At 60.8% G+C, this 273,366-nt stretch overlaps 11 protein-coding genes and 4 long non-coding RNA genes across 49 annotated transcripts; 7 read left to right on the forward strand and 8 right to left on the reverse strand.

The window, feature by feature from the left end:
• Positions 1-32,319: 32,319 nt before the first annotated feature.
• On the forward strand, positions 32,320-66,876 carry C1H1orf159 (chromosome 1 C1orf159 homolog). Its single transcript, XM_063703514.1, is given in 12 exon segments — positions 32,320-32,337; positions 33,297-33,348; positions 41,621-41,714; positions 56,177-56,270; positions 57,313-57,388; positions 60,085-60,180; positions 60,479-60,544; positions 62,520-62,654; positions 64,192-64,217; positions 64,315-64,422; positions 64,424-64,787; positions 65,713-66,876. Coding segments are annotated over 9 exon segments (1,038 nt in total). The 5' UTR covers positions 32,320-32,337; positions 33,297-33,348; positions 41,621-41,714; positions 56,177-56,198; the 3' UTR covers positions 65,808-66,876.
• A 4,780-nt stretch (positions 66,877-71,656) lies between these two features.
• On the forward strand, positions 71,657-74,997 carry RNF223 (ring finger protein 223). The gene is made up of 2 exons (XM_055381881.2): positions 71,657-71,948; positions 73,389-74,997. The coding sequence occupies exon 2, from the start codon at positions 73,398-73,400 to the stop codon at positions 74,145-74,147; it is 750 nt and encodes a 249-aa protein (XP_055237856.1). The 5' UTR covers positions 71,657-71,948; positions 73,389-73,397; the 3' UTR covers positions 74,148-74,997.
• A 737-nt stretch (positions 74,998-75,734) lies between these two features.
• On the reverse strand, positions 75,735-77,088 carry LOC134758009 (uncharacterized). Its single transcript, XR_010132693.1, has 2 exons — positions 76,886-77,088; positions 75,735-76,625 (listed from the first exon to the last, which is right to left on the reverse strand). It is a non-coding gene; the product is annotated as an uncharacterized lncRNA (long non-coding RNA).
• Positions 77,089-79,483: 2,395 nt separating this feature from the next.
• LOC129532450 (uncharacterized) lies at positions 79,484-90,012 on the reverse strand. Of its 3 annotated transcripts, XR_010132690.1 has the most exons (7): positions 89,853-90,012; positions 87,084-87,201; positions 85,299-85,415; positions 84,574-84,671; positions 82,475-82,597; positions 80,761-81,333; positions 79,484-80,561 (listed from the first exon to the last, which is right to left on the reverse strand). It is a non-coding gene; the product is annotated as an uncharacterized lncRNA (long non-coding RNA). The 3 variants fall into 3 exon arrangements; XR_010132691.1 differs by lacking the exon at positions 84,574-84,671 and having other exon boundaries at positions 85,299-87,201; XR_008678209.2 differs by lacking the exons at positions 84,574-84,671; positions 87,084-87,201 and having other exon boundaries at positions 80,387-81,333; positions 85,299-85,412.
• Positions 90,013-94,630: 4,618 nt separating this feature from the next.
• On the reverse strand, positions 94,631-132,026 carry AGRN (agrin). Of its 7 annotated transcripts, XM_055381812.2 has the most exons (39): positions 131,678-132,026; positions 129,587-129,848; positions 116,247-116,294; positions 110,642-110,857; positions 110,153-110,377; positions 109,848-110,072; positions 109,445-109,651; positions 108,122-108,340; positions 107,847-108,041; positions 107,556-107,756; positions 107,322-107,470; positions 107,140-107,245; positions 106,303-106,419; positions 106,057-106,221; positions 105,704-105,847; positions 105,492-105,616; positions 105,315-105,420; positions 104,845-105,183; positions 104,623-104,760; positions 104,125-104,252; positions 103,891-104,005; positions 103,683-103,802; positions 103,213-103,566; positions 102,519-102,711; positions 101,263-101,478; positions 100,919-101,148; positions 100,683-100,817; positions 100,391-100,487; positions 100,130-100,294; positions 99,890-100,001; positions 99,684-99,695; positions 99,358-99,474; positions 99,042-99,234; positions 98,873-98,960; positions 98,662-98,685; positions 97,361-97,393; positions 96,877-97,101; positions 96,303-96,406; positions 94,631-95,929 (listed from the first exon to the last, which is right to left on the reverse strand). In XM_055381812.2, exons 1-39 carry the CDS (start codon positions 131,876-131,878, stop codon positions 95,772-95,774), a joined length of 6,207 nt encoding a protein of 2,068 aa, XP_055237787.2. In that variant the 5' UTR covers positions 131,879-132,026; the 3' UTR covers positions 94,631-95,771. The 7 variants fall into 7 exon arrangements, with proteins under 7 accessions (XP_055237787.2, XP_055237803.2, XP_055237797.2 ...); XM_055381828.2 differs by lacking the exon at positions 97,361-97,393; XM_055381822.2 differs by lacking the exon at positions 99,684-99,695 and having other exon boundaries at positions 131,678-132,025.
• Positions 132,027-137,686: 5,660 nt separating this feature from the next.
• On the reverse strand, positions 137,687-138,783 carry ISG15 (ISG15 ubiquitin like modifier). Its single transcript, XM_055381846.2, has 2 exons — positions 138,651-138,783; positions 137,687-138,243 (listed from the first exon to the last, which is right to left on the reverse strand). The coding sequence occupies exons 1-2, from the start codon at positions 138,651-138,653 to the stop codon at positions 137,749-137,751; spliced, it is 498 nt and encodes a 165-aa protein (XP_055237821.2). The 5' UTR covers positions 138,654-138,783; the 3' UTR covers positions 137,687-137,748.
• Positions 138,784-143,123: 4,340 nt separating this feature from the next.
• LOC129529164 (large ribosomal subunit protein eL39-like) lies at positions 143,124-144,228 on the forward strand. The gene is made up of 2 exons (XM_055373234.2): positions 143,124-143,135; positions 144,004-144,228. Exons 1-2 carry the CDS (start codon positions 143,124-143,126, stop codon positions 144,226-144,228), a joined length of 237 nt encoding a protein of 78 aa, XP_055229209.1.
• A 9,992-nt stretch (positions 144,229-154,220) lies between these two features.
• On the forward strand, positions 154,221-156,189 carry HES4 (hes family bHLH transcription factor 4). Its single transcript, XM_063710810.1, has 6 exons — positions 154,221-154,263; positions 154,772-154,968; positions 155,074-155,277; positions 155,364-155,459; positions 155,538-155,625; positions 155,719-156,189. The coding sequence occupies exons 1-6, from the start codon at positions 154,221-154,223 to the stop codon at positions 156,090-156,092; spliced, it is 1,002 nt and encodes a 333-aa protein (XP_063566880.1). The 3' UTR covers positions 156,093-156,189.
• Positions 156,190-173,825: 17,636 nt separating this feature from the next.
• On the forward strand, positions 173,826-178,829 carry PERM1 (PPARGC1 and ESRR induced regulator, muscle 1). Its single transcript, XM_055381648.2, has 3 exons — positions 173,826-176,602; positions 178,156-178,281; positions 178,511-178,829. The coding sequence occupies exons 1-3, from the start codon at positions 174,235-174,237 to the stop codon at positions 178,606-178,608; spliced, it is 2,592 nt and encodes an 863-aa protein (XP_055237623.2). The 5' UTR covers positions 173,826-174,234; the 3' UTR covers positions 178,609-178,829.
• Positions 178,830-178,915: 86 nt separating this feature from the next.
• PLEKHN1 (pleckstrin homology domain containing N1) lies at positions 178,916-188,353 on the reverse strand. 8 transcript variants are annotated; one of them, XM_055381709.2, is made up of 16 exons: positions 188,183-188,353; positions 187,994-188,093; positions 184,478-184,624; positions 184,300-184,380; positions 184,143-184,215; positions 183,895-184,022; positions 183,693-183,824; positions 183,501-183,581; positions 182,755-182,830; positions 182,480-182,616; positions 181,770-181,919; positions 181,454-181,594; positions 181,140-181,280; positions 180,729-180,947; positions 180,193-180,339; positions 178,916-179,397 (listed from the first exon to the last, which is right to left on the reverse strand). In XM_055381709.2, the coding sequence occupies exons 1-16, from the start codon at positions 188,263-188,265 to the stop codon at positions 179,167-179,169; spliced, it is 2,067 nt and encodes a 688-aa protein (XP_055237684.2). In that variant the 5' UTR covers positions 188,266-188,353; the 3' UTR covers positions 178,916-179,166. The 8 variants fall into 8 exon arrangements, with proteins under 8 accessions (XP_055237684.2, XP_055237709.2, XP_063559611.1 ...); XM_055381734.2 differs by adding an exon at positions 180,417-180,465 and having other exon boundaries at positions 178,916-180,339; XM_063703541.1 differs by adding an exon at positions 180,417-180,465 and having other exon boundaries at positions 178,916-179,069; positions 183,895-184,215.
• A 711-nt stretch (positions 188,354-189,064) lies between these two features.
• Positions 189,065-193,955, reverse strand: KLHL17 (kelch like family member 17). 7 transcript variants are annotated; one of them, XM_055381750.2, is made up of 12 exons: positions 193,735-193,955; positions 192,983-193,242; positions 192,785-192,906; positions 192,463-192,684; positions 192,044-192,160; positions 191,598-191,811; positions 191,262-191,406; positions 191,011-191,178; positions 190,506-190,594; positions 190,344-190,417; positions 189,994-190,175; positions 189,065-189,821 (listed from the first exon to the last, which is right to left on the reverse strand). In XM_055381750.2, exons 1-12 carry the CDS (start codon positions 193,839-193,841, stop codon positions 189,593-189,595), a joined length of 1,929 nt encoding a protein of 642 aa, XP_055237725.1. In that variant the 5' UTR covers positions 193,842-193,955; the 3' UTR covers positions 189,065-189,592. The 7 variants fall into 7 exon arrangements, with proteins under 7 accessions (XP_055237725.1, XP_055237720.1, XP_055237738.1 ...); XM_055381745.2 differs by having other exon boundaries at positions 192,044-192,229; XM_055381763.2 differs by lacking the exon at positions 189,994-190,175.
• A 1,163-nt stretch (positions 193,956-195,118) lies between these two features.
• NOC2L (NOC2 like nucleolar associated transcriptional repressor) lies at positions 195,119-210,157 on the forward strand. 2 transcript variants are annotated; one of them, XM_055381669.2, is made up of 19 exons: positions 195,119-195,216; positions 195,350-195,502; positions 197,142-197,316; positions 197,390-197,521; positions 198,200-198,320; positions 198,402-198,492; positions 200,343-200,421; positions 200,534-200,644; positions 201,138-201,251; positions 201,826-202,014; positions 202,287-202,426; positions 203,196-203,307; positions 205,764-205,877; positions 206,127-206,228; positions 207,823-207,966; positions 208,082-208,195; positions 208,718-208,853; positions 209,225-209,302; positions 209,559-210,157. In XM_055381669.2, the coding sequence occupies exons 1-19, from the start codon at positions 195,191-195,193 to the stop codon at positions 209,663-209,665; spliced, it is 2,238 nt and encodes a 745-aa protein (XP_055237644.1). In that variant the 5' UTR covers positions 195,119-195,190; the 3' UTR covers positions 209,666-210,157. The 2 variants fall into 2 exon arrangements, with proteins under 2 accessions (XP_055237644.1, XP_055237637.1); XM_055381662.2 differs by having other exon boundaries at positions 195,127-195,216; positions 209,225-209,317.
• Positions 210,158-210,207: 50 nt separating this feature from the next.
• SAMD11 (sterile alpha motif domain containing 11) lies at positions 210,208-229,274 on the reverse strand. 6 transcript variants are annotated; one of them, XM_019009481.3, is made up of 14 exons: positions 228,486-229,274; positions 227,422-227,513; positions 223,187-223,368; positions 222,449-222,499; positions 218,384-218,508; positions 215,308-215,397; positions 215,025-215,162; positions 213,080-213,242; positions 212,126-212,241; positions 211,899-211,977; positions 211,317-211,828; positions 210,983-211,107; positions 210,553-210,663; positions 210,208-210,453 (listed from the first exon to the last, which is right to left on the reverse strand). In XM_019009481.3, exons 1-14 carry the CDS (start codon positions 229,000-229,002, stop codon positions 210,208-210,210), a joined length of 2,547 nt encoding a protein of 848 aa, XP_018865026.2. In that variant the 5' UTR covers positions 229,003-229,274. The 6 variants fall into 6 exon arrangements, with proteins under 6 accessions (XP_018865026.2, XP_018865022.2, XP_055237593.1 ...); XM_019009477.3 differs by having other exon boundaries at positions 215,025-215,165; XM_055381618.2 differs by having other exon boundaries at positions 214,977-215,165.
• Positions 229,275-229,448: 174 nt separating this feature from the next.
• Positions 229,449-231,939, forward strand: LOC129532437 (uncharacterized). Its single transcript, XR_010132750.1, has 3 exons — positions 229,449-230,180; positions 230,288-230,418; positions 230,926-231,939. It is a non-coding gene; the product is annotated as an uncharacterized lncRNA (long non-coding RNA).
• A 512-nt stretch (positions 231,940-232,451) lies between these two features.
• LOC129532427 (uncharacterized) lies at positions 232,452-249,050 on the reverse strand. 8 transcript variants are annotated; one of them, XR_008678170.2, is made up of 5 exons: positions 244,386-247,496; positions 238,140-241,673; positions 237,057-237,861; positions 235,419-235,608; positions 232,452-234,039 (listed from the first exon to the last, which is right to left on the reverse strand). It is a non-coding gene; the product is annotated as an uncharacterized lncRNA (long non-coding RNA). The 8 variants fall into 8 exon arrangements; XR_008678166.2 differs by having other exon boundaries at positions 235,419-237,861; XR_010132744.1 differs by lacking the exon at positions 232,452-234,039 and adding an exon at positions 248,893-249,050 and having other exon boundaries at positions 235,335-237,861; positions 244,386-244,512.
• Positions 249,051-273,366: the final 24,316 nt, after the last annotated feature.

Consider the following 273,366-nt stretch of genomic DNA (forward strand, 5'->3'; position numbering starts at 1 on the left):
CGCAGTCCGAGTGCAGGCCGTGACCTTCCCACACCCCCAAACACCCACAGTCCGAGTGCAGGCCGAGACCTTCCCACACCCCCAAACACCCGCAGTCCGAGTGCAGGCCGTGACCTTCCCACACCCCCAAACACCCACAGTCCGAGTGCAGGCCGAGACCTTCCCACACCCCCAAACACCCGCAGTCCGAGTGCAGGCCGTGACCTTCCCACACCCCCAAACACCCGCAGTCCGAGTGCAGGCCGTGACCTTCCCACACCCCCAAACACCCGCAGTCCGAGTGCAGGCCGAGACCTTCCCACACCCCCAAACACCCGCAGTCCGAGTGCAGGCCGAGACCTTCCCACACCCCCAAACACCCGCAGTCCGAGTGCAGGCCGTGACCTTCCCACACCCCCAAACACCCGCAGTCCGAGTGCAGGCCGTGACCTTCCCACACCCCCAAACACCCACAGTCCGAGTGCAGGCTGAGACCTTCCCACACCCCCAAACACCCACAGTCCGAGTGCAGGCTGCGACCTTCCCACACCTGGTCCCCCTTTGTAGGCAGGACCCGGGTCACATGGTGAGCCGTTAGTTTCTTTCGTCTCCATCAGCCCGGGACACGCCTGGGCCATTCCCCGATGCCCTTGAAGGTTCCGGGCCAGGACGTTGCACGCGGGTCTCAGGTCCTCGTGGCCCTAGGAAGGCACAGAGTGGTGCTGAGTCCTGCTCCCGACTGTCACCCACGGCGGTTTCCCAGGAACCTCATTCCTTCCACACCATCAGCCGCATTCTACTGTGAGGAGAAGCTTCTCTGCTCCCCACTGACTTACTTTACAGCCCTCAGGGCGGCCCTGGCACTCCTGCTTCCGCTGCGGGTCACGGGCTGTTCCCGTTGTCTGCTTCGACACTCGGATGCCCAGCTCTGCTCCTGTCCTCTCCGTCATTCCTTGAGTCCTTCCTTGCTTCCCGGTACTGCAAGACGCTCCAGGCTCCTCCTGTATCTTTTCTGCACAGCCCAGGAATCAGCCTGGTTCCTCCCGGTGGAGAATGGGATTTAGAAGCCAAGGGCTGGGTGTGGGTGAACTCACGGCTCCTGGGGTGTCGCTGGGTGGACGAGCTCAGGGATATACGTGCGGCAACCCAGGGACGCACCGGCACCTCGGCTCTCCACCCCCACCTGCTGTGGCGGGATCCACGGGCTCCAGCCCGTCCAGCCTTCTGGATTGTGTGATGTTTGTGGCATATTCATCAGTTTTTTTTCAAAACTTGCCATTTATTGTGATTTTGTTTCAGGTTGTAAATAAATATTTCACTTCTTTCCAATTGTTCATGCTTTATTCTGAACTCTTGTTCTTCCCTTTTTTTTGAGACAGGGTCTACTGTGTCTCCCAGGCTGGGGTGCAGTGGCATGATCTCGGCTCATTGCAGCCTCAGCCTCCTGGGCTCAAGTGATCCTCCTACCTGAGCCTCCTGGGTAGTAGCTGGGACCACAGGCGCTGCCACACGTGGCTAAGTTGTTTCATTTTTTGTAGAGACGGGGTCTCTCTGTGTTGCCCAGGCTGGTCTCAAACTCCTGAGCTCAAGCCATCCTTCCGCCTCGGCCTCCCAAAGTGCTGGGATGGCAGGTGTGAGTCACCGCGCCCGGCCTGTGCTTTTTCTTAAGGAGAGCCCCAAACAATATGAGCCTCAACAGCCAAGACGGGCGCCGTCCTCTCTCCTCAGCAACTTACACTGAGTCCCCCAGGAGGGCCCTTGTGCCCCCCACCCCTCCCCCTTTTTATCAGACCCCTTGCAAACTGCAGCTTGAGTCCTGTCGTCCACCTGTGGGGAGCAGGCTGGGGCCGCTGCAGGGCCTGGAAGATGGGTCCGGACTCACTGACTCCAATCCCCCAACCCCACATTGCTCGGCCCCTCAGCAGGGCTGGCACCTCAGGCTGGGACCTCTGCCTTGATGACTTTTCCCCTCGGGCTCCAGGCACCGGGGGTCCCCACCTTCCTACCTGGGCTCCAGGCACCGGGGGTCCCCACCTTCCTACCTGGGCTCCAGGCACCGGGGGTCCCACTTCCCACCTCCCTGCTCCTGGTGGCTCCTTTTCTGGCCCCTCCTGTTCTGACCTCTGAACCCACCGCCCCAGGGCTGTCCTTGGTGTCACCTGGTCCCCAGGCTCTAACGCCCTCTGCAAGTGCAAGTGGCCAGGAGCCGCCCAGGTCCATGTAAACCTGAGCCCAGACGCCGAGCTTCCCCGGATCCGCCCCCACCAGCCTCCCAAACCCTGGGATCCTCCACATCCCAGCCCCCGGGAGAGCAGGCTGTGCTTCCGAAGTGCGCCCAGAACTCTGGGTCCTCGCCGCTAAAGGCACTGCCCCCGACGGCCGATGCCCGCAGCCTGGCTGGCGCCATGATGCCCACTGGCCCCGTGGCCACCCTGCACCACTGCAGCCAGTAAGGATGGGTGAGTTGGGCCAGCCCTGCACTCAGAGCAGGCCCGAGTCCCTAAGAGTCCATATTGCCCAGTCCCCACTCCCTGCACCTGCTTCCCGCCCTCTGCCCAGGCAGACCCCCTCCAGAGCAGCCCCCAGTGTCCGTGCATTTCTGGGTTGGGTCCAAGCGCCAGCCTTCATGCCCCTCCTGGCCAGCCCAGCAGATCCAGCAAAGCTACTTGGATGTTTCCCCAAGCAGAGGCGAAATGACAGTTAAAAAAAACCCCAAAATCCCCAAAAAACCCATTCAAGGTCAACTTCTAACCGGCTCTGCTTCTAGCTAACAGTGGCCTCCCGCCACCGCTGACCACCCTCCTCCCTCAAGGCACAGTTCTGCCCCAGCAGGAGGAGGAGCTGAGCTCCTTTCTGAGGCCACGGCCGGGACCCTCATGGGAAATTCCGGCCAGAAGTGGCCACAGGAAGGCGTCTCTGCGCACCCTTGGAGGGGCTGGACACTGTGTCCCCTGCTGGAACCCACAGACCCATAGCACTCCCAGGCTGGGGGGCAGCTTTGCTCCCTGGAGGCCTCGACTTGGTGCAGACCCTGCCCTGGCACCGGCCGGGCCCAGGGCTCCCCCAGACCTGACTGACACACCCATGTTTGCACAGGTGACAGATTTGCTTCCCAAAGCAGCAGTGGTGGCAGCATCAGCATCTAATTTGAGTGAGAATTCTCAGATTCGGGGCAGGGGGGCTCTGGAACCCCACGCAGTGCCAGGCAGTACTGAGAATGGGCCCTCCCAGGGCTGCCCACCGGCCCCCAGACCCCAGAGGGTGCCAGGAAGGCAGTGGACAGGCTCCTCTCCCACCAGGATGGGGCCGAGAAGGCTCTGCGGGATCCCCTGTGGCCTCCCGGCCCTCCCAGCCCCTGCACTCCCGGCCTCTCCATGCTGCTTTGTGGCCTCTGACCCCTGACCCTCCTGGGCCAGCCAGTGGAGAAGGTCCGCCCCTGAGCCTCAGACGCCCTGGCAGGCCCCACCCTGGCACCACCTCTGCCAACGTCAAAGGCCGCTCCCTCTGGCTCTGCCGGACCTGCAGCCCCTCCGGCCTCCTGGACTCACCTGGGCTCTACCCCTGCCCCCAGCCCTCGGCCTTCTGGGAGCCCTCCTGGGGGGTCAGCCATGAGGTCAGGGGGGTCAGTGAGGTCATGAGGATCAGCTATGAGGTCAGGTGGGGTCGGCCATGAGGTCACTGGGGTGAGCCATAAAGTCAGGTGGGGTCAGTCAGGAGATGGGGTTGGGTCGGCCATGAGGTCAGGTGGGGTCGGCCATGAGGTCAGGTGGGGTCGGCCATGAGGTCAGGTGGGGTCGGCCATGAGGTCAGGTCGGGTCGGCCCTGAGGTCAGGTGGGGTCGGCCATGAGGCGGTGGGGTCATGAGGTCACAAGGGGGTCGGCCATGTGGTCAGGCGATTACATGCCCTCCTTGCCTTCCTTCCCCGGGCGGCCCTCAGCTGCTCCCGCCTGTCCCCTGGCAGGGCGTGTCCTCTGGAGATACGGGCGGGGCTCTCGGGGCAGAGGCTGGATGGACGGGGCCAGGTCCGGCGCTGGAGTTCAAGTGACACTGACTGAGGTTCCCGGGGAGCACAGGCCAGGAGGGGCCGCGGTGTCAGCCAGGAGGGACTGTGGTTGGGTGTGGAGGGGAGGAGCAGGGGGCTGTGGGGCGAGGCCCCTCCCGGCTGACTGGGTGCTGGGGGCACTGCCGGCCGCATGCCAGGGTTCCTGCCTCGTGGGGACTCCGGCCTGGGCGAGTGCAGGTCTCAGAGCGCAGGTGCGGCAGTGACCCCAGGCCTCAGTCCTCTCACCTCCTGGGGGTGGGAAGGGAAGGGAGAGAGGACAGGGGCTGGGGACTCCTGCCAGGGGACTGAGGGAGGCCTCGGAGGGGTGGGTGGCCTGTCTGGGAAGCTGCTCTGGATCTGGCGTCTGGCCTGGCCCGGTCCCTGTCTGCACAGCACACACCACGGAGGAGAAGGAGGAATCGCCCGGAAGCCCCGAGAGGCAGGCGCGGCCCCACAGGCTGTAGAGCCCCTCGAAGTGCGCACAGCCGAGTGTCCCCGGCAGGCCAGGCCCCGGGCCCAGGTGCCGTTGCTGGGGCCCTGTGGCTGGTGGCTCGGCTGATGCAACCCAGGCTCCAGGAAAGGCTGTGGTTATGGGCTGTTTCCCCGGCAGGGAGGGGAGCGCTGGGGCCCTGGGCTCCTGTTGGCAGAGGCCTGACCCAGCTGGGCCAGGTGTGGCCAGGTTCCTCCAGGCCCCTGAGCTGCGGGAGAGTCTGCACCCGCCCTGCCCTGCCCGTGCGCCGGCTCCTTCCCCCTTTCTCGCCGCCGCAGCAGAGTTAATGAGGCCGCTGGGCCTCTGCCGGGTAATTGGTCTCCAAAGGCGGGAAAGTGTCACCAAAGACGCTGCCGGGACAACAGCAAGAAAACTGCCACCGCCTTTTCCACTCCCGGGTCTAACTGTGCCCTGGGCCACCCAGCCCGGGGGGAGTAGAGGCACCGGAGAGAAGACACACTTCCTCCTCTCCAGCTGCTCAGAGGAGGGCCGGAAACGGGCCTGGGCCTGGGCCTGGGCAGCCGCCGGGGGTGATGGGGCTGCCCGGGGCCGTCGAGAGGGCAGGCTGCTTGCCCGGACCTGGGAGGCAGGTGCTGGCTGTTCTCAAGGGGCTGCGTGTGATGGGAGAAGGGGCGGAGACAAGGGTGCATTTTGCAAGAGAGTTTGTGTTTTAATTGGGGCAGAATTCACATAGCATAAAATAATTTTGAAGTGAGAATTTGGTGGCATTTATTGCACTCACAGGGCTGAGTATCCACCACCTATATCAAGGTCCAGAACATTCCGTCACCCCGAGGGAGGCCGAGCTCCCAGGCTGCAGCCACCGCCCTGTTCTGTCTCCACGGACTTGCCTGTCCCAGGGGTTGCCCAGTACCAGGGTCACACACGCGATCCGGGGCCTTTCCCGCCTGGCCGAGGGGACCCCACTCCACACAGCCGCGCCCTCAGACACGGGGCAGCTCTGAGCTCCCGCGGAGCCTGTCCAGTTTGTTCACAGCAATGGCCCTGCCCTCAGTCTAGGCTCTAGGACCTGGCAGGGCAAGGGGGCAGGAGGGGGCCCAGCAACAGGGCCACACCCTCGGGGATGCCCAGGAAGGACGGGAGAAGCCATGCAGGGCTGAGCGTGGGGCGGCCGGGTGCCCTGATGGAGAGCCGGGGCTCCGTCCACACCTGGACACCTCCCGGCCGTGGAGAGCAGAGGTCGGCCTGGAACTGCTCCCGAGATGCAGTGCGGGGCTGGGGGAATAGAGAGAGGGTCGGGGGAGCCCCCAGGCAGTGCAGGGCTGGGAGAATAGAGAGAGGGTCCGGGGAGCCCCCAGGCCTGAGGTAGGCAGCGCAGGGAGGCGGGTTTGGGAGAAAAGCAAAGACCACAGTTTTAGACACAAGTTCGTATGAGAGCAGGACACTTCAGCGGCCGTTAGGGCGGGAGGCTGGGCCCATGAGGCTTGAATTTGAGGCGACCCACAAGGCCTCAGCCCGGGGTGGCTCAGCCCAGCTGGGGTCTCTGAAGTTCCCGGTGCCAGAGCTGCCACGTGAGAAGAGGCAGGTGCCGCCCTCCATGGCACAGCCCGCAGTAGGCATGTGGCACCAGTAAAGCTGGGTCCTCCAAAGACGAGAACAGCAGCTGGGGGGGGACCTGGCATTTTCCGAAGACCCGAGGGTGTCTGGGGAGAAGGGCTCTGCTGCCCCTGCTCCCTGGTGGACGCCGGCGCTGCCTGGAGCTGCGTGGGGACCTGGCTGACGGGGAGCCCTCCCTGCGCCAAGACGCTTGGGGTTGCTAATATCAGGGGTGAGCCGGCCCCTGACGTGCAGGGTGACCATGTGCCTGGAGAAGGAAGATCCTTTTAGAAGGTAGGAGGAGCAGAGCGTGCAGGTGGGGAGGTGGGAGGACAGCAGGGGTCCCGGCTGCCTTCAGAGGCCGAGGGAAGGCTGGGGTCGTGGCAGGAGGCAGTGGGGGAACCGTTTTGCTAAACGGGAGGCTGAGAGGGCGGCAGTGCAGGGGTGCTGTGGGGAGGACGGTCTTGACTGAAAGACAGGGACGGGGCCGGGCACAGTGACTCACGCCTGTAATCCCAGCACTGTGGGGGTGGGGCACGGGGGCACAGCCTGTCATCCCAGCACTGTGGAGACCGGGCGCTGTGGCTCATGCCTGTAATCCCAGCACTGTGGGAGGCCAAGGTGGGCGGATCATTTGAGGTCAGGAGTTTGAGACCAGCTTGGCCAACATGGTGAAGCCCCATCTCTACTAAAAATACAAAAATTAGCCGGGCGTGGTGGCACGTGCCTGTAATCCCAGCTACTCAGGGGCTGAGGCAGGAGAATCCCTTGAACCTGGGAGGTGGAGGTTGCAGTGAGCCGAGATCGTGCCACTGCACTCTAGCCTGGGTGACAGAGCAAGACTCCATCTCAAAAAAATAAAAAAAAAGAGAGACGGGGATGGTGTGCTGGGGACTGAGTGCAGACACGGCTCAGCGGGAGAGCAGGGCCCCCGGGAGGCCCATGAAGAGCCGAGGGGTCCAGGCCTGGGGGCTCCCCTCTCCCGAGGACAGTGTCCACGCCGAGGACTGATGGGTTGACGTGAGGAGGAGGTAGGTGGGGGTGGCAAGAGCCTGTGGGGTCTTCAGAAGCCGAAGAGGGGCCAGTGTTTCCTGTAGCCAGGTGAGCTGTGGTGCCGAGGGTAGGGGAGTGGTCTTGGGCCCTGGGGACCAAAGCCCAGCGTGAAGCTGCCCCCAGGGATCCACAACCATGCAGGGTCTCCCCCGGTCGGCCCACGGGCCCAGGTGCCTGTCTCCTGGGGCTCGGGCTGAGGGGAGCTGAGAGGAGGGAGCAGCATGGACCGGGGACCGTGGGCGAGACGGCTGGGGCCTCTGAAGGCCACTCTCTGGGTGCAGGAGGCCAGGCCTGGGGACCTTCATTGAGGCTGGGGGTTGGAGGGGCACTGTGGGGGGCAAACGAGAGCCTCTGAGAGGGAGGACGCTTGGCCGGGTTGGTGGGGACAGAAGGGAGTCAGGTGGATGCAGCTGGGGAAGCAGGGATGGGGGGGACGGGGGTGGGGACAGGGGTAGGGATGGGTGTAGGGATGGGGTGGGGGCGGGGGTGGAGGCGGGGGAAGGATGGGGTGAGGACGGGGGTGGGGACAAGGGTGGGGATGGCGGTAAGGATGTGGGTGGGGATAGGGGTAAGGATGGGGTTGTGGACGGGGCGGGGATGGGGGTAAGGATGGGGGCAGGGACAGGGGTGGATATGGGGGTGGGGATGGGGTGGGGGTGAGGGTGGGGGGGATGGGGTGAAGAAGGGGTTGGAGATGGGGACAGGGATGGGATGGGGACGGGGGTGGGGATGGGGGAATGGGGGTGGGGATGGGGGTGGGGGCGGGGGTGGGGACAGGGATGGGGATGGGGGGATGGTGTGAGGAAGGCGTTGGGGATGGGGGGCAAGGATGGGGCTGGGGGCGGGGATGGGGGTGGGGATGGGGGTGGGGATGGGGTTGGGGACGGGATTTGGGGAGGCGTGGTAGTGCATGGGGGGCCTTTGAGGAGACGGTTTGCCGGGACCCCCGAGTGCCCATCTGAACAAGTCAAGCCGGTCCCATTTCCCACACCTTTGTCTGGTGGGTGGGAGGCTAAACTAACCGCCTCAGCGCCGCGAAGAACAAAGCCGGGTGGGGCCGCGCCCACCAGCCTCGGAGCCGGACCCAGCTTCTCCCAGGCTGATTTCTGGCCTGGCCCTGGTGTGGGGCCAGCGTTGAAGCCTGAGCTCTGTGGCTGCCAGGGGTTCTGGAGCAGTGACAGGGTGTTGGTGAGCACCCCACACTGTTCCCTGGCTGCCTGGTGAAGGCCATTCTCCACCTGTGGACTCTCTGGGGCCCATTTCACTGCTTTACACATTGACACCCCCACCTTCTGACCCCAGGAAGCTCCCCAGGACCCAGGTCCCCCGGTTCGACGTTGACACCCCCACCTTCTGACCCCAGGAAGCTCCCCAGGACCCAGGTCCCCCGGTTCGACGTTGACACCCCCACCTTCTGACCCCAGGAAGCTCCCCAGGACCCAGGACCCCTGGTTCAATGTCGACACCCCCACCTTCTGACCCCAGGAAGCTCCCCAGGACCCAGGTCCCCCGGTTCGGAGTCCTGCTTCCCCCGGATGCAGCTCAGGATGCCTCTGTGGGTGGACCTGGGGCAGGATTCCTTCCCGCCTTGTGAACGGGGTCCCGCCCAGTGTGGCCCCTGGAGTCCAGAACCCGCAGGCTGGGCCCTCCCATGACCTGGAGGCCGTCCCATTGCAGAGATAGGGCCCTAGAGTTCACCTGCAACACTGCAGGCCCCAGGCCCCCCAGCCTGTCCCCAGCACGGGCAGGTCCGTCTTCAGAGGGCTTCTCCCTAAGTTCTCACACCGCAGAATCCCCCCAGACCTCCCCCAAGCACAGCGTGTGGTGCCCCAGCCCTCTGCTGTGGTGACCATTGCCTGAGGCACCGACAGTTGTGTCTGAGTGGGCCAGGCCCTATGGGTCACTCCAGCCACCTTCGCTGCCAGGTGGGACCAACTGTGGCCATCCCACCGCCCAGAGGATGTTCTTGCCCCTTCTCCTTTCCTTGGCCTTTTGTCGCTTTTTTTTTTTTGAGACGACGTCTCACTCTGTCGCCCAGGCTGGATGCAGTGGTGTGATCTCAGCTCACTGCAACCTCTGCCTCCCAGATTCAAGCAATTCTCCTGCCTCAGCCTCCTGAGTAGCCGGGATTACAGGCATGTGCCACCACGCCCGGCTAATTTTTGTATTTTTAGTAGAGATGGTTTTTCACCATGTTGGCCAGGCTGGTTTTGAACTCCTGACTTCAGGTGATCCACCTGCCTCGGCCTCCCAAAGTGCTGGGATGACAGGCGTGAGCCACCGCACCCAGCCAGCATTTTGTCTTTTCTAAAATGAATCCGCAGGCCGGGCACAGTGGCTTGAACCTGGGAGGCGGAGGTTGCGTTGAGCAGAGATCTCGCCCTGAGAACCCCCGCCCGCCCCCTGCTCATTCCCACCGGGCAGGAACTCGTGGGGACGACCTCCTCTCGCACAGCCCTGTCCTGAAGGCCTCCATGGGCTCCTGGGATGGGAAGATGCCCCTGAGGCGTGAACTCCCTCCAGGCCACACAGGACGTGAGCCTGAACCCAGAGGCTGGGCCACACCTGAGCATGTGCCTGGTGGGAGAGGAGGGGGTGTGAATCCTTTAGGGAACCCCTTCCTCTGAGAGTCCTCACTCCTGCTGGCAGGCTCAGGGGTCCCCACTGCAATGGCCGAGACCCCCTGCAGGGCCCACCCCACTCACTGCTGGGGGACCCAGACCTCCTGGACAGAGGACTCCGGGCCCCGCCCCAGGACCCAGCCAAGGGCTGGGCTGGGAGGGAGAGGGGGAGGGAGGCGGGGAGGGCACACGCCCAGTCGCAAGCCCTCCAGGCTTTAAAGCTGTCCAATGGCAGCAGGCTGCTGTGAATGGGGTCCGGCACAAATCTGTAAACCTTCTTAAAACATAAAACATAATGGGATTTTTTTGGCAATTTTTTTTTTCGCTCATCAGCTATCGTTAGTGTATTTTATGTGTGGCCCAAGACAATTCTTCCAATGTGGCCCAGGGAAGCCAAAAGATCGGCCACCCCTGCTTTAAAGCATCTGCCCTGTTCCCGGAAACCCCCAGCCGGGACTGACGGGTGACTTCAGTCCAGAGGGTGCACAGCCTGCGGGTTCCGGGGAGGGGACGCGTGGGGGGTTCTCGACCGCAGCCCTCCCACCCCAGGGCCACAGAGAGCCTGCGGGGGGCGGGGATGAGTGTCCCAGGCCCCCAAAACCCGGCCCAGCGCGGGCAGGGTCCCCGCATCCTCGCATCCTCGGGGTCCCGCCCCTCGTCCCGTGTCCCGGGCTCTGGGCCCCGCCCGCCCCCCTGGCGCCCCCACCCCACGCCGGCCTCGACCCCCCCACGGTTCCTCCGGTCTTTCCCTGAGTGTGCGCAGGAGGACGGGAGCTCCCAACGCACCGACCGCGGAGGGGGCAGGGGGACCCCCCAGGACCCGCCCTCCCGGGACCGCCTTTGTCCTCGCGCACCTGGCGGGGCTCGGGTTTCCCGGGCGGCGCTCGCTCCGGCCGCGCCCTCCCCGCCCTGGGCTCCCCCAGTTCTCGGTGGGCGCCGCGTCGTTAGCTGGAAACCAAAGAAGGGGTGCGACCGAGCCAGGCAGGTGGCCCAGAGGCCCAGGTGCAGCCCCTGCCCCGCCCAGGGCCCGACCATCCCAGCCCAGCCAGCGGGGGTGTGGGGTCCCCACCATCCCACAGAGGCACGTGGGGCCAGGTCCTCAAACTGACCACCCGGCCGCCCCTCCTGCTGCCTCCCCCCAGGGCCCGCCAGTGCCAGGGAAAGGGTTAAGTCCACCTGGCGACCGCACCTTTGTTTGCCCGAGAGCTGCACCTGCGCCCCAATTAACGTGGGCAAATGAAGGGAGGCCGGGTCCAACAGGAAAGGAACCGCCCTCCTGTGTGCCAGGCGGCCGGCAGGGACCCAGGGCAGGGCCGGCTCGACACGCCCTGCAGCTCCCACCTGAACCCCCTCCTGCCTCCCATCAGAGAAGCTGAAGCTCCCTGTGCTGGATCCTACTTTCTCAGAAGGTTTTAGGGTGGCCACTCAGCACCCCACACAAACACAGCATCTGGCCTAGCTCCTCTGCCCTGCCCAGCACCCACAGGGCCTCCCCCTCCACGCCCACCGTCCCCAGTCCCCACCCTCACCCCCATCACCGTGTTTCTCAAAGCTCTGTCCCTTCCCCTCCCCTCGACCACACCACAGGCCAAGGGTTGCAGTAGCCCCCCAAGCCCAGCCCCCAGGCACCCAGAGGGCTGTGAACAGTGGGCCCCAGGTACACAGGGGGCCGTGAACAGCAGGCTCCTTTTGGCCTTGGCCCTCTCAGCATGCAGCCCCCTGTCTCTTCAGTGGAGTGAGAGGGGCTGGCCTCTTAGCCAGGACTGGTTTGTGCCACCAGGGACCACACCAATTCCAGACCTGGGTTTTGGCCCCTGGACAGAGTACAAAATGCAAAAGCAGAATTTCCAGAAGCTGGACCCTGTGAGCTGCAGAAGCCGGGCCCTGTGAGCTGCAGAAGTCGGGCCGGGTGAGCTGCAGAAGCCGGACCCTGTGAGCTGCAGAAGCCGGACCCTGTGAGCTGCAGAAGCCGGACCCTGTGAGCTGCAGAAGCCGGACCCTGTGAGCTGCAGAAGCCGGGCCCTGTGAGCTGCAGAAGTCGGGCCGGGTGAGCTGCAGAAGCCGGGCCCTTTGAGCTGCAGAAGCCGGGCCCTGTGAGCTGCAGACAGAATGAGGCGTGTCGGGATGGGAGACACCCGTGCTTCCAGCATTGCAAGGAGAATGTGGAACGCTCCGGAACCCCTCACCCTCAGCCTTGCCCACGGGAGCTGGGGCAGTGGCCCCTGCCCGCCTGCATTCACTGGCTGTCCTGGCAGCGTGAGACCAGCCTGGTTGAGGTCTTTATGTCAGAGACCTTTGAACCAGAGCAACTCCATCTTGCACAGGGCCTGGGTAAAATGAGGCTGAGCCCGGCTGGGCCGTGTTCCCATGAGGTCAGGCATCCTTAGTTACAGGATGAGATAGGAGGTTGGCACAAGACTGGTCACAAAGACCCCGCTGATAAAACAAGATGCCGTGAAGAAGCCGGCCCCAAATCACCAAAACCAAGACAGCCAGTCCTCACTGCTCATTATGTGCTGATTATAATACATTAGCATGAGACACGCCCACCAGCACCAGGACCATTTACGGTTGCCATGGCAATGCCGGGAAGTTACCCTAGATGGTCTAAAAGGGGGAGGAACCCTCACTTCCGGGAATTGCCTGCCCCTTTCCCGGAAAAGTCCGGAATAATCCACGCCATGTTTAGTACATATCAAGAAACAACAATAAGTGTTCTCGGTGGAGTAGCCCAGGCCGCTGCTCAGCCTGTGGGGCAGCCCTTCTCTTATTCCTTTACTTTCCTATTAAACTTGCCTTCAGTTTATCAGTGGACTCCCCCAAAGTGTTTCTTGCTCGAGGTCCAAGAGCCTTCTTTGGGACCCCTTTCCGGTGACATTTACGCCCAGGGAATTTGTGCCCAAATGCACAGATCAGGCCCCTACCCTGAGGGCCCCCACTGCCTGCGACCATCCCATTCCAGACTCTCCCAGGCCCCTCCCTAGGGAGGGAGGTGGCAAGACCCTGTATCCAGGCCCCTGTGGTGGAGTGGGGTCTCCCGAAGGCCCAAAGGATACGGGAGGAGCCCCCGGGTGATCAGAGCATCGGGGCAGGGAGGGGACGGTGACCTGGGGAACGGTCAATGGCTGCAGCCAAGATATCTGCCTGGGGGAGGTGGGATCACGGGTGGGGTCTCCGGGAGTGGAGGCCTTGGTGGCTACATGGAGATTCAAGCCCTTTGACGCCGCAGGCGAGGTCAGCCAGGACCCCACGGGTCCGTGACTCAGGAAGGCCCCTGGGAAGCCAGCCATCGCTGCCCAGCCGCCAGGGAGCCTGGCGAGGAAGCCACACCCCTCACGGTGCCCCCTCCTGAGAGGGGCTGCAGCCTCAGATGGCGAGGAAGCCACACCCCTCACGGTGCCCCCTCCTGAGACGGGCTGCAGCCTCAGATGGCGAGGAAGCCACACCCCTCACGGTGTCCCCCTCCTGAGAGGGGCTGCAGCCTCAGATGGCGAGGAAGCCACACCCCTCACGGTGCCCCCTCCTGAGAGGGGCTGCAGCCTCAGATGGCGAGGAAGCCACACCCCTCATGGTGTCCCCTCCTGAGAGGGGCTGCAGCCTCAGATGTCAGAGGCTGCTGCGGGATGTACCCATCGGGGAGCCTCCCCACGGGGCCACCTGCTACTGTGGGGCTCTGCGCCTGCACAGACCCCCACCGGCCTCCAAATGCGCAAACACAGGCGCCTCCCGGGCACTCTGGGCCCCTGGGCGGAACGCTGAAAGCGTCCTGCGGGCATCTCAGCAGGACAGCGGACCCCGAGGAGCTGGTGGAGACACCCAGGGCCCTGCGAGGCCTCAGCCTCCCCGTGTCGCGGGGCCGTGTGCAGGGTCTGGGTGTAGGGACAGCCACACTGTGCCAGGCCTGCAGGAGACCCCTCCCCCCTGAGGCAGCCCCCTGGTTCCTCGGGGAACTGGATGTTACTGGCGCTCCAAGGACAGCACAGAACGGTTTAGGGAGGGAAGCGCTGGTGACCTGTTCTGGTTTTTGAGAGTGGAGTCGGGGTGGCAGGGGTGAGGGGGTGAACGGTTTGAGAGTGGAGTCGGGGTGGCGGGGTGAGGGGGTGAATGGTTTGAGAGTGGAGTCGGGGTGGCAGGGGTGAGGGGGTGAATGGTTTGAGAGTGGAGTTGGGGTGGCGGGGTGAGGGGGTGAATGGTTTGGGACAGGGCAGAAAGCAGACGCGGGCATGTGGGGAGGGGGGCGTGAGGGATTTCGCCATGCGGGGATGTTTTGACAGCACTGGTTACCTGAGGCCTGTATTTCTTTCTTTCTTTTTTTTTTTTTTTTTTTTTTTGAGACGGAGTCTCACTCTGTCACCCAGGCTGGAGTGCAGTGGCGTGATCTCGGCTCACTGCAAGCTCCGCCTCCTGAGTTCACGCCATTCTCCTGCCTCAGCCTCCCGAGTAGCTGGGACTACAGGTGCCCGCCACCATGCCCAGCTAATTTTTTGTATTTTTAGTAGAGACGGGGTTTCACCGTGTTAGCCAGGATGGTCTCAATCTCCTGACCTTGTGATCTGCCCGCCTCGGCCTCCCAAAGTGCTGGGATTACAGGCGTCAGCCGCTGCGCCCGGCCTTACCTGAGGCCTGTATTTCTTAGGAGAGAGAGAAAACCACTAAGTTTTCTTGCACACAGGAGGGGACCTCAGCAAGGTAGCATGAGCAGCCGCCCTTTTCCAGGAAAAGAAAACAAAATCTACGTCCTGGGAAGCTTTCCCTCCCCACGTCAACCACCTCCCCGGCCAGACCTGTGGAAGGGAGGCTGGGAGGCCTCAGAGCAGGGCCAGTGCCTGTGTAGGGTCAGTCAGCGGGGAGGAAGTGGAACATTAAACCCCAGGCGGAGTCGTCCTGGCCGCCGGCCCAGCCTCTGCCTGACGCTGGGGTCAGGGCCCAGCATCTGCTGAGGTGGCCGGGCAGGCAGGCAGCGGGCAGGGCGCAGGGCGAGGGGTGCGGCCACTGGGAGCCCCCCACACCGGACCCCGAGCATTGAGACTGCAGTGCCCACCCAGCCGGAGCGTCATCCTTGGCAGGACCCCACCAGGAGGGATGTACCAGGGATGCTGGACACCCAGGCCCCGCCACCCCAAAACAACATCTCCACGTAAACCCAAGCGACCTTCCCTGGGGTGGGTGTGACCTGCCCTCCCCACCATGATCAGGGCAGTTTTCTCCACCTGTAGCTCCCCCGGGCTCCCCAGGGTTCCTGGTCCTTCTCCTCTGTGTTTCCTGCTTGCTCCTAAAACTCAGCTTTCAGGCGGAACACACAGCCCGGAACCATCCTGCTCTCAGGCAGAACACGCGAGCACACGCAGCAGAGCTCTGCTCTTCCTGGGGTTTTAAGGATGAGACATTGCAAGGTCCCCCGGGCTACACAGTGACCCCTCTGGCAGGTTGTGCCCCCCAGAGTTCATGGTTAGAATCCAAACTCTCAGTACCAACAACACAAGCGTGTGTGGAGAAGGGGCTACGAGACAGGTGAGTATGTGGGAAGCAGCTGTGAGGATGAGCCCTGGCCGGGTCCCACTGGTGTCCTAGTTGCAGGAGGAGGTTAGGGCAGAGGGACACGGGACGGACATGCGCAGAGGCCGCCTGAGAGAACGCAGCAGCGGGAGAGGCCTCCGCAGAACCAGCCCGGCAACCCTGGGACACCAGACCTTCCCCTCCCCCTCCGAGGCTGTGAGAAAATACATTTCTGTTGCTTAAGTCCCCAGGCTCGGTATTTTGTTCCGGCAGCTGGAGCTAGGACAACCCCAGACGCACCCGGCCAGCCCCGAGGGAGGGCGTTCACCGGCTTCCCATACGCATTGTAGGAGGCCACATGGGCACCCTCCTCAGCCCTGGGCACCCTTGTCGTACCTGACAACCCTGTGTAGATTCCCTGCAAGCATCCAGGGGCCAAGGCGGCCGCAGGCTCCTCAGACAAAGGGCTTCCTCCACACACGGGCTCAGGACTACGGGCTCCCTGACATCGACTTCCCCGGCAGCCGCCCTGGTGTTTCTCCCATTTGCCAGCGGACACATCCCAGGTGACACCCCACCTCGGATGAGGCCCTCCTGGCAGGTGCCCGGCCCCAACGCCCAACGCCCAGGGCTCGCGGCGGCGATGGCGGCGGGTCCCAGGCAGGAGTGGGATCTCTCTGCTGTCCGGTCCTGCCCCTTGCCCCTGAGAGGCCCCACAACCCCACCCCCAGCGCACCCTGCATGGGCACCCCCGTCTCAGGCTCTGCCTCCCATGCCCTGACCCCGGGCGCAGAGGGCCACGTGCCTGTGACTCCGCTTCCCTGGCGATGAGGGGTCTGGCCTTGTGTCCCATGACTCGGGCTCTGCTCCCTGACGACCTCGCTGGGGCTGCCCCCACCCTTCCGTGGAGTCCTTCGCGACGGTTTCTAAGGGTTCAGAGCGCAGCATTGATTTCAACCATGTGTCTCTGTCGTTAAAATAGTCCCCTGACTTTGCCTGTGGAATGTTTTGCTCTCTTCCCATTTTAAGTTAAATGTGGTCAGTGTGACGGAAGGAAATGTGGGTTTTTCTCCAGACCGTCTTGTGCAAGGAGAAGAAGCCTTGAAAAGAAGAGGCACAAACTATCAGGAATGTCCTCGAAGAGATGAGCGAAAGCACGTGGCCACAGAAAACCATGAGGATGCAACAGAAAGAACGACGCCGAGGGGCCGGGCGTGGCGGCTCACGCCTGTCATCCCAGCACTGTGGGAGGCCGAGGCGGGTGGATCACGAGGTCAAGAGATCGAGACCATCCTGGCTAACATGGTGCAACCCCGCCTCTACTAAAAATACAAAAAATTAGCCGGGCGTGGTGGCGGGCGCCTGTAATCCCAGCTACTCGGGAGGCTGAGGCAGGAGAATGGCGTGAACCCGGGAGGCGGAGCTTGCAGTGAGCCGAGATCATGTCACCGCACCCCAGCCTGGGTGACAGAGCGAGACTCCGTCTTAAAAAAAAAAAGAAAGAAAGAATGACTCCAAGGACAGAAACAAAAAGCGCTGGAAGGGATGGAGCCAGGACGTTCCCCGAACGTGAGGTGAAAAGGCAAAGAAAATGGGATAGAAAAGGTGATTAGAGAACCTGCTCCAAATTGCAGCAATATTCACCAGAGAAAGAGAGAGCAACAACAAAAAGAAAAGATAAAGAACAAAATCATTTAAAAATTGTAATTCAAGAACATTTCCTGGAGCCGAAGCTCAGGCATTTCCAGACAGAAAGAGCCACTGAGGACCCCGTGAAAGGGATGAAAACGGAACCACACAAAGATCCACCTTCACAGGACAGCAGAGATGGAGACAAAAAGAAGGCCCCAAAAACTTTCAGGAAAAAACCCGCAGAAACAGGTTCCATACCAAGGCCCCGGGGTTGGGATGCCGTTGCCGGACCCACAGCAGCCTCGGGAGCCGGGGACCCTGCGGCGAGGTTTTCTCAACTCGCAGGGAAGCGAAGGCCTTGGTGGGGGCCCGCCCTGTGCCCTTCACAGGCAGCTGCAGCTGCGGGCGTGGTGGGGGCCCACCCCGTGCGCCTCACGGGGAGCTGCGAGGGGCTTGTTCCACCAAAACACCGAGAAGACAAGAAAGGGGAGGTGTGGGGCCCGGGAAAATCCCACCCAGGGCAGAAGCAGTGGGGCCTTTGTGACACGGACCACGAAGCCTGCAAGACGCCAGCCCTGCCCCAGGCCCGAGGGAGCCGACCAGCCCCGGGCAGGGCAGGAGGCTCCAGGAGGCCCCTCAGAAATACCTGGCGTGCCGGAATTTAAGTCATGGGGGAGAGTCTGAGGCTGAATTAGTAATGAGTTCAGAGAAAGCTAAGCAAGAAGAAAAGCAAAGGCGATTATTAACTTCAGGCAAACAGCTCAGAGTTCGGGTGAGAATAGGCGGCCACGGTGGACCCGGCACCAAGCCAGTCCCCGGCGCCCAGCGGAGTGACAGCAGAGACCAGGCGCGGCGCGTGACGGTGGGACAAGAGGTGGGAGGGCAGCAAACAGCCCCTTCCACAGGGCAGATTCAGGGCTGACCCTGAAGCTGGAGTGCTGAGAAGCTGCTGTTTGCCGGTGACGTTGCAAGTAAACACAGGAGCCTCCCAGCACACGGAGCTGGCGGCCTCGGCGCAGCCTGAAGATCACATGTGTCCAAGCCTTGCAGAAGTGTTTGACTCTCAAGCAACCTACAGGCATAACTGGTTTTTTGTTTTTTTTTTTTTGAGACAGAGTCTCACTCTGTTGCCCAGGCTGGAGGGCAGTGGTGCAATCTGAGCTCACTGCAACCTCCACCTTCCAGGTACAAGCGATTGTCCTGCCTCAGCCTCCAGAGTAGCTGGAATTATAGGTGCCCGCCACCACATCCAGCTAATTTTTTTGTATTTTTAGTAGAGACAGGGTTTCATCATGCTGACCACGCTTGTCTCGAACTCCTGACCTCAAGTGATCCACCCGCCTTGACCTCACAAATGCGAACCACTGTGCCCGGCCACAAGCATAACTTTGATAGAAAAGGCAATAACAAATTAAGTTGGTGCGAGCTTTACCCTCTGAGTCCTCGGAATCATTTTTAAAACATAAAGGTTTCCAGAACTCACAGCTGTGAACTTAACTGTTCTCAAGGGGGTATCTTTGATTGATTTTCCTAACTCTTCTACGATAATCGGGCTTTTCCCCTCTTCCACTTCCTCTCGTTCTGGCAGCCGATGCTCATCCATAACAGTGTCTGTTTCCCTGGATTTTCCTATCCCAGGGCCATGCAGAGTGCAGCTCCCCTACCACGGCCACGGCATTCTGTCCCTCTGTCGCGTGGCCACGGGTGGCTCAGTGCTGTCGGTGCCTCTCCGTGTCTGAGGCCAAGGGCAGGCTGGTGCCCCATTCGCTCTGTGCCTCACAGGCGGCCCTGACACTCTGTGCTCCAAATCTCTGCAGGACTGGATTTCGGCCGGGACAGAGGAGGCTGTGCCCCCACCCACGTTGTTCCCAATGCCCACGCACCTTGTCAACTGGAATAAATTTGGTTTCCCTGCAAGAGCTCTCTGCCAGGAAATGTAAATCATGGCTTCTCAGTCTCTCTCCCCCTCTGAGGGCCCCCTGGCTGGGTCATTCACAGGCCCCCAGGAACTCTGGGGCCTTCGCAGCCATCTTTTCCTACAGGAACCCCCAGACACCCATAATCATCACGGGGACCCAAGACCCCAGCTTCTCCCGGGGGGCACATGGTCACCCTGTGGCCCCCTCCAGGCATCTACGGTCAGGCTGTGGGACCCCAGGCCCGGCCCACCTGGCCAGCACAGCCCTGCAGGCCCCAGCTGACCCTCACCACCCCCCAGCCAATAGCAGAAGCCGCCAGCCCTGGGGAAGGCCCTCTGGCTGAAACCCTCCTCTTCTGAGGCCTTGCCCTCCCCACGGGCTCCGCCTGCCACAACTGTGCCCTGGGCTCACCAGCGGGACCCCCAGGTCCTCCCCAGCGCACCATGGAGGCCCCTAAGGGCTGGGCCTCGGCCAGGCGACTGGGGAGGGGCTGGTCCCGGAAGAAAAGCTTTGTGGGGCCGTGGGTGCGGGGCTTTCGGCTCATCAGAAGCCACCAGCCCTTGAGACAAAACCTCCCAGACGCTGTGGGTCAGACCCACAGAGCCTCAGTCCTACCTGGTCCCGGGACGGCGGAGGGCGGTGTGGGCCTGGTCCCGGGACGGCGGAGGGCGGTGTGGGCCAGGCGCGGACTCCCCCGGGCGCCCTCATGGTCTTATCTCTGCCTGGCCGGCGGAAGGCGGCGGGAACCTTTGCCTGGTACAACCACTACCGCTCCACAGCCCAGGAATTTGGCATTGAATAATTTTTAACTTCTGCTCTGAGAGAGGAGCTGGCCTTGGATTTAGTGTCCGTGCATGCAGGAATGCCGGGGCTCCATTTTCAAGTAAGTGCCTCGCGGAAAGCCGGCCTCGGAAAAGCAGAGAGAAAAGAGCAAGAAAAGTCAGAGGGGCAGATCTCGCTGGCGTCCAGCGGTGGCCAAGCCCGCAGCCCAGGTCTGACCTCACAGATGGACAGCTCCCCATGTGGGAGAAGCCGTGGGCATCTGGTGGGGGGGGGGGGGCACCAACTCCCTGGGGTCTAAAGCAGGGTTTGCACTTCCTGGCAGGGGGGAAAGGCTGCACCTCACACCTCTCTGGGTGCAGAGCGGCTCCGGGACGGCTCCCCTCTCCTGCGCGCCCGCCCCACCTGTAACCCCAGGCCTGGTCCCACACGATATGTTTGAATGCCAGAACCCGACGCAGCCCGTGCCACGCCCGAAACCTGCACCCCCGTCTTGCGGTCGCTGCCCTTGGCAGTCAGCACGAGCGCCAGACCTGGGGGTCCTTCTGTGCTTGTCCGAGGCTCAGGCCTGTGACCCTGGCTGCAGGCTGCCCCAACTCCCACAGCACGGGCCACCAAAGCCCCAGTCCTGGGCCACAGCGGGGCGGTGGCAATGACACCCAGGGCCCTGCGGCTGAACGTGGCCAGGGCTTCACAGAGACCCGGGGCCACCTTGTCTCCAGCCACGGTGGGGGAGGCAGCGGCCCTGTGGCTCTGCCCATGGAGTTGGGAAACATAAGGCCCAAAAGCAGACTTGTCCTTTAACTGAGTTTCACTGGGGCCGGCTTGGGGACCCACCTCTCACGAGAGCACTGGCCTGCCGGCATGCCAGAGCCCCTGACACCACACAGGAGCCGGGTGGGGCTGGGCGTAGCCCGTGGTATCGGCCCCCCAGACCCGGCCACCTCGGCCCAGGGCAGCACCCGGGGAGGACAGGGGTCTGGGTGGCCGGCGGCTTCCCGTGGCCGCTGCTCAGCCCCACTCTGTCCGGCCCCCTGGGAGTGGCTGTGGAGGGCGCCCTGTGTGCTGGAGGGGCAAGATGGGGAGGGCTCTTGTCCAGAGACCCAGGGGTGCTGTTTCAGAAAACAGAGCATCATGTGCTGGGACCAGACACAGCTCGTCTTTTCCAGGGGACGGCGAGAAGGACACGCTCGGTTCCGCACTCTCAGGCTCCTGCTCCTCACAAGGCAAGCGCCTCCAGGGAGCTGCATTTGGGAAAATATCCACCAAGCACTAAAGAAACACAACCATAAAGAACCATAAAGCATCCACGCGGAAAAGCTTATTCAGATCAATAAAGCTGCGGCAGGCCGGGCACAGTGGCTCACGCCTGTCATCCCAGCACTTTGGGAGGCCGATGTGGGCGGATCACGAGGTCAGGAGATGGAGACCAGCCTGGCCAACACGGTGAAACCCCGTCTCTACTAAAATACAACAAATTAGCTGGGCGTGATGGCACGTGCCTGTAGTCCCAGCTACTAAGGAGGCCGATGTGGGTGGATCACGAGGTCAGGAGATGGAGACCAGCCTGGCCAACATGGTGAAACCCTGTCTCTACTAAAATACAACAAATTAGCTGGGCGTGGTGGCACGAGCCTGTAGTCCCAGCTACTCAGGAGGCTGAGGCAGAAGAATTGCTTGAACCCGGGAGGCGGAGGTTGCAGTGAGCAGAGATTGCACCACTGCACTCCAGCCTGGGTGACAGAGCGAGACTCCGTCTCAAAAAACAAATAAATACATAAAATAAAAGTAATAATAATAAAAAAACTGCAGCGAGGGCCCAGCGTGCACACCACTCATCAACAAGTCAAAGCACGAACCCTGTGGGCGCAGCAGCCGGACCTCGGGTGTGCTGGCTTTCCGACACCCAAACCAGCAAACCTCACACCCGCTGCTCGCGGAGGGCCGCTGAAGCCGCAGCGAGGTGAGCGAGACTCCCCACTGGGGACAGAGAAAGACCCCTCCTCCCCCATGGCAGAGAAAGACCCCGCCTCCCCCAAGGCAGAGAAAGACCCCGCCTCCCCCAAGGCAGAGAAAGACCCCGCCTCCCTCAAGGCGGGCAGATCACCTGAGGTCAGGAGTTCGAGACCAGCCTAGCCAAAATGGTGAAACCCCGTCTCTACTAAAAATACAAAAATTAGCTGGACGTGGTGGCGGGCGCCTGCAATCCCAGCTACTTGGGAGGCTGAGGCAGGAGAATCTCTTGAACCCAAGAAGCAGAGGTTGTAGTGAGCCGAGATCGTGCCACTGCACTCCAGCCTGGGCGACAAGAGCAAAACTCCATCTCAAAAAAAAAAAAACGGAGAGAATTCCAGGGAGGAGGCCACCACGCCGGTGCCACCCCGGGAGCAGCTCACACTGACTTCACAGATGCACAGGGAGGCCGTGGTGCAGGACAGGCAGACTGGCTGGCAGGCCAGCACTCCAGGCTGCTGAGGGGCCGCTGCTGCCAGCTGACGGGGAGGCCCTCGGCCCCCACCCCGCGGCCCCTGCCCTCCCCCGTCCCCCGTCCTTCCCGGGGGTCCCTGACTGTGACGGACAGCAGTGTGTTTGGTGTCTCCTGTGCCTGCAGAGTAGTTCTGGAGTCTGTCTCTGGAGTCTGCTTGTTTGAAGGCTGCTGTGACTTTCTTATATTTATCAGCAAATTTTGGGGATTTTTTTTCCAGTGAGCGGATGGCCCAGGGCTGGAAGCAGGGTCCGTGCTCCCCCAAGCTGCTCTCCTGGGCTTCCTGAGGGCTCAGCTCTCCAGAACGAGGTGGATTGAGGATGGGTCCCCTCCAAGTGCACTCCACCCCAGGCCCAGCACGAAGGGTACAGAGGGCAAAGGTCTGGATGCGGTGCCCCAGCCTGGGAATCTGTGCTTGCCTGGGACCCTCGGCGGGAGGTTGGAAGAGGACGGAGGACCCAGGACTCTTTCTGCACGGGGCCTGGGCCATCCACTCCTTGCCCTGGGGTAACTTGAGGGCCTGCGGAGGAAACATCTTTCCTGGAATCCTGGCCTGAGAGGATGCTAAGGGTTAACCCCTGAGGCTGACCCCAGGGGCGTCCATTCCTGTACAAAAGGCCCAGCTCAGCCAGCCCCATCGGCCACCTCCGTCAGGGGAAGAGTGTAGCTCAGGTGAGGTGTCGGGCGGGCCCCTGCTGGCCTCAGAGTCCACCCCTGCAGGCCACACCTCGGCCGTGGCAGTCCCTTTGAAGGAGAGGAAGGCCCGGAGGAGAGGCCTCGAGGCAGACACACACCCTCCCCTGTCCCCGCCACGGTCCTCCGAGCTCCTCCATGCCTGCTCCTTTGGTGGAGGCTCCTGTGGGGGCAGCTGTGCTGGGCCCTGAGACCAAGCACTTCCCTGCGGGGTCAACAGGCCACCTCACTGTCTGAGTGCCACCCTGGGGCGTCTTTCTGGGCCACAGCCCTGGGAGCCGGGAGCTCCTCCAGCACCATGGCCTTCCCTATCCTCTCATCAGAACAGAGAGAGCAGGCACGGGGGCCGTCCTGTACCACGCAGACCAGGCTCCAGCAGCCGGGGCTCCCACCGCCCCTGAACTGAGCTGGGGACTCACGGTCAGAGACCCCCCTTTCCCCACATCCCTCCTGCCTCCCCCAGGCGGACAGACCCCTCGGCCTCCACGGCCGCTCAGGGGCTGCCCTGGGGAAAGCCTTCCGTGGCCTTCGTCCTGGTGAGCCCTTATTTGTCAAATAAATATTTGCCCAGGGTGGGGCTTGCCGCTCAGGGTCAGGCATTAAATGAGCCTAAAGTCCGCGGAGCCTGCAGCGGTGCCGTGGCCCAGGCCAGTAGCAAGTGAGGGGGAGGCTGGACCGGGGGTCTCTGCCTGACCTGGATGCATCTTCCAGCGCTGAGCTCCTGACTCACAGAGACTCTGCAAGGCCAAGGGGTTCTTGGGGTCTGGAGAACGTGGAGACCCCGGAGCTGATGCGAGGCAGCCTCCCCCTGGGTGGGGCAGTGGGTGGCGAAGGGCCCCACCCTCAGCCTGTGAAGCTCCTTCCAAAGAGAACCTGCGGTGCCTGCCCTGCCTGTGCCCACAGGGCTGCAGTTTCCAATAGAACAGAGGCTGAGGGAACCCGGGAATGTGAGGTCTCAGAGGCAGCAACCCCACGCATGTGGCAGCCCCAAGCAGTGAGCGGACTGGGTGCAGGAGGAGGCCCCCAACAACGCCCAGAATTCACGTGGCTTCCTGCATGAGTTAGCTGCTGCCGTGTAACAAGTGACCCCACATGCAGTGGCTGGAACATGCACGTTTACCACGTCTGCTTCCAGGGCTCAGAAACTCAGAGCTGTGGACGTAGCAGGAGGCACAATTGCGAAGTGGACAGGCTGGTGGTTTCTCAGAGCTCAACTGCAGGGCATGTGTGTGCATAGGTGTGTGCCCAGGTGTGTGTCCAGGTGTGTGTGCAGGTGTGTGCACAGGTGTGTGTCCAGGTGGGTGCCCAGGCGTGTGCGCAGGTGTGTGTGCTCAGGTGTGTGCACAGGTGTGTGCAAAAGTGTGTGCCCAGGTGTGTGTCCAGGTTGTGTACAGGTGTGTGTCCAGGTGTGTGCTTAGCTGTGTGCGCATGTGGGTGTGCAGATGTGTGCGCAGGTGTGTGTGCAGGTGTCTGCTCAGGTGTGAGTGCAGGTGTGTGCACAGATGTGTGCAGGTGTGTGCTCAGGTGTGTTGCACGGGTGTGTCCTCAGGTGTGTGCACAGGTGTATGTGCTCAGGTGTGTGTGCAGGTGTGTGTGGGGTGTATGCAGGTGTGTGCTCTGGTGTGTGCACAGGTGTGTGCTCAGGTGTGTGCACAGGTGTATGTGCTCAGGTGTGTGCAGGTGTGTGTGTGGTGTATGCAGGTGTGTGCTCTGGTGTGTGCACAGGTGTGTGTGCTCAGGTGTGTGTGCAGTGGTGTGCACAAGTGTGTGTGGGGTGTGTGCAGGTGTGTGCGCAGGAGTGTGTGCAGGTGTGTGCTCTGGTGTGTGCACAGGTGTGTGCTCAGGTGTGTGCGGTGGTGTGCACAGGTGTGTGTGGGGTGTGTGCAGGTGTGCGCGCAGATGTGTGCTCAGGTGTGTGTGCAGGTGTGTGCACAGGTGTGTGCTCAAGTGTTTGCAGATATGTGCTGAGGTGTGTGCACATGTGTGTGCTGAGGTGTGTGCGCAGGTGTGTGCCCAGGTGTGTGTCCAGGTGGGTGCCCAGGTGTGTGTGCAGGTGTGTGCGCAGGTGTGTGCACAGGTGTGTGGCGTGTGCACAGGTGTGTGCGCAGGTGTGTGGCGTGTGCGCAGGTGTGTGTGCAGGTGTGTGCGCAGGTGTGTGTGGCATGTGCGCAGGTGTGTGCGCAGGAGTGTGCTCAAGTGTGTGCTGCATGAGCTTCCGTACTTGCTCCTGGGCTTCTCACTGGCCAGGGCTGGTGTCCAGGGCGAGCCATCCCAGGCAGAGCACACAGGACGCAGCGTTTACAGCCCCATTTGGAGAGCACCACCTTCACTTCTGCCTTTGTCCACAAGGGAGGGGCTTGCATGGGGGAAGAGTAAGCGCTGCCTGCCCGGGGCCCTGGATGTAGAGCGGCCTGCAGCCAGGACTCCTGTCCGGTGTGTTTGGTGTTGCTGTTTTCCTGGAAGCCTCTGAGTCCCATCTGCGGGTTTGCTGGTACTGGTGGCTGGCTGGTTAATGGTATGAAGTAGAGCAGTTTTGAGAAGATCTGCATTTCGTTTTAGCTTCATGCAGGCACACACGACCCTGCGGGGCCAGGAGAGCAATTGCGGAGAAGGCTGCGCCCTGAGGCGCAGAGCTGAGGCCAACAGCAACCGCAGAAGTGTGGGGCTTGTCCTCGTGCTGCTCCTCAGTGTTCCTCCTCATTTTCACAGACACAGCTCCGTGCTTTGCACGCATTTCACCATCTGTGTCATATGTAATTAAACTGCATCCTTGCACGGCCAAAGCTCTGGCCTGCGTCTGAGTGACTGGCGTCCCGACGGTGAACCAGGGTTTCCTGTGTGGACGCAGGACTTTGGTGCATAGAGACCCGCGTGGGGCAGAGGGGCTGGTGGATGGGGCCCCCGGTGGGCGTCTGCGGTTCGAAGCCGGGGTGTCTGCCCCACGCTGGCCCCAAGGGTGTTGGTCACAGGCCCCACCTCCCCGCGGGCGAGGGGCACCCCTTGATTCAGGAGGTAGAATGTGGCAATAGAGAGAGGCGCCATGGGCACGGGAAGACGCCCCCACCTCGCTGAGTCGCCAGCAGGTAGGAAGGGGGGGCCCCTGAGGCACGGGGGCCGTCGGGGGATGTGAGGATGGCTGTGGTCTGAGCTTCGAGGTGCCGTAGCTTCACTTCTGAGGGAGCTGGCCTCACAGGCTGAGGCGAGGGGGGGCCTTCTGCCACCCACCCAGCCCGGCGGGGCTGCCTCGCATCAGCTCCGGAGATCCCCCAGGTCCTGAGAACCCCTGCTCAGGGTCTCCTGAGGAAGGTCCCGGCCACACTGCCTGACTTCCCGGGCAGGAGTCGGAGCGGCTGGGTCGGCAACGCCAAGTGCAGTGCCCAGGTCCGGGCCCGGCACCCGTGAGGGAGAGACGCCACCTGCAGGCGGGCTCAGGGACCTGGCACTGGGGAGACGAGGGTCCGCGGATGCCCCAGCCTGTGCTCCCAGGGCCCCACGACCCAACCCGAGAGTCTCTGCCTGGGTGCCAGGCCCACTGAGGCCACAGGGGAGGGCGGAGGGCGGGGTCCCGGGGAGGCCATGGCGGGACAGAGGCCCCCCAGCCTCCTGCCCAGCCAGGCAGCCGAGCTCCAAAGGCAGCTGCAACCATGGTCATCTCAGCCCTGGCAAGGTTGAGGCTGTCCCACAGCCGCCGGAGGCTCTTTAGCCAGCACAGGACAGTTTCTAGGGAAGAGACGCCCCCCACACAGAGGGTTCCTGAAGCTCTGAGGAGGGAGCACCCACAGCCCAGCCCACTGGTCCCCACGTCTCCTGGTCGTCCATCGGCCGAGAGCCCAGTGGGCATCAGGGCCAGTGGCTCAGCCTAGGAGGCTCCAGAACCTCAGGGCTGGCACCCCTCTGCCCAGAGCAAGGAAGGCCCCGCCCCACCCACAGAACAGGCGCCACGTGAGGCTGGCCTCACCCCTGGGCCTGCTGTGGCTGCTGTAGGGGCAGGAGTCCCAAACGGGGTGGGGCGGGGGGGGAGCAATCCCAGGGGGCAATGGGGGAGGGGCAGCGTGGGCACTGGGAGGGGCTGGGGGTCGTCACAGCCCTGTCCAGGGCAGAACACAGGGCCTGCCTCCGCAGAGCAGGAGGCTTCAGCCTCGTTGCAGGGCAGCGGCCTGGCTGGGGAGGAGGTGGGGCCATGAACAGCACTTGCCTCCTTTAATTAGGGGATTAACTGTGTGCTGATAATTGAGCCTCCCCCAGCACCTGCCTGTTTGGAAGAGCTAACACCTCCACCTGCTCCTCCCTTAGGCAAGGAGGCCTCTGGCCCTGCATGTCGGTGTGGGGGGGTGGACAAGGTGTCCAGACTCAGCACTGCCGGGGGTAAAGGGCACCCAGCTGCAGTTCTGAGCCTCCCTCGTCCACGCACGTCCTGGTGTAGCTGTGTGGGGACTGAGCCCCTTCCCCGTGAGCTGAAGAGCGCCCCCCCATCAGGGAGGCACGGCCTGGCCTGCTGGGAAGAGCAGCCCTTCTGGGAATGGCCTGCGGATAACTGGAGTCCCAGTGCAGCAGGAAGCCAGCGAGCCTTGGCACGCCAGCCCCAGGGACCGCACAGAGGTGACGCAACAGAAACCGAACCCCACCAAGGCCCCCAAAACCGAGCCCCACCGAGGCCCCCAAAACCGAGCCTCGCTGAGGTCCCCAGGAGCCCTCAGGAGGAGCTGCTGTTTGGCATGGCTGGGAGCTCCGCCTCAGTTTCCCTCTTTCCGAAGTCATCTCTTAGGCTTTTTGTTTGTTTTTGAGACGGAGTCTCGCTCTGTTGCCAGGCTGGAGTGCAGTGGCGTGATCTCGGCTCACTGCAAGCTCCGCCTCCCGGGTTCAAGCGATTCTCCTGCCTCAGCCTCCCAAGTAGCTGGGATTACAGGCGCACGCCAGCATGTCCAGCTAATTTTTGTATTTTTAGTAGAGACGGGGTTTCACCATGTTGGTCAGGCTGGTCTTGAACTCCTGATCTTGGGTGATCCGCCCGCCTTGGCCTCCCAAAGTGCTGGGATTACAGGCTTGGGCCACCAAGCCCGGCATCTTCTAGGGGTTTTGAACTATTTGTCCAAATAGCCATGTCCTGGAATAAAGGACAAAGTCAAAGGCCCAGAGACCATCAAGCCCAGTCAGGGCCGAGGAGCTCAGGGATCCCCCACCACAGCTTCCCCCAGCGGAGCTCAGGGACCCCCACCCCCCACCCCTGCTTCCCCCAGCGGAACGGCAGGAACAGGAAGGCAGTGTCACAACCAGGAGGCATCCAGGCCCATGTGAGTGGTCCAACGTCCCGCACCCCTGGGGTGCCCGCCCCACCCCTGCTCACTGCTGTGATCTGTGATCCAGCTTCACCGTTTTGCCCTTTAAGAGCTGTAGAACCAGGCACGGTGGGAGGGGGGCGGGTCGCATGAGCCTAGGAGTTCCAGACCAGCCGGCTCGACACAGCAAGTCTCCGTCTCTGCTTAAAAACATTTTTAAGAGGGAATGGTAGACCGTGGAACCACCGAGCACGCGCCCTTTTGAGGCAGGATTTTCTCGCCAGCCAAAGCCCTTGGAGTTGTTCAGGTCCCCCCAGATGGACGCTGCCTCCTTTTTTGTTGTTTTTTTTTTTCGTTTTTTGGTTTTTTTTTTTGGAGATGGAGTCTCGCTCTGTGGCCCAGGGGCGCGATCTCGGTTCACTGAGACCTCTGTCTCCTGGGTTCAAGTGATTCTCATGCCTCAGCCTCCTGAGTAGCTGGAATTATAGGCGTGTGTCACCACACCTGGCTAATTTTTTTTATTTTTTAATGGAGACGTGGTTTCACCATGTTGGCCAAGCCTGTCTCAAACTCCTGACTTCAAGTGATCCGCCCGCCTTGGCCTCTCAAGAGTGCTGGGATTCCAGGCGTGAGCCACCGCGCCCGGCCGGATCCTGGCCTCTTCATGGTGCCCGCTCCTCAGGGTGTCTGCACGGGGTGGGCTCACCACCCACCTGGGGGGGGAGTGTTGTTTCGAGTTTGGAGCTATTAAAATGAAGCTGCTGGCGAGTGTGTGAAGTTTTTATTTCTCTGAGATGGATGCCCCAGAATGCCACTGCTGCCTTCCACGGCACCTGCATGTTCCAATTTTTAAGGAACTGCCAAGGGCTCTCCAGGGGGCCGCACCGTTCCGCAACCCCCGCAGTGATGAGGGACCAGCTGTGGCTGTTTAAATCCTGGCCATCTGGACAGGCGGTGGCATCTCCTTCTGCTCTTAATTCACAGCCCACCAGCAAACATTTTATACTGTATTTACAAATGCGTATGTTCTAACTCCTTTGCAAACACTTTGAATTAACAAAATCTTCCCCACTAAATCACTGATATACCTCCAGACTCGTTAAACATATAGTTTGTTCCTAAAATCTCTTAAGTTTTCCAAGACCCTACATAAATGCAGTAAGATTCCACTTAAACTACAGAGCCTAAATAATTTCCTCATTTGAAAGATGATTCAGTGGCAAAGCCGACCTTCTCTCAGGACAAGTTCTCTTGAGCATTATGAATGCTGGGCTGGGCACGGCAGCTCACACCTGTGGCCCCAGGTGCTGTGGGAGGCCAAGGCAGGAGGATCCTTGAGCCCGGGCGGTCGAGGCTGCAGTGAGCTACGATGGCACCACCGCACTCCCGCCTGGGCGACAGAGCGAGTCCTCATCTCAAAAAAACACCCCGCCCCTACAAAACCCCATGCATTACAAACATAAGATGGTTCTATTTTAATACAAAAAATATTAGTGCACAACTTTTTAGTTCCCCAACCTTCCCATACTGCACCTGAAGTCTCTGGGGAGGAAAGTGCTCCCTTTTGGGGACACAAACAGCCCAGTTGGCAGAGGTGGGGTCCCTGGTGTGATCTGTGGGCATCTGTGACTCACGATGCTCCCCTGTGGCCTTCAGACCTAGCATCCCTGCTATAACCTGAGGATGGGATTCAGCCCGTGTGGCCCTTACGGGAGTAAATGTCGTTTCTGTTTTAGTCTAGAGATTGTCCTTCAACTTGATGTGACCCTACGGCGTCCTTATGTTTCCACCTGGCCTAGTGGAATCCTGCACCCTTTTGTGTTCTCGGGAATGTGCACCCCGTGGGGTTACTCAGGAGGGAGCCTCCAGGGACATCTCGCGTGGCCTCATCTCCCTTCCCCAGGGAGAGGACGAGCTATCCACTGCCTGCCTGACAGACGAGGGAGGGAGTGCCCAGTGCCCAGGCAGCTGCTGTCAGGTTGGCCCGCGCCGGCAGGGGCTCTGCTCCCAGAGATCAGGTGGGCGCTGGTCGCAGAGCACAGTTCAGCAGGTGCTGGGCGGGCCCTGTTGGGGCCTGCAGCCCGGGCCCGAGGCACACACACATGCACTGCACGACTTCCCGCAGCTCCAGGACTTTGCCTTCTTCCCTCTGACAGGGGCCAACGTGTAGAGAGGTGCAGACCACCATGAGTGACGGAACAAGGGGCGGGGACACTTGTGCACCAAGCTCCAGCATAAGGACACGGTCACCCAGGGCCACAGCCCCAGGCCAAGCCGAGGGGTAGGGACTTGACACTGACACAGGCAGCTTCCGCAGCTGTGAAACCACCCGGGAAACGCTGGTCTTCAGGAAATAGTCAAGAAAGTGGACGCCAGGCATGGTGGCTCACGCCTGTAATCTCAGCACTTTGGGAGGGCCAGGCGGGAGGACTGCTTGAGCCCAGGAGTTTGAGACCAGCCTGGGCAAAACAGACCCCCGTCTCTACAAAAAAATAAAGAAATATGTGTCAAGGCATGGTGGCACACACCCGTGGTCCCAGCTACTCTGGAGGCTGAGGTGGAGGATCGCTTGAGCCTAGGAGGTCCAGGCTGCAGTGAGCCACGATCATGCCACTGCATCCAGCCTGGGTGACAGCGTGAAATCCTCTCAAACACAAAAAAACAAAAAGGAAGTGGAAACACTGGCTCAGCTCCACGATGAGTTGCCGCAGACGGCAAGAGCCTGTGGCACAGACTGGACTCCGAGAAGGGGACCGCGACTGTGTCCTCCCCGTGGTCCTCAAACGTCGCCCAGGCCAGGTTCCTCTTAATGGGACCGACACAGAAGCTGGACGTCCGCGGGCGCATGGCCGGAAACCCTGCAGCTGTCAGCGAATCCCTAGCGCTGGGCGCCCACGCCCAGGTGTCCCACGGCCAGAGGCACTGGTGGCATCAACTCCTCCAGAGGCCCCGAGGGAACCCTGGGATGGACCCTCAGGCGAACACTGTCCCTCTAAAGAGAAGACACAAACGTGACTTCCCCAGCTGTCCCCAATACTGTTTACAAAACATCCTCACGCTGTTAAGATGGGGGCTTTATTTCCATTGAAATCTCTGGCATTTAAACTTGGGATGGAATCCGGAGGCGGCGTCCATCAAGGAGGAACAACCCCAAGGCGCATGCAGGACGGGCCTGGGAGCTCCCGGGAGCAAGGCAGCTGGGGGGTCTGGGGGCCTGGGAGGTTGGGGGGTCTGGGGGATTGGGGGGTCTGAGGGGTTGGGGGTATATGGGGGGTTGGGGGATCTGGGGATTTTGGGGGGTCTGAGGGGTTGGGAGGGTCTGCGGAGGTTGGGGGGGGCCGCGACACCTGCAGCGCCCCCCCCCCACCCTGCGCGCTGGCCCAGCTAGGAGAGGGCCCGGGGACACCGACAGGACCCAAGCCTTTGACGAGCGGACGGATGCCCCCAGTTCCTTCGGGGAGCTCCTTTAAACATGTTTGCCGAAAGCTGCGGGCGCCGCGGGACGCACAGAGCGGTCTTTTCTCCGAGGGTGGCTCAGAGGCAGAGCCCCGGAAAAACCCACGCGCCCGGCCTGTGGGGCAGCGACACCGCCCAGACCCCGGGGCCGCCGAGACTCACGGGGGAGCGTCCTGAGACCGCAGAGCCCTGACCCGTCCGAGAGGCGAAGCCCCGGGAGCCCTCTGGGTCCGAGCCGTCCCAGTCCCGCACCCAAGGCAGGGTCTCTCCCGCCGCGCTCCGACCCTGGCCGCCGAGGTCCCAGCACTGGCACCGGCCGCGGACCTGGGGCGCATTTGGCGGCGGCTCGCGAGGCGCTCGGGGCGCTCCGTGGGTCTGGAGGACGCTGGCCCCGCGCGCACGCGGCCAAACGTGGCGCAGCCGCGCCGGCCACCCCCAAACGCTCCGCCTGCGCCTAAACCGGCGGAACGCTAAGGACGCCGACGCTTGTGCGGTCGCCCGGGAGACCCCGACGACGCCCCGCCCCGTCTCCCGGCAACGCCAAGCAGCCGGCGCGCGAGGAATCCGGGGGAATGTAGTCCCTCCCTGTCAGGGACCCGAGACATGCGCTGAGTTTTCTAGGACTACATTTCCCAGGGTGCTTCGCGCCCCGCCCCGGCACCCCACCCACGGCCTCGCGCGACGGTACCACCAGGTGAGGGCGGCTCTCGCGCGGGCCGCCGGGAGTTGTAGTTTTCTTTGGGAGCTGCGGGGCCTGGCGCCGGGGCCGGGGCGGAAGAAAGACTACAAGTCCCAGGGGGCGCGGCGCCACCGCCTGAGGGCGGGGTGTACGAAAGAGAAACCCGGAGGGCGCCGGGGTGAGTGAGGGGCTGGGGGCAGGCGTGAGGGCAGCGGGTGGGGGCGCCGGGGTCCGTCTGGGCGGCCGGGTCGGCGCAGGGAGTGCGAGAGGCAGACAAAGGTCGGCGGCCCCGGCCCGGCCCGAGGGACGTTCCCTGCGCGTCCCCCATTGTGCGGCGCGCGGAGGAGCCGCCAGCGCCTGGGCCCGCGTCCTCGTCGCCGCCTCCCAACGAGCCTGGCCGCGTCCTATGGGGGAAAGGCGCCCGGGCTGAGCGGGACGCCTGGGGAGGGGAAGGGGCGTCTGAGGAGGGCAGGGGGACCCCGGGGAGGGGTGGGGACGGGGTCCCTAAGGAGGGGAGGGGGTTCCCGGAGCGGGGAGGGGGGATCCCTGGGGAGGGAGGGTGGTTCCTGGGGAGGGGAAGGGTTCCCGGGGCAGGGAAGGGGGTCCCTGGGGGGGAGGGGGCACCTGGGGAGGGGAGGGGGTCCCTGGGGGGGAGGGGGTCCCTGGGGGGGAGGGGGCACCTGGGGAGGGGAGGGGGTTCTCGGGGCAGGGACGGGGTCCCTGGGGAGGGGATGGGACGGGCGCCCGGGGAAGAAAGGGGGCGCGTTCGCCTCGCCTTCCCGGCAGCCGGGAGTGGGGGCACCGGCGCGGTCCCCGGTGTCCTAGAAGTCGGCCACGATTCAGGTCTTTTTCCCGCGAGGCTTTAGGATTTGTTTTTGTCCGTTTGTCACCTGGAGTAGCCGAGGGCTAGTCGGGGTGCAGTTTTTCAGGAGCGCGTTGTTCCGGTGGGAGCGAGTCGATGATTGAGTTTGGGTGTAATTTAAGCCCAGGTATTCGGGGGCATTTCTTACCGCGTTTCAAAGCAAACGCGGCTTCTTCCCCGGGAAACTATTTTGTGGCTGAATTCTTAGCCGCCTCGTCCTGTTAAATTCCAGGATGTCAAACTTGGCCCCTTTTTTTGGTTTTCATTTTTCTTAGTATTACCACAGTGTGCAGAGAAGGCAGAGCTGCGTCTTCCTTTTATTTTTCCGTAAGTTACTGGGGTACAGATGGTGTTTGGTTACATGGGTAAGCTCTTTAGTGGTGATTTGTGAGATTTTGGTGCTCCCATCCCCCGAGCAGTACGCACTGCACCCTATTTGTAGCTTTTTATCCTTGTCCCCCTCCCACCCTTCCCTCCGAGTCCCCAAAGTCCATTGTATCGTTCTTAGGCGTCTTCCTGTTTCCCGATGGCTTAACCTGGGAAACCCGCGCAGAGGGAGCCGGCTTTGAGCCCCGGGGTAGGGGCGGCCGCCTGGGATGTTCAGTGATGCGCCTGATTACTCAGGCTTATGTTCCCCGTTTGCATTCAGCCAGGATCCGTCATGGCCACGTTGTTTTTAACATACATGTTTATGAATTATACAGAAACGTTCTTTTCCTGACACACATCCCTCCCCCAGTACTCCTCCTAAAAGCCGGTCAGGAAGGTGTCTCCACGCGCAGTCACCTCAGCCCTGGGGTGCACAGGCAGCATCCCGGGAACCCCTGAGATACCTCTCAGCCCCTCCCTGCCTTGCGGCTGCTCTCCACCTGAGCTTTGACTTACTGGGTAGCTCCTTTAAAGAACAGCTAGCGCTGTGGGTGCTGGGGTGGGAGATCGCTTGAGACCAGTCTGGGCAACATAGGGAGACCTCGTCTCTATAAAAAATAAAAAATATTATCCAGGCATGGGGGCAAGCACCTGTGGCCCGTTACAGTAGGTAGCTAGTCAGACATGAGCAGGGCAGAAGAGGGGCCCCCCCTCTACAAGGGACATTTGGCTGGTAAGAGAAGGCGGCCCTGGCTGGGCGTGGTGGCTCACACCTGTAATCCCAGCACTTTGCAAGGCCGTGGGGGGAGGGGGGCGGATCACAAGGCCAGGAGTTCAAGATCAGCCTGGCGAATATGGTGAAACCCCGTCTCTGATAAAAATACAAAAATTAGCCGGGCATGGTGGCGGGCACCTGTAGTCCCAGCTACTCAGGAGGCTGAGGCAGGAGAATCACTTGAACTCGGGAGGCAGAGGTTGCAGTGAGCCGAGATTGCGCCACTGCACTGCAGCCTGGGTGACAGAGCGAGACTCCATCTCAAAAAAAAAAAAAAAGCCTTGAGGGAGCGTGCGCACAACTCCAGTAAACTCTGTGCATGCTCCCTCCCAAGTGCCCGCAGCCGCTGAGCGTGTGGACGGCCCACCCCGAGGGAAGAATCGGGAGAAGTAACACGCCGGAAGCCTCCAGCGTGGAAGACCCTAAGTCAAAGGTCAGACTGCACACTTAGTCTCTCAGGTCTCCTGCCTGGCCTTCTTCCAAGGGCGCTTTACTTCCTTTCATTCCTGCTCTAAAGCTTCTTCATAAACTGTTGTTCCTGCTCTAAGGTCTCTTCTGCCTCCTGCCCGTCCATCAAACTCTTCTGAGGAGGGAAAACTTGAGGTTCACTGCTGCTAACGTGCTTTGGTGTCAGAAAGGGGACTTATTCTGCCACTAACAGTCCCAGCTACTCGAGGGACTGAGGCAGGAGGATCGCTTCAGCCCTGGAGGTGGAGACTGCAGTGAGCCGAGATCACAACGATGCACTCCAGCCTGTTTCACAAAGAAAAGAAAGAGCCACCTCTTCTCACCACTCTGGTTGAGGGTTGCGTGTGCCGAGGTGGAGTGTGGAGCTCAGGTGAGCCTGCAGAGCTCTATTACCGGCAGAATGTATCTGAGTTTCAGCACCAAAGTATGTCAGCGGTGGCCTCGATTCTCGCTGCCTCAGAAGAAAGAATTTGATGGAAGGACATGAGGCTGAAGGAGAGACTGAGGCAAGTTTTTTTTTTTTTGAGACGGAGTCTGTCTCTGTCGCCCAGGCTGGAGTGCAGTGGCACAATCTCGGCTCACTGCAAGCTCTGCCTCCCCGGTTCATGTCATTCTCCTGCCTCAGCCTCCCGAGTAGCTGGGACTACAGGTGACTGCCACCACGACCGGCTAATTTTTTGTATTTTAGTAGACACGGGGTTTCTGCATTTTGGTCAGGCTGGTCTCGAACTCCCAACCTCAGATGATCCGCCCACCTCAGCCTCCCAAAGTGCTGGGATCACAGGCGTGAGCCACCGCACCCCACCGACTGAGGCAAGTTTTAGAGCAGGAGTGAAAGTTGTTGAAGAAGCTTTAGAGCAGGAAGGAAAGGAAGTACCCTTGGAGGAGGGCCAGACGGGCGACGTGAGAGATCAGGTGCGTGGTTTCACCTTTTGACTTGGGGTTTTATAGGCTGGCAGGCTTCTGGGGTCTTGCACCCCTTCTCCCCTGATCCTTCTTCAGGGTGGGCTGTCCACCCATGCAGCATCTTGCTAGTACGTGGGCGGGAGCATGTGCCATGTGTTCCCTGGAGGGAGGGAGCGTGTGCCGTGTGTTCACTGCGGGGAGGGAGCGTGCCCCGTGTGTTCACTGGAGGGAGGGAGCGTGCGCCGTGTGTTCACTGGAGTAGTGCGCATGCTCACCTGAGGCGTTCTTCCGTTACCTGTCAAACGTCCCTAGAAGGTCATAGAACAGTTACACGCCGCCATTTTGCCTCTCAGTGCACACGCTTGAGCCAACTCGCCCAGTTCCTGAGATCGCATCGGGAAGCTGCCAATCACCGGATTTCATGTGTTTTCTAGCTATTGGGAGCCTGTCTTTCCCTGGCGCTGGGTGCAACCAGTTCTTTTAGACAGTTAACAGCCACCTGACCATCACCTGATGGTGGCCTGACATTCCCGGTGGGGGGATGGGCCCGATCCTGCCCTGCTCACGTCTGCTGAGCCACCTACGGCAACCGCCCGACTCCGGTGTGCTGAGCCCACGGGTAGGTGGGCAGCGTCTACCATGCATGTCAACAAAGGGGGATGTCTCCTTTACACCCCATCAAGAGGTTTGCGGTATTTGTTTTCTATCAAAGCACGAGAGGGGATCTTTAGATAGAGAGGCCTGTGTTTAAGGCTCCCAGACAGTTCTTATTGGGCCCTTAAAGCTACGTTTCACGTTGGCTTCCTTTGCTTGCTACGAAGATGACCAGCATTAGCTACACGGATGCAATGGAAGCTCCAGCCAGCCCTCGGTGCTGTGTTTACCGAGGTTCCGCAGCGTGAGAAACCCGCCAGTGGACCCTCCCGCCTCCCCTTTTCAGTTACTGCTGCCTGGGCGGCTGGAGTTACGGTGAGCGTGGGTGTGGTCTACCCACTGCCCCGGCCGGTGGTTGCTTTTACAGGGTTGTTTTGCAAGATGTTACTTATTTAAAATTACAGTGACCTGAGGCATCATTTTTTTCTTGAAACCAATTCTTTGTTGTTGTTGTTGAGACGGGGTCTGGCTCTGTCGCCCAGGTAGAGTGCAGTGGTGCGATCATGGCTCACTGTAGCCTTGACCTCCCAGGCTCAAGAGATTCTTTCACTTCAGCCTCCCAAATAGCTGGGACCACAGGTATACGTCACCAAGCCCAGCTATTTTTTTTTTTTTTTTGGTAGAGATGAGATCTCACTCTGTTGTCCGGGCTGGTTTTGAACTCCTGGGCTCAAGCGATCCTCCTACCTTGGCCTCCCAAAATGATGGGATTGCAGGCCTGAGCCTCCACACCTGCCCTGAAACCAATTCTTCTAAGGGAAAATAAGAGTGGTGAAAGAGTGTATAGCACAATTTAAATTCTCACTAAATTTTTCATTGCCTTGTAGAAATTTTCATCCCATTATTTAGCTTTTTTGGCTCCAATGAGATTTTTAAAATAGAAAATGCATTTGTTTAGTTACTAAGGCATAATTTACATGCAGCGAAACACACAGAGCTTGTGTCCAGTTCAATTGTTTTGACAAAGGATTCACCAGACTCCTCTCGTGATGTAGAATCTGCCTGTGATCCATGGAGATTGCCTCGCAGGCTGCTCCAGCGCCCGCCTGCCGCGCCGGACAGGAGCGCTGCTGTGATTTTACCGACACTCTGAGTGTTAGGAGTCACATGTGCGGGCGGTTTTGCGTCTGCCACGGCTCACGCGGTGAACTGTTTTTGAGCTTCCTCTGAGGTGCTGCACAGAGAGTGGGTGTGGGGTGCGCTGTTGCGTGCTCCTCGTCTCTGAGGGCGCGGGTGGGTTTCCGCTGTCTGAAGAGTTGGGCCTATTTTTGTGCACGTGTTTGGCGGGCATGTGTTGTTTCTCTTGGGAACGTGCCCGGGGGAGGGCCGCATCCCAGGTGTGGAAGTCCCAGCGGTTCTGTGTGTCCCCACAGCCGAGAGGCCGAGTGCCGTTTGGTCGTGGAGGCTTTAGTTTGCATTTCCCTGACGCTCACCCGTGTTGAGCACTGTCCACTCGTCTGTTGCCATTCGCACACGTTTTCTGAGTGTCCGAGGACGTCTTTTGCCCATTTTTTTGATGACCAGATTGTGAAAGTCCTTTATATATTCCGTATTCAGGGCTTTTGTCTGGTACGTGTACTGTGACTATCTCCCATTCTTTGATTTGCCTATTAATTTTATTACTGATGTTGTAAACTAAGAATAAAATCCTAAGTCCCCCGCCGACTGAACGAGCTCCCTCTTGGTCAAGGGGACCCCAGAGAAACCTTAAAAATTGAGTTTCCGGCCATAAAAGGATGGGAGGTTGGACACACCTGGTTATGCTCCCACCCTGTTTCAGTTTAGACACGACTGACCAACATTAGTGTTAAAGTGGAGATCACAAGGCTGACAGACTCTGTGGCAATAAGACGCCGAGTTACGATCAGGACCTAAGGCCGTGCCAGGCCGGGGTTAAGTCACACACCCTCACAGTTAAAGAATAAGGCTTGGGTTTTCCTTTCCTCTAGCTGGCCTGAGACAGGCGGTATGGAAACAGTGATGCTGCCAGGCACTAACTGACCCCCCATTTCACGGCCATAACTACAGCGTCACTTTCCATAACTTCCTCCTGATAAGACACCGCTGGCCACGGACTGGTTCTGCTGGTCTATGGAGGATGTGACTGGAGTGACTCCCGGGCCCCGCCTCACCTTTGGCCATATAGGGCCTCATTGTCTTACATGTAAATGTGAAATCTCACCTCTCAGTGAACATGGGTCCTGCATTACATGCATGTTTATCTAGTACACTTGCATTAAGACAGGAGAGAGGAGCGCTTGAGCCCAGGAGTTCAAGACCAGCCTGCGAAACACAGCAAGATACCCTTTTTACCAAAAAGTAAAAATAAAATTAGCCAGATGTGGTGGCAGGCATGTAGTCCTAGCTACTTGGGAGGCTGAGGCGGGAGAGTTGCTTGAGCCCAGGAGTTCAAGATGGCGGTGAGCTATGATTGCACCACCGCACTCCAGCCTGGGCAACAGAGCAAACCCGTCTCTAAAAGAAAGAAAGAAATTTTAAAAAGGAGGAAAGGAAAGAAAGGAGAAAAGAGGAAAGGAAACAGGAAAAGAAACTGTTCCCATTAAACACTAACTCCCCATTCCTCCCTGCCCCCCAGCCCCTGGCAACCACCATTGTCTTTTCTGTCTCTATGAATTCGACAACCCTGGGAACCTCATGAGTAGAATCATACAGTATTTGTCCTGTTGTGATGAGCTGCTTTCACTTAGCATAGTGTTTTCAAGGTTCATCCCTGTTGTAGCATGCGTCCAAAATTTCTTTTCAGGACTGTAGAATATTCCACGGTCTGTATAGACCACCTTTTGTTTATCCATTCATCTGTGGGTGGACACTTGCTCCCACCTTTTGGCTGTGGTGAACAATGCTGCTAAGACATGGTGGCTGTGGTGGACGGTGCTGCCGGGACATGGTGGCTGTGCTAGACGGTGCCAGGACGTGGTGGCTGTGGTGAATGGTGCCGCCAAGATGTGGTGGCTGTGGTGGACGGTGCCGCCGGGACGTGGTGGCTGTGGTGGACGGTGCCGCCGGGACGTGGTGGCTGTGGTGGCTGTGGTGGACGGTGCCGCCGGGACGTGGTGGCTGTGGTGGACGGTGCCGCCGGGACGTGGTGGCTGTGGTGGACGGTGCCGCCGGGACGTGGTGGCTGTGGTGGACGGTGCCGCCGGGACGTGGTGGCTGTGCTGGACGGTGCCGCCGGGACGTGGTGGCTGTGGTGGACGGTGCCGCCGGGACGTGGTGGCTGTGGTGGACGGTGCCGCCGGGACGTGGTGGCTGTGCTGGACGGTGCCGCCGGGACGTGGTGGCTGTGGTGGACGGTGCCGCCGGGACGTGGTGGCTGTGGTGGACGGTGCCGCCGGGACGTGGTGGCTGTGGTGGACGGTGCCGCCGGGACGTGGTGGCTGTGGTGAATGGTGCTGCTAATGTGTCTGGAATTGGTGGATTCTTGGTCTCACTGACTTCAAGAATGAAGCCACCGACCCTCGCAGTGAGTGTTACAGTTCTTAAAGATGGTGTGTCCGGAGTTTGTTCCTTCTGATGTTTGGATGTGTTTGGAGTTTCTTCCTTCTGGTGGGTTCGTGGTCTCGCTGGCTTCAGGAGTGAAGCTGCAGACCTTTGCAGTGAGTGTTACAGCTCATAAAGGCAGTGCAGACCCAAAGAGTGAGCAGCAGCAAGATTTATTGCAAAGAGTGAAAGAATAAAGCTTCCATAGTGTGGAAAGGGACCTGAGTTGGTTGCTGCTGCTGGCTCCGGCAGCCTGCTTTTATTCCCTTATCTGACCCCACCCACATCCTGCTGATTGGCCCATTTTACAGACAGCTGATTGGTCCATTTTATAGAGAGCTGATTGGTCTGTTTTGACAGGGTGCTGATTAGTGCGTTTACGATCCCTGAGCTAGACACAGAATGATATTTACAATCCTCTAGCTAGACGTAAAAGTTCTCCAAGTCCCCACTAGATTAACTAGACACAGAGCAGTGATTGGTGCATTTACAAACCTTGAGCTAGACACAGGGTGCTGATCGGTGCATTTACAAACCTTGAGCTAGACACAGAGTGCTGATTGGTGTATTTACAATCCTGTAGCTAGACATAAAGGTTCTCTAAGTCCCCACCAGATTAGCTAGATACAGAGAGTGCTGATTGGTGCATCCACAAACCCTGAGCTAGACACGGAGTGCTGATTGGTGCATTTACAATCCTCCAGCTAGACGTAAAAGTTCTCCAAGTCCTCACCGGACTCAGGAGCCCAGCTGGCTTTGCCTAATGGACCCAGCGCCTGGCCGCAGGCAGAGCTGCCCACCAGTCCAGTGCCATGCGCTACACTCCTCAGCCCTTGGGTGGTTGATGGGATCGGGCACCGCAGAGCAGGGGGTGGTGCCCGTTGGGGAGGCTCGGGCTGCGTGGGAGCCCACGGGCGGGGGTGTGGGGGGCCTCGGGCATGGCAGGCTGCCAAGCCCTGCCCCGCGGGGAGGCAGCTGAGGCCCGGCAAGAATTCGAACCTGGTGCAGGGGGGCTGGCAGTGCTGGGGGACCCTCCGCAGCTGCTGGCCCAGGTGCTAAACCCCTCACTGCCCAGGGCTGGGGGTGCCGGCAGGTGCTCTGAGTGCGGGGCCCGCCGAGCCTGCACCCACCCAGAACTCGCGCTGCATGCAGCCCCAGTTCCCGCCTGCAGCTCTCCCTCCACACCTCCCTGCAAGTAGAGGAGCCGGCTCCGGCCTCGGCCAGCCCAGAGAGGGGCTCCCACAGTGCAGCGGCGGGCTGGAGGGCTCCTCAAGTGTAGCCAGAGTGGATGCTGAGGCCCAGGAGGTGCTGAGAGCGAGTGAGGGCTGCTAGCACGTTGTCACCTTTCACTAAGACATGGTGGTTGTGGTGAACAATGCTGCTAAGATACGGTTGTACAAATGTCTCTTGGAGTCCTGGTTTTCAGTTCTTTAGGGTGTAGAACCACAAGTAAAGTTGCTGGGTCATAGAGTAATTCTGTGTTTAATTTTGTGTGTGTGTTTAGTTTTTTGAGAAACTGACATACTGTTTTTCACACCATTTTATATTCTCAGCAGCGTGCACAAGGGTTCCATTCTCTCCACATGCGTTTGCCAACATTTATTTCTGTTTTTTTGGTAATAGCCATTCTAATGGGTGTGGAGTAGTATTTCATTTTGATTTTGATTTGCATTTCCCTAATAATTAGTGACATTAATTGATAGTTTTTAACTGAAGTATTTAATTTAACCATTTGTATTTAATGTAGGTGTTAGAGTGTTTGGGATGGAGTCTACCATCTTTATGTTCGATTTCTGTTTTTCCACCTGCTTTTCCCTGCTTCTCCTTTCCTTCCTTTTTTGTAGGTAGAGGGATCAAGTTGTCTTTAATTCAGTTTTATCTCCTCTGCTGACTTTTTAGTTCTGCCTCTTTGTGTTGTTTTTTAAGTGGTTCCTCTGGAGATTAAATGTACTTCACAGAACCTCAGCGAGCGGACTCCAGTTATACTCCGTGCTCTCGTCGGCACGCATTTCACTTCTAGGTATGCTAGAAAATTCTACAACACACTTATTACTATTTTATTTATCTATTTATTTATTTATTTGTTTGTTTTTGAGACAGAGTCTCGCTCTGTTGCCCAGGCTGGAGTGCAGTGGTGCTATCTCGACTCGCTGCAAGCTCCACCTTCCCGGGTTCACTCTATTCTCCTGCCTCAGCCTCCCGAGTAGCTGGGACTACAGGCGCCCGCCACCACGCCCAGCTAATTTTTTTGTATTTTTAGTAGAGACAGGGTTTCACCATGTTAGCCAGGATGGTCTCACTCTCCTGACCTCGTGATCCACCCGCCTCGGCCTCCCAAAGTGCTGGGATTACAGGTGTGAGCCACTGCGCCTGGTCCACACTTATTTTTACTTTAGTTAATAGTCTAATATTTAAGGGTATATTATTTTTTAAATCCAATGCCTTTACTTTTTATTTTTTATTTTTTGAGATGGGGTCTTACTCTGTCATCCAGGCTAGGGTGTGGTGGCGCTATCTCGGCTCAGTGCAGCCTCAACCTCCTGGACTCAAGTGATCCTCCCACCTCCCTCCCAAGTAGCTGGGATCACAGGCATGTGCCATCACGCCTGGCTGATTTCTGTAAGGGGTTTCGCTGTATTGCCCAGGCCGATCTTAAAACTCCTGCCCTCAAGTGATCCTCCAGCCTCAGCCTTCCAAAGTGCTGGGATTACAGGTGTGAGCCACTGCTCCTGGCCTTTACTTCTTAAATTGAAAATTTCTATAAACTTTTACGGTAGTTGGCCAGACATACTGAACATATTTGTTGAGTGTTGCGGTTGAAAACCATCAGACTCCAGTTTATTCTGGAGCCAGAGGGCCTGGCCTGGGCCTAACCCTGCCACCTACTCACAGTGTGGTCTTATGCAAGTCTTTTCCTCATCTTTAAAGTGGGGCGATAAGAGGCATTGTTGAAATTAGTGAAATCAGTTTGTATGTATAAATCCCTTCGCGTGGTGTCTGGCATGTGGCAAGTGCTCTGGAAGTGTTGATTGCTGCTGTTGTTGGACAGTGAACAGGTTTACATCCCTTGGAGACCCAGGATCTGTAGCACAAAAAGACTTATCCTTTCAGCCCATGTTCTCCAAGTTCTCTGCTGCCAAAGCTTTTTTTTTTTCCTTTGAGACAGGGCCTCGCTCTGTTGCCCAGGCTGGAGTGCAGGTGCGTTCCCGGCTTGACCAGCTTGAATGTGTCTGCACGTAAGCTTCGAACTCCTGGTCTCAAGCAGTCCTCTTGCATCAGCCTCCCAGGTAGCTGATATTCTAGGTGTGAGCCACCATGTCCAGACCGCACAGGCTTGTTACTGCCCAGAGTTGAGCACCTGGGAAGCAACACAGGTGCCCACCGTCTAGAAACTAAAATCGCCTTGGTTTCTGGACACAGAAAGCCGTATGATGGGGTTCTACTTCAGTGGGAAAGAGTAAACTTCTAACAGAGTGACCCTGCCACAGCACAACTGTAACCATGGACAGAGTATGAAAAACAGCTCCCTGAGGGCCCTGGAGAGTGGCAGATTTTGGAGGGAAGTTTTGACTTGGAGGAAGCAACCAGCACAGTTTCCTGTTTTTGCATCTTTGCCCGGAGGGCAGCCACAGTCCCCACATGATAGTGTGGGGTGACTAACGCACTGATAGAAAGTCCACTGTCTGGGCCGGGTGCAGTGGCTCATGCCTGTGATCCCAGCACTTTGGGAGGCGGAGGCAGGTAGATCACGAGGTCAGGAGTTTGAGACCAGCCTGGCCAACATGCTGAAACCCCGTCTCTACTAAAAATACAAAAAATTAGCCAGGTGTGGTGGCGGGTGCCTGTAATCCCAGCTACTCGTGAGGCCGAGGCAGGAGAATCGCGTGAGCCTGGGAGGCAGAGGCTTCAGCGAGCTGAGATCGCGCCACTGCACTCCAGCCTGGGTGACAGAGCGAGACTCTGTCTCAAAAAAAAAAAAAAAAGTAAAAATTCTACTATCTGGCAGGGCAGCTCGCTCCTGTAATCCCAGGATTTTGGGAGGCTGAGACGGAGAATTGCTTGAGGCCAGGCATTCGAGACCAGCCTGGGCAACACAGTCTCTACAAAAGAAAAGGACATTACCTGGGTGTAATGGTGTGCACCTGAGGTCCCAACTATTCAGGAGGCCGGGATGAGAGGATCGCTGCCACTGCATTCCTGCCTGGGCGACAGAGGGAGAATGTGTCTCCAGAAAACAAACAAAAAAGAAAGTACGCTATCTTCCTTGTTCCAGGAGCAGGCAGGGGAAGGAGCTAGGCACCCATAGCTCCTCGAAAATGAGAGTAGAAGCCCCAGAAAGAGCCAGAGAGGAGGAGTCCTGTGTATAGATGCCGCTCATTTCTGGCAAACCCCTGACCCCTGTGTGCACCCTGTGCCATGCAGTGACCTGAGCCACCGCTCACCACAGGTGTGACAGCGTTTGCAGTTTGAATCTAATGAAATTAATTGCCTGCTAAGTAGAAACATTGGTTCTCTTCAGAGGAATATCACAGAATCCAGTGTCTTCACAATGTAACGTTTGCAATGTACAGGATACAGTTCAAAATCACTCAACATATGAAGAGCCAGGAAAATGTGAGCCATTCTCAAAGGGAAAGACAACAGATATCAACTGTGTTATGACCTAGCTGTTGGAATAATCAAAAAAGCACTTTGGAGCAGGTTTAGTGTCTGTGCTCAGTGAAGAAAAGGGAAATGCACGCATAATGAACAAAGTGCCGGAAATCTCAGCAGAGGAAACATGTTTAAATGAGCCAAATGGGAATTTTAGGTCAAACAAGCACAAGATCTGGCTGGGCGTGGTGGCTCATGCCTGTAATCCCAGCACTTTGGGAGGCTGAGGTAGGTGGATCACCTGCGGTCAGGAGTTCAAGACAAGCCTGACCAACATGGTGAAACCCTGTCTCTACTAAAAATACAAACAACAACAACAAAAATTTAGCAGGGCTTGGTGGTGGGCTCCTGTAATCCCAGCTACTCGGGAGGCTGAGGCAAAGAATCACTTGAGCCCAGGAGGCAGAGGTTGCAGTGAGCCCAGATCATGCCACTGCACTCCAGCCTGGGGCTGGGGGACAAGAGTGAAACTCTTGTCTCAAAAAAAAACAAAATCTGAAATTTTATTTTATTTATTTTTGAGACAGTTCTACTCTGTCACCCAGGCTGGAGTTCAGTGGCACGATCTCGGCTCACTGCAACTTCTGCCTCCCAGGTTCAAGTGGTTCTCCTGCCTCAGCCTCCTGAGTAGCTGGGACTACAGGCGCCCACCACTACGCCCAGCAATTTTTTTTTTTTTTTTTTTTTTTTTAGTAGAGACAGGGTTTCGCTATGTTGGCCAGGCTTGTCTTGAACTGACCTCAGGTGATCCACCTACCTCAGCCTCCCAAGGTGCTGGGATTACAGGCGTGAGCCACTGTGCTTGGCCAAGATCTGAAATTTTAAAATTCACTGAATGAACATAACAGAAGGGAAATAACAGAGAAAATAGGCAGAGTCCTCAAAGACAGAGGAATAGAAATCATCCAAGCTGGAAAAAGAAAAAAGGGTGGAAGTGATTGGAGGGAAATAAAACAAAACCATGAACAGAGCCCCAGGGACCTTAGGTGATATCAACATGTCTAACACATGGGTAATTACAGAGGTCCAGGAGAGGAGAGGCGCCGTGGACAGAAGTACTTGAAACAGTAACCAGAAACTTTCAAATTTGGTGAAAGACATAAATGTATAGCTTTAAGAATCCCAAACAGGATAAATGTGAATAAAACCACACCTGGACCCATCACTTCAAAAGTTTGTTTGTTTGTTTGTTTGTTTGTTTGTTTTGAGACAGAGTTTTGCTGTTGTCGCCCAGGCTGGAGTGCAGTGGTGTGATCTCGGCTCACTGCAAGCTCCACCTCCCAGTTCAAGCGATTCTCCTGCCTCAGCCTCCCATGTAGCTGGGACTATACGCCCGTGCCACCACGCCCGATTAATTTTTGTATTTTTAGTAGATACGGAGTTTCTCCATGTTGGCCAGGCTAGTCTCGAACTCCTGACCTCAGGGGATCTGCCTGCCTCAGCCTCCTAAAGTGCTGGGATTACAGGTGTAAGCCACCACACCCAGCCCCAAAAACTATTAAAAACTAAAGATTAACTTTAAAAATCTTGAAAGCAGCCAGAGAAAAACAACAGATCACACACAGCACAGCACTGTGAAGACTGAGCTGATAAACCGTGAGCCAATAGACCGTGAGCCGACAGACTGTGAGCTGATTGATAGACCGTGAGCCGACGGACCCTGAGCCAATAGACCATGAGCTGACAGACCCTGAGCTGATAGAGCTGATAGACTGAGTCTGTGAGATTTTTTTTTTAATTTTTTTTGATACAGAGTCTTGCTCTGTTACCAAGGCTGGAGTGCAGTGGTACAGTCTCAGCTCACTGCAACCTCTGCCTCCTGGGTTCAAGTGATTCTTGTGTCTCAGCCTCCCAAGTAGCTGGGACTACAGGTGTGTGCTACCATGCTGAGCTAATTTTTGTATTTTTAGTAGAGATGGGGTTTTGCCATGTTGGCCAGGGTGGCATCAAACTCCTGGCCTCAAGTGACCCACCCACTTGGCCTCCCAAAGTGCTGGGATTACAGGCGTGAGCTGCCACGCCCGACCAAGTTTGTGAGTAATTATGGAGACCAGAAGAAAGTGGAACTGCTGAAAGAAAAAAAAAAGCATAGAATTCTGTATTCTCTAAGAATAAACATTACATGAAAATATTTTCAGAAAAAGGAAAACTGATAAAATTTGTCACCATCAAATTGTGCTACCGGAAATGCTGAAGATAGTATATACTACAGTGAAACTCAGATCTTTAAGAATGAATGATGAACATCAAAGTTAGTAAATATCTGGGGAAAAATTAAAACATCTCTTGGGTTTATAATGTACGCAGATATGACAGCCACAACATGAAGAGTAGTCGAGGGGATCCATGGACTGTACAGTTGCGAGGTGTCTACATGTCTACATTTTGCATAAAGTGGTATAATGCTAGTTCTAAGTAGACTAGAAAAAGCAAGGTTGAAATTGCAATTCCTAGAGCAACAACTATGAGAATAATGGAAAGAAGCACAACTAAAGGGCCAAAAGATAACTTGGAAAGGAATTTTTAAAACTTCAAATCACGCAAAAGAGGGCCAGAAAGAGAACAGGAACAAAAAACACAGGGACAATCAGAAAACAAATAATAAACGGTAAAAACAGTAGACCTGAAATCCAACGATAGTGTCATTATACACTTGCCAAAGCTCAACACCAAGAACGTGCAGCAGCAAGAGTGCACCCTCGTGGGAACCATGGACTTTGAGTGGTGGTGATGTGTCACTGTCGGTGTGTCAGCTGCAACAAGTGGGATGCTGATGGTAAGGCTGTGCCTGGGTGGGCACGGGGGAGGCACAACTCCTTGTACTTACTGCTCAATTTTGCTATGAACCTAAAATCACTGAAAAATAAAGGGCAGTGTGTGTATACAAAGGGACAATCAGAAAACGATTAACATACCTACATCTACCCATAACAGTAATTATATTAAATATTAACATACCTACATCTACCCATAATGATAATTATATTAAATGTTAATGAATTAAACCCTCCAGTTAAAAGGCAGAGATTGCTAAAATGGACAAATTAGCAAGATTTACTACATGCTGTCTACAAAAGATGCACTGTGGTGTGTGTGTCTGTCTGTCCGTCTATGTATTTTTTTTTTTTTTAAGAGATGGGGTCTTGCCTTTTTGCCCAAGGTGAAGTCTAGTACTGCTCAAACTCCTGGGCTCAAGTGATCCTCCTGCCTCAGTCTCCAGAATAGCTGGGATTAGGGGCATGTGCCATCACACCCAGCTAAAAGATGCACTTTAAATATAAAAAACACAAGTAGGCAGAAAGTGACTGCAAAAACCATCTATATATAGACAACCCACAATCATAGTCGGAGATTTTAACCCCTCTCTCTGATTCTTAGAACAATAGACCAAAAACATCAATAGACAATCCACAATCATAGTCGGAGATTTTAACCTCTCTCTCTCCGATTCTTAGAACAATAGACCAAAAACATCAGTAGACAATCCACAATCATAGTCGGAGATTTTAACCCCTCTCTCTCCGATTCTTAGAACAATAGACCAAAAACATCAGTAGACAATCCACAATCATAATCGGAGATTTTAACCTCTCTCTCTCCGATTCTTAGAACAATAGACCAAAAACATCAATAGACAATCCACAATCATAGTCGGAGATTTTAACCTCTCTCTCTCCGATTCTTAGAACAATAGACCAAAAACATCAGTAGACAATCCACAATCATAGTCGGAGATTTTAACCTCTCTCTCTCCGATTCTTAGAACAATAGACCAAAAACATCAATAGACAACCCACAATCATAGTCGGAGATTTTAACCTCTCTCTCTCTGATTCTTAGAACAATAGACCAAAAACATCAGTAGACAATCCACAATCATAATCGGAGATTTTAACCTCTCTCTCTCCGATTCTTAGAACAATAGACCAAAAACATCAATAGACAATCCACAATCATAGTCGGAGATTTTAACCTCTCTCTCTCCGATTCTTAGAACAATAGACCAAAAACATCAATAGACAACCCACAATCATAGTCGGAGATTTTAACCTCTCTCTCTCCAATTCTTAGAACAATAGACCAAAAACATCAGTAGACAATCCACAATCATAGTCGGAGATTTTAACCTCTCTCTCTCCGATTCTTAGAACAATAGACCAAAAACATCAATAGACAACCCACAATCATAATCGGAGATTTTAACCTCTCTCTCTCCGATTCTTAGAACAATAGACCAAACACATCAGTAGACAATCCACAATCATAGTCGGAGATTTTAACCCCTCTCTCTCTCTGATTCTTAGAACAATAAACCAAAAACATCAATAGACAATCCACAATCATAGTCGGAGATTTTAACCTCTCTCTCTGATTCTTAGAACAATAGACCAAAAACATCAGTAGACAATCCACAATCATAATCGGAGATTTTAACCTCTCTCTCTCCGATTCTTAGAACAATAGACCAAAAACATCAATAGACAACCCACAATCATAATCGGAGATTTTAACCTCTCTGTCTCCAATTCTTGGAACAATAAACCAAACACATCAGTGAAGACATGGGGGATCTGAATAACACTATCATCATCTTGACCTGAATGGTATTTATAGGAAGTTACACATATCAGGCTGCACGTGGGGGCTCAAGCTTGTAATACAGGCACTTTGGGAGCCCGAGTCGGGTGGATCACCTGAGGTCAGGAGTTCAGGACCAACCTGGCCAACATGGCAAAACCCCATCTATACTAAAAATACAAAAATTTGCTGGACATGGTGGCGGGCACCTGTAATCCCAGCTACTCGGGAGGCTGAGGCAGGAGAATGGCGTGAACCCAAAAGACGGAGTGACCCGAGATCGTGCCACTGCACCCCAGCCTGGGCAAGAAGAGGAAAACTCTTCTCAAAAACAAAAACAAAAAGAAAAAGTTACACAAATACTCCTAAGTGCACATGATACATTTTCCAACACAGACCAACTGCTGTGTCCTAAAACAAGTTCCAACGAATTTTAAAAGAATCATACAAAGTATGCTTTCTGAGCACAGAGGAATTAAATTAGAAATCAACCACAAATAAAATAGGAAAAACTCAAATGTTTGGAAATTAACCCACTTTTGAATAAACCATGGGTCAAAGAAGAACTCAAATGGGAAATTAGAAAATATTTCCAGGCTGGGGCCAGGCGCGGTGGCTCACACATGTAATCCCAGCACTTTGGGAGGCTGAGGTGGGTGGATCAGAAGGTCAGGAGTTCAAGACTATCCTGGCCAGCATGGTGAAACCCCATCTCTACTAAAAATACAAAAAATTAGCTGGGCGTGGTGGTCGCACCTGTAATCCCAGCTACTCGGGTGGCTGGGGCAGAGAATTGCTTAAAAACCCTAGAGGTGGAGCTGGCAGTGAGGCAAGATCGCATCACTGCACTCCAGCCTGGGCGACAGAGCGAGACTGTGTTTCAAAAAAAAAAAAAAATTTCTAACTCAGATGCGGAAAAAATGACAGAAGAAGAAAAAATATTTCCAACTGAATAATAATGGAAACATAACATCAAAATTGTTGGTGTAGCTAAAGCAATACTTAGAACTCTATAACTAAGTGTGTGTAAAGGCATGAAAGCAGAGACCTAAGATTCACTCCCAGAAGCCAGGGAAAAAAGAACAAAGCCAAAAAAAGGAAATAAAGACAAATACAGAAATCCGTGGCATAGAAAGCATGAGAAAAATGGAGAAACTTAACAATATCAAAAGCTGATTTTTTTCCTAAAAGATTGGAAAGATTGACAAACCTCTACTAAGAATGGTCAATTTTAAGAAAGAAGAAAGAGCCAGGTGAGGTGGGTGGTTCACGCCTGTAATCCCAGCACTTTGGGAGGCATAGGTGGGAGGACTGCTTGAACCCAGGAGTTTAAGACCAGCCTGGGAATCAGAAGGAGACCCCATCTCTACAAAAAAAAAAAAAAAAAATTTAATGAGCTGGGTGTGGTGGCTCGAGCCTGTAGTCCTGGCTAGTCAGAAGGCTGAGGTGGGAGGATCGCTTGAGCCCAGGAGGTTGAGGCTGCAGTGAACTGTGATCATACCACTGCACTCCAGCCCAGGCGACAGAGAGAGACCTGTTTGAAAAGCAAACAAACAAATAGAAAGATAGGCCAGGCACGGTGGCTCACACTTGTAATCCCAGCACTTTGGGATGCCAAGGTGGGCGGATCACTTGAGGTCAGAAGTTTGAGACCAGGCTGGCCAACATGGTGAAACCCTGTCTCTACTAAAAATACAAAAATTAGCCAGGCATGGTGGTGGGTGCCTGTAATCCCAGCTGCTCAGGAGGCTGAGGCACAAGAATCGCTTGAACCCGGGAGGCAGAGGTTGCAGTGAGCCGAGGTCATGCCACTGCACTCCAGCCTGGGCGACAGAGTGAGACTCGGTCTCAAAAGAAAGAAATAGATAGCACAAATCACCAATATCAAGAACAAAAGAGGCATTATTTCTAAGGATCCTGTAGACATAGTAATAGACTATTGCCATCTCTGGTGGCTCAAGCCTGTAATCCCAGCACTTTGGGAGACTGAGGCAGGAGGATTGTTTGAGCCCAGGAGTTCAAGACCAGCAACATCATGCTTCAGTTTTGTTTCATAGCGAGACCCTGTCTCTACAAAAAATCAAAAAATTAGCCAGGTGTGGCAGCACTTGCTTGTGTTCCAGCTACTTGGGAAGCTGAGGTGGGAGGATGGCCTGGGCCTGGGAGACTGAGGCCGTGGTGAGCTGAGGTCACACCACTTTGCTCCAGCCTGGGTGACAGAGCGAGACCATGTCTCAAAATAATAGGAGACTATGATGAACAATTTTAGGCCAGTAAATGTAGCAATTTCAATGCAATGAATAAACTCTTGGAAGAATGTAACTTGTCAAAAGCGATGGAAATCTGCATGGTCCTCTTTCTGTTTAGGAAATTGAATTAATTACCAGAGAACCTACCTACCAAGAAAACTCCTGCAAATATACGTGGTTTCCTGGTGAATTCTATCAAACATTCAAAGAAGAAATCACAATATTCTTACACAAACTCTTTCAGAAAATAAAAGAGGAGGGGGAACGGGTGCTGTGGCTCCCACGTGTAATCCCAGCACTTTGGGAGGCTGAGGCAGGAGGATCACCTGAGGCCAGGAGTTCGAGACCAGCCTGGACAATATAGTGAGACCCTGTGTACAAAAAGAATTATACCTGTAGCCCCAGCTACTTGGGAGGCTGAGGTGGGAGGATCCCTTGATCCCAGGAGTTCAAGGCGGCAGTGAGCCATGATCGCACCACTACACTCCAGCCTGGCAACAGAGTGAGACCCTGTCTCTCTTTAAAAAAAGGAGGGCCTATTTCCCAGCTTTTTTTTATGAGACAATATAATCCAATACCAAAACCTGACAAAGACACCTAAAAAAAATTATAGACCACTATCCTTCATGAACACAGGCAAAAATCCTTACGAAGGTATTGGCAGGTGAAATCCAACAATAGCCTAGGAGGGCAGTACACCTTGGCCAAGTGTGGTTTATCCCAGTGATACAAGGTTGTTTTGATTCATAAATGAATCTTTGTTGTCACCATATTACTAGAATAAAGAAGGAAAAGATGATCACTGAAATAGATGCAGAAAAGACATTTGGAAACATTTATACCTGTTTTATGATTTTTTAAAAAAAACCTCAGTAAACTAAGAATAGAAGGAAACTCCCTGAGTCTGATAAATGAACATCTATGAAAAACCTACACTAGACGTTGTACTTTTGATGGCGAAATATTGAGCATTTTATCCCTAAAATCAAGAACAAGGATGGCACCCATTCTCGCTCTTCTGTCCAACATTATACTCAAAGTCCCAGCCACTGCAATAAGGTAAGAAAAAAGGCAAATTGAAGTCACAAGGATTAGAAAGGAAGAAGTAAAACTATTTATTTGTAGATGACATGATTATTTATGTAGAGGGTCCTGAGAAAGCTACAGAGAATTGCTAGAACTATTAAGTGAATTTAGCAAGATTTCAGATATCAAGGCGAATGTGCAAAGTTTTATCGTTATATAGTAGCAGCAAACTATTGGAACATGAAATCAGAAATTACATTCTATTTGTAATAACAAAAAGTAAAATACTTAGTAACTATCTTAACAAAAGATATACAAGACCTGTTCACTGAAAACTACGAACACTGCTGAGATAAACTGAAGAAGATGCGGAGGGATGAAGAGAGACAGCAGGTCCGTGACGAAAAGACTCGATCCTGTTAAAACATCGGCTCTCCCAGTCAAAATCGCAGCAGGCTTTTTTGTAGGAATTGACACAATGAGTCTAAAATAGGAAGCACATGTGACCTGGAATTGCCAAAGCAATTAATCAAAGTGGAGCTGATACGTGCCCTGATTTCAAAGTTTCTATTCTACTTACAGCTTCAGTAATCCAGTCAGCCGCAGTGTCCCTGAAGAACAGACACACAGGTGAGCGGAACAGAATAGAAAGCCCGGAAATAGACCCCACCTCTATAGTCCATTGATTTTCAATGAAGATGTCAACATGGAAAGAAAAGTCTTTTTAGCAACTGTTTATACATAAGGAAAGAAATGACGCTTGACCTGCATTTCACCATACACAAAGGTGACTCAGAATGCAAAAGCTAAAACTGTAACACTTCTGGAAGAAAGCAGTAAATCTTAGTGACCGTGAGGTCAAGGCAGAGATTTCTTAGGACATAAAAAATAAGAACCACAAAAGGAAAAATGGATGCATTCAATTTTATTAAAAATTTCATTAAAATTAAAAACATTTGCTCTTCAAAAGATGTCCATAAAAAAATGATAAGACGGGGGCCGGGCACAGTGGCTCATGCCTGTAATCCCAGCACTTTGGGAGGCCGAGGCGGGCGGATCACAACGTCAGGAGATCGAGACCATCCTGGCCAAGATGGTGCAACCCCGTCTCTACTAAAAATACAAAAAATTAGCTGGGCGTGGTGGCGGGCACCTGTAGTCCCAGCTACTCGGGAGGCTGAGGCAGGAGAATGGTGTGAACCCAGAAGGCAGGGCTTGCAGTGAACTGAGATCACGCCACTGCACTCCAGCCTGGGCGACAGAGACTCCAACTCAAAAAAAAAAAAGATGATAAGACAAACCACAGGATGGAAGAAAATATTTGCAATACATAAGTCTGATGAAGAATATGTGTTTTAGCTGAGCGTGGTGGTGACGCACACCTCTAGTCTCAGCTACTCGGGAGGCTGATGTAGGAGTATCACGTAAGCCCTGGAGGTCAATATGGCAGCATGCACCTGTAGTCTCAGCTACTCGGGAGGCTGAGGTAGGAGGATCACGTAAGCCCTGGAGGTCAAGGCTGCAGTGAGCCACGATCCCACCACTGCACTCCAGCCTGGGCAACAGAGTGAAACCCTATGCCCCCCACCCCCGCCAAAAAAAAAGGTATATGTTGCAACTCCACCCAATTAAAGAAAATGGGCAGAAGATGTGAGCAGGCACTTCAGAAAGAAGATACGTAAGTGGCTAATAAACACACGGAAAGATGCCATCATTAGTCTTCAGGGAAATGCAGATTGTAACAACACAGAGATACTCCTGCACATGCACGGACACCCTGCGTGCACCCACGTCGCCAGTGGGAGGGTATACAGCACAGCCACTGTGGAAGACGGCTGCAGTTCCTTAGAAAGTTAAACGTGCACCTCCCTGTGAGCCAGCCACTCTGCTCCCAAGAGACATGAAGACAGATGTCCACATGAGGACATGTGCCAGGACCTTGGCCGCAGCTGCATCCAGTCACCAGGAACTGGGAGCAGCCCAGGCACCCACCCACTGGCAGGTGATGGGCAAAGGCGGCGACGTTTGGCCAGCACAGTGGAAAATCCTTCAGCTGTGGAAAGGAAGAAAGTGCGGATAAAACAACATGGAAGGATCTAAAGGTCAGGGTGTGCAACCCCTTTGTATAAGACCCTAGAAGATACAGCTGCAGTCTGGTCAGCTCCTGGCTGCCGGGAGCCTGGGCTTGTAGGGGCCGCAGTGAGTGCTGGCAGCTGTGTGGGACCGGGCACCGTCCTGGCTGTGGTGGCAGCTTCAAGGGGGTGGTCAGACTCACCCACTTGTGTACTTTACACGGATGTGGTTTATTGTATGTAAAGTACATCTCCATGAAGTTGACTAAATAGCAGATGAAAGTGTTGATTGAAATCTTGGACTTCTGGTTCCTGAATCGAAATGATGTTTTGTGACTTAATGTGGCCCTCAGGATGCCCTTTAACCAGAGAGGGAGCAGGAGGGTCTGTGATGTCTGGAGTTTTCCACTGAGCAGGGGAAGACGGTCTCTGCTGGGCAAATGTTAAAGGGACAAAAGGAAAAACTAAGACTTGATTGCACTCTGTGGGTGGGGCGAGCAGCATGTCTGTGACTTCAACACGTTCCATCTGAAAGGGTTTCACATCAGAGAGGAGGAGCTGAATCAGAGGAGAGCATGCTTTTTTTTTTTTTTTTTTTGAGACGGAGTTCCCCTTGCACAGGCTGGAGTGCAGTCTTGGTGGAGGACTGCAGCCTCCACCTTCTGGGCTCAGGTGATCATCCCACCTCAGCCTCCTGAGTAGCTGGGACCTCAGGCTCCCGCCACCAGGCCCGACTAATTTTAAACTTTTTGTAAAGACGGGCTGTGTTGCCCGGGTGGGTCTCCAACTCCTGAGCTCAGGCATTCCGACCACCCCCACCTTCCAGAGTCCTCCAGCAGGCTCACACCTGGGCAGCCTGGTCAGTTTGTGAGGCCATGACCTGAATCCAGCATGGAATGGGTGACAGAGTGGACCATCCCTGTGCGGAGACTGGAGCTGTGTCCTCCGGGGCCTCCGTCTCCCTGCTGCTCACAGCCCTTGTCCCAGGACACCGGCCTAGGCCCCTCAAGAGGAGCCCCACAGGCCTGGCTGGGCCTCAGCCCCTCTCGGGGTAACTTGCCAGGGAGGCCCCTGAGCCAGTGCAGTGATACCACTTGAGGATTTGTGCGCCTGGCAGGCGTTTCCTCCCTTAGGAAGGCAGGGCCATGGTGCCAGGTCCTGTGGCTGGAAGTGCAGGGGGAGAGAGGGGGTTTGTGCGGGAGGACCGGTGTCCACCAAGTGCAGCCTGGGCCACTGAGCTCCGTACCTGGTCCCTGAGCAAAGGCCGGGCCGAGGGCCTGTATCCCAGCGAGGGCCTGTATCCCAGGCACTCTCACCCGCAGGAGGCCAGGAGGCCAGCTCGGGGGAAACACTCGTGGAGACAGCCCTGCCGAGGACCCCACAGCCCAGGAACAGCCCCTCCAGGACGCCCTGCTCAACAGCCAGGGGCCAGCAAGGGTGTGGACAGAGGGCCCGGACTGGACCCAGACCCCGCACTGTAGGCCACGGCCCACCTGGGTTGCCCTCGCGTGACCACGGCCTCACCTGCTGTCTTCATCTGCAGGACTGGGCCGGGGTCTGCAGGGCTCAGCTGAGCCCATGAGCTCCCAGAGCTAACCCCTGACCACCCAGGTGGGCAAAGGGCTGATGTCGGTAGTCCCCATCCTGGAGGGGCAGGTAAGGCCCCGCCTACACCTCACCCCACCCGTGCCTCCAAAGGCCCCAAGCCTTCACTCTTTCACCCCACCTCCATTTGGCTCCACCTTCCCTGTCATGGCCCTGCACCCCTGCCATGGCCCTGCCCCATCTCCATTTAACTCAGTCATCTGCCGCGGCCCCACCCCACCCCATCTCCATTTGGCCCCACCCTCCCTGCCTCAGCCCCACTCCATCTCTTTGGCTCCGCATGCTCCTCCCTGTTGCAGGCTCTGCGCATCTGCTCCTGGCATGGCGCTGCGGCACCTCGCCCTCCTGGCTGGCCTTCTCGTGGGAGTCACCAGCAAGTCCATGGAGAACATGGTAGGTGCCCCCTCACGTGTCCACGCGGCCTAAGCCAGAGCCTCTGTGGAGGGCGGTGGGCCCTTCCCCTAGAGGGTCTAACCCTTCCACCTTTAGGACACTGATGTCCCAGCCCCAGAGGTGCTGACCAGGTCCACTGTTGGGGTCAGAGGGGCCTGTGCCTCACAGAGGGGAGCCCTCCGCTGCCTGCTGGGTGAGCACCTACTCAGGAATGGCTGGGTCAGGTGGGGCCCCCACGGTGAGGCATCCCGGCCCGCAGTGGGAGCAGCTCTGCCAGCGGTGACAGCACAGCATGCCGCGCATTGCTATCGGGGAGTGTAGCTGCAGCGGCTCCAGACTCCCAGGCGGAGCGGGTGGAGGGTGGGGACCCCTCACTAGCCTGGCTGGGGCGTTTGAGGGACCGGACCTGGGCCCCTCCCTGGCGGTGTGGATTCTATCCCGCACTCCGCAGTCACCCCTGGATGCCCTCACCGTTCACTGCATTCAGGTCACGAGAAACAGCACAGCTGTGATCAACACACAAGCTGAGGGCACCCTGAGTCCCCCAGGCCTGTCCTGTCTGCCTGTGGTCAGGGAATGGGCCCTCACACACACCGTGAGTGCCAGCACCCAGCGCACCTGTGCAGTACCTGGGCACCTGGGCGTGAATTCGTCCCCTGAAATGCCAGCCAGGCCCGGGCACTTCCTCTGTGGGGTCAAGCGGAAACCCCTGATGGAGAGCCTCCAGAGATTTGCAGAGAATGTCGGTGGCGCTGCCATGGCCTGCGGGTGCCGCCTCCTGGGGGTGGTTTACTCTTCCAGGCCCAGCTTTTCCTTGGAGACCGCCCACCCAGGGTCCCACAGAAATGTGCACCGTAGCTGTGAGGCCCCTCTTCGCTCCCAGGCCCACAGGGGACAGAGGGCCACCCGATGCTGACTCCAGAAGAGGCCGGAGCTGCGGGCATTGAGATGTGCTCCCACGGCACCCCTCAGCCGCTGCTGCTCTGGGCATGAGCCTGCCTGGCAGGCGCGTCCTGGAGTTTCACTGCCGTGTCCCCTCCAGGCCCAGCTGCCCGAGTGCTGTGTGGATGTGGTGGGCGTCAACGCCAGCTGCCCAGGCGCAAGTCTGTGTGGTCCAGGTAAGCCGCTTTGTCCCAAGCAGATTCCAGACCAGCCACTGAGCCACTGGCATGCGTGTGCCCAGGACCCTCCCCTCGGTGACAAGGACAGTGCTCATCTTCGCTGCGGGACCGGGGGAGTGGATGGGGCAGTGAGGGCTGCGGAGCTTGGGGAAGGACATCTGAGCCTCCTTTCTGGCGGGCGGCCTTGAGCGGCAGCCTCATGAGAAGACTGGCCCAGCAGAGGGCTGGGAGCAGAGGCAGGAGCTGAGATCAGAAAGGTGCCTGGAGAAGGGTCTGGGGGAGTGGCCCATGAGTTCAGCCATTCTCACGGGGCTGTCCTGGCTCCAGGGGCCTCTGGCAGAGCCCAAGACATTTTTGCCTGTCCGTGCTCGGGCAGAGGTGCTGCTGGCCCCTGGTGCGTGGAGTGGGATGCCAATCAACAGGACGCCGCGAGGATGCCGGCCTGTGTCAGCGTGCCACGGGCAGGCCCTGTTCATCAGAGGTTCTGGGAGGCTGTGGAAGGGACTGTCTGGGGGCAGCTGGATGTCAGGAGGTTGAGGCTGGTGGGGGCAGCCAGTGGGAGCAGCCAGGGGAGGGGAGGACAGAGTGAGAAGGTGCAAGGGCCACTCCTTGGCGGCCCTTGGTGGACTTGGGGCTGAGATGCCCCGGCTGTACCTCCAAGGGCCTTGGCACTCCCATCCTGGGGGTCCAGCCCTCCCATGATGGAAGAACCCAGAAGGGCTGCTCCTGGGGACTCAGGGGCCTCATGAGGAGGGCGTGGTCAAGACGGCGGCTGTGGCAGCCAGTGAGGCTGGGCGTGGGGGTCCGAGGCTGGGTATGGGGGTTGGGGAGGCCACAGGAAGGCAGTGATGACATCTGAGGCACAAACAGAGTAGGAGGAGGAGGGCACCGCTCTGAGGGAGAACAGAGGGGCTGGGAGGAAGCTGAGCACCTTGGGGTCCTCATCCTCTGATGCTGAAGAGCCCTGGTGGCTGGGTGAGAACCACTCCCCTGGCACCCCATGGCAGCAAGAGTGCTGGGGCCGTGGCGTCTCCTGTGAGGGATTGTGTACCCCAGGCACTGTGTGGGTGCAGGCAGCTGTGCAGCAGTCACGGTGCCCTTGGAGGGGCCAGGCCAGCGGGTTGTGAAGTCCAAGGGCCGAGGTGGCCCCATGCACAGGCGCAGGGTGGGAACCGTCTGGCACTCGTGGGGAGGGGCCGGGCCTGCGGTGTTGGATACGCTTCTCCCTGCGTGCGGCCCCGCCGTTGGCGGCTCTTAGAGAAGCCAGGTCACGTCTCCGCTCGGGGAGGCAGCGGGCACTTCTGGGGACAGTGCTGCACTGGTGTTTGGCTCCCTGCCGTGGACTCCGTTCTTCGGCCTCCGGGGCAGAGACTCTCAGACAGAGCGAGCCTCGCTGAAGTCGCCCGAGCCCTGTGCCAGGAGATGCCAGGAGACAGAGGCTGCCCCCAGTGCTGGGAGAGCGCAGCTCCACCCTAGTAGGACTGAGCGGGTGGACTTCCATTCTTCCAAGAGGTGTGTCTGCAGAGTGACCCCTGTCACAACCGTGCCGGGGTCTCAGGCCCACTCTCCACCGCGGGGTCCCTGTGTCGCCGCGGCCCGTTTGTATTCAGATCAATCTGTGAGGAAGGGTCGAGGCGTGTGGTCCACCCGTGGCCCGCACCAGCATCCGCACCACAGTCAGCATCAAGAGTGTGTCTACTCTGCTCTGGGCTGAGTGTTGGAGATACTTAGAAAGTCAAGGAGTAAAAGTCAATTCCTATCCTTAAAGGCGCCCTGGCCGGTGGGCGGAAATGAGGCTTCAGGCGCAGCGTCGGCCTCGGGGTGGGGGGAATGAGGCTTCAGGCGCAGCGTCGGCCTCGGGGAGGGGAAGGAGGCTTCAGGTGTAGCGTCGGCCTGGGTGGGGGATGAGGCTTGGTTCTGCAGGATCCCCCGAGAGAGACCCGGGGGAGGGTGCCAGGGTGTGGAGGTGACAGATGGACCAAGGGTCGGGATCAGCTTGGGGCAGGAGGCTGTGCTGCTGGCGGGTGGGCCTATCCTGCTTGGGCGGCATGAGGGAACACGGGGTGCGAGGCAGCCGCTCCAGGCACTGCAGATGGGGGTCTTGGGGGAGGCGTGGGGGGTCCTGGGGGAGGCCGTGGGGGGGTCCTGGGGAGGCGTGGGGAGGTCCCGGGAAGGCATGGGGGGCCCTGGGGGAGGCATGAGGGGGTCCTAGGGGAGGCCGTGGGGGGGGGTCCTGGGGGAGGCCTGGGGCAGGCGTTGCAGTGGAGGTTCTTGGGGAGTCTGTGGGGTGAGGGCTGGGTGGTGGAAGCCGGGCCAAGCCTCCAGTCCTGCAGAGCACGAGCCCCCCCAACAGGCCTGTTGATTCTGGATGCTGCCGCCTACCGCTCTCTGAAGTACGCAGTGTGGAGTACTCAGGGTCGGGGTGCTCGGGGCCGGGGTGCGCGGCGTGGAGAGTGCAGCGTGGAGTACTCAGGGCCGGGGTGCGCGGCGTGGAGAGTGCAGCGTGGGGTGCTCAGGGCCCCGCCATGCTCCCTGGGGGTGTCCTTGTCTGCCGCCCACCCACCCTCCGGAGCACGTTAGTATCTGGAATGAAAGTTATTTATCTCACCAACTCAAATAGAGAATCATTCCCAGGAGACCCAGCTGGTGTGGATTTTGCTTTGGCTGACATGCCCATCCTCTGCCCCACGCAGGCTGTTACAGGCGCTGGAACGCGGACGGGAGCGCCAGCTGCGTCCGCTGTGGGAACGGAACCCTCCCAGCCTACAACGGCTCCGAGTGTAGAAGCTGTAGGTCTGCCCGGCTCCCCCCAGCTCCCTTCTCACAGCTCCAGCTGTGGGAGACACTGTGGGAGTTGCTGTCTGTGTCCCCACCTTGCCCCAGAGCCACTGTCCACTGGGGAACAGCCCCGGGAGCCCCCTCTTCCTGAGTCTGCTGGGCCATTCGGGACAGCTCTGTGGTGAGGGCTGCTCTGCCCCCTCAGCCCCTCGCTTTCATATTTCTGGCCTGAGATCCCCTTCGGGGTGCACGTGGGTGTCCCCGTGGGCTCCGTGCACACAGGCTTCCCACAGTTCTGCTCTCCCACAGTTGCTGGCCGGGGTGCGCCATTCCCCATGAACAGAAGCTCAGGGACCCCCGGGCGGCCACATCCTGGTAAGTCTCAGCAGGCCACAGCCACCTCTGCCGGTGTCCTGGGGGTTGGGGGCCGTCGGAGCCAGTGCAGACCCTGACCCTTGACGCAGCCACAGCAGGCTCAGGGTCTGCAAAACAGCCAGAGGGGAGTGTGGCAGCCCCTGCAGCTTGGGGTCAGCTGGTGTGGGTGGGGGATGTGGGGCGTCATGGGGGGCTCTGCCACATCTCTAAAGGGCCGTAGTTAGGGGAGGCCCTGATGGCCACACCGCACTCTCTCAGGGTCACACAGCTCACAGCCACACGCTCTCAGGTTCACACTCATGGCTCACGGCCACACTGCACACTCTAGGTTCACGCTCACGGCCACACTCACGGCTCACGGCCACACCGCACACTCTCAGGTTCACACTTAAGGCTCACACTCACGGCTTACGGCCACACCACATGCTCTCAGGTTCACACTCATGGCTCATGGCCGCACTGCACACTCTCAGGTTCACACTCGTGGCTGCACTGCACTCTCTCAGGTTCACACTCATGGCTCACGGCCACACCGCACACTCAGGTTCACATTTAAGGCTCACACTCACGGCTTACGGCCACACCACATGCTCTCAGGTTCACACTCATGGCTCACAGCCGCACTGCACACTCTCAGGTTCACACTCATGGCTGCACTGCACTCTCTCAGGTTCACACTCATGGCTCACGGCCACACCGCACACTCTCAGGTTCACACTTAAGGCTCACACTCACGGCTTATGGCCACACCACATGCTCTCAGGTTCACACGGCTCACGCTCACATCACATGCTCTCAGGTTCACACTCATGGCTCACAGCCACACTGCACGCTCTCAGGTTCACACTCACAGCTCATGGCCACACTGCACACTCTTAGGTTCACGCTCATGGCCACACTCACGGCTCACGGCCACACCGCATACTCTCAGGTTCACACTTTAGGTTCACAGCCACACTGCACACTCTCAGGTTCACGCTCACGGCCACACCGCACACTCAGGTTCACACTTAAGGCTCACACTCACGGCTTATGGCCACACCACATGCTCTCAGGTTCACGCTCATGGCTCATGGCCGCACTGCACACTCTCAGGTTCACACTCATGGTTGCACTGCATGCTCTCAGGTTCACACTCACAGCTCACGGCCACGCTGCACACTCTTAGGTTCATGCTCACGGCCACACTGCACGCTCTCAGGTTCACACTCATGGCCACACCTCACACTCTCAGGTTCACACTCATGGCCACACCTCACGCTCTCAGGTTCACACTCATGGCCCTGAGCTGGCCTGGGTCCATTGCTGACCTGAGTGGCAGTGTTTTAGGGTAGGGTTGGCCTAGATGGGCTCCTGGCCTCTTGTGGCTCTGTGCTGGGGCCGGAAGGAGCAAGGCCCCCAAGCCTGGCAAACACGCCTGTGTCTCAGGGTTGGGGAGTCTCCTCCCCAGCATCTCAGCACACCCAGCAGCCATTGCCAACTGTCCCGAGCCCCAGGCCAGCAGCCCTGGCCCGTCCTGGCCCAGGCAGGTGGAGGTGAGTGGGGTGCAGGAGCACCTGCTGCCAGCTTGAGGCTCTGCCCTGTGTGGGGGCCCCAGGGCCTGTGCTGAGCCCGGAGGAAGGAACAAGGCTGAGAACCCCCTGGCTTTCAGGGGCAACTGGAATCGGAGAGGCATTTCCACAGAGCCTGGCCAGGGTCAGCCCCTGTAACGCTCCCAACATCCGAGCTCCTGAGAGAAGCTGAGGCCGGGGCAGGTGGTAACTTTCCCAGACCCCGCGGCCAGATGCCCAGGCATGGCTGAGCCTGCAGGGATGACCCAGGCCCATGTGCAGAGCCCCTGGCACCCACAGCCGGTCCCGTGAGGCTCAGGCACCTTCAGGGAGCAGCGAATCTACCGTGTGCAGAGGGCACCGGGGGCCAGGCGAGGAGCCAGGGCCACCGTCCTGCCCGTCCGCTCAGCGGTGTCTGTTTGCAGGGGCTCCGCGCGTGGCCGCCTCCCTCTTCCTGGGCACGTTCTTCATCAGTTCCGGCCTCATCCTCTCCGTAGCTGGGTTCTTCTACCTCAAGCGCTCCAGTAAACTCCCCAGGGTCTGCTACAGAAGAAACAAAGGTATCTCCCGGACCAGCACCTGCCCCACGGGAGGGCACAGGGCAGGCGGCATCCAGCTGTGGAGATGGGCCTGAGACTGGAGTGTCCCAGGCCAGAGCAGACTGGCAGAGGCCGGGAGGGAGCAGGGCCTGTCCTGTGGCTTTTGGGTCCCGGTGTGAGAAGGCCCGTCACTTCCCGGAAACAGCCGTGTGTGGATCTGAAGGGTCGAAGCACCAAGGGGCCTTCCTCGGGGCCCAGAACCTCTGCTGGAGCCCTCTTCCGGCAGAGGCGTCTCCCCGGGGCCCTCAGGGCATCACGAGGGGCGAGTGGAGCGGGGCCGGGTGGCTCTCGGCAGCTTGGACTTGCCTGGGCTCCTCCAGCAGCCATGGTCCCCCCTCCCCTCTCCTGGGGTCAGGGCTGGCCAGGCTGGTGCAGGGCCCACACCCCAGCCTACGCCACGCCGTACACATGGTCACCCCGGGCCTGGGCACTGACCCCTTCCCACTGGAGAGACGGCCTTGTGACTGTGGCGCCTTTGGGCGGGGGCGGGTTCTGAGCAGGGTCCTGGTGCCTGCCCTTGTTGTCCAGGGCCGGCCCCCGCAGGGTCCCTGCCAGGCAGATGGTCCAGCCAGCAGTTCGGACCCCGAGGTGAGCACTTGGCCAGACTGTGGTAGCCGAGCTGGGGCCTCCTCCCAGGTCTCTGGGCAGCCCCACCTGGCTGCTGTGAGACCCCTGTCCATCCCCCTCAACCTCTCTCGGGGTCTCAGGGCCCAGCCTCCAGTCGGGAGCCCGCTGCCAGGGTCTGCTGCACAGCCAGGCACCGCGAGGCCCCGGCCTGCTCAGCATCTCTGCCTATGGGCACCCTTGGAGCAGGGCAGGGCTCAGGGCTCGGTCAGCCCTGGTGGCCACGGGACGAGAAGCCAGGTTGGCCACGATGCCACGGCACCCCCATCGCGGGGGCACCATGGAGGCAGAAGCCCACGGTCCTGGGGCTCAAAGCCACCTCGTGCCTGAGGCTCCTCCCGGGAGGGTGGGAGGGCAGCCCTTCCCCTGGGACCCTGGAGCCTGGGGAGACGCTTCTCATGAGGGGGGCTTGTCCCCTCTGCTGAGGCGAGAAGGTGGGTCCAGGGAGCGGGGACTCACCTGGGGTGCTAGGGAGGACCCCGCACCCTTGAGTGCCCCGGAGGAATGTGGCAGGGCCGAGGGCCAGGCTGATGCACCGCAGGGAGAGGTGGGGGGAGACCCTGCAGCCCCGGGGCCTCTGCTGCTCCGAGGACGCCACACCGGGCTGAGGCTGAGGCAGCTCCTCGCCCTGTTGTCCCGTGGACGCCGCACTGGGCTGAGGCTGAGGTTGAGGCAGCTCCTCGCCCTGTTGTCCTGTGGACGCCGCACTGGGCTGAGGCTGAGGCTGAGGCAGCTCCTCGCTCTGCTGTCCCAGACGCTGCACTGGGCTGAGGCTGAGGCAGCTCCTTGCTCTGTTGTACCCCGGACGCTGCACCGGGCTGAGGCTGAGGCAGCTCCTGGGCTCCAGGGTGACTCTCCGCTTTCTCCCCCACAGCCCCGGCCCTGCAGCCTGGCGAAGCTGTAAGTAACCCGCGTCATCCGGGCTGAGCGTCCCCGGCCGCGTGTGCCTGTGCCGGGCCATCCCGAGTCCTCACTCTGCCTTTCTCTCCTTTTCAAGGCTGCAATGATCCCCCCGCCACAGTCCTCAGGTAACAGCAGCTGTCGCATCCCCCTGTGGGGTTTCCCATCTCTGGGCCAGTCCCAGGGTGCTCTGTGGGTTTGTCCCCAAACAAACGGGTTTGCCTGGCTCTGGATCTCGGCCGCCCCTGCCCGGGTCCCCAGGAGACCCACCCACGAGGCAGGGCCAGGGCCGGATTTGGCCGGCGCCCCCTGCTCTGGATCTCAGCTGGATTTGGCCGGCACCCCCTGCCCGCGCCCCTTTAATCCCCGTGACTTCCATGCTCTTTCCTGTTCCCGAGACGTGGGGTCTGCAGGAAAGGAGGACCCACCACGACAGGGCAGACCCCCAATACCTGCTCCTCCTTGAAGTCCAGCTCCACCCAAGAACAGACGCAGCCGGCCTCCGCCAGGCCCTCCTGAGCAGCCATCGCTTCAGTGGTGCTGGGTCAGGCGGACCCAAGAGTCAGCCCGGTTAGGACCCATTTTATGTGCGGGGCCACAGACACAGGCTGAGTGACCGGCGCACAGCCACACAGCTCCAAGGCCATGAGCAGGGCTCACCCGGCCTCCGTCCCCCTGTGCAGAGGTCTCTCATGGGGGCAGGTGACAGTGCCTTTAGGGGACAGACAGTTCTCCATCAAGGCTGGACCTGCCCCGTCCCTAAAGCAGCCCTGTCTGCAAGTGCCCAGCAGACCCCACGGTGCCCGAGTGCCCCGGGGCTGCCAGCTTCAACAGCAGACCTTTAATCTGACTATCCTAGAGTTCAGAAATCCAAAACCAAGGGGCAAACAAGGCCACACGCTTCCCGAGGCTCCGGGGAGGATGCTGTCTGCCTTCCCAGCCCCTGCCGGCTCAGGCATCTGTGGCTGCGTTGCCCGTCTCTGCCCCCTGGTCCCACGGTGTCTCCCCCACCTCTGCGTCTTCTCTCTCTGCCTCTCTCTCAGGCGGGCCCTGGCTGTTGTTTCAGGGCCTGCCCGGGGAACCCTGGGCGATCACACCTGAGACCCTGACGTAACCCCCTGCAAAGCTCCTTCTTCTAAATAAGGTCACATTCGAGGTCTCGGGGCTACGGCCTGCTTGTCGCCCCCTGAGGTGCATGATGCTCTGGGACCCACATCTCTGTCTTCGGGGATCGCCTGGCCCTCGTCCAGGCCCCGGGGCCCAGGGTGTAAATGAGAGGACACAGCCGGGCAGGAGGAAGCCGTCCCTTTCCCGAGCCGGAGCTCTGAGGGCGCCTTAGGGGCAGGGGGCATCTGGGTTCCCACCTGGTCAGAGTAAACAGCCCCAGGCGCCTGTGCCATGCCCGCTCCTGAGAGCCTCTGGTGAGGGCTGAGGCCTGCACTGTCCCTGCTGTCCATGTCCCACTCTGACCTCGCCTGTCTCTGACCCGTTTCAGTACGGAAGCCGCGCTACGTCAGGCGGGAGCGGCCCCTGGACAGGGCCACGGACCCCGCTGCCTTCCCGGGGGAGGCCCGTATCAGCAATGTCTGACCTGGAGGCCGAGACCACGCCACGCACTTGGCGGCAGGGACCCGGAGGCCGACCCCTTGGCGGGAACCAGCACAAAGTGTTGGCATCGCCCGGCGCCCGGGACAGTCCTGGGCACAGCCTCGGCTCTGAGTCCCTCCGCCTCCCAGCGACGGATGCCAAAGGGTCCCGGGCCGCCTGAGGCTCCTTCCCACCACAGCCATCTCGTTTATCGGACCAGGAGCAGGCATCCGTGAGACCTCAGAGCTTCAGATCGAGGCCTTGGGGGGGTCCGGGCCCCCCAGGAAACACGGTGAGGCCCCAGCACCTTGCAGCCAAAGCTGGCACGATCTATGGGGCAGGCGCCGCTCTGCCTAGAAAAGCCAGGGGCGCCGTGCCCTCCGGAGCCCACGGCGGGCAGGACTCTTCCAGCACCACCGCACCCAGTGGCCCGAGACCCCTCTGAGAACAGTGAGGCTGGTCCTCGTGCCGTTCCAGCCGGTGCCCGGCCAGTGGGGAGGACGCAGCCTAGGAACCAGCTGCCTGAGACCAGGGTGCCTCTGGGCTGTCCTCCCGCGTGGCGGAGACCCCAAGCACGCAGCCACCCATTTCCGGAACTGCAGGATAGAGCTTCCTCTTGATCTCTGTTTTTAAGCAGAAATTCATTGTGCAGGAAAGTCCTCCAGAGCTCTGCGGCCCCGCTCGGATCCGCTGGACCCCCGTGCCTGGCTGATCCCTGCCCACGTGGGGCAGGCCCACATCTAACCCCCACAAGTCACTGCCTCACTGCACCTGCCAAGGCTGCCCTGGCGCTGTCTGAGTCCTGGGGTCCCTCCCGGAGTTCCTGGGAGAAAGGCGCCGTCGTGGCCGCCTCCCGCACGCCAGGCCCGGGCTCCACCGTGGGTCTCAGACGCCCTGGGGCATTGGCACTGTCTGCTTTAGCATGGGACCCCCATCTGAGGGGTGGCCTGGCCTTCGGGGTCCCCACGCTCCTTTGCGAAGTCCACTGTGGGTGCCATCATGGTCTCCGGGACCTGGGCCAGCGGGAACGTGGGGGCACTGGGTGTGCTGATATAAAGTCGGCATTACTCAAGCTGCGTTCCGAGCTGCTCTCTCCCGTAGGATCCTCTGTTCTCTAAGTGCAGGTCGGGGAGCAAAGCCCCCGCCAGGCTGGCCCCACGCACTCCGCCACCGTGTGCTGGGGGCAAGGAGGTGGGACGGGGGTGGAGGAGAGTCCAGGTTGGGGCTGCCTGGTTGGGACCCCCCCCCGCCCGCCCCGCACATTTTCTGCCACAGGCCCATTCCCCAGATGCAACCTGTGCAGGTGGGACCTGCGGTCCCCGACCCCCCAGCTCGGACTGAGGTGGGACAGAGTGTGGGTGTGCGTTTCCATCGGCCGGCCGGGCTGCGTGGGGGCTGCAGACACGGGCCCCGGGAGGGCTGCCATGGCCATCTGGGGGGCAGCAGTGTGGGGGTGTTTGCTGACAGTGATGGGCCTGGCCAGAGAGGGCTGAGCTGGGGCAGGACAGGCCTTGAGGGCAGAGGGCCCGGGCACCAGGATGCCAGAGCGCTGGCCCTGCTCTCGTAACCGTGCCCTCCACCCAGGCAGAAACGTCCACTGCCTGGAGGGTCGTGTCCTTAGACACCTGCGTCCCCATCCCTAAAAACCCCCAGCCTGAGGTTTGCAGCCAGGGAGTATCTGGGGGAGCATTGGCTCTGCCCTGGGCCCTGGCCCAAGAAGTGTCCTGGGGCTGGGAGGGTCACCTGGTCCTGGGGAGAAAGGAGGGACTGGACAGCCCAAGGCCACTCTGAGCCCAGTACCCACCGCCCCACCTGATGCCCTGGGCCACGCCCCTGTGATGCGGGAGCCCCCAGACTCCTCCTGTGGGGAAGGAGACGGACCGAGATGGGGGCGGAGGGAAGGAGACAGGGACCGAGGTGGGGGCGGAGGGAAGGAGACAGGGACCGAGGTGGGGGCGGAGGGAAGGAGACAGGGACCGAGGTGGGGGTGGAGGGAAGGAGTCCACATCCCCCTGGAAACTCCACTCCTGCATTTGCACCAGGCTGGGCGTCTGGTTTGGAGGACAAAATCGGAAACAGGCACGAACAGCAGGTCCAGCCAGGCAGGCTCTGGAGGCCAGGCCAGACACAGACAGTCACCTCCGAGCCCACCCTCTGAGCAGCCCCCCAGGCCCCATCTCGATCAATTCTGGGTCCCCTCCTCCTCCCACCCAGTGGCACAAACCAAAAACCCAGGGTCATCCTGACACCTCCACATACCCCCCTCAGCTGGGTCCCCACGTTCCCCACCTGCGCACTCGCGATTGGCCCTTGGCGGGCAGCACGTGGTCAGCCAGGACCTGTGGCAGCGAGGGGCACGCCCTGCTCACTGGGCACAGGAGGGACGCACTGAGCTGGGCCTAGGGTCGGCCCCAGCACGTCAGGGGCAAAGCTAGACCCAAGCGCACGTCCCGGAGCCCTGCTCCCCCACACCGGCCTCCCCTCTGCACATCTGGGCCCTTGCGAAAGAATTCCAGTCCCAGGACCAACAGAGCCGCTGCATTTGAGGCAATGGCCCAGCACGGGGCGGGGCGGGGTGGGGCGAGGCCGGGGGCCCCACAGCAGCCTGGAAGGCCCCTCCCCGCACCGGCCGCACCACGTCCCCAGGCCTGGCAGTGCTGGGTGTGACCCGTAACCGAGGCCTGGAGGGGAAGGAGTCCCTGAGAGGGCATGAGGAGACCGAAAGTGAAGGAGGTGAGGGGTCAGGTGCTCACACCAGCATCCACGTCTCAAGCGTGGGCACGTGTGCTCACACACACGCCCACACGCTCACCAGCCCAGCCTCCTGCCCACTGGCTGCGACGGAGGGGACCAGGCAGGCCCACCCCCTGCCCTGGACTCTGCCAGCCAAGCTGCTCCGAGCCTCCCGAGAGCCCTGAGAGACCGTCTGAGCTGAGAGAAGGGGAGCTGCCGGCTCCTCTCCTGCACAGGGAGGCCTGGCCTGGCGCCGAGACCACACATTCCTCCGGCCTTTCCTCACCTTTGCCTCCGGCACGAGTGTCAGCCGGGAGCCCAGAGTGACCTCAGTGCCCGGATATTCCCAGGAGCTGTCCGTTCCCAGAGCTGCAGGGGCCAGGGCGCTTCCTGGAGGCGGCATGTGACCCGAGTCACGGTCCTCAGGAAGCAGGAGCCTCCAGCGAGCGCTTTCTGGGCCTCACAGCGACTCCCCGCACGGAGTCCCCATAGCCTCAGCCACCCTCCATGGAGTTCCCGTAGCCTCAGCCTCCCCCTCACGGAGTCCCCGCCATAGCCTCAGCCTCCCCCTCACGGAGTCCCCCCCATAGCCTCAGCCTCCCCTCACGGAGTCCCCATAGCCTCAGCCTCCCCCCACGGAGTCCCCGTAGCCTCAGCCTCCCCACACGGAGTCCCCGTAGCCTCAGCCTCCCCGCACGGAGTCCCCGTAGCCTCAGCCTCCCCCCACGGAGTCCCCGTAGCCTCAGCCTCCCCGCACGGAGTCCCCGTAGCCTCAGCCTCCCCGCACGGAGTCCCCGTAGCCTCAGCCTCCCCCCACGGAGTCCCCGTAGCCTCAGCCTCCCCCCACGGAGTCCCCGTAGCCTCAGCCTCCCCCCATGGAGTCCCCGTAACCTCAGCCACCCCTCACGGAGTCCCCGTAACCTCAGCCACCCCGCACGGAGCCCCTCACAGAGCTCCCACCCCTCCCCAGCTCTTGAGTCCCCACCCCTCCCTGTCTGAACCCCCAGCCCCAGCCCTTGCCCCGCTCTCTGAGCATCCACCCCTCCCTGTCTGAGCACCCAAATCCCCTCTCTGAACCCCCCCAACCCCCGACTGAGAGTCCCCATGGAACTGGCAGGGGTCCGGCCCTTCCTGAGCCCAAGTCGCTGTCCTCCTCCACGGGGTGTTGCCCCCCGGCCTCTGCAGTCCTGGTTCCCACTTCCCAGCGTCCCTTGGGCTCCAGGATGCCCACGGCAGCCCTGGGGGGGCCTCTGGGTCCCCACTGAGGGGTCGGCGGGCACCTGCATGGGAGTTGCCTGAGGGCAGTCTGTGGGGTGGCCCGGCCAGCTCTCCCACTAGGGTGGGTCCCTCACTCCCAGCCCCACCCAGTTTGACACCCCCCAGGCTGGTGTGTGGAGTCCCAGCTCAGGTCCGGCCCAGGCCTCACAGCGGGGATGGGCCTGTGGCAGCCGGGTCAGACCTGCCCTTGCATGAGGTCCACTGGGCTGGGAGAGAGACGCCTCAGTGAGGTGGGGAGCCGGCAGCTGGACAGCCTGGGGGGTGCAGCTCTACACCAGGCCCTCAGGCCCGCAGCGGGGTGTGCGGGGGACAGGGCAGCCCATGCCACTGGCTGCTCCTCTGGGACCCACACATCCTCCATCCCAGCCCTGCCGGCCTCAGCCCCCAGACTGTCAACCAGCTCCAGCCCTGGTCTTTGCACAGACCAGTCCTGTAGTCTGCTAGGGCATGTGGACATGGCATGTGTGTGTGTGTGGACACAGGGCACGTGTGTGAGAGCATGGGGACGTGGCATGTGTGTGTGTGTGGACACGGCATGTGTGTGTGGACATGGCATGTGTGTGTGTGTGGACACGGCATGTGTGTGCATGGACACGGCGTGTGTGTGAGTGTGGACACGGCATGTGTGTGGACACGGCGTGTGTGTGTGGACATGGCGTGTGTGTGTGGACACGGCATGTGTGTGTGGACACGGCATGTGTGTGTGAGTGTGGACACGGCATGTGTGTGTGTGGACACGGCCTGTGTGTGGACACGGCGTGTGTGTGAGTGTGGACATGGCGTGTGTGTGTGTGTGGACATGGCGTGTGTGTGTGGACACGGCATGTGTGAGTGTGGACACGGCATGTGTGAGTGTGGACACGGCATGTGTGTGTGTGGACACGGCATGTGTGTGGACACGGCGTGTGTGTGAGTGTGGACACGGCGTGTGTGTGGACACGGCGTGTGTGTGTGTGTGGACACGGCATGTGTGTGTGGACACGGCATGTGTGAGTGTGGACACGGCATGTGTGTGTGGACACGGCGTGTGTGGACACGGCGTGTGAGTGTGGACACGGCATGTGTGTGTGTGGACACGGCATGTGTGTGTGGACACGGCATGTGAGTGTGGACACGACATGTGTGTGTGTGGACACGGCATGTGTGTGTGTGACACGACGTGTGTGTGAGTGGACACGGCGTGTGAGTGTGGACAGCGTGTGTGTGAGTGGACACGGCATGTGAGTGTGGACACGGCGTGTGTGAGAGTGTGGACACGGCATGTGTGAGTGTGGACATGGCATATGTGAGCTTCCGGACACGGCACGTGTGTGAGAGCCTGTGGACACAGGGGCATGGAGCGTGTGAACACATGGCCCATGTGTGAGAGCAGCCACGTATGTGTGTGGATGAGGCAGGTGAGCACATGGGTGGGTGTGGGCAGGGAAGTGGCAGGAATGGGCTGTGAGGGCAGGCAGCAGTGAGCAAAGGGCAGGGGCAGGCTGGGCATTAGGTTGTGGGGGGCTCGGGGGGGGGGGCCCTGCTAGGAGGCCCACCCAGGAGCTCAGGGGCCACAGGGACCTGGAACTGCGGTGAGCAGCTTCCAGCAGGTGCTCCAGCCTCCTGGGGCTATAGGGAGAGAGGGCTGTGTCCAAGCACACACCCCAACCCAGACCTGCCCAGGCTGCAGCGGCTGTGCTGACCCCTACCCAGCTCCGACCCTCACCCCTCCCTCCCTGCCCTCCAGCTGCCTGGCCCGCCAAGGAGAGGATGAAGCCAGCCAATCCCTGAGGCTTGTGGCCACACCCTTGGCCAGCACGACCCATAGGGTATAAATAGACCTGCTTGGGAGCCCACACCCGGCAATTCACACCTGCCTCAGACCAGAGCTCTGTGCGGGTGACGGCGCACGCATTCCTTGGGTCCACGCCTGTCTTGGACGGAGCAGAAGCCACACCTGCCAGACCAGTGCCACCGGGACAGCTGCTGGTGGCCGGCCCCAGGGAGGGATACCTGCCGGGTGAAGCACAGGCTGGGCCGGGCCCGGAGAAGAGGAAGCAGACACTGCCAGGGCAGGGCAGCCCAGGGCCTTGGAGCCCAACCGTGGCCGGCAAGGAGGACCATGTCCAGGACCCGCTGACCCCAGGCCACCAGGTAAGGCCAGCTCAGCCCGTGTTCACCCCTTACCTGTACAGGCTCAGGGTGGGGCACCATCGTGGAGGGGTGGGGCCTGGTGCCAAGGAACCGGTTCTGTGGGGTACACAGGCCGCAGAGCACAGTCCCCAGGTCCCGGTGGCTGGGGCACTCACGGCCTCACAGTGACGACGTGTGACTCAGGTGGTCACGGTGACCTGTGTCATCCCGCCAGCCTGTCTGGGACTCACTGGCAAGTCAGGGGTGGGGCGGGGCAGTGCCAGGAGTCACTTCTGGGGCAGCCTCCTGGGCCCTACGGGGACGCACGGCCAGGCCCTTGAGTCTCACTGTCACCCTTGCACACTTCCCTCCAGGTGGGACCCCTGTGGCTCCCTGCAGCGGATCCTGGGTGCAGGGGAGGGGCGGGAGGTGGAGCAGGGTCCCAGGTCAGCTGAGATGCCCACCTGAGCCATGCCCAGGGGCAGAGCAGCGTCCCCCAGTGTCCGTCCCCCAGGGTCCCTGCCATGAAGTGGGATTGGGTCAGGGAGAAGAAACACCCACTTGGTGGGCGGCTGAGGGTGCCCTGACCATCACCTGACCATGAGGCAGTGGGTTGGCCCAGAGGGAATGGCTGGGCTTATCCAAGTCCCACCCCCCCACCATGCACATCAGACCCTCAGCAGCTAGACAAGCTGGCCCCGCAGGCCGCAGGTCGTGCCTGACATGCACCTTCCTCGGGCACTGACCCCTGCCCCTGCCTGGGCTCTCCCTGTCGTCCCGAAGCCCCCGGGGCTCAGCCCGGTTCCCAGACCCAGAGACCCCCACACCCCACCCTCACATAGCTGCCTGCAAATCAGGCCTGCACCACCCAAGCCAGGCACCCATCCTGGGATCCGTGTTCAAACTCACTTCACTTGACTTGGAGTCCCTGGCCTGCCTGAGAGCCGTATCTGCCAGGGTTCAGGGCCCGCCAGCTCCCTTGGGGTGGCCCTGGCCGAGTCACCCATGCTCTGGGCCGCCTTTTCCACACTGTGGCTTTGTGTGAGTCCCGTGATGTGGGCCCAGCCTTGCAGAGCTCCGACATAAACAGTGATGACTGTGGCTATTGTCATCCTCACCATTATTTCTGCCCAGGCAGCAGGGCCAGCCAGGTGGGGCAGGGCCAACAGGAGGTGTCCGCCGAGTGGTCAGCGAGACCCCCGTGCACACGGCCTGCATTCCCGGAGTAGGCCTGGGGCCCTGTGGGAGGCTCACCCCGGTGCAGCCGTGTGATGGCGTGGAGAGGGCAGGATTGCAGGTGGGGCAGAATGACCTCCAGGGGTACTGGAGGAACTTTCTGGAGTGGTGCGCAGGAAACAGAGTCCTTCCCTGGGATCTCTGGGGCAAGAGAGGGGAGGGGGAGATAAAACACCACCAGAAAGGGGCGGCCGGTGATTGCTCACCACAGTCCCTGTCCCACAGCTCAGAGACATGTCGTCAGGCCAGCAGGTGTGGCACACGGCTGTGCCACCCCCTCGCCGGAGCAGCTCCACAGCCTCGATGCCCAGGTCCCCCAGCTCGGCCGGCAGCCCCAGGTCCCCTGGCACCCCTGGCTCGGAGAGGGTGGCCTCCCCCCTGGAGTGCTCCATCTGCTTCTCAGGCTATGACAACATCTTCAAGACACCCAAGGAGCTCTCCTGCACCCACGTCTTCTGCCTGGAGTGCCTGGCCCGGCTGGCGGCTGCTCAGCCTGTGGGCCGCCCCGGCGGTGAGGCTGTACCTTGCCCCTTCTGCAGGCAGCCGACGGCCGTGCCGCCTGCCGGAGCCCCCGCGCTGCGCACCAGCCGCCAGCTGCAGGCCCGGATGCCGGCGCATTTGCGGCGCGAGGAGCCTGTGTGGCTGGAGGGCACCAAGCTGTGCTGCCAGCCACTGCCCACCACACCTGGCCGCGAGCCCGGTTTCGTATGCGTGGACGTGGGTTTGAGCAAGCCTGCCGAGCCGCCCGCGCCCGCCCGGGACCCTGCCCCCCGCCGGGGCCGCCTGGCCCGCTGCTGGGCGCGCTGCAGGGACTGGAGGCGCATGGCACTGGTCTCTGCCCTGCTGCTGGTGCTCTTCTGCGTGGCACTCTGGCCGGTGCAGTGCGCGCTCAAGACCGGCAACCTGCGCTGCCTGCCCCTGCCCCCCCGGCCCCCGGCCACCACCGCAGCCGCCTCCCCCCTCGGGCCTCTGACTGACAACTAGGGCCAGCAGCCTCTGCCCAGGTCAGCCGCCCTCGCCCAGCTCCATGGGGCGTCCCCCACTGGGGGGCCCAAGGGCACAGCAGCCACTGGAAGTCGGTCCCCGAGGACGCGAAAGGAGCCTGGCATCTCTGAGGACTCCACCGGGGCCCCACCAGGACCAGGCTCCATTTAGCTTGTCCACCCCTCATTCTCCAGGCTGGGTCCTGATGGGGTGGACAAGAGGGTCCCCAAAGCCTCCAAGAACCACAGGCTCACCGGGCACGGTGGCTCACGCCTGTCATCTCAGCACTCTGGAGGGCTGAGGCAGAAAGACCACTTGAGGTCGGGATTTTGACAACAGCCTGGCCAACATGGTGAAACGCCATCTCTACTAAAAATACAAAAATTAGCCGGGCGTCGTGGTGGGCGTCTCTTAGCTACTCGGGAGGCTGAGGCAGGAGAACTGCTTGAACCGGGGAGGTGGAGGTTGCAGTGAGCCAAGATTGCACCACTGCATCCAGCCTGGGCGACAGAGCGAGACCCTGTCTCAAAACAAAACAAAAAAAACAGGCTCGTACAGGAAGGGCCCAGGAGAGCAGCTGGTCAGCTTCCCCGCCACCCGCACACACTGTGAACTGCCTGCCAGGGAAGCCCCTTGCCAAGAAGGAAGGGGCCTTGCCATGCTTCCACTCATGCTGACATTTCACTGCAGGGCTGGTCCTGCCATTGGGTGGGGGTGCTCATCTTGCCCTCGGACTGTGGGGAGAGAGTAGAGGCAGGGCAGCCCCCTAGTGCAAGGTAACCACAGAAACTTCCAGCTGCCCCTCCAACCTTGTGAATTGTACCTTTTAAAATAAATTATTTGTATCCATCTTTGGCAAGAGGGCCTCATCCTGGGTGCCTCTGCTGCACCCAGGTCCAACTCCCAGCCCCTCTGGCTGCAGACAGGCTGGGGGTTTCTGGAGTTGGCTGGCGACTCAGCAATGTGAGGCTCCCCAGGGAGATGGGGAGAGGCCCAGGACACTTGGGGCAGGGCAGGCTGGACCAGGGGGAGGGCTTCAGCTTGGCTCAGAGCCCAGGGGCTGACAAAGGGGGCCTTTCTCTTCCCCCATCCTCTGCCGTGGCCATACTAGGCCACACCTCCAGGAAGTCACGCCCCATGGCCCTGCTAGGGTCCCTGACTGGAGAACCACAGAACCATGACCCCTGTGGGAACCCAGAAGCAAAGGTAACAGCCAGCGTGCAGCCTGCAGATCCACTGACTCTCCGGCAACTCCCAGGGCCAGCCTGGCTGGGGAAGAGTCAGAGGTCAGCTACGTGAGGTATCGGCAGGAGGCTCGCCAACCCCAGCCCTACCCCGTCTGTCATCAGCCCCAGGAATCCTGCACCACCAGGCAGGCACGGCCAGGAGGGCCCAGGCCAGGTCCAGCTCACGCAGGCCTCCTCAGCCTTCTCATCCCTGACCCCAGAGCCCAGGTACTTCCTGCTCCAACCAGCTGGGCCTCTGGTCCAGGGTGGGGAGGGCTCGGGAAGGCCCCACAGAAGCTGACTCCAGCTGTGGGGGCCACACCCACCCTTGCCCCAGGTCCCAGCGAAGACACAGAAGGGAGAACACGGCACTTTACTGGAAGGCTGTGAAAGCCGGTGATGTGGGGAGTGCAGCCACGGGTCACAGCAACATCACTCTGTGTCACACACGCAGTCAGGCCCACGCAGGCCCACACCCTTGTCATCGGTGTCATATGTCACACACACCTCACTCCACAAACATCCACCCTGTGACTGATGGAGCCGGGTCCTCACCGGGGCCACCTCCCAGACCATGGGAGCAGGCAGGGCCGGCAGGCCGGAGCTGCGGTCAGGGCAGACCCGCACGGAGTGGCCGAGCTGGGGGCGCACACGGGTTCACACGTGGTCACCGGTGGGCTTCACAGCCTGTCGCTCCCTCTGCCGCCCCTGGACCTCCCTGAGCTGGGGACAAGCTTGTGGTTCTGTCCTGGACACAGTCCCGGCCCGCGGCTCCGGCCACACGCGGGCGCGGCTAGGCCGGGGGTTCCCTGCGGCTCCTCAGACACCCGCGGCTCCGCAGGTTCGCGTCCTCGCCGTCCCAGGGCTGCGGGGTCCTGCGCGCGGAGCAGCGGCTCAGCCCCGCACCCCGCACGTCCCAGTCCCTCCCGGAGGACTCCGGACCGGCCCCGGCGCTCCACTCACACCGGGGATGCCCGGGGAGCCGGGGGCGGCGCCCACCTTTTGGTTCTCGCGCTCCTGAGGCGGCTCGCGCTGGGGGGAGGGGCCGCCGGTCACCATGGCGACGCCCGCACAGGCCACGCCCCGCAGGGCCACGCCCCCACCTGCTCGCGCAGGCGCAGTTACTCGCCCCGGATGTGCCGCTGCAGCGCCAGGTACATGAACTTGTACGGAGCCTCCGTCTGCACCATTCCCCAGCGCTGCCGCCAAACCAGCTGGATCGTCTTCGAGACGTCGATGTCGCAGTCCAGCCCTGCGGACAAGCGCGCTTGGGGAGGGGCTACGGATGGGGGGAAGGTGCCGGCAGGCAGGGGCGGGGCTACTGGTGAGGGGCGGGGCTTGTCGGCAGCGGTGGGGTCGTCCTGAGGGGTGGGGTCGTCCTGAGGGGTGGGGTCGTCCCTAGGGGTGGGGTCGTCCTGAGGGGTGGGGTCGTCCGGAGGGGTGGGGCTATAGTTGGGCAGGGCGGGGGGACCCAGAGTGGAGCGGCTCGCCCTGCCTGCGGATGACATTCACCAGGATGTCAATCACGATGATGGTGCCGGTGCGTCCGATGCCCCCACTGAGGACAAACTAGGCGGCCTTTGACGAGAGTGGGGGGCGGGGGCGGGGGCGGGGGCGCCCCCGCCCACCCGATGGCTCCGCCCGCGTCGTCCCACGTGGCTCTGCCCCGCCGTACCTGCACCTGCACAGCCCTCGTGACCCCCGCCCCGCCGCACCTGCACCTTCACAGCCCGCGTGGCCCCGCCCCGCCGCACCTGCACCTGCACAGCCCGCGTGGCCCCGCCCCGCCGCACCTGCACCTGCACAGCCCGCGTGGGCCCGCCCCGCCGCAGCTGAAGTGCACCACCATGGGCCCGGCCCGCGGCTTGCTGCTCTGGGCCGGGTTCACCTCGTCCCGGAAGCCGAGGACGCCGGCGGGATCGGCCCGGACGCCGTGGTCCGGCCAGCCGAAGTACTGGAAGTGCTGAACCGTACGCTGTGGCTCCTCCTGAGCGGGGCAGGCGGTGAGTGCGACCCCAGGGTGGGAGGAGGAGGCTGAGGCACAGCTGGGTTTCCGGGAGTGCCCAAGCGGAGGGGCTGCGGGGGCCAACGCGAGCAGGAGGAGGAGGAAGGAAATGGGGAGGGGGCGCCGAGATGGCCCCAGGTGGTTCAGGTGCCTGGGGAAGGGAAGAGGGAGCTGGGGGCGGGAGAAGCAGGCTGTGAGGACAGTTATTTTATAAGGAAAAACCAAATGTGAGGGGTCCATGGGGGCCTGGAGGACCCCCCCCACACACACACTGGGCGGGGGCTGGAGGGAACACGAGGTGATCTGCCCGGAACAGAAATGGGCGTCTCTGGTATACAACGGAGACCAAAGCTGCAGTTGGAGAGGTGTGTGGGAGGAGTGGCCGCCAGCCCAGGGCTGAGAATGTGGCCACGTCAGTGACCCCTGTCCAGGCTTGGAATGCACCTCCTGGGTTGAGGGGTGTGGAAGCCCCCAAAGGCAGTGGGGTTGGATGCAGGCAGGTGTGGGGTCTCCCAGTGCAGGCCGACAGCAGGCACGCTCCACAGCCGCCAGGCTCACCTGGCCCGGCCGCCACACCTGCAGCTCCCGCACGCAGTAGCCCTGGGCCTGGCCCTTACCCAGGACGCGCATGTGCACACGGCCGAACTCTTGGCTGCCGGGCAGCTCTGGTCAGTCCCGGAAACACTTGTTCTGAGGGGAGCGCTTTGCATCAGCCTTGCTGGCGGCACCCCGGCACCCCGCCCCTGCGACCTGCAGAGACGCAGGTGTGTACGTGCAGCCACGGGGCTCTGTGGGAGCCTCCCCACTCCCACGGCGTCCCACAGGCTCCTTGGCCCGGTCGGGAAGGGCCTTGGGCAGCCGAAGATGCACGGGGTGGGATGGGCACTGGGAGCACTGGCACTGCACCCCTACCCGGCCCCGCTCCATCTCCCTGGTGGTCATGACGATGACACGCGTGTTCTCCTGGTGCACCGTGGCCCAGAAAGCAGCCACCGTGGCCTGCAGACAGCCCTGCAGGCGATGTACACCGTGCGCCCGCGAGGCCCTGCCCCGCGGGGAGGAGCCACAGCGTACGGTTCAGCACTGCCAGTACTTCGGCTGGCCGGACTACGGCGTCCGGGCCGATCCCGCCGGCGTCCTCGGCTTCCGGGACGAGGTGAACCGGGCCCAGAGCCGCGAGCCGCGGGCCGGGCCCATGGTGGTGCACTTCAGCTGCGGCGGGGCGGGCCCACGCGGGCTGTGCAGGTGCAGGTGCGGTGGGGCAGGGCCACAAGGGATGTCCACCCTGCCCCTGCCATGGCCTGGCTCCTCCTCAGGGTCCGTCTGAAAGGGAATGAGGCCAACTGCTGCTGTTAACAGAGGACAAACAAGTCCATGCAAATGTTATGCAAATGATATGCAAACGACACACAAATGTTACGCAAAGGAGCCCTGGTGGCTTAAACACACTCCTCACTCCAGGCCAGCAAGGGGCTGAGGACCAATGCCCGTCCAGCCTCTCTGAGGACCCCTTAGAGACTGCCGCCCACCCCTCCCCTGGGGACCCTGGTTCTTCCTGAGCCCCCCAGGAGCAATGGGCCCAGGCCCCGCCTCCCGCGCACACCCACCCTGATGTAGTTGGCTCCAGGCCCGCTGTCATCCTCGTTAAGCAGGATGACTCAAGGGTGGCGTCAACTGGGAAGGGAGGTGCCGCTCAGTTCTCCAGGGCACAGCTCGTGGGCCTCACCCTGCCTCTTTGCCCGCAGACCCTGTGGTGAGCAGAGATGGAGGGTCCAGGGTATGCAAGGGGGAGCCTCAGGTCAGCGGTGGCAGATGCTCGGCCTGCCCCCCACCTCCCCCAGGCCCGACGGCTGACGCCCTGGCCTCCGCCCTCACAGGGAAGGATGTTCTTGTAGTGATTCTTGGGCTTGTTCTCCACACTCTGCCCCTCCTTCCGAGGGTACAGGAACCGGCATTCCTGCTGCTGCAGCTTCTGGAGGTGATGGAGCCTTCAGCTCACAGCCCCGGCCCCTTCCCAGAGCCCAAGATGGCCACCCCCACCCCGTCCCGTGTGGGCGGAAGAGTACCTAGGTGCCGAGGTAAGAGACTGAAGGCACAAACTGTTTCAGTATAATAAAGAAAATAGAATAAGAATAGTCATGATACAAATTAGATACAGTGATGATCATGAACAATTATCCATCATTATTATAAACATTATTAATCATTAGCTTTTAATATTACTCTGTTGCATTAATAATATAACCTAGGAATAACCGGTGGGTACAGGGTCAGGTGCTGAAGGGACATTGTGAGAAGGGAATAGAAGGCAAGAGGTGAGCCCTCTGTCACACCTGCATAAGGGCCGCTTGAGGGCCCCTTGGTCAAGCGGTAACACCAATGTCTGGGAAGGCACCCGTTACTTAGCAGACCGCGAAAGGGAGTCTCCTTTCCTTGGAGGAGTCAGGGAACGCTCTGCTCCACCAGCTTCTTGTGGGAGGCTGGATGTTATCCAGGCCTGCCCGCAGTCATCCGGAGGCCTGAACCCCTCCCTGTGGTGCTTCAATGCTCACACTCCTTGTCCACTTTCATGCTCCTCCCGTACTCCTGGTTCCTCTTTGAAGTTCGTAGTAGATAGCGGTAGAAGAAATAGTGAAAGTCTTAAAGTCTTTGATCTTATAAGTTCATAGAAGAAAACGCTGAGGTATGCCGCCTTCTCTCTCTGCTTCAGCTACCTAAGAGGGAAGGGCCCGCTGTCCTGTGATCACGTGACTTGTTTCACTTGTCAATCACTTAGAAGATTGACCCTCCTTCTCCTGCCCCCTTGTCTTGTATGCAATAAATATCAGCGCGCCCAGCCGTTCAGGGCCACTACCGGTCTCCGTGTCTTTGTGGTAGTGGTCCCCGGGGCCCAGCTGTTTTCTCTTTGTCTTCGGTCCTTATTTATTACAATCTCTCATCTCCGCACACGGGGAGAACACCTGCTAAGCTCCGTAGGGCTGGACCCTACAGTCCCAGACCCTGCGCTCCCATCAGGCACTTGCCTCAGCCCCAGGGGACAGAGTCTGAAGGTGGCAGTGGTCAGGATGCACCTTGAACTCCACTCAGAAGCCCTGCCTGGCCTTCCCGCTGGCATCAGTGGCCCTGCTACTCCTGCACACAGCCCTCCAGGCTCCGAGCACTGATCCTCGTGGCCTTGAGGGGCTGCCAGGGAGAGACCTGCATGTAAGCTTAGGGGGGCCCAGGGCCCCGCAGACCACACCACACCCCCCCAGGGCCCCGCAGACCACACCACACCCCTCCCACCGAGGGCAGCTGCCCCGGGCCCCGCACCCCCGCACCTGGCCACCCTGCCCCGGGCCCCGCACCCCCGCACCTGGCCACCCTGCCCCGGGCCCCGCACCCTCGTCGGGTCATGGAGGTCACCATGTGCCAGGAGGACACACGGAGGGGCTGGTAGGTTTTCCTTCCCGTGGCCATTCAGGCGCCTGGGGTCTCCCTGGCAGGGGGTCTTCCCTGAGCCCAGTGGACCCCCAGCTGCTTTCCTGGGTGAGGCTGTGCCCACGGCCCTGGTGCCTGTGGAGGGGCTTTTACCTGCTTGAGGTACACAACCCCACCTTCCCCACCATCGGGCTCTTCCTGCTCCACCGGGTCTCCGAGGGTGTCAAAACGCTCCCCGTCTCCCACCACTTCTCGTCCGGCCATGGGGGTGGCGGTGAGGGGCCTGGCCAAGGCCGCCCGCCCTTCCCAGAGGCCGCCCCAGCTTGCCGCCCCCTCCCACCTGGGAGTGAGTCATATGTGCGTGACCTGTGGCTGGCGGCCTGCGCCCTGCGCCTCGTCCCACCCTTGCGTCAGTGCTGACAGCGGGAAGCCTCCAGGATCGCTCTGACTCACGTGCACCAGGAAGCTGCCCGGACGCCCCTTCTGCAGCAGCAGCTTCTCAGCCTCCTTGCCAGACAGGCGCCCGTGGTACCACCTGGGCCAGGCACAGGTGAGCACAGGTGAGGCTGGAGGCCACGGCCTGGCCAGGTGAGGGGGAGAGACCCACACGGATGGGGCAGAAGGCTTAGCGAGACATACGCAGACCTTGGGGGTCCAGGCAGCACCACCACCCGGGCCCCAGAGCTGCTCTGCTCGCCTTTCTGGCCCTCGCCCCACCCAGGAGCCGGCAGGAGGCAGGCAGGCGCTGCAGGGGCGGGCGGCCACCAGGTGGCGGCCTGGTCCTCAGCAAGGAGGGGCTGGGGGCCTCCCCAGACCAGGTCTCCTTCTCTGCAGATGCAGCCCCCTACAGTGGGGAAACTGAGGCTGGAGGAACCAGCTCAGCCCAGGGCACCAGCCAGGAGGGCAGGGATGGGACCAGGGGAGGCACCAGCTTCCCTGAGTCACCCTGGACTCCAGTGCCTGAGACCTGAAGGAAGGAGGCCTGAGGGAGGCAGGTGCAGGACCCTGTGCCCTGAACCAGTGCTTAGCAGACACCGTCCCTCAGGATGCAGGCACGTGCACACACACGCGCGAACACATGCGAACACATACATGCACACGCACACATGAACACATGGACACGCGAACACATGCACACACGCACACACATACACATGAACACACATGAACACACATGGGCACGTGAACACATGCACACACATGCGAACGCGCACACATGCACACACATGAACACACACGAACACACATGGACACGCGAACACACATGCACACGTACACACGTGTGCTGACACGCGGATGCTGGGCCAGGGCTCACCACTCCGACGCGGGGTCCTGGCAGCCCAGCGGGTACCAGAGCTCAATGGGAACCCCGCTGCCTCCCCAGCAGCACCCCCAGGCTCTGGCAACAGTCACAGCCACGGAGGCCCTGCCTGTCCCCAGGGCCCTCACAGGGGAGGAAAGGGTCCTGCTGAGCCCCTGACTCAATGAGCCCTCCCCAAGGGCCTCTCTAAATAGTTCCTTCCTGCCCAGAGACCGCCCAGCACCTCGTCCAACTCTCACCACCTTCCCAGTGCATCGGCCCCCCGCACCAAGTCCTCGTGTCCAGGAAGCTGCCCACCTGTCCTCCAGGAGGCCTTCAACCAGACCCTGTCCATGCCCAGCCAGGGCCCACCCACCTGACGGACAGCGTGAAGTCCCCCGGGCTGCTCTCGCTGGGCCTGGCAAGGAAGTCCCCACGCTGACCTCTGGATAGGAACAGCTTCTCTGCCTCCACCCTGCTGACGTTGGGGTGAAACCACCTGGAGTGGGGAGAGCAGGTCAGTGCCCAGAGGAGGAATCTGGCCCCACACAAACCTCCCTCATTGTTTCCACGGTAACACCCACGACGGTGGCTTGAGGCCACTGTGCTCGAAGCCGGGAATGGCCACTGGCCAGGGGCTGTGGGGTCCCAGGGACACAGAGGGGCTGGAATTCTCCCCCAAGTGGCAGGGCCTGGGGCCACTGGGGCTCCCTCCTTCTCCACACGCCCCCAAGGCTGTCAGCAGCCCCGTCCACTCCACCCCTCCCAACCTCCATGGCCAGGATCTCGGACTTCCAGCCTCCAGAGCTGAGGGAAGGAGCGCCTGCCCGCCCAGCTTATGGTCACTGTTTCAGCAGCCCAGCTGCCTGACGACGGGTTCTTATCTCCCAGAGGGCAGAAGCTGTTCCCCGCACTGTGGCATCCCAGGTCCGTAACACTGGAATGGAGACACTCAGTAGAGGGATGGGGGTCGGGGGGAGGAGGGGGTGGTGCACAGGGAGGGGGGCGAGAGGCCGGCGGATGCCTGTGCGGCCCCTGGGAGCCGTGCTCCGTGTCCCGGGGCAGGTCAGGAAGCTCGGGGGATGTCACTGCAAACCTTGGGGCCCCATGCAGGCAGAGGCTGGTGCTGCCGGCATCTGGAGGGGAGGCTGAGGCTGCAGCCCTGCCCCTTCCTGGTGAACAGCCACCCTGTCCCAGGACCTTCCTCGTCTGCAGCCCCCCATGAGGTCAGGGCTGCCCCGGAGCCCATGTCCGAGATCACAACTGCTCCTTACTTTTGTGGCACTGGACTCTGGAGCTCAGGACTACATTGTACTCAGGTGGCAGCCCCAGAGCCCAGAATATCAGCAAAAAAGAGCCACACCCGTGAGTGACTGAGGGAGGGAGGGAGTGAGGGAAGGGGTGTGAAAGGGAGGGAAGGAAGAGGGGAGGGAGGGAAGGGGATGTGGGAGGGAGGGAATGGTGGTGAGGGAGGGAGGGAAGGAAGGGGGAGAGGGAGGGAGGGAACGGGGACAAGGGAGGGAGGGAGGGAGGTGGCAGAGGAAGGAACTGGGGACGTGGGGCTCCCCCAGCCCTCTGTCTTCCCCAGCCCTCTGTCTTCCCCAGCTGTGCTGTCCACACAGGGGTGGCTTCTGGACACCTGGCTCTTGGGCATCTCCTGGCTGCATAGATGATACCCAGGTGGGGCCTGCTGGCTCTAGGACCTCCGTCCCACACTGGCCTGGCCTGGTTGTCAGTGGAGTCATAACCTGTGCATGAATGGGTGGGGGTTGCTCTGCCCTGGACGGACCCTGCTCCGGCCCCCATGGCTGGTCCAGAGGAGGAGGAAGGTTGAGGGTGGTCCTGCCCCCTCTGCCCCACAAAGGGCAGCTGCAGGGCTCTTTCTAGAATGGAGGCCTCACTGCAGTCTCTGTTAAAGGCCTCCATGACCAGGCTCATGCCTATAATCCCAATTACTCAGGAGGCGGGTGGATTGCTTGAGCCCAGGAGTTCAAGACCAGCCTGGGCAACATAGCCAGACCTCATCTCAAGAAGAAATAAAAAATAAAGGCCTCCACAGGCTCTCACCCCTGAGAATGGAGCCAAGATCTCCCCTCCTCTGCAGCACCCACAGGTCCTGGCTGGTCCCCCTGGGGACCCCATCCCCGGCTCCAGCCCACCCTGGCCAGGTCCCTCTTCCGGGGCCCCAGCTCCTCCTCCTCCTTCAGGCCCTGCCTCCACTCCTTGCAGCTCCTGCCCCTCTGCTCCCCTCTGAGCACAACTTCTGGAAGAAGTTTGTATGGCTGTGTGATTTGTAAATGGGAATGAATTAAAATTCATGGCCAGGTGCGATGGCTCACGCCTGAAATCCCAGCACTTTGGGAGGCCGAGGCAGGCGCATCACCTGAGGTCGGGAGTTTGAGACCAGCCTGACCAACATGGTGAAACCCCATCTCTACTAAAAATACAAAATTATCCGGGTGTGGTCGTGGGCACCTGTAATCCCAGCTACACGGGAGGCTGAGGCAGGAGAATCACTTGAACCCGGGAGGCGGAGGTTGCGGTGAGCCGAGATCGCGCCACTGCACTCCAGCCTGGGCAACAAGAGAAAAACTCAGTATCAAAAAATAAAAATAAATAAATTAATTAACAATAATAAAATTCAGCAACAGCCAAGGTGCCACTGCTCAGGAACACTGCGGTGCCGGTCGGCACGGCCCATCCTCTCCCTCGTCTCCAGAGCCGTGTCCCGTCCTCCAAGCCCACGGAGGACTTGGCTGTCAGGGTTGCCACAGATGTCGGGGCCCAGCCGGTCCTCAGCAGCCTCCGAGGCCGTCAGTGCCGCCTTCTTCCAGTGGCGCCTTCTCTGCGAGGCTCTGTGGAGGCTGCACTTCCCGGCTTCCCACCTTGCCCTGGCCAGGGCCCTTTGTCCTCCTCCTCGATGGGAGCCCCAGGTCCTGGCTCTTCTGTGTCTGCACAGAGTCTAGGCCAGTCCAGCACCCCCTCTTCTCTGAGCTCCAGACACCTGGTTTCAGTACCTCCGTTTGCAAAGTCAGCAGCACGTCTTTCCTAACATCTTCAAAACCCAAAGCTCCTGATCTTGCCCCCGCGGCCCACACCCTGTTCTTCATCTTCCCCACGCAGGCAAGGGTGGCAGCCCTGCCCCCGGCCCCCCTCGGCGCTCCCTGCCGGCTCCGATCCATCAGTTCCTCTCGTCCTACCTTCAAAAGGTGCCCAGAGGCCACACGCGGTGGCTCACACCTGTAATCCCAGCAGCGTGGATCACGAAGTCAGAAGTTGAAGACCAGCCTGGCCAACATGGTGAAACTCCGTCTCTACTAAAAATACAAAAATTAGCCAGGCATGGTGGCATACACCTGTAATCCCAGCTACTCCGGAGGCTGAGGCAGGAGAATTGCATGAACCCGGGAGGTGGAGGTTGCAGTGAGCCAAGACCGCGCCAGTGCACTCCAGCCTGGGTGACACAGCGAGACGCCATCTCAAAACAAAAAACAAAAAACAACAAAGGTGTCCAGAGCCGACCACTTCTCCTCCAACCGCCTGGGCCTGCCAGGACTATTGGTTCCGTTCTGCCCAACTCTGACCCCACAGCCAAGCCACGGCAGACAGGGGACTCTCAGGAATTGCACGTCAGAGCTGCTTACGGCTCAGTGTCGGCCTCTACGGCTCTCGGGAAACGCAAAGTTCTGTCCACCCCGGCCTGACTGGCCACCTTGGCCTGCCCCATGAGGCACGGCACACACCTCCAGAGGGGTCCTCCTGGGCTGGCCCCGCAGCCCTATCCCTGTCCCTGCTTCTGCATTCCGTGCTGATAACGGCAGGCAGCGCCCCCACATTTGCGTTCACTCTGTCCCCGTGTCTTCACCTCTAGACGAGAGCCCATGAGGTCGGCCCCCTTCCAACCTCATGGTGCCCCAGGGCCTACACGCTGGTTCGGGGAGGCTCAGGAGCTCAGATGATCTGTGCAGGGCCACCCAGCAGTGAGCAACACCTCTGTCTACACCTGGCCTGTGGGGAAGGGGGGATCGCCAGCCAGGCACGTCCTGGGCACTTGCTGGACTTGGGGCCCTAAGCTCCTTCCCATGAAACTGGCTCCGTGGGGAAGCCAGACCTGGGGGCAGTTCCCACTGAGTGGCTGTTGGGGAGGCTACCAGGGAAGGCTTCCTGGAGGAGGAGTGCCACGTGGTGACCTCCAGGGCCAGTCACAGGAGAGCAGGTGAGGCCACCGGGAAAGGATAAGCCCGTCCCTGGGCCGGCACTGAAATGCTGCGGGGCCGGGAGAAGGGATTGGAACCCAGGAGGCAGCTTCTGCCCCCGGCCTGGGCCGCCCACTCTGCTGAACCACATCCCACACCTGCTGCCCCTCCCCAGCCCCGCAGCCTCGGCCTCCACCCCAAGACAGGCGATGCCCAGGGTGTGGAGGCAGGGACACGGGCGGAGACACAGAGCGGGGAGAGACCTTATTTGTCCTTGTGGGGACCTTCCATCATACTTTCCATCCCCCTCTCCTGCCCGAAAGCTGCCACCGAGTCTGTCACATGGAAATCCCCAGGGGTGGGGCCCCGAGGCTGCAGCAGCTCAGACCACTGCCCCCAGCATCACTGCCATCCCCACTCCCCACTCCGGCCAGCCGACCGCAATCCCAGGCTGAGCCCGGGCCTCACACCTGGGCCTGGAGGTGGAGCTGGGTGCCCAGCAGGTGTGGGGAGGAGGGGGAAGCCCAGGTTCCCAGCTCCCATCCCTCCCTCCCGTGGTGCTGCTCAGGCAGGAGAGGGGCTTGGAAAGCCTGGACCCTCTCTAGACGGCCCAGGGCCACCTCTGTGCCAAAGGGGTCCTGGCTCCAAGTGGGCCAGTGGCTCAGCTCTGCCCTGGTGGCGTGACCCACAGCGGGAGGGGCGGGGGGACTGGCAGTGGGTGGGACATACTGGGCTTCAGGCCCCCAAGGTCCCCCGACAGGTCTAATGACACCAGACAGATGAGGTCACCTGAGAGGTCAGCCTGACCCAGACTGGCCACCAGCTGCTGCAGCTCCCCGCGTGACCCTGGTCTTGGTGTCTGATCCGTAGGGGGCATGGCTCCAGCCCTGGGACACTGGGACTCCCCCTGAGGAGAAGTGTGCGTTGGAGGGTTCGTGAATGGCTTGTCAATGTGCATACACACTCACACACACACACACACAAACACATACACAGATACACAAACACACATACACATACAAAAACACACAAACACACGGTATGGGGGGCTGCATATACACACACAAACACACATATACACACACAAACACACACACATACATACACATACATGGTATGGGGGCTGCATACACACAAACATACACACACATAAACACAAACACATACACAAACACATACATATACACACGGTATGGGGGCCGCATAAACACACACACACAGTATGGGGGCTGCATATACACACACAAACACACATATACACACACACATACACACACATACATGGCATGGGGGCTGCATACACACACATACACAAACACACACACAAACACATACACACATATACACACGGTATGGGGGCCGCGTAAACACACACAGTATGGGGGGGCTGCATATACACACACAAACACACATATACACACACAAACACACACATACACACACATACATGGCATGGGGGCTGCATACACACACACAAACACATACACACATATACACACGGTATGGGGGCCGCGTAAACACACACACACGGTATGGGGGCTGCGCATACACACACACACACACACGATATGGGGGCTGCTTTCCCCCACGCCGGAGCAGTGTGTGCAGACCAGGGAGAGGGTCTCAGAGCACAGGAAGTGCCCTTCCCACCTCCCTCCCTAGAACCTCAAGGTCTCTCCCGCAGCCCCCAGGGCTGGCCCCTCAGGGGCCCAGAGGAACCACAACCAGGGTGGGCTCTGCCTCCAACACCAGCCACAGCCACGTTTCCCTCCCCAGCCCCCGAAGCGCAGGGAACCCAGGAGCTTGGCGGGCCCACCCCTGAGGGGCCCAGGACCCAGACACCAGCATCGCAGAAAGACACGCACCAGGCACAACCCCGCCAGCCCTGCCCTGCTGCATAGGAGCCCCAGGGCTGAGTGGTGTTCACAGAGGTGACGTTGAGCTGCAGACCACGAAGAGGGGGCTGGGGGCAGCGGTGTGGGCTCTACCCCGGGATTTGGCCTGGACTGCCCAGGCCTGATAGGGTCGTGGGCAGGGTCTCAGGGGCCAGAGGAGGGACAGTCCAAATGGTCATCCCAGGGTGGGGCGTGGAGGGGACGGCAGGTTGTGGCAGAGTCCAGCCCAGGGCCTTCCCAGGCAGGCCCTGGGTCATAGGCCGATGACAGGCACATGGCTCTCCCTGAGCACCAGTACTCTGCCCGGGGTCCTGCCAACCAGTCCCGGAAACAGACAGTACACGGGCCACTCTGCCCGGGGTCCTGCCAACCAGTCCCGGAAACGGACAGTACACGGGCCACTCTGCCCGGGGTCCTGCCAACCAGTCCCGGAAACGGACAGTACACGGGCCACTCTGCCCGGGGTCCTGCCAACCAGTCCCGGAAACGGACAGTACACGGGCCACTCTGCCCGGGGTCCTGCCAACCAGTCCCGGAAACGGACAGTACACAGGCAGCCTCCTCCTTCCTGGGTTCTGGCTGGACGCTAAACATGAGAGGCGCAGGGCTTTGGGCCGACAGATTCTTAATGATCCAACTCAGTCCATTGTTCCTACGCCTGAGAGGCCCAAGACCCTGCTGGAGGCTGCCTGGGTTCCCTCCACACACCTGGGCCTCAGCCCTAGTGATCCCGGCCCCTGACTGCTCAGGCACTGCTGGGCAGGGGTGGGTCAAGGGTGTCTACTTTGGGTTACGGACCTTGAACCCAGGCCAGGAGAAGCCCTGTGAGCCCTCTTGGTTCCTTCATGGATCGGGGGGATCACTCAGGGTCACAGAGCAACTGCTGTGAGCTCCAGGCTCGCCAAGCCCCAAGCTCCAGAGGAGGGGCTCTGGGTGCTACGCCTGGAGCCGGGAAGAGGTGATGAGTGGCTGTCACCTCTGAAGCTCCCGGCTGACGGCCAATGCATGCTGCAGGGTGAGCCTACATGTGTGTGCGCACACGCAGGGTGCAGGGGTACCGCAGAAAGGGCGGGAAGTGCCCGGCTGCCGTACACGTAGTGCCCCCCGTCTCCCTGGAGTCAGGAAGCAGGCCCGACCTCTGGCCTGTCCCAACTCCTGCGCACATCCGGCCCTGAGCCCCCCAGCCAGACAGGGATCCCACCCTTTACACTGGGCCCCCGGGGGGTCTGGCAGGGAAATGAGTCCTCCAGAGAGAACCTGGTCCTGGCAGGTGGGGAGGGCAGAAGACTTCACCTCCAGGATCCCCTGGTGTTGCTGCCTCAGTTTCAGGACTAGGAAAAGCGGGGTGCCCCCCAACAGACTGCATCCCCGGTGGCCAAAAGGGAGTCTGGAGCAGGGCACGGGGTAAGGGGACAGAGGGAGAGGCTGTGCCCGCCACCCGCAGGACGCCTTCCCCCGCGTCGGGGTGCTGCTGACCCTCACCCAGGTCCAACATCTGCAGCCCTTTCCACCCGCCTGAGTGAGGCCAGGCCTGGCGGGCCAGGGACCAAAGTGTCCTGGCAGGGCCTGCGGGTGGAGGAGGCAGGCGTCCAGGGCCCCGGGTCTGAGGGGTGACCCAGCTGGGAGCGCGAGGAGGGCCCGGGTGGCATTTCGCCACGCCCACCTGTCGGGGCCGTAGACGCTTCTCCTGGGGTCCAGGATTCTGGGCCGCCGTGCGCCGGGCTCACCTGCACGAGGGTCTCACCGCGCCGCTCGCCGGCGCTCGGGGTGCGCTCTGGGCGCGCTCTGGGCGGCCGCACCCTCTGGCAACTCCGCGAAGGCGCTGCCTGGGCTCCGCCCCCGAAGCCTCGCCCCGATGCCCCGCCCCGGGCCCCGCCCCGAGGCCACGCCCCCCGGCTTTCTTAAAGGGTCCGCGCCAGCCAGTCTTGCCGGGCGCCTGGGAGTTTGGGCTGCAGGTAGAAGCTCCGGCCGACCCCGCTTCAGAGCCGGGGGGTCCCGCGGGCAGCCGGGTCGCGGGTCGCGGGCGTTGCAGGCGGCTCCGTCCCGCCCTCCATTCCAAGACCCTCTGGCTTTTCCGGGGCCGCCTCCACTGCGGACCGGGGCCGGAGGAGGGCGCTCCAGGCTGGGGGGCGGGGCGGGGCCCGCGGGACCGGCCTCCTTGGCTGCGCCGCGTCCGCCTCCCTGCAGGTCCCAGCCCCAGGCCCGCCGGTTTCCGGAGTCGAGCTCCCGCCGCGGTCTGTCCGGGACACGCGCGCCTCTCCCACGCCTGCGCTCAGCTGCCATCCTTTTCAGCGGTGGCCCCGGGCTCCCCTGGGCTTCCGCCTCTCAGACCCACAGCCTCCAACCTGGGACCCACCAGCGCCTCTCCGCCCGCGCGGCTTCCCCCCTCCTCACCCCCGGCCACGGAAGGCCTCGTCACCCTCCAGGTCCCCTTTGAGTCCTCTGGGTCCTGCGCGCTCCGCAGCGATTGCTCCCCAAACTCCCTGTCCTGATTCTGCGCCCCCTCCTCCTCCCCTCCGAGGTCCTCCTCCCCTCCGAGTCCATTTCTGGCGTCGGGGCTTTTTCTCCTCTCCTAGGCAACACCCAGCAGGAGCACCTGCCTCAGGCTTCAGCCCAGTCTCTCCCTGCCTGGCACCCCTCGGCCCCCTGGACCCCACTCAGGGAACCCCAGCTTCCCCAGCCCAGCCATCCCTCCAGACGCATCAGGGCGAATCCACCCAAAGCTCCGGTGCCTCCAGCTCCATCTCCACGTCCCTGAGCGCCTCTTCTCACCCCCCTCGACCCGCCCATTCTCCCCCACATCCCTCCCTCTGCTCCCCCTGCAGCCGAGCACCCTGTCCTAGCCAGGGGCGTCTTCATGAAATCTGGTGGCCTCCTGCTTGGAGCCCTCCAGGAGCCTCCCACAGCTCCTCAGGCAGCGCCCCCAGCTCTCTTCCCCAGGCCCACGCAGCCCCGCTGGACCTGCCCTGCCCATCTCTGTCCAGCCTCTGCTGCTCTGACCTGTGGCCTCTGTCCTGCACGCTGGCCTCTGGCCGCTCCTACGCCTCCGCTTCCTGCTGAAAGATCCCTTTGTCAAGCCACAGGGCCCTGCACACCGTCCGATGGACCCACACCACATGCCTCACCTCTGGCCTCCTCACCTGCCCTCCCCCTGCTCATGCTTCGGGTCTGGGTTTGGGCGTGTTTTCTCTGGACCTTTCCTGAAGCCCAAAGTTAGTCTGCCCCCACCCTGGCCCCCCACCGTCAGCGACCTGTGTGTGGCCACCGCTCCTGGACTCTCTCCTCCCCGACCCCCAGTGCCTGACACCTGCCAGGCACACAGGGTCGGTCAGCATATCCCCAGAGGACCAGGTGATGAAAGGCCCAGAAAGCAAACACTCAGACGCATGGGACCTCCTGGGTGTGGAGGTTGTGGGTATTATCTTCTTTTTCATTTTTTTTTGAAACAGAGTCGCGCTCTGTCGCCCACGCTGGAGTGCAGTGGTGCAATCGCGGCTCACTGCAACCTCCGCCTCCCGGGTTCAAGCGATTCTCGTGCCTCAGCCTCCGGAGTAACTGGGATTACAGATACCTGCCACCACTCCCAGATGTTTGTGTTTTTAGTAGATACAGGGTTTCACCATGTTGGCCAGTCTGGTGTTGAACTCCTGACCTCAGGTGATCCGCCTGCCTCAGCCTCCCAAAGTGCTGGGATTATAGGCATGAGCCAATGTGCCCAGCCATTGGTGTTATTTTATTTCGATGTTTTTGTGGTTTTCTTTTTTCTTTTTTTTTTGAGACGGAGTCTCGTTCAGCCACTGAGGCTGGAGTGCAATGGCGTGATCTTGGCTCACTGCAACCACCGTCTCCTGGGTTCAAGCAATTCTCCCGTCTCAGCCTCCAGAGTAGCTGGGACTACAGGCACCCACCATCATGCCCAGCCAGTTTTTGTATTTTAGGAGAGACGGGGTTTCACCATGTTGGCCAGGCTCGTCTTGAACTCCTGACCTCAGGTGATCCACCCGCCTCGGCCTCCCAAAGTGCTAGGATTACAGGTGTGAGCCAGTGCACCTGGCCTTTTTTTTTTTTAATCATTAATACAAAATAGAAAACTACACTTAGTTATTTTTCATAAGAGACAGCAGTTTTCGAAGGGCCACCCAGCTGGCCACACACCCTACCCCTTCTTCCCCTGCTTCTCCCCAGGGCTCACATCTGCCGGTGCTGGGCGCCAGCTCTGTTTTTTAGACAGGTTCTCGCTCTGTCACCCAGGCTGGAGCGCCGTGGTGCAATCACAGCTTGCTGCTGCCTCAACCTCCTGGATTCAAGTGATCCTCCTGCCTCAGCCTCCCGAGTAGCTGGAGCTACAGGTGTGCACCACCACGCCTGGGTAATTAAAGAACATTTTTTTGCAGAGATGGGGTCTCACTATGTTGCCCAAGCTGATCTCCCACTCTTGGCCTCAAGCGATCCTCCAGCCTCAGCCTCCCAAAGTGCTGGGATGACAGGTGTGAGCCACCGCGCCCTTCCCTGAGGCTCAGCTTCTGCAGCGCTGTCACCCACACACTAATTTAGGAAGCAGGTTAGAGGGAGTCCAGGAGCCCAACTACCCCAGGGGTTTCTAGTTAGGGGCTTCCAGCAGTGCCAAGGGTTGGTTCTGTACACCTGGGCCAGTGAAAAGGCTGCCCAACAGCCCCACGCACCCTGGCTCGCCCCAGACCCTTCCAGTCCTGGGTGCAGCCTCCTCCCAACCCTGTGCTCTGACACAGACATGGGCCAATTATGTGTGCAGGCATACACACACACACGTGCACGCCAGAGAGCAGGCACGCGCACCCACACGCACACGTACCCACACGCACATGCACCTACACAGGCACGCCGGAGAGCAGCCACACGCACCCACACATGCACGCCAGAGAGCAGGCACACACACCCACATGCACACGTACCCACACGTGCACACCGGAGAGCAGGCACACGCACCTACACCCACACATACACGCACCCACACGTGCACGCCAGAGAGCAGGCACACGCACCCACATGCACACGTACCCACACGTGCACACCGGAGAGCAGCCACACGCACCCACACGCACTCGCACCCACACGTGCACGCCGGAGAGCAGCCACACGCACCCACACGCACACGTACCCACACGTGCACGCCAGAGAGCAGGCACACGCACCCACACTCGCACCCACACGTGCACGCCGGAGAGCAGGCACACGCACCCACACCCACACATACACACACCCACACATGCACGCCAGAGAGCAGGCACACGCACCCACACGCACACGTACCCATACACACACACACCCACACATACATGCACCCACACATGCACGCCAGAGAGCAGGCACACACACCCACATGCACACGTACCCACACGTGCACACCGGAGAGCAGGCACACGCACCTACACCCACACATACACGCACCCACACGTGCACGCCAGAGAGCAGGCACATGCACCCACATGCACACATACCCACACGTGCACACCGGAGAGCAGCCACACGCACCCACACGCACTCGCACCCACACGTGCATGCCGGAGAGCAGCCACACGCACCCACACGCACACGTACCCACACGTGCACGCCAGAGAGCAGGCACACGCACCCACACTCGCACCCACACGTGCACGCCGGAGAGCAGGCACACGCACCCACACCCACACATACACACACCCACACATGCACGCCAGAGAGCAGGCACACACACCCACACGCACACGTACCCATACACACACACACCCACACATACACGCACCCACACATGCACGCCAGAGAGCAGGCACACGCACCCACACGCACACGTACCCACACGTGCACACTGGAGAGCAGGCACACGCACCTACACCCACACATACACGCACCCACACGTGCACGCCAGAGAGCAGGCACATGCACCCACACGTACCCGCACCCACACACCCACACGTACACGCACCCACACGTGCACACTGGAGAGCAGGCACACGCACCTACACCCACACATACACGCACCCACACGTGCACGCCAGAGAGCAGGCACACGCACCCACACGCACACGTACCCACACGTGCACGCCGGAGAGCAGGCACACGCACCCACACTCGCACCCACACGTGCACGCCGGAGAGCAGGCACACGCACCCACACTCACACGCACCCACGTGCACGCCGGACAGCGGGCACATGCACCCACACGTACCCGCACCCACACACACCCACACGTACACGCACCCACACGTGCACGCCAGAGAGCCTCCTGCCTCCACGGCCCCGCCTCCCACAGTGCTCAGCAGTGTGTGCTCCCCACTCAGGGCATCATCAGCCACAAGGAGCCCTGTGCAGGGCCTGGCTCCATCCAGGGCCACCCAAGGGAGCTCCAAGTCCGTGCTCCCACCACAAAGTGGAGCAAGAAGCCAACGGGCCAGCGCGCTGGTGAGGATGGACAAAAGCAATGCTTTTAAAGTTTTCAGACTTTATTTCACAGCGATTGACACAGAAACGTACTAGAGTTAGTAACACGGCACCCAGCCCCACTGCCGCCCGCTTCATCGGGTCCTGCTCCTAGGAGGACTGGGCTGGGGCTGGGGGTGGGGATGGGCTGGGGCTGGGGGTGGGGAAGGGACGGGACGTTGCAGTTTAAGGCATTTCTGGCTTCGGAGCCATCCCTGCCACCCCTGCACCTGCCCCTTGACCTTGGTCAGACACTGGCTGGCCCCTGGTCATTCTGAGACAAGGACGACTTTCACTGACGCTGTGGGGAGGATTTGCAGTGAGGCAGCCCTCAGCCGCTCTCAGGCGAGACGGGAAAGCTGAGACGCACCACTCCAGGGGTCAAACAAAATCAACACATGAAGAACACAGCCGTGGCCAGGCCCAGATACCCAGGCAGGCGGCAGAGGTCAACCCCGTCCCACAGTGAGCTCCTCTCCATAGCCCCTCGCAGGGCCTGGGGTGTGGCAGAGGGATACGGTCACGTCCAGGGTGGCTGGGCAGGGCCAGCTGAGGGTCAGGACACCCAGGTCGGCCCTGGTCTGGCCTCTGCTCCTCAGCAGCCTGGGGCTGGCGCAGGCAGCACAGGAGCAACGCAGAGGTGTGCCCAGCAGTAACATTGTTTTGAAGTCACAGTATTGGCGCAGGAGGCCGAGGCAGGGCCCAGAGCACACACAGGAAGGAGCAGCTCAAATGGGGGCTTGGAAAGGCCCTGTGGGGTCGCCCGGAGGAAGGGCCCCATCAGACCTCAGCAGCCCCTTCCTCTCTGGGACACGAGCCCCGCCTGACGGAGCGAGGGTGATTCAGGAGCTGGGGCTGCTTCCCGGCGGGGACACCGTGGGGCAGGCGCAGTGCAAGGCGGGGGCTCAGCACCTTGAGGCAGGGGTGTGTGTCCTGAGGCTGCCGTCCACGCCGAGCCCTCCACGCTGCCACCTCGCCTGTCCATCCCTCGGCACTAGGTCTGTCTGCAGCACGGCTGCCTGGACGGAAGGGAGGCCGGGCCAGCAGTCCCTCCGGCCAACACTCGGGCAAGAAAATCATATCAAAAAGCGACAAGTTTACAAAAATAGAAAATAATTACAGCGGGCGCGGGGCTCTGGTGCCAGCTTATGGGGTGGGGCAAGGCTGCAGCTCTGGCTTGGTGACGGCGTCCTCCAGCAGGTGCAGTGGGTGCCGGCCCACCACCACGTCCCGCAAGCAGCCCACAAAGCCTGTGCCGTAGGCCTTGGGCAGTGCTGGGCCCACGGGCAGCTCTGGCAGGCCCCCTGCAGCACAGACAGTGGGAGTCACCCGGCTGTGACTCAGTGATGCTGATGGGCACCCCAACGATCAGGTGACCAGCAGGGGGCCCACACCTGGGCACCCGCCTCCCGGCCCCACAGCACTGGGAACTGCAGGGGCTACAGCGGGAGGAGAGCCCAGCCCACTGGCTCACATGCAGCCCTGGGAGAGCCCAGCCCACCGGCTCACATGCAGCCCTGGGAGAGCCCAGCCCGCCGGCTCACATGCACCCTGAGAGAGCCCAGCCCGCCGGCTCACATGCACCCTGACTCAAGGGCGGGCACTGGGGGGTGGAGTCTGTCCCTCGGATATCATGAGACCCTTGGGCATCCCTCTCTAGTCTCCCCCAACACTCACCAAGCCACAGGGCTCCATCAGTGTCCAGCTGCGTGGCGCCCAGCGGGGAGGAGCCGGTCACAGGGGCCTCATTGCCCACCTGCAGGGAACCTTCCCTCTGCTCCCTGGGTGTGCAGGGAGGGGGAGACCATCAGGGCCCAGAGTTCCCTCTGCCTCCTCTAGACCATAAGCCCTGCATCCTTCCTATGCCCTGCAGGTGCCTCAGCCTGGAGAATCCCCCAGGTATCACCCCTGGGGGCAAGGATGAGGTGGCCTTGACCCCAAGGAGGGCGCTGGGAGCCAAGGCCGGGGACATTCCTGCAGCTCAAGCTTTGCTGGAGGCGACGGCCAGGCTCAGACTGGAGCGACCCCCGGCAGGCTCCGGGCAGGGCCGGGATGCCTTTCAGACGTGGGAACTGATCATTGCTTCTCCTGCATCTTCTTGGCCCTTCCTCCTCCCACTGGCAGTGACCTCGGCTCAGGCAGCAAGGCGTGTCCTCCCTGACCCCTGGCCACATGTGACTGGACACAGCCCAGCTGGGCAAGTCTGGGCAGCCCTCGCCACTATTCTCGGCACGCTGGGTTCCCTACTCACCTATGTGCCACGACCCGCAACCAGCGGTTGGTGTTGACGGGCACGGTGGAACGCAGTACCACGGGCTGGGAGCCCAGGTTGTAGCTCAGCTGCAGGTGCCCGTCCACAATGGCCAGTGCCACGTAGTCTGCCCGCTCCGTGGCCTTGCCACTCCAGAGCACCAGCCCCTGCGTGGCCTCAGTGCGCAGGCTCAGTTCAAAGTGGTTGCTCTGCAGTGCCTTCTCGCTGGAGGGCAGAGGGCAGGTCAGGGCCTCTAGGAAGGTGGCAACAGGACAGGGTGGGGGAGGTGGGAGGACAAGGGCCCCAGCTGCAGAGGCCACGAGGGCTGTGACGGGACCCAGGGGTGGCTGGTGGGCAGACACCGACAGTGAGAGGGAGAAGAGGGATGGAGACAGGGGCAGCCTGGCAGAGAGAGATCAGAGAGAGGGGCGGGAGGACAGATGGGCCAGCCAGGGGTCTGCAGGCACTGCTGCCACGTGCTCACCTGTGAAGGGCCCCGGAATCCAGAGTTTCGGGGCTTAGAAGCAGGAAGAGAGGGAGGCGGGTGAGCAGGGGACAGGCGGGGCCAACGCAAACCCATCTCAACACTGTGGGGTGCAAGGAGCAGGCACCCACAGAAGACATGCGTGACCTCGAGGATCATTGGCCGCCCGCCAAAGAGCCCAGCAGGGACACCTACACATGCTTGTGCAGACACCGTGCAGACACGAGACACGTGAGGGCACAGACACCCACGTGCAGACACAAGACACGTGAGGGCACAGACACCCACGTGCAGACAGCAGGGGAGCACGGCCAAGGCTGGGCGCGGAGATCAAGGAGGTAGGCGTAGGGTGGTATGGAGTGGAGACCAGGGGCTTAGATGCCCCAGTACACACAGGCATGTGTGCATGCACGCAAACCTACACACGGACACACACACACCTCCATGTTCACACATATACACACATGTACATGAACACACACGGACACACCTGAATGCTCCCCTTACACCTGTTCATACACACACACATCTACATAGCCCCCCATATATACACGCATATACACGGACCCATGCACACACACTCGGACACACACCTGCATGTCTCCCTCATATACACACACATACATGGACCCATGTGCACACACTATACACACATACATGGACCCATGTGCACACATGGACACATACCTGCCTGTCTCCCTCACCTATACACACACATACATGGACCCATGTGCACACACGGACACACACCTGCATGTCTCCCTCATATACACACACATACATGGACCCATGCACACACATGGACACACACCTGCATGTCTCCCTCATATACACACACATACATGGAGCCATGCACACACACGGCCGCATAGTCACACACACACACATCTACATGTCCCCCCCACATATACACACACACGTATACATGGACCCATGCACACACACAGCTGGATATTCACACTTGCACATCCACTCCATATACACAGACACGCACATACAGACACACCTGCATGTTCACACACACGGACGTGCACACGGACACGGACATGCATGCATATGCGCACAGGTGTGTACAGCCTCAGTGGTGGGGGTTGGCTGTGGGGCGACCCTCGGCCTGTGCCCTGGGAGGAGTGACTGCACTTCTGAGGCAGGAAACGGCCTCTTGCAGCCAAATAGCGCCGGACCCCCATCCTCCGCCACGAGGGATGGAAAGTTCCCCGGGGGCTTAGGACTCTGCTCCCCACCAGGAAGGATGGAGGAGTGGGAGTGAGAGGGAGCGGGGGGCGCTGAGCTCTACTCACACGGGGATCTCATTGGCCAGTTCGCTTGGAAACAAAGAGACAGACAGTGAGAGGCGGGAGGACCGGGAGGTGAGAGAGAGGCAGGAGGACAGAGGTGGCAGCACCGGGCCATCCCCTCCTGGCCCCTCCTGGGCCCTCCTGGTGTGGGGGTCCGGTGTCCCGCCCCGAGGGCACAGATGGAACCGACAGCCAGCAGAGGATGGCACGTTACCTCTCGGTCACAGCGTTGAGGTACTCGATGAAGGTCCGCCCGTCAAAGGCCAGGGCATCCACGTCCCCCGCCGACTTCTCCACCAGCCCTGTGAGATAGGCAGGTGAGGGTGGGCCTCGTGGGCTCCGGGCCCGTCCGGCCTCCGCCCCCTGCCCTGTGCCAGGCTCACCCTTCTCGCAGTGTGGTCCTGAGAATCCCCCGGGACACAGGCACACATAGGCAGCCTCCCTCGGGACGCAGGAGGCCCCATTGAGGCAGGGGTGGCCTGAGGCCCGGGTGCAGGGGTGACCTGCAAAGGATGTGACGTCCACCTGCCGCAGCACGTGCTCCGGGGTCAGCAGCTGGCGGCCTCCGAGGGAGACCTGCAGGGCAGGGTGAGGGCCTTGTCCCGCCTGCCACCCCACCCGCCCTGGAGGCCCTGGGGGAACGCCCCTGCCACCCAGCCCACACTGGAGGCCCTGGTGGCACGCCCCACCCCCACATACCAGCTGGATGGCGCCGTCGAAGCCAGAGGACACGGCAGCAGCACGGGCCAGCTTGCTGAAGTCGGGAGCCCCCCCTACGTAGAGTGGCTCCTTCAGGTTGAGGATGGTGTGCGGAACCTGCAGGGACACTGGGTAAGTGGCTGTGCGGAGCCCACCCACGGTGCAGACCCAGGGCCCAGGCACCCGCACGCACCCGCCCCACCCGCCCATTGCCTATCTAGAGGGCAGCGTTAATCACACAGAAATGGCAGGGTCCTTAGTGGGGGAGGAGCTACCCTAGGGGTTGAGGCGCCAGAGACGGTGAGCAGATGAGAGGCCGACAGTACCTTGCGGGATTTCTGGCCTCCGAAGAGCAGGTGGGGTTGCAGAGCGAGAGCAGAGAGCAGGAAGGCAGAGGAGGCAGAGGACAGGGCAGGCGGCCAAGAGAACAGGACAGAAAAACAGCTCCGTGAGCGCTGGCAGGGGCGGGGCTGCCGCCCAAGGAGGAAGAGCAGGCAGCAGCGGGAGTCCCCTCGCGGCCCAGGGCACTCACCGGGGACTCCCCCAACACACGGGGGCCGTCGCCCACACGCAGGGAACCCTTGCGGCCGTTTCGCTCCAGTGAGACCCTGGTCCAGGCTCCCAGGGTGACTGGCTCCCTGCTCCTGGTGAGGAGGGGCAGCGTGAGTGGGCTCTGTCCACCACCGGCCACGCGACCACCCAGGGCCCGAGCGACCTGCTGCTGCCCCAGGCCAGTGCCCCAGGCTTCCCAGAGCCACCCTTGCTGGCCCACCTGATGACCGCTGCCCCCTTGCCCAGGTCGTAGCGGAACTCCAGGCGGCGGTCCTGCAGTGCCAGCGACACGAAGTCCCCCTTGCCATCTGTCTTCTGCCCGTTGTAGAGCAGGAGGCCGCTGGGGCCTCGTGCCAGGAACACGACCTCCAGCGCCATCTTCTCCCTGGGGTCATGGGGAGTTGGGGTGTCTTGCTGTCCCCTCCCCACAGGATAGACGGAGGTGGGGGCCGGCCCTTCCCCCTGCTCCTGCCCCACCGACCCCAGGTCCCGTGCAAAGGTGTGCAGGCCTCTCAGCTCCAGGTGGGAGAAGCCGTTGAAGTCAGCCAGGAAGGGCCCAGAGCCGTCCTGCCCCGAGGCTGTAGGGAGAATCACCAAGGCCTCAGTCCTGATCCCCGGGGCCTCCTGCACCCCATGCCAGCCGTGTGTGGATCCTAACTCAAAACCCAAACTAGACTGAGCCGCATCCTAACTGCAATGCTACCTGGAACCTGTACCCACCCAAACGTTCGACCCCACCCCTCCCCCTGCCCTGAGAGCCCCACGCCCCCGACCTGTCTGGCAGAAGGTGCCCTCACGCCCCAGGGGGCACTCGCACTGGGCACCACCCTTGGGCAGCACACGGCAGGGCGCCGCCCCATGGCAGGGGTTGGGCTGGCAGGGGCTCTTCTCATCGGCACAGGTTGGTCCTGGACGGAGGAAGACGGGACCGAGGTCCCAGGAGGCGTCGGTTGGGTACCGCCCACAGGCCCCGGGGTCCCACTCCCACCCGCCCCGGCCCCACCCTCACCGACGCGGCCGGGCGGGCACTGGCAATGGAACCTTCCAGCCTCCAGGTTCTGGCATGGGGCCCCGCCATGGCAGGGGTTGGGCAGGCAGGGGTGGTCCCCGCACTCGCCCACGCCAGAGCCTCGGGTGGCAGCCCCCGGCCCGATGCCAAGCTCCAGGCGCTGGTTGTTGACGTCCAGCAAACGGATGCACCCCCTCAGGCCAGCACCCACGAAGGTCCGCTCCAGAGCCCTGCCACCAGGAGGGACACCGGGTCAGGGCTCAGGGGCCACAGGCAAAGCCACCTCACACACCGGGACCCCAAAGGGCCGGGGTCGGGGCCACACCACCCTCCAAGGGACTCACACGGCAGCCTGGTCCTCGGGTACGCCGCCCACAAAGAGGTCTGTGTCCAGGTTGAGGCCGTCGGTGCCACTGGGACTCTCGCCCAGAACAGTGGTCTCACCATCCACCGAGAGGGTGCCCCGGCGCCAGTGCCGCGACAGCTCCAGGCGGTGCCACTGGCCCGGCTCTACCGGCACGGCACTGGTCAGCACCGCCGGCCCCGAACCTGTGTCAAACCTGAGGGCGGGAGCAGGTGCTCAAGACCATCGCCCGGCCCCGTCCCCTCCCCGCCCACCTGAGCTGCCCCGGCCCCGTCCCCTCCCCGCCCACCTGAGCTGCCCCGGCACCCCCCCCCGTCCCCTCCCCGCCCACCTGAGCTGCCCCGGCCCCCGTCCCCTCCCCGCCCACCTGAGCTGCCCCGGCCCCCGTCCCCACCCCGCCCACCTGAGCTGCCCCGGCCCCCGTCCCCACCCCGCCCACCTGAGCTGCCCCGGCACCCCCGTCCCCTCCCCGCCCACCTGAGCTGCCCCGGCCCCCGTCCCCTCCCCGCCCACCTGAGCTGCCCCCGTCCCCGTCCCCACCCCGCCCACCTGAGCTGCCCCGGCACCCCCGTCCCCTCCCCGCCCACCTGAGCTGCCCCGGCCCCCGTCCCCTCCCCGCCCACCTGAGCTGCCCCCGTCCCCGTCCCCACCCCGCCCACCTGAGCTGCCCCGGCCCCGTCCCCTCCCCGCCCACCTGAGCTGCCCCGGCCCCCGTCCCCACCCCGCCCACCTGAGCTGCCCCGGCCCCGTCCCCTCCCCGCCCACCTGAGCTGCCCCAGCACCCCCGTCCCCTCCCCGCCCACCTGAGCTGCCCCGGCACCCCCGTCCTCACCCCGCCCACCTGAGCTGCCCCGGCCCCCGTCCCCACCCCGCCCACCTGAGCTGCCCCGGCCCCGTCCCCTCCCCGCCCACCTGAGCTGCCCCGGCCCCCGTCCCCACCCCGCCCACCTGAGCTGCACGCGGCCCCGTCCCCTCCCCGCCCACCTGAGCTGCACGCGGCCCGTCCCCTCCCCGCCCACCTGAGCTGCACGCGGCCCCGTCCCCTCCCCGCCCACCTGAGCTGCACGCGGCCCGTCCCCTCCCCGCCCACCTGAGCTGCCCCGGCCCCCGTCCCCTCCCCACCCACCTGAGCTGCCCCGGCACCCCCGTCCCCTCCCCGCCCACCTGAGCTGCCCCGGCCCCCGTCCCCTCCCCGCCCACCTGAGCTGCCCCGGCCCCCGTCCCCTCCCCGCCCACCTGAGCTGCACGCGGCCATCTAGCAGCGCCAATGCCAGGAAGTCCTTGCCCCGGGCGTTGCCATTGTACAGCAGCAGCCCCTGAGGCTCCAGCGCCCGGAATTCCAGTGCCAGGCGCAGCGTGTGGTAGGCGCGGAGGGTGGGGAAGGCCAGGAAGGAGCGGCCCTCGAAGGCCGGCACAGGGGCGCCAAGCACTGCAAAGAGCGACCGGGAGGGCCGGCTGGAAAAGCTCCGAGGATTCCCCACTTTTATCCCGGAAACCGCCCCCTGCTTTTTTTTTTTTTTTTTTTTTTGAGACGGAGTTTCGCTCTTTTTGCCCAGGCTGGAGTGCAGTGGCGTGATCCTGGCTCACCGCAACCTCCGCCTGCCAGGTTCAAGCGATTCTCCTGCCTCAGCCTCACGAGGTGGGATTACAGGCACCCCCCACCACGCCCAGCTAATTTTGTATTTTTAGTAGAGACAGAGTGTCTCCATGTTGGTCAGGCTGGTCTCGAACTCCCGACCTCAGGTGATCCGCCCGCCTCGGCCTCCCAAAGTGCTGGGATTACAGGCGTGAGCCACCGCACCTGGCCGAAACCCCGCCTTAATCCGGGCTCCTGCCCCCAACTCAAAGCCTGATGGTGGCTTAGCCCCACCCCCAATCCTTGCCCCGACCCTGCTGCCTCCCCGCCCTCCTCTGCAGTGGACATCCTTACCCTTCTCACAGATGACGCCTCCCCTGCCTGCCGGGCAGCTGCAGGTGAAGCCCCCGCCCAAGGCCCAGTCCTGGCAGGTCCCCCCGTGGAAGCAGGGCTGTGAGTCACAGGGCTTTGGAGGCTGCTGGGGGGCTGGGGGCCGACGTCCGGGCACACGGCTGGGGGCAGTGGTGGGGGGCTGACGTGTGGTGGGGGCTGCCGTGGTCTTGGCAACGGGCTGGCTTGTGTGACTGGGGTGCAGGGCCCGAGGGGTCACAGCAGAGGACGGCAGGCGCGATGCAGTTGTGGCTCTGGCCGTGGCTACCGCAGCAATGGCTCCTGACGTGGCCCCCGCGAAAAACGCAGGAAACCAGTCTGCCGGCACAGGGAGCTATTGGGGTTTCCTGGGAGCAGGGCCAGGAAGGGGTGAGGGGCAGGGGCATGGGCAGAGGAGGGGGCAGGTAAGCTGTGGCTCGTGGCCTGGCGCTCACCAAAGTCCATAAATCGCACGTGCTCCTGCAGCGGCCGCCTCACCCCCAAGGACCGGCGCCTGGACGCCTGGATCTGCCGGAGCAGGGCCCGGGCCACGTCGGGTGCCCTGAAGGCTGTGGCTGGGGAGGAGGGAGCCCTGAGCATGGCAGAGCCCCAGGCGTCCCCCACCCATTGCCTCCCAGGAAGGGTCCAGGGCGCGGGTCTCACTGGGGTCAAAGTGCACATCCACAATGGCGCGGACGGATTTGCCGGGCCCCAGGTCCCGCAAGCGGACGCTCCGAAAATCCTTCTTGACATCTGAATTCCGGAAGAGGTCGTCCAGCTGTGGCAGGGGGTAGGCAAGGACTTGGGGGGCCGCCCAAGCCGGGCTGCCCTGGTGCTGCTCTGGGTATCTGGGGAGGAAGGCCAGTGGGTGGGTGGGGGCTGCGCCCCCCGTCTTACGGTGCTCTCAATGCTCCTGGCTGTCTCCCCGAACAGCTCTGACTTGGGGTCAGCCATCTCGGGCGTGTAGAACAGCTCCTGGCCCTCGACGCCCTCCAGCTCCAGGACGCCCTGGAACACCTTGGTGGCTGTGGGGGAGGTGCAGTGAGGCCCTGCCTGGCATCTGCCTGGCATCCAGGCTGGCCCGGGCACAGGCCCCAGCAGCAAGCCACATGGGTGCACGGGAAGGTGGATGTTAGTCAGATGGTCATGAGGTTAGTGGGGACCCCAGGGTGGGGCTGCTGTCGGTTACCAGGAGGACTCCTCAGAGCAGTGTGCCACGCCGGCTTGCAACGAGAGAGACGGGTTAGGCGTGGGGTCCCCGGCACGCACGTGTTTGAGGGGGCCGAGTCCCAAGACTATAACCCCCGGCACTGACCTGCTGCCCAGGCGAGGGGGCAGCACCTCGGCCGAGCCCAGGCTGATCCTCACACTCCCCTCGCCCAGCCATCCACTCACCGGGGCAGTTGGAGCCCTCTGCGTCCAGCAAGGGCGTCTTCCCATCAGAGCAGCAGCCCAACGCGGAGTTGTAGCAGGAAGCCCTCTCGACGGGTGGCCCAGGGGTGGCCACGCTGCTGCCCTCGAAGGGCTCGAGCCCTGGGGAGACGAGCTCTCAGCCCAGGCTCTGGTGCAGCCTCTCGGCGCCTGCCCACCCACCCCAAGTCCTTGATCCCTGCTCACCCCCAGAGCCACCCCCACTGGCCTCCTGGTCCCCGCTCAGTTCCTCATCGCTGCTTCCATCAGTGCTGCCAGATTCACCAAAGGCGGACGCCACCAGGCTGGGTGCAGGGGAGGGTGCCGTGGGGGGCACGGTCAGCACGGGCCACACGGTGGTCCTGGGGACGCTGGCGGTGGTCCGAGGTCGTGATGAGGGCGGAGGGGTGGTCTGGCTGTGTGCGGTACTGCTGGGAGCCAGGGGGAGGGCGCTGGGGGGGGCCGGCAGTGCCTGGCTCAGGAGGAGCCCTGGGGTGGTCACAGTCACGGAGGCAGATGTCGGGTGAGTGCTGGGAGCAACAGCCTCTGCAAGGAGAGGGAGGTTGGCGGGGGGACGGGTTGGGACAGGGTCAGGTGGCTCAGGGCGGGTGGGGCTGGATTTAGGGCAGCGTCAGGCCTTCCTGGTCAGTTCTGGGGCAGTGGCCGTCAGGCCTCACCCTGGCACGGGCCCAGGCTCTGGATAGAGATTTGCAGGCCCTGGCGGCAGGCGATGGTCTTCAGCTGACACTCGTTGCCGTATGTGACTCCGTCTGACCCACAGACCTGGGGCAGAGAACAAGGATGTTCAAGGCGAGGCCTCCTCCCCACTCCTCTTCACATCCCACACCCCTCACCTTGGTAGCGTTGGCCTCTGGACAGGTGAGCATCGGGCAGACACAGTGGGCCGAGCCAGACTCCTCCACGCACAGCGCACCGAACTCACAGCGCATCTCCGCACAGGTCGCAGGCGCAGAAGCGTCTGGGGCACAGGCATGGGAAACCTCTGTGGCTCGGGTGACCCCACCCCACCCCATGAAGCCCCAGGGTAGCGCTGGCCCTCACTCACCAGCTTCACAGCCCGCGGGGCCCAGGGCACGGCCGTCTGGACACTGCCCACACTTGGGTCCAGCCACCCCGGGCTTACACGAGCACAGCCCCGTCATCTGCTCACAGTCATCCCGCACGGCGCCTTGGGGATCACAGCTGCAGGCTTTGGGGGAAATCGGGGAGGAATGTGATGTCCGCACCTGGACAGGCTTCCCCACCTCCTCCAGAGCCTGGTCCCCAACCCTGGCTCTGCCCAGCCCCCAGCCAGGCGTGGGTCAGGCCAGGGCCTGGGCAGGTGAGGAGAAGCACAGTGATGGGGGTGAACAGGTAGGAGGGCATAGCCGGTGGCCAGTCCTGGGTCCTGTCACTCACGTGTACAGCCACTCCGGCCATCGGTGACGATGCCTCGAAAGTTCCAGAAGCCAGGCTCACAGCGGTCACACCTGAGGCCCCCCACACCTGGGCGGCAGGAGCACTGGCCTGTGGCTGGGTCACAGGTGCCGCCGTAAGAGCCATGGGGGTTGCACTGGCAGGCACCTGAAAGGCCAGGGCAGGACAAGGTCACGTGGCCGCATAGCCGCACCAGGCCCGGGGTCAGGGCTGAGCTCAGGTACTCACTGGGGCAGCCAGCCAGGCCCACGCCCCGGGCTGCGGTGATATTGTCCTGGCAACAGCCGTAGGGCATCTGGGCACAGTGTAAGGGGGCCACAGGCGGCAGCGGGGCGAAGGTGGGGCCTGCAGGAAAGGGTGTGGGACTCAGATTTCACGTAGTGCTGGACACCCACCCTGGACCCAGACACTCTACCTCCACCTACCCCCACTGTCACCACTCAGCCCACCTGATCCCAGCTCCCAGAGGAGCCCGGGAGCCTGGGGCTGAGGACACAGGTGAGGCTCCCACATCTTACGCAAGGACATGTCTGTAAATGCAGGTCCAGGAACACACAACACACAGAGCATCCAAAGATCACGGACACGCAGCTCTGTGCACAGACACACACAGCTTCCTTGCAAATCGAGAAACGGACATCTGAAGACGTCAGCATGCATTCTCACCCACATTCCTCCAAACCGCACAGTTAACGCCCCTCTGCAGACACACATCTGTGCACGCGCATCACACACACCGGGCACCACTTTTACCTAATTGATGTGATACATCGACCGGATCGACGTATGCAGAGAAAGTGCCCACACGGTGGGGCCCCGCATGGTTCACGCTGCCTCTCGGCACTGAGGCCTGGCCTGGTGCACGCCCACTGACTGATGGACACACACGCCCACACACGCAGCTGCACAAACGTGCACAGGCACCGAAACTGGACGATGCTCACTTACAACACAATACGCACGTCCACAGGGGCCCACCGCAGCACACGGGCACGCCCACATCCAGACACGGAAACCCAGACGCCGCCGCGCCTGTGCCTGAGACCCCACGTGCAGCCGGCTCACCTCGGCAGGCTCCCTGGGCCGCTACGTAGAGCCCTCGCTGTGACTCACACCTGGCCTTCTTCAGCTCACACTCGGTGCTGTAGGTGACCCCATCTGAGCCGCACACCTGGAGGGTGGTGTCAGTGTGAGCGGCCGCAGCCCCGTCCCCGCCGCCCGCCGAGAGCCAGGGGTACGGGGCTCACCGGGCTGCCTGGGACACTCTGGCAGCTGAAGTCACAGACACACGGCCCGTCCTCCGAGTCCTCGTCCCAGATGCCGCCGCGCTGCCGGCACAGCTCCTGCTCACAGTCACCGTCCTCCCCAGAGCCAGAGCCTCCGGAACCACACTCGGCTGCGGGGAAGGGGAGCAGAGTCACCCAGGGGCTTCTTGTCCAAAGCCAGAGCCCAGCAGTTTTCGCCAGCGACCCCCGGCCTACCCTGCTCGCACGGCCCTGCCCGGGCCTCCTCGATCTGTGTCTGCTGGAGGCAGGCGGCTTCCCGTAGCTCGCAGGCACTGCCGTAGGTGACACCGTCGCTGCCACACACAGGGCCAGGTGGGGGGTGCTCACACCGGGGACACACACACTGCCCTGCCGAGCACACAGCCCCAAAAGCACACACGGCATCTCCACAGGTCTCTGCAGGAGACAGAGCCAGGCAGGGGTCGGCAGGCCCAGGCTGAGGGAGGCACAGGACCCCGGCCCGCCCGGCCCCAGGGCCTCACTCACCACAGGGTCCAGCTGAGGTCACGTGCAGGCTGATCTGGTGTGTGCAGGCGTGCACGTGCAGCATGCACTCGCTGGGGTACGTGTGCCCGTCAGAGCCACACACGGGCTGGGCCAAAGCCACGCATTCAGAGGGGCACACGCAGCGCCCGGTCTCGGCCTCGCACAGGGCTCCAAAGCGGCACTGCCCGCAGCGGTCTGGGGAGGAGCTTCCATCACCAGGCGACCAGGAACCTCTCTCTCCCCGAACCCCACCAGACCCCTCACCCGCCACTGACCGCAGGGTCCTCTGCGTGCCACCTGGACCTCCCGCCCGAGGGTGCAGGCCGTGGCCTCCAGCTCGCACGCGCTGCCGTATGTGACGCCGTCGCTGCCGCACACGGGATCGTAGAGGCTCGAGCACGCCCGCAGGCATTCACACGCTGCCTGCCCGTTCTTCACAGCACACGTCGCCCCAAATGCACACTGCACCCCGAGGCATGGGGACGGGGCCTGGTCTGGGAAGGACACAGGGGCTCAGTGGTCCCACAAGCCCCCCCTTGGCTGCAGGCAAAGCCCCCAGCCCCACGCAGCAGTCCCTCTCCCAGGGAGGGGATGGTGGAGGAAGAGAGAACACAGGAGAAGGGCCAGATGCGCAGCAGACACGGCAGAGAAAGGGACAGACACGCGGCAGAGGCAAGCGGAACACACACCCAGGAGTCCCCGGTGGCTGTGGGCGGGGCTGCCCCCAAGCTTGGGGCTTCCTGATTGTCCACAGCAGGCTATGGGAGGGCCAGGCTTCCCCAGCCTGCCCAGGCCACTGACCCCTGACCACCAGCATCCCCAGGACACCCATGCATGTGGGGGACTCTCTGTGGGTGGGAGGAGCCTGCGCCCCCAGAGTCACACCCAGGGCTGCACGGGGGAGGAGGTGTCTGTCCACTTGCTCTGAGGACCACAAGGCCAGGCAGCAGCAAGCCACCCCCCCTGCCGCACCAGGGGCAGACCTCGGGCTGCGGGCTCCTGGAGGGCAGGCACGGCACCTCATCCTGCCAGCAGGTCAGGCTGGAAGACACAAGAGGCGGAGCCAACAGGGAAGAAGAGACCAAAGAGAAGAGACAGACGCAGAGAGAAAGACCAGAAAATGGGCGAACTGACCAAGACGAACACAGGCAGGCAGAGCCACGGCAGCCAGGCCCACCGGGACACGATGGCCACTGCCTCCCCCTGGCCCTTCAAGTCCTGACACTGCCTCCAAAACGGCCGACGGCTGCCCATGTCCCAAGAGTGAGGACCCTGGTGGTGTGTCCAGCCTGCCCACCCCAACAGCCTGTGCTTACAGCGTGGAGACACGCGGACAGGCCAGAGGACCCCCAGGGAGGGCGTGGCTGAGGGCAGGGACCAGGGAGCCTGGACAAGGCCCCGCCTCTGCCTCACCAGCCCCCAGGTATCCAGGTACCCTCCGCACACAGCCTCCACCCTCCCCAGAGCCTTCCCAGAGGGACCGGCCCACTCCCAGGACCCCAAGAGGAACATGATGGATGAAGATGGCATGTGATGTCCAGGCAGGGACTGACGCAGGAGCAGCCCACCCCGCCTGGCCTCCACCCCGGGGCGCTCACCACACGGGCCCTGGTGCTTGCTGGGGATGGCACGCTGCTGCCGGCACTCGGCCTGCTGCCGCCAGCAATCACTGTCATACGTGCGCCCGTCCTGGGCACACACGGGCCTGTAGGCCCCGTCACAGGTGACGCGGTCGCAGGAGCAGCGGGGACGGCCACGGCGGGACAGGCACACCGCATTGAACCGGCAGGGCTCCAGGCACTGGTCTAGGGCGCAGGGGTGAGGGAATCACGGAGAGGCCGGAGCACCCTCCATCCCTGCCCTGGGATGTGCGGGGAGCAGGCGGCCCTCCCGGGGGGAGCCGCCCACCTCGACCCTGGCACTGGCCGGAGCCCTCCCAGGGGAAGCTGCCCACCTCGACCCTGGCACTGGCCGGAGCCGTCCCCCGGGGAAGCCGCTCACCTCGACCCTGGCACTGGCCGGAGCGCACTTTCTGCAGGAGGAGACCCCGGGCGGCCCCCGATCGGCCCATGACACAGTCGTTTTCGTAGGTGACTCCGTCGTCCCCACACACTGGCGCCTGCCGGGCAGGGCAGCTCTCGGGCCGTAGGAGCATCTCAGGGCGCCGCGTGCGCGGGTTCACACGGCAGCTGCGGCTCGGGTCAGGGAGGGCGCCCTGACAGGGGTCTGGGGGTCGAGGGCAGGAGTCAGGACGCTGTCGCCGCGCGCCCACAGAGGTCGAGCCGTGCGCCCGCCGCCGCGCTCACCACAAGGGCCGTCGAACTTCTTGAAGACATTCTCCTGGCGGGCGCAGGCGCGGCGCAGGAGCTGGCACTCGCCGGGGTAGTCGGCGCCGTCGCTGCCGCAGACGGTCCCCTCGGGGGCGCCACGGCAGGTCGCGGGGCACAGGCACGAGGCCGTCAGCCCGTCGGCCGAGCGCGCACAAGTGCTGCCGAAGCTGCAGGTCACGTTGGAGCAGGGGTCCCGCGAGCCTGCGGGCGGGGCTTGCCGGTCAGACGGGCCGCCCCCGCCCCCGCCCCCGCCCCCGTCCCGCTTCGCCCCCCAGGCCCCTCCCAGCCCCGCTCCTCCCCGCCGGGCCCCGCAGGCCCCGCCCCCGCCCCCGCCCCGCTTCGCCCCCAGGCCCCGCAGGCCCCGCCCCTGCCCCCGCCCCACTGGCCCCGAAGCCCCTCCCAGCCTCGCTCCCTCTCATAGGCCCCGCCCCTCCGCTCCCCAGGCACCGGCCCCGCCCCGCTCACCGCACGGCCCGCGGCTGAGCAGGCGGATGCGGCGCTGCTGGCTGCACTGCGCCCGCTGCAGCTCGCATTCGTTGCTGTAGGTGGAGGCGTCCGACCCACACACCGGCGCCACCACGCTGGGGCACGGGCTCTTCTTGCAGACGCAGGACGCCCGGCCCGGCCCCTCCGCGTTGGGCTCGCACACGGCGCCGAAGCCGCACAGCATTCCCCGGCACGCTGGGGCGGGTGGGGGAGAAAGCTCAGGGTGCCGGGACGCCCGTACCCACGTCCACAAGCCTGAGAGACCTTGCCGTGCTCGCAGCCCGCGCATTCACCCCCCCGCACCGCATCGGGGGTCCACCACGGACACGGACACGCGTGCGTGCGCTCTCACAGGACCGGCCCTGCCCCTCGCAGACCCCGCCCGCCGAGGATTCCCGCCAGCCCCGGGCTTCTCCAGGGATGACCTTTCTCCCCCACCCCGCCCCTGCAGGCGCGGAGAGGGGCGTCTGCCGCAGGCGGCACCCGACTCTGTTTCTGCGACGGGCGAGCACCTACTTCCCACCCACCTCGTGGGCCCCCAGCGAAAAGCAGAGACGCCTCGAAACCAACTCGGGCACAAGCAGTCCAGGCCGCAGTTCTGCTCAGGAGCTCCTTCCACATCGGCACCGGAGCCCCTCACCGATTCACCCCATGGAGCCGGGGGAGCCCCTTCCCGCGCTGCTGCAGCGTCCAGCACAGCTGAGCCCTGCCGCCTCCCGCCCGGGTCGCACCCAGGTCCCGCGTCTGGCCCTCAGGGGCCTGAGAGCCCCACCGGGACGGGGTGTGAGGCCAGGTCACAGCTCTGGCCCACCTCTGGCGCCTCCCTGACCGCTCCCTGCGCCTAAGATGGGTGGGGAATCTTCTTGCCTCCGTCTCCCCAACTCTTCCCCAGCTTCCCTGGAGAAGTGCAAATTCCTGGCCTCCGCCTCTACTATCTCTTATTCTCCCTGGCCAGCCCCCTACCCGCGGCAGGCCTGTGCCCTTCTGCAGCCTCCCATCGCTCCCTGGGATCCCTGGGGCACCCACACGCCCCCTCCTCCCTGGGCATCCCTCTGGCCCCCCACCTCACTCTTGCCTCCTCCATCGCCCTCACTCTCTGTTAAAGCGAACTTCCTTCTTGGAGAGGTGCAGGAACTGTTGCTCATTTTAGTTCTTACAGCTGCAGACCACAGCACCTGACACACGTCCCATCACCAGACCTCAACGTGGCCAACAAAGCTGCCTCAAGCACGTTAAAACCCAGAGCCCCTGCGGCAGCCCATCCTGAGCACCCCCACCCCCAGCATGGCCCACCCAGGATCAGGGAAGGGCCCGTTAGGGGCTGCAGCTGTCTGGATTTAATAAATGTTTAATTGGGCCCAATTATCATTAATAAGTCATGTCAGAGGGGTGGCTACCACCCATCACTTCCCAGCAGGCTCGTGAAATGGGGCAGGAGGAAACCCCCCCATCTCCAAGGAGGGTGGGTGCACTGGGAGCTGGAGCCAGCTGTTGCTATAGCAACAGCCCACCCCAGGCTCTGGCGCTGTCTGTCTGGGTGTCCCTGCCCCCACCCCAGAAGGCTGAGTGAGGGCCATCAGCCTGTCATCCCTGCAACCTACCCATACTCCCCCCACCAGATCCCTGTCTTCCTCCCCAAACCTTGGCTGTGCCCCCACCCCTCTTCTGCTCCCCTCCCACCTCAGGTCTTGCAGCCAGGCTGCTCAGCTCTGCATTACCCACTGTGGGAATGTGGGCAGGTTATCACCTGCCTGGGCCTCAGTGTCCCCTTCTGTGAATAGGAGCAATAGGACCTACCTCCCAGGATGGTGGGGTTAAATGGGCCAGTATCTGCAAAGCTTAGAGGCTGCCCACAGCGCTGTGGCCCGTCTGCTGCCATCGTAAGTATAGTCATGAGGGCTGTCATCACCACTGGCCTTCCCCCGTCCTGGCTCAAACCAAACTCAAACCACATGCACCCCTGGCCCCTTCACTTCCCTTCTGGTTCCCCTTCTCTCTCCCCTCAGCACCTCCCTCTCCCTTTGGCCCTGCCTTGTCCAAGGCCCTGGGACTCCCAGTCCAAATGCAACGGGCACCTGCCGATGCCCAGCCAGCTGTTCTCCTGGGCTTTGGCTGGACCTGTGGACCAATGGTTCCCCCCAGGTCCCAACCCCATGGCCAAGGACCCAGTCACCTCCCTGCACCAGGGCTCCTGAGCCTTTCTCCCCTTTTGGTCACCTTGGCTCAGCCAGACCTCTCCCAAGGCCCTGACACCATGGCCAAGGGCACTGTTCCTGGATGGCCGGCATGCTCCTCATCCACCAGGACCCGCGGCTCCCTCCATAGTCCAGCCCGAGGTCCTGCTACGTCCCAAGACAGAGCCTTGGGGAAGAAGGTGGTGATGGCAGCTCACCAGGGTGAGCGGGGCTGGACTGCTTGCAGGGGCATGGAGAGCAGGCTCTGGGATGGGAGCCTAGAGGTACCTTAGGGACAGGCTCTGAGTGACCAGCTGCTAGACCAATGTGGCAGGGCAGTGGAGAGACCTTGGGTACCCGGCGGGACCTTGAAGCCAGGCTGAGCACTGGCCCCCCCATCCCCATCTGGTGTGCAGGGCCAGGTCCTGGCCCCTTCCCCTCTGCCTCCAGGGCCTCAGAGAGTCGGCTCCTCTTGGAATGTGGCCCCAGCTGTGGAGTGGAGGTGGATCTCCCTCACAGCATTTGATGGTGTGACACTGCCGGCCAGCCCAGGGTTTAAAGGTCACAGTGCTGGTCCCTCCCTCCTATCCCCATCCAGGCTGGAAACACATCTGCCCCTCAAGAGTGAGCTCAGGAATCACGGCCTCCGGGAAGCCCCACCCCCCCATTCTCGGCTCACACTGCGGGCTTAGGTGAGGGGCCGCTCCCACCACCGTGCTGAGTCCCCACGGGCCTAGGGGATCATAGAGGCTCCACACGAGATCACCTGAAGACAGGTGCGCGTGGTGATGGCACACATGCACATACCCGCCAGGCACAGCGCATCGCAGCAGCCACGCCCCGAGATGTCTCCCCAGCCAGCTGGCAGGAGGAAGGTGAGACATAGCTGAGGCCACCTGACAAGGCCACACTGCTAGAAATGCCAGCACTGGGCTCAGACACATCTGTGCTCCGGTCACCTGCCCACAGGGCCCCTCATAGATGCAGGTGACACACCTAGGCCCCTGAGAGCCCTGTGTTCCTGATGGGTCATTTTTGGGGGTCCTGCCATGCCTGTCTTAGCTCCACCTCCTGCAGGGGCCCCTCCCCGGCCACTCGGCCTCCCCACCCACTCTCCCGCAGCGTGACGGGGCCTCCCACCATGTGCAATGCTGGAGGCGGCAGTGCTTTTTATAGGAGCGAGTATATTTAACTCCCTTCCTGGTCCTGGGTAGGCTGGGGGATGGAGAGGATGCCCCAGCCCTGCTGTGAGCTCTGGCCCGTAACTGTGACCGCAGTTAGGTGGCCTGTGGGTCACGATGGCCTTGGTGTGGAGCCCTCCGTGACTGTGTGGCAGGGTGGGCTGTGGCCAGGTGAAGGGGGCAGTGTGTAAAGAAAAGGAGACACTCCCCAGCCTTCTGGGTGTCAGGAAAAGAGGCTGAGAACACTAAGAGAGGGGACCTCCCACCTGAGCACCTCTTTAAATCCAGTTGGCTCCAGGCCTCTGGCTCACAGGTGGTGGAAACTCAGTTCTTGCCCTGGCCCTGCCCGGCCCCAGCCACCAGCATAGACCTGCATAGACCTGTCTCCTCCCCAGGACCCAGCCCACTGGGAGGGTTCAGGCCCCTTCCTGCAAGACTCGGGTCCTTCCCTGAGTCCATACCCTCCTGCCCCCAGTCCTGGGGCTGCCAGGAGGGAGAGGGTCTTCCAGTACAAGCCAGCTGCTCACCTACCTGCTCTCCCAGCCTGTTGCAGGCCCCTGCAACCCCGTGTCCCCTCAAATGCCTCAGGTCACAAACCACCCATGGTGCTGTGCTGCCCTGACCCACAGAGCTCCTGAGTCTCAGGAAGGGGGACAGCAACCCCACCAGCACGAGGCCCCTCAGAGGCCTCAATCACCTTGGCCACGCAGACCGGTCTCCTCTCCCCACAGTCCAAGAGAAGCCTGGTGCTCTGAGGAGCCTTTGGGATCTCGTAGGAACAGCCTGGTGGGGTTGGGGGGTGGGTGTTGGAGGGCCATCAGGGGCTGGGGGCCAACAGACAGGTTGCAGGGCTAGAGCCCAGGGGTAGGACGGGTTCCCACAGCCACCATTCCCCATTCCCGCTGCCCAGCTCCTCACCCCAGGCCCAGCGCTGCCCCAGGCCAGAGTCCCTGGGACCAGGAGTTGAGTAGCCAAGTGTGGGAGAACCACTGCCCACTTGCTGGTGTGCGGCTTCAGGAGCAAAGCACAGTTGACTACAGGTCACCCCAGCCTGGCAGGCGGTCGAGGAAGCAGAGTGCCTCCATCTCACACCCCTGAATCCAGCTCCGGTTCCCAGGTGCCTAAACTCCACACTCCCAGGGAAGACCCCACCCTATCTTTCAGACCACTGAGCATCCCAAGCTGCCCCCACCCCTGCCCCCACCTCTCAGCACAGGTGGGCATCACAGGGCCCCCTGCCAAGGCCTGGCCACCTCCTCCAGCCATCATCCCCCACTCCCAAGACCTGGAAAGTGGCCGAGACGATCTATCCAGCCCAGGGCTCTGTCTTCAGATCACTTCAGGATTCCCCAGGTCATCCTTCCCACCCCATGTGCTGGTCAGGAAGGCCTCAGCACAGCCCTCACACAGACAGCCCTGCACACACAACTGAACGCAAGTGAGACCCAGTGATGGGGCAGGTGCTCCTTCCCCACCTGCTGGAAACGACCCCAGGCCTGGCGAGGGAGCCACCGGTCCCCCCGTCCGTGTTCCTCTGCAGTGCTGACCACTTCCTCTCTTCCCCTCACACCACCCCAATGACAGTGGCCCAAACACCAGGAGCACCCCGGGGAAGACAGGCCCCACCTCACAAAGCAGGTCAACAAGGTCAACCCGCCCCCGCCATCACTCGTGCCCCCCCATGACAGCCTGCAGAGTCCCAGGGACAGACTGCCGCCCTCCAGGCCCCTCCCCAGACAGCTGTCGCTGATCAGGCCAGGGCCCTCCCCAGACAGCTGTCGCTGATCAGGCCAGGGCCCTCCCCCAGCTCAGCCTTCCCTGCAAGCTCCTGTCCACTTGCAGCCTCTGTCCAGCCCCACCCCTTGCTGAACAGGGAGAAGGGAGGACAATGGAGCGGAGCCCCCTGACCGGACTCTGGCCCCGCCCTACAGGCCTGACATCACCTCACAACCTGTGGGTCCCAGGACTTGTTCCCAGTTTTGAGGCTGAGGGGGCTGAGGCCCAGAGAAGTGAGAGCCGAGGTCCAGTGCCGTCAGGCGGCGGCCTCTAGACCCCGAGTTCCTACCGCGGCCCACCGCTGCAGACTCCCAGGACAGACCCAGGTGCCCTTGTCCAGCCTCCCCCTCACTCCAGACACACTCCACGCATCTGGGTGCACACCTCCAAATGGCCCCTGACTCCCAAGAGTGCCACAGCCCATCCAGGTCCCCCGAACTCAGCCCTACTCACCATCAGGAGGCGTCGGAGGCACTGGAGTGAAGTGGGTCCCGGGTTTATCTGGAAGAAAACAAATCCCCAAGTTAGGCTCCTCTGAGCAGGCCCCTCCCTGTCCCATCCCTTTGCCCAGCCTGGAAAGGGGCACCCCTGCCCCCCCACCCCGCCAGCCCCAGGGATCCAGGCTGGGGAGGCAGGGATGCTGAAGGGTCCAGCCCTGACCCCACGGGCTGGCTGAGGTCTGAGACAGAGGCCCCTGCTTTTCTCTGCCCCTCCAGCCAAATAGTCATGGCCTGACCCCTGTCAGATGGGGCCCCAGCCACAGGGGTGCAGGCAGGACCCCCTTCCCCGGAAGAGTCCACCGCAGGTCCTGCCCTACCCCCAACTGCCGGCTCTCTGTGTAGCCGGCTGCCCCTCCCTCCCCAGCTCCCGCAGAAAGTGTTTCTGCAGCTTTGGGTGAGGGCCAGGCCCACTGAGAGCCCAAGGACGGCCTCCAGGGACCGAGGGGTCCGCAGAGTGACCCATCCCATCCCCGGGAAGCTGCCGGGAGCCCCGCGGACCCGCCGCGGCCTCCAGCCTCTATGTGCAGGGGCTTCGGGGTTGGGGCTTGGCCAATGCGGCGCCCCGCCCGCGGCCACCTACAGTTGTTGAGGAACAGCAGCACCGCGAAGCCGAGCGTGGCGGTGGCCAGCAGGATCAGGCAGGCGTTGCAGGGCACCATGAAGCCTCGCACCAGCAGGGAGGCGCCAGGCGGCTGCCGGGTGTCCCGCGCCAGCGGCAACGGAGGCATGGCCCGGGGCTCCGGCTCTGCGTCCCACTCTCAGAGCGTGGGGGCTCCTCACGGGGTGCCCTTGGGCCTCTTCAGGGCTGCTCGCCCCATCCTGGGACCCCTGGGGCGGCGGACCGCAGCTGTGCCCTCAGAGTTCACCCAGTCACAGCCCTGGGGGTGCCAGGTCCCGGCTCCAGTCCTCCAGGCTCATCCTGGGAGGAGTGCAGAATTCTCCCGGAGTAGAAATCCCAAATGTGGGCTCCGAGGCAGGCGGAGGAGGGACTGGGAGCCCGCGGCCACCCCTGCTGCCCACAGCCTCCCCGGGCTGGCCGCCAGCGCTTGGTCTTCCCGGAGCCCCCGGAGCCGCGCAGGCCGGAGAGGCGGTGCGCGCGGCAGGTGCGCGGGGTCCGGGCGCCGAGGGTCTGCTGTCCCCGTCCCCGGCAGAGGCGGAAGCGGCGATAGGAGCGGGCAGGCAGGAGGGGCGGCCGCGTCGGGAGCGAGAAGAAAGCGCCGCCTGCGGAGGCCGCGCCGGGTCCCGGGCTCCCTCCAGCTCCCCTCGTCCTCGCGGGGCTGGGGAGGTGAGTGAGGGGCGAAGACGCCGCGGAGGGAGGGTGGGAGCAGAGACAAAGGAAGCCGCCTCCAGGGACCCCGGCGTCCGCGGGGAGTTCCAGAGGATCGGGCGGATGCGGACGGGAGAGCGCCGCACAAAAGGGAACGCCGGGCAGGCGGGGCTGGGGCTGGGGCTGGGCCCGGGGGCGCTGGGGCTGGGCCGGGACTGAGGCTGGGGTGGCTGAGGCTGGGGCCGAGGGTGGGCCTGAAGGTGTTGGGGCTGGGGGTGGGACTGGGGGCGCTGGGGCTGGGCCGGGGGTGGGACTGAGGCTGCGGGCGTTCAACTGGGATTGAGTCGAGGGCAGCGGTGGGGCTGGGCCGGGGGAGCAGGGGTCGCGCCGGGCAGGGTCGCGTGCTGGAGCGGAGGCGGGTGCGGCCGGGGCAGGTCGCGGGAGGAGGAAGCGCCTGGGGAGCAGGGGCTGGGCTGGGCGGGTCCGCGCCCCGCACCCGCGGGGGTGAATCGGAGTCGCCGCAGGGGGCTCGGGGGGCCGCGTGCGCCCGCGTGTGCGCGTCGTCGTGCGTGTGCCCGCGAGTGTCTGCGCCCGCGGCCCCACCCTGGCGGGGCGTAGGTGGGGGAGGGCCCCAGGTGCGGCGCTAGCTGGAGGGTGGAGTGAGGTGAGCGGCCCAGAAATCGCCTCGCCCACTTTCCCCTGGGGATTGACAGTGGCTCCTCCAGTCGCCGGCGCCCCCGACTCCCGCGCGGGGCGGGGTCATGCAAATGAGCCCCATGCAAATTGCGGCGGGGACTCCCTGCGGGTCCGTGGGGCTGGAACGCCCCCAAGAGGCCGTTCCGGGAACGTCCGGGCCCTGACGTCACTGCGGCCCGGGGCGGGGAATGGGGGTCTGGGCCCATCTGGGACTCCTGACGCGTAGTCCGGCGTCCCCACACCCGCCCCCGTAGGTCGCCCCTCTCCCTGGCCGCTGCCCAGCCGGGGGATCCGGGGGTAAGGGAGGGGCCCGTCCGGTCCGGTGTGTGCACCATCCCCTAGAGTCCATGCCAGGCCCGACCACCCTGGAGGCCAGAATCTCTCGGTGACCGCACCTCAGCGCCCCGGCACACCCCTGGCCACCCGCAGCCTTTGGAAGGGACCCCTGCGCACCCATTACCCTGCCCTCTCCTCTGTCCCTGCAATGACCTACCCCATTCCCCAAGCCCCAGCTCCAGGAAAGCAAGGACCCGGCGCCAGGGCGCTTCTGCTCCGCCAGTCCCCTCCAGCACCGCGGACCAAGCCATCTGCCACACTCGGTCTCACCCACTCTGCAGACGACAGTTGCCGGCAGCCACCAGTGCCACCGCGTGGTCACACCCAGGCCTCACCTCAGTCCACCCCAGAGGACCCACTGCCCACACCTGCTGCCTTCCTGGAGTCCCCCAGCCGGGTGTCTGGGCCCCTCAACCCCATGGCCTCCATCTGGACTCTCCCCAACGCCTCCTTCCCTCCAGGTGCCCTGTCTCACCTCCTGGTCAGCCTCCTCCAAGGGCCCCAGCCAAATCCCACCAACCCCACCTTAGCTGGGAAGGTCCTGTCTTGCCAGCTCCCTCTCTTGGGACTCCTTTCTACCCCACAGCCAGGGACCAGAACCATGCCCCATCACCCAGACAGGAGGCCTCCACATCTCTACGGCCCTGGAACCTGGTGTTCCAATGAAACCTTGCAGGAAAATCCAAACTCAGCCAAGGGTTCTCCCCCACCCCAAGCCACGTCCCATCCAGAGCAGCTGTCAAAGGAACCACTTGGAGACCCACCCCTGCTTGCCTCACTCTCTCCTCAGGGGAACTCCTACCCCAACCACCCCACCCTGCTGGACCTTGGCACTGTCCACACCAGGCTGACAGTGTTCCGGCGGCGCTGACTGTGGGTGCCCCGGGCAGGGTCTGACTTTTTATCTCCCCAGCGCAGGGTGTGGCCCAGGGATGAGAAAACCCAGAACAGGACTTGCTGTGCAGAGGCAGGTGGTTCACATGCATTCCCCATTTCTCACCTCCCAGCTCTGAGTCCCAGGGGCAGTGCCAGGGTCAAACCCAGGCCGTGCTACCAGGTCACGCGCCAGCCCGCCTGCTGCCACCACCTTCAGCCATGGGAACTCTTGGCGGGCTCTGCAGGAGGAGGACAGGTACCACAATGTGGGAGGGGTGGGGGAGCCCCAGGTACGGGCTGGCAGAGGGGGCCTCAAACACTGCCTGGGAAGTTTGCCCCCACACAGAGAGACCCTGGGATCTGCCAGCAAAGGGGGCCCAACAAGCTGAAAGTCACGTGGGGGGCCTGGCTGCCCCAGGCCAACACTGGAATGAGGCTTAGGGCCCCTTGGGCTGGGCCAGGGGAAGGGGAACCAGGCAGGCAGCCTGGCCCCACCCAGCCCCAGTCAGTGTCTGAGCCCCCCACAGAGGCCCAGATGCCTTCAGAAAGACAAAGGGCCATTGAGGCCCCAGGCCCAGCCAGGGAGGGAGCTCAGGCGACATGAGCTATTTTGGGATCTTCAGACAAAATCATTCAGCCCTGACCAGCCCACGCAGGCTCATGTGCAGGAAAGAGTACTAGCCCCCTGGTCCCTGATCTCACACTCACAGCACCATGCACCGCACACACATACACACACATGCTGATCTCACACTCAGCACCATGCACTGCACACACACACATGCTGATACACTCACAGCACCATGCACTGCACACACACACGCTGATCTCACACTCAGCACCATGCACTGCACACACACACATGCTGATACACTCACAGCACCATGCACTGCACACACACATGCTGATCTCACACTCAGCACCATGCACTGCACACACACACACACGATCTCACACAGCACCATGCACTGCACACATACACATGCTGATCTCACACTCACAGCACCATGCACTGCACACACATACACACACGTGCTGATCTCACAGCACCATGCACTGCACACACACACACATGCTGATACACTCAGCACCATGCACTGCACACACACACGCTGATCTCACACTCAGCACCATGCACTGCACACACACACACGATCTCACACAGCACCATGCACTGCACACACACACATGCTGATCTCACACAGCACCATGCACTGCACACACACACGATCTCACACAGCACCATGCACTGCACACATACACACATGGTGATCTCACAGCACCATGCACTGCACACACACACACGCTGATCTCACAGCACCATGCACTGCACACACACGATTTCACACACTCAGTACCATGTGCTGCACACACACATGCTGATCTCACATAGCACCATGCACTGCACACACACACATGCTGATCTCACACTCACAGCACCATGTACTGCACACACACACACGGCCACACAATGGGTATTCCTGGCCTGCCCAGCACCACCCCTGCTCCTTGACCCCCACTCTGCCCCATTCAGCCCCACTGCCGACCCCAGCCCCAGCCTCAATTCTCTCCCTCCACCTGCCCACATAGACGCGGGATGTCCCCCTCCCCCTACCTGCCTGCATAAACACTGATGTCCCCCCCACCTGCCTGCATAGACACTGATGCCCCCCCACCTGCCTGCATAGACACTGATGCTCCCCACCTGCCTGTATAGACACTGATATCCCCCCATCTGCCTGCAGAGACACTGATGCCCCCCACCTGCTTGCATAGACACTGATATCCCCCCCACCTGCCTGCCTAGACACTGATGTCCCCACCTGCCTGCATAGACACTGATGCCCCCCCACCTGCCTGCATAGACACTGATGCCCCCCATCTTCCTGCATAGACACTGATGCCCCCCACCTGCCTGCATAGACACTGGGCATCCCCCCACCTGCCTGCATAGACACTGATGTCCCCCCACCTGCCTGCATAGACACTGATGCCCCCCCACCTGCCTGCATAGACAGATGCCCCCCATCTTCCTGCATAGACACTGATGCCCCCCACCTGCCTGCATAGACACTGATGCCCCCCCACCTGCCTGCATAGACACTGATGTCCCCCCACCTGCCTGCATAGACACTGATGCCCCCCGACCTGCCTGCATAGACACTGATGCCCCCCACCTGCCTGCATAGACACTGATGCCCCCACCTGCCTGCATAGACACTGATGCCCCCCACCTGCCTGCATAGACACTGATGCCCCCCACCTGCCTGCATAGACACTGATGCCCCCCACCTGCCTGCATAGACAGATGTCCCCCCCACCTGCCTGCATAGACACTGATGCCCCCCCACCTGCCTGCATAGACACTGATGCCCCCCACCTGCCTGCATAGACACTGATGCCCCCCCACCTGCCTGCATAGACACTGATGCCCCCCACCTGCCTGCATAGACACTGATGCCCCCCACCTGCCTGCATAGACAGATGTCCCCCCCACCTGCCTGCATAGACACTGATGCCCCCCCACCTGCCTGCATAGACACTGATGCCCCCCACCTGCCTGCATAGACACTGATGCCCCCCCACCTGCCTGCATAGACACTGATGCCCCCCACCTGCCTGCATAGACACTGGGCATCCCCCCACCTGCCTGCATAGACACTGGGCATCCCCCCACCTGCCTGCATAGACACTGATGCCCCCCACCTGCCTGCATAGACACTGATGCCCCCCACCTGCCTGCATAGACACTGATGCCCCCACCTGCCTGCATAGACACTGATGCCCCCCACCTGCCTGCATAGACACTGATGCCCCCCACCTGCCTGCATAGACACTGATGCCCCCCACCTGCCTGCATAGACACTGATGCCCCCCACCTGCCTGCATAGACACTGATGTCCCCCCCACCTGCCTGCATAGACACTGATGCCCCCCCACCTGCCTGCATAGACACTGATGCCCCCCACCTGCCTGCATAGACACTGATGCCCCCCCACCTGCCTGCATAGACACTGGGCATCCCCCCACCTGCCTGCATAGACACTGGGCATCCCCCCACCTGCCTGCATAGACACTGATGCCCCCCCACCTGCCTGCATAGACACTGATGCCCACCTGCCTGCATAGACACTGATGCCCCCCACCTGCCTGCATAGACACTGATGCCCCCCACCTGCCTGCATAGACACTGATGCCCCCCACCTGCCTGCATAGACACTGATGCCCCCCACCTGCCTGCATAGACACTGATATCCCCCCCACCTGCCTGCATAGACACTGATGTCCCCACCTGCCTGCATAGACACTGATGTCCCCCCCACCTGCCTGCATAGACACTGATGCCCCCGCACCTGCCTGCATAGACACTGGGCATCCCCCCACCTGCCTGCATAGACACTGATGCCCCCCACCTGCCTGCATAGACACTGATGCCCCCCCACCTGCCTGCATAGACACTGATGCCCACCTGCCTGCATAGACACTGATGCCCCCCACCTGCCTGCATAGACACTGATACCCCCCTACCTGCCTGCATAGACACTGATGCCCCCCACCTGCCTGCATAGACACTGATGCCCCCCACCTGCCTGCATAGACACTGATGCCCCCCACCTGCCTGCATAGACACTGATGCCCCCCACCTGCCTGCATAGACACTGATGCCCCCCACCTGCCTGCATAGACACTGATGCCCCCCACCTGCCTGCATAGACACTGATATCCCCCCCACCTGCCTGCATAGATATTGGGCGTCCCCCATATCTTTGTGCAACATTAATTTTGTCCCTCAATCCCCACCCATACACTGGGAAGGCATGTTCCCCTCACCTCCCACCCATATGTTCCCGTGTGGACACAGGCACACTCTGGTTGGGCACCCGCAGGTACTTATCCTGCCCTCAGAAGGCAGGGGTTGGGGCCTGGAGTGGGTGGAGCCCTGGGGCTCTCTGGCAATTGGCAGGCCCCAGAGGGGCTGGGGCTCGGTTCCTTTGGAAAGGGTGGCGTGGCTGTGGGCGCCCTTGGCCCACGAGGGGCTGGGGCTCGGTTCCTTCGGAAGGGGTGGTGTGGGTGTGGGTGCCCTTGGCCCACGCACCTCACACAGGCTCGAATGCAGACACTGACTTCCGGTCCACCCAAACGTTCGGTGCCCCCAACCCCAACCAAGGAAAACAGCTGGCGTGGACCGGTCAGTGCCCACAGGTGCTGCCAGCCAGGTGCGGGGGGGCGGGGGGCGTTTCCCCACGGGAGAGAGAAGGGCCAGCGGGGAGACGGCAGTTCCGAGGCAGGAATCAGCTTGCTCCCAGCTGTGGGGTCACGGCAGCTGACGACTGCGCCCCAGCCCTCTCTCCCACCCCGTGTCCACAGCCTCTTTCTCCCACGGTTCTCTGCACGGGCCTTCACCCCTCAATGCACAGCTCCTTCCCGGCTTCCCTGGGAAGCCCCGTGGAGGTGCCAACCGTGAGTGTGTGAATGGGGAAGGCACTGATGATGAAATCAGTAAAGGTCATGGTGAGCCCTGCTCACACCCCGGCCTCCCCTGGAGAGAGAAGGGGGCACAGCCCCTCCCCACCAGCTGCTGTGGGCCGGGGCCGCCGTGGGCCGGTGTTTGTGCTTGTGCTTCTCCAGCGGGGGGTGCGTGGGAGCCTCCCACCTGCGGACACACAGCGGCTTGCTTCTCCTAGGGCCCAGTGTGAGGGTGGCCAAGATGGCTGCCAAAGGGCGGGGCAGGGAGGCTCAGGCCAGCGACAGACCCCCGCTCCCACCCTGACCAGGCCTGGTCTGACTCCCAGACTGCCCTGCTGCCCCCAGACAGAGCCCCATCTGGGCAGGGGTGGGCATCTGTGTCAGTCTCGAGGTCCCGCAAGCATGTGAGGGACTGTGACCCAGGACCCTCTCCTGTCCTCACTGCCGCCCCAAGGGACCCAGCATGCCTTCATCTCAAACCTTCAGAAACCACACTGGTCATCTCAGAGGCAGCGCCTGCAGAAGGTCCTGGGCCCTTTGCCAGACATGGGGCAGCGTGCTGGATGCACTGAGCAGGGGGCAGGAGAGTGGACAACCAACAGCAAGCTGAGGCGAGACACGTGCACGAGGACAGAGGAAGAGCCCAGCTCCGAGGCCCCCTGGACAGGCCAGGGTCACCCACCACCAGCCCCACACTGGCAGCACCGGCCCGGGCTGAACCCAGGGACATAGAGTGGTAAGAACCATGGCCCACTAGTGGAGGCTCCAGACAGAATTCTGAAGTGCACAGGCTGGTACATCTGAGGCTGCAGGCACGTGCACACACATGCGTGTACACACACACACAAACACGTGCACACACACAGGCCACACAGCTGGAAACAGCCGGCTGCCTGTAGGACACAGCGTGCCCCTTCTCCCACGCCTCTGCTCCGTGGGGGGACTGCAGGAGGAGGGGGCTGGGAGGGGCCGTCTCCCTTTCCCAGGTCCTGCTGTGAGCTGCCCCTGGCAGGGGGCCTTCCTCAGAGGAAGTTCCCAGGATCTGTGCTAGGGGGAGAGGCCCCTTCGGAGGGGAGCTTCCCTCAGTGCTGCAGGCTCCGCTAGAGACCTGCCTCATTCCCTAGATCCCAGCCACAATCTTGCCACAGCCTGAGGGGCGCACAGGACTGCTCTGAGCCCCAGTGCAGCTCCCAGCAGCTCACCCAGCAGGCAGGAGGTGCAGGGGTACAGAGCCTCCTCCTCCAGCGGGCGACTGTCCATGGGGTGATATCTCAGCCCTGCACTTCCTTTGTCTCATCTCTGAGGGGCAGGCACCTCCTGGGACCCCGGGGTTCCATCCTGAGGTGGGCGGGCCACCACGGTGTTTCCGTCTGCAGCCCCGGCCCCGCTGGGCTTCGGGGGCCCTGGGGAGCCCAGTCCAAGTGGGGAGGGGGGTGCCAGAACCAGGACTGCAGGGAGGGGGTCCATTCCTGCCCCACCCAGGCCGCTGGTGGGGCTGTGGACCTGGGTCCCACAGGTGGAAGCAAAGCCCTGGGCGTGGGGCGTCTGCTTCTGCAGTTGTTTTCCACCCTCCTGCAGTGATGGGGGCAGAGTCAGCCCTTCAGGAAGGAAGCTGCACGGGCCTGGCTGGAATGACCTCTGGCCGGACCTGTGGCCCCGAGGTCCTGGAGCAGCCCCCTTCCCTGGAGCAGCCCCATCCTGCCTTCTGCAGGCTGTGGGGCTAATGATTCCCTCTCCTGATCTTGCAGGGACAGGAACCTGTCCTCACCCTAACCTCCTTCTCCCCTACGTTGGCCTGGAGGCTGCAGCAGGTGCCATCCCCACCACCACCCACAGAGGCCCCACCAGAGCGGCCAGTGTGGACAAGCGGGAGCGAGCCCAGTTCCAAAACAACCTTCCCTCTCTAGTCTGCAGGAACAATGGAGCCAGGGCTGTTCTCTGGGTGGGGAGTGAGGGGTGGGGTGGGGTCTGGAAAAAGCCAAGAGTTCCTTCCACCAGCTCAGCCCGGCCCTCGCAAAGAGGTCGTCTCCACAGAACTGATCAACCCGATTCCCCTACCCCTCCCACCACCTCACTCCCTTTGGTTTCAGCCAGCAAAGCCCCCCCCAGGCCAAGGCAGGGGCAAGCCCAGGAGAAGTCAAAGACGGGACAAGTTCATTCACGCAGGCGGGAAGCACCGAGCCCCGACTTCCCACCAGGAGCCCCGGGGTTGGGATGGACAGAGGTGGGCCCTTCACCTGGCAGACCCCCCTCCCAGCTCCAGGAGAAATAGAGGTGGGGCCCCAACTTCCTACCAGGAGCCCCTGGGTGGGGAGACACAGAGGTGAGTGGGGAGGGACAGAGGTAGGGCCTCCGCCCTCCCACCCGGCAGACCCCCTCCCAGCTGCAGGAGGGAGATTGGGGCAGCAGCCTGGAGCCCAGACCTGCCTGGGGGAGGGCCAGAGAGGGGCTCATGGGGTGGGGGTGGGGGAACCAGGGGGCAGGATGAGAACCTGGAGTCAGGAGGGGGCAGGAGAGGGTGGCAGGAATGCGGAGGAGTTGGGGGCAGGAGCTGAGCCCTGGGCAGGAGAGGGGGCTGGGCCCAGCCCTATGGGAGGTCCTCCTGCATCCCAGAAACCTCCCCCAACTCCTAGACTGCCCCACACTGAGGGGAGCCTGGTCTGGGGCTGTCGGGCCCCTCAACCCCAGCACCTATGCTGTCCCTGGTGCCGTGGGATTCTGGGCTTCCCCTAGGACTGCCGTCCTGAGGCCTAGACAGCTGGCCAGGCAGGGAGGAAGGGAGGGTGCACACACCGGAATACAGGCGGGGCCGGGACTAGGCCGCCGGGACCCCGGGCTTCAGAGCTGGGCAGGGCCGGGCTGGGAAGGCGCCAGACTCACTCTGACCCTGGCCCCCTGCCCTGTCCCTGTGCCAGGCCCCGGCAGGGGCAGACAACACTCCCTTTCTCTGCTCCTGGCTCCTAGCAGGGAGGGATGGGCCCCGGGCGGCCTGGCCGGCCCTCAGCCAGGAGTCCCTCCTGGGGGCTTCAGGGAGGCTCTAGGACCAGCCTTTGTGAGGTGGGCTGGGAGGGCATGGGCAGTGCCCAGACAGGCCAGGGTGGCGAGGGCCGGAGGAGTCGCCCGCTCAGCTGCCAGCCCTGGGCAGCTGGCACTGCGGAGGCCAGGCCACTTCCCTGACAAAGCAGGGGCGGGGGTCTCCTTCCGGAGGGAGCAGCGGGCCTCCCCCGCCCAAAGGTGGCGCAGAGGGAGGAGACACATACCTGTCTTAGTTATGCCAGGAATGTGGCTCCCTAGGCAGAGAAGGGGGGAGGAGCCTTTCTGAGGGCTGTTGACTGGGGGAAGGGCCTCGGCTGGGCAGGGCCAGGAAGACCTGGCAGGGCCAGGTGAGAAACTGAGGAAAGGAAGTCCTCAGTAGAGCTGAGTCCAGGTGTGGCACAGCAGCAGGTGCACCTCAGGCGGTGTCCGGGCAGGGGTGGTGAGGGGCGTGGCCCTCCCCGACCTGGGGAGCTCAGAGGGGCCTTTGTCTCCAGGATGGGGTTCTCATACAAGGTGGGACCCTGTGGTCTCAGGGGTAGCTTCTGAAGACTAGGGGCTGCCCAGACGTCACCCTGTGCCCTGGGAGGTGGGGTCGGAGTCAGATGGGGAGAGGTCAGCTAGGCTCAAGCCCCCTCCATCCATCCCCCTCACTAGGGTGAGGCCTTGGCTACCAGAGGGCCCAGGGTGGGGTTCAATGTCCTTATCTCCTACAGAGCAGGAGGTGGACCCACCTCCCACACCACCCAGGGTGAGGGGAGGGGTGGGCACACAGAATTGTCCCTTCTCCAGCCAGACTGGCTCCAGAGACCTTGTCCCTCAGGGCTCACCCCAGGCTTCTGGGAGGCATTTACCCTGTCCCGGCAGCCAGGGACCCCAGCCACCCGAGATATCCCTGGTCTACTTCCACAGCAGAGCTCCACATGTCCCACCGGAAGCTCCTGGGCTCCCCACTCCTCATGCTGTTTCCCTCCTGAGGCTCCCCTTGGCCCCTGGCTCACCTGGAAGGCCCCTCCCATGACAGTCCTCCCTGGCTAACCCTCCCCTGGCCAGCCCCACCCCAGGGGGTCCGGTGGCCACAGCCCCTCCCGGGTGCTCCCCAAGCTGCATACTGGCTGTGGGTCCCAGGCTCCCCACCTGGAGCTCGTCCCTGAGTGCGACTGCCCACGGCTGGGCTAAGCCACACCCACCTGGCAGGGGCTCCCCACGGACCCTCCTCCCAGCGCTCTGCTCCGCCTGGGCACTCGCTCCAGAGCCAGGGCCTGGCACACGTAGAGCGGCTTCGGTAAGATGCAGAGCCTCGTTCGGCCGGGGTGACTCTCCTGCCATGTGCCCTCTGACCCTAGAGCAAGTCCTCAGCTACTAAGTCATGGACTCTCGGGCTGGACCCACCTGGCTGTGGGGTTAGTGATTCCCTCTCCTGATCTTGCAGGGACAGGAACCTCTCCTCGCCCTAACCCCCTTCTCCAGCTCCTCCTCAGCTCCCGACAGCCTATCCTGAGTCCACGATGCCCCCATCTTTTCCCCAGACCACGAGTGCCCAGAAGAGGACCAAGGTTATCATGTCCTCCCAGTGGGGGACCCAGGGGACCCTCCTCTGTGCTGCACTGAGGCCCTGGACCCTGAAGGCAGCTTGGGGACCACTGACCACAGGCTGGGGAAAAGGCCACAGCGTTCCTTATTTTGGGTGCTGTCCCTCCCCCTGCACAGCCCCCAGGCATGCACAGAGAAGGCAAGAGCAGTGGACAGTCCAGGACCCCACAAGGACCCCTCAAGAGCCAGGCTAGTGTCAGGGCAGCAAAGTTTCCTGCCGGCCAACGGAGCAGATCGGAGAGACGGGAAGTCAGGACCCTTGTCGTTGCCTTGAGGAGGAAGCATTCTCCAGACCCCCCCACTGACACATCCCTTCCCAGGCAGCCATGAGGGAGCAGACAGGATGTGGGGGCGACAGGGACCTCCTGTATTTTCCCTGCCACATTCCCCAGCCAACAATCTCAGTCCCCAACTGGGACTTGTCCTGCGGGGGCTGCCATGGGATTTCTGCCCCCACCAGGCTGGGGTCAGGGAGGGCCACTCCTCGGCCCTTCGGCAGAGCCATGGCAACAGCAAGCAAGACCTCACGATGGCAAATGCCCCACCCTCCACATCCGCAGAAGCCCTCGCCGCACAGCCTCGCCCTCCCGCCCGATCCCCACGGCGAGGGGTGCTCGACACGCGGGCCCGTCTAGACGGAGGTCTGGGCTAACACAGGGGCTTAAACAGCTGGGGACATTCACCTGTCCAGCTTCTCCCTGGAAGGGGCCTCCAGAAGGAAGTATGGAGAGCTGGGAGGAGGGGAGGAGGCAGGAGGCCATCTGTTTGCAGGGCTGGGACTTGCCTTGGGCCCCAGGGCTAAAGATGTCTAATGTGAGGGCTTGGAGATGCAGCTGGGGAGCCAGGGACGGAGAAGCAGAGAATAAGGTTGGACCACAGTCAGACCACAGGTCAGACTACAAGACACCCTGTGCTGCAGCCTCTGGCACAGCACGAAAGGACCCCTGACAGCGACCCCTGCAACCTGTCCACCTTGGCCACTGCCCTGACCCCCACAGGCCCCCACACGAGCCCCCACCACGCACCTTCCACGCAGAACTCCACCTCCTCCAGGTTCCGCAGGGTGATCCGCATGAGGCTGGAGTTGAGCATCAGCTCGTTCTTGTGGGCTGGCCACAGGTATGGGGGTGCAGGGTTCACAAAGAAGATCCTGGTGTCCCCAGTGGACACCTGGTTGTCACAGATGAGGGGGTCTCCAAAGCCGCTGATCACCACCTTGTTGCCGCCATCCAGCAGGCTCTCCCGGGCCACCAGGTCTTTGCCCTTCAAGTACCGCCAGACCCGAACCTGGGGTGGACATGGCGGTAGGTGTCATTAGTCCTCTCCTGGGGAAGGGGCTAGACTGGGGGCTTTAGGTGTTTAGGGCAAATGTCCACAGTAGACTCAAGCCCTGGGCAGAGATGTGGGGAGACCTCTGGGTCAGCCCGCTGGGCGGAAGCTGGGGGAAGCCCACACTGGCCACCACGGCCCACGCGGGAACGCTCAGAGATGCGTCACCTGTGAACACATCCCCTCCCCAGGTCTAACCAACTTCAGCCACCCCAGCTCCAATAACATCCCTATCAGCTAAGGCCGAATTTGGGAAGGGGGCCCACCTGGCTTGGGGTGCCTGCCTTCCACACTTCTCCCCACCTGCCCAGTGCTCAGGGCCCACCTCCCGGCAAGCTTGGGCAGTGGAGGAGGGGGACGGGGCGTCGGGGTAAGGGGCCAGCTTGGCCCTGTGGCTGGGCTGAGACGCCCCTTCCTCGGGCTTCTACAGTCTGTGCACTCAGGGCAGCCTGTGAACCACAAAATCAAGTTTGGGCAGTGCAGGGTGCCCCACCCTCCACCTTCTCAGCTCCTGGGGCCCTGAGGGCAGCTGCTCTGACGGTGGCCTGTGGTAAAGGCTACAGCCGACCTGGCGGCCCTCACAGGGACAGGGACCCACGCACTCACGCACTCCCCTGAGAACAAAGCCGGGAGAAGCAGCCCCTTCCTCAGGAGATCTGGGGGGCTGGGGCTGCCGGATGGGGGGAGAGACAATGGTTGGCCTGTCCACTGCGCAGCCCCTGCTGGGAGCCTCAGGACTGCGGCATCCGCAGGGACCCCCGCCAGTTGCGCAGGCAGAGCCTCTTCCACGCCCCCCAACAGTAGGCTCCAGGAGGCAGATGACCCAGGCAGGGGGAGGGCCTGGTGGCTTTCATCGCCTTCCCCCACCCCAGCCACACCCAGGAGCAGCGGGGAGGAAGTCGGGAAAATCCTGCAGGGGCCTGGCAAAGTGCCCTGGCCGCTGTGGAGGAGACTGGGCCGGCGGGGGAGCCCGGCTGTAGCCCGCACCGGCCAGTCTGAAAGAAGCTGCCACCTTCTCCACCTCCGTGGAGGGAAACGAGTGGATTTCTGGTCCCAGGAGATGGTTTTGGGGGTACACGGGAGCCGGCTCTGGGTCCCCCGAGCCCCTACTAGGAGAAGATGGTGGGGGTCCCAGCGTACCTACCCCGGGGGCTCCCAGAAGCACCTGAAGGAGAAACCACGGAAACTTCCCCTCCCCGGGGTGGGGAGCCCCGGTTCCCGCAGGAGCGCGATGGGGCACCGGCCCTGCCCCCAAGCACACGAGGCCCGGTGACGGCCCCGCCCACCTCTCTGCTCCTGCACGCCCCCCCCCCCGCACCACTGCGGCACCCCCACCTGGCTCCTGGGGTTGGGAGCTCAGGCTGTGCGCCTCTTTTTCTCTCCTGACCAACCCCTCTCGCCCCGGGAAAGGCCTCTGGGGAGGGGAACAAGCGGATCCCAGGCCCAGCCCCCGCTCCCCGCCCGGGCAAAGGCCCCCCCTCCCCAGGCCCCTCTCCTTCTCGGCCGGTAGGGAGGGCGCGCGGCAGCCGCAGTCCCTGGGCGAGGTGCACTTGTCTCCGCGAGGAAGGAGGCGGCGGCGGGCGGAGGACGGCGGCGGCGCAGCAACTTTCCCCGGCGCCCGCGAGTTTCCCGGGACCCGGCGACCCCCCCTCCCGGGGCTTGGCGGTCGCCAAGGGAGCCGGAGCGGGGGCTGCGGAGCGACCGGGACTGGTTCCCACGGCCTGGGGCGGGGGTCCCGGCGGGGCGGCAGGCGTCGCGAGGGGAGGCCGGGGTCCGGGTGGGCGCACCTTGCAGGAGTACGTGTGCTGCACCGGGTCCACGTTGAGAATCTCCTCCACCGTCCCGGTGAGCACCACGTTCGCCTCCTCCTCGCGCCGCTCCAGCGCGCGCTCCGGGCATGTCCCGCCGGCTCCGGGCAGGACGCACGCGGCCACCACAAGGAGCAGCAGCAGCCGCCGCAGCGGGCCCGGGTGGGACGGGCCGGCCATGGCGCAGGCGAGAGGCGGCGGAGGAGCGCGCGGGCCGCGCCGGGGACGGGACTGGACAGGACGGGACGCAGCTCCGGAGGCGGCGGAGCGCGGGCGGGCGGAGAGCGGGGGGGCGGGCGGAGAGCGGGGGGGCGGGCGGGGGCGGGGCCCGGGCGGCGCCCCTCCCCCTCTCTCCTCCCCGCCCCCCTACCCCCTCCCCGCGCCCTCCTCCCCCTCCTCCTTCCTTCCCCCTCCCGCCCCCTCCCTCCTCCCTCCCCCGGCCCGCCCGGAGGCCGGCGACCCGCGCCGCCGCGAACAAAGCCCCGGGACGCAGCGCCCGGCGCGGCCGTGGGGCGGGAAAGGGGCGGCCCGGGAGGGGGCGGGGAGGGGAGAGTGGGGGGCGGGTCTGGATCCCGCAGGCGCCCCTCCCCCGCCGCGGCCCCCCGGAAGTGCGGCTGCACCCGAGTTAATGCCTAATCTGGAGGAGACGTGACGGGACTGCCGAGGGGCTCCGGGCGGCGCCGAGCCGGGCGGCAGGGCTCGAAGGCCGCCGGGAGGGGCCCCAGACCCGGCCCCGATCCCGCCCCGCAGGCCGCGCCCCTCCCCCGCGGGGCCGGACACCGAGGCTCGGCCGCGCCGGACCCCCCGGGGGCTGCGGCGCGGAGGCGGGTCCCGGTGCCGGGGCGGGCGCTGATTGGCCAGCAAGGGGCGCGGCCCCGCCCCTCCCAGCCCCGCCCCCCAGGCCCCGCCGCGGGGAGGTTCGCGCCACCTTCCGTCCCGCGGCTGCAAGCGCGGGTCCCGCCACGCCCCCTCCCAGCTCTGGGCCGGGCGCCTCTGCAGCTTGGCCTGGCTGGGTGCAGGGGGAAACTGAGGGCTGGAGGACCCAAGTGGGAGCCTGGCCTAGCTGAAGATTGAAAGGAGGGAGCGGAGGCCCCCTTTGTCCCCTCAGAACTGTGTCTAGGCTGGGCGTGGTGACTCACGCCTGTCATCCCAGCACTCTGGGAGGCGGAGGCAGCAAGATCTCTTGACACCGGGTGTTCGAGACTAGCCTGGGCAAAATAGCAAGACCCCATCTCTCAAAAAAATTAAAAATTAGCTGGATGGGCCGGGCGCAGTGGCTCACGCCTGTAATCCCAGCACTTTGGGAGGCTGAGGCAGGTGGATCACGGGAGGTCAGGAGTTCGAGACCAGCCTGGCCAACATGGTGAAACCCCGTCTCTACTAAAAATACAAAAATTGGCCGGTGTGGTGGCACACACCTGTAGTCCTAGCTACTTGGGAGGCTTGAGGCAGGAGAATCGCTTGAACCCAGGAGGCGGAGGTTGCAGTGAGCTGAGATGGTGCTGAGAGGTGACAGCGTGCTGGCAGTCCTCACAGCCCTCTCTCGGTCTTCACGCCTCCTCTGCCTGGGCTCCCACTTTGGCGGCACTTGAGGAGCCCTTCAGCCCACCGCTGCACTGTGGGAGCCCCTTTCTGGGCTGGCCAAGGCGGGAGCCGGCTCCCTCAGCTTGCAGGGAAGTGTGGAGGGAGAGGCGTGAGCGGGAACCGGGGCTGCGCGCGGCGCTTGCGGGCCAGCTGGAGTTCCGGGTGGGCGTGGGCTTGGTGGGCCCCGCACTTGGAGCAGCCGGCCTGCCCTGCCGGCCCGGGGCAATGAGGGGCTTAGCACCCGGGCCAGCGGCTGCGGAGGGTGTACTGGGTCCCCCAGCAGTGCCAGCCCACCGGCGCTGCACTCGATTTCTCGCCGGGCCTTAGCTGCCTTCCAGCGGGGCAGGGCTGGGGACCTGCAGCCCACCATGCCTGAGCCTCCCACCCCCTCCGTGGGCTCCTGTGCGGCCCAAGCCTCCCCAATGAGTGCCGCCCCCTGCTCCACAGTGCCTAGTCCCATGACCACCCAAGGGCTGAGGAGTGCGGGTGCACAGCGCGGGACTGGCAGGCAGCTCCACTTGCAGCCCCCGTGCGGGGTCCACTGGGTGAAGCCAGCTGGGCTCCTGAGTGGTGGAGACGTGGAGAACCTTTATGTCTAGCTCAGGGATTGTAAATACACCACTCGGCACTCTGTATCTAGCTCAAGGTTTGTAAACACACCAATCAGCACCCTGTGTCTAGCTCAGGGTTTGTGAATGCACCAATCGACACTGTATCTAGCTACTCTGGTGAGACCTTGGAGAACCTTTATGTCTAGCTCAGGGATTGTAAATACATCAATTGGCACTCTATATCTAGCTCGAGGTTTGTAAATACACCAATCAGCACCCTATGTTTAGCTCAGGGTTTGTGAATGCGCCAGTGGACACTCTGTATCTAGCTACTCTGGTGAGACCTTGGAGAACCTTTATGTCTAGCTCAGGGATTGTAAATACACCAATCAGCACCCTGTGTCTAGCTCAGGGTCTGTGAATGCACCAATAGACACTCTGTATCTAGCTACTCTGGTGGGGCCTTGGAGAACCTTTATGTCTAGCTCAGGGATTGTAAATACACCAGTTGGCACTCTGTATCTAGCTCAAGGTGTGTAAACACACCAATCAGCACCCTGTGTCTAGCTCAGGGTTTGTGAATGCACCAATCGACACTCTGTATCTAGCTACTCTGGTGGGGCCTTGGAGAACCTTTGTGTGGATACTCTGTATCTAACTAATCTGGTGGGGATGTGGAGAACCTTTGTGTCTAGCTCAGGGATTGTAAAGGCACGAATCAGCGCCCCATCAAAACAGACAACTCGGCTCTACCAATCAGCAGGATGTGGATGGGGCCAGATAAGAGAATAAAAGCAGGCTGCCGGAGCTAGCAGTGGCAACCCGGTCAGGTCCCCTTCCACACGGTGGAGGCTTTGTTCTTTCGCTCTTTGCAGTAAATCTTGCTACTGCTCACTTTTTGGGTTCACACTGCTTTTATGAGCTGTAACACTCATCGCCAAGGTCTGCAGCTTCACTCCTGAAACCAGCAAGACCACAAGCCCACCGGGAGGAACAAACTCCAGACGCGCTGCCTTAAGAGCTGTAACACTCACCGCCAAGGTCTGCAGCTTCACTCCTGAGCCAGCGAGACCACGAACCCACCAGAAGGAAGAAACTCTGAACACATCTGAACATCAGAAGGAACAAACTGAAGACGCGCCGACTTAAGAGCTGTAACACTCACCGCGAGGGTCCGTGGCTTCATTCTTGAAGTCAGTGAGACCAAGAACCCACCAATTCTGGACACAGTGCAACTGCACTCCAGCCTGGGTGACAGAGCGAGACTGTCTCAAAAAAAAAAATTAGTCGACGGGCTGGGCGTGGTGGCTCATGCCTGTAATCCCAGCACTTTGGGAGGCTGAGGTGGGTGGATCACTTGAGGTCAGTAGTTCAAGACCAGCCTGGCCAACATGGTGAAACTCTGTCTCTACTATAAATACAGACAGGGCACGGTAACTCACGCTTGTGATCCCAGCACTTTGGGAAGCCAAGGGGGGAGTGGATCACAAGGTCAGGAGTTCGGGACCAGCCTGACCAACATGGTGAAACTGCCTCTACTAAAAAATTAGCCGGGTGACATGCACCTGTAATCCCAGCCAGTCAGGAGGCTGAGGCAGGAGAATCGCTTGAACTCAGGAGGCGGAGCTTGCAGTGAGCCGAGATCACACCACTGCACTCCAGCCTGGGCGACAGAGCGAAACTCCATCTCAAAGAAAAACAAAACAAAACAAATACAAAAATTAGCCAGGCGTGGTGACACGCACCTGTAATCCCAGCTAGTCGGGAGGCTGAGGCGGGAGGATCACTTGAGTGTGGGACGTGGAGGCTGCAGTGAGCGGTGATTGTGCCACTGCACTCCAGCCTAGCTGAGAGTATGACCCTGGTAAAAGTAAGTAATTTTTTAAAAAAAAGGACTGGCTCGGTCAGGCCCAGTGGTTCACACCTGTAATCCCAGCATTTTGGGAGCCTGAGGCAGGCAGACCACTTGAGGCCAGGAGTTCAAGACCAGCCTGGCCAACATGATGAAACCCCATCTCTACTAAAAATACAAAAATTAGGCCGGGTGCGGGGGCTCACACTTGTAACCCTAGCACTTTGGAAGGCTGAAGCGGGCGGATCATGAGGTCAGGAATTCGAGACCAGCCTGGCCAATACAGTGAAACGCTGTCTCTACTAAAAATACAAAAAAAAGTTAGCTGGGCGAGGTGGCGGGCACCATTAATCCCAACTACTCGGGAGGCTGAGGCAGGAGAATCGCTTGAACCCGGGAGGCGGAGGTTGCAGTGAACCGAGATGGCGCCACTGCACTCCAGCCTGAGCGACAGAGTGAGACTCTATCTCAAAAAAAAAAAAAAAAAAAAAAAAAGCACGGGTGCGGTGGCTCACGCCTGTAATCCCAGCCCTTTGGGAGGCCGAGATGGGCGGATCACGAGGTCAGGAGATTGAGACCATCCTGGCAAACACAGTGAAACCCCGCCTCTACTAAAAATACAAAAAAAAAATTAGCCGGGCGTGGTGGCGGGCGCCTGTAGTCCCAGTTACTCGGGAGGCTGAGGCAGGAGAATGGCGTGAACCCGGGAGGTGGAGCTTGCAGTGAGCTGAGATCACACCACTGCACTCCAGCCTGGGCGACAGAGCGAGACTCTGTCAAAAAAAATAATAATAAAAAGGACTGGGCCTGTGGTGCCCCCCTCACCCCAGGCTAGCTACAGATCTCTGAGCCAGAAGCCACAAAGGAGGCCCTGCCCCCGTTGGGGGTTCGGGAAAGGCCCCCGGCTAAGTGCTTCACTCGCCCATTGTGACACAGGGGTGAGGTGGGGACCTGGACACAAGGCTGGAGCCAGGACACCCCCTGCTGGGCACATGCGGGCACACAGTGGTCCTGGTGCAGCCAGACGGGGGTCTCCCCACCTGGATATGGACCCCCACAGACCGGGGGGACTCTGTGTCTCCAGCTGGATCCTCCCGAGGGCTCTGAAAGCTGAGGCCCAAGTGCCTGGAGTCCAGACTCTGCATGTCCCTCTGTGCCCCGTCCTCGCTGCGTCCCAGCCGACATCCGTGCCCCGTCCTCCCTGCATCCCGGCCAACAGCTGGCTTCTAGGAGACTCATTTAGCAAATTGGAATAGGAGAAACAGAGAAGGGTGCATGGGTGGGGGAAGGGGTGTAGCTTGTAGCTTGTACTGAATTGGGGGCCCCCCACCTGGGACAAGCTCTTCTTCCTGGACGGTGTCAGCCCCAACTCCAGGTGCCCTCCACTGCTGGCCACGGCCCCTCCTTCACGCACAGCCTTGAGGGGGTGTGCTTAGCCACCCAGGCTGTCTTCTGCAGCTGGCCCCAGTGGTGATGTGAGTGCTCAGGACCTGTCTCTACCCCTCCCTAGCCCAGCCCAGGCAGGTGGAGCAGGCTGTGTAGGCTGGGCTAGGGACGGCTGAGGCCCCCAGCCCCCAGTTCCTATGGAGAGCCTGCCTCACAGCCCACCAGGCAGGCCCCAAGGACTCACCCCTTACTGCTCCCAGGGGCCCACTGGGAGCCTCCCCTTTTGATCTGAGCAGGCCGGTCCCTGCCTAAGCCGTCTGCTGTCCCAGATGGAGGACAGGCAGGATGGGCTCCAGCAACTGTGTCTCTTTTTCTTTTCCTAGAAGTTAATTTCCCAAAGGGTGGGGAGAGCTGTCTTACTTCAGTTTCGGGGTGGGGGGCTCCCTATTTTGATCCCTCGAAGCTGTAACTGCAAACCCTTATCCCTTCACTTGGCAGCCCAGGCCTGGTCACCAGGATGGACCCTGGGTTCTCCCTCCTGACTTCTCCCGCCCCATCACCAGGGGTCTGAGGTGGACGCTGGAGGAGGGGCAAGCACAGACACAGAGGCAGCCATTTCTCTTTACAACAGCCTTTATTTCCGGCCCTTGATCCTGCTCGGATGCTGGTGGAGGCCCTTAGCTCCGCCCGCCAGGCTCTGCGCCGCCTCCCCGCAGGCGCAGATTCATGAACACGGTGCTCAGGGGCTTGAGGCCGTACTCCCCCAGCGGGAGCTGGTCCTCCAGGGGCTTCCCCTCGAAGGTCAGCCAGAACAGGTCGTCCTGCACATCCTCCAGCCCGCTCACTTGCTGCTTCAGGTGGGCCACGGTCTGCGTCAGCCGTACCTCGTAGGTGCTGCTGCGGCCCTTGTTATTTCTCACCAGGATGTTCAGAGGCTCATCGCATTTGTCCACCACCAGCAGGACCGTGCTGCCGGGGCCCAGGCCCTGGCTGGCAAGGGGGACCCCGTCCTTCAGCGCCACACCGCTCGGGTGGACAGCCAGACGCTGCTGGAAGGCGTGCACGCCGATCTTCTGGGTGATCTGCGCCTTCAGCTCTGACACCGACATGGAGTCGCTCAGGGACACCTGGAATTCGTTGCCCGCCAGCATCTTCACCGTCAGGTCCCAGCCCTGCAGGCGTCACACAGGCTCAGAGACTGCAGTGCCAGTCCCAGGCCCACCACACACAAGGCACTGGCTGCAGGGCGAGCTCCTGTACCCAGGGACAGTGCTCCCTCCTGTCTGTCCTCTACATCCCGTTGGCAGGGACCCCAGGCACAGAAGGCACTGAGGGGTCATTACTAGAAGGCCAGCTGCCCACCGCCATCCCGTGGCCTCCCTTTACCTGCTAGGGTGCCCCTCTGTGCCCCACCCTGAGGATCTCAGGGGTGACCTGCTTTCAGGAGCACACTTAGAACCTGGCCAAGCTCTGAGCAGCTCCGCTCTCCCTGCACCCCTGGGAGACCTTGGCTGGGGGAGGGAGACGAAAATTGGCTGGCACAGAGCCCACCTCCCCCCACCTGTGACATCTGCCTTACCATGGCTGTGGGCTGTGGGCCGCGGCACGAGCTCCTGTACTCGCAAAGATGAGTTCGCTGCCTCTCAGCCGCCGGCTTCCGCAGGCAGCACCCGGCCCTATTATAAGCCTGAGGCACACACGTCAGGGGGCGTGCCGGCGAGCCTGCACTGGTGGCCAAATTTGGCTTCAGTTTCGGTTTCCCTTTCCCAAAGCATGCCCCAGAGTGAGAGGAAGAAACAAAACCGAATGACCGAAAGACAGGGAAAAGCAAAAGTGGGGGTGGGCAGGGTCGCAAACGCACTGTCAGGGCCGGGCACTCCGGACAGCGGACGGCATCCCCACCCCCACCCAACACCCTGGAAACACCTAAATATCGCGCATTCCAGATCCTTCACAGGATGCACTAAAGCTGTCATCACATGGACTAATGGTTTCATTTTCCATTTACCAACTTGCAAAATTAGTAAACTTGGAAAACATCCCCATGGTTAATTGAGAAACAAGAACTCCAAACTACCCAGAGATAACAACACTCGGTTTAGGGCAGTATTTGCTCAGATTGGTGTTTTTTTTGTTGTTGTTTTTGTGTTTTTGAGACAGGGTCTCTCACTCTGTCGCCCAGGCTGGAGTGCAGAGGCACGATCTCATCTCATTGCGACCTCCGCCTGCCAGGCTAAAGCGATCCTCTCACCTCAGCCTCCCATGTAGCTGGGACCACGGGGGTGCACCACCAGGCCCAGCTAATTTTTTGTATTTTTAGTAGAGATGGGGTCTCGCCATGTCGCCCAGGCTGATCTCGAACTCCTGGGCTCAAGTGATCCACCTGCCTCGGCCTCTGAAAGTGCTGGGATTACAGGCGTCAGCCACTGCACCCGGAGCCTCAGATTGTTTTTTAATAAAAGAGACCTATCTTTTATTTCTACAAAAATGAACTCTGGGACACTATTGAGAAAGTAAAAAGACAATCCATAGAATGGGAAGAAATATTTGCAAATTATCTATCTGATGAGGGCATAGCATCCAGGACATATAGAGAACTCTTACAACTCAATAAAAAATAAAAATAAAAAAAAAGGCAACTCAATTTTCAAATGGCCAAAAGACTTCAATAGATATTTCTCCAATGACATAGAAACGGCTGTAAAGTGATGCCCAACATCATTATTAATTGGGGAAATGCAAATCAAAACCCCAGTGAGATGCTATTTCCTACTAGTATGACTGTAATAATAAAAATAAAGGCCAGGCCGGGTGCGGTGGCTCACGCCTGCAATCCCAACACTTTGGGAGGCTGAGGCGGGTGGATCACCTAAGGTCAGGAGTTTGAGACCAGCCTGGCCAACATTTTTAGTAGAAACCCCATCTCTACTAAAAATACAAAAATTAGCTGGGCGTGGTGGTGCACGCCTGTAATCCCAGCTACTTGGGAGGCTGAGGCGGGAGAATCCCTTGAACCCAGGAGGCAGAGATTGTGGTGAGCCAAGATTGCACCAGTGCACTCCAGCCTGGGCAGCAGAGCAAGACAGTCTCAAAAAATAATATAAAATAAACATAAAGGCAGTAACAAGCACTGGGGAATACATAGAGGAACTGGAATCCTGGTACATGCATTGCTGTTGAGAATGTAAAACAGTGCGGCCGCCGTGATGCTCAGAATTATCGGGAACCCAGCAGTTCCACTTCTAGGCATGTGTCCAAAAGAATTGAAAATAGGTGTTCAGATACTTGCATACAAATGTCCATGGCAGCACAGTTTACAATAAACAAGTAGCAGAAACGGAGCACACGTCCATCAGTGATGGATGGACACACAAAGTGTGGAATGTCCACACAATGGAATATTATGCAGCCATGAAAAGGACGGAGGCACTGATTCATGTGAAAGAACCTTGAAAACGTTATGCTAAGTGGAAAGAGCCAGACACGAAGGCCGCAGAGTGTTGGTTCCATTCACCACAGGGGAAACGACCGTAACTGGTAGAGCCGCAGCACAGGAAGCCAACCCCGTTACTGGGGGCCAGGGAGGGGGAGTCAGGGGGTGATTGCTTCAGAGCCACAAGCCCCTTTGGGGGTGACAATGTTTCAGAACTCCACAGAGGTGATGGTTGGACAACGTGGTAAATAACTAAACGCCACTGGATTTCATTTTTTAAAATGGTTAGTTTTATGTTATATGAATTTCACATCAATAAAAAGCAAAGGTGAAAAGGCCTCACCATACTTTCACCGTTTTGTAACCCGCTTCATTCATGCAACAGTGTATCATAAACATCTATCCAGGCCAGGCGGCTCATGCCTGTAATGCCGGCATTTCGGGAGGCTGAGGCGGGAGGATCATTTGAGATCAGGAGTTCGAGACCAGCCTGACCTACATGGCGAAACCCCATCTCTACTAAAAATACAACAACAACAAAAAAGGCCAGGTACAGGGGCTCACGCCTGTGATCCCAGCACTTTGGGAGGCCGAGGCAGGCAGATCACCTGAGGTCAGGAGTTCAAGACCAGCCTGGCCAATATGGTGAAACTCCGTCCCTACTAAAAATGCAAAAAATTAACTGGGCATGGGCCGGGCGCGGTGGCTCACACCTGTAATCCCAGCACTTTGAGAGACCGAGGCGGGTGGATCACCTGAGGTCAGGAGTTTGAGACCAGCCTGGCCAACATGGTGAAACCCCATCTCTACTAAAAATACAAAAATTAGCTGGGCGTGGTGGTGGGCGCCTGTAATCCCAGATACTTGGGAGGCTGAGGCAGGAGAATCACTTGAGCCTGGGAGGTGGAGGCTGCAGTGAGCCGAGATCGCTTCACTGCACTCCAGCCTGGGTGAGACAGCGAGACCCTGTCTCAAAAAAAAAAAAAAAAAAAAAACCCAAAAAACAAAAACACGCATCTATCCGTGTTGGTGGACGCATCTGTGCAGGTTGTTTTAACAACTGCATGTTTCCCATGGAATAATGAGCCTGTTACAGTACAGAGTTAATTTAGTTAATTTAGTTAACCCATCCCACATCACTGAATACTTAGGCTGTTCCCAAATTGTCGTTGTTACACACAGCACATAACAAGAGAAGGATAGCTAAGACTCAGTAATAAACAAATAAATAAAATATTTAAATAAGATTCAAATAAATAAATAATTTTTAAATAAACAAGTGTAAGAGTGAAAAATCAACATATTCTGAATATGAATCCTGGCCCTTCCCCGTCTCCCAGCAAATCTCAGGGTTCACCAAAATTGTCAGCATCTGAAAACCAAAGAGGAGGCGGGGTGGCGGCTCACGCCTGTGATCCCAGCGCTTTGGGAGGACGAGGCGGGCAAATCACTTGAGGTCAGGAGTTCAAGACCAGCCTGGCCAACATGGTGAAACCCCATCTCTACTAAAAATACAAAAATTAGCTGGGTGTGGTGGCGCACACCTGTAGTCCCAGCTACTCGAGAGGCTGAGGCAGGAGAATTGCTTGAGCCCTGGAGGTGGAGGTTGCAGTGAGCTGAGATCGCGCCACTGCCCTCCAGCCTGGGCGACAAGAACAAGACCCTGTCTCAAACAAACAAACACCACAGTCCCAGGACTTTGGGAGGCCGAGGCAGGCAGATGGCTTGAGCCCAGGAGTTTGAGACCAGCCTGGGCAACATGGTGAAACCCTGTCCCTGCAATACATAAAAAAATTGGCCGGGCGTGGTGGCGCACACCTGTAGTCCTGGCTACTTTGGAGGCTGAGGTGGGAGGATAGCTTGAACCCGGGAGGTGGAGGTTGCAGTGAGCTGTGATCGCACCACTGCACTCCAGCCTGGGTGACAGAGTGAGACCCTGTCTCAAAACCAAACCAAACCCAAGCAAAACAAACAAAAAACCCAGGATTTTCTGTTTATTTTTATCATTTTAGATGCCCTGTTAAACATGGTATATGTTTCCTGATTTCTTTTCTTTTTTTTTTTTTTTTTGAGACGGAGTCTTGCTGTCGCCCAGGCTGGAGTGCAGTGGTGCGATCTCGGCTCACTGCAAGCTCCGCCTCCAGGGCTCAAGCAATTCTCCTGCCTCAGCCTCCCGAGTAGCTGGGACTACAGGCGCCCACCACCACGCCCGGCTAATTTTTTGTATTTTTAGTAGAGACGGGCATTCACCGTGTTACCCAGGATCGTCTCGATCTCCTGACCTCGTGATCCGCCCGCCTCATCCTCCCAAAGTGCTGAGATTACAGGCGTGAGCCACCGCGCCCGGCCCGTTTCCTGATTTCTTAATGCTGACGTACGGTGCTAGAATCTTCCTTTCCTTTTGGTTACTTCATCCCATCTCTGCCAGTTGTCTTCCTGCTTCGACAGAACCAACCCCAGGCACAGGCACCGAGGAAGGTGACCAGACCTGCAGTCACTTGCTTTAGTTTCCTGGGGTTGCTGAACAATGTACCACAAACTGGGTGTTAAACTTCACACCACAGAAATGTATTCTCTCATAGTTCTCCAGGCCAAAAGCCCAAAATTCATGTGGACTAAATGACCAAGATTGTCAGGCTGGTTAAAAACAAAAAACAAAAAACAAATCAGGCAGGGCATGGTGGCTCACATCTGTAATTTCAGCACTTTGGAAGCAAAGCCTAGAGGATTGCTTGAGCCTGGGAGTTTGAGACCAGCCTGGGCAACATAGTGAGACCCCACCTCTAAAAAAAAAACAGCCAGGCGTGGTGGTGTGTGCCTGCACTCCCAGCTACTCGGGAGGCTGAGGCACGAGAATGGCTTGAACCCGGGAGGCAGAGGTTGCAGTGAGCCGAGATTGCGACACTGCACTCCAGCCTGGGCAACAGAGCAAGACCGTGTCTCAAAAATAAAAATGAAACAAAACGCCGGGCGTGGTGGCTCACACCTGTAATCCCAGCACTTTGGGAGGCCAAGGCAGGTGGATCGCCTGAGGTCAGGAGTTCAAGACCAGCCTGGCCAACACAGTGAAACCCTGTCTCTACTAAAAATACAAAAAATTAGTGGGGTTTGGTGGCAGGTGCCTGTAATCCCAGCTACTTGGGAGGCTGAGGCAGGAGAATTGCTTGAACCTGGGAGGCAGAGGTTGCAGCGAGCCGAGATCGTGCCATTGCACTCCAGCCTGGGGGACAAAAACGAAACTCTGTCTCAAAAAAAAAAAAAAAAAAAAAAGAAAGAAAGAAACAAAACAAACAACTGGCTCTGTGTGGCTTCCAGAGACAAGAATCATCTGAAACATAAAGACACAGCAAGTTTGAACATCAAGCAATGGAAAGAAGCATACCACACAAATATTAAGTAAAAGGAAGCAGGTGTGGATATATTAACAATGTCATTAACATACTAACAAAGATCATGGAAGAAAGCATAATAGACACAGGAGGTCCCATAACGATAAAAGCTTGAGCCCCCTCCCTTCCCTTCCCTCCTCGGCTGTCGCCATCATCTGTGCTGGACCCCGATTCTCGCCGTGTCTTCTCACCAGACTTTCAGAATTAAGCGATTCCTGGCCAAGAAACAAAAGCAAAATCGTCCCATTCCCCAGTGGATTCAGATGAAAACTGGTAATAAAATCAGGTACAACTCCCAAAGGAGACACTGGAGAACAGCCGAGCTGGGTCTGTAAGAATTGCACGGGAGATGGCACACGTATTTATGCTGAAGGTCATACCTGAAGCTCACAATCACGTTACCACATCAAGCTGGAAATGTCACCACGATCTGGAGAGTTGAACATGTTTTACTGGGAATAAATTTTTTCTTTTTTCTTTTCTTTTTCTTTTTGAGACAGAGTTTGCTCTTGTTGCCCAGGCTAGAGTGCAGTGGCGCGATCTTGGCTCACCATGACCTTTACCTCCCGGGTTCAAGCGATTCTCCTGCCTCAGCTTCCCGAGTAGCTGGGATTACAGGCATGCGCCACCACGCCCGGCTAATTTTCTTTTTTTTTTTTTTGAGACGGAGTCTCGCTCTGTCGCCCAGGCTGGAGTGCAGTGGCGCGATCTCGGCTCACTGCAAGCTCCGCCTTCCGGGTTCATGCCATTCTTCTGCCTCAGCCTCCCGACTAGCTGGGGCTACAGGGGCCCACCACCACGCCTGGCTAATTTTTTGCATTTTTAGTAGAGACGGGGTTTCACCATGTTGGTCAGGCTGGTCTTGAATTCCCAGCCTCAGGTGATCTGCCTCTGCCTCTGCCTCCCAAAATGCTGGGATTACAGGTGTGAGCCACTGCACCCGGCCTGGGGATCTGTTTTTTCTCTCTGAATCTGTTATGAATGCGTTGGTTGGCTGGGTTCAGTAATAAACATGTGAGACCTTTCATTTTTTTAAAAAACGGTTGAGCTCAATAGTAATTTCAAACTTGTGTGCATTCAATAACATAGCCACACAATATACAACTTCTAGTTACAAACCTCAATATTCTACTTATGATGTAGGAAATCATAACAGCTACTTACAAACTAACTTAAACTTCCTTAAACCTTTTATACAGGATCAATAATGTTGGATATATGGATATATGTGTTTTATTTTATTTTATTTTATTTTTTTGAGACAGAGTCTCGCTCTGTTGTCCAGGCTGGAGTGCAATGGCCCGATCTCGGCTCACTGCAAGCTCCGCCTCCCGGGTTCACGCCATTCTCCTGCCTCAGCCTCCCGACTAGCTGGGACTACAGGTGTCCGCCACCACGTCCGGCTAATTTTTGTATTTTTGGTAGAGACGGGGTTTCACTGTGTTAGCCAGGATGGTCTCAATCTACTGACCTTGTGATCCGCCCGCCTTGGCCTCCCAAAATGCTGGGATTACAGGCGTGAGCCACCGCGGCCGGCCAAGGCGGGCAGATCACGAGGTCAGGAGATCTAAAAATACAAAAAATTAGCCGGGCGTGGTGGCGGACGCCTGTAGTCCCAGCTACTTGGGAGGCTGAGGCAGGAGAATGGTGTGAACCTGGGAGGTGGAGCTCGCAGTGAGCCGAGATCGCACCACTGCACTCCAGCCTGGGCGACAGAGCAAGCCTCAAAAAAAAAAATTATTTTTTGAGACAGGGTCTTGCCCTATCACCTCGGCTAGAGTGCTCTGATGTGATTGTGGTTCACTGCAGCCATCTGGGCTCAAGCGATCCTCCCCCACTGGCCTCCCAGAGAGCTGGGAGGACAGGCATGAGCCACTGTGTCCAGCTTTGATTTTATTTTTAAGCCCTTTAACTATCTGGCAACAACAAAAATCGTCCCAAGACTGGTCCTAACCACTTATACCCGCGTGCCCTGGTCCAGACCACAGCAGCCTTTCACACGGGCTCCTGTGGACACGTCCAGGTGGTCCTGCTCCCGTGCTGACCCCACAATCCGCTCTTCACCCAGTCGCCAGGCTGATCCGCACAAAACCTCACACCGTTCTCCCTACCTCTCGGGCAACCAGCCGGGCCTTGGTTCCCGCATCGTGGCCTCTGGCCTCTCCCAGTGTCCCCTCCGGTCACCCCACTCCTGCCCCCATCCCAGGCTCTTGGCTCCAAAGCCGGGGCCTCTGGGCCATGCCTGGCCCACACAGGCACGCTCTCACTCCAGCCCTTGAGACCTGTCCCCGACCCTCCATCCTCCACACATCCCACCGCCCTCCATCCTCCACACATCCCACCACCCTCCATCCTCCACACATCCCACCACCCTCCATCCTCCACACATCCCACCGCCCTCCATCCTCCACACATCCCACCACCCTCCATCCTCCACACATCCCACCACCCTCCATCCTCCATCCTCCATCCTCCACACATCCCACCACCCTCCATCCTCCATCCTCCACACATCCCACCACCCTCCATCCTCCACACATCCCACCACCCTCCATCCTCCACACATCCCACCACCCTCCATCCTCCATCCTCCATCCTCCACACATCCCACCACCCTCCATCCTCCATCCTCCACACATCCCACCACCCTCCATCCTCCACACATCCCACCGCCCTCCATCCTCCACACATCCCACCACCCTCCATCCTCCACACATCCCACCACCCTCCATCCTCCATCCTCCATCCTCCACACATCCCACCACCCTCCATCCTCCATCCTCCACACATCCCACCACCCTCCATCCTCCATCCTCCACACATCCCACCGCCCTCCATCCTCCACACATCCCACCGCCCTCCATCCTCCACACATCCCACCACCCTCCATCCTCCATCCTCCACACATCCCACCACCCTCCATCCTCCACACATCCCACCGCCCTCCATCCTCCATCCTCCACACATCCCACCACCCTCCATCCTCCACACATCCCACCGCCCTCCATCCTCCATCCTCCACACATCCCACCACCCTCCATCCTCCACACATCCCACCGCCCTCCATCCTCCACACATCCCACCGCCCTCCATCCTCCATCCTCCATCCTCCACACATCCCACCACCCTCCATCCTCCACACATCCCACCACCCTCCATCCTCCACACATCCCACCGCCCTCCATCCTCCACACATCCCACCACCCTCCATCCTCCACACATCCCACCGCCCTCCATCCTCCATCCTCCACACATCCCACTGCCCTCCATCCTCCACACATCCCCACCATCCTCCGCCCTTCAGTAACCGCTGCCAGGGTCTTTCTCCCTCACCAGAATGTTAGTTCACTGCTACACCTGCCTTGTATGTTTAATGAAACTAAACGTAAAATGTAAACATGTGCTGAATGGTAAGTTGTCAAACATTCTGATTTCTTCCCCCCTTTCTCTTTTTTAAACAGCGATCGGGTCTCACTAGATGCAACCACTTACCCAGGGTGGTCTTGAACTCCTGGGCTCAAGTGATCCTCCCTCCTCGGCTCAAGTGATCCTCCCTCCTCAGCCTCATTCTGATTTCTTAATAAATTCAATAACATTCTCCAGTCTTTCTCCTTAAATGATAAACCTAAATGGTTTGAGACGGAGTCTTGCTCTGTTGCCAGGCTGGAGTGCAGTGGTGCGATCTCGGCTCACTGCAACCTCTGCCTCCCGGGTTCAAGTGATTCTCCTGCCTCAGCCTCCCGAGTAGCTGGGACTACAGGCGCGCGGTACCACACCCAGCTAATCTTTGTATTTTTAGTAGAGACGGGGTTTCACCATGTTGGCCAGGCTGGTCTCCAACTCCTGACCTCAGGTGATCCGCCCACCCCAGCCTCCCAAAGGGCTGGGATGGCAGGTGCGAGCCACCGTGCCTGGCGATAAACCGAAATGTTTTATTCCGTGTGCGTTTGAATTTAGAATCTTGAGGCGCACCCGCTAAAACACTCCTGAGTGTAAAAACTCTGAGTCTGATTTTTTACAACTTGAATTAGGTGAGATTGACACACACACGTGCATCTATTTAATGTGTAATTTAATGAGCTCTGATGTGGGCACCTGGCAACCCGTCAAACACGGGTCTTCGTGCTTCGTCGTGTCTCTACACGTCTCTACGTGATCCTCACCCGTGGAGGATCATGCCAAAGCTCCCTGCCTTCCCGCAGAGCCAGGGTGATCTCAGGTGGGTGAGCCCTGTCAGGGTCCGAGGCCTGGGCCAGGTGCAGGGCTGACTTGGCGCCCTGGACTCTCAGGGAGGCTTGAGCCTTGCTCAGGTTGGCTGTTGCAGGGGTCTGGCCTCATCCATCTGGAGGAGTCTACCAGCCTGCAGCCCACTCCCTCGCTCTCATTCAAATCCAGACCCTTCCCCACCTTCCCATCTGGCCAGTCACCACTCCTCAGCCGCCGCCCTGGATGGCACCTGAGTGACTCATGGCTCCTGATGACATGTGGACTTTGGTTAGAGCTCGAAGGTCACTCCGATGACACGGCTGGGCCTCCGCCTGTCCCACAGGACAGGATGGGCTGGGAAACCCCACAGGGGCACCACGGCGCTCTAAGAAAGTCACACCGAGCCTGTGATTCCCTGTGGCCAGCGGATGATGACCTGGAAACGTGTCACTGGAGACCCTGGGTTGGCCGCCTTTCCTAAGAAACATGGATTGTTGACGTCGGAGGCTGGGCTGATTATACAGGCAGCCCCTCCCCTCCAGATCCCATGGGGAGGAGCCTCACCCTGTCTCTCCACCTGGGACCAGGAAGGCCGAGCTGCCACCATCTGACCTGGGCCACAGTCTCGCACTGCTGGATCCCATCTTACCGGGCCGGAGCCTCCCCACCCACTTGGCAGGCATGTCACCTCCCAGCTGCAGCCCCCTGTAAGGGCTTCCTGGGACAGCAGGACCTGAGACAGGGCGGAGGGTCCCACTCCACACAGCGGACCCAGTGGGCCACTTAGAGTCACCTGGTGTCTGGTGGGCTTGGACCCCGGGGAGGGCGTCTGCAGGTTAGAAGCATGCCTCCGGCTGCGTCAGGGAGGACAGAGTGGAGGGGCAGGCCCATGAGCAGGGAGGGCTGCCGTTCCAGCCAGGGGGAGGCACCCAGCTGGGGAGAGGTTGGGGGTACGTGGAGCCTGGCGCGCTGGACAAGAGGGACCCTCTTAGACCTAAAGGACCTGGCAGGGGACGCGGGAGCTGCACACCTTTGGGGAGCAGGGGGCCCAGAAGCCCCGAGCCGGACACCTGACCCCACACGGCCACGGGCAGGGCCCCCGCGCTGGGCCACGCATGCCCCTCCGCCTGGGGCAGTCACCGGGTGCGAGGTCGACCCACGGCTGGCTTCAGAAAACTCCGACCCACTGGAGACCCAGGCCCAGCTGTCCTGGGGGCACTGCTGCGGGGGGCACTGCTGTGGGGGGAACTGCTGGGGGGGGCACTGCTGCGGGGGCTAGGGCTTGGCCATACCAGGCTCCCTAAAGTCCCTGCCACTAAATGACACTTTCATCCCAGCCTTCCCAGGGCCAGCAGGGCAGATAAACCCAGGGGGCTCATCAGGCAGCCCTGCCCCTGCGAGAGGAGGGCAGAGGCAGGCAGTGGAGGGGAGGAGGGGTCAGTGTGTGCTTCGACTCCTCTGGAACTGGCTGCTGTGACTTGCTTTGGCCGATGGAGTGTGGTGGAGATTTTACTATGTGCATTCTGGACCCTGGCCTCAAGAGTCCCTAGTCTTCCACTTCGCCCTCCTGGAACGCTGGCCATGTGTTAGGAGGAAGCTGACTGAGAGTGGGTAGGACTCCAGGCCGCACGGCTCTGGCAGAGAGCCCGGCAGCTGAGGGACAGCAGCCCCAGGTGTCCAGCATGGCTACCCTTGGGCCCTTCTCACCCAGCTGACCTTGGCCCAGGGCCGCAGGCTGTGAGAGGCCCCAGGAAGCCGCTGGCACCGCCCTGATCCCCACTACGGAAAGAATAGGCAGGTGGTGCTTAAGCCACCAAGAAGGTCGGGATTCCACACGGGCTGTGGTCTGCCCACATGAACAGGAAGGAGGGAGGGTGAGGGGCAGACACAATGGCCGGCCAGATAGGCTTCTCTTGATAAGGAGAGAACAGACAGGGGAGGAGGAAGCCGCAGATGCAGGCTGTGCATCCGCCCGAGATCTCAGGGCTGGCGGACAGCAGAGGTGGGAGCTGGGAGGGGGGCAGAGGGAGTGGAGAGGCTGGACCGTGGAGGGGTGCAGTTGGGAGAAAGGACCCAGTGGGGTAAGTGGGGAGGGGACAGGACCCCTGAAGGAGAGGAAGTCAAAGTTGGAGAATTGCTGGTGTGGATTTTGAAGGCATGGCCGGGAGAGTGACAGGGAGCAGGTGTCCCCTCCTGCAGGAAAGGGGTGCCGATGACTTCAACACAGTGAGGTCTGGTCACAAAGCGGGGGTGGTTTTGGTGGAAAAGGAAAGCAGTCTGGGAGTGCCAGTGAGGAGGGACAAGGGCACCCACCTCGTCCTGGTGCAGCAGAGAGAAAAGCAGCGCCTGCTGGGAGCAGGAACGGGCTGGGAGGGCATCCCAGACAGGCAGGGTGGGGAGACTCCAGCACCATCCCGCTTGCAGACACAGCTCCCACCGCTGCTGAGAAGGCATGCAGGTGGGGTGGCAGTGGCACCAGCTTGGTGCTGCTGCTTCTGCCTGAGTCCTGGTCTCTCTCTGGCAGCCTGGATTCCTGCAGCCCTGGCCTCCTGTCACTACAATCCCAGCAAACACCCAGGAACAGCTCTGCGCCCACCTCGGCTCTCCGGGAGAGAAACCCACACCGACCCCAGCCTTGGTTCCTCAGTGGCTTTGGCCCCAGCTGCATGAGTGCACAGCCCACTGCCCTGGGCAGGAGTTGGGGACCATGCTGAGGACCACCTGCAGGGGGTGGCTACAGGTCTCTGATGTCAGGAGTCAGTGTGTGAGGGGGGTGTTGAGGGCCGTGGCGAGATGGCGGCCGCCACCTCTGGGTCAGAGGTTGGGAGGGGAGGTCACAGCCAGAACCTCACAGGCCTTTTGGGGACACTGGCTGGGGTCATGGAGTGCGGCCACAGTGGCCCAATGTGAGGAGACCCCCCCCACAAGGCTGAGGCCCCCAGGTCCAGCCTAGAAGACACCCCGGTTTTCCCCACAGTCTCCCCACTGGCGTGTGAATGTCCTCATCAGTCACCCCCCTTAGCTAACAGGGGGCTGTGCAGATGCCCCGGGGCCACCCGCCATTTGGAGCTTGACCCACTCAGGGCCAGGGGGTCGGCTGGATTTCAGTGGCTCCCAAGAAGCACCCCTTAGATGGGGGGGACGGGTGGGGAAGTCGCTGAGCCTCTGCCTCTGTGGAAGAGAGGAAGGGATCAGCGAGGAGGGAGCAGGGGTGAGGAGGGAAGGGTCACTCTCCCTGGGTCAGGGCCCCAGCCCACCTCCACTATTCCAGTCTTGAGTGCCGCACCACAAACCACCCCAAAACAGCACGCTCAGCAACCACCCTACTGTGTGCGCGCGGCCGTGGAACGGGGCGCGCTGGGACCTGCGCCGGAAGCTGCTCAGGAGTCTGGAATCCAATGCTGATTCCTCCACGGGGCCTCTCCTTGAGGCCAGGGCGTGCTCCCTCCCAGCACGGCAGCTGGGTTCCAAGAGCGACTGTCCCAGGACAGTGAGGTACGCGTGGCGTCTTCCAAGTCAGCCTCAGAAGTCATGTCCTGCCAAACACCCCATTCTTCCCGGCTGAGACTGTCACAGAGTCTCATGTAGAAGGCATTTCAAGATATGGGGATGGGAGATACTATCACGGCCGTCTCTGAAAAACGCAACCTGCCCCCAACCCAGGTGTCGGCACCATCCCAGGCTGCAGCCCGGGATCCACCCCCACACTCAGAGCAAGGGAACCCCAAGGCCCTCAGGAACCCTGAGGCCCTACCACAAATCAAGGCCAGATTCGAGAGGCAGGGAGGGGACCATCAGAGGCCAAGGGCACAGACCCAGAGAGACAGACACACAGATGGGAGCTGTCCTGTGGCAAAGAACGTGGGAGGAACACAGTCCCCAGAGACCCTGGAGTGGGCTCCCTGGCGGGGGGCAGGGGGCGGGGGGGGGGCGGTCTCTTCCTCTCCAGAAGAGCAGAGGCAAGTGCTGGTGGCCCCTCCTGCCTCTGCTCAGCGAGGACCCCTCCTGCTGCCCGGGGGCAGGAACCCTGGCAGATGGCCGTGGGTGCTCACTATGAGTTGGACGCCGTCAGTGGCTTTAAAAGTAGAATCTCCTGGCCAGGCACGGTGGCTCACACCTGTAATCCCAGCACTTTGGGAGGCTGAGGTGCGTGGATCACCTGAGGTGGGGAGTTTGAGACCAGCCTGACCAACATGGAGAAACCACATCTCTACTAAAAATACAAAAATTAGCCAGGTGTGGCGGCACATGCCTGTAATCCCAGCTACTCCAGAGGCTGAGGTAGGAGAATCGCTTGAATCCAGGAAGCAGAGGTTGTGGTGAGCCCAAATCGTGCCACTGCACTCCAGCCTGAGCGATAAGAGTGAAACTCTGTCTCAAAAAAGAAAAAAAAAAAAGTAGAATCTCCTATTAAGACCAGCCTGGCCAACACAGTGAAACCCCATCTCTACTAAAAATACAAAAAACTAGCCGGGCGTGGTGGTGCATGCCTGTAATCCCAGCTACTTGGGAGGCTGAGGCAGGAGAATCGCTTGAACCCGGGAGGCAAAGGTTGTGGTGCCACTGCACTCCAGCCTGGGCAACAGAGCGAGATGCTGCCTCAAAAAAAAAAAAAAATGTTAGCTCCCTTTTACAGATGAGAAAACAGGTACCAGGAGGGGAAGTGAGCCCATCTAACAACCAATGAGGGAAAGATCAGTCCCAGCCATGCTTGGCAGGGAGGAGGCTCACGCCTGTAGTCCCAGCACGTTGGGAGGCCGAGGCAGGAGCATCGTCTCAGGCCAGGAGTTCGAGACCAGCCTGGGCAACATAGGGGGATCCCCGTCTCTACAAAAATGAATAAATAAAAACGATCCTCAGGCTCCTCCTCCCATCCTGAACTCCCTGCCTGTCTAGGGACTGGGGGAGGCCCAGAGCCCCCCCAAATTTCTTCCCAAGTCGGGGCCCAGGGGCTGGGGAGATTCAGGCCGGCAGCTCCCCTGGGATGACCCCCAGCAGGAGGCGGCGGCGACTGCGGCCACTGGGGGCGCTCGCGGGCTTTCCCGCCCGGGCCCAGCGCTCAGGCCGGGGAGGGACGCGGGACGGGGACACCATCCACACCACCTCCTGGGCTACGGGGCCGGTCCGAGCCTCTCCAGCGCCGAGGCGCGCGCACAGAGGTCGGGGCAGGAGAGCCGGGGCTTAAGTGCTCGCGGGGCCACCTCCGAGACGCCCGCCCAGCCCCCGCGGCTTTCCCCAGTCGGCGAGGGGCGTAGACAGCCTCTCGGCGGAGAGGGCGCCACCCCCGCTCCGGCCTCGCAGCCCCCCAGAGGCGCGCGCCCCTGTGCAAGCGGCGGGGTGTGGCGGGCGCCTCAGGGGGACCGCGGAGGGCCGGGGTCAGCGCCGCGAAGAGGGCGCCTTCCCGCGTGGGCCGCAGGACTTTGCTTGGGGCCGGATTAGACGTGGGGTCCGAGGGGAGGGGAAAGCTTCCGCACAGAAACCCTGGGTCCAGGTGCCCGGGCAGGGGCGAACCTGCCAATCAGCCGACTCCCTGGCTCAGAAAAGCTCCCCAAAAAGTTCCCCGACTCCCTCCCCGACCAGAAGCTCCCGGTTCTCGCTGGCCCAGCTCCCCCTCCCCACCTCCCTCGTCCCTGCGCCCCCTTCGCACCCCGGGAATGCCACGCCCTCCCTTGAGGCTTCCCCCCTGAGGACCCCCCACCCCGCAGAAGCCTTTGGGACCACCCGGCGTAAAGAAGGCTTTTGTCCACCCCGGCCACCCACCTAATTCGGTTCTCTTACAACGGCGTGACTGCTGAGTCTGCCATCTGCCTCCTGCCCGGATTAAAAGCCCGGGAGGGTCTCCACACGCGGGCCCAGGCCCGGCTCTCCAGGGGGCTCAGGAAGCCTCCGCTGCACGGACGCGTGAGGCCACCGGGGACCCCGAGTGCGGAAAGGACCAACGTGCCCCGCAGCGGCATTCGAAATAAAAACAGCAAACACGAAAATAACCACAGCCCTGTTTTACGCAACCTGCCCCTTTGCAGTTATATTAACAGTGGCCCCTCATTTTTCTGTGAGCCCCACTTTGCCGCTGCTGAGTTCGCCAGCGGGTCACCTGGAAGCACGTGGCGACACGGGCCACATGACGTCATCCCAGCAGGCTTGCGTCATCGCCCCGGTGCCTGGTGACGTCACCAGCCCGCTCGCGTCACGCGCACGTTCTGCTCCTCGTGGTCCTGCCCGGCCCGCGCCATCACCGGCCCTGCTCTGCGGGGCCACCCGTGCGCCCCTTCGCCGTCCGCTGACTCCGCCCTCCCGCCTGCCGACCCGGCCGCCGACCTTCCCCCGGCTCTGTCGCTCCCAAGGCTTTCTGCAGCCCTCCGTGCTCCAGGCCGCACACCTGAGGGTGGGACCCCCGGAGGCCGAGCTGGTGTCGGATCAAACTCGGAGACCGAGCAGGGCCCAAACCGGGACCGGAGTGGGGGCGGGCGGAGGAAGCCAAGAGGCTCGAGACCGAGGCTCGCCCACACCTCGGCGCCGCCGGACCCTGCGCCACTGGGGAAATTTCCTTCCCGACTTCCCGCGCGGCCAGCCCCAGCTCCGTCCAGCCCCGGCTCCCGGCCCCCTGGGCGGGAGAGTCAGCCCCAAGACTCCGCCCAGCCCCGGGGGTCCCGGTCCCCGTTCGCCCCCCAGCGGCCCCTCCCGGCGCGTTGCTCGGCCCTGGCTGCATCGGGGAGCGCGGGATCACCCGGCCCTGTCCCCAGCCGTGTCGGAGGGGGGCGCGGGCGGGGGCCCCGCATGCCATTGTCGCCCGCGGAGGCCGCGCCCGGAGCCGAAGCGTGACTGACAGCGAGCGGGGGAGGAGCGCGGCCGTCGATTGGCTGGAGCGAGTGTGGGAAAGAATGCGGAGCCGGGTTCACACACCCCGCGGCGGCGAGGCCTTAAATAGGGAAACGGCCTGAGGCGCTCGGGCCTGGAGCCGGGACCCGCCCTAGGGGCTCGGATCGCCGCGCGCTCGCCGCTCGCCCGCCAGCCCGCCCGTGGTCCGTGGCGGCGCGCTCCACCCGGCACGGGGAGGCGCGGGGCGCACCATAGCCGCAGACACGCCGGGGAAACCGAGCGCCTCGCCGATGGCAGGAGCGCCGGCCAGCGCCAGCCGGACCCCAGACAAGCCCCGGAGCGCGGCCGAGCACCGCAAGGTGGGGTCCCGGCCGGGCGTGAGGGGGGCGACCGGGGGGCGGGAGGGACGGAGGAACGCGGGACTCAGCCGGTGCCCGACCCGCAGTCCTCCAAGCCGGTCATGGAGAAGCGGCGCCGAGCGCGCATTAACGAGAGCCTCGCTCAGCTCAAAACCCTCATCCTGGACGCCCTCAGAAAAGAGGTAAGTCGGGGGCGAAGGCCCGAGACCCGGAGTTTGGGTCTCAGCTAACCTGGACCTCCCGCCTATCCCCGCCCCCAGAGCTCCCGCCACTCGAAGCTGGAGAAGGCGGACATCCTGGAGATGACCGTGAGACACCTGCGGAGCCTGCGTCGCGTGCAGGTGACGGGTGAGGCGCGGGCGGCGGCGGCTTGGAGGCGGGGGGAGGGCGCGGGACCCCCGGGACCCGGCACCGACCTCTCCTCCTGTGTCGCTCCCGCAGCCGTGCTCAGCGCCGACCCCGCCGTCCTGGGCAAGTACCGCGCCGGCTTCCACGAGTGTCTGGAGGAGGTGAACCGCTTCCTGGCCGGCTGCGAGGGCGTCCCGGCCGACGTGCGCTCCCGCCTGCTGGGCCACCTGGCAGCCTGCCTGCGCCAGCTGGGACCCTCCCGCCGCCCGGCCTCGCTGTCCCCGGCTGCCCCCGCAGAGGCCCCAGCGCCCGAGGTCTACGCGGGCCGCCCGCTGCTGCCATCGCTCGGCGGCCCCTTCCCTCTGCTCGCGCCGCCGCTGCTGCCGGGTGTGACCCGGGCGCTGCCCGCCGCCCCCAGGGCGGGGCCGCAGGGCCCGGGTGGGCCCTGGAGGCCGTGGCTGCGCTGAGGCTGTGGCCCTGGGACTGCATCGGAGGCGGCGCCCCGTTCTAGGGCCGTGGTCTTTGCCGAGACTGTAGCAGAGAATACGTATTTATTATTCCAGAGTCTGCGTCACGACTTTTCTTTCTTTGTCTTGGTGAAGAGTTGACTTTGGGAGCGCCCCGCAGCCACGCCGCGCCGGGGTCCCGCCCTCCTCCCAGGGCCGCGGTCTGCAGGTGGCTGGGGGCGGGACCGAGGACTGAGGGCGACCCCTCCGCTCCGCGCCCTCCCCTCCCCTCCGCGCCCTCCCCTCCGCATCCCTGCAGCCCCGCACGCGCACGCGCCCTCTGCCCCCGCGTTGGGTTTTCCTCGCTCTGCGGTGGCGGTTGTGAGGGGTCCCCTCGGAGGCTCAGGTGGGAAGCTCAACGTCCCTGAGTGCCCAGAATCTTCCCGGTGCTGGAAGGCGGTCGCGCAGCATCGCCGGGCAAGTTACTTTTCGGAGGCCCCTTTCCCGACTCCCAGTCCCCGGACCGCGGAAGGCGGAGGCTGCGGTCCTGCGCGGCGCTGGGATGAGGGCGGCCGCCATTGGCCCTGAAGACCCCCGCTGGGTTCTCCTGTTAAGCGCAGAGCTGCCCGTGCCCACCGCAGACCCCTCCCCCAGGCGTCTGTGCGGGGGGCGCCTGGCGGGAGCGCGCGGGTCCGAGCTGGGCTGTGGACACCGAGTGCCGGGGCCAAGGACGTCGCTCACGAGGGCGTCGGCCCTGCCCGCAGCCTCCCCTGCCCCGGCAAGGGAGGTTCCGCCTCCCCAGTGGGTGAGGACTGGGGGCTCCTCCCTCATAGTCCCGAGCACGTGCCGTTGTCGACCACCGAGTTACCAGGCAGCGCCGGACGTTCCCCTGAACCAGCGCCGCGGTCGCCATCCCGGTCCCCTGAACCAGCGCCGCGGTCGCCATCCCTGTCCTGTGTTCGGGGGGGCCCGGCGCATTTCGAGGCACTCAGCCGAGGCAGAGGGTCTCCCCCTGAGCCGCACCCAGGGCCATTTCCCAACTGGGGCCGAGTTCACCAGGGCCCACGGGAGGCGAGTGAGCCGTCCCACCAGCGCTGGCCCTCTAGGCCCCAGTCTGTGCCTCCATCAGGAGCCCCCTGGGCCCTCCAGGACACAGCCGTGCACAGCTTGTAGGAGCCTCCCAGGCCCGCCAAGCCAGGCCACCCCTGGCCCCTGGCTGCCCTGCCCCCTCCCTGAGCTCCGAGGGCCAGGCCAGTGACCCTGGGAGGGGTAGCATTGGGCTGGGGGCCCCACCCTTGGTCCCCCCAGCAGTCCTACTCTGGGGGTCCTGGTTCCAGGGGAGCCTCAAAGTAGCTCTTCTCCTTGGGAGCCTGAGACCCCGTGAGGGAGGCCCCCTTCTCCTTGGGAGCCTGAGACCCCGTGAGGGAGGCCCCCTCAGCACGGGAAGGGACGGTCTTCTTGGGGGCAGCTGGAAGCTCAGCGTGGCCGGGGGAGGGGAGCTGCTCAGAGAAGGCATCAGGGCAGAAGGGGAAGGAGGGCCTGGGGCAGCGAAGCTGGGAGTGTGGGGAGGACCTCAGGGTAGGAGAGGCACCCCACAAAGTCACCCGGGCTGTGGGTCCTAAGAGGGCAGGGCATCTCTCCACCAGGCTCTGGCCTTGAATGCCCTCTCCACTGTGGCGAAAGGGCCCTGCATAGCTGCCCAGGGACCACTCAGGTTCTGGGGGAATCACAGTCCTTGGGCAGTCCCTTCGCAGTCTGGGTTGCTTTGTGCTCCACACCACCTGCCCCCCGGCTTTTCCCCTTTCTTTCCTCCTAACTTGTCCATCCCATCTGCTGCAGGCTGGGTGGTGCATCATCCGGGCCCAGCTGGATGGGGCTCCAGAGGGCAAGGGCTGAGTCTGTCCGGAAGCTCTGTCCTCAGCACCCAAAACAGGGAAATGGACCCACGGGGACCTAATCCATCCCTTTGAATGACAGAGCTGGGAGGTTTGGGTTAGACTAGGGAGGTCTCAGGAAACACAGCCTGAGGGGCCGGGCTGGACGGACAGCATAGGGGCTGTCCTGGGCTCCCCCTCAGGCCGCCCCCTTCTCAGAGCCCCCCTCGGGCCTCCGGGAGCCCAGCCTCTGCCTACACCCAGCCAGGACGCCCACCAGAACCTGTTTAGGCATGCGGGGGTTCTTTCTGCCCTCTCCACCCTGCGTCCTGTGGCCCCAGACGTGGGGTGCCCCCTCCCACGGGGTGTCCTTTCTGCCCTCCCCACCCTGCGTCCTGTAGCCCCAGACGTGGAGTGCCCCCTCACGCGGGGGTCCTTTCTGCCCTCCCCACCCTGCGTCCTGTGGCCCCAGACGTGGAGTGTCCCCTCACGTGGGGGTCCTTTCTGCCCTCCCCACCCTGCGTCCTGTGGCCCCAGACGTGGAGTGCCCCCTCCCGCGGGGTGTCCTTTCTGCCCTCCCCACCCTGCGTCCTGTGGCCCCAGACGTGGAGTGCCCCCTCACGCGGGGGTCCTTTCTGCCCTCCCTACTCTCCAGACATTTCCTGCCCCTCCCCACCTCAGGTGGTGGCTGCTCAGCAGCTGGGGTCTGGCCCAGTCCCCTGTCCCTGCCCCTCCCCAGTGACGTTTATCTTGGCTTTTGGTTTTCTGCTGAATAATAGATGAAAGTCATCTTCTTGGTGGAGGGGGTGTGGCTGGCAGCCCCTGGTCACTTCCAGTTCATCTCCCACTGCCTCCTTGATGGGGACCAAGGATCAATAAATGTTTGCTGAATTCCTTTGCCTCTGGGGTGTCTGGGCTGTGTGTGTCTGGGCTTGTCTGCTGCCCGGGGGAACGGGGCAACACAACCGCAGATCACAGGCTTTTGAAATCTGGAGAACCTCAGTCCCTGTGGTGACCGAAGTCTAGGCCAGGCCCATGAACTCCAGACGCCGGGAAGTTAGGGATGGGGGTGGGGTTGGGGCTGCCTGGAGCCAGGGCTTGTGAGAGGTGAGGCCAAAGCTCGCCCCGCCAGGTTCTGTGCTCACCTGGGTCCAGGACTGTCTCTTCACCGTGCCTGGCTGCTGCCCCACTGCCCCCTGGAGCCCCAGGGTTGTACCCACCTCGGACGCAGCCAGGGCAAGGGCCCTGGGGTGGCAGCCTCCCTGATGTCCCACTGGCCCCTCCTGGCATTCACACCTCAGTGTCCTGAGGGTCCAGTGGTCTGCAGGGTCAGCAGGGTCCTGCCGAGGTGATGGGCTGAGAGTGAGACCCTGTCTCAGAAAAAAAAAAGGGAAGAAAATCAGTTGACTGTAAATGTGAGGACCTATTTCTGAACCCTAAATTCTTTTCCATCCATCTATACATCTATCCTTGTTCTATTATCAATCACACTGTCTTCTTGATGACTGTAGCTCTGTAGTAAGGTTTTCTTTGTTAGGTTGGGTTTTGTTTTGTTTTGTTTAGACAGAGTCTCTGTCACCCAGGCCGGAGTGCAGTGGCACAATCTCGGCTCACTGCAACCTCCGCCTCCCGGGTTCAAGTGATTCTTCTGCCTCAGACTCCCGAGTAGCTGGGATTACAGGCACCCACCATCATGCCTGGCTAATTTTTGTATTTTTAGTAGAGACGGGGTTTCACCTTGTTGAAGCTAGGCTGGTCTCGAACTTCTGACCTCAAGTGATCTGCCTGTCTTGGCCTCCCAAAGTGCTGGGATCACAGGCTTGAGCCACCGCACCCGGCCCACTGTCAGGCGTTTCTTTATAGCAATGTGAGAATGAACTTACAGTCAGCCTATAAGCTCAGCATGGAGCGTGGAGAGAGGAAGGTGGGCAGAGGAAGGCAGCGGCATCTGAGCCGTTGGGCTCACTCTGACCTGGACGGGGCAACGGGTGTGGGGGACCCTGGGGGTAGGGACAGGCGGAGCTGGGGCAGCTCTCCTCTTCTGGGACTGACTCCAGTTACATGTATATCAGTTGAAGTTGTCCCACAGCTCACTCTTCTATTTGTCAGTTGCTTTTTTTTTGAGATGGAGTCTGGCTGTGTTTCCCAGGCTGGAGTGCAGTGGTGTGATTGTTAAAGACCATTCTTTCCTCCATTGAATTGTCTTGGCACCTGTGTTGAAAAATCGGTTGCCTGTAGGCCAGGCACAGTGGCTCACGCCTGGAATCCCAGCACTTTGGGAGGCTGAGGCGGGCGGATCACCTGAGGTCAGGAGTTCAAGACCAGCCTGGCCACCACGGTGAGACCCCGTTTCTACTAAAAATACAGAAATTAGCCGGGCGTGGTGGCGGTGCCTGTAGTCCCAGCTACTCGGGAGGCTGAGGCAGGAGAATCGCTTGATCCCAGGAGGCGGAGGCTGCAGTGAGCAGAGATCTTGCCACTGCACTCCAGCCTGGGGGACAGAAAAGAGGCTCAATTGGCTTGTGCTTCTGCAGGCTGCACAGGTAGCATGGTGCTGGCACCTGCTCAGCTTTTTTTTTTTTTTTTTTTTTTTTTTTTTTGAGACAGTCTTGCTTTGTTACTCAGGCTGGAGTGCAGTGGCTTGGTCTCAACTCACTGCAACCTCTGCCTCCTGGGTTCAAGCAATTCTCTTGCCTCAGCCTCCCGAGTAGCTGGGATTACAGCTATGTGCCACCACGCCAGGCTAATTTTTGTATTTTTAGTAGAGACGGGATTTCCCCATGTTGTTCAGGCTGGTCTCGAACTCCTGACCTCAAGCAATCCACCCACCTCGGCCTCCCAAAGTGTTGGGATTCCAGGCGTGAGCCACCGCGTCTGGCCCTGCTCAGCTTTTGGGGAGGCCCCAGGAAACTTCCAATCCTGGCAGAAGGAGAAGAGGGAGCAGGCAGGTCACATGGCCAGAGCAGGAGCGAGACGGGGTGGGGGGTGGGGTGCCACCCACTTTTAAACACCAGATCTCCTGCGAGCTCACTTACTAACCCAAGGACTGTACCACGGCGGGGGGATGGTGCTAAGCCATTCATGAGAAACCCGCCCCCATGGTCTATACCTCCCACCAGGCCCCACCTCCAACACTGGGGATTACAGTTCGGCATGAGATTTGGGTGGGGACACAGATCCAAACCATATCACTGACTGGCATGTGCCAAACACACCAGATGGCAGGGCTGGCTGTGCTCCAGCGTGGGACCCTCCAGCTGCCGATCCCCCCCAACCATGGCCTCTTAAGCCCCAGGCCCAGTGGCCCCCTTGGTCTTGGCTCCCCCAGAACTGGTCAGGGATGAGGTCTGCTGGCTCTGGCCAAGCTTCCTCCTTCACATGCACCGGGAGGAGGCCCGAGCTGTCGGCGGAGATGCCTGGGGGCCAGGACATCGTGTCGTTGTGCACCTTCTGTTTCTCCAGTTAGGCTTTAGGAAGAGGAAGCTCCATCAGCACGTCCCCAGGAAGCTGGTTTGTTGGGAAAGGGGTCAGAGCAGCACTCCAGGAGGTGGCCAATGAACCTACTATGCGGGATTTCGGCTGGACTTTTCCTGACCAAGCCAGGGGCTTAATGTTACCAAGCAGGTTGCAGGCAGAAGGCTGTCACCTGCTTGACAGAAATCCTTGGGGCAAATGCCATCTCCATGTGGAGGCAGCAATGAAAGCATGAAGGATCTGAGCTGATGTTACAGTGAGAGTGTCCCCCCTTCCTGGCACTCAGGCAAGGATGCTCCCCAGATGATGGACACGGGGACCCTCCCCCGATGACGGACACGGGGACCCTCCCCAGATGACGGACATGGGGACCCTGCCAGATGACGGACACATGGACCCTCCCCAGATGACGGATACGGGGACCCTCCCAGATGACGGACACGGGGACCCTGCCAGATGACGGACACATGGACCCTCCCCAGATGACGGACACATGGACCCTCCCCAGATGACGGACACATGGACCCTCCCAGATGACGGACATATGGACCCTCCCCAGATGACGGACACATGAACCTTCCCAGATGACGGACACATGAACCCTCCCCACATGGACAGGAAGATTCCAGCAATGTTAGAGATGATAGAATTCATAGACAAGGATATGAAAGCTGCTGCTACAACTTACTCCAAGAAGCTATTCCAGGTGTGGTTGTGTGTGCCTATAGTCCCAGCTACTCAAGATGCCAAGGCCAGCCTGGGCAACAAAGCGAGATCTCATCTCTAAACAAAAACAGAAATAAACTAGAAAAGTGGAAGCTAGAGGAAATATCGAATGTGTTAGGGACTTTGAAGGTACGAAAACCCCAACGGGGAACTTCTAGAGATGAAAATTATGATGTGTGATTTGAGAAATGCACTGGGGGGAAGTACCAACAGGTTAGACACTGGAAAGGAAAACAGTAGTCAACTCGAAACTATAACAATAAAAACTATTTAAAATAAAACAGATTTTAAAAAACAGGCCGGGCGCGGTGGCTCATGCCTGTAATCCCAGCACTTTGGGAGGCCAAGGCGGGTGGATCGCCTGAGGTCAGGAGTTCAAGACCAGCCTGGCCAACATGGTGAAACCCCATCTCTACAAAAAATACAACAACAACAAAAAAATTAGCTGGGCATGGTTGCAGGCACCTGTAATCTCAGCTACTTGGGAGGCTGAGGCAGAGAATTGCTTGAACCCGGGAGGCAGAGATTGCAGTGAGCCGAGATTGTGCCATTGCACTCCAGCCTGGGTAATAGAGCAAGACTCTGTCTCAAAAAACAAACAAACAAACAAACAAACAAACAAACAAAAAAACTGAAAAACAGAGAAATAGAATGGTGAGCTGTGAGACAACGTTGAGTGGCCTAACATACGTTTAATTGGAGTTGGTCCCAGAGGAGGGGAAGAAGGTAAAATAGCTGAAGAAATAGTGATTGGAGTTTTTCCAAGCTTGATGGGAACCATAAACCCACTGATCCAAGGAGCCTCTCAGCACAAGAACCTGGACGGAGACTCCCGGAGCGTCGCAATCACGTCGACAAAATGCCATGATAAAACAGCAATGCTCACTCCTGCCTCTTACTTTTGACACTCCAGGAAGTTCCTGCCAGAGCAATTAGGAAAGAAAATGAAATAAAAGAGGCTGAGCATCGTGGCTCACGTCTGTAATCCCAGCACTTTGGGGAGGCCGAGGCAGGCAGATCACCTGAGGTCGGGAGTTCGAGACCAGCCTGACCAACATGGTGATCCCTGTCTCTACTAAAAATACAAAATTAGCCAGGCATGGTGGTGCATGCCTGTAATCCCAGCTACTCAGAAGGCTGAGGCAGGAGAATCACTTGAACCTGGGAGGCAGAGGTTGCAGTGAGCTGAGATCGTGCCATTGCACTCCAGCCTGGGCAACAAGAATGAAACTCCATCTCAAAAAGAAAAAAAAAGAAAAGAAAAGAAAATGAAAGTGAAATAAAAGGTATCCAGGGCCAGGCTCAGTGGTTCACACCTGCACGTGATCCCAGCATTTTGGGAGGCCAAGGCGGGAGGATCACTTGAGCCCAAGAGTTCAAGACAAGCCTGAGCAACATAGTGAGACCCTGTCTCTACCAAGAAAAGGAAAAAAATGCAAAAATCAGCTGGGCATAGTGGTGTGCACCTGCAGCCCCAGCTACTCTGCAGGCTGAGGTGGGGCGACTGCTTAGGCCCAGGAGGCAGAGGTTGCAGTGAGCAGAGATTGCACCACTGCATTCCATCCTGGGTGACAGAGTGAGACCTTATCTCAAAAGAAAAGAAAAAGATGTGAAACTTTTCAGATGACATGATCTCATACATAGAAAATCCAAAGGAAGCCACTAAAAAAGTTATTAGAACTAATAAACAGGTACAGCAAGGTATAGAATACTTGGAGGGCACAAGATCAATATTTCAAAAATCAATTGTATTTGTTCACACTGGCAATGAACAATATAAAAATGAAACTTGTTTTTTTGAGATGGAGTCTCGGGAGGGCAGTGGTGCAATCTCGGGTCACTGCAACCTCCACTTCCTGGGCTCAAGCGATTCTTGTGCCTCAGCCTCCCAAGTAGCTGGGACTACAGGCACCCGTCACCATGCCCGGCTAATTTGTGTATTTTTAGTAGAGACAGAGTTTCACTATGTTGGCCAGGCTGGTCTCGAACTCATGACCTCAAGTGATCCTCCTGCCTCGGCCTCCCAAAGTGGTGGGATTACTGGCTTGAGCCACTGTGCCCGGCCTACAGTCAACTGATTTTCAATACGGGTGCCAAGACAATTCAATGGAGGAAAGAATCATCTTTAACAAATGGTGCTGAGACACCCGAACATCCACATGCACGTGAGGGAAGCTGCTCACCTTATTCACATCACACATACAGAGAACTCAAAATGAATGACAGGCCAGGCATGGTGGCTCACGTCGAATCGCCTGAGGTCAGGAGTTCGAGACTGGCCTGGCCAAGATGGTGAAACCCCGTCTCTACTACAAATACAAAAATTAGCCAGCGTGGTGGTGGGCACCTGCAGTCCCAGGTACTCGGGAGGCTGAGGCAGGAGAATCGCTTGAATCTGGGAGGCAGAGGTTGCAGTGAGCCGAGATTGTGCCATTGCACTCCAGCCTGGGCGAGAAGAGTGAAACTTCATCTAAAAAAAAAAAAAAAGGGCCAGGTGCAGTGGCTCACGCCTGTAATCCCAGTACTTTGGGAGGCTGAGGTGGGCGGATCACTTGAGGTCAGGAGTTTGAGACCAGCCTGGCCAACATGGTGAAGCCCTATCTCTACTAAAAATACAGAAAGTTAGCCGGGCATGGTGGCAGGCGGCTGGAATCCCAGCTACTCAGAAGGGTGAGGCGGGAGAATCGCTTGAACCTGGGAGGCAGAGGTTGCAGTGAGCCAAGATCACGCCATTTCACTCCAGCCTGGGCGACAGAGTGAGACTCCGTCTCAAAAAAACAAAAACAAAGCAAAACAAAACAGAATGGATGACAGACATAAGAGCTAAAACTATAAAACTTTTAGAAGAAAATATAGCAGTAAATTGTCATGATCTTGGGTTTGGAAAGACCTTGGGCAAAAGCCTTCTTAGGTAGGATACTGCTGTGGTTTGGATATGGCCCCAAAAGCTCATGTGCCGGGAGCTTGACCCCCATGTGGAAGTGTTGGGAGGTGGGACCTTTAAGAGGTGTTTAGCTTATGGAGGCTCTGCCCTCACGAAGAGATGAACGCTGGTATCGTGGGAGTGGGTTCCTCATGGAAGGGGGGTCCAGCCCCTCCTGCTCTCCCACTCTGTCTTCTTTGTCCAGGGATGACACAGAAGGAAGGAGCTCATCAGACGCCAGCACCTTCATCTGCATTTCCCAACCTCCAGAACTGTGAGAAATAAATTTCTGTTCATTATAAATTACCCAGTCTCAGATATCCTATTAAGGCAGCACAAAATAGACTAAAACAGATACCAGAAGCATAAGTGACCAAAGAAAAAAATAGATAAATTAGACATCATCAAAATTTAAAACTTATGTTTCAAATGGCACTATCAAAAAGTGAAAAGACATCACATATGGGAGGAAACGTTGGCAAAATATATATTGACAAGGAAATTACCCAGAATTCCAAACACAATCAACCCCGAACTTCAGAAAACATTCAATCCTGAACTCCACAGTCAACCCAGAACTGCAGAAACAGTCAACCCTGAATTCCAGAAAAAATCAACCCTGAACTCCAGAAAAAATCAACCCAGAATTCCAGAAACAGTCAACCCAGAACTCCAGAAACAATCAACCCAGCACTCCAGAAATAAGCAACCCTGAACTTCAGAAAAAATCAACTCTGAACTCCAGAAACAGTCAACTTTGAACTCCAGAAACAGTCAACCCAGAACTCCAGAAACAGTCAACCCAGAACTCCAGAAACAATCAACCCTGAATTCCAGAAAAAATCAACCCTGAACTCCAGAAACAGTCAACCCAGAACTCCAGAACCACTCAACCCAGAACTCCAGAAACACTCAACCCAGAACTCCAGAACCACTCAACCCAGAACTCCAGAACCACTCAACCCAGAACTCCAGAAACAGTCCACCCAGAACTCCAGAAACAATCAACCCAAACTCCAGAAAGTCAACCCAGAACTCCAGAAACAATCAACCCAGAACTCCAGAAACAATCAACCCAGAACTCCAGAAACAATCAACCCAGAACTCCAGAAACAGTCCACCCAGAACTCCAGAAACAATCAACCCAAACTCCAGAAACAGTCAACCCAGAACTCCAGAAACAATCAACCCAAACTCCAGAAACAGTCAACCCAGAACTCCAGAAACAATCAACCCAGAACTCCAGAAACAGTCAACCCAGAACTCCAGAAACAGTCAACCCAGAACTCCAGAAACAATCAACCCAGAACTCCAGAAACAGTCAACCCAGAACTCCAGAAACAATCAACCCAGAACTCCAGAAACAATCAACCCAGAACTCCAGAAACAGTCAACCCAGAATTCCAGAAACAATCAACCCCAAACTCCAGAAACAGTCAACCCAGAACTCCAGAAACAATCAACCCAGAACTCCAGAAATGGGCCAGCCCATGCATGGATGGTCAGCTGCTTTTGACAAAGACAATTCAGTAGAGAAAGGAGAGTCTTTTCTTTTCTTTTCTTTCTTTCTTTCTTTTTTTTTTTTTTTTTGAGACGGAGTCTCCCTCTGTCACCCAGGCTGGAGTGCAATGGTGCGATCTCGGCTCACTGCAACCTCCACCTCCCGAATTCAAGGAATTCTCCTGCCTCAGCCTCCTGAGTAGCTGAGATTATAGGCGCATGCCACCACACCCAGCTAATTCTTGTATTTTTAGTAGAAACAGGGTTTCACCATGTTGGTCAGGCTGGTCTCCAACTCCTGACCTCGTGATCCACCCGCCCCAGCCTCCCAAAGTGCTGGGATTACAGGCTTGAGTCACTGCGCCCGGCCAGGAGAGTCTTTTCAACAGTGGTTCAAAAACAATTGGATATCCATATGCAAATAAATTAACAGATTCTTACCTCACACCATATACACAAATTAACTAAAAGTAGATCATAGCCCTAAATGCAAAATCTAACCATAAAACTTTTTGGAGAAAACTTTAAGAATCTTTGTGACCTTCAGGCAAAGATTTCTTAGATACAACACCAAAAGAATAACACATCAAGAAAAATGGGCAAATTAGACTTCATTAAAAGGAAGAACTTCTCTTTTTCTTTTTTAAAACAATTTTGTGTATCCTCATTGTTAAGCACGAACTCTTTTTCAAGACACAGTGTTAAAAACATGAAAAGACTGGGCGCGGCGGCTCAGGCCTGTAATCCCAGCACTTTGGGAGGCTGAGGTGGGCGGATCACCTGAGGTCAGGAGTTCGAGACCAATCTGGCCAACATGGTGAAACTCCATCTTTACCAAAAATACAAAAATTATCCGGGTGTGGTCATGGGTGCCTGTAGTCTCAGCTACTCAGAAGGCTGAGGCAGGAGAATCACTTGAACCCGGGAGGCGGAGGTTGCAGTGAGCTGAGATCATACCACTGCACTCCAGCCTGGGCAACAGAGCAAGACACCATCTCAAAAAAAGACAAGAAAGGACAAACCACAGGCTGGAAGAAAATAAATCACATATCTGATAAAAGACTTACATGCATAATATGTAAAGAAACCTGGGCTGGTGCAGTGGCTCAGGCCTGTAATCCCAGCACTTTGGGAGGCCGAGTTGGGTGGATCACCTCAGGTCAGGAGTTCGAGACCAGCCTGGCCAACATGGTGAAACCCCGTTTCTACTAAAAATACAAAAAATTAGCCAGAGGGCATGGTGGCACGCGCCTGTAATCCCAGCTTCTGAGGAGGCTGAGGCAGGAGAATTGCTTGAACCTGGGAGGCGGAGGTTGCTGTGAGCTGAGGTTGTGCCGCTGCACTCCAGCTTGGGCAACAAGAGTCAAACTCTCAAAAAAAAAAAAAAAAAAAAAAAAGAATTCTGCAAACTCAAAAAGAAGAAAACAACCTAATTTTTATTTCTAATTTAATTTTTTGTAGAGACAGGGTTTTGCCATGTTGCCGTGGCAGGTCTCAAACTCCTGGCCTCAAGTGATCTGCCTGCCTCAGCCTCCCAAATTGCTGGGATTACAGGTGTGAGCCACCGCACCAGGCCACAAACTAATTTTTAAAATGGACAAAATAGGCTAACCACAGTGGCTCATACCTGTAATCCTAGCACTTTGGGAGGCCGAGGCAGGCAGATCACTTGAGGTCTGGAGTTTGAGACCAGCCTGGCCAACATGGTAAAACCCCGTCCCTACTAAAAATACAAAAAGTAGCCAGGTGTGGTGTCAGGCACCTGTAATCCCAGCTACTCGGGAAGCTGAGGTGGAACAATCACTTGAACCCGGGGGGGTGGAGGTTGCAGTGAGCCAAGATCTCACCGCTTCATTCCAGCCTGGGCAACAGAGTGAGGCTCTGTCTCAAATAAAATAAAATGGACAGAATATTTGATCAGTCTTTTTACCAAAGAAGATACATGGATAACAAATGCACACGTGAGAAGATGCCTAGTGTTGTTCATCATTAAGGAAAGGCAAATTAAAACCAGAATGAGCGCCTACTGGGATGACTGAATTACAAAGCTGTCCCACGCTGAGTGTGGGTGAGGACGAGGACACGGAGCCTGGAACCTCTAGTGGGAATAAATAATTGTACAACCACACTGGAAGACGGTCTGGCAGTTTCTCAAAAAGTTAAACATATACCTATCATATGACCTAGCCACTCCAATTCCGAGTATGTACCCAAGAGAAATGAAAGCATGTGTCCACACGGTCAACCCCAACTATCTGAGACAGGTCTGAATCCATTTAGAAAGTTGATTTTGCCAGGCCGGGCGCGGTGGCTCACGCCTGTAATCCCAGCACTTTGGGAGGCCGAGGCGGGCGGATCACGAGGTCAGGAGTTCGAGACCATCCTGGCTAACACGGTGAAACCCCGTCTCTACTAAACATACAAAAAAATTAGCTGGGCGTGGTGGCGGGCGCCTGTAGTCCCAGCTACTCGGGAGGCTGAGACAGGAGAATGGCGTGAACCCGGGAGGCAGAGCTTGCAGTGAGCCGAGATGGCACCACTGCACTCCAGCCTGGGCGACAGAGCGAGACTCTGTCTCAAAAAAAAAGAAAGAAAGTTGATTTTTGCCAAGGTTAAAGGTTAGGGACGTGCCCGTGACACGGCCTCAGGAGGTCCTGACGACCTGTGCCTGAGGTGGCTGGGGTACAGCTGGGTTTTCTACATTTTAGGAAGACATGAGACTTCAATAATATGTGTAAGATGTACATTGGTTCAGTCCCAAGAGGCGAGACAATTTGAAGAGGGGAGAGGGCTTCCAGGTCACAGGTGATAAAACAGGGGGTCGCATTCTTTTGAGTTTCTGATTAGATGTTCACTCATGTCAGCAAGCAGAGGAACGGCTTTGAATTCTGCTCATCCTGTGTCCGCAAGGAGTTCCCCTGTGAACACATCCTGAGGGAGGGAGGCAGCTTTTTATTATTTAAACCTTAGAAGCTGTCTTTTTAAAGAATAGAACGGGAGGCAGGTGGGCCCCAAGCAGTTGCCAGCTTGACTTTTCCATTTGGCTCAGTGATCTGGGGGGTCCCAAAATTCACTTTCCTTTCACAGTACAAACACTTGTACACAAATGTTCGTAGCAGTTTTACCTGTGATAGCCCCAAACTAGAAATAATCCAAATGTCCATCAAGAGAGGAATGGATACAGAAACTGTAGTGTATCCAACAATGGAACACTTTGTATGAAAAGCAACAATTGACATATACCACAGTGTGGGTGAATCTCTAAGAAACGCTGTCACAGAGGGCAGGCGTGTTGTACTTTTCTGTCCTGTACAAAGAAGGGCCCAGCGGACGATTCTAGCCAATGCAACTTACTCTGCAGGGACAGCGGATTCAGGGTTGCCTGAGTGTGGGGAGGGAAAGAGTCACCAAGGGGCCGAAGGAACGTTTGGGAGTGTTGGAGACGTTTGTGGTGGCTCCCAGGGGTATATGTGTCCAAACCTAGCGAACTGCACATTTTAAATACTTGAAGACCGGGGTGGCTCACACCTGTCATTCCAGCACTTTGGGAGGCCAAGGCGGGCAGATCACTTGAGATCAGGAGTTCGAGACCAGCCTGGCCAACATGGAAAAACCCCATCTCTGCTAAAAATACAAAAATTCTCTGGACACGGTGGGCACCTGTGGTCCCAGCTACTCAGGAGTCTGAGGCAGGAGAATCGCTGGAACCCGGGAGGCGGCGGTTGTAGTGAGCCGAGATGGAGCCACTGCACTCCATCCAGCCTGGGCGACAGAGTGAGACCGCGTCTCAAACGATAGATAGATAGATAGTTAAATAAATAAATACTTGAAGTGTATTACGTGTTAATTATACTTCAATAAAGCTATAAAAAATGAAAAGGAGGCCGGGCTTGGCGATGGCGACTGTGATCCCAGCTACTCAGAAGGCTGAGGCTGGAGGATCACTTGAGCCTGGGAGGCGGAGGCTGCAGTGAGCTGGGATTGCGCCACTGCACTCCAGTCTGGGCGACAGAGCGAAACCCCATCTCAAATAAATAAATAAATAAATATAAATAAATAAAGAAGAAGAAAGAAAAAAGAAAGAAAGAAAAATAATTCCGCAGCTGTGTACATTGTTTGCGGCTGTGCCCGGCATGCGATGGTTGCTCATGGATCAGCTCCCCGACTGTCTCAAGGTCCGGGACTTTCACCTGGGCCACATGGCTTCAGGAAAGGGAGCCGAGCAACCCCCCCCTCCCCCCGAATCGCCCTTCTCGCCCCCCGCCCTCCCCAGGAGGGGCAGGACCTGGCGCCCCCTGACCAGGGCAGGAGCCGCTGAGCCGACCGCAGTGGTGTCCTGGTGCCCTCTGGTGGCCGCTAGGGGCACAGCACGTCCCCATCCTCCCAGGGGACCCTGCCCGACCTCCCCCCCCGCGAATTGCCCCCCCAGGCCCGGGTCTGGTCTCTGCCTCCACCGTAGAACTGGGTTATTCCTCCTCCCTGGACTGAGGGGTGCTGCTGCCTGAAGTGCAGGGGGGCCCTGACTATTCCTCATCCTACAGCCACCCTCCCACCAGGAAGGGTCATGACTGGGCTGGATACAGGGAAGGGCTTCCCCTGAAGCCTCAGGCCAACTCCAGTGACAGCTCGTCGTGAAAAGGCCTCAGGGTAGGGCCCCTCCCTCCGCCACCCTAGACCTCCTTGCACAGCTCCCCGGCCACAGCCTTGCAGTCGGCCTCCCTGCCTCTCCTGTCCCAAGCCCCAAAGACTTCTCATCTCGTGATGGTCCACGTGGTGCCCAGATGCCACGTGCATGCCACCCAGGATGTGCTGCTGGGTTAGCTGAGCGTCCACGTGAAGACAGGAGTCCCGTGCCCCCCACCTCCCACCTCCCACCTCTCACAGAAGTTAATGCCGAGTGTGTGGCAGAGCCGAGCGTGAAAGGCAACACGGTGAAGTTTTTTTTTTAAATGAAGGAATAGGCTGGGCGCGGTGGCTCACACCTGAGGTCAGGAGTTTGAGAGCAGCCTGGGAAACATGGAGAAACCCGGTCTCTACTAAAAATACAAAATTAGCCAGGCATGGTGGCGCCTGCCTGTAATCCCAGCTACTCAGGAGGCTGAGGCAGGAGAATCTCTTCAACCTGGGAGGCGGAGGTTGCAGTGAGCTGAGATTGTGCCATTGCACATCAGCCTGGGCGACAAGAGTGAAACTCCGTCTCAAACAAACAAACAAGCAAACAAAAGTACCGTTATGAGGGTGGAAAGAGGAGGCAGAGAGGGAGAAGATTCCCCAGTACAAGAGTTCAATGAAGAGCTCGTCCAGAATACGTTAACGACTCCTACAGACCCACAGGGAGGAGGCACAGGGAGGCGGCCGCAGCCGAGGAGGCACCACACAGAAGCAGACGCGCAGCTCCTGCGAAACTCCAGCCTGGAGCACGGCCACGCAGCCACCTGGGGAACGGGGTGGCACCTTCTGACGCTGACCCCAAGCGTCCTGGAAATGCGAGAGGTTTGCCGAAAGGAATGTTCCCAGATATTCACAGCCGCACCGTGTGTGGTAGCTGCAAACTGGAAACGACCCACATCGCCACCCACGGGAAACGGCACAGCCGCGTGGCACGTTCACACAGGATAGCCTCGCCCGCCCGGGCAGTCGCCCGCGGCCCTCATGGCAGCTGTCTCCAGAGCACGGCGTGGGCCCGAGAACACAGATGCAGAAAGGGATGCAGGGTGCGATTCCACTTGTGAAAGCTCAAGTCGGGTTGGCCCTGCGTGGCAGGACGCCTTGTCCTGTGGTCTCGTGGCACCTACTTTCTGGAAAAGCATCGTATGGCACCAGGCATGCACTTTCTGCAAGCCCAGCTCTCACTGCCACCCCTCATGGCGCACACCCCGGTCTCCTAGTCTCGTGCCCTGGACTCTCAGGAGCTTCTCGGTCCAAGCCTCCTCCTCAGAGAGGTCTCCGGCCCCTCCAGCCACGCCTCTCCCTACTTCTTTCTCAGGACGTGCTGCCATCGGAGCTGAGCTCACCTGCCTGTTTGATCGGATGTTTATTGTTGGATCCCTCGCCCTGTCCTCTTGTCCCTTCTGGCTCGGAACCTGCCTGGGAATGGGCACCGTGAACCCCAAGGTCAGGACGGCCTGGAGGGTGCAGCTGAGCGGAGCCGGGCGTGGGGGCTCTGATGCTGACGCTCCCTGGCTGCGTGGCTACGCAGGTCACTCACCCTCACATGAGCCCCAGAGGTCAGGACCGGGAGGCACAAGCCCTGGCCAGGACACAGAGGCCATCTCAGAAGCAGGCCAGGAACATTCCAGGGGCGGCAGGGAGGGCAGTCTGAGGTTTCACCGCGGGTGGCGGAGGCACGGGAACTGAGCGGTGCCGCCTGCTGGTCAGCGTCCTCCGGCCCGTGTCTGACCCCACCTCGGCCCGGCCCCGTGCCAGGAAGTCGCCCTCACGTATTGTAGCTGGAGGGCCCTCAAATGCCATCTATTTGTGGCCTGGACCCTGATGGCTGGCACGAGTCTCATGTGGCCACAGGGATGTGGTATTTTTGGCACAGGGGGAGGAGCCTGTGCAGCCACAGCCTAGCACCATGCCGCCCCGGGACGGGCAGCTCAGACGCCCAGCTCGGCCGCCGGGACCCAGGTAGGACATGGTCAGCTGCTTGCTCCTGACCCAAGGGGCCCCAGTGGTAACAACCCCCACAGAGGCTTCTCAAGAGACCTGAGAGGAGGGCGAAGGTCAGTGGGTGGGAAGCCACCATGCCCTGGCCTCCGTCTCAGGACCGTCCCCGCCAAAGTGACTTCCCACCCCTGGGTCCAGAGGGGCTGACCAGAGGCCGAGGGCGGCCCCCTCTAGGGGTAGACCCGACAGCTGGCTAGGGTCTCCTTGCTTCTCTGAGACGGGGCAAAGGAAGGCACCCCGGGCAGCCGGGCAGGCCTGGATCGTGGTGCAGACCTCGAGGACGGCCCGAGGTGGCTGCTGGGTCAAGAGACCCACCGCACACTGCACCTCCTGCCCAGGCTCTCCCTGCTGACTTGGGCCAGCTCTGGCCAGCACCACCTGGTGAGCTCAGAGAATAGCCTGGCCCAGCCAAGGCGATCGGAAGGTCATCACCGAGGGCTGGGCACCTGCTGGGCCCTGTAAACCTTTCCTGTGGCCGGCTGCCAGCTGGGGCGCACTGGGATGGACCAGGGCTGCCCACCCCCGAGGGCACTGGTCCCATCGGGTGGACCCTGAAAGGTGCTTTGCCGTGTAAAGACAGCTCTGGCAGAAGGTGGAGGAGGGGAGGCTGCCCCAGCTGAGGTGTGATGGGAAACAGCATTCAAACCTGAGGACGGCTGGTTTTATAGCTTCACTGGTAGAAAATCATCTTTGATTCTAGGAACGTAACACCGCATCGTCACACAGCTATCGTTTGGGGTGCGCTGGGAACTAGGGTCATGGGGGCTGGGGAACCTTCTAACTTGGAAATCGTCACCACTAGGTTTGAAGGAAGCGCGGCCCCCCCCTCGAGATGCCGTTCTCTTCCTTTCAGGGCACGGATGGAGCCCCGAGGCGGTGGGAGCTCCCAGGTCTCGTGGGGCAGGGGCGGCATGTGCAGGGTGGTGCCCGGGGCCTGAACCCATGAAGACCTCACCGGACCCATTCTGCTGCCCTCCAGTGCCTCTGCTGACTCCACATGGAAAATTTCCAGTACAGCGTCCAGCTGAGTGACCAGGACTGGGCCGAGTTCTCAGCCACCGCCGATGAGTGTGGCCTCCTGCAGGCCGGCCTGGCCTCTGGGGACGAGCCCTTGTCCAGTGACATTGACCAAGGGGACAGCAGTGGCAGCAGTCCCCCCAGGGCCCCACCTCTCCCAACTGGGCAGCCAGCTGCAGGAGGGCGGAGCCGGCGGGGCTGCGAGGAGGAGGACGTGGCCACACAGCAGCCGGTCAGCAGGTCTCAGGGTGAGCCTGTCTTGGCCCTGGGGACCGGTCAGCAGACACCCAGCACGTCCGCACGGGCAGAAGCTCCACCATCCCTCGGCCCCGGCGCCAGCCCTCCCGGCCAGTGCTCATCCTGCCCTGGTCCGGCGTCTTCTGGAGACCAGATGCAGAGGCTGCTGCAGGGCCCTGCCCCACGGCCCCCTGGTGAGCCCCTAGGGAGTCCCGAGTCCCCTGGCCACAGCACTGGCTCCCAGAGGCCCCCCGATAGCCCTGGAGCCCCACCACGGAGCCCCAGCCGAAAGAAGAGGCGAGCTGTGGGTGCCAAGGGGGATGGGCACACAGGAGCCTCTGCTTCTGCCCAGACGGGCTCCCCGCTGCTCCCTGCGGCCAGTCCTGAGACGGCAAAGCTGATGGCCAAAGCCGGGCAGGAGGAGTTGGGGCCAGTTCCCGCAGGAGCTCCTGAGCCTGGCCCCAGGTCCCCTGTGCAGGAAGACAGACCAGGGCCAGGTTTGGGCCTGTCTGCAGCTGTCCCTGTGACTGAGCAAGGCACAGACCAAATCAGAACCCCGCGCCGAGCCAAGCTTCACACAGTGTCCACGGCCGTCCGGGAAGCCCTCCCAGATGTCTCAAGGGCTAAGTCAGACATGGCTGTGTCTACACCTGCCTCCGAGCCGCAACCTGACAGGGACATGGCTGTGTCCACACCTGCCTCCGAGCCGCAACCTGACAGGGACATGGCTGTGTCCACACCTGCCTCCGAGCCGCAACCTGACAGGGACATGGCTGTGTCCACACCTGCCTCCGAGCCGCAACCTGACAGGGACATGGCTGTGTCCACACCTGCCTCCGAGCCGCAACCTGACAGGGACATGGCTGTGTCCACACCTGCCTCCGAGCCGCAACCTGACAGGGACATGGCTGTGTCCACACCTGCCTCCGAGCCGCAACCTGACAGGGACATGGCTGTGTCTACACCTGCCTCCGAGCCGCAACCTGACAGGGACATGGCTGTGTCCACACCTGCCTCCGAGCCGCAATCTGACACGGCTGTGTCTACACCAGCTTCTGAGCCTCAGTCCAGTGTGGCTCTGTCTACACCCATCTCCAAGCCACAACTGGACACGGACATGGCCGTGTCCACACCTGCCTCCGAGCTGCAGCCTGACGTGGCTGTGTCCACACCTGCCTCCAAACACGGCCTGGATGTGGCCTTGCCTACAGCAGGCCCAGTGGCTAAGCTAGAGGTGGCTTCATCTCCACCTGTCTCGGAGGCTGTGCCGAGGATGACCGAGTCCAGCGGGCTTGTGTCTACACCTGTTCCCAGCGCTGACGCCGCTGGCCCCGCCTGGCCTCCCACCCGCAGAGCTGGGCCTGATGTGGTGGAGACGGAGGCGGTTGTGTCTGAGCCCTCAGCAGGGGCCCCTGGATGCTGCTCTGGGGCGCCCGCACTGGGTCTCACCCAAGTCCCCAGGAAGAAGAAGGTGCGTTTCTCCGTGGCTGGGCCCGGCCCCGATAAGCCAGGCTCAGGAGAGGCCTCAGCCCGGCCCTCAGCCCCCCGGACAGCAACTGGGGGCCACGGGGGGCCCGGAGCCTGGGAGGCTGTGGCTGTCAGGCCCCGGCCCCACCAGCCTCGGATCCTCAAGCACCTGCCTCGCCCCCCTCCCTCCGCCGTGACGAGGGCCGGGCCCGGGAGCAGCTTTGCCGTGACCCTCCCGGAGGCCTACGAGTTCTTCTTCTGTGACACCATCGAGGAGAACAAAGAGGCTGAGGCCGCAGCGGCCGGTCAGGATCCGGCAGGCGTCCAGTGGCCGGACATGTGCGAATTCTTCTTCCCAGACGTTGGAGCCCAGAGGTCGAGGCAGCGGGGGTCCCCGGAGCCGCTCCCGAGAGCTGATCCTGTGCCGGCCCCCATACCTGGAGACCCCGTGCCCATCTCCATCCCTGAGGTCTATGAACACTTCTTCTTCGGGGAGGACAGGCTTGAGGGCGTGCTGGGGCCGGCTGTCCCGCTCCCACTGCAGGCCCTGGAGCCTCCCGGGTCGGCCTCCCAGGGGGCGGGGCCTGGGACCCCCCTCAAGCCAGCCGTGGTAGAGCGGCTCCACCTGGCTCTTAGACGGGCAGGTACGTGCTCTCGGATCCCAAAGCCCGTCCAGGTCCCAGGCACACACTGTCCAGGGATCTTGGCCAAGGAGGGGGCCGCGGGGGCCGCAGGGGCCGGGCAGGCCGGGCTTGGGTCATCCCCTAGCAGGGGAGCCTGGGGACCAGCCCCCAGTCATCCCAGCACACAGTCCAGATGGGGCAGCCCAGTCCAAGCACCCGGGCTGTTCAGGGGGTTGGCTCTGCGCCGCCGTTGCCCTGTGTTCGGGCCCATGTGACGGCGGCGTCCCTCCCCCAGCCTCTGGCAGGGTTCCCGCCCAGGCCTGGCTACCTTCTGGGTCAGGCACTCTGCGAGGCCCATCTCACACTGATCTCCTCTGGGAGATGCTTTACAGACCAGAACACGGGGCCTCCACTGGCAGTTCCCCCAAACTGGCCCAACTCAACCAGGTCACCCAAATCTCAGGCAGAGGAAGCACAGGGGAGATGTGACTCCGACAGACACGTCCAGGGCAGGCGGTTCCCGGGGCAACCAGTTCTCGGGAAGACGTGTCCATGACAGAGGGGTTTCGGGAAGACGTGTCCAGGGTAGACGTGTCCAGCACAAATGTATCTTAGGACAGACATGTCCCATGATGGATGTATCTGGGGCAGGCGGTTCCCGGGGCAGGCGGTTCCTGGGGCGGGCGTGTGCAGGGCAGGCAGTTCCCAGGCCAAGAGTGTGCAGGATTGGGGTGGGGCAGGCGGTTCCTGGGGTTGGAGGGGGAGGCAGGCGGTTCCCGGGGCGGCCGTGTGCGGGGCAGGCGGTTCCCGGGGTTGGGGGGGAAGCGGCTCCCGGGGCAGGCAGTTCCTGGGGTTGGGAGGCGGTTCCCGGGGATTGGGGGTGGTGGGAGGCGGTTCCCGGGGATTGGGGGTGGTGGGAGGCGGTTCCCGGGGTTGGGGGTGGTGGGAGGCGGTTCCCGGGGTTGGGGGTGGTGGGAGGCGGTTCCCGGGGTTGGGGGTGCTGGGAGGCGGTTCCCGGGGATTGGGGGTGGTGGGAGGCGGTTCCCGGGGTTGGGGGTGGTGGGAGGCGGTTCCCGGGGTTGGGGGTGGTGGGAGGCGGTTCCCGGGGTTGGGGGTGGTGGGAGGCGGTTCCCGGGGTTGGGGGTGCTGGGAGGCGGTTCCCGGGGTTGGGGGTGCTGGGAGGCGGTTCCCGGGGTTGGGGGTGGTGGGAGGCGGTTCCCGGAGTTGGGGGGGTTTGGGAGGCAGTTCTCGGGGTTGGGGGGGTTTGGGAGGCAGTTCCCAGGGTTGGGGGGGTTGGGAGGCGGTTCCCGGAGTTGGGGGGAGTGGGAGGCGGTTCCCGGGATTGGGGGTGGTGGGAGGCGGTTCCCGGGGTTGGGAGGCGGTTCCCGGGGTTGGGGGGGTTTCGGAGGCGGTTCTCGGGGTTGGGGGCGTTTGGGAGGCAGTTCCCAGGGTTGGGGGGGTTGGGAGGCGGTTCCCGGGGTTGGTGGGGGTGGGGGCAGGCGGTTCCTGGGGCCGGCGTGTGCGGGGCCATCTTTGAGTGCAGCCGTGGGGCTGAAGGTGAGCTTCTGTCCTAGGGGAGCTCCGGGGGCCTGTCCCATCATTTGCCTTCAGCCAGAATGACATGTGCCTGGTGTTTGTAGCCTTTGCCACCTGGGCTGTGAGGACGTCAGATCTGCATACCCCAGACGCCTGGAAAACAGGTTCGGGCGCCTGGGGGCAGAGGGAGCTGCGCCTAGAAGCCAGACCGAGGGGCACTGGCAGGACGAGGGGTGCATGGGGGCCCCGGGGCTCACCCCTGACCTGCTCCCCCCAGGCTGAGCTGCGGCCCTGGCCGCACCGACCTTGCCCGCCCTTTGAGGGCTGGGTCTTGCGGGCAGACGGTGCCGACAGCCAGGCTGGCCCTCAGAAGAGCCTGTGCTTCTCTTGCAGTCTTGCTGGCCAACATCGGCACCATCTCTGCCATCCGCTACTTCCGCCGGCAGGTGGGGCAAGGGCGCCGCAGCCGCAGCCCCAGCCCCAGCTCCTAGGAGCCAGGCCTGGGCCAGGGAGATGCAGGATGAGGAGACGACCACAGGCGCCCAGGGCAGGACGAGGTGCCGCCTTCGCCCGGGCCCTCTGACCCCTCTCTTCTACTGCGTCCAGGAGGGGGGCGTGTCCTGGTGCTGCTCCCTCCAACTCACCCGAGGATCCAGCCAGTGGCCACGGCCACTCCCCACGCCTGGGAGGGGAGGTGCTAAAGTCTGGGTGGGTGGAGGGCAGGCAGGTGGCTGGGTAGGAGGGTGGCCAGATTCACAGATGACAACACAGGGCATTCGGTTAATTTCAGACAGGCAATAGTGGGGAGGTCATTTTACTAAGAAGTTATTGTTGATCTGAAATCAAATGCAGCTGCACCCTGCGTTTCTTCTGGGGTGCAGGGGGGGCTGAGTGGCAGGACAGGACTTGGACCTCAGAGGGGTCTGAGCAGCAAGACACTCCGGCTGGAGCTCTGGGCAGAGGCAGGGGAGAGGACATAAGGTGGCCTCAAAGAGGGGATGGGCAGCCTCCTCACAGGTGGGCTGGGCTGGCAAGGGCTCCAAGGCCCATCACTCTTGATCCTCGAAGGACTGTGGCCAAGGCCTCTGCGGGCTCTGGCCTGAGACAGTGAAGGCTCTGCCTGCCCCTCCCCAGTGCAGCGGCCCCTGCAGGGTGGGGGTCTGTGGCAGAGCCACGAGCCCCTCCCCGGGAGCCCTGGGTGCAGGTGCAGAGGGAGAATTCGGTGGCATCAGATGGAGGGCTGGGCTCCTGGGGTTGTCCCGGGGGCTCCTGTGGGGCAGCTGGGGACCCACAGCCAAGAGGAGTCAGAGATGAGGTGGGAAGGTCAGTGAGGGGGCCCGAGGTGGCAGAGGAAGGGGGCTGCCTGGCTGGGTGCTGGGTGGGGGTCCTCAAGACTGTGGGAGACCCTGGCTGCTGAGCGGAGAACACATGGATGTAGCACCAATAAAATTCTATCTTTTCTTTTTCTTTCTTCCTTTTCTCATTCTCTCTCTCTCTTTCTCTTTCCTTCTCTTCTCTTCTTTTCTCTCTTCTCTTCTCTCTCCTCTCTCTTTTTTTCCTTCTCGTCCGGTGGTGTCAACGTCCCCCGTGCTGCCCTGTGGCGCACGCCAGGCCATGCAAGGACCCACCCGCCCTCCTCCTCAGGACACCCTGGCTTGTGCTCCTCACACCTTGCTGACCTGTGACCCTCATGCCCTCTGACCTCACATACTCTGACCCTGCTGACCTTTCTCTGTCCTCCGACCTTCACGCCCGTCCGTGCTGCCCTCCCACTCCCAGTGAGTCTCCTCCCTGACTCCTGGCGGGCTGAGCTGAGGGCCGACCCTGTGGACGGCCAGGACCTCCCTGACCTGTGACCCAGCCTCGCTGGCCAGGGCATCCTTTGGATGGGGCCCCTCCCACCCTTCCCTGCCCCAGCTGCTGGCACCAAGGAGCAGGAGCTGAGGGACGGGCTCTGAACTCAGGGCCCCAGAGACTCCCCCCATCACACTGGGTTCAGACCCTGACTTGTAATTTGAAGTGGGTTAGAGGGGCAGGTACCCTGGAGCTTGGCAAGGGTGGTCCTGAGAACCCACCTCACCGCGGCCATCAGATCCACTGCACAAGCCCCCCACTGGCCTCAGGCCCTCCAAGCTGGGGGCACTTCTGGTGGGAGGAAGACAAAGTCTCGTCCCAGAGGTGGTCGTAGCCGGGGTCCCGGCTCCTCCTGGGGGACCGACCATCTGGTAGGGAAGGCAGAGATGTGTCAGCCTGTGGGAGGCAACAGGCACTCAACCCAGGAGACGGGACCCTTACTCACCTGTCAGAGGCAGCCAGGGTTCGGGCGAACCTTCCCTGGCAGAGGAGACCTGGAACCCCAAACCGCAAGTCTGAGAGCCGGGCACAGCCCCAGGCAGGGAGCTTGGAGACGGCCTGTCGCTGTGCACCCACCCACGTCCCCCTGCTCTCCCTCCCCAGTCCCATCTCCCCAGTTCCCTACTGGCCCCCCGGTCTCCATCTGCCCCTGTCCTCCTGTTTCCCTCCCTGCTCCCTCCGAGTCCCAAGAGGCCCCACACCAGACCCCCGGCCAGCCCGGAGCCCGGGGCACACTGGCATGGGGGCTGCTACTCACAAGCTGAGGGGAGTCTGGGGGCTGCAGCCCCCCATCCTTGGCTGAGCCCTGGTGTCTCTGAGCGGCTCTGGACTGCAGGGCTCCCTTCTTGGAGAGCAAGTAGGGGCCAGCGGGGCCGGAGGAGCAGGAGTGAGGGTCAGAGGCAGGCACAGACACAGGCACCGAGGGGAGTGGGCTCAAGGGCATGGGTCCAGGTGCACTCTGCATGGCACTGAGGAACTGCAGGGAGAGCCAGGGCTGGGGCCTGGGTGGCATCCAGGGACCCCCAGAACCTCAACCTCCCATCAGAGCCTGAACAGACCTCAGGCTTGGGGCAGCCCCAGACCCCAGGGTGAGAGGCACGGTCTAGACCTCCCCAACCTCAGGCTGCAGGCACCTCCCACCCTTTCTGTCACCCAGCAGGGGCCTGACCTCCTCCAGGCCCCGGACATCTGTGACCCTGCGGTGGGAGGTGGCTGGTGGCGTGTAGGGGTCGGCATAGAGGGGCGAGTGTGATGTTTCCGAAGTGTGGTCAGGGGCATCTGGGCTGCTCTCCAGGCTCAGCCTGTGCAGCTGCAGGGCAGAGGTGGGAGAAATGGGCTTCTCGGCTAGAAACAGCCTAGGCCACCCCTTCTCTGTGCAAGAGGCCTCTGGGTGGCTCCAGGACAGCTGGGCCCAGAGACAGAGGCCAGTGGTGCGGAACGGTGGGAACCAGGCCAGGGGCTGTGTGGGTGTGCTGGGCCCACCTGGGTCAGGTCCAGGTGCAGTGGGGTGACAGGGCCGCGGCCCTCTGCCCGGGCCTTGCTCCCGGGTGACCGGCTGCTGCCACTGCGTCTCAGCTCGGTCCTCCGTCGGCCAATGCTGGTGCGATCAGAGTTGGCCTGGTCCTGTGGGGACCACAAACCTTCCAGGAAGAGCCCTTTGGCCCCTCTCCCGTGCAACTCTCTGAGGCTGCAAGGGGCTCCCTCCAGTCCGAGTTCCCCTGAGGAACCAGGGTCCCCAACACACACTTACCCGACAGCCTTCTGCCCCACTTTGGTCTGCCACCCCGTAAACGCTCACCGGTGTGTGCTGGGAGGAGCAGCCCACGGTGGATGGCACTGAGGACTCAGGCAGGGAGTGGCTGGTGCGGGTGGAGGGGGGCGCCAAGCACCCCGAGTCCCAACTGGTCTGTCCGCCTGAGGAGAGCGAGCCTCGGCCACTGCCCATAACCTGGATGGGCAGTGAGTGGGGGTGAGTGAGGGCTGGACCCCCTCCCCACCCACCCCTGCCTGGACCCACCCCCTCCCCACCCGCCCCTGCCTGGACCCACCCCCTCCCCACCCGCCCCTGCCTGGACCCACCCCCTCCCCACCCGCCCCTGCCTGGACCCACCCCCTCCCCACCCACCCCTGCCTGGACCCACCCTGCTGTCCCCCCTTTTATCTTTTTGGGATGAAGTCTTATTCTGTCGCCCAGGCTGGAGTGCAGTGGCACGATCTCGGCTCACTGCAATCTCCGCCTCCTGGTCAAGCGATTCTCCTGCCTCAGCCTCCTGAGTAGCTGGGGTTACAGGGATGTACCACCATGCCCGGCTAATTTTTTTGTATTTTTAATAGAGACAGGGTTTCTCCACGTCGGTCAGGCTGATCTCGAACCCCTGACCTCAAATGATCCGCCTGCCTCAGCCTCCTAAAATGCTGGGATTACAGGCGTGCGCCACCACACCCGGTCTGCTGCCCCCTTTTTACCACTGCCCAGGACCTGGGCTGTGGGGTGTATTGACCCCTCACCTGCGACCCTGGGAAGCTCTCGGCACCAGGCAGCGGCTGGGCCCCCTCCCTGTGGGTGACAGCGCGAAGGCACAGCAGCCAGTGACCGTAGTCCTCGTAGCTGGCGCACACCACGCGGATGGTGTTGATGAGGGGGCCTGGCATACAGACGCTGTGAGGGGCTGGCGGGGGGTGTGCACCCCTCAGCGCCCCCACTAAAGAGTCGGGCGTCCCCCAGGCTCCCGCCCCACCATGGCCTGGCCAGGCAGGAGGCAGAACCAGGGTCAGGGCCCTACCTTCAATCAGGAAGGAGCGGATCTGCTTCTCCTTCTCCTCCAGGTTGATGTGGACGGCACGGAGTGGGAGCTCTCCCTGCGGGGCAGAGATTGAGGGCCAGGCCTTTGTGGGGGCAGCCCCGGGGCCCTGCCTGGCCTCATCCCACCCTCTGGCCCTCCAGAGCTTGGCTGGGTACTTGGAGAGCTGGGCACTGGGGCCGCCACCCTGAGGGAGGCCAGTGGGTCCCATGTCTCCTGGGGCTACCGCCAACCCTGGCGCGGGGGCCTTCGCCGGCTAGGGGCAGACACACAAAGCCACAGGACTGGCCTCCTGGGGTCCCCAGAGAAGAAGTTGGGCCGGGTGAGCCATGGGGAGGGCCCTGTGTTTGTTCCTCAGTGACTGAAGGCTACCGTGAGTGCACACCCCCTTCCCGGAGCCCGCCCTGGAGGACACAGGCACACGCACGTGTGCATACACACCCCTCACGGGCAGGCACACACAAGGGAGTCCCCGGGAGGGGCTCTCAGCCCCATGCTGCCCACCCCAGGGTGACGGTCAAGAACCTCAGGGTGAGAACCTCAGGGCGGGCAGGGGTTCCTCCATGTCACAGCGGAGACCAGACTGACCAGGACCGCGGGCTGGGTGGGCAGGGCCCTGCGCTCTGTCTCAACAAGCCCCGAAATACAGGTTCCTCCTGCATGGCTGCCCCCTCCCACCCCCACACAGGTGCCTCCCTGGGGCAGGCCCACAGTGGGGAGGGGCCCACCTTGAAGCAAAGCCCGTCCAGCTCCTCGGAGAAAATGGCCAAGGACGTTGGGTACAGGACCAAGAGCCGGTCCCACTGCTCCTGGGTGGGGGTGGGATCAGGCGATGAGGGAACTGAGCTGCTGTTGCACCGCCCTGCCCACCACCCTGCACCCCTCCCATCCCCCTACAGACCCACGCACCTCCCACCCACCTGTGCGGGCAGGTGCTGCAGCTTGACCCTCGAGGCACAGACAGCACTGCCGCCGGGTTCGTGCCCTGACGCCGTCCGCAGCTGGGTTAGACGGCGCTGCAAAGTCCAGGGGAGCTCGTCTCCGCAGGACCCCTGTGAGGAGGAGGTCAGAGCTGGCTGCGAGGATCAGGGTGGGGAGGGGCGTGGGGTCCCCGGCACTGACCTGTGGGGGTGCCGAGTGGCAGCGCCGTGGCCCCCCGAGGAGGGCCATCTGCTTCTCCAGGTGGTAAAGCCAGCGGTCCAGCTCGGCCCGGCTGGGGCAGAGCACCAGGAGGGGTGCGGGCAGCGGGCCTGCGGGCAGGGCAGAGAGGGCACACACATACACACACGTGCTCCGCAGCCACAGGGCAGGCCCCTCTCCAAGTCCTGGGTCAGGAGTGCCTCTGGGGGCCCGGGAAGCATCCCAAACACCTGTGATCTGGAAGGCGTGCTCTCGGGACCCCTCCCGTGGGCAGACGCTCAGCTCCGTCAGCGGTAACAGCCCCTGCCAGGCACAGGGTAGGAGGAGCTTCAGGGACCCATGGAGGGAAGGGCGGCCATGGCCCCACCCCACTGCCCACCGCCTCACCTGAAATGTGAGTCCTTCCGAGCCGTGGGCCTGGAAGTACAGGTAGGCGGGGAATAACTCCAGGTAGCAGTCGCTGACATCCTGCGCGGGGAGCAGGGTTGTCAGTGCGGAGTCTGGGGAGCCCCAGGCTGATGGGGATGCTGCACCCTTAGCGTGCCCCACCCAGCCCGGCCCCCACCTGGCTGTGCTGGAACCGCAGCTGGACCTTGGCGTAATGCACAACTTTTCCCAGGTTCCTCACAGGCACCCTCCGCCGCCCCTTCTTGAATACACTCAGGAATGGCTGCTCCAGGTTTTCTCGCTGGTTCTCCAGGTCCAGGATGTCCTAGGAGGGGTAGAGCTCAGGGGAGGGGGCCTCCCCTGGGCCCCCCACCCCCTCCGCTCGCATCCACACAGCTACAGGACGATAGCATGGTCTGCCTGTGCATAGCCACACAACACATATGTGAAGAGCAGCCCCCCACAGGCACAGAACCTGCACACTCAGCCTTTCCACAGGAAAACAGTAACGGCAGAATTTACACACACGTGCATACATATATGCATACATGCATATTCGTGTACATGTACATGCACACACCCCCGATACGTGCACATGCAGGCAACATGCATGCATCCATATATGCGCACACATACACATGTATAAACGCATACACGCACATATGCATACACACACAATAGGCACATACATACATGCCACACAATACAGACACAGATGCATACACACGTGAACACACGCACTTATACACACATGTACACACACGCACACATATGCATGGATACACACGTGCACACATACGCAGTTGCACATACACAGACATGCACACACGTGCATACATGCATACATATCCACACACAAATACACCCATACACACGTATACACATACACACGTGCACACATACACATGCACACCTATACACACATGTACACACATGCATGCACACAGGCACACATACACACTTGCACACACTGCATACATGCATACATTTCCACACACACACAAATACACCAACACACACGTATACACATACACCTGTGCATATACACACAGATGTGTGCGCACACACATATACACGTGCAAACACATGCACACATACACACTTGTGCACACACACGCACACACAGACACACTTCCCCACACAGAGCTGCCTGATCTAGTGGTAGAGATGGTGAGATCTGGACTCAGTGGATTAAACCTATCTTCATTCTTTCCTAAGCTGTGTAACATGGCTTGGGGTTATCCAACCTCTGAAGACTTGTTAGAAGAATTTGGGGGTGTCTGGGTAACACTCAAAACCCTCCCACGTCTCCAGTATTGGATGGTAAATGTTTAACACCTGGTTCTACAAAAAACAGACACAGAAACACACCGATGCCCTGATTTGTAACGTTTGCCAGTTTCCTCGGTGTCAGTGTCCTCACCGTTGCCCATTTCCAGCCCCCAGCCTGAAATATGTGAGGAGATTTCTGGGGTCGATCCTCTGTGTGTTGGCCGCTCCGCATGCCTCACTCAGGGGACAACGGGGTCCTGGCAGTGCCCCGAGGGGTCTCCCCCGAGGGGCCTCTGTGGCTGCCCCGGCCTCACTGTCTCCTCACATCAGACCCATGCTCTCCGGCTGCTGCATGTTCTGTTCCTGCTTTGGGGACCGCTCAGTCCTGACCCCCCTCCTTACCCGCTTTGCAGCTTTGCTCAGACATTACCTGCTCCAAGAAGTCCTTTTCTGAAAGCCTTTCTAAAATTCCAGCCTTCCCTGATCCTCTGCACTCATCCCCTCTGTTTTTCCCCTTAGCACCCACCCCACCCCGCTCACTGGATCTATTGATTTGTCCCGTCGTCTGTCTCTGCCGTGGGAATGGGAGCACCAGGACCCATCCCTTCCGTCGTCGTGTGTCTCTGCTGTGGGAATGGGAGCACTAGCAGAACAGGGGTTGTCTATTCCGTTCACTGCTGTGTCCCCAAAGCCTAAGACAGGGCCTGGGATGTGCTGTGGGTATCACTGCATGTGCTGAGAGGGGAGGGGACTCCACATCCACGCCACATGTAGTCAGTCCTGGCACACACAGTCCTCTACAAATGCAGGCTTTGATCATCAGGTTGGAGGTCAGAAAAGGGACGGGTGTGAACCTGGGGCTGGAGACCTCTGTGATCCACAGGCTCAGGGCCAAGTGGGAAGGTGTCCTGCTCCTTCTAGGAGCTGGCGAGAGCTACCTGCAGAGCTGCTGTGCCCTGGCCAAGCTTAGCTGCCCCTGAGCAGGCCCAGGAATGTGAAGAGACAGACGCATGGCTTTCCCGGCCTTCTGCCTCTGGGTGGGGCCTCCTGTACCCACACCCAGCGTGGGAACTGATGCCGGGTTGGCACCCATGAAAAATAGGCCACAGACCAGGAAGGGCCACACAGCTGGCCCTGCAGCCCAGCTCAGCCTTGGGGCCCCGGGGAGGACTCAGCTTGGAGCCGTAGTAGAGCCAGCTCACAGCACTGGGTGCAGAGCCCAGGTACAGGGCCGCGGAGCACTGGCTCTAGGACTGGCCCAGAGCTCCTCCCCCAGCCCCATTTCCTGAGGTTCAGCAGGTTGTTGCCTCTCTGGCTACCATGTCCTGGCAAGGGAGGACCACTAGGGCCACCCACCACACCTCATAGGACCCCCCAGGGTCACACTGCATGTCCTGGGCCTGGACAGAGGGAGTGGTGTCTGAGATGCAGCCAAAGGGACCCCACCCCTAACCCAGCCCGGCTCCCTCTCCCTGCCCACTCCTCTGAGGCAGCGTGGTTTCCAAAACCAGTACCTGTCTGCAGGGAGCCCTGAAACTCTGGAGGTCAGGAGAGGGTATGGCACGAGCTTCCTGCCTGGCGGGGGCATGTTGGCAAAGGGGTCTGCATGGCCATGCCAGCTGCTGGACCCAGGAGTGCAGGGCAGGCGTCCTCTCCCGCAGATGCTCCTAGGACCTGCACATAGCAGAGCCCACCCATCCAGGCTGCCTGACGGGGGTGCAGTGGGGGTTCCTGTCTGCCCTGAAGCCCAGGTTCCTGGTCCTGTTCCCTCAACCCAGCACCAGACACATCTGAAAGGGGCTGGGCATCTACCCTGTGAAGACCCTTAGTCCCACAGGGGCTGGGGGGGTGGGCATGGGGGTGGTCTTCTGCTCCTTCGACGGAGAGGTGGCCTAGTGTGTGCTTGGAAGACACCTCCTTGCTGCATGGCCTTGGCACGCTGGGAGGAGGCCGGCGCGTGCACAGAGGGATTGCTGTGGACCAGGCGGCCATACCCAGCGGTAACTTCCTGCGGGACGCCCAGGGAGAAAGGCCGGTGCAGGTGACCGGCTGGCTCACTGCTCATCTGAGGCCCCTTCCTCTCAAGTGACACTACCTACCGGCACGACCCCAAGCCCCACTGCAGCGACAGAGACCCGTGCGCTGGTCCCCTGCGGGAGGAGGTCCCGGGAGGCCCCGCCCGCGGCCCGCCCCGCCCAGCTCGCTCCCGACTGACTCAGTCCTGCGTCGCGGTTTCGCTCTCCGCTCAGACTTTCGGCCGGATGAGCTCCCCGGGGCGGGGCAGTCAGCGTCGGCTCCTCACCTACCGGGGTCTGAACGCCCCGGGGGCGAGGGGAAGACCCTGAGCTGCACGGACACGCGGCACACACGCGCGGGCAGAGCCACGCTCCCAGACCACAGCCACCGTGCACGCCGCGCTCACCGTGCCCGGGATGTAGTGGAAGAGCTTGTTGGCGGCGGCGTCCCCGCTTCGAGCAGCCTCGGGGCCCAGCAGGCCGGCCGACATCCGCGCGCTGTTCTCTCTGGGGACAAGGCAAGGGGTCTCGTGGCTTGGCCCCGGAGCGGGTGGGGGAGCCCTGCGCCCAGGTGGCCGCACCCACGCCCCGCTCACCTGTTTCCCTTCAGTGAGGGTTTTCTGGAGAAGGAGGCCCGGAGCCTTCTGGGGGCCTGAGGGACACACTGGCTGTTCCCCATGGCCAGAGTCGTGCAGGTCGGCAAGTCTGGGTCCCTGTCCACAGCCTCCTGCCCCCGCCTCCCGCGGGCAGGCGGGGCTCTGGGACGTCCCGCCCGGCACCCAGGGCTGGGCGAGGGTGGAGCCTTTCTGGAAGAGGCCTGGCCCCCTACCTGAGCCGTGCAGGTCTCTGCCCTGGGCCCTCCACTCGAGAGGCCAGCCTTGGGGCGAGCACCCCTCTGGCCCAGACAAGGCCTCCAGTGTGCAGAGGCACCCCACTTGCCTGTGCTCTGGCTTGGTGAACCCGGGGTGACCTTCCAGGCCCCCCCCCTCCGACAACGTGCCCACACATCCTGTTTCCATCTAAACTCTGGCCGGCCTGAGTCACCGGTGACTGCAGGGAGGGCTGAGGCAGGAGTTCCAGCACAGGAGACGGCGGCCAAAGCCACCGCAGCCTCCCCTCCTGCCTGGGCCCCCTCACCACAGACCCAAGTCAGGGTCCCCAAGGCTTAAGGGGACTCAGGAAGGCCACATGCCCCCTAGACGGCCAGGACAGTCAGCGTACTCGGGGGCAAGGCTGTCCTCCCCAGCCCTACCCCCAGAGCCCACGATGTGGCGGGGACCTCGGCCTCAGTACCCAGCCCAGGCAAATGCCACCCACACTGGGACGCTGGTCCACAGGAACTGCACAGCTCTGCCTTGCAGCTCCCAGACGCCTGCGCATCTCAGGCCACCCCCCCACACCCCTCACCCTGGACCCCCAGCCAGGACCCAAAGTTGCACAGCTGCCCCACACGCCAGAAAGAGATGCTCAGCCTGAGGAGCCCCAGAAATGTGTTTATTGTTCAAGTTGGGCTCGTATTGCTGTGTGGGGTCCCAGTGCACACGTGTGCACCCACTACAAGATCCAGGAAAGATGGCACATGGCAGACGACGACAGGAAGGACACCTGCTCCCCACCCTTCCCGGGACCCCGCCATGTGCAAAATTCAAGCTGGGGTCTGCAGCTGCTTGGAGAGACCCAGGGCCTCTTGCTCCACAGCCTGCAGGGTCTGAGCAGGCAACGGCCCTGGGGCGGCGAGGCCCCCGCCTGGTCACTCCCCGCTGCCCCCCATGCAGGCAGTGGAGGGGAGGGCACGCAGGAGGACCAGACGCTAAAGGTGTACACGCGCAGCCGTGGCACTCCTCACCCCTCGATAAATAAAATAAATAACTAAATAAATAAACAACTAAATAAAGACATGAAGGAATGGACGCAGAGACGTGAACGGATGGCGCAGGACGTCCCTGGTGGGGGCCACGGTCCCCTTAAGGCATGTGGGAGGCTCCAGGCCTCTGGTGGTAGGTGGGTCAGAGGCTGGTGGAGGACACGGACAGCGTCGGGGAGGATGGCGGTGGGAAATTGAGCAGCTCCAGCACCGCCACACCCACACTGCTGCGCCGGGTGAACATGCAGGATGCGGCCACCCACTTGTTGGTCCTCGGGTTGTACTTCTCGATGGAGTTGAGGCTGGAGCTACCGTCGTTACCCCCCACGGCGTACAGCCAGCCATCCATGGCCACCAGGTCATGCGTGCTCCTGGGGGGAAGGCGGGGTGAGCCCCTGGCTGCAGGAAGGGATGCGGGGGGAGGGGCCGCACCACAAGAAGGGGTGGTGGCGGGACATGCTCGCTGAGGTTGGGAGAACTCCCTTCCCACAGCACATCCCCACTGCGGACCCGCGCCCCCCTCCCCGCAGCCCCACTGCGGACCTGCGGATATTCATGGGCGCCACGCTTTCCCAGGCTCCAGCCTTTGGACTGTATCTCTCTACCGAGTTGAGGCAGCTGGTGCCGTCGTTGCCCCCTGCCACGTACAGGGCACCCTCCAGCACGGCCACGCCTGCTGAGCTGCGTCGGCTCAGCATGGACGCCACGGGCGACCACACGTTCACCTGGGGGCGAGGGCGTGGGCTGGACGCAGACCCGCCACTGGCATCCCTTCTCTGCCGCAGCCCCGACTCCAGGGTGGGGTGTCAGGAATGGGTGGGATGTGGGTAAACAGAGGGAGGTGGGCCCCGCGGCGCACGGGAGGGGGTGGCCGGGAGGGGTGCACTATGCACCTGGGGCTCATACTTCTCCACAGTGGCCAGGTGTGAGGAGCTGTCGTAGCCGCCCACAGCATACAGGTTCCCATCTGCCGGAAGTCAACACACCCGTGGCACTCCTGCTGGGAGTGGGGTCTCCACGGTGGGGACGCCCCCCAGGCAGGCCCCATCACCCACCAAGCGTGGCCACTCGCACGTAGCGCCTCCGGGTGCTCATGGCAGCGACGGACGTCCACGTTCCGGTCAGGGGGTCGTAGCGTTCAGCACTGTGGGCACCAGGACCGCAGCCACAGCTCAGCAGAGACAGAAAGGCGTCCCGGCCCCAGGACCTGCCCTCCCCAGCGGAATGGCTGAAATCTTACCCTAGGAGTCAAACTCAGACCGCAAAGTCCTACCAGGCAGGGCCCGCTGGTGGGCACAGGACCCTGGCTGCCTGAACAACCCTGGGTGCACACCCACCTGGGCCCAGACTCTGGACTGGGGGTAAGGACCCGAGAGAGGAAAGGGCACTGGGGCAGCAAAGCCAAGAATTCAGGCCCAGTGTGGCCGTGGCCTGGGGTGAAACGGCCTCGCGGATCACCCTCCTTTAGCACCCCATCAGATGCGACCTCTGTGATGGTGACACAAACTCGCCTCTTGCGGATGGACTGCACAAAGCCACTGGGGCCCCAACCCCAACTACCTGTTCAGGCAGGAGGCCCCGTCATAGCCGCCGGCCGAGTACAGGAGTCCGTGCAAGGCGGCCACACCCAGGCAGCTTCGCCTCGTGCCCATGGACACCTCCGGCTGCCACGTGTTAGTCACGGGGTCGTAGGACTCCACGGTAGCCAGGTCTGAGGTCCCGTCATAGCTAGCAGAATTAAGCCACTGCAGGTCAAGACTGGCGTGGCGGGCACGTGCCAGACCCGACCCAAGTCCAGCCTCCAGGCTTACCCGCCCACAGCATAGAGCCGGTTCCCCACCGCAGCCACTCCCACCCGGGCCCGGCGCGTGGACATGGAGGCCACCACGTGCCAGCGGTCGGTGCGCGTGTCGTAGGCCTCACAGTCTCCGTGGATGGCAAACAGGCTCCCGCCGCCTGGGGAGGGCAGGTGGAGACGGGACTCGTGAGTGGATCCCACTGCTGGGCCACACCCCAGGCTCCTGGAGAGGCCCCTGAATGGAGGGGCGGAGGGGCAGGTCAGGACCTGACCGGCACAGGTGGGGTGGGCTTGTGCTGGTGGGGAGTAGAAGGCACAGGGCAGGAGGGAAACGGGCGGGGGGCCATACCCACAGCAAAAAGCACAGGCCCGGCCCCCTCGCAGCGCCGGGGACGCGTGCGGCTGGTGCCTAGGACGCCCCTCTGCTCGGGCAGCAGGTGGAACTTCAGGGCCTCGATGAGGAGGTCCTTGCAGTCAGGGTGGTGCCTCACCAGGCTCTCGGCATCCACGTGGCCCAGCAGGAAGTCGCGGCTCAGCAGGGGGAGCCGCACACACTTCATGAGCTGGGGTGCGGGGAACGCCAAGGTCAGGCGGGACCCTCGGGCACACTGGGCGTCAGGGCTGAGACAACCCCCCAGATGCCCGTACCACCTGTGTGACGGATTCTTCTTCAGACAGGTGGGGGCACCACCCCCACGGAGTCCCTGAACTTGGGGAAGGTCAGGGCGCACCAGGCCCTCAGCCACCTGCACGCCCTCCTGGATGCTGTGGGAGCCCCCCACAGCCGCGCCTCACCCGTGGGACATGCTGCCTGCGGGCGTCCACGTCGTGTTTCACCCAGCTCAGGACGGCTCGGTAGACCTCCTCCTCTGAAGGCACGTTCAGGCTGTCGCTAGAGACCAGTTCCAGCACCTGCGAGTGGGGGTCCTCAGACCTGAGATCTGGGGAAGGTCCTGTGGACCCAGGGAGCCCTGAAGATGCCTAGGAGGGAGGATTAGTAGGTGGGGGCTGAGTGTTCATACTGGGAGGGGCCGAGCAGAGTCAGGAACCACAGACGAGGCTCCTGGGGGGCCCAGATCCAGGAAGGTCTCGGGGACACACAGCAGGCACTAAGCATTGTGGGCAGGGCTGTGTCAGGAACAAAATGGGGTCGGGAGTCAAAGACAAAGACTGGGGTGGGGTGGGGGGTGAGGGCTGGGCCCGCCAGCTGTTACCTGTTTCAGGGGCAGCAGCATAAACTCCTCGGTCTTGGCCACGTCCACGAAGTGCTGCAGCACGTACCTGTGGGCAGCCTTGAGCAAGTCGCTGCAGGAGTGCGCATCGGCAAAGCCCCGGATGCCCAGGCAGTTGGAGGGATCGAGCTGACTCAGTAGAAACTTGCAGCAGGCGTCTCGGACGCCATTCAGCTGCAGGAGACTGGCGGCTGGGAGCAGAGTCTACGGGGCACCGAGAGGCAGGTGAGGGAGGCACAGGGTCGGGGGGCAGCGGGATCTGGGTGCGAGGCCTTCACCGGGATCTGGGTGAGAGAGCCCTCACCTGCACGTTGCCCTCGCCCACCACAATCTCAGCCGTGTAGGCAAACTGCACCAGCTGGTCCAAGGCCTGAGGGTCGATGTCGTGCAGCGTCACGTGGGTCTGGCGGCTCTCGCTCATCTCATCTGCGGGGACAGCGGGTTACACGGGCTGACCCGAGGGACCCACGGAGCCCCCAGCGCCGCCCAGGCGGGTACTTGCTTGTGAACATGGCGTGGAAGTACGGGCTGCAGGAGGCCAGCACCACTTTGTGCGCACGGATCTCCTTGGCAGCCACGTGCAGGACGATGTCGCACAGGAGGCCGCGCTGGCGCATGCGGCTCATGGCCACGAAGGCATCGTGGTAGTGCCGCTTGGAGTTGTGGGCCACGCTGTGGCCCTCGCGGCTCAGCAGCTGCACGGCTCCCTCCATGGGGGCTGCGGGCCGAGCCTGCCGGGGCCGCGTGCGCTCTGCCTCGGGGCTGCAGGAGGCGGGCGGGTCAGGCTTCGCCCCGCGGGAGCCGCCCGCCCGCCCTGGAGCCGCTGGGGGGCCCGGGCAGTCCGCGGGGACCCAGCCCCTGGTGCGACGGGGGCGCCGGCAGCCCTCGCGTGACCTCCGCCAAGGACCCCCGCCCCGGAGCGCGCCGTGTCCAGGCCTCCGCTGCGCCCCTGCTCCCCCGGGGCGTAGTCAGAGCCGCGAACAGAGCCCCGCGTCCGGCCCCGCTTCCCGGCGCCCCCACGAGCTCAGCTCCTCCGCGTCCCTAGCCGCCCTCTCGGGACCGCAGCGGGAGTCGCGTCCTGGGCGCGCGGGGCGCGGGTGGGGAACCTACTCCGGGCCGACCCCGCTCCGCACCTGAGTCCCGACCTCCCCGGGCCCTCGGAAGCGGCCCCCGCCCCTTCTGCTAGCGGAGGCGAGGGCGGGGGCCGCGCAGGTCCCGAGGCCGCCCCCCGCGCCCCGACCCCCGCCCACTCACGCCGGCGGCTGCGGCGGTGGCGGCGGCGGCGCCTCGGGCCCAGGCCCCGGGCTGCCGTGCTCCGGGCTCTGCGTCCTGCCGGCCGGGCGCTCGCTGCGGGGCTGCATTCGGCTGCCGGACCCACCGCCGATTCGCGGAGGACTCGCGGGCTAACGGACGCGGAGACTGCCGGAGGGCTGCTCGGCGGTGGCGGCCCGCTCTGTGTCGCTCACTCCCGCCGCTCCCGCCCGCAGCCGCTGTTTCTCGGCGCCGCCCGCCCCGCCTCCCGAGAGGCTTCGGGGACTAGACGTTGGACGCGGATCCTTCCAGCGCTGCGCCCCGGGTCCGCCGCCTCCTCCGAGAAGCCCCCCCAGACCCCGCCATCCTCCTCCTCCGGGAAGCCCCCCACCAGGCCTCGCCCTCCTTCTCCTCCGAGAAGCCCCCCCAGGCCCCGCCATCCTCCTCCTCCGGGAAGCCCCCGGCCTAGCCCTCCTCCTCCTCCTCCTCCGGGAAGCCCCTCTAGGTCTCGCCTTCCTTCTTCCCCGGGAAGCCCCCCACAGGCCTCGCCCTCCTCCTCCTCCGAGGAGCCCCCCAGGCCTCGCCCTCCTCCTCCCCCGGAAGCCATCCCCGCTCCCCCGACCCCCTAACTTGCTCTCCTCCCGGGAGCCCCGGGGCCCCGCGGCACCAAGAAGTCGAATGGGACCCCGAGGCCAATCCGCCCGTGTTCGCCTCACGCGCCCCTTCAGCGCCGGGGCTGGGGGAGCCGTCCCTGCGCCCCGCGGCGCCCTTGTCGCGGGGTCTGGCTGTCCAGGCCCAGGGGCCCGGGTGTCAGGCTGGTAGCGGGAAGGAAGGCGCCGGCCTCCCCACCGCCTTCGTCCCGTGCGGCGTCCCCGGGAAGAGCCGCGGTTGGCACCCAGAGGGCCATGGACGGGGAGCGCCCTGCGTGGTGTTCGTGCCGCTGGCCCGGTCTCCGCGGATCGGAGGCGAAGCCAGCCCGGCCCTCGGGTCGCCCGTCTTTTGTCGAGCTGGCGACATCAGTGCGGTTCCCACCGCCCCTCGCGTTTTCCACTGGACTCTCTGCTCTTTATTGTTGATTTGTGGGAGCTCTTTGCATAGGAGCCCCGCCGTCGCAGCCTGGCGTCCTCGCAGGCGCGTGCCCTCGGAGCGCCGGGTGGGCTGCGGGCGCGGCGGGACTCCTGGTCTGTCTTCCCTGGGGCGGACACCGGCGTCACCGCGTCCTACGGAGCCGGGCGCCGAGCGGGAGGCGCATCTGGGCCCCACCGGGGCTGCCCGCACCGAGCACGCGAACGCGCCCTCCCGCCCTGAGGCCGCCGGCGCTGCGGTCGGAGAACCGTAGAGCCACTCGGCTGGGCGTGGCGCGGCGGGGCGGGGAAAGGGGCGGGGCCTGGGCGGCGGAAGTGCGCAGCCGCGCGGCATTCTGGGGCCGGAAGTGGGGTGCACGCTACGGGTTGGTGTCATGGCAGCTGCGGGGAGCCGCAAGAGGTAAGCCGCGGGTCCGAGGGCCGATTTGGCCTCCCGGTGGGTGTCTGTATCCAAGGGGGCTTTTCTTGCTCCTCTCAGCGGGGCTGGGGCGAGCTGGGCGTGCGGGCAGCTGTGACTCCTGCGTGACCCGCAGGCGCCTGGCGGAGCTGACGGTGGACGAGTTCCTAGCTTCGGGCTTTGACTCCGAGTCCGAATCCGAGTCCGAAAACTCTCCAGAAGCGGAGACGCGGGAAGCACGCGAGGCTGCCTGGAGTCCGGATAAGCCGGGCGGGAGCCCCTCGGCCAGGTTAGTGGGGACATGCGTGAGCAGAACCTCCTTGCTCGTCCTGTCCCACCTCGCCACAAGGTTGCTGACCTCGCCTGGGGTCTCAGGGCCAAGGCCTAAGGATCGCCGACCTCTACCCACCAGTCCTTTCAGCTTAACTTACTCTTTCATCCGATGTTTACTGAGCTCCTGTTCCGTGCCAAACTCTGTCCTAGGCAGGGAGCGTATGTTGGTGAGTTCTGCAAAAATCTCTTCCCGATCTAGGAGAACTCTCACGTTCTTGGGTGAAATCACCGCCTGCAGTTCGGTAGAAGAGAGATAAGTGCTGGGGAGGGAAAGGAAGGACAGAGGGGCTGAAGAGAGAGTTGCAGGGGAGCCGAGTTGCTCTGTTAGAAGGAGCGGAGGCTGGGCTCGGTGGCTCACGCCTGTAATGCCAGCACTTTGGGAGGCCGAGGCGGGCAGATTACCTGAGGTCAGGAATTCGAGACCAGCCTGACCAACACGGAAAAATCATGTCTGCACTAAAAATATAAAAATTAGCCGGGCGTGGTGGGCACCTGTAGTCCCAACTACTCGGGAGGCTGAGGCAGGAGAATCGCTTGAACCCGGGAGGCGGAGGTTGCGGTGAGTGGAGATTGCGCCACTGCACTCCAGCCTGGGCGACAGAGTGAGATTCCGCCTCAGAAAAAAAAAAAAAAAAAAAGTGGAGGTGGTTGTTTGAGAAGATGATATCTGAATAAAGACCTCGAACAAGGAGGCCACACAGTAGGGGAAACGTGTCTTGGGATTTCAGGCAGCAGAAAACAGCAAAAGCCTTGCAGTGGGAGCATTTGGGGAGAGTACAGAGGTAAACGTGGCTATGGCAGGAGTGAGAGGGTGAGTAGGGGTAGATGAGCCCAGAAGGGTGATGAAGAGCCAGGTGTCGTAGACCGTCATAAGATTGCCTTGTAAAACAGGGAGTTACTTCTGGGTTTGAGCGGTGGAGTGTCTTGTAGGTGGTAAGGGTGGAAACAGAGAGACCTTTATGTTAACTGAGAGTTGAACTATGTGGTGGTTTGAGAGGAGGCACGAACGGTTTTGAAGGTGTTGCTGATGAGATCTGATGACAAGTTGCGTGCTGGGTATTAGAGACAGAGATTTGCCTTTAGTCTGAGCTTCTGGAAGGGTGAAGACTAACCATCAGGCAAAAGTAGCGCAGGGCGCAGGCACAGCAAGTCCAGGGAAGACGGCGGCTGGGGGGGCCTGTGTAGTGCAGGGCGCAGGCACAGCAAGTCCAGGGAAGACCGCGGCTGGGGGGCATGTGTAGCGCAGGGCGCGGGCACAGCAAGTCCAGGGAAGACCGCGGCTGGGGGGCCTGTGTAGTGCAGGGCGCGGGCACAGCAAGTCCGGGGAAGACCGCGGCTGGGGGGCCTGTGTAGTGCAGGGCGCAGGCACAGCAAGTCCAGGGAAGATCGTGGCTGGGGGGCCTGTGTAGTGTGTTTGAGTGTATGTTGTAGAGGTTGTTGGGTTAGGAGACATGGTTCTGCCAAAAACGTACCTCCTGGCAATCCTGTCTTGCTAGTTGGTAACCCTTGTGAAGAGAGTAGACTGACCCTGTAGGCCACTCCCCGCCCCCTCTACTTCCACTTCCCACTGGGGTCGCTGACTTCTGCCTTCTCAGCCGGCGTAAAGGCCGTGCCTCTGAGCACAAAGACCAGCTCTCTCGGCTGAAGGACAGAGACCCCGAGTTCTACAAGTTCCTGCAGGAGAATGACCAGAGCCTGCTAAACTTCAGCGACTCGGACAGCTCTGAGGAGGAAGAGGAGCCGTTCCACTCCCTGCCAGATGTGCTGGAGGTGAGAGCGTGGGCCAAACCAGAAGGGGGGCACTTGTCTCTACACTCTCCTTCAGCTCAGCCTTTCTGTGCAGGAAGCCAGTGAGGAGGAGGATGGAGCGGAGGAAGGGGAAGATGGGGACAGAGTCCCCAGAGGGCTGAAGGGGAAGAAGAATTCTGTTCCTGTGACCGTCGCCATGGTTGAGAGATGGAAGCAGGCAGCAAAGGTGAGCAGCAGCGAGGGGCGGGCAGCCGGGTGCCCAGGCAGAAATCTGGCCTTGCCTCACCTGAGGTGAGCAGCATCGAGGGGCGGGCAGCCGAGTGCCCAGGCAGAAATCTGGCCTTGCCTCACCTGAGGCGCCTGAGGCTGTGCTGGTGGGAGGGGCTGTTCTTCACGCAGGGGACACTTGGAGCCTTCTTCAGCGCAAGTGACAACACGTTGCTCCTCCTGCTTGCTTGGTTGCCCCAGGACTGTGTGTTCGCTTTTGGGTAGATTCCAGGGGCTCTGTTGGCGCCCCACTCCCCAAAGTCAGTCCCGCTGTGGGTGGGACGGACTGTGCCTTTGTTGGTTGGTGGAGCTGGGGTCCTTCTGAGCCTCTCACAGTGTTTTTTTCCAGGGACAAGGATAGGGAGAGCTCCAGATACCACCTGGAGGTGGCCATAGTCCAGGATCTGGAACTCCCAGTCCTTTCCCTGGGGCTCCTGAGCCAGACTCCCTCCCCTTCCCAGAGAATTCTAGACTTTGTTTCCATTTTTGTTATCAGTATGGGGCTCTGTGCCTCCCCCCAACCTCTGCCCTATGTCTGAGGGTGAGGGTGAGGGTGCCTTTCTCTGGGGCCGCCGTTTCCACTCTGTCGAGTGCAGTCTCAGCTCCCCTGATGCCCCTGGTACTCTTGCTCCTTCAGCAACGCCTCACTCCAAAGCTGTTCCATGAAGTGGTACAGGCGTTCCGAGCAGCTGTGGCCACCACCCGAGGGGACCAGGAAAGTGCTGAGGCCAACAAATTCCAGGTCACGGACAGTGCTGGTGAGCTTGGGGGGAGCCTGGCATCCAGGCTGTCTGTTGCGTTCTCTGTCCCGTGAGTACATCCAGGCCTTTTCGTTGCAGTGTTCAATGCTCTGGTTACCTTCTGCATCAGAGACCTCATTGGCTGTCTCCAGAAGCTGCTGTTTGGAAAGGTGGCAAAGGATAGCAGCAGGTAAGAGGGGAGGGGGTAAAGGGATGTAGGGTGGAAGGTGGGTCGGGACCACACACAGGAGAAGCCAGAGGCCTTGTGGCCAGGACAGAGACATGGCAACAGAGCCAGCATCTTCTTGGGGACCCTGAGAAGGCAGCGGGGCACGAGGGACCGTTGGGAGAGGCTGGGCACTTGGGGCCAGTTGGAGCAGCCCCACCTTCTTTCCTTCCTGAAAAGGGAAGTTGTCTGTTGTCTGCTCAGAGTCTCAGAAGGTGTGGCGTGTGCAGCTGCCTTTGCTCTCAGATTTTCCCAGGTTAGGGTTCTTGCTCTCTTTCCCTTTGTAGGAACTTGTAAGTCCTGTCTATACTCCTTGATCTCTGCACTATGACTGGCCTGTTTCCTGGAGCTGTGTGTGTCTGTAGACAGGGGCCTCATCAATGCTGAGAACCTGAGGGCCTCAACTTCCCCCTTAGAGAAAGATTGGGCAGAGAGGGCCGTGGAAGGTTTTCAGAGAAGAGAGACGCACGGCCAAGCATTTGGTAGAGCATGGATCACGTTGGGGTTCCGGGGCTGTGCAGCCATGTGACCTTGAGGCAGTGGAGGCCTAGAGTTGGAACTGCCCCAGGACACCTTCAAAGGAAGAAAGGAGACCCACGGGAGAGGTCTCGCCGACAGCGGCTCAGGAGACAGGCACTGTTGCTGGTGGTAGTGGTCGGGGCTGGACGGATAGAGCAGAGCCGTGTCCACATGGAGGCAGTGTTGTCCGAAGGGGACAAGGAAGCTGGCAGATGGGGGTGGAGGGACAGGCAGCGATTGGGAGGCAGCACGCACCGCAGCCTGAGCCACCAGGTCAGGGACCCCTGTCGAGGCAGCAGCTGTACCGGAGGGAGTCAGGCCGTGGGGAGCAGAGCTGCCTCCTGGGTCTGGGTGGGCAGCTGCAGGTGCCCAGCAGCCAGTGTCAGCACAGGTGTGAGGAGGGTCGAGGACGGGGGGCCTTTCTGGGGCCCTGCCCTTTGTCCTTCCCGTGCTTCAGCAGATTTTAGTGAGCGCCTACTGCGTGGGCTCTGGTAAATGTTTTGTTTTGTTTTGTTTTGTTTGTTTGGTTTTTGGTTTTTTTTTTTTCCTTACGAGATAGGATCTTGCTCTGTCGCCCAGGCTGGAATGCAGTGATCATAGCTCACTGCGACACGTACCTTCTGGATTCAAGTGATTCTCTCACCTTAGCCTCCCAAGTAACTGGGATTCCGCCACCAGGCCTGGATAATATTTTGTATATTTTTGTAGAGATGGGGTCTCACTATGTTGTTCAGGCTGGTCTCAAACTCTTGGGCTTGGAGTTTGATCCTCCTGCCTTGGCCTCCCAAAGTGCAGTGAGTACTGGCATGAGTCTCCACACCTGCCCTCTGATTTTCTTTTCTTTGTGCAGCAAATGTGGGCCAAAGGAAACCAGTCTGCGGCAGTTGGTGGTGCCTGGCCGACCCCAGAGGTGCCGAGTACCAGCTGCTGGGCTTAGGGACCTCGTGTGGTCTCACGGTGGGGATGTGATCAAGGGGACCTAGAAAAGGTTTATGTCTGAGAGAGGGAGTTGGAGGCTGGGACTTCCGGGGACTCTTAGGGAGGTGGCCAACCCTGGGCAGGGCAGACAGGAGTTCAAGGCCACTGAAGGAGGGGCTAATGCACTTGAGAGGGTCCTCCTAAGCCCCTGTGTCTGTCCAGCCGTAAGGGGCCCTGAGCTTTTTTGAGAGGAGAGACGGGGGGGGTCTCTGCAGAGTCGTATAGGCTATGCTGGCCAGGGCACGCGCCAACATGCTGAGCAGCCTCGCGTCCGAGCCGTGGGGCCTCCCAGTCAGGGGTGGGTGGTCTCTCTGCAGGATGCTGCAGCCGTCCAGCAGCCCGCTCTGGGGGAAGCTCCGTGTGGACATCAAGGCTTACCTGGGCTCGGCCATACAGGTGCTATTCTGGTGGGGAGGGCACGGGTGGCCTGGCTGTATCCGGTGGTCGGTCCTTTTTTGTATCCCAGAATACATGGGTTTGGGGCTTCACTGTCCCCTCCTGCTCCCAGCTGGTGTCCTGTCTGGCGGAGATGACGGTGTTGGCGGCCGTGCTGCGGCACATCAGTGTGCTGGTGCCCTGCTTCCTGACCTTCCCCAAGCAGTGCCGCATGCTGCTCAAGGTGGGTGGCCCAGTCCCCTCCCCGTGTCTGTCATGGGGTCGGGGGGTCACACGGCTACCCCCACCACATCCCACTCCTGGCCAGGGCACAGGTGGTGCCCACAATCCACTGGCTCTGCTTGGCTGGAGAGGCCACAGAAGCACCTGGCCCCCACCCCCACCCGGGGTTTCTGTCTCAGGCAGCCCCCGCCTGCCCGGGCAGCGCGGCTCAGTCCGTGAGCAAAGCCACGGTGAGGTATCTTCTTCCCGGTGTGATCTCACATACATCGGCATGTCTGACTTGGTAAACTTTTGTGGTCCTCTTCTCACAAGCAGCAACACACCTGTTCTGTTCACTTCTGTAACTGAGCTCCTAACTCACGGCTCCCCCGAGGTGCTTTGGGAAGAGCTGGTGGCCATGGGAGCCTTTGCCTGGCTGGGGAGGGCTGTGCTGGCCCTGAGGCATCCCTGCTGAGGAGGCTGGGGGGCCACCAGTGACGTCTGACCTTCCGCAGAGAATGGTGGTCGTATGGAGCACTGGGGAGGAGTCCCTGCGGGTGCTGGCTTTCCTGGTCCTCAGCAGAGTCTGCCGGCACAAGAAGGACACTTTCCTTGGCCCCGTCCTCAAGGTAGTGGTGGGCCCTGCGTCTGTGTCCCTCAGCATCTGCATTGGAAATCTCGGCCTAAGGGCGGGGCAGGCTGCCTTTGTGGTTGGTGCCCCTCACTGGGCCCTCACTGCAGCTCTGAGCAGACCTGGGCCCTTGGATCACGAATGTCTCACAGAGCACCTGGGGGTGGTGGGCAGGGAAGAGAGCCCTCGGCCTTTTCAGGGCCCCACCTGGACCCTGCTTCACACAGCTTCCCCAGGGGAGGGCCTCTCTGGCTGGAGGAGGACACTGGGTGTTGGCACCTGAGGCCATGGCCAGGGTGCAGTCCTACTGCCCGTCCCCAAGCCATGGGTGGCCTGCATGTGGGGACCCTCAGCCCCCAGAGGGGCCCAGTGTGCAGCAGGAGCTTCTGCCCCAGCTTCTCCCAGGCCTGAGGCTGGTGGGCACATGGGGGTGGGGGCTGTGCAAGGGGCTACGGCTCTTCCTCGAGGCCCAGCTCTGAGGGAAAGGCCCAGGTGTTCACAGGGGCCCTGGAGTGGGTGGTGGAGGTGCATGGCCCTGATCCCAGGTGGCTCTGACCCGGGTCCCTCTGCAGCAAATGTACATCACGTATGTGAGGAACTGCAAGTTCACCTCGCCTGGTGCCCTCCCCTTCATCAGTTTCATGCAGCGGACCCTGACGGAGCTGCTGGCCCTGGAGCCGGGTGTGGCCTACCAGCACGCCTTCCTCTACATCCGCCAGCTCGCCATACACCTGCGCAACGCCATGACCACCCGCAAGAAGGTGTGTGGTGGGGCGCTTCCAGGCTCATGCTGGGCATGGGGTGGGGCAGCCCAGGTGCCCGACCCAAGGCAGGGCCTGGGGCCTCCCCGAAGCCCCTGTCTGGAGACAGCCCAGCACCCTGGTGCAGTCGGTCCTTGCAGGTGGGGGAAGGGTGGATGGGTTGAGACCCCGTGTGCAAGATGAGGAAATGATTCCTGTGCCGGCCCAGGAGGAACGTGCATCAGCCTAACTGGTCAGCCTGGCCAGTAGCTGACGTGGTTCTCTCTGACCAGGAAACATACCAGTCTGTGTACAACTGGCAGTACGTGCACTGCCTCTTCCTGTGGTGCCGGGTCCTGAGCACTGCGGGCCCCAGCGAAGCCCTCCAGCCCTTGGTCTACCCCCTTGCCCAAGTCATCATTGGCTGCATCAAGTGAGTTGTGGGGTGGGCAGGGTTGTGCGGGAGGGTCAGGAGAAGCAAATTTGCTGGGACTGTGTGGGCGGTGCCTCTGGCGTTCAGGGCCTTGGGGCCTGAGTCTGCGTCCTGGCCGTCCCTGAGGAAGGGCTGGGGTCCCTGTACCTGCTACGGGGAGATGCTCTGGATTCTAGAGAGCTAGGGCTGGTGGGCACCTGTGACATGAGCTCCTCCAACAGCGGTTTAGCCGCCTCGGGTGCCACCCAGCGTGTGTTCTGGGGGCTTGTGTGCAGTTTGCAGTGAGTTTGGTTCATTACGTGGGGTTCTTGGGTGGAGCACATCTGATGCAGTGAACTGCATTTTGGCTGTGAGCACTTAGGAGGGTCCAGGCATGGTAGGGGCTGCAGCAGGAAAAGGTGGGAGCAGTACTGTGGCCTCTTTGGCCAGGAGGGGGCATCTGTCTGGCTGAGCCTTAGAAACAAACTCAAGGCTGGGAAGGGAGGTGGGAAGTCCAAGGGAAGAAGCAGGAAAGGCGGGAACAGAGAGGAGAGCAGGCAGGAACAGATGACCCCTGCCACCGTGTTAAAATGAAATAAAGCTGAAAGCTGAGTAAGGTACCTGCAGCCTCATAGCTGGGCAAGGGGTGCAGGTCCCTGGGGTTCAGACGTGCCTTGTCCTGCTTTAGGGATCTGATGTCGGTGAGTGGGGAGGGGGTCCAGGACAGCAGGGGGAGGGGCAGGGGCTGCCAGAGCCGGGGCCTCTGCTCACTCGGTCTTCCCACCCCCAGGCTCATCCCCACTGCCCGCTTCTACCCACTGCGAATGCACTGCATCCGTGCCCTGACGCTGCTCTCGGGGAGCTCGGGGGCCTTCATCCCAGTGCTGCCTTTCATCCTGGAGGTGAGTGAGGCTGTGGTGGGTGTGTAGGGAGCATCTGCTGGTCGGGGCGTCTGTGCTGAGTTGTCCAGCGACCTCCCGGAGCCCTGGCCGCCTCCTTGTCACGGGTGTCATGAGGACACTGCTCCTCCGTGTGCTGGGGGCAGTGTTGGGGAACGTGGGGCCACTGGGGATGAAGACAACTGCTGCTAGGGCTGTGCTTGAGGATGCCAGGACCTGACCCTGTAGGTGCTTGCCCAAGACTGGAGTCGGCAGGAGGAGAGATGGGCCAAAACCCAAGTCTGATTGCTGAACTGTACACTCTGAAAGGCCCTGCCCTGACAGTTGTGTGCATGTGTATGCATTTGTATGGGGGGTGTGTGTACATCTGGGTGGGTGCGTTTGTGCCTGCATGCATGTGTGTGTGTGCACCATCTGGGTGCATGGGTCTGCAAATCTGTGTGTGTGTGTGCATATCAGTCCATGTGTGCATCTGTATGTGTGTGTGCATGTGTATCCATGAATGCCTGTGTGCCTGCAGGTGTGTGCATCTGTGCGTGTGTACACCTGTGTGTATGCATGTGTGTACCTTTGCGTGTGTGCACCTGTGCATGTGTGTCTGTGTGTGTATACCAGTGTGTACCTGTGTGTGCACCTGTATGCATGCACATGCGTGTGTGTACCTGTGTGTGCACCTGTGCGTATGCATGTGTCTGCATGTGTGTACCTGTTGCGTGTGTGCACCTGTGTGCATGCATGTGCATCTGCGTGTGTCTGTGTACCTGTGTGCACCTATGTGCATACACATTCGTCTGTGTGTGCACTTGTGTGCATGCATTTGTATCTGCATGTGTGTACTGTGCGTGTGTACCTGTACACTTGGGTGCATGCATGTACGTCTGCTTGTGTGTGCCTGTGCGTGTGTACACCTGTGCGCATGTACGTGCGTCTACATGTGTGTGCCTGTGCGTGTGTGCACCTGTGTGTATGCATCTTTGCACGTGCACATGCCGCTCAGGTAGGGAAAGGTTGGAGTCCGAAGTTTCGACTTTCAGTGGGTGGGTTAGGCCCCATCTCGCTGTAAATTTAGGAATTCACGATCTCCACCCTGTTTATCTAATGAGTTCTCAGCCTCATGAAGGCCCAGAGTCGTGTCACAGCTGTCCTTGCTGGGTCCCCAGGTTGCCGGGTCCAGAAGGTATGGAAGCCCCAGGCACGTTCTGATTCCCCTTCCACTGAGGCAGGGATGCTGAACATCTTTAGGAAGCCATGTTCACTCCCATGGCAGCCAGCAGTGGTCTCTGATTGCCCAGCCCTTGGCCTGGCCCCTGTGTCTGTGGGCCTCCAGCTCTGCTGCCCAGCTCCAGGCATGCTTTGTGTCTGTTTCCCTCGTCCACTATCCTTGGCTACGTGTTTTCTTACTCTCTTGCAGTGTCTGTTTCTTCACTTGCGCACTGCCCTGGTTCACTGCAGCCACACCCTGTAGGCCCCTCTCACGCAGGGATGCAGGCCTCTCCTCTCTGGAAAAAGCAAACCCTAAAAGCTAAAACAAAGCCCTCAGCTGTAGGCCGTGCTTGCCCTTCCCCGGTGCCTGGACAGGAAGCCAGTCGCCTGCCCATACTTCGGCCCAGGCTAGAGAAGGGAAGTGCCCTCCCAGAGGTTCATCAGTACCAGGGCGTTTTCCCATCTGGACCCGAGCTCAGCTGTCTGGCAGCCACCCCTGCTGAGTGGGGTGTCTTGCTGGGGCCTCCACCCTTGGGTCCCCCATAACCTGCTTCTGTCCTCTGGTGCCCCAGCATGTACCCTGGATCTCTCTGGTTCACAGCCTGAGGGTTCCTGTGTGAGGGGTCTCCTGGTGGTTGGGGAGGGGTCACGAGACTGAGAGGCTGGGCTGACTCCTTCTCTGCTCCTCCTGGCATGTCCTATGGAGGTGCACGGCCTGTGGCTTCTGTGGAGGGTGTGGGAGGGGCCCCCCAGGCCTCCCGTGACCTCCATCTGTCCCGTCCCGTGTCCGGCACTCTTTGCTGTCTTTGCTGTTGCTGCTGCGTCCTCTGGTTGCTCGGGACGGAGCCCCATGTGGCGTTGCCGTGCTGAGGGCCAGGATGGGCCTCAGTGCCATGTTGTCGGGAATGGGGGCTGTCCTGGTACTCTGTGTGGCAGGGACCTCTAGGTCTCCAGACGTGGGTCCTTAGTGCTTCCCAGGATTTTGGGAGAGGGCCCGTGTTCCTGATCCTTCCCTGCTGATCAGAGCCCCACTCGGGGACACACCAGGCTGTGTGGGGCCATGGGGCTGGGACCATGCCTAGCTGCTTATCTCTTGTCTCGGGTTGGGTCTCCTCGTGCTGAAGCCTGAGGACCAGGGTGACCAGGGTCCAGCCAGGTGCGGGGCCAAAGGGACCAGGGGGACCAGGGTGCAGCCAGGGTGAAGCCAGGGTGACCAGGCACGGGGCCGAGAGAGCCTGACACGGCCCTTGGGGCAGATGTTCCAGCAGGTCGACTTCAACAGGAAGCCAGGGCGCATGAGCTCCAAGCCCATCAACTTCTCCGTGATCCTGAAGCTGTCCAATGTCAACCTGCAGGAGAAGGCGTACCGGGTGAGGCTGGCCTCCTGGGGAGGGGCCTGGGCAGTTCCCAGGGTGGGGTTGGGGGTGCTGAGGTAGATGGGAGGGGGCTGGCATCCTCCAAGTTCAAGCATGGACCTTCATGGTCTCCCAGGGCTGGGGCCCAGGGGCCCCTTCCTTGCAGTCCGTGCCCTGGAGATGGTGCTGCCCTGACAGCCTGAGGGGAAGGGGCCCAGCCCCAGCCTCTCCCTAATGCACTCGGCCCTCTCCCCTGCTCTTCAGGACGGCCTGGTGGAGCAGCTGTACGACCTCACCCTGGAGTACCTGCACAGCCAGGCACACTGCATCGGCTTCCCGGAGCTGGTGCTGCCTGTGGTCCTGCAGGTGTGTGTCCTGCCCACACCGGCTTGTGGCCGACTCAGACTGTCTTATAACGGGCTTGGCTGCCCCGGGCCGGTAGAAGGTGCCCTTGTCCCGGGTACCTGGGACTGGGGTGGAACCTGACTGCTGGCAACCGCCCCCCGTGAGGCCCCCATGGAGGGGCTGATGGGGTGTGGGAGCCTGCGGGTGTCCTTGGGGCCATGGGGCTCTGATGAGGGGTTCTAAGCCATTCAGGAGGTTTGGGGGCAGGCCTGGGCAGTGGGCTGAGGACCCTGGGAGCACAACAGCCTCCTCCCCAGGTGGGAACCACAAGGCTGATCTTCGCTTCGGGGTTGGGACTGAGCATGCCGACCCTGGCTCAGGCTGGTACGCTGATCGCACACTTCCCCAGGCCATCCCGGGTGTGGGGAGTGGGTGGAGTGGCTTCTCAGGTGGCAGGAAGGCCTGGCCTGCCCCGCCAAATACCCCACGTCAGCCTCACCTTAGGCAGGAGTGGTGTGGAGGAGGGGGTTCTCCTTGTCCTCAGAAGGTCCTTCTGGGCCCCCACGGGAGGTCTGTTTGCTCTCAGCCCTGATGTTTCCAGCCTCAGGGAGGCCTGTGCCTAGTGGGAGGGGTGGGGGCCCTGCTGTCTGGCCCTGGTGGCTGGAATCAGATGTGCCGACTATAGGTCTGTGCAGTGTGGGGAGGAGGGGTCTGCTCACATGAGCCACAACTGGTCAGAGGCTTATCCAGATAGAGGTGTGCGCATGTGTGTGTACTCAGTCACACATGGCCACACACGTGTCACATGCACAGAGCCGGGACCCCCTTTCTGGGGGGGCACTCACAGCAGGGGCCACAGCCTCTGTTCCTCCCATGTCCTCTTGGGTGGTGATAACTGGCATTGGGGCATCTCTGCTTCTGGACTCAAGGGCCCAGGGTCGGGATCTGGGGTAGGGGTCAGAAAATGTTTTTGGTGAGGGGCCAAATGGTAAACGTGGCTTCCTACGGATGTTCAGCTGCACACGCACCTGCAGAACCATGCAGTGCACACGTGTGGCTGCACGTCAGCGAGACTGTATTTTATTGTTAGTAGTAGTATTGTCTGAGATGGAGTCTCGCTGTGTTGCCCAGGCTGGAGTGCAATGGTGCGATCTCAGCTCACTGCAGTCTCCACCTCCTGGGCTCAAGTGATTCTCCAGCCTCAGCCTCCCAAGGAGCTGGGTTTACAGGCGCCCACCACCACACCCAGCTAATTTTGGTATTTTAGTAGAGATGGGGTTTTGCCACGTTGGCCAGGCTGGTCTTGAACTCCTGACCTCAGGTGATCCACCCGCCTCAGCCTCCCAAAGTGCTGGGATTACAGGTGTGAGCCACCGCGCCTGGCATAAAACTTTATTTCCAGAGGTGAGCAGTGGGCAGGGTTGGCCCAGAGGGTGGGCTGATTCTGCCTCTGCCATCCCAGCTGCAACAGCTATGCACTTGAGCCCTGAGATGGGATCCATGTCCCCTCCTGGGGTATCCCCGTGGCCACCACGTGTGGTTTTGCACGGGACCTGGGCCAGCTGTGCACATGGAGCGGTCCTGGGCTTCAGTGGCTGACCCCTCCCTTCCGCAGCTGAAGTCGTTCCTCCGGGAGTGCAAGGTGGCCAACTACTGCCGGCAGGTGCAGCAGCTGCTCGGGAAGGTTCAGGAGAACTCGGCATACATCTGCAGCCGCCGCCAGAGGGTTTCCTTCGGCGTCTCTGAGCAGCAGGCAGTGGTTAGTGGGCCCTGGGGGTCATGCCACCTGAGGGCACCTGCCAGGGTGTAGCCCCAGCTACATGTGGGGGTTTGCCCAGGGTGAGGCATGACCCTGAACTCCCCCAACCCCCCAGGAAGCCTGGGAGAAGCTGACCCGGGAAGAGGGGACCCCCCTGACCTTGTACTACAGCCACTGGCGCAAGCTGCGTGACCGGGAGATCCAGCTGGAGATCAGTGGCAAAGAGCGGGTGCGGCTCGGCGAGGGGACCTGGGGGTGTGGTGTGACTTCCTGGGTTTCAGATCTAGCGCACTATGACTTGAGACCAGGGGCGAGGGTTTGGAAACTGTGCCAGGCGGCCAGGGCCGTGCCCGGATGATTCGACTTGGAGAGCGGGTAGGTGTTGCAGAACTGGCCAGAACCAGGCGTTTCCAGGGAGGGGAAGCCCCAGGCTGCACTAGGTTGGGGAGGCCATGCCCCCTCAGGCCTGATGGGCTGGAGGCTCCGGGCAGGTGGAGTAGCTGGACTGACCTCGTCACCCAGGCCAATATGTGGGCACCAGGGGCCCGTGGGGAGAAGCAGGAAGGGCTCTGCCTTTGACCTTGGACATGGGATGGACAACTTGGAGGATGGCTTTGTGATTTGGGAACAGAGAGGGGACTAGAAATTGGCCACATGGGGCCCTGGTGGTGGGTCTGGCGATGCCTGACCCTGCTGTGGCCGCCAGCCCCTGACCTCTCTCACCTGAGCCCTTGGTTCTTTGGCCTTCCAGCTGGAAGACCTGAACTTCCCTGAGATCAAACGAAGGAAGGTGGCTGACAGGAAGGATGAGGACAGGAAGCAATTTAAAGACCTCTTTGACCTGAACAGCTCTGAAGAGGACGACACCGAGGGATTCTCAGAGAGAGGTGGGGCCTGCGTGGTGCTCCCAGGGGAAGTGTGGGCCTGGAGGGCTCTGTTGGACTTCCTAGAGCCACGAGGGCCACCTGTACCCACCCTGCAGGGGGCTCACCAGTCTCTGGCCCGGCTGGGGCCAACCTCAGTGTTGCCAGGCTTCTGGTGCCAGCGCCTTCCCTCCTTGAAGTAAAGGCCTACTGGGATTGGTAATCCTGTCCCCAGGCCTGTGACCTCCCAGTTCCTCCCCAGGGCTCCTCTCCACCTGCTGGAAGTCAGCGGAGGGAAGGGTGTTGGGAGCCTGGCCACCCTCCTGCCCCCACTGTGACTTTGCTGGTGGACCCTGTGGGTGGGAGTCATATGGACTCTGCTTCTTGTTCCTCAGGGATACTGAGGCCCCTGAGCGCTTGGCATGGGGTGGAAGACGATGAAGAGGAAGAGCAGGACAGCAGCAACTCGGAGGGTGAAGGGTCTTGGGGTGAGAGGGTGTGGCCCTGTGAGCCCATCTGGCGGGAGGGCAGAGCCACGTGGGCGGGGGGCACGGGGCTCTGGGCCAGGCTTTTCCCTCCCTGGGGAGGCCAGGCCAAATGCTCTGTTCTCTGGCAGCCAGCAACAGGGATAAATTAATTAGTGCCGTGATTAATTAGTGATGAGTAACCTCCAAGGCTGGCTTCTTCCTGATAAAGCAAAATATATGTAACCTCCATCTCTCCCCGCAGATGGAGACCCAGACGCAGAGGCGGGGCTGGCCCCTGGGGAGCTGCAGCAGCTGGCCCAGGGGCCGGAGGACGAGCTGGAGGATCTGCAGCTCTCAGAGGACGACTGAGGCAGCCCATCTGGGGGGCCTGTAGGGGCTGCCGGGCTGGTGGCCAGTGTTTCCACCTCCCCGGCAGTCAGGCCTAGAGGCTGGCGTCTGTGCAGCTGGGGGAGGCAGTAGACATGGGACAGGCTTTATTATTTATTTTTCAGCATGAAAGACCAAACGTATTGAGAGCTGGGCTGGGCTGGGCTGGCGTGGCTGCTGAAGCCCCACAGCTGTGGGCTGTTGAAGTCAGCTCCGCGGGGGGAGCTGACCCTGACGTCAGCAGACAGAGACCAGTCCCAGTTCCAGGGGGAGGCCTGCAGGCCCCTGGCCCCTTCCACCACCTCTGCCCTCCGTCTGCAGACCTCGTCCATCCACACCAGGCTCTGCCTTCACTCCCCCAAGTCTTTGGAAATTTGTTCCTTTTCTTTGAAGTCACATTTTCTTTTAAAATTTTTTGTTTTGCATCCGAAACCGAAAGAAATAAAGTGGTGGGAGGCAGGGCCATTGTATTGAGTGGTGGCTCCTGGAGATTTGTGTGGCCCCACCCCCTACCCCCGGCAACCTCAACACAGAGGCTGGGAAGGGTCGGGGGCCCCTGGAAGTAGAGCCAAGGTCCCATTCTCCTGCTTGGGTGAAGTTCGACCGGCAAGGGCGTGGCCCCCTCCATAGGGGGACGTGGCCGTTGTGGGGGACAAGGGCTGCTCTCCTGTGCCGAGTTCTCTCTCCGGGGCCCGCAGGGTTGGTGGCTGCAGTGGCAGAGCCACGGGGAAGCTGGCCACGTAGAAAACTCGGCCCAGGCGCCTGGCCACCTGCAGAGAGATGGCCTGGTGGGGGCTGGCGCACGCCCACCCAGAGCTTTCTGCCCAGCTGTGGTCTGGAGACCCTGACCTCACTCCCCAGCGGCTCACCTGGGCCCGGATCTTGAGGGCCGGCCCCAGCTTCAGCCCCATGGTGCTCAGCAGGTGCTCCTCCGTCAGCAGTGGCAGGGTCTCCCCGTCGATCCCCTGCTCCCTGAAGACCTGGAAGGGGGAGGGAGGGAGGGTCAGGACCCAGGTGCTGCTCCATCTTCCAGCCCAGCAGAGCCAAGAGGAGCTGTTTGTGCAGCTCACGGAAATTTTTTTAAAACAGTGATCTGTCGGGTTTGAGTCAAGTGTCAGGCAGAAAACACCTGGCAAAAAAAAAAAAAAAAAGGTGGGGTGCACAGTCCAGTCCCTGCTGCGCACTGCTTTCAGGGAGGGGGAGAGCGTTGGGGAATGGCCCTACCCCACCATCCTTTCCAGAGAGGTAGTGACTGCCAACCAGCTCCAGCCCCGCCCCAGGAACTGGGGACCCCCTTACCCGAGTGTACTCTCCACAGCCAGACAGGCCCCCCACGAAGCTGCAGACGTCATCCACGGTCCACTTGGTGACGTCCTCAGGGGCTGGGGCCTCCTCCCCATCCACGGAGAGTCCCCCTACCGCGCCTGAGTTGTGGGGCGTGTTACTAGGGCTATGGCTGGCTTTCCCATACCCGCCCGTCTCCTGACCGTCGTGTGCCCCAATTGCTCAGGTGGGGGATGGGTGCCTAAGGGGAATTTTCCTCCCCACGGCCCCTCCTCCCCCCAAGACCCTTCCACAGGCGGCCTGCCAGTCCTGTGCCCTCTGGAAGGATCTAGAGTGTGGGGGTGCCCACCTGTGTGGAAGTAGGGGCTGACGGCATAAGGGAAGCCCAGGGGCAGCGGAGGGGGCAGTGTGGACCCTGGGAAAAGCCCCTTCCCCTCGGCGCCGGCCCCTCCAGCTGGAGCTTGGCCCGGAGTGGGCCCCCTGCACCCAGCAGCTGCCGTCTCGGGGTCCTCTCCGTCCGAGTCTTTGGGGGGCTCGTCTTCCGAGCCATCTTGTGCCCAGAGCCTAGCCCCCGTCATCTCCTTGGACTCGCTGGGCCGCGCTGAGGCAGGGCCGGGACCCCCTTTCCGGGGGGCTCGCCGGGCAGAGTCCCGGGACGGGGTGGGGGGTCCGGAGCCTGGGGGCCCCTGGGGGGGCAGGGCCAGCAGTGGCGCCGCGCCGTGGTTCAGCACCAGCAGGGCCCCGCGCCGCTGCAGCTCCTCGGCGCCGTCGTTGGGGCGCAGGGCGTTCTCGGGCGCCAGCAGCTGTGGGCGCGCGCCCTCCAGCTCCTTCTGCCGCAGGAGGTCGGCGGGCAGCTCCAGCCTGGGCCGGGGGCAGACGCGGGTCAGCCGCCTCCCGGGCCGCGCGGCCCCGCCCGCCTCCCCGCACCTACCGGGCCAGGTTCTGCTTCCGCAGGAGCTCCTGCTGCCGGGCGAACATCTCCGCCTGGGCGGGGGGCAGGAAGCCGTAGCCTGGTGGGGAGGGGGACAACGCGGGGTCGGGGGGTCCGAGGCGGTCCTTTGCAGTCCCCTACCCCGTCCGTCTCGGCTCCGACAGGGGCAGGGACGGGTCCGCGGGCCTCCACGCGGGATCCCAGGGGATGCGCACCCGCCTCCTCACCTGGGGTCTGGCACAGAGCCGAGGGCACCCCCAGGAAGGGGGGCCTGAGATGGGGGCCCAGGGCGATGTGAGGGGCATTCTGCGGCGACAGCAAGGGGGGCGGCTGCGGCAGCTCCCTGTGGACGGCAGCGCAATGAGCGGCGTCGCCCCCGCTCCCATTCCCGTAAAGGCCCCGGCGCCCCTCCCCCGCCGCCTCCGCTAATTGCCGGCCCCGCGGGCGGTCGATGCGCAGCTCGTTACGGCCCCAGGTCGCGCGCCATCCCCGCCCCCGCCGGCGGCGCCAATTAATCTCGGCGGCGGCGCGGAGGCGCTGACCCGGCGGGCGGCGACGGCTGCAGCGGTAATTACTGCGCGGGGCGCCGGCCCCGCCTGCTCCCCTCCCCTGCGGACCCGAGCGGCGGGGGAAGCGGGGGCGTCATTAGCCGCAATCCGGGCGGCGGTGGAGGCAGCTGCAGACGCCGGGCTCAGCGGCCGGGCGGGGACTCGGTCCTCAGGCGGCCCCTCCCTTCTCCAGGCCCCCCGCCCCTGCCCCCGCCCCGCCTTGTCTCCTGGACCCGAGAAACCCGGGTCTGTGCCGGAGGCCTTGTCTGTGCCGGGAACAGATCCGGCGCCGGCGTCTGAATTTGAGCGCCAGCCAGGACCCCCCTCCGCCTCCAGCTCTGAGTCCTCTGGCCGACCCCTCCCGACTGACCCCGGGGTTCGACTTGGAGCTCTCCCGTTCTCTGGCTTCTCCTCCAGGGAACCCCCTGATGGGCCTCAGCCTCCCTCACGCACCCCAGTGGCGCCCTCAACACTGCAGCCCAGATCGGTGTCACCCCCGAAACGCTCTGCCCAGACCCGAACCTAGACCTGAACGCAGTGCTTGGCACTCTCGGGGCGCGTGCTGGTGGCTGAGAGCGTGGGGGTGCGGGCGGCACCCCAGAAACAAGCAGAGAACGGCAGCCACCCTAGTACCTCTCCGAGAAGGACGGGGCGGCAGCTGGGGCGGCGCCCTCCCGGTGCTGAGCCAGGCCCTGCTTCCGACGCTGACCTGCCGTGGAGGAGGGCAGGTGGGCTTCCAGGCCACTGGGGCCCCTCAGAGCTGCAGCTGCCACCTCCTGCCGGACCCTCAGGAGATCTGGGTGGGGGACAACAGCAGTGACCCCCCCGGCTATGCGCCCTCATCCTCCCCAGCCCGCGTCCTGGCGTAGAACACTGAGGTGGGGAACTGACCACACCACTCGGCCCCTGGGCTGGTCTCGGGCACGGGGCAGGAGGATGGGCGGCCACAGGGCCGAGACGGCAGACAAGATGCTGGGCGGGGAAGTGTCGGGAAAAGCTCTTCCCCGAAGGGGAGCCGGGTGCCTGGAGGCTTCTGGCCTGAGAGGCGGCTGAGCCTTGCGGGGAGGGGGCTGTGCAGAGGTCCCGAGGCCACAGAGCCTGCGGGGCAGCGAGAGAGTCCAGGAGAGCCAGCCAGGGGCTGACCGCCCAGGGGACCCCCTCTTCGGTGGGAGGCAAGAAAATCTGAGGTCCCCATAGTAGACACGGCTGGCCGAAGCTTGTCATAAAGGCAAGGCAGCGCCCGTGCACGCACGCCACACTAGCACAGGGGTCGCCCAGTCCCGGCGGCGCAGGGTCACTGTCTCGCGTGGCCACACTCGCCCCAATGCGCACGCAGCGCCCGCGTCTAAGGCGCCGCGTCCCAGGTCTCTCGGCCTCTCCCTCCCGCCCAGGCCCGGGCCTCCCGAGTCCCCGCAGCCCCCACTATGCAGAGGCTCCGCCAGCTCCACCGCCGCCTCTGTTTATAAATTAATTACCCGAAAGCGGAGGTGGGTCCCGCCCCGGGCCGGGTGCCAGCCCGCAGAGCCCAGCCGGCGCGGCCGCCCGCATCGATCCCAGCGGGGCCCAGCGCCCCCGCGCTAGCGGCCGGGGTTATTTACAGCCGGCTCCGCGGCGGGGCGGGGGCGGGGGCGGGGGCGGCGGCGCGGCCTGATTGACGGCGCGCTCCCCGGCGGCCGGCGCCCCCTCCCCCGCGCGGCCAGCAGAGCGGCCCCAGGCAGAGCCGGGAAAGCAATTAAAAAGGAGGATTTTTAAATTATTAACATTTGGTGAATTATTCAGGCTCTTGGTGCCTGAGCTGCCCTGGGGGACGGTGCCTGGTGTGAGGAATCCTGCCTCCTTTCCCGGCGCCCCCACCCACCTCTAGCGCGAAAAGCCAAGCTCCCCTGCCAGGCGGGCGGCTGGGGCCTGGGAGGCTAAGTGCAGCGGGCAGGGGGTCCGAGTGCATCCCGGAGTGACCCTGGAGAACGTCCTGAGGTGGGGTGGACAGGGTCAGGGCCGACCCAGGGGAAGGGGCAGCCCCTCCAGTTGGGGTCTCTTCAGCACCTGGGGAGTCCTGGTGGCCAAGTGCCCGCTGCACCCAGCCCGGCCTTTCTGCTCACTGCCCCTCCCCAGGCTCCTGGGGCAGGCGTCTGGCAGGTCGGCGTCCACTGGCTGCAGAGACGACTCAGACCACAGGGTCCAGGAGCTTGCTCTCCTCGGGGGGTGCTGCTGAAATGCCCACTGCCCACCCTCACCTGGGTCCACCCCAGACTCCATTTCTCTCTCTATAAAATGTGAGCTAGTCATGACCCTGGGGACCTAGGGGACATGGAGGTGTGGCCCGCCCCAGGGGGCATGGGGCAGGACGTGTGGCAGAGGGGGGTCCTCCAGGGACCTGCATCCAGCCTGGCCTTGGTGTCAGCAGGGCCTCAGCAACAGGAATGGCCGAGTACATGTGGCTGGGGAGGTGATGAGGGGGGATCATGCCAGGGTGGGTCCTCACCGTGGCTGGGGAGGTGATGAGGGGCATCATGCCAGGGTGGGTCCTCACCGTGGCTGGGGAGGTGATGAGGGGGATCATGCCAGGGTGGGTCCTCACCGTGGCTGGGGAGGCCCAGGTGGTAGAGGCGCTGAGGGTCCTCAAAGGTGCTGGCCTCGCTCAGTGCTGACACAAGCCGGCGGTAGTGGTCCTCCGGGGCCATGCTGGGCCCCAGCTCCGGCGGCAGCAGCAGCACCTCTGCTGGGGAGGACCCGGGGAGAGAGGTTTCTCCAGGCACTGCCGAGGACCACGACCCTCTAGAGTGCCTACTCGAGGTCCAGGGGACCCTCAGGGACTGCCCCCTCCCCTGGTGACCTGTCTCTCGTCCCAGCCACGCTCTTACCTTGAGGGGATTCGCTTCGTGCCCTCTTCTCTGAAGAGCAGTCGCTGCTGATATGGGGGGAGCGGCCCAGCCTCTTGCCCAACAGGTCACCTGCAGGAGGGTAGTGAGTGCCCACCTGCATCTCAAGGAATGGAAGGGGGACCCAGCCCCTGCTCCAGCTCAGCCTGGACCACACCCACCATCTCTCAGGGGGCCCTTGGTCCTGGTGAGTACAGGCCTTGCCCAGCCCTGGCAGCCCCAGCCTTCAGCGCAGAGGACATCACGCCTGGCTGTGGCGGGACAGGGGCACAGGGGAGCTCTGACACTGGCCCTGGTGCTGGTGCGTGTGTGCAGAAGAGATCCACGGTAGGCACCCAGCTGCCCCACCCGCCATCTAGCCTCTTGTGCAAGTTAACGAGTCCCCCTCTCATCCCCCTAGAGGAGAATAAAAAGCTTTTGGTTTGACCAGGCACCATCTTCCCCTCCTGGACAGGAGTGAGGGCGGGCTGTGCAGGGTCACATGCCAGCGTGGGGTGAGACAAGCTGGGAAGGACCTCACACCTGACCTCTTCCTGCTCTGTGAGTCACTGGGCTGTGGGCCCCCCAGGCCGCCTTGAGGCGCCTCCACTCCCAGGCCTCCTACTTGGTCATACCCATCCCTGCCCCCAGAAGGCCCAAGTCCTCCTCTCTGGCCCAGTCCTGCCTGAGCTAGCACCCTGGCGTGGCTGTCATGCCCTTGTCCACCAGCCCAGCCAGGCTCTGGGCTTCTGGGGTGCACCTCCCAGTAGCCTCACCCACCTCCTCAGCCACGAGGCCAGCCCAGCCCCAGCCCCAAACACAGCCCAGCAGGTGGCAGAGGGGAGGCCCAGGCCAGGCCCAGCTCACTCTCCTGAGGTCCTCCCTTGGGTCCTGCCGACCACACCCATTCCAGACCACACCATCCATGTACCCATCTCCGACCCACCCCAAGCTCCTCCGAAGCCCCTGACTCCACGCCCTGGGGCTCTCCCAGGCCAGCCAGTGCCTCCGACTCTGGCCCCTCCTCATCCTCATGAGGGCTCTAGCTGGGTGGAGTGAGGGGCCACGCCCCTGTGACCCAAGACCTCCATGAGGCCTAGGCAGTGGGGCTCCCAAGCCCGTCCCCCCACAAGCCCTGCCGTCAGCTCCAGGCCTAATTCCTTTTTCTTATTCCCTTAATCTGTCATTTTTATCAGGCTGGGGAAGTGCGGCGGCCACACCGATCAATCCCACATTACAGCTGACAGAGTGGTGCTAATAACTTATTGATCCTGGCCCGGCTGCTGTCAGGCCCGGCCCCAGAGAGAGGGTCAGTCCCACGGTCTGGTCCAGGGTCCCCACCTCGGTGACAGATCGGGTGGCTGGGCCCGGCGGGCGGCGGGGGGCACCTGGCCACACACGGATCCAGGCACCACTGCTCAGGCCCCTGAGAAGCCATCGTCTCCCCCACAGCCTCCCGTGCCAGAGCTCGGTGGGCTGGGAGGGGGTGGGCCAAGGCTGGGGGTACCTGGCTCTTCTCCACACCTGCCGCCTGGCCCACCATGCACATGCCCTCAGGGTTAGCAAGGCCTCTCACCTCCTGGCAATCAGTTTTCCATTGTACACAGTGGAAACTACCCTCTCCGTTCTGTGGGGGCTAAGGCCTCCTCCTAGCCTGGGGGAGGTGACTGGGTGGTGGGGGCAGGTGGAAGGGGGCCTGCAACGAGACCGCAGGAAGGCCGACGAGGCCATGCTCACTCCTCACTCATGGACCCCGGCGGTCTCACAGAGGCAGATGCAGGACCTGCTCTGAGTCCCTCACAGCCCAGGGCCCAGGGAGGTGCAGCTTAGCGGGAGGGCCCGGGCTGGGAACAGGATGGATGTGTGGTTCCTGGGGTCACAGGAAGGGAGAAGAGGTGAATGCCCCCCAGGGTGAATGCCTCCTCCAAGAGGAAGCTCCGGGGAGCGGGCCAGACCCTGACACGGAGTGCGTATGGGAGACCTGGACACGGGTCACAGGACACGCGAGGCCCTGTAGAGCCTGTGAGCCCGGAAGTGCACGAACACATCCTGACTCCATGGGTGAGAGCTGCCGGGCAACCCCCATCACGTGCACCCCACAGGACCCCAGACACACACATGCCGGCACACGCACACGCGTGTACCTGAGGAGGTCTCCCTGTGTGAAGGCACAGGGGAGGGCCTGCTGGCTCAGAATATCTCAATCATTGTGGGGCTCCCTCCGCTCTGCTGGATCGATGGGGCAATTAGATTTTATCAACCGCCTCTCAGCTGTCTCCAACGCAGCATCAGAAGCTGCCCCCACCCAGCCCCACAAGGGCCTTCCTAGGTGCACGAGGCCTCGGATGGGGGCCATGGATGGGGGACACAGATGGGGGTGGGCCTCCCCCACCCCTCCTTCCCAAGAGATGCAGGCCCTGCTGGGAACACCCCTGCCCAGGGTCCACAGGGCCTCAGGGGCGCCCCCCCCCCCTCCTTTCACGGCCTGCCCTGGGGCTGAGGCTCTGCTGTGCCCCTCTCTACAGCAGTGCCCTCTGAGGGGGGCCTGGTCCCCCAACTGCCCTCTCCCTCTGAGGTCCTGTGCCAGGGCCCCCCGTCCCCCAACAACTGTGACCAGGCAGCAGCACCTCCCTCAGGCGCCAGATTCCTTCCCTCCCGGAACCCCATCCTTCCCGGAGCCCTAGAAGGCGGGACCGACCGGGGACCCCTTCCGTCCAGGAGCCCTAGGAGGCGGGACCAGTCAGGCGTGCGCTGTGGGAGTGCGTGCCTTCCTCCAGGGTGTGCATTTCTGAACCTCTGAGGCCACGCCTACGTCTGCCCTGTGAAAAGGGGGTGGCAGGGCCCCGGCTACTCCAAGCCCACCCCAGCGGCAGCCACAGCGGAGCCACCGCCTCTGCCTCCTGTCTGCCCCGCTGGCTGGGATTAACACAATTACCATCACATGCAGCCCCTGGGGGACAGGCCGCTCCTCCTGCCTCTCTGGCTGCCTGCCAAGGCTGCTGGTGCTGAGTGGAGACGCCACCGTCCTCTGGCCCCACAGCCCCGACCCTGCCCTCAGGCCCCCTGTGCTCCTCCTCACCGGCGGGTCGCAGGCCAATCTCCAGGCTGCCTCTCTGGAATTCACAGCGGCTCTGATGCTCGGGCATAACGAGGTGGCGGCTGCGGTGGACGCTGGATATGAGGGTGGGAAGGTTGCCGTCCTGGCTGCAGAACGAGACCGGGAAAAGGCTGACCCCGTGGGCAGCTGCGAGGCTGGAGCCCAGCCTGGGCACAGGGAGTGCCTAGCTCTGTGTGTGAGCGTGGGGATGACCTCTGAGTGCCACGTTGCTGTGCCCACGCCTCGGCATGTGGCCCGTGATGCCACTGTGTGCACACCCACGCAGCACCCGAGTCAAAGCGACACAGAACCTGGCACTGGGACCTGGGACCCCATGGCTGCTCCAGGGAGGGTCTGTGTGGAGCAGCCAGCCGGCTCTGCCTTCACGCCCTCCACAGGGAATCGCACAGTTATCTCACTCCCTGCCTCAAAGGGGGTCGAGGGGCCCACCGGGCAGAGGAACCCCACCCGGGAAGAGGCCGATCTGCTTAGGGGCAGTCCTGCAGGACAGGCCCCAGGAGAGAATATGCCACATGTGAACCATCCCCTGACCCCCGATTTCTGCACACGAGGAAACAGGCCCAGACCACAGTCCTGCAGCTGATGAGACGCGCCCCACGCACACACGGCACCGGCAGACACGTGCAGCTCGCACCAGGCACCAGGGCTGTGTGCTCCAACCTCCCGCTGTCCCCCCCGGCAGGCGGGGGCTTGGAATCAACATGCATTTAACTCTTTTCTTCCCTCATTTCTCCTCTTCTTGCTAATTCAGCCGAATCCCACATCCACAGAGTCCCAGAGAGCAATGAGAGGAACTGTGTGGAGCACGGCCCTCCACCCCTTCCCGGTTCCGTGAGCCTCTCCCCAGGTCAGCAGAGAAGGGGCTCAGGGTCCAGGCGCCACTCCCTGAGCAGCCCTCCTGCAGCACAGCCCCTGCCCACCTGTAACGCAGCGGCCTCCCCTGCCCACCTGTAACGCAGCAGCCCCCCTGCCCACCTGTAACGCAGCCGCCTCCCCTGCCCACCTGTAACGGAGCAGCCCCCCCTGCCCACCTGTAACGCAGCCGCCTCCCCTGCCCACCTGTAACGGAGCCGCCTCCCCTGCCCACCTGTAACGCAGCAGCCCCCCCTGCCCACCTGTAACAGAGCAGCCTCCCCTGCCCACCTGTAACAGAGCAGTCCTGCGCAGTGACCTGGGAGCCTACCCTAAACCTCGTTAAATAGCTCCCGGCTCCCCTGACCTGGGCTGGCTGGAGCTGGGCTAATCCAGGGCTGCCCCTAAGCAGATCCGTTTCAGCACCAAAGACTCCCAGGCTGGGCTCTAAACCTTCCAGGAGGCCTAGATGACGGCTCTCCCCCACCCCCACCAGCTCCCAGTGGGAAAGGAAGCCCCCCCCAGGCATATAGGAGGGCAGCTGGGTGGGAGTAAGTACTTTATGGGATTAATCGGCAGCGAGCCTCATCCCTTCCATGATCCTAATCGACGCGGGGGTGTCAGGAGAGGACTGCTGGCCTCAGCATGGGGTGGGGGCTGAGGGCTGGCCTGGCAGTAGCCACAGCTGCCATGGAGTTCTCCCCAGGGGTCCCCCCTCTGGTGTCCCCGGGACGCCTGCAGGAGGAGAACTAGCTTCCCAGAGACTCCAGAGGTTGGGGGCTGGCCGTGAGCCCCGAGCCTGGCGCCCAGAAGGAAAGTGAGGGAGGGCCTAACAGCTGGGTGGAGGGGCTGTGGCTGGGCAGTGGCACCTGGTGGGGAGCTGGGTGCCACCTGCCCTCCCCGCCCCCGGTCTCTGCCTTGGAGTTTGCTCCTGAGGTTCCGACACAGCCTGGCCTGGCCCGGCCCCTGAAAACCTGTTCTGGTCACTTGGCCACTCAGTGAGCCAGTTATGCCAGTTTTATGTAAAGAAACATGCCCTGGACGTCCCAGAGTGGAGAAGCAGGAACCCGGCCCGGGCACATCAGCATGGTCCTCGAACCACACAATGCCCTCTGCACCCTGCTTCGCACAAGGGACGAAGCCCCTGAGGGTCTCTGTGGTGGGGCCGGGCTGCAGGTCAGGAGGTGGGGAAGCTGGGAGAAGCAGTCAGGGCTGGGGCAGGAGGTGCAGGAAGGAGAGGGGGAGGGGGAGGCCAGAGCCTGGCAGGTGTGACCCCAGCTGCCCACGCAGGGGCCTCCCGCCACCACCCCTCAGTGATGACCACACAGTCTAGCCCTTGCCCATTTTCCCACCAGCTCAGGGGCCCAGGAGACAGGGGCCAAGCCCCCGCCTGCAAACAATGGCTCCAGGAGCATCTGCCACCCCGGGTCCCTGAGGCAGAGGAGGACGGCCTGGGGCTCCGCTGGCTCCAAAAGGCAGGGGGTCACTGCAGAGCCAGCCAGACAGGGCGAAGGGGATGGAAGGACAGACGGACAGATGGGTGGAGACCACTGGACGGGAGCAAATGAACACACAGATGGAGGTGGCCCGGCAGTGTGTTCTGTGGGAGCCTGCAGAGGCAGAAGGACCCAGGGACAGGCCGAAAGAAACACAGACATGGCCTGGGAGCCCGTGTGGGTTCAGGCACCACCACCTACTCTGACCGGACACCAGGGTCAGGTCAACAGGCGGAGACTTCAGTCCACTCAGGCGTGTGCTGGGCCTTCTCCTTCGGGGACCCCAGCACGCCCTCCCCTCTGACCGAAATCTCGCCCTTGGGAGATTCAGAAACTCATCCTAGCCCCTTCTAGGGCCCGTGCAGGATGGAAGACCTGGCCTCTTCCTAGGGCACCCCAGGCCGTCTGCCGTCAGTGCTGCCGAGGGACGCTGCATTCCCGAGGCCAGGCGGACGGAGGAGGGGCTGCAGGCAGGAGGAGCCGTTACTGGAGCGGGGTCGGGGGGACCGCGGCTGGGTTTCCCTACAGGCCTCGCTGACAAATGTATTCTGTAGTGTCCCAAGTAAAAGGCTCATAAAATGTCATCAGTGTTCATGACAGTTCGTAAAAATGATCAGTTGAGCTGGCAACCCCAAAATGAGGTGGAAATAAGTTTAAAGATGTTTTTATTGTAATTCGGCTCTGAGATCCAGACATTCTCAGAGACATAAATAATAACACATCTGGCGTGGAGCCAAGACACGCAGGTCCCCTGGGCCTTCACGGCTGTGGCCCCAGGAAGCTGGCCTTGTGGCAGACGCCTCCTTCCTGCCTTGCTGCCCTGGAAGCCACAGGGTGAGACCTGACCCCATTGACAGAATCCACAGCTGGGCTCTGTTCACAGACTTACCACCCGCTTCCCCCTGGAGCCAGGAACTCGGATCCCCCAACTCCCTTGACCTCTTCCCCGGGGCTCTTCATTTTTATCTTCTTTCCACATCCTGGAATCACACCCCCTACCGTCCTGCTTCCACAGCCTGAATCCAATCCCCTGTCTGCCAGGAGGGCCTCCAGAGGGACCTTCTCCAAACATACACCTGGTCACTGCCCTGCTCAAGAACTTTCGGTGGCTCCCGCCTGGAGGACGGTGCCCACAGGCCCAGCATCCATGCCTCTTCAGCATCCAACTGAACCAGAGCTGCCAGGTTCACTCCTTGTCCCTCCTACACGCCCTTCCCTGTTCCTCCACTCTGCAGACATCCCCTCGCCTTAGTGAGCTCCTACACACCCTTCAGGGCCCCACTCACACATCAGCATTCTCACCTCCCGGTGGGTCTCTAGGAGGGTGGGAAGGGGGAGGTGACAGCCTCATTTTTGGGCTCAAATGGCCAGTCTCACATGGGAGGAAGTGCACTCTAACTCCAGGGCCGGGCTGCCCAGAACTCACACCTGAGCTGCTGCCGAGAGCTGCATCTGACTGGGTCTGGGGTCCCTCAGTCCCAACTGGGTGCAACACTGTCTGCCTCCTGGGCTGGGGGACAACCTTGCAGCACATGTCAAACCTGGCAGACACTCAGCCAGCATCACAGCATCAGCTCACGCTGAGACAGCGGACAGCAGACAGCAGGGCACGGGCAGGGGTGAGAGGGAGGGAGGGGAGTCACAGCCCCCTCTCATGCACGCACAGCACGGCTCCTACCTGCAGGACGCCTCTCGGAAAGAGATGTTCACGTCCCAGTGGGTGTGGACTCTGCAGGAAGGGAAGCAGAAGGTCCATGTTGCTCTGGAGGCCCCTGACCCCAGCCTCAGGATAGCAGGGCGTGCGCAGACCTGTCTCGGGTCAGTGCCCTGCTGGGCCACAGCCCTGGGCAGTGAACGAGGGCGGCTGCCATGCCCAGCACCACCTGCTACTGGCTCAACATGCTGGGGTCTCCCACTAGGACAGGCCCATGGGCCAAAGCCAGCTCCTGGCCTCAGCAGACACACGCATCAGGAAGAACAGAACCGAGGCCCTTCTCCCTCTGGCTTTGAGGAGCCCTCGTGTTGTACCGCAGGTGGGGGCCGAGGCTGCTTCTGCACAGCCAGTCACGAGCCTGAATGGAGCGCCCTGTTGCTAGAGCTGCTCTCTGGCCAGACTGGGACCCGGTCAGCAAGGGTAGCTGGAGCGTCGACCCAGGAAGGTGCAGACCTCTGGGTCCCAACTGCTGCCAACCCGCCTCTGCCAGTGAGCACCGCAGAGCAGAGGTGGGAGGGGACGCCAGACGGGGCAGATGAGGAAACAGCTCCTGCCTGTGACCCACACAGGACCCCAAAAAGACCAGCATCTGAGGGAAGGTGTGGGAGGCCGGTGTGGACACTCTCATGTGAGCAGCTGAAGGCCTGAAGCTCCAGCCCCATCTGAGCCTTGCGCCTTCCTGTCCGGCCCTGGTCCAAGTACCTTCTCTTCATGATACGGATGTGCGGACCATCCTCCTGCTTCAAGCCTGGCTGCCGCCCACAGGTGGGGCCACTCCCGTCGCTGTCACCATCGCTGGCAGAGAAGCTGGGAGTTCGCTCCTTCTTCAGGTTCCGGGCGGCAGGCAGGGCGACTGTCCTCTTGTCTGCCAGCCGCCCCCGGTTCTGGTGGGGCAGGAGGAGAGGAAGGTGAGGCTGCACCGGGCCGTTCCATCTCCCGGGGGTCTGCCCTGGCCTCGCACCCCAGGCCCAGCCCCAAGCATGGCAGAAGTGCCCTCAGAGCAGCCATCCTCCCTCTACCTGCCTCTGGGATGGGCCTGGGGCCAGCAGGAGCCACAGCTGGCCAGAGACCCAGAGGAGAGCCGAGAGACGGGGCCGCAGTTGGGCATCCCCCTACAGACGACGCCCACTGGCTCAGCCCTCCCCTGCCCCACCCCACGCCAGCCTGGTTGGCCCAGCCCTTGAGGATGCTAGAGGGTCCTGGCCAACTCCAGGGCCTGAGTCGGGGCCACCCCATGTGCGACAGGCCTCTGTCCCGGGCTTGTGTGGCCTCTGATTCCCAGCTCCCTTCTTAGGGCCCCTGCGTGTCTCCTGGGATCTGCTTGTGGCCTGGGGCTGGTGCTAGTGGACGTGCACTCAAATGCGCAGGTTACCTCCGTGTATCTGCCTGCCAATCCCACCCATATTTTGTGACCCTTCTGCCCCAACACACCCTGCCACCGATGCCAACGTTGACAAGCGAATGCCCTTTTCTATTTCATCAGCGCCACGCACAGCCCGGCTCAGGGGCAGCTGCAGCCTGGTGCAAGGCAACTGGCTGAACCCTCGCAGATTGCAGGCCCGGGGCTCACAGGTCACCAGATGAGGAGCCCTCACCAGCCCAGGTCCTCTGTTCCGCAAACCCTGCCCTGCATTTCTCACAGGGCTTCTTTCTCCCATCTCCCTTGCACCCACGGAACGAGTGTGTGGAGCTGTGGGTGCCTCGGGTGGGAGCACAGACACGCCCGCTGTGGTCCCTGCAGAGCACAGCCGAGCCCCGAGCTGACGCACACACGCGGTGGACATGCCCGCAGCACCCCGCACAGCACACCAGCACCGGCCCAGCCCCAGGCACTTCCGGACTCCTCCAGTGTTTCTAGGTCCTGCCACCCCCAGGGAAAAAGGAAAGTTACTGATTATTTTCCAGTGGCTGGGAGGCTTTTTTAAATGTACTAACAGGCCGCTGGCTCCGGGAGGTGGCAGAGCCCTTGAGAGCGTCTAACTAACTCCCTCCTCCGTTCAGTCACCAGGGTCTCCTCAGACTTTCTCCCTCCCATTGCCAAAACACAGCCCGGAGCTTGGGGATGAGGCTGTTAGGAGGGTGTCCCCCTCAGACCTAGAACCACCATCACCTTCAAATGCACAGCCTCAGCACCAGCTCAGTTTGGGCAGTGCCCCCTCCCCAAGGGTCTGGAAGCTGGAGCATCCCCCCACCCAGGCGGAGGCCCCCGTCCCAGAGCCACGTCTCCCCTCACCGGCCACTGGGCCTGCGCTGGGTCCCCTCTGTTCTCTCCAGGACAGCTCAGTGGGAAAACGCAGCACTGCTGGGCAAGGGGTGGGGCCTGGGGTCGGAGGCTAAGACCCTGCCCTGACCCTGGGCTGCCCCCAACAGCAATGACCACAGAGTGCGGCCAAGGCGGAAGGTACGATGCCTGTCTGTGCCCAGGCCTCCCCGTGTCAGCTGGAGCTCGGGGGTCCCTTCAACAGCCACAGCCTGTCCGGAGTGTGCTGTGCTGGGAAGTCCCGCTTAGCTCTGCCCTTCTGCAGCCCAAGCACCAGGGCTCAGAGGCTCTGACAGCCTCTCCTCTCCCACCTCTCTTCTTCTTTATTTTTTTGAGATGGAGTGTCACTCTGTCACCCAGGCTGGAGTGTGGTGGCACAATCTGGGCTCACTGCAAGCTCTGCCTCCCGGGTTCACACCATTCTCCTGCCTCAGCCTCCCAAGTAGCTGGGACTACAGGCGCCCGCCACCACGCCCGGCTAATTTTTTGTATTTTTAGTAGAGATGGGTTTCACCGTGTTAGTCAGGATGGTCTTGATCTCCTGACCTTGTGATCCGCCCGCCTCGGCCTCCCAAAGTGCTGGGATTACAGGCGTGAGCCACCACACCCAGCCTCCCACCTCCCTTCTTTTGAGAAGAAGACACAATGCTTTTCTCTCTGCTTCTTGTCTGTGGGATGGGGAAGAGAGGGAAGCAAGGACCAGAAGACTGCCCTTTGGAAGGAGGCCAGGGCTGGCTGGGAATGGAGCCCAGGCTGTATGCCAGCCTCAGCCCCGTGATGCACAGAGTCGGGTGTGGGGACACACCGGCACCCCAGCCACGCCCCAAGGCACCTGGAGGGCAGGTCTGGGGTGGCTGATGGGGGTGCTGAGGACCAGGACAGCTTCCCTGCCACCCACCCTGCCCAAGGACAGAACACACCTCCTCCACACTTGAGACCTCGGCCACAGCACACAGATCTGAAAACTCGGCCCCTGACAGCACCTCCTCTTGGGAGGTGCTTGGCCTGCAGGGCCCCTGTGCAGGGTCCCCAAGGCACATACACCCTCATATTCTGCCCCGGAGTATCTGTGACCATGAGGTGCACATACCTGCGGATCTGGCATGGGGCTTGGGGGAGGCAGCCTCTGAGTAAGAAACATGGGGGCTGGAAAGAAGGGGCCCCTGGAGTTGCTTCCTAGGGGAAGGGTGTGGGACAGGCCTGGGAGGGACTGGCAGAGGCAGGCCTGGATCTGAGCCATCCCTCAAGCAGGGCAGGGACCTGGGAGCCCCAGGTTGGGGGGCATCTCCTGGCTGTGGCCGCGGGGTGGGGAGGAGATGCTCACGGAAGCAATGTCGGAAGAGACTGACGCTGGGCTCAGGCTGTGTGCTCCCCACTCCTGGGGGAGCCCTCAAGGGGGCCGCTCAAATCCAAACAGAGACCCAAGGCTAGGCAGCGGGCTGCCCAGAGGAGCCCTCTCCAGCACCAGCTGTTTGAAAGGAGGGAACTGGGCCTCTTGCTGCCGGCTGTCTGCACACCTGCCTGGGAACTCTGTGAGCTGCCTGCCTGTGCGTGCAGGTCCATGTCGGATTGTGTGTCAGGTGGGCACATGGGTGAGGTGCAGCTGTGTCCCCTTCCCCTGCCCAACATGCTGTATGTCTGAGGGACCAGCTGTCTTCACAGGTGTGTCTGCAGCCGCCCAGCCCCCTGGCTACGGCACTCATGGCTCACAGGCCCCTGGGCATCCCCTCCCCCAGCCTACCTCAGGCCCAAAGCAGGCAAGCGGAGGTACGCCCGGGACCCTCAGGCCCATTTTGCACCTCTGCCTCTCCTACCCCTTCCTGGAAGAAGGGGTTCCTGAGTGTGTCAGGAATTGCAGCCCTCACCCCCAGCAGCCATGGCCCTAATTGGCTCCAAACTAGTCCTTCCTAACAGGCATTCTTCCTTTTCAGATCAATCCTCTAACCCTCGCTGCCCAACTAGGGGGCTGGAGACTGGGTGGGGGGTGCAGGTGCCTCCCTGAGCAAAAGGCAGCTCCCAGCATCCCCGTCTCTCCTGCCTGCTCCCTCAGTGAGGGTGTCCATAGCTGTCTACCCTGGATTGGGGCCTTGAACCAGCCTCCGACTCCAGTTCCCTGGACACCAAAGGCCCACACTGCAGACTCTGCCCCTGGCTAGCCTCTGCGTCCCTAGGACACACTTCGACGTCCAGGCCCTTGCACCCTCTGGCCTTCAGCACCCAGAGACACAAGTCACTCACACCCAAGCCTGTAGCTCCCCAAAATGCTGTCGTCCCAGAATCACACCTCAGCAGCTGGGCCAGAGAACACGGTGACCCCCAAGCGGTGACAGGGCACAGTGCCAGGCCCACGTTGAATTACTCCTTCCAGGGAGAAGACCCTGACCCAGAACTCGAGGATAAGCAACTAAAAGGCACCCAAGGGGAGGCTATAAGACAAGCGCGGCCCCCCTGTCTCCACCGGGGAGGGCGCTCGGGTGCCCGAGGACTCCTCCCCCGTCCAGGTAGAAGGGCTGGGAGAGCACGAGGTAAAGCCGCTTCCCCCTGCCCTTCGGAGGCTCCCTCCAGCACACCCGCAGGGGTGAGGTTAGGACTCTCGATACTGAAAACCCTGAAAACCGCAGGGACAAGCTCCGCAGGAGAGAGTAACTCCCAGCCCCAACCGAGCCCCGAATCTCACCACCGGGGAGGATATTCGGCAGCCCGGGCAGTCGCAGATCGGAGGATGCACCTGCAGGATCCCCTTGGACATAAGCGTCTTCAGACTTTTCCCTGCGAGCAGAGCCGAGGTAGACCCTGTGAGGGAGCGGCACGCTTCTGGGCGCAGTCAGCGGCAGGGCTAGTACCCTCTTCCCGGCTCGTGGACGAAATACACCCCGAACCCCACACCCACCTCGGCCCGACTTCCCAGCCCGCTTCCCGCCCCACCCTCGCGAACGCCGCAGGGATCTGCTGGGCTCTGCAACTCCAGCCCGGGTGCAGCGCCCTCCCCCGACGAAGGGCCTGGGCGTCCCCACCCGGCGCCCCTCCTCCCGCGCTCCACCCTCTCCCCGGCCCCGAGGGAACCGCAGGCCGGGCCCAGAAAGGCGGAGTCCCGGAGCGGTGAGCGGCGCCGTCGGGACCCTCGGCCTGCGCGGCAGGAAGAGGCGGCCACCGCGGAGCCACGCACGGCTCAGGTCCCGAACTTTTTAACTCCCCGCGGCGCCTGGCGCTCACCGCACCCCCTGTGTCCCGGCTCAGGCGCCCCCGCGTCGCACCCTTGGGCCCAGGCGCCCGCAGGCGCCAAAACAGGTTGCGTGACCTGGCGCCGCCGCTCGGGCTCCGCGCGCGCCCCCGCGCCGCCCCGCAGCCTCCCCCGCCGCGCGCTGGCACCCGGCCGCACGTGCGCCCCTCCAGTCTCCCCCGAACCCGGGGCTCCGCGCCCTCCCAACCCGCCTCCTGCCCGCTCTCTCGAGTTCCCGTAAACTTCCTTCGGGCCTTAAGGCCCAGGAGCCTCGCAGAGACCTTCCGAGCGGAGAGAGCGGCCCGCGAGCCCCAAGCGCTGTGGCCCAGCTGGGGGGAGGTGCAGCGGGGGGCGATCTGTCCGTGTTCACCGAGGCCTCCGCGCGCGGCGGGGGTGTCCCCGCGCAGCCCTGGAGCTGCAGCGCCCCCTCGGCCGAGCCGGAGGCTCCCGGGTGTCCGAGTCGGGTAGGGGGTGGGGTCGGGGCCCGCGGGTCCCGGCAGCGAAGGGAGGGGCGGCGGCACCTTTGTGGCGGATGCTGCGCTTCCAGTCCTTGGCCGTCTCGCGGCCGCTGACGAACTGGAACTCGTTGGGCGTGAGCCACTCGCCGCGGTGGCGGATGGACGGGCCCTTGCTGCCCTGGCAGAGTTTGCGCACGTAGAGCAGCGCGCGGTTGGCGCCGCACTCCACCTCGATGCACGGCTCGCCGTTGTCCAACAGCGGCTGGAAATCCGGGGCCGCGGCCGCGGTGGCCGAGAAGCGCTCGAGGGCCAGCGGGTCCCTGGGCAGGTGGAGGTGCGGGGCGGCCTCGTGCAGGCTGAGGTAGGCGCGCGGGGGGCGGAGCGGCGGGGCCAGCAGAGCCTCGTAACCGGCGGCCGAGGCGGGCAGCGAGGCGGCCGGGGGGAGGGCGGCCGCCGCGGGCAGTGGCGCCAGGTAGCCCGGCAGCGGCGGCAGCGGCAGCGCGGCCAGGGTCGGGTGGAACGTGGCCAGAGCCAGGGCCAGGTCCTCGCGGCCCGGGAACTCCTTCTTGACCGCCGGCATGGCGCCCCGGTGGCTCCGCAGCCCCGCTCTCCGCCGGCGGCAGCAACTTATTCCGGCCCGGGCTGGAGTTGGGTCGCGGGGGCCGGGGAGGCGCCTGGCCGCGCGCCCACCCCGTCCGCTACTGCGCCCCGGCGCTCGCAGCCGCCGCCTACGCGCCGCCCGCCAGGCCTCCCCGGACTGCCCAGCCGGCCGGCGGGGCCTCAGCGGCCGGAGACATGGAGCTGCTATCTATCCTGGATCGACTCGCCGAGCGCCGCAGTTCCAGGGCCTTGGGGCTCCGCGGGGCGTCTGGAGTCCCGCGCCCCGGCCACCAGCGCCCGCGCCCGGGGCAGTCCCACGCCCGGCTCGCCGACCCACCCGCCAGGCCGAGCCCGGCAGCGAGGAGTCGCGGAGTCCCCGCCCCTCCCGGGGGTCCCAAGCCCCCGCCCCGCCGCCCGGGCCGCGTCAGTCGTGCACCCGCGTCCACTGGCGCGCGCCCGCCCGGCGGGGACTTGGGAGACTCCGCCGCCGACGCCGCCGCCACAACTTGGCCCATTTAAACGGCCCCGGCGCGGCGGGCGGCGCGGGCTCCCGCGGGGGGTGCGTGACGGCCGACTCGGGGCATCCGGCGGCGGCAGCGGGACAGGGCTGCGGCCCCCGGCGCTATCCCGAGTACCGAGTCACTGCGAGCGGCTGGAATCCAGGACTCCGCGCGGGACTGGGATGGGCTGGGCTGGTCGCGGACCGGGCTCCTCTCGGAGGGAGGGAGCTGGGGGCTGCTCGCCGGGGTGTGAGCGTGCGCCGGCGGCTCTGGGACTTTGCACAGCGAATCTGATGGTGGGCGTTGGTGTCCGGGAGGGCGTGGGTGGTCTCAGTGCACCTGCAGGGAGCGAGGTTGTGGATTTGTAGTGTGTTGCCTGGACAAAGTGTTCTGTGAATAACAGGGCAGCACCTCCCCGCCCACTCGTGCCGCTTCCTATGCACTTCACAGGAGTGAGTTCGCCCGAGCCACGGAGTTCCTGTTTAGTCTTTTGCAGATGACGCTGAGACAGAAAGGTCAAGTAACTCTCCTGAAGTCACACAGCTGTTTCAAATGCAGGATATCTCACACCAGGACCGCGCCAGGGCCATGGTGTGGGGCAAGAGCTTCCTGTCACCCCACACCTCCCAGCAGGAAGGTGGTGTGGATCCGAGGCAGGGTGAGGGTGGGGGATAGCGGGTTGGCAGGGTGCACGGCCTCCCACTAGGAGCAAGGCTAGTGAAGCAGGACCGGCCACACCACATCCACCTTGGTGCCTTCTGACAGGACAGTCTGGGCCCCAGTCCCTGGTTCCTGGTGAGCTTCCTGTCACCCCACACCTCCCTGCGTACCCAGATCGGCATTGCATCTGGAGGGTTCCGAAGAGAAACACAACCTGGGGGCGTTGGTAACAGCAGGTGGGACAGCCTTGTCCTGCCCTGCTGTGCCGTGTTGCATCCACTAGAAAGAAAGGGGCCTCCTGTTCTGACCCCGGCCCCTGCCCTTGAGATGCAGCTGGCATGTCCCTGTGGGCATCTCCCAGAGCAGGTCCAGGGGTGAGTGGGCCACAGGCCTGTTTGCACAGGTGCCTTCTTCGAGGGAGGGAACAGCCCACCACCACTTCCTGCCAGACCAGCTTCCTTGAGCATAAACCTGACCCTGGGTGACCACGCTGGGCTCCTTCACCTTATCTCACCAGAGGCTTCTGCTGGTCCCACAGCCAACCCACAGAGTGAGGTCTGGGCCAGGAGTGCTCTGCTCAGACAAGGAACATGCCCAGAAGCCTCCCCCGCTATCCTGGCCCTGTTCTGTGGGGGCTCGTTGGTCTGTTGGGGTCTGGGGGGCCAGGTGGGAGTGTGGGTGTGAGTGTGGGTGACCCTTCCTTATGTGGCCACCCTTGGCCCTATCAACCTGTCTGCATCCAGGACACCAGCACATCCCTGACCCCAGCTGTGGCTGCCAGTGAGTTCCTGTGCCTTCCTCTCCTGAAGTCTGTGTCTTCTCCCAGGTCTGATACCATGTGGAAAGTCTGCTCCTGGGCCAGCTGGAGGCCATGTGGACTGGCCCTGAGTGCCCACTGTCTGGCTGCGTCCCTGACCCTACTGCCCGTGTGTGGGCTACTAGGTTCACCTGCACCTGACCCTCCTTCTAGGTTCACCTGCACCTGACTCCCTGATGCTCACACAGTGACTTGGGGAGGGAGGCTGGGGAGGCGCAGGTCTGCATGGCAGTGCCTCTCTGGGTCTGAGGCCCTTGGGCCAGGCCTCTCCTCTGACCTGGGCCAGCAGAGGGGCCTCCTTTCCCTTCCAAGAGCCCTCCCCTGTTCACCAGCATCTCGTCATGCTCAGGCCCACGGTGTGGTTAAGGAGGGGCATGGGGCTGGCCCTGGGTTTCTGGCTGGGTGTGGGGGCCTACACGGGGCCCATGGTGTCTTCCAGAAAAGACCCTGACTGGGTCCAAAGCTGGAGGCACCCCTCTATCCTCACTGTCCACTCCCTGATGTTCTGGAGGTCCCTCCAGGGGCTGGGTGAGGAGGCCTTCCCCACCACCTCCTTGTCTTCCTGGGAAGCAGGCACCTGTTCGGAGGCCACTTTCCCACAGGAGCAGGCTCCTCACCTCCAGCATCACCCTTTGCCGCGGGGTTGTGCCCCTTCCTTGGTCCTGTCCACTCACACACTCATATCCTGTGTCCACTCACACACACCCGTGTCCGTGTCCATGTTCACACCTGTTCTGTGTCCACTCCCACACACCTGTGTCCACTCCCACACCTGTATCTCATGTCCACTCGCTCACACCTGTACTGTCCGTGCCCACTCACACGTGTCCTGTATCCACTCGCTCACACCCGTGTCTCATGCCCGCTGGCTTACACCAGTCCCGTGTTCACTTGCGCCCCTGTGTCCCATGTCTTGTGTCTGCTCGCACATCTGTGTGATGTGTTCACTTGCTCACACCTGTCCCGTGTCCTCCACTACCACACCTGTGTCCCATGTCCACTCACACACCTGTCTTGGTGTGGGACACCTGGGCCCCACTCTCCCCTGCACTCCTCAGGCTGGCGGCAGAGGCCAGAGGAACGGAGTTTTGGCGCTGGAATCATCCTGAGTGAGGCAGGGACCTGGCGGTGTGGACTCCACCGCCCCTCCTCCGGCCCACCGAGCCCCGCCTGCCTGGGCCTTGGTGCCTCTGTCGCTGCTCCGGGTTCCCCTGCTGGGGCCCCTCCGCCGCTGGGCTGAGGCTGGAGCCTGCCTCCCCACCAGAGGGAGGAGGTCATAAATAACCCTGGGGCTGCCATGGAGCAGACGGTGACCCCAGACGTCCTGGGGGAGTGTGGGGGCGCCAGGGGCCGCTGCCCCAGCCTGCAGGCCGCCTCCGCCGTCCGGGAGTGCCTGCCCAGGCTCCCCAGCATTTCTCTTAGAGCCCTTCTCATCCATCCCCTCATCAATCAATCAACCATTTATTGAGCCCAGATGTGGTACAGCCCCAGCCGGAGATGACCCAGAGGTGGGGTGGGGAGGAGAGAGATGGGGAAGCTGAGTCCGGGGCCACAGGTGCAGCCAGGAGGTGCAGGTGAGCAGCGCTCAGGCCAGCCTGTCAGCCTCAGTCCTGAGCTTACTTCTGGTGATGGAAGGAGACACACAGAAAAGATCCTGCAGCCTGCAGGTGTGGCACAGCTGATCTTGGGCCAAGGATGCACAGCTGTGTGTGTGCCTGGCCACCGGCAAGGGCACGCGGGCTCAGAAGCACAGGTGTGCCCACACCCTGCGTGCCTGTGTGTGGCGCAGCAGCTCCCGACGCGCGCAGGACACACACACAGCACAGACAGACCCTCCCACGGCCACAGGGACAAAGATGGCTTCACTACAGACACCGGTGCAGACAGGATGTGCACTGCTTTCCAAGGCCTGTGCACAACACAGACCCAGGGCCTGTGGGCATCAGCACCGCACAGACCCAGGCACACGTGATCCTCAGCCAAGGTGGCCTGTCCAGTCCTGGTGCTGTTGGATGGAAAGGCTAACCCGGGAGGTCAGGGGTCGTGGTATAGCAGCTGGGCTCCCTCAGACGCTCCTGCAGAAGTGGCCAGGACCTCAGGAACGCACCTGCTCCTGGTCAGACAGGAGGGGCTGCCATGATGCAACTTGCCCGTGCCTTTGGGTGCTGTGAGCTGGCTGCGTGCCACGTTGTTTCGAGGACGCAAGAAGGTGTTTCCAAGTCCAGTCTGTCCACCGAACTGAACCTTTACCATTGAAAGAACAAAGGGGTGGGGCCCGAGGGACCCTTCCCTGCCGTCCCGTGGTGTGTAGTCAGGGATGCTCCTGCAGACACACAGGTGGGCTCTGACTGCCAGATCGCAGGGGCGGTGCCGTGGTCCTCACCTGCCATGTCACTAGCGTGCTGACACGCACACCGGTGAGAGCGAGAGTGCTAGGCCTGGCGCATCCCAGACAATTCCTCTGTAAATGGTGCAGCAGCCAGAGGCCCCAGCACCTTGAGGTTAAGCAAAGAGAAGGAATAGAGTTCTCCAGAGCCCCAAGGAGCGGGAGGGTCTGTCCCAATGGATGGGCTCAGCCAATTTCACCCTCTCCTCCCCCTGCCAACACTGCGGCCTGCAGCCTGGACCTGGACCAGGGGATGCAGCTGCCACCTGCTGGGCGGACGTGGGCCTAGGTGGTCCTCAGCCCTCATGACAGGAGCCCCCGAAGCACTGTTGCGGCACCCTCTCTGACATTGGGTGGGAGACTCTGGGAGCCGAGTGCAGAGCCAGGGCCCAGCACGCAGGCCTTGGGCTCCAGTCCGTGTGCCCCACATCTGGAATGTGCCAGCAGGGCCCGGTGCGAGAGAAGAGCGGATCCCTACATGAGTGAGGGTGGAGGGATGGTGCCTCTGCCACGGCCACGGTGCCACCGTCCACGTCAGCTCACTCTCAGCACAGATGCTGTGTGACGGCCTCGGGCCACGCCGCTTGTTCTGAGGCCCCTAGCAGGTCGGGCTTGCGCTGGCTGCACATTGACTGGCTGGTGAGCTTGGCGGGTCTGTGGGCACGGAGAGACCAGAACGTGCATAACAGGCCCGATGAGGGTGCCAGGCTGCGGCGACCCCCGAGCTTCAGAGGAGAGGGGCACCAGCTGGGGGCCCTGCACAGACAGCCTCAGGTGCGAGGAGCTGGAGCCCAGGCCAGCTGGGGAGGGGCGGGGTGCCGTGGCTGGAAGTTGCTGTTCTTAGACCTGGTTCTGAGACCCTCTCCAACTGCATGGGGGGGTCCAGGCTGGACCCCAGATGTGACGGTGTATGTGCTGGGATAGGAGCCCCCTGAGAGCAGGGCTTTTGTTAATTCACCAGCAATCCCACATGTCTGGCACAAGGTAGGTGCTCAGTCAGTGAAAACCACACACGTGGTCCTCCATTGTGTCCAGGGGAGGGTGGGCCCTGCTCACAGCCAGACTCCTAGCCCTGGGCCCTGCTGCCTGCCTGCTCCTTCCACTCCTACCACCTGCCCAGGTGGGACTCTGCCTGCCTTCCTGTTCCCAACTGCTCTGTAGGAGCTTGACCGCAGGTATCCTCTTCATCAGAGAGAGGAAAGCTCACGACCTGGGAGAACTCCAGGCCTGGCCCAGCGAAGACGTCCTTATCTTCAGCAGACATTGCCCAGTGCAAGGGGAGGTCAGTCTCAGGAGACAGTCTCCTGGACAGTGGCGTGGCATCTGTCCTAAGGCCTTGCCTGCAGCACAGGGTGCCACAGAGGTCCCCTGTGACAGAGCCTCATGGCTGGGGCAGGCAGGGGTCGCACCTGCTCCTGCATGAAGAGGCAGATACAGACCCACAGCGTGGTCTCTGGGGTCCCGCATCCCAGGTAGAGAATGACCCAGGTCGCTGGCATCTGTGCCATCTCTGCTCCACTGACCACTCACGGGGGTCCTGGAGATCCTGACACCGGTGGCCGGGGAGCAGCAGCCCAGGCACAGGCCCCAGTGCACACGCAGATCCCACCGTGTCTGCACAAGGCCTTGCCCCAACGAGGCCTGGGTGCCGTGTGAGGGCCGGGACGCTAACACAGCGGAGGGTACCCACGCGTGAGCTGCTCTGGGGTCCCTCCCCATGTTTCTTCGGGTAATGAAACTTGTACCCAAATGGGATATGCAGGGTTGCACTGTGCAGTCGCTGTGTGTTTTCGGGTCTCATCCCCGTGTGCCAGCAGGACCACAGCTGTGACCGGCTGCTCCGGAAGAAGTGGGTGGGTTGAGACCCCACCGGCAGGGCCACTGGGGGCAGCAGGCCCTCTGTCAGCACTGACCTCTGTATCATGTCAGGGATTTTTAGGGCGGCAAGCTCAGGTGGACAGGCAGTTTTATTCTGTTTCCCATGTCAAGTCCAGCCCCAGACTGACTTTCTGAGGTCACAGACGGAGCCTCACCCCATCCAAGGCGGTGTCCTGGACTCCCACTGTGCTCCCCAGAGGGCAGGGTGAGTGTGTGGCATCCTTTTGGCGGGCGTGGGTGCCTCTGTGGACCTGGCGTGAGGCTTCTCTGTTTCTGAGTCTCCTATGGACCATCTGTCTTCTGTGTGGCTGATGAGGAATCACACTGGGGTGGCCGTGCAGGTGGCTGAATGAGAACAGGACCCCCATGCTGCACAGCCCTGCTTAACCCGGGGGTGGCCCCAGAAGCGGGTGGGCGAGGCTGGGAAGCAGGGATTGGCTGAAATCGTATGCAGAGCCCAAGAGGCAGGGGAAAGGCGGCAATTTCAGGGTCCCTTTGTTCGCCAGGTACCTGGGGCCCAGCCTGGGCGGCAGGAGGGACTCAGCCCCTCGCCCAGGCAGGAAGGGTCCCAAGCAGAGGCCCCTCCCTCAGGCACTCCCCAGCCCACACCTGCAGCACTGGGACCAAGACTAATAAAACACCCGCCTCACGGAAGACAGCTTTATCTTGTTGATCGGAAGTCTGCCAGCCCAATTTATGATGGAACATAAGATCTCTAAATCTGAATTTACGCGCTGTAGCGTAACGAGAGATCAATAAGATTAAACGGGGGCTCAGGAGAGGACCAGCGTCAGGCTCACTGCGAGGTGCTGCACAGAAAACCCACAGCCAGAGCCCCTGGGCCCAGCCCAGGCAAGACCAGAAAAGGAGGGGGCAGGTGGGAGACCAGCCTGGGGCTCCCGGGAAGCCCATGGGATGGAGGCGGGAGAGCCAGGAGGCCTGGGGCAACCCTGGGACCATTCCTGGATCGAGGAGAGCAGGGGGGTGATGAGGGTTCCCTCAGGGCTGGGGAGCCTTCTCCTGGTCTCAGACCCACCCCCCTTCAGCTCCCAAGACCTGGGTGCCCCTGGCTCTGAGGACAGTTGGGAATCTTCCCTGAGGCATGTTCAAGGACAGAGCTCTGACCCTGGCCCAGGGCTGCTTTGGGTGCCCATGAACTCGGCTTCTGGCTCAGAGCAGTTCCCTGCACCCCTTCCTGAGCCCTCTGTCCTCTGGAACCCGTGGGCAGGGTGAGGGACGGGTGTTCCGTCTGGGTGGGGGCCTGGGCGCCCAGCCAGCACGAGGCTGGCTTGCTGAGCTTAGGGCAGACCCCGACTTCAGAATTTATACAAATAAATGCAATGAAAAGTGCTGGCAGCCTGATCTGATTACAGAGTCATTCATCCTCTGGTCGTTAATAATTTGTGCAATAAAGGACTGCGGCCGCTCAGTGCGGGGGAGGCTGTGGCCCAGCCTTCCCTTGGCGCCGGCCCCGGGAGCTGGAAGCATAAATTATTAGTTTCTTATCGCTGGGCCTGCCATCGCTCATGCTGCCAGGGCCTGGCGGGAGCTGGTGGCTGTTCTGCTGCCCGCCCTGGCCGGCTCAGGGCCGGCTCTCAGCCGTCGCCTGGGGCCCTTTGTCACCCCCACCCTGGCCCCCCAGGTGTGGGAGCCCCAGAGCCTGCTCAGGCCTGGAGGCTGCTGCTGGAGCCGGCAACTCTGGAAGCCAGAAAGGTGGGGCTTTAGTGCCTGTCCTCAGACCCTCAGGTAACCAAAGCCAAATTACTCCCTGTTGGAAACGCAACCTCACATACCGGGCCACAGCACGGACACCCACGACAGCAGCCCACAGCACGGACGCCCACGGCAGCGGCCCACAGCACGGATGCCCGCGGCAGCGGCCCACGGCACGGACACCCGCGACAGCAGGCGACGGTGGGGACACTCGCGACAGCAGGCGACGGTGGGGACACTCGCGACAGCGGGCCAGGGCGGGGACACTCACACACCGGGCCACGGCACGGACACTCACAGCATGGACAGCAGCCCAGAGGCACCCTTGCCCAGACCCTGACCAGGGGGAAGAGACAGTTGTGTCTGGGTTTGTCAGTCCTCTGGTTGTGGCAGGGCCCCTCTGGGGGGGACTCGGCACCTGTACCTGGGAGCACCTGCTCAGGTGAAGGAGTAGGAGCAGGAACAGCGCTCACGCTCTCTCCCTGTGTCCAGAGCTGGGGCCCTGGTCTGGCGGGTAGGCATAGGGCACCTCCCGCCCTCTCATGCCCTCATACACCTGCTGCTGGGGTTCCCTGTCCCACCCCAAAAGGGAGAAGCCAAGGCTGAGGCAAGGTTGGAAAATCAGGATGGGGACTCTGGAATCCAGACATCCCGACAGGATGCAGGAGGAATCGGCATGAGCGCAGGGTAAACTCACGGACCCGAACTCTCAGATGTGCCTCCTGGGCTCAGCTTCCCCTTTCTGGAGGGCTGGGGGTTCCAGAACCTTGCCTTGAATTTGTGAGGATGGTGGGACCTGGAGGGCAGGTGGTGCAGATGGTGTGAGGCCTCACCCCAGGACGTTGTGCAGCCTTGGGAAGTCTTCTGACTTCTCTGAACCTCAATCTGTAAAATGGGAATGAGAATGAAACAAGATGAAATTAACATGCATTGAGCGTGTGGGGTGGGGCAGAGACAGCCACCTTGCAGCTGGTGAGGCCCTTACAGCATCTGGTCCTGCCACCTCGCAGCTGGTGAGGCCCTCATAGCATCTGGTCCCGGAGCCCACACAGCCCCTTGCAGAGACTGCCCTACCCACGTGCAAGCGTTTCGCCCTCTTCCCACGGGCGACCCCAGCTTGGCTGCATGCGTTTTTGCTCAGAACGTCCCCACCTATGTCCCACCTGCCTCTGGCTTCGGGAGTGCTGGGCGCAGCGGTGGCAGGTGCCTCGGTGCCCTTGGACTTGCCCGGTCGTCTGTTGCTTCTGAGGCGGCCCCGTTGATGGGTGCTCCTTCTCTTCTGGGTGCATTTTCCTTTTCCTGCTTCCTCGCATGCCTGGTGATTTTTGAATGGGTGACAGGGATTGTGAATTTTGCTGGGTGCTGACTATTTTTGTAGCAAAGCTGAGAAAAGTTTACTTTGCTCAGGACTCCAGGAAGTTACTTGGAAGCTGTTTGGTCCTTTGGGGTCTTGCTTTTAAGCCCTGCTGGGAGGACCAAGGCAGCTTGTAGTCTGGGGCTGACTGTGCCCTCCTTTACCAGGGCACGGCCCTGCTTGGTGCTCTGCCCAGGGGCTGAGGTGCCCCAGCCTGGCTGGTGGACCACAGACCTTCCACGGTTCCCTCTGGTGATCTCGGGTGGTTCTCCTCGCCTTCTGTAGTTGCCTTTCTTTTTTTCTTTTTCTTTTTTTTTTTTTTTGAGATGGAGTTTCACTCTTGTTGCCCAGGCTGGGGTGCAGTGGTGCGATCTTGGCTCTCCATAACCTCCGCCTCCCGGGTTCAAGTGATTCTCCTGCCTCAGCCTCCCGAATAGCTAGGATTACAGGCATGCGCCACCACGCCCAGCTAATTTTGTATTTTTTTTAGTAGAAATGGGGTTTCTCCATGTTGGTCAGGCTGGTCTCGAACTCCCGACCTCAGGTGATCCTCCCACCTCAGCCTCTCACAGTGCCGGGATTACAGGCGTGAGCCACTGCGCCCAGGCCTGTAGTTTCCTTTCATGTGAAAATGCTGATTGTGGCTCACTCTTCACCTGCTGTCATCTCACATCTCGGCCTCCCCAGACTCCCAGCTTGGTCTCCTTCCCTGAAGGAGACCCCTGAACACACCTGGGTCCCCACGCCTGCACCACAGCCTGGACACTGGGGGCAGTGAGCTGGGCAGTGAGCTGGGCAGTCGCGGGGCTCCGCCTCCATTGTTCCCCAGCCTTGCTCACCTGGTGACCCTGGCGGGATGGGGCTCTGGCTGCTCCCTCCTGCCTGGACGTCTGTCCCCACTGGTGTGCTCACGACAGTGCCCTGCATGCCTGCGGAGCTCTCACAGGTGTTTTCTGAGTGGCCTGGGTGGGGCCCGGGCAACCTGCTGGACAACAGACCCTCAACCCATCCCCTGCTAACCTAGCTCAGCCCTGAGCTCCTGGCAAGGGATGAGACAGCCTGAACTTCAGCCCAGGGAGGGGTGCGGGGGCTGCCGTCAGGTGCCTGCTGCTCCCTGTGCACCGAAGGTGGGCCACCTGGTTGTTCCTTCTCCAGGACCTCAGGCAGCCCGTTACCCAAGGTGGCGGCTCCACTGTGGGGGCCAGGACAGGGGCGGAGGGTGGACAGCATGCCCACTGTGAATGCCCCGGCTGGGTCCTTGCCTCTCCGAAGGCTTCGTCACCAGGGCCCAGGTGACAGGAGGCTGTCATTGTGAGGGAGATTTAATCTTAGAAAACCCTCAGGAGAGCAGTGAAGCCTCAGGGTGCTGGATTACCCGGAAGTGCACTCTGGGCTGGGGGCAGCAGCCGCGGTCATAACACGTGTGTGCCACACCAGGAAACCTGTCTGCTAACGTGTGCACATGGGCAGGCTGGCAGCACCTGGCTCTGGCTTGCTTGGAGCGGACGTTGGAGCAGGTGGCCCTGGGTCTCAGCCTGACACTGCCCGGCACTGTGAGGACAGGGCGTTGCTGACACTGCAGGCTCAGGGTGGGGGTTTGTCTCCACGGCTGACCTTCTGGCTGAAGGAGTGTATGGGGAATAGTCTCAAGCAGGTCCCAGGATCCCTGACCCTCAGCCAGGCCCAGGCCTTGGCTCACGGCCCTCAGATGAACAGACAGAGGGGGTCAGGACGGGGTGGACCAGAGCAGGCAGGGGGCCCTGGACAGAAGGGGAGATAGAAGGGGGCATGAGGGGCTGTCTCCTTGGTTTTGGGTCTTAAACAGCGTGTGGTTTTCTCTGTTTGAGGGGCAGCCTGCACCCAGAGCCTCCAATGGGCATGGCGTGTTTTGAGGGTGCAGGTGAATCTTTTTACCAGAGGCTCCCCGGGGACAGGGCCCATTCAGAAGGCCACCTCTCTCAGTGCAGCCAGCAGCAGGGCAGAGCTCTGGGGACCCCAAGCCGGAGGCCCACATGGGCGGGAGACACTGCCTGCAGTCACCCCTGGGGAGCCAGCGTCTAGGGTCACTCCTGGTGTGGCTCCCTCCCTGCCAGGCGCAGTTCACAGAGGCAGCTGCTTTAGGAAGTTTGGTGCCAGGCGCCGCCAAGCCCCTGCCCAGGGCATCTCCTCCTGCACCCTTCGCCGCCGTCTTTCAGACGGCTGCTCTCCCGAGCCAAGCCTGCGCGCCATCTCCTTTAGGCTCCTGCAGTTCCTCCGCTGGCCTCCACGCTGCCCCAAGCAGGAGCATTGGATCTGTCATTTCCTGACGTTAACGGTTAACCCGAGGCTCTGCCGCCTGCAGGCTGAACACACTTTTCATTATTTCTCCGATTCCTTCAACCGTCACTGAGCCTGTCTCTGTGCCAGGTGCAGAGCTGCAAACCCAGGAAGACAGTGGTGAGCAGTTCACACTGCCCTTCTTCCTGCTGTGGAGTGCAGAAAAGGAAGCTCCAACCTTGCACCTGGGGCGTGCAGAGCCACCTTCTGCCAAAGGCTCCCGAGCCTCATAGTTCAGGAGGGGCAGGAGGGGCTGATCGCCCTCACCCCAGAACAGCGCTTTGGCGATCCTTCACGCAGACACCAGTCCCCTCTGTCTAATCCTGTTCATCCTTGATGCCAATGTCAAATGCCACTTCCTCCACGAAGCCTTCCTGGATCCCTCCAGTCAGAATGAGTCCATTGTCCTTGAGCTTCTGAACCCACATCCTGGCCTTTCCAGAACTGGGCCTGCTGGCTTACACAGGAACCCTGCCTTCATAACTGGACTGTAGGCCCCACAGGGGTCTCATCTCTGCTCCAGGGGCCAGCCGGCACTCAGGAGGTCTTGGAAATATGTGTCCCGATGGCTCAGCACTTTGCAATCACCATCTCAGGTGACCCTGCAGCCACTGTGAGGTGGGTGCTGGTCCCACCTCCTTCACAGGTGCCAGCTGGCAGGTGGTGGAGGAGGTTTGAGGCCTGATCCTCTGGACTTCTGTGGTTTAATCAAAGGAGGCCACAGCTGCTCTGGGCCATGGCTCCTCCAGAGCTCATCACTGTGATTATTCATTAACCCCTTAGTTATCAGCTAGGACTTCACAGAGATTCCCGGGCTGAAAGTGAAAGAAAGGAGGGGACCCAGGAGGACCTGGAGGAGGCGCTGGGTGCTGTCCAGCTGCCTGGGCCTGAGCCGAGAGCTGCTGATCTCTGGACATCTTAAGTTCCAGGGCTCCAAAGGCTGCTTTGTCCTGTGGACGCACGGCCATGGGTGCACTAGGTGTTGGATCATTGACAATGTAAAGTTCCTTATTCTCTGTTTTATCCTCTGTAGAAATGAGAATAAAATGCTTGGCTTGTACAATTGTTGATAAATTCTAGATGTTGACCAGCATATAGTGGTTGCCCAGTAAATTGTAAACACGATTGTTTTTGATGATTGAAATAACTATTGAAAATCTATACACTATACAAATCCAGCATTGAATCTGTAGAGAGTATGCCCCACCCGTGCACCCAGGAGCTGCCTGCTTCCCTCCCTCTGCACCAGGCTGAGCTCCCAGACACCCCATCTTCCCTGCACCCCACTCAGTGGCTCCCCCTGCTCTTCCGATTCCTTGGGTCCCTTCTCCTGGCGACATACCTTCTCTACTCTGCTGCCTGCCTAGCGCCCACCCTGGCCACCACATCCAGACCCCACATCCCAGATGGCCTCCCTCAGCCCCCAGCCCCCACAAGCACATGCACACAGAATCGTGCACACGTGTGCTTTTACCAAGGGCACACATCAGACACGTACAGATCCACTGACTTGCCATCGCCAGCTGTGTGTGAGCACAAAGGCGCAGCTCACCAGGTTTATCTGGCCCAGGCCTGGGAACCCTGAGCAGGGAGCCCCACCCCCTGCCGCGGGCTGGCTCTAGGCTGATGCCATTTATCTCCGGCTGAGGATGAGTAATTTTACCGTGAACACAGTTCAGGGTGACAGATGAGGGAGTGGGGGCAGGTGATCACTGTGCTGCCTGCCCGCCCCAGAGGGAGGCTGGAAGGAGACTCCTGCCTGTTTATAACGGGATAGTGGCCCAGGAGGGGCACGTGGACGGAGGAGCCCCTGTCAGGGAGGCTGGCACAGCCACAGTGGGGCGGGGAGGCAGAGGACGCAGGCCTGGTCTCATCCATGTCCCGGGCCTTGTGAGGACCATGAGCAGAGCCCACTCAGGGAGACGTGGCCATCCCCCAAATCCTGCCCAGGGCCGAGGTCCCAGGAGCCCTATGCTGTGGGAGGATGGGGACAGGCGAGTGTGTGGCTCCAGTGTCCAGACAGAAGAAAAGGAGAGCTTCCCCTGAAGACCGCTACCATCCTCTCCCGGAGTCCTAACCTCACCTTTGGGTCATAGTCAAGCTCTGTGAATTGACATCTGTTCAGCAGTGCTGGCCTCACCGCAGGTGCAGCTACGCTGCCCACAATAACAAGGAAGACTTTATCTGCTGGCCACGCACGTGTCCAGCGGCAGGGCTGGGTTTTCTGGAGCCTCTTCCACACGGTGGCCTGCTCAGCTGCCCACAGAGGGATGGCCTGGCAGCCTGGCGGGCACGCCCACCTCTAAAGTCCTGGGCCTCAGTGGGGAGGCTGAGGGCAGAAACAGGGTGCCCAGGGGGCGAGTTCCATCCCTGGCTGTCTGTTCAGGGCCTGCCGGGAGGGAGCCTGAGGGGCCCGGCTGGTTACCAGACACCCCCTAGTTGCTGAACCAGGACCCCTCCAGATGCCGCCGCGAAACTCCCCAGGTGTGGCAAACAAGTCCTGGGCCCTCAGGTGTGGTCGACCAGTGATTGATCAAAGCACGACTCCCACCCCAGCTCCAGGGACCAGGCAGGTCGGGACCGACAGAGGCAGCCCCGGGAGACCCCGCTGGGGCCGGGAGGGGCCACCCGGGCTGGCGGCGCTGTCAGGCACCCGCAGTCACTGCGGCTGACAGTAGAAGGGGGCCCCCCTCTCCGCGGGCGTGGCCTCGGGGCCGCCGTGGGCAGCAGAGGCGCCAGGGCGTCCGGGAAGTCTGGGCCCGCAGCTGCCCCCGGGTCCTGCGCGTGCCGAGCCAATCCCGAGCCAGTCAGTCGCGCCCCCGCCAACCCCCCCCCCACCCCCATCCCCACCGTAACCCTTCCCTCTCTGCCGCGCGGCCGGGTGCTGGCGCGGAGCGTGGGGTCCCCGGTCTCTGCTCAGGCAGAGGGAGCAGCTGCGGGTGCCAGTGCCAGGACCAGCCCAGCCGTGCCGCCGCCCTGGACGCCACCCCTGCCCAGGACCCCCATCCGCGCCGGGCCCACCCTCGGTCCTTCCTCCCGGCCTGGGAGATAGCAGTGATGACACCAAAAACGACCACCACATATACCAGCAACAGTGCACCCGGGGGGCCTGATCCAGTGCCCTTCATGAATCCCGTGGCCCAGGAAATGGGCTGAACAGATTCCCACCTGCTGCAGGGCCAAACCCCCCTCCCTTCCCCCCTGCCCCTCATTCCCTCCCCTCCCACCTGTCCCCTCATTCCCTCCCCCATCCCCTCCCCTCCCACTTGTCCCCTCTCCCCTCCCACCTTCCCCTCATCCCCTCCCCCTACTCCCCTCTCTCCTGTCTCCTCTCCCCCACCCCCTCCTCCCCTCCCACCTGTTCCCCCTTTCCCTCCCCCTTTCCCTCATCCCCTCCCCCGCCCCTCCTCCCCCTCCCCTCCCTCTGTCACCTCCCCTGTCCCTTCCTCCTTTCCCTCTTCCCCTTCAGTATCTTTGCCTCCTCCTCCCTTTGCAGACACACTGCACACAGGCCTCTCCCAGGCCCTGCTTTCCTTTGAACCATACCTTGTCTCTTTTCCCTTTTTCAGGGAAACTTCCAAAGAACTGGCTGTGGCAGACACCCTATCTTTCTGGCTCTGTGACCTTCCCCTTCCAGCTGCTGCCGCCACCAGCCTGCACCCCTGTTCTGAGAGGCCATCCGCACCTCTTGGCGCCTGCCCTCCTGCCCGCCCTCCTGTGGGCCTGACCTGCTCCACACCTGCTGTCCATGAACCTGCTGTCCACGAGGAGGCCCGGCTTGTGCTGCCCTCCGACTTGGCCACACTGGTTCCTGCTGCCTGCAGCTTCCATTCTAACAGGTGTGGGGCTGATCACGAACAAATCCACTAATGAATAAATAAGAAAACTTGTAGGTAGTTATCTGTGGAGAATTAAGGTGATTGTCACTGGGTCACTCTGGGTGTCTAAGGCCCCATCCTGACAGGGGAACTGTGAGCCTCGCCTTGGCCAGAGGGAGACCCTTCGGGTGGAAGGAACAGCCTAGGAAGTCCCAGGGGGGCTTGGCCAGCAGGGGGCAGGGAGCCGGTGATGGGCCCTCCTCCCAGATCGGGGAGGGTCTGCACTCTCTTGGCTGGTCAGAAGGACCGGGCAGGAGGGAGGTGAAGAGGGTGTTTCTTAGCCCTGCGGGATCCCCGCGGAGGGGAAGTTTTCCTGAAAAAGGGAGGGTCCCATGGTGGAAGAGTCAGCTCCAGATGCTCCCTAATCCCAGAGAACACGGACTCCAGCAGGTAAAATCAGGTGTGCCCACAGCCTCACCTCTCCTCCTTGTCCCTTGAGGGTGGGCAAGGAAACAGACTGTGACCCCAGCCCCTCTGGCCAGTGCAAGAGGCTGCAGGGCCTGACATTCTCATCATGGAAAGAAGACCTTTTTTTTTTTTTTTTTTTTTTAGGAGACACAGTCTCCCTCTGTTGCCCAGGCTAGAGTGCAATGGTGTGATCTCGGCTCACTGCAACCTCCACCTCTTGGGTTCAAGCAATTCTCTCACCTCAGCCTCCCCAGTAGCTGGGATTATGGGCGTGCACCACCACGCCATGCTGATTTTTGTATTTTTAGTAGAGAGATGGGGTTTCACCATGTTGGCTAGGCTGGTCTTGAACTCCTGACCTCAAATGATCCACCCACTTTGGCTTCCCTAAGTGCTGGGATTACAGGCGTGAGCCACCATGTCCAGCCAATTTTTTTTTTTTTTAAGATAGGGTCTCACTCTGTCACCCAGACTGACGTGCAGTGGTACTGTTTTGGCTCGCTGCATCCTGGGAAAGGAGACTGTAACAGGACTTTAAGGAACAGAAGCCTTTCAATGGCAGGAGAGTGACAGAAAAGTCTTAGGGAGGTAGGGGAAAACGAGAGGCCTGGGAGCCGGGCTCCCGGGACGGCGGTGGCTCAGCCTTCTCTCCGCACCCAGCCCATGCTCCCTGCACTTCTGGCCTCCTCGGGTGTGGTGAATGAGTGTGCTTAAAGGGGAAGTGACAGCAGACTCTGGCGCTGGCTGTTCCGTCTGTGGCTAAGGAGAATGCCCGGGATGTGTGTTGCCTGCAGGGGTGGCAGGACACCAGCTGCAGCGACACCTCCTGTGCTGCCCTCCGGGGCTGGCTCCAGACTCTCTTCCCGGCTCCTGTGCACTTCAGGTGGGGGGGCCAGCTGAGTTGAAGGAAAGAGGCAGCTGAGTTTCCGGCACTGTCCTAGCCGGCTCTCCTTCATGACCACAGAGACCACCTTGCTCAGAGAGCTGCCCAGGGAGCTGCTGACTAGGGACCCCCACAATTTTGCTGAGTGAGAAAGGGCTGAGGGTGAAAAGCAGGCAGGTCTGAAAGCCAGAGGGCATCTCTGGCTGCACACAGGATGCTCTCACCTCCAGCAGGAGGGTAGCAGAGCCCAAAGGACTAAACATGGAAGAAGGTGAAATACTCAACCAAGGCCAGAGGCCAGGGTCCTGCTTAGGAAAGCTGGAGGCCCTGGCGGATGCAGTGGAGACACCTGGGCAGATATTCCTGAGTCCCCACTCTTCCTGGAAACTCTGAGCCTATGCAATCAGCTCCTCCTTGGGCACTGGGCCTGAGAAAAGGCCAGCTCAACGGCACATGCTGGGCTGCTGCAGGACACAGCTAGTCCTGGCAAGAGGGTGGGTAGTGAGGAGGGCTTTGACCCAAGAAGATGGCCCCGGGCTGCTCCTGGGGCTGCCACTGAGGAGACTGAGCATGCTAAAGGCCAAGGTCTGCTGTGGAGGCAGGGGTTGAAGCTCCAGGAGGCCCAGAAGGAGCGGGGCCAGCCTGGCAGCAGGCCAAGGGCAAGAGTGCCTGGTGGTGTGGATCTGGGTGGGGGCTTGGTGGGCCGGGTCAACGGCAGGGCTGGGGGCCAGAGGGGTCCTACCCATAGTTCAGGGAGACGGGAGGGTGGGCTTAGTGAGGATTTCACACGTGGGCCTTCATGGTCTCCTGGAGGGTGGACGAAGCTGGTCGTGGTGGAGCCTGGGTGAGGGCAGAGGTGGTACACCCCAGAAGACCCTGCTCCAGGCCGCGGTGGGGTGGGCCCTACTGCCAGCTTGACCTACTTATTCTATTGAGATGAAATTCACATAACAAAACTAATGACGTTAAAGCAAACAATTCAGTGGCATTTAGCGCTGCCATCTTGTCCTGCAACCCTGACCTCCACCTCGTCCTAGAACACATCCTCACCCTAAAGGGGAACCATACACATTAAGCAGTCGGTCCCTGTTGCCCCCTCCCGCGAGCTCTGGCAACCACGATGTCTTTTCTTTATCTGTGGATTCCCTGTTCTGGACATTTTCATGTTTCCCAGGCTCGTCCCTGTCGCAGCGACTGCCTGGGGGTGATGTTCCAGCTGCGCACTGGGCCGCCCTTTGCTGTGAACGTTTGCCGCCGGCATGCGCCCAGTCTTCAGCTCTCTGGGGAGCGCCCGGGAGGGGAATTTCCGGGCCCATGGGAATTTCGTGCTCAACTTTCTGAGGAAGGTCCTTTTGTACCGCGGCTGCACCCACCCCGACAATGCGCGAGGGGTCCAACGCCTCCATCTCCTCGGCAGCACTTACTTCTGCTTTTCTGAAATCACAGCCATTCTAGTGGATGTGCCTGGCTGGGTTTATGTCTGTTTTCTCGGTGAACGTGAACGGGGGTTTCGGGCACAGGCGGGGACAGCAGTGAGGAATCGGCGGACGCCCGGGCCCCCCTCACTGGGTGCCCTGCCTGGGTTCCCTGGGACGCGGTGGGGCGGGGAGGGGACCCAACAGCCTCCCCCCGCCACGAACGTCCCCAACAGCCTCCCCCGCAGCCTTCCCGCACCCCCCGGCACCCCCGACCCTCCGCCCCCCTCCCCTCACCCGCCTCCCCTCCATGTCCTCCCCGCGGCGGAGTCCGGCAACGCTCAGAACCCAATTTCCGCGGACAGATCCTCCTGGAACGTGAGCTCTTGACTTTGGTGTCCAGGAAAGACCCCGGCGCTCCGGGCACGCGGCCGTCGTGGCCGCGCGGGTCTTTGTGTTTGCGGGAGGCGGCGGCGCGAGGAGCTGTGGCGCCCCCTGGTGGCGGAGTGCGGCTCGCGCCGGGCGCTGCGGAAGCGGCCACGTTCGGAGGAGGCGGCCACCCGGGCCTGGCGGTGGAGGGGGAGGAGGAGGAGGGGGCGGGGCCGGGGCCGGCGGCCTCTTTGGACCCCGCGGCTTTGAGGGGGCCCCGGCACTCACGCCCTGACCCTGGCGTCCTGAGCCTGCGTCCAAGGGGTTGCCACCTGCCCCGATGCCGCCCCCCCACCCCCCCACCCTCTGCTGCGTCCTGGGCTCTACACCCACTGGGGTGGAGGGCTCGCTTCTAATAAAAACGGCAGGACCAGGAAGACCAGGACCCCGGGCCCCTGGGAGTCGCGCTGTCCTCTGCACTGGTCCCTTGTGCATCCTTGTCCCCCTCAGCCCCTCCAAACCCCCGGCCCTCCGCCCCAGGCCTCCCATCCTCCACTCTGAGTGCAGCAGGAACCTCGTGGGATGAGCATGTGGAGGGAGCTCCCCGGGATGCTGGGCTGGGCACAGGGTCTGCAGGGGCCGACGGCCCCTACGCTGACCTTCCAGAGCTCCCTCTCCAGCCACCCGGGCTCGGCCTGCTGGGAACAGAGCTGCCCCAACCTTGTGCCCGCTGGGCCTCTGTGCAGGGTTCCCAGGACTGCCTTCTAGACACCTTCCCTGCTGGGGTTCTGACAGCGGGGTGGACAGCCTTGCCCTGCCTCAGGGCCGTGCAGCGCCAGGGGTAAATGTGGCTCTCCTTGCACCGCTGCGCCTAGGGCTACATTTAGAAATTAATAACGAAGTAAATTATGGGATGTCATCCACGCCTGTCCCAAAGGTACCGAATTTATAAATCACCTCAGGTGCGGAGCAGGACAGGTTGAAAATAGGAATGACATGAACCCGCGCGGAACAGCTGCCGGCGCGGTGTCCAGGGCAGCACCCCGCGGGGTCCCGGCCCCTCCAGCCCTGGGCCCGACCCCTACCACGCCTCTGCCTCGACGCGAAAGCGGAGCCCGAGCGCGCGTCACGCCGTGTGGGGCCGAAGAGGCTGCCACCCAGAGGCGGAGTGAGGGCTCGCGAGGGTCCCCACCCCACTCTCGCTCCCGCCAGCACCTACGGACTCACGTCCCCGCCGCGCGCCGACTCGGGAGCAGCACCGCCCCCGGCACAGGAGCCTCACGCGCCTCTTACCTCACAGGAAGTTGGGTGGAAGCAGCGCGGACCCACGGCGGCGCACCGAACGCACTCCAACGGAACCCGACGCAGACACGCGCTTTCAACCGGCGGAGACACCGGCAGGGCCAGAAACGCGCGCAGCGGGCGCGGGAGGTCAGTAAGCTCCCCGGCCCGGCCCCGGCCCCAGCCCGGCCCCCCGGCCCCCCGGCCCCGGCCCCGCCCCGGCCCGGCCCCCCGGCCAGAAACGCGCGCAGCGGGCGCGGGAGATCAGTAAGTTCCTCGCCCCGGCCCCGGCCCCCCGGACCCCCGGCCCCGGCCCGGCCCCCCGGCCAGAAACGCGCGCAGCGGGCGCGGGAGATCAGTAAGCTCCCCGCCCCGGCCCGGCCCCGCCCCTGCCGGAGACCCCGCCCCGGCCCCCCGCCCCGGCCGGCCCCGCCCCTGCCGGAGACCCCGACCCGGCCCGGCCCCGCCTTTTTCTCTGCCTCCCCTCCCTGCACGTACGGGCCCCGCCCCTCGCGCGACGTGTTTCGTTGACCGGGAAACGGGTTCTCCGGAGCCAAGGTCCGCTCGGGTGAGTGCCCTCCGCTTTTTGTGGCCAAACCCAGCCACGCAGTCCCCTTCCTGCGGCATCCTCCACACCCGGGGCCTGCTGGTCTCCGCGGATGTCACAGGCTCGGCAACCGCCCTCCTGTCGGCGGGGAGTCCCGCGACGCCCGGAAATGCTCCGGAGCCTGTCGCTCAACTGCCAGATCTGCGTCTGTGTCCGGTTCCGTCGCTGAGGTCGCCCCTCTCCGGCCCTTCCACCCTAGTTCTCTTCACCGTCCGCCCATCCTGTCGCGCGCCGCGTCAGGTCCCCATTCGGCATGTGGCTTGTCTTCCATCGTCCCCACCCTCGCCCCTCTTGGCCCCTCAGGGCAGCCCTGGGATTCGGCAGACGCCAGTCCTCCCTGAGATGCTTCCCCATCCTTCCCTCCGCCAGGCCCTACGTCTCCGCAAACCCCACGCTTCGGGGTGACCGCCTCAGACAGGACCCTGAGCCCGAGACTGGGGTAGGGGACCTGCCCGATCCTGTAACAACCCTCGTGCTTCTGCACAGTCGCCTCCCACTAGCGGTGAGTGTTGGGTGTTTACCTTCCCGGTGTCCCACTGAGAAGTGGGCTCTTCTTGGCGGGGGCGTCTTCGTTGCCTCGCTGTGGATGTCGAGGTGGGGCAGGAGAGTGAGGAGAAAACGGAGAGGAGGGAGGTAGAGCCAACGAGCGAGAAAAGGGGAGGGAAGTTTAGATGGGAAGTGGATGGGTCTGAGGAATTTGAACAAACACTGACAGTGAAGGAGAGTGACCTGAGCAAGTAGTAGTGGGGTAAATGGAAACAGACAAAATGGGAATCAGCAGAGATATGGAGGACAGAATACAGTGAGGAGGCCTTGACCGTCAGTAGCAGAGAGGGCAACAGAAGCCTAATTCCCAAATTCCTTAGATGGTTTTCTGATTTCCAAATTAGTTTCCCTTTTAAATTTATTGTGTCAGGTTCAGCTTATGAGGCCTCAATACTTTTCAGTCTTAATTGTATATTGAAAATACTTTTTGTTTACTAAATACTTTTTACATTAATTCAGTGTGCACTTCGTAAGGATATTGATGATTTGAGTTAGTTTAGTATTCAACAGCTTCCTCTATTCCTTTATATGATCTCTGTATTTAATGGCTGTGGCATAAAGTTTCCAACTAAGTATAAGTATCAAGTTTTCTTTGTGCTGTTTTCTGCAAATATTGAAGGATGACCTGGATTGTCCTAGAACTTTGTTCCAACAGATTACATGTGTTCATAATGAATAAATTGCTCAAGGATATTTCCAAAGCTCACCTTTTATGTTTTTCAGTTGCAATAATTACATCTTTTTAAGGTTTATATTTTTTGATGACTTAATGTGATGTTCTGGAGAAGACAAATGCTTTTAATCAATAATGATTGAAACCGTGAAAGACAAATCGCTGTTACTTAAGAGTGTGACATATGATCTGAAATCTTTAGGGGGCAGGGATGTTAAGGGAAAACTGCCGCTATCGTATCAAGGTCATGCCATTCCTGTGAAGCTGGTGCTGGTTACTCTCTACTGGCTTCTGTTCACCTTTCCACGGGCCCCAAGACACACACATACTGACACAAGGCAGTGGATAGGGAAAGAGCAAGACTTTATAAAGTAAGCACAGCACAAAGGTATCTTTCTAATGAGGAGGAGGTGTTGGTTCTGGGAAGGAAGCTTGGGATTTGGGTATTCAGGATCCAGAAGTGAGAGAGCCTGGGAAGTTCAGGAACCAGAGAAAGAAAAAGACTTGCCCATTCTCACCCATGACCCTGTGCTCAGCAGGTACTAGAAGAGACTTCAGGCTCCGTGACTAAAAGGCGTCAGACCAGTTGATATACCCACAGCTGCCATGTAAGTATGTGTGTGGACTTCACTAGGGAAGAACGGTGTTATGAAAGAAGGGGCAGAAAAACTCACCTGTTGGTCTCCATGTAGACGTTTATTGTCCTGAATTCCTGGAGGTTCAGTGAAAAGCAGAAGATTGTCTTTTACACATGTTGAGTTATGCCCCCATATATGTGGTTGTGGTAAAGAAAGAGGGTGTGTTGATGAGAGGTCCTGAAATGCATTTTCCTAATACTCAGCAGGGGCTTCTCAAGAAGGATCTTCCCTAAGAAAGAAGCTCAGAGAACAAAAAAGGAAAAGGATTAGATATGGCACTTTTGCTGGAAAAAGTCATGTTATTCATTGATTGTTTTGTCATCTCCCTTCTTAAGTGTTGTTTTTAGGATGTGGTAATCTCTGACCCTGCCTAACACATTTCCCAACTCACCCATAGCCTTCCCTTAGCGTCCTCCCATCTTCACACTATCACACTGTGACCCAGTGAATTCGAACTTGTGAAGTTCCATTCGGGGGATCATATGGGAAGGGCTTCACACTCAGACATAGATTATAGATGGGAAGTGGGCCACATGGTGTCAGTGAGGCAAGTATGGATCGTTTAGGGACAATGCACTGTCAGATCTTTGTTGACCATGATTAGAGAAACTGTGCATATTAGTAGTGAATTAATGTCAGGAATACCTGACAAATCCTGGAAAAGAAGACTGATGAGAGGAAATGTGTTCTGCCCAACTGTATAATGCATTTGAAGCTTAAAACGAATCAGTATTGATCTGGTCACAAAATATTAATGATTTGAATTAAAAAGAAAAGTTTAGAAAATGATAGCTTTGACAAATTAAGGTAGCATTTCATCCACACGATGGAGTGTGTTTTATTCAGTAATTGATTTAAAAATGGAATCAACCTAAGTGTCTAACAGGAGGGAGTTTTATAAATTGTTCACAGAGCATCTGTTCCAAGGAGACCTTGATATTCATAGATTTGTAAAGAATGCTGCTTACTAGCACACTGACTCCTCTGCAAATGTCTGAGGGTTCGTCCACTTGGGGCAAGTTGGGGGTTTGATCGCAGAGTAAATAAATGGTGCATTTTATAATGTAATATATTCTAGCAAGATGCAGCCCACAAACTGTATAGATACTCTTATGTACCACGTAAAGTTCATCTACTACTTTAACCAGAACTTGATACTGTATGTATGTTTTTTTTTAGATTTGGATAAAATGACAACTCATTGTTATTTCCAGTTCACAAAGTAATTGTGAGGCTGAATAAATTTTATTATTTTATAGACATATATGTAAAATGAATTTTTCTATGAAACTCATTTTTGATGTATATTAGATACTATTTTATATTCTGTAGTTTAATTATATGTACGCACACACAAACACACACTTCGGTGTCTTATTATGTTTCTGCAGTGAAACCAAAATCCTTCCTTCACGCCCTTTGATTTTATGTTTTCCTCAGGAAGGCAGGAGCTATGGTATATGATAAAATATTATGTTTTATTCAGTCCACTTATGAAATTGTTTAATATTGTTATAAATATTTATACAACTTATTTTAAATTTCCAAATAACATAGGTCACATGAAATTTGACAACTTTTTTTCTTCTCACAACTATTTTGACTGTATACTCACCAAAAATCAAAATTTAGACAAAATTGACTTTTAGACTAATTCTCATTTTTTACATGTAAAAGACCACATGGGACTTTTAAGTCTAGGTTGCCCTGAGTCTACAGTCACTGAGGTTTTATGTCACTATGTCCTCCATTCAAATAATATGATTTTCGGGCTTTATTCATGTCATTTTTATATCCTCATTAAGATTTAAAATTTATTTACATGGGTCTACCAATTTATTTCAAATCGTAGTCATAATATTTGGCTGTTGTAAATAGACACTGATTTTGTGTGTTTGCTTTTTTTAAGGACTAATGTTGCTGGACAGGCAGGTATTAGAGACAGGGTGGATCTGCTGGCCAGGCAGGTACTGTAGACAGGGTGGATGTGCTGGGGAGGCAGGTAGTGTAGATAGCGTGGATCTACTGGCCAGGCAGGTAGTGTAGACAGGCTGGGTCTGCTGGGGAGGCAGGTACTGTAGACAGGGTGGATCTGCTGGGCAGGCAGGTAGTGTAGACAGGGTGGACCTGCTGGACAAGCAGGCAGTGTAGACGGTGGATATGCCAGCCAGGCAGGTAGTGTAGATACCGTGGATCTACTGGCCAGGCCGGTATTGTAGACAGGGTGGATCTGCTGGGCAGGCAGGTAGTGTAGACAGGATGGATCTGCTGGACAGGCAGGTAGTGTAGATAGCCTGGATCTGCTGGACAGGCAGGTAGTGTAGACAAGGCGGATCTGCTGGCCAGGCAGGTAGTGTAGACAGGATGGATCTGCTGGACAGGCAGGTAGTGTAGATAGCCTGGATCTGCTGGACAGGCAGGTAGTGTAGACAAGGCGGATCTGCTGGCCAGGCAGGTAGTGTAGACAGGGTGGACCTGCTGGACAGGCAGGTAGTGTAGACAGGGTGGATCTGCTGGCCAGGCCGGTAGTGTAGATATCGTGGATGTACTGGCCAGGCAGGTAGTGTAGACAGGGTGGATCTCTTGGGCAGGCAGGTAGTGTAGACAGGGTGGATCTGCTGGGCAGGGTGGTAGTGTAGACAGGGTGGACCTGCTGGCCAGGGAGGTAGTGTAGATAGCGTGGATCTACTGGCAAGGCAGGTAGTGTAGACAGGGTGGATCTGCTGGCCAGGCAGGTACTGTAGACAGGGTGGATCTGCTGGGCAGGCAGGTACTGTAGACAGGGTGGATATGCTGGACAGGCAGGTAGTACAGACAGGGTAGATCTGCTGGACAGGCAGGTAGTGTAGATAGCGTGGATCTAGTGGCCAGGTAGGTAGTGTAGACAGGGTGGATCTGCTGGGCAGGCAGGTAGTTTAGACAGGGTGGATCTATTGGACCGGCAGGTAGTATAGACAGGGTGGATCTGCTGGCCAGGCAGGTAGTGTAGACAGGGTGGATCTGCTGGGAGGCAGGTACTGTAGACAGGTAGGATCTGCGGGGCAGGCAGGTAATGTAGACAGAGTGGACTTGCTGGACAAGCAGGTAGTGTAGACTAGGTGGATCTGCTGGCCAGGCAGGTAGTGTAGAAAGCGCGGATCTGCTCGCCAGGCAGGGAGTGTAGACAGGATGGATCTGCTGGCCAGGCAGGTAGTATAGACAGGGTGGATCTGCTGGCCAGGGAGGTAGTACAGACGGGATGGATCTACTGGACATGCAAGTAGTAGAGATAGGGTGGATCTGCTGACCAGGCAGGTCGGTGTAGATAGCGTGGATCTACTGGCCAGGCACGTAGCAGAGGCAGGGTGGATATGCGGGGCAGGCAGTAGTGTAGACAGGGTGGACCTGCTGGATAGGCAGGTAGTGTAGACAGGGTTGTTCTGCTGGCCAGGCACCTATTGTAGATAGCGTGGATCTGCTGGCCAGGCAGGTAGTGTAGATAGCGTGGATCTACTGGCCAGGAAGGTTGTGTAGACAGGGTGGACCTGCTGGATAGGCAGGTAGTGTACACAGGGTAGATCTGCTGGACAGGTAGGTAGTGTAGACAGGTTCGATCTGCTGGACAGGCAGGTAGTGTAGACAGGGTGGATCTGCTGGCAAGGCAGGTAGTATAGTCAGGGTGGATCTGCTGGCCAGGCAGATAGTATAGACAGGGTGGGTCTCCTGGCCAGGGAGGTAGTATAGACAAGGTGGATCTGCTGGACAGGCAGGTAGTGTAGATAGTGTGGATCTAATGGCCAGGCAGGTAGTGTAGACAGGGTGGATCTGCTGGACAAGCAGGTAGTGTAGACAGGGTGGACCTGCTGGATAGGCAGGTAGTATAGACAGTGTGGATCTGCTCGAAAGGCAGGTAGTATAGACGGGGGATCTGCTGGACAGGCAGGGAGTGTAGATAGCATGGATGTAATGGGCAGGCAGGTAGTGTAGACATGGTGGATCTGCAGGGCAGGCAGGTAGTGTAGACGGGGTAGACCTGCTGGATAAGCAAGTAGTGTAGATAGGGCGGATCTGCTGGTCAGGCAGGTAGTGTAGATAGCGTGGATCTACTGGCCAGGGAGGTAGTATAGACAGGGTGGATCTGCTGGGCAGGCAGGTAGTGTAGACAGGTTAGATCTGCTGGATAGGCAGGTAGTATTGACAGGGTGGATCTGCTGGACAGGCAGGGAGTGTAGATAGCATGGATGTAATGGCCAGGCAGGTAGTGTAGACAGGGTAGATCTGCAGGCCAGGCAGGTAGTTTAGACAGGGTGGATCTACTGGACAAGCAGGTAGTGTAGACAGGGCAGATCTGCTGGGCAGGCAGGTAGTGTAGACAGGGTGGATCTGCTGGGAAGGCAGGTAGTGTATACAGGGTGGACCTGCTGGAGAAGCAGGTAGTGTAGAGAGGGTGGATCTCCTGGGCAGGCAGGTAGTGTAGACAGCGTGGACCTGCTGGACAAGCAAGTAGTGTAGACAGTGCGGACCTGCTCGCCAGGCATGTATTGTAGATTGCATGGATCTACTGGCCAGGCAGGTAGTATAGACAGTGTGGATCTGCTGAACAGGCAGGTAGTGTAGACAGGGTGTATCTGCTGGACGAGCAGGTTGTGTATGCAGGGCGGATGTGCTGTGTAGGCAGGTAGTATAGACAGGGCGGATCTGCTGGGCAGGCAGGTAGTGTAGACAGGGTGGTCTGCTGGACAGGCAGGTAGCATAGACACGGTGGATCTGCTGGCCAGGCAGGTAGTATAGACAGATTGGGTCAGCTGGCCAGTGAGGTAGTATAGACAGGGTGGATCTGCTGGAGAGGTAGGTAGTATAGACAGGGTGTATATCCTGGCCAGGCAGGTAGTGTAGATAGCGTGGAGCTAATGGCCAGGCAGGTAGTGTAGACATGGTGGATCTGCACGCCAGGCAGGTAGTGTAGATAGCGTGGATCTACTGGGCAAGCAGGTAGTGTAGAAAGGGTGGATCTGCTGGGCAGGCAGGTAGTGTAGACAGGGCGGATCTGCTGCCCAGGCAGGTAGCGGAGATGGCGTCGAACTACTTCCCGGGCAGGTAGTGTAGACAGGGTGGATCTGCTGGGAAGGCAGGTAGTGTATACAGGGTGGACCTGCTGGAGAAGCAGGTAGTGTAGAGAGGGTGGATCTCCTGGGCAGGCAGGTAGTGTAGACAGCGTGGACCTGCTGGACAAGCAAGTAGTGTAGACAGTGCGGACCTGCTCGCCAGGCATGTATTGTAGATTGCATGGATCTACTGGCCAGGCAGGTAGTATAGACAGTGTGGATCTGCTGAACAGGCAGGTAGTGTAGACAGGGTGTATCTGCTGGACGAGCAGGTTGTGTATGCAGGGCGGATGTGCTGTGTAGGCAGGTAGTATAGACAGGGCGGATCTGCTGGGCAGGCAGGTAGTGTAGACAGGGTGGTCTGCTGGACAGGCAGGTAGCATAGACACGGTGGATCTGCTGGCCAGGCAGGTAGTATAGACAGATTGGGTCAGCTGGCCAGTGAGGTAGTATAGACAGGGTGGATCTGCTGGAGAGGTAGGTAGTATAGACAGGGTGTATATCCTGGCCAGGCAGGTAGTGTAGATAGCGTGGAGCTAATGGCCAGGCAGGTAGTGTAGACATGGTGGATCTGCACGCCAGGCAGGTAGTGTAGATAGCGTGGATCTACTGGGCAAGCAGGTAGTGTAGAAAGGGTGGATCTGCTGGGCAGGCAGGTAGTGTAGACAGGGCGGATGTGCTGGCCAGTCAGGTAGTATAGATTGGGCGGATCTGCTGGACAGGCAGGAAGTGTAGACAGGGCGGATCTGCTGGATAGGCAGGTAGTGTAGACAGGGTGGACCTGCTGGACAGGCAGGTAGTGTAGACAGGGTGGACCTGCTTGAAAGGCATGTAGTGTAGACAGGGTGGACCTGCTTGAAAGGCAGGTAGTGTAGACAAGGTGGAACTGCTGGACAGGCAGGTAGTGTAGACAGGGTGGATCTGCAGGACAGGCAGGTAGTGTAGACATGGCGGAACTGCTGGACAGGCAGGTAGTGTAGACAGGGCGGATCTGCTGGCCAGGGAGGTAGTATAGACAGGGTGGATGTGCTGGACAGGCAGGTAGTGTGTAGAGGGTGGACCTGCTGGACAAGTAGGTAGTGTAGACAGGGTGGATCTGCTGGCCAGGCACGTAGTGTAGATAGCGTGGATCTACTGGCCAGGCAGGTAGTATAGACAGGGTGGATCTGCTGGACAGGCAGGTAGTGTAGACAGGGTGGATCTGCTGGACAGGCAGGTAGTGTAGAGAGGGCGGATCTGCTGGACAGGCAGGTAGTGTAGACAGGGTGGATCTGCGGGACAGGCAGGTAGTGTAGACAGGGCGGACCTGCTGGACAGGCAGGTAGTGTAGACAGGGTGGACCTGCTTTAAAGGCAGGTACTGTAGACAGGGTGGATCCGCTGGACAGGCAGGTAGTGTAGATAGCGTGGATCTACTGGCCAGGCAGATAGTATAGACAGGGTGGATCTGCTGGGCAGGCAGGTAGTGTAGACAGGGTGGTCCTGCTGTATAGGTAGGTAGTATAGACAGCGTGGAGCCGCTGGACAGGCAGGTAGTGTAGATAGCGTGGATCTACTGGCCAGGCAGATAGTGTAGACAGGGTGGATCTGCTGGGCAGGCAGGTAGTGTAGACAGGGTGGACCTGCTGTACAGGCAGGTAGTATAGACAGCGTGGATCCGCTGGACAGGCAGGTAGTGTAGATAGCGTGGATCTACTGGCCAGGTCGGTAGTATAGATAGGTTGGATCTGCTGGGCCGCCAGGTAGTGTAGACAGGGTAGATCTGCTGGGCCGCCAGGTAGTGTAGACAGGATAGATCTGCTGGATAGGCAGGTAGTATAGACAGGGTGGATCTGCTGGATGGGCAGGTAGTGTATATAGGGTGGATCTGCTGTACGGGCAGCTGGTGTAGACAGGGTGGACCTGCTGGACAAACAGGTAGTGTAGACAGGGTGGTTCTGCTGGCCAGGCAGGTAATGTAGATAGCGTGGATGTATTGGCCAGGTAGATAGTGTAGACAGGGCGGATCTGCTGGTCAGGTAGGTAGTGTAGACAGGGTGGATCTGCTGGCCAGGCATATAGTGTAGATAGGGTGGATCTACTGGCCAGGCAGGTAGTGTAGACAGAGTGGATGTGCTGGAGAGGCAGGTAGTAGAGACAGGGCGGATCTGCTGGACTGGCAGGGAGTGTAGATAGCATGGATGTAATGGGCAGGCAGGTAGTGTAGACATGGTGGATCTGCAGGGCAGGCAGGTAGTGTAGACGGATTAGACCTGCTGGATAAGCAAGTAGTGTAGACAGGGCGGATCTGCTGGTCAGGCAGGTAGTGTAGATAGCGTGGATCTACTGGCCAGGGAGGTAGTATAGACAGGGTGGATCTGCTGGGCAGGCAGGTAGTGTAGACAGGTTAGATCTGCTGGATAGGCAGGTAGTATTGACAGGGTGGATCTGCTGGACAGGCAGGGAGTGTAGATAGCATGGATGTAATGGCCAGGCAGGTAGTGTAGACAGGGTAGATCTGCAGGCCAGGCAGGTAGTTTAGACAGGGTGGATCTACTGGACAAGCAGGTAGTGTAGACAGGGCAGATCTGCTGGGCAGGCAGGTAGTGTAGACAGGGGCGACCTGCTAGGCAGGCAGGTAGTGTAGACAGGTTGGTCTGCTGGACAGGCAGGTAGTATAGACACGGTGGATCTGCTGGCCAGGCACGTAGTATAGACAGGGTGGATCAGCTGGCCAGGGAGGTAGTGTAGACAGGGTGGATCTGCTGGACAGGCAGATAGTATAGACAGGGTGTATCTGCTGGCCAGGCATGTAGTGCAGATAGCGTGGACATAATGGGCAGGCAGGTAGTGTTGACAGGGTGGATCTGCTGGTCAGGCAGGTAGTGTAGATAGCGTTGATCTACTGGACAGGCAGGTAGTGTAGACAGGGTGGATCTGCTGGGCAGGAAGGTAATGTAGACAGGGTGGATCTGCTGGCCAGGCAGGTAGTGTAGACAGGTCGGATCTGCTGGCCAGGCAGGTAGTATAGACAGGGTGGATCTGCTGGGAAGGCAGGTGGTGTAGATAGGGTGCACCTGCTGGATAGGCAGGTAGTGTATACAGGGTGGACCTGCTGGGCAAGCAGGTAGTGTAGACAGGGTGGATGTGCTGGCAAGGCAGATAGTGTCGATAGCGTGGATCTTCTGGCCCGGCACGTAGTGTAGACAGGGTCGATCTGCTGGACAGGCAGGTAGTATAGACAGGGTGGATCTGCTGGACAGACAGGTAGTGGAGATAGCATGGAACTACTGGCCAGGCAGGTAGTGTAGACAGGTTCGATCTGCTGGCAGGCACGTAGTGTAGACAGGGTGGACCTGCTGGACAAGCAAGTAGTGTAGACAGGGTGGATCTGCTGGCCAGGCAGGTAGTGTAGATAGCGTGGATCTAGTGGACAGGTGGGTTGTGTAGACAGGATGGATCTGCTGGGCAGGGAGGTTGTGTAGACAGGGTGGTCCTGCTGGGCAGGGAGGTAGTGTAGACAGGGTGGATCTGCTCGGCGGGCAGGTAGTATAGACAGGAGGGATCTGCTCGACGGGCAGGTAGTATAGACAGGGTGGATCTACTCGACAGGCAGGTAGTGTAGATAGCGTGGATCTGCTGGACAGGCAGGTAGTGTAGACAGGGTGGACCTGCTGGACAAGCAGGTAGAGTAGACAGGGTGGATCTGCTGGCCAGGTAGGTAGTGAAGACAGGGTAGATCTGCTGGGCAGGCAGGCAGTGTAGACAGGGTAGATATGCTGGATAGGCAGGTAGTATAGACAGCGTGGATCTGCTGGACAGGCAGGTAGTGTAGACAGGGTGGATCTTCTGGACTGGCAGGTATTGTAGAGAGGGTGGACCTGCTGGACAAGCATGTAGTGTAGACAAGGTGGATCTGCTTGTAAGGCAGGTAGTGTAGATAGCGTGGATCTGCTGTCCAGGCAGGTAGTGTAGAGAGGGTCAATGTGGTGGACAGGGAGGTAGTAAAGAGAGGGTGGATCTGCTGGAAAGGCAGATAGTGGAGATAGCATGGATCTACTGTCCAGGCAGGTAGTGTAGACAGCTTGGATCTGCTGGCAGGCACGTAGTTTAGACAGGGTGGACCTGCTGGACAAGCAGGTAGTGTAGACTGGGTGGATCTGCTGGCCAGGGAGGTAGTGTAGGTACCGTGGATCTACTGGCCAGGCAGGTATTGTAGAGAGGGTGGACCTGCTGGAAAGGCAAGTAGTGTAGACCTTGTGGATCTCCTGGACAGGCAGGTGGTATAGAGAGGGCGGATCTGCTGGGCAGGCAGGTAGTGTAGAGAGGGTGGACCTGCTGGAAAGGCAAGTAGTGTAGACCTTGTGGATCTCCTGGACAGGCAGGTAGTATAGATAGCGTGGATCTACTGGCCAGGTAGGGAGTATAGACAGTGTGGATCTGCTTTGCAGGCAGGTAGTGTAGACAGGGTGGACCTGCTGGATAGGCAGGTAGTATAGACAGGTTGGATCTGCTGGACATGAAGGTAGTGTAGATAGCGTGGGTCTACTGGCCAGTCAGGTAGTGTAGACAGGGTGGATCTGCTTTGCAGGCAGGTAGTGTAGACAGGGTGGACCTGCTGGATAAGCAGGTAGTGTAGAGAGGGTGGATCTGCTGGCCAGGCAGGCAGTGTAGATAGCGTGGATGTACTGGCCAGTCAGGTAGTATAGACAGGGTGGACCTGCTGGACAAGCAGGTAGTGTAGACAGGGTGGTCTGCTGGGCAGGCAGGTAGTGTAGACAGGGTGGATCTACTGGCCAGGTAGGTAGTGTAGACGGGGGATCTGCTGGATAGTCAGGTAGTATAGACAGGGTGGATGTGCTGTAGAGGCAGGTAGCATAGACAGGGCGGATCTGCTGGACAGGCAGGTAGTGTAGACAGAGCGGATCTGTTGGACAGGCAAGTAGTGTAGACAGGGCGGGTCTCCTGGACAGGCAGGTAGCGGAGATGGCGTCGAACTACTTCCCGGGCAGGTAGTGTAGACAGGGTGGATCTGCTGGGAAGGCAGGTAGTGTATACAGGGTGGACCTGCTGGAGAAGCAGGTAGTGTAGAGAGGGTGGATCTCCTGGGCAGGCAGGTAGTGTAGACAGCGTGGACCTGCTGGACAAGCAAGTAGTGTAGACAGTGCGGACCTGCTCGCCAGGCATGTATTGTAGATTGCATGGATCTACTGGCCAGGCAGGTAGTATAGACAGTGTGGATCTGCTGAACAGGCAGGTAGTGTAGACAGGGTGTATCTGCTGGACGAGCAGGTTGTGTATGCAGGGCGGATGTGCTGTGTAGGCAGGTAGTATAGACAGGGCGGATCTGCTGGGCAGGCAGGTAGTGTAGACAGGGTGATCTGCTGGACAGGCAGGTAGCATAGACACGGTGGATCTGCTGGCCAGGCAGGTAGTATAGACAGATTGGGTCAGCTGGCCAGTGAGGTAGTATAGACAGGGTGGATCTGCTGGAGAGGTAGGTAGTATAGACAGGGTGTATATCCTGGCCAGGCAGGTAGTGTAGATAGCGTGGAGCTAATGGCCAGGCAGGTAGTGTAGACATGGTGGATCTGCACGCCAGGCAGGTAGTGTAGATAGCCTGGATCTACTGGGCAAGCAGGTAGTGTAGACAGGGCGGATCTGCTGGCCAGGCAGGTAGTGTAGACAGGGCGGATCTGCTGGCCAGGGAGGTAGTATAGACAGGGCGGATCTGCTGGACAGGCAGGTAGTGTGTAGAGTGTGGACCTGCTGGACAAGTAGGTAGTGTAGACAGGGTGGATCTGCTGGCCAGGCACGTAGTGTAGATAGCGTGGATCTACTGGCCAGGCAGGTAGTATAGACAGGGTGGATCTGCTGGGCAGGCAGGTAGTGTAGACAGGGTAGATCTGCTGGACAGGCAGGTAGTGTAGAGAGGGCGGATCTGCTGGACAGGCAGGTAGTGTAGACAGGGCGGACCTGCTGGACAGGCAGGTAGTGTAGACAGGGTGGACCTGCTTTAAAGGCAGGTACTGTAGACAGGGTGGATCTGCTGGACAGGCAGGTAGTGTAGACAGGGTGGACCTGCTGGCCAGACAGGTAGTATAGACAGCGTAGATCCGCTGGACAGGCAGGTAGTGTAGATAGCGTGGATCTACTGGCCAGGCAGGTAGTGTAGACAGGGTGGACCTGCTGGGCAGGCAGGTAGTGTAGACAGGGTGGACCTGCTGGCCAGACAGGTAGTATAGACAGCGTAGATCCGCTGGACAGGCAGGTAGTGTAGATAGCGTGGATCTACTGGCCAGGCAGGTAGTGTAGACAGGGTGGATCTGCTGGGCAGGCAGGTAGTGTAGACAGGGTGGACCTGCTGGGCAGGCAGGTAGTGTAGACAGGGTGGACCTGCTGTGCAGGCAGGTAGTATAGACAGCATGGATCCGCTGGACAGGCAGGTAGTGTAGATAGCGTGGATCTGCTGGCCAGGTCGGTAGTATAGATAGGTTGGATCTGCTGGGCCGCCAGGTAGTGTAGACAGGGTAGATCTGCTGGATTGGCAGGTAGTATAGACAGGGTGGATCTGCTGGACGGGCAGCTGGTGTAGACAGGGTGGACCTGCTGGACAAACAGGTAGTGTAGACAGGGTGGTTCTGCTGGCCAGGCAGGTAATGTAGATAGCATGGATGTATTGGCCAGGTAGATAGTGTAGACAGGGCGGATCTGCTGGTCAGGTAGGTAGTGTAGACAGGGTGGATCTGCTGGCCAGGCATATAGTGTAGATAGGGTGGATCTACTGGCCAGGCAGGTATTGTAGACAGAGTGGATGTGTTGGAGAGGCAGGTAGTAGAGACAGGGCGGATCTTCTGGACTGGCAGGTAGTGTAGACAGAGTGGATCTGCTGCACAGGCACGTAGTATAGACAGGGCGTGTCTGCTGGTCAGGCAGGTAGTGGAGATAGCGTGGAACTACTGGCCAGGCAGGTAGTATAGACAGGGTGGATCTGCTGGTAAGGCAGGTAGTGTGTACAGGGTGGACCTCCTGGAGAAGCAGGTTGTGATGACATGGTGGATCTGCTGGCCTGGCAGGTAGTGTAGATAGCGTGGATCAACTGGCCAGGCAGGGTGTGTAGACAGGGTGGATCTGCTGGGCAGGGTGGTAGTGTCGACAGGGTGGACCTGCTGTATAGGCAGGTAGTATAGACAGGGTGGATCTGCTGGACAGGCAGGTAGTATAGATAGGGTGCACCTGCTGGACAGGCCAGTAGTGTAGACAGGGTGGACCTGCTGGACAGGCAGGTAGTGTAAACAGGGTGGATCTGCTTTCAAGGCAGGTAGTGTAGATAGCGTGGATCTACTGGCCAGGCAGGTAGTGTAGACAGGGTCGATCTGCTGGACAAGCAGGTAGTATGGACAGGGTGGATCTGCTGGACAGGCAGGTAGTGGAGACAGCGTGGATCTATTGGCCAGCAGGTAGTGTAGACAGGTTGCACCTGCTGGGTGTACACTGAGTGGACCTGCTGGACAAGCAGGTAATATAGACAGGGTGGATCTGCTGTTCAGGCAGGCAGTGTAGACAGCGTGGATCTGCTGTCCAGGCAGGTAGTGTAGATAGCGTGGATCTGCTGGCCAGGCAGGTAGTGTGGACGGGGTGGATCTGCTGGGCAGGCAGGTAGTGTGGACAGGGTGGATCTGCTGGCTAGGCAGGTAGTGTAGACATGTTGGATCTGCTGGCCAGGGAGGTAGTATAGACAGGGTGGATCTTCTGGACAGGCAGGTAGTATAGACAGGGTGGATCTGCTGGCCAGGCCAGTAGTGTAGATAGCGTGGATCTACCGGCCAGACAGGTGGTGTAGACAGGGTGGATCTGCTGGGTAGACAGGTAGTGTAGACAGGGTGGACCTGCTGGACAAGCAGCTAGTGTAGACAAGGTGGATCTGCTGGGTAGGCAGGTAGTGGTGATTGCGTGGATGGGCTGGACAGGCAGGTAGTGTAGACAGGGCGGATATGCTGGCCAGGCAGGTAGTGTAGACAGGGTGGATCTGCTGGCCAGGTAGGTAGCATAGACAGGGTGGATTTACTGGCCAGGGAGGTAGTATAGACATGGTGGATCTATTGGAAAGGCAGGCAGTGTAGAGAGGGTGGATCTGCTGGCCAGGCAGGTAGTGTAGACAGGGTGGATCTGCAGGGCAGGCAGGTAGTGTAGACAGGGTATTCCTGCTGCACAAGCAAGTAGTGTAGACAGGGCGGATCTGCTGGCCAGGCAGGTAGTGTAGATAGCGTGGATGTACTGGCCAGGGAGGTAGTATAGACAGGGTGGATCTGCTGGGCGGGCAGGTAGTGTAGACAGGGTGGATCTACTGGACAAGCAGGTAGTGTTGACAGGGCGGATCTGCTGGGTAGGCAGGTAGTGTACACAGGGCGGACCTGCTGGGCAGCCAGGTAGTGTGGACAGTTTGGTCTGCTGGACAGGCAGGTAGTATAGACACGGTGGATCTGCTGGCCAGGCAGGTAGTATAGACAGGGTGGATCAGCTGGTCAGGGAGGTAGTATAGACAGGGTGGATCTGCTGGACAGGCAGATAGTCTAGACAGGGTGTATTTGTTGGCCAGGAAGGTAGTGTAGATAGCGTGGAGATAATGGCCAGGCAGGTAGTGTAGACAGGTTGGATCTGCTGGGCAGGCAGGTAGTGTAGATAGCATGGATCTACTGGACAGGCAGGTAGTGTAGACTGGGTGGATCTGCTGGGAAGGCAGGTAGTGTAGACAGGGTGATCTGCTGGCTAGGCAGGTAGTATACCCAGGACCGATCTGCTAGACAGGCAGGTAGTGTAGACAGGGTGGACCTGCTGTATAGGCAGGTAGTATAGAAAGGGTGGATCTGCTCGACAGCAGGTAGTATAGACAGGGTGGATCTGCTGGCCAGGCAGGTAGTATAGACAGCGTGGATCCACTGGACAGGCAGGTAGTGTAGTTAGCGTGGATCTACTGGCCAGGCAGGTAGTGTAGACAGGGTGGACCTGCTGGGCAGGCAGGTAGTGTAGACAGGGTGGACCTGCTTGACAGGCAGGTAGTGTAGACAGGGAGGATCTGCTGGCCAGGCGGGTAGTGCAGATAGGTTGCATCTGCTGGCCAGGGAGGTAGTATAGACAGGGTGGATCTTCTGGACAGGCAGGTAGTATAGACAGGGTGGATCTGCTGGACTGGCAGGTAGTGTAGACAGAGTGGATCTGTTGCACAGGCACGTAGTATAGACAGGGCGTGTCTGCTGGTCAGAGAGGTAGTGGAGATAGCGTGGAACTACTGGCCAGGCAGGTAGTATAGACAGGGTGGATCTGCTGGTAAGGCAGGTAGTGTGTACAGGGTGGACCTCCTGGAGAAGCAGGTTGTGATGACATGGTGGATCTGCTGGCCTGGCAGGTAGTGTATATAGCGTGGATCGACTGGCCAGGCAGGGTGTGTAGACAGGGTGGATCTGCTGGGCAGGGTGGTAGTGTCGACAGGGTGGACCTACTGTATAGGCAGGTAGTATAGACAGGGTGGATCTGCTGGACAGGCAGGTAGTATAGATAGGGTGCACCTGCTGGACAGGCAGGTAGTGTAGACAGGGTGCACCTGCTGGACAGGCAGGTAGTGTAGACAGGGTGGACCTGCTGGACAAGCAGCTAGTGTAGACAAGGTGGATCTGCTGGGTAGGCAGGTAGTGTTGATTGCGTGGATGGGCTGGACAGGCAGGTAGTATAGACAGGGCGGATATGCTGGACAGGCAGGTAGTGTAGACAGGGTGGATCTGCTGGCCAGGTAGGTAGTATAGACAGGGTGGATTTACTGGCCAGAGAGGTAGTATAGACATGGTGGATCTATTGGAAAGGCAGGTAGTGTAGAGAGGGTGGATCTGCTGGCCAGGCAGGAAGTGTAGACAGGGCGGATCTGCTGGACAGGCAGGTAGTGTAGACAGGGTGGACCTGCTGGACAGGCTGGTAGTGTAGACAGGGTGGACCTGCTTGAAAGGCATGTAGTGTAGACAGGGTGGACCTGCTTGAAAGGCAGGTAGTGTAGACAAGGTGGATCTGCTGGACAGGCAGGTAGTGTAGACAGGGTGGATCTGCTGGCCAGGTAGGTAGCATAGACAGGGTGGATTTACTGGCCAGAGAGGTAGTATAGACATGGTGGATCTATTGGAAAGGCAGGTAGTGTAGAGAGGGTGGATCTGCTGGCCAGGCAGGTAGTGTAGACAGGGTGGATCTGCAGGGCAGGCAGGTAGTGTAGACAGGGTATTCCTGCTGCACAAGCAAGTAGTGTAGACAGGGCGGATCTGCTGGCCAGGCAGGTAGTGTAGATAGCGTGGCTCTACTGGCCAGGGAGGTAGTATAGACAGGGTGGATCTGCTGGGCATGCAGGTAGTGTAGACAGGGTGGATCTACTGGACAAGCAGATAGTGTAGACAGGGCGGATCTGCTGGGCAGGCAGGTAGTGTAGACAGGGCTGACCTGCTGGGCAGCCAGGTAGTGTGGACAGGTTGGTCTGCTGGACAGGCAGGTAGTATAGGCACGGTGGATCTGCTGGCCAGGCAGGTAGTATAGACAGGGTGGATCAGCTGGCCAGGGAGGTAGTATAGACAGGGTGGATCTGCTGGACAGGCAGATAGTATAGACAAGGTGTATTTGTTGGCCAGGAAGGTAGTGTAGATAGCGTGGAGATAATGGCCAGGCAGGTAGTGTAGACAGGGTGGATCTACTGGCCAGGCAGGTAGTGTAGACAGCGTGGATCCGCTGGACAGGCAGGTAGTGTAGATAGCGTGGATGTACTGGCCAGGCAGGTAGTGTAGACAGGGTGGACCTGCTGGGCAGGCAGGTAGTGTAGACAGGGTGGACCTGGTTGACAGGCAGGTAGTGTAGACAGGGTGGATCTGCTCGACAGGCAGGTAGTATAGACAGGTTGGATCTGCTGGCCAGGGAGGTAGTATAGACCGGGTGGATCTTCTGGACAGGCAGGTAGTATAGACAGGGTGGATCTGCTGGTCAGGCAAGTAGTGTGGATAGCGTGGATCTAGTGGCCAGACAGGCAGTGTAGACAGGGTGGATCTGCTGGGTAGACAGGTAGTGTAGACAGGGTGGATCTGCTGGAGAAGCAGCTAGTGTAGAGAAGGTGGATCTGCTGGGTAGGCAGGTAGTGTTGATTGCGTGGATGGGCTGGACAGGAAGGTAGTGTAGACAGGGCGGATCTGCTGGCCAGGCAGGTAGTATAGACAGGGCAGATCTGCTGGACAGGCAGGTAGTATAGACAGGGTGGATCTGCTGGCCAGGGAGGTAGTATAGGCAGCACGGACATGCTGGACAGGCAGGTAATGTATACAGGGTGGACATGCTGGACAGGCAGGTAGTGTATACAGGGTGGACATGCTGGACAGGCAGGTATTGTAGACAGGGTGGATCTGCTGGCCAGGCACGTAGTGTAGATAGCGTGGATCTACTGGCCAGGCAGGTAGTATAGACAGGTTGGATCTGCTGGGCAGGCAGGTGGTGTAGACAGGGTAGATCTGCTGGATAGGCAGGTAGTATAGACAGGGTGGATCTGCTGGACTGGCAGGTAGTGTAGACAGGGTGGATCTGCTGGAGGGGCAGGTAGTGTAGGTAGGGCGGACCTGCTGGACAGGCAGCTAGTGTAGGCAGCGTGGACCTGCTGGACCGGCAGGTAGTGTAGAGAAGGTGGATCTGCTGGCCAGGCCGGTAGTGTAGATAGCGTGGATCTATTGGCCAGGCAGGTAGTGTAGACCCGGTGGACCTGCTGGTCAGGTAGGTTGTGTAGACAGGGCGAATCTGCTGGCCAGGCATGTAATGCAGATAGGGTGGATCTACTGGCCAGGCAGGTAGTGTAGACAGGGCGGATCTGCTGTTCAGGCAGGTAGTGTATACAGGGTGGATGTGCTGGTCAGGCAGGTAGTATAGACAGGGCGGATATGCTGGACAGGGAGGTAGTGTAGACAGAGTGAATCTGCTGGACAGGCAAGTAATATAGACAGGGCGTGTCTGCTGGTCAGGCAGGTAGTGGAGATAGCGTGGAACTACTGGCCAGGCAGGTAGTGTGGACAGGGTGGTTCTGCTGGACAGGCAGGTAGTGGAGATAGCATGGAACTGCTGGCCAGGCAGGTAGTGTAGACAGGGTGGACCTGCTGGACAAGCAGATAGTGTAGACAGGGTGGATCTGCTGGCCACGCAGGTAGTGTAGATAGCGTGGATCTACTGGACAGGCGGGTTGTGTAGACAGGATGGATCTGCTGGGCAGGGAGGTTGTGTAGACAGGGTGGTCCTGCTGGGCAGGGAGGTAGTGTAGACAGGGTGGATCTGCTCGACAGGCAGGTAGTATAGACAGGGTGGATCTACTCGACAGGCAGGTAGTGTAGATAGCGTGGATCTGCTGGACAGGCAGGTAGTGTAGACAGGGTGGACCTGCTGGACAAGCAGGTAGAGTAGACAGGGTGGATCTGCTGGCCATTTAGGTAGTGAAGACAGGGTAGATCTGCTGGGCAGGCAGGCAGTGTAGACAGGGTAGATATGCTGGATAGGCAGGTAGTATAGACAGCGTGGATCTGCTGGACAGGCAGGTAGTGTAGACAGGGTGGATCTTCTGGACTGGCAGGTATTGTAGAGAGGGTGGACCTGCTGGACAAGCATGTAGTGTAGACAAGGTGGATCTGCTTGTAAGGCAGGTAGTGTAGATAGCGTGGATCTGCTGTCCAGGCAGGTAGTGTAGAGAGGGTCAATGTGCTGGACAGGAAGGTAGTAAAGAGAGGGTGGATCTGCTGGAAAGGCAGATAGTGGAGATAGCATGGATCTACTGTCCAGGCAGGTAGTGTAGACAGCTTGGATCTGCTGGCAGGCACGTAGTTTAGACAGGGTGGACCTGCTAGACAAGCAGGTAGTGTAGACTGGGTGGATCTGCTGGCCAGGGACGTAGTGTAGGTACCGTGGATCTACTGGCCAGGCAGGTATTGTAGACAGGGTGGACCTGCTGGATAGGCAGGTAGTATAGACAGGGTGGCTCTGCTGGACAGTTAGGGATTGTAGATAGCGTGGATCTACTGGCCAGGGAGGTAGTATAGAGAGGGTGGATCTGCTGGACAGGCAGGTAGTGTAGATAGCATGGATCTACTGGCCAGGTAGGGAGTATAGAGAGGGCGGATCTGCTGGGCAGGCAGGTAGTGTAGAGAGGGTGGACCTGCTGGACAGGCAGGTAGTGTAGACCTTGTGGATCTCCTGGACAGGCAGGTAGTATAGATAGCGTGGATCTACTGGCCAGGTAGGGAGTATAGACAGTGTGGATCTGCTGGGTAGGCAGGTAGTGTAGACAGGGTGGACCTGCTGGATAGGCAGGTAGTGTAGACAGGGTGGACCTGCTGGATAGGCAGGTAGTATAGACAGGGTGTATCTGCTCGACAGGCAGGTAGTATAGACAGGTTGGATCTGCTGGACATGAAGGTAGTGTAGATAGCGTGGGTCTACTGGCCAGTCAGGTAGTGTAGACAGGGTGGATCTGCTTTGCAGGCAGGTAGTATAGACAGGGTGGACCTGCTGGATAAGCAGGTAGTGTAGACAGGGTGGATCTGCTGGCCAGGCAGGCAGTGTAGATAGCGTGGATGTACTGGCCAGTCAGGTAGTATAGACAGGGTGGACCTGCTGGACAAGCAGGTAGTGTAGACAGGGCGGATCTGCTGGCCAGGGAGGTAGTATAGACAGGGCGGATCTGCTGGACAGGCAGGTAGTGTGTAGAGGGTGGACCTGCTGGACAAGCAGGTAGTGTAGACAGGGTGGATCTGCTGGACAGGCAGGTAGTGTGTAGAGGGTGGACCTGCTGGACAAGCAGGTACTGTAGACAGGGCGGATCTGCGGGACAGGCAGGTAGTGTGGACAGGGTGGACCTGCTGGACAGGCAGGTAGTGTAGACAGGGTGGACCTGCTTTTAAGGCAGGTACTGTAGACAGGGTGGATCTGCTGGACAGGCAGGTAGTGTAGACAGGGTGGACCTGCTGTATAGGCAGGTAGTATAGAAAGGGTGGATCCTTTTGACAGGCAGGTAGTATAGACAGGGTGGATCTGCTGGCCAGGCAGGTAGTATAGACAGCGTGGATCCGCTGGACAGGCAGGTAATGTAGATAGCGTGGATCTACTGGCCAGGCAGATAGTGTAGACAGGGTGGATCTGCTGGGCAGGCAGGTAGTGTAGACAGGGTGGACCTGCTGTACAGGCAGGTCGTATAGACAGCGTGGATTCGCTGGACAGGCAGGTAGTGTAGATAGCGTGGATCTACTGGCCAGGCCGGTAGTATAGATAGGTTGAATCTGCTGGGCCGTCAGGTAGTGTAGACAGGGTAGATCTGCTGGATAGGCAGGTAGTATAGACAGGGTGGATCTGCTGGACGGGCAGGTAGTGTATATAGGGTGGATCTGCTGTACGGGCAGCTGGTGTAGGCAGGGTGGACCTGCTGGACAAACAGGTAGTGTAGACAGGGTGGTTCTGCTGGCCAGGCAGGTAATGTAGATAGCGTGGATGTATTGGCCAGGTAGATAGTGTAGACAGGGCGGATCTGCTGGTCAGGTAGGTAGTGTAGACAGGGCGGATCTGCTGGCCAGGCATACAGTGTAGATAGGGTGGATCTACTGGCCAGGCAGGTAGTGTAGACAGAGTGGATGTGCTGGAGAGGCAGGTAGTAGAGACAGGGCGGATCTTCTGGACTGGCAGGTAGTGTAGACAGAGTGGATCTGCTGCAGAGGCACGTAGTATAGACAGGGCGTGTCTGCTGGTCAGGCAGGTAGTGGAGATAGCGTGGAACTACTGGCCAGGCAGGTAGTATAGACAGGGTGGATCTGCTGGTAAGGCAGGTAGTGTGTACAGGGTGGACCTCCTGGAGAAGCAGGTTGTGATGACATGGTGGATCTGCTGGCCTGGCAGGTAGTGTATATAGCGTGGATCGACTGGCCAGGCAGGGTGTGTAGACAGGGTGGATCTGCTGGGCAGGGTGGTAGTGTCGACAGGGTGGACCTGCTGGATAGGCAGGTAGTATAGACAGGGTGGATCTGCTGGACAGGCAGGTAGTGTAGATAGGGTGTACCTGCTGGACAGGCAGGTAGTGTAGACAGGGTGGACCTGCTGGACAGGCAGGTAGTGTAAACAGGGTGGATCTGCTTTCAAGGCAGGTAGTGTAGATAGCGTGGGTCTACTGGCCTGGCAGGTAGTGTAGACAGGGTCGATCTGCTGGACAAGCAGGTAGTATAGACAGGGTGGATCTGCTGGACAGGCAGGTAGTGGAGATAGCGTGGATGTACTGGCCAGGCAGGTAGTGTAGACAGGTTGCATCTGCTGGCAGGCACTTAGTGTACACAGGGTGGACCTGCTGGACAAGCAGGTAATATAGACAGGGTGGATCTGCTGTCCAGGCAGGCAGTGTAGACAGCGTGGATCTGCTGTCCAGGCAGGTAGTGTAGACAGCGTGGATTTGCTGGGCAAGCAGGTAGTGTAGACACGGTGGACTTGCTGGGTAGGCAGGTAGTATAGACAGGGTGGATCTGCTGGGTAGGCAGGTAGTGTAGACAGGGTGGATCTACTGGACAAGCAGGTAGTGTAGACAGGGCGGATCTGCTGGGCAGGCAGGTAGTGTAGACAGGGTGGACCTGCTGGGCAGCCAGGTAGTGTGGACAGGTTGGTCTGCTGGACAGGCAGGTAGTATAGACATGGTGGATCTGCTGGCCAGGCAGGTAGTATAGACAGGGTGGATCAGCTGGCCAGGGAGGTAGTATAGACAGGGTGGATCTGCTGGACAGGCGGATAGTATAGACAGGGTGTATTTGTTGGCCAGGAAGGTAGTGTAAATAGCGTGGAGATAATGGCCAGGGAGGTAGTGTAGACAGGGTGGATCTGCTGGACAGGCAGGTAGTGTAGATAGCATGGATCTACTGGACAGGCAGGTAGTGTAGACAGGGTGGACCTGCTGGGCAGGCAGGTAGTGTAGACAGGGTGGACCTGCTGAGCAGGCTGGTAGTGTAGACAGGGTGGATCTGCTGGCCAGGCAGGTAGTGTAGATAGCATGGATCTGCTGGCCAGGCAGGTAGTGTAGACAGGGTGGATCTGCTGGGCAGGCAGGTAGTGTAGACAGGGTGGACCTGCTGGACAGGCAGGTAGTGTAGACAGGGTGGATCTGCTGGCCAGGCCCGTAGTGTAGATAGCGTGGATGTACTGGCCAGGCAGGTAGTGTAGACAGGGTGGATCTCCTGGGCAGGCAGGTAGTGTAGACTGGGTGGATCTGCTGGACAGGCAGGTATTATAGACAGGGTGGATCTCCTGGACAGGCAGGGAGTGGAGATAGCGTGGATCTACTTGCCAGGCAGGTAGTGCAGACAGGGTGCTTCTGCTGGGCAGGCAGATAGTGTTGGTAGGGTGGATCTGCTGGGCAGACAGGTAGTGTAGACAGGGTGGATCTGCTAGCCAGGCAGGTATTATAGACAGGGCGGATGTGCTGGGTAGGCAGGTAGTGTAGATAGGGTGGACCTGCTGGGCAAGCAGGTTGTTTTGACAGGGTGGATCTGCTTGTAAGGCAGGTAGTGTAGATAGCGTGGATCTGCTGGCCAGGCAGGTAGTATAGACAGGGTGGATCTGCCGAGCAGGCAGGTAGTGTAGACAGGGTAGATCTGCTGGATAGGCAGGTAGTGTAGACAAGGGGGATCTGCCGGACAGGCAGGTATTAGAGACAGGGTGGTTCTGCTGGACAGGCAGGTAGCGTAGATAGGGTGGACATGCTGGCCAGGCAGCTAGTGTACACAGGGTGGATCTGCTGGCCAAGCAGGTAGTGTAGACAGGGTGGATCTGCTGGGCAGGCAGGTAGTGTAGACAGGACGGATCTACTGGACAAGCAGGTAGTGTAGACAGGGCGGATCTGCTGGGCAGGCAGGTAGTGTAGACAGGGCGGACCTGCTGGGCAGCC

Source organism: Gorilla gorilla, chromosome 1, assembly GCF_029281585.2.
Source record: "Gorilla gorilla gorilla isolate KB3781 chromosome 1, NHGRI_mGorGor1-v2.1_pri, whole genome shotgun sequence".
Classification (NCBI taxonomy): domain Eukaryota; kingdom Metazoa; phylum Chordata; class Mammalia; order Primates; family Hominidae; genus Gorilla; species Gorilla gorilla.

What these genes read in the sequence shown, in the direction of transcription:
- RNF223 (XM_055381881.2), top strand. Translation starts at nt 73,398, where the DNA reads ATGTCGTCAGGCCAGCAGGTGTGGCACACGGCTGTGCCACCCCCTCGC.
- AGRN (XM_055381812.2), bottom strand. Translation starts at nt 131,878, where the DNA reads ATGGCCGGCCCGTCCCACCCGGGCCCGCTGCGGCGGCTGCTGCTGCTC. An exon ending in TGGCCGGAGTGGCTGTACAC is followed by an intron (nt 105,848 to 106,056) that starts GTGAGTGACAGG and finishes TTTCCCCCAAAG; the next exon opens with CCTGCAGCTGTGATCCCCAA. An exon ending in CTGGCCAATGAGATCCCCGT is followed by an intron (nt 97,394 to 98,661) that starts GTGAGTAGAGCT and finishes CCTGCTTCTAAG; the next exon opens with CCCCGAAACTCTGGATTCCG.
- HES4 (XM_063710810.1), top strand. Translation starts at nt 154,221, where the DNA reads ATGACGTCATCCCAGCAGGCTTGCGTCATCGCCCCGGTGCCTG. An exon ending in CGTCATCGCCCCGGTGCCTG is followed by an intron (nt 154,264 to 154,771) that starts GTGACGTCACCA and finishes TTCGCCCCCCAG; the next exon opens with CGGCCCCTCCCGGCGCGTTG. An exon ending in CCGTCGATTGGCTGGAGCGA is followed by an intron (nt 154,969 to 155,073) that starts GTGTGGGAAAGA and finishes GACCCGCCCTAG; the next exon opens with GGGCTCGGATCGCCGCGCGC.
- PERM1 (XM_055381648.2), top strand. Translation starts at nt 174,235, where the DNA reads ATGGAAAATTTCCAGTACAGCGTCCAGCTGAGTGACCAGGACTGGGCC. An exon ending in CCTGGCTCTTAGACGGGCAG is followed by an intron (nt 176,603 to 178,155) that starts GTACGTGCTCTC and finishes CTTCTGTCCTAG; the next exon opens with GGGAGCTCCGGGGGCCTGTC. An exon ending in CCCAGACGCCTGGAAAACAG is followed by an intron (nt 178,282 to 178,510) that starts GTTCGGGCGCCT and finishes CTTCTCTTGCAG; the next exon opens with TCTTGCTGGCCAACATCGGC.
- PLEKHN1 (XM_055381687.2), bottom strand. Translation starts at nt 188,265, where the DNA reads ATGGGGAACAGCCAGTGTGTCCCTCAGGCCCCCAGAAGGCTCCGGGCC. An exon ending in CCCTCACTGAAGGGAAACAG is followed by an intron (nt 188,094 to 188,182) that starts GTGAGCGGGGCG and finishes CCTTGTCCCCAG; the next exon opens with AGAGAACAGCGCGCGGATGT. An exon ending in CCCCAGACTCCCCTCAGCTT is followed by an intron (nt 180,340 to 180,728) that starts GTGAGTAGCAGC and finishes CTTCCCTACCAG; the next exon opens with ATGGTCGGTCCCCCAGGAGG.
- KLHL17 (XM_055381745.2), bottom strand. Translation starts at nt 193,841, where the DNA reads ATGCAGCCCCGCAGCGAGCGCCCGGCCGGCAGGACGCAGAGCCCGGAG. An exon ending in GCAGGCAGCATGTCCCACGG is followed by an intron (nt 191,812 to 192,043) that starts GTGAGGCGCGGC and finishes CCCGCACCCCAG; the next exon opens with CTCATGAAGTGTGTGCGGCT. An exon ending in GCGCCCATGAATATCCGCAG is followed by an intron (nt 189,822 to 189,993) that starts GTCCGCAGTGGG and finishes CCTTCCCCCCAG; the next exon opens with GAGCACGCATGACCTGGTGG.
- NOC2L (XM_055381662.2), top strand. Translation starts at nt 195,191, where the DNA reads ATGGCAGCTGCGGGGAGCCGCAAGAG. An exon ending in TGCAGGAGAAGGCGTACCGG is followed by an intron (nt 205,878 to 206,126) that starts GTGAGGCTGGCC and finishes CCTGCTCTTCAG; the next exon opens with GACGGCCTGGTGGAGCAGCT. An exon ending in AGATCAGTGGCAAAGAGCGG is followed by an intron (nt 208,196 to 208,717) that starts GTGCGGCTCGGC and finishes TTGGCCTTCCAG; the next exon opens with CTGGAAGACCTGAACTTCCC.
- SAMD11 (XM_055381599.2), bottom strand. Translation starts at nt 229,002, where the DNA reads ATGCCGGCGGTCAAGAAGGAGTTCCCGGGCCGCGAGGACCTGGCCCTG. An exon ending in CGGAAGCAGAACCTGGCCCG is followed by an intron (nt 211,829 to 211,898) that starts GTAGGTGCGGGG and finishes CCCCCGGCCCAG; the next exon opens with GCTGGAGCTGCCCGCCGACC. An exon ending in CAGCCCCTACTTCCACACAG is followed by an intron (nt 211,108 to 211,316) that starts GTGGGCACCCCC and finishes CCCACAACTCAG; the next exon opens with GCGCGGTAGGGGGACTCTCC.